This window comes from Cricetulus griseus, chromosome 6 (genome assembly GCF_003668045.3).
Source record: "Cricetulus griseus strain 17A/GY chromosome 6, alternate assembly CriGri-PICRH-1.0, whole genome shotgun sequence".
NCBI classification, from domain to species: domain Eukaryota; kingdom Metazoa; phylum Chordata; class Mammalia; order Rodentia; family Cricetidae; genus Cricetulus; species Cricetulus griseus.
In genome coordinates this window covers 101,336,680-101,610,885 of record NC_048599.1, presented here as the reverse complement: position 1 = coordinate 101,610,885, position 274,206 = coordinate 101,336,680, and the positions used below count along the sequence as shown (strand labels likewise).

Genomic DNA, 274,206 nt, shown 5'->3' with positions numbered 1-274,206 from the left:
CGCGGCGCGCGGGGCATTTTTTTCTGGAAAACTTCTCTCTGGGTCCGCAGGGCTGAGCCGGGGCGGGCAGGAAAAGCGCTCCGCGCCGGGAGACTGCGACCATCCGGGAACTTCGCCGAGATGTGAGCCCTCCCCCTCGGCCCGCGTCCTCCCCCTACGGCCCCCGCCACACGCGGCCACCGAGGCCGCTGCTGGCCCTTCGCCCTTCGCCCTTGCCGCGCCCTGCCCGCCGAGGCCGGCGGGACCGCAGCCCGGGCTGGACTCGCCCCGGGGCGGAGGCCGAGGGGTCCGGACCCGCGTGCGCCCAGGAGCCGGACATGGAAGGGGTACCCAACTGAGGGCGCTGTCCCTAGAGACTTCCCAGGCCGCCGGGTGGGGTCCTTTCCTCCCACCGCAGGGAAAGCCTCTCCCCCTTCCACCCCTGTTTCCTCTCGGATCCCAAACCAGAGGGCCCCGCTTGTAGAAACTTAAAAGTTTGAATTCACTTAAAAGTTTAATTTTAAAATGGAGTGGAACCCACTGAGGCCCAAGAGCCACGCGCGTCCCATTCCCCACCCACTGGGAGCGCACTGCTCTTCTCATGGTAAGATGCCAATCGGCTGGGATGCTGGAGTCTTTTTGTTGTTGTTGTTTGTTTGCCAGCCACCTACATCTGAAAACATGGAAAGACTTAAAGTGAGTGTAAAGAGAAAACCCAGACCCTTCCACAAGACTCTTGCCAGTTCTCAAAACCACCACCATCAGGCCTCAAAGGCAAATTAACACTAGGATGACACGTTAGAAGATGTGCATTTGAAAAGACAAATCACGGTCAGTATAATAACAGTACAATATAAGATGCATATTGTAAAGATACCAAGTTGATGGAGCTCTCTGAGGAAAAACAGCAAAGCTTCAAGAAGGTGCACTTCAAAATTTGGCGTCTAGGATGGCAGGCCCCTGGCTTCAGTGTTTCTGTGCAGCACCATTCCCATGTGGGTATTCTATCTTGACATGCTTCTGGCAGATGCGATAATCCCGGAAAGACAGTGACATGCACCAACTCTTCTAATCTCCTATTGGCTCTTTTTGGTAGAGGTCCCTAAATACACTCATCTTTTTGTTTGTTTGTTGTTTTGGGGTCTCACCATGAATTCCAGGCTGGTCACAAGCTTCCACAGTTAGCTGTATTCATCCACGGTTCATTATACGTTTGCCTTTTGTTTTCATATTTATTTAGTGCATGTAAGTGTTTTGCCTACAAATATGTCTGTGCATCATGTGCATGCCTGGTGCCACAGAGGCCATAAGATGGTTTGGAATCCCCTGAGAATGGAGTTACAGGCTGTTGGGAGCCACCAAGTAGAGGCTGGGAATCCAACTAGTGTCCTCTGTAAGAGTGCTTAACTGCTGAGCCATTTCTTCAGTTCTGGCCACCATTTTTGACATTGAGTTTGGATCTTCTCCTCTGTTAGCAATGTGTAGCGAATAGTCTATCTTGTTGCCAACAACACAGGGAATCTATGAGGAGGGTAAACAAGCTGTACTCTGCCAACAAGCTGTACTCTGCCGTGTGCTGTCAATAAGCAGTGGTAGTGACTAGGTAGGTATATTAAGTACAAAATAGATGGCAGTCTCAAATGCCAAAGAAGGGAGCTCACCTGCCTCACTGGATTCTCACAGGAACCTTGTGAAGTAGGCATCTGTCTCTATTTTGCACACAAGAACTTTACCTCAGGAAGCTTGGCTAACCTGCATGTGAACTTCTGAATCCACCATGCCATAAGTCTCTTGACTTCCTCTGTTCCACCTCTGGCACTGAATGACCTGAAAAACATATTGCTACATGCGTTAGTAAAGAATTGCTGGTGTCGGAGTACATCTGGTTAAAGGCTCTGTGCAAGCTCAAGTTCTGTCTTCTGGGTTCATGCAGGAAGGATGTGGAATACTAGGTCAACTGAGCACCATGCTAGGCCAGGGGATGCTGCAAAGGATCAGGATGTGTTGGGGATGACGATGTCTGTAGGCTGCTTTGCACCACATGAGTGCTCAGCATATTAAATAGACAAATCCAAAACTGAAAGAGCAATGCTCCTGAGAGCTGACGATTTTACTCACTGACACTACACCATATTCCAAAACAAAGCCTTATCACAGAGTTGAATATGGTAATATTTAAACCTCTAGAATAGCAAATTCAGCAAATACTTTCTCTCTGTTTTTTCTTTCTTCCCTAAAATTATGTACTTATTCTAAACAATTTGAACATAAACATAAAACACAGAAAGTAAAAGTCACCTACAATCCTATCTAGAAATCACTACTATTTATGATCTTCCATCTTTTTCCTGTGAATTTGTATTACTTTTTAATCAGAAAATAGGCATAGAGGTGTAACTCTGTGGTAGAGTGCTTGTCTAGGATGCACAAGATCCTGATTTGGTTCCCCACCTAAACATACACACACACACACACACACACACACACACACACACACACACCCCACACACACTCATGCAAGCATACACACTCATGCACACATACACACACTCGTGCAAGCATATTACACACACATGCACACATACACACACACACTCATGCAAGCATACACACACACACACACACACACCCCACACACACTCATGCAAGCATACACACTCATGCACACATACACACACACACACTCGTGCAAGCATATTACACACACATGCACACATACACACACACTCATGCAAGCATACACACACACATGCACACATACATACACACACTCATGCAAGCATACACATACATACACACACACACACACACACACTCAATAAATATTTATTGAAAGCCAGGTGAATAGGATCATGCTGTATGTTTCCTGGTGAATAATCCATTATATTGGTTTTCTGCCTCTATGAGAAATTAACATAAATGTATCAGCCTAAAGCCACATCTATTTATTATTTCAGAGCTTTCAGTAAGTCTGAACCTGGTATGACCAGGGTCTCTGTTCAAAGGCTGAGTTCTTGTCTATGGGTGCTGGAGGAGAGATCCACTTCCAGGCCATGCAGGTCACTGGCAGAATTAAGTTCCCTACTGAGGTCGGGCTGAGGCACCTGTTTCCTTCCTAGCTGTCAGCTTCAAGGCTGCTATCTGCATTCAGAAGCCAGCACAGTCTTTGCCACATAACTGATCTTCATCTTCACGGCCAGGAACAGAGGCTCTCCTCGTGCAAGCTCTATGTTTCTAGCATGTTTGCCAGAATGAACCCTACCCTCCTAAGCTTACTGAAGGCGATCCCTCTGTGTTAAATTACGGCTGTGGAATCCCTTTAAGCAGCACCCAGGTTAGCAGTTTGAATAGCTAGTGGAAACACTAGGGATGGAATTCTCACAGGTATGAAAGTTCACCTCCCATTCCTCTAAGTCTCAACAAATCTACTTCATTTTTTTAAAGGCTGCATGTTTTTTTACTGTATTATGTATCACAAATCCAGCCAGATGCCCTAGAAGTGGACATTTATATTGCTTTAGTTGGTTTCCTGTTTCATACACAATAGCCATCCATAATCTTAAGTGCTCATGTACCTGTGAAGCTCTCTAACTAGTAACCTAATGTATAGAAATTAATACCATAACTTATAAAAATAACTCCCATAAGACAATGGGATTGCAAATTGGGAGAGTTGAAATATCTTCAGCACATTTTCTTTACTTATTTGTGCTTGTGAAAGGAGGTGTGTTCTTGCCGTAACCGGCATGTGGAGGTCAGAAGACAGTCTACAGGAGTAGGTTCTCTCCTTCTATGGCATGGGTTCTGGGGACTGAACTCAGATTGTCAGGCTTGGTGGTAAAGATTTGTACCTTTTGATGGATTCTGATGCTGACCTTGTTATTCAACTTGTTCAAATCAAGAAGTGTATAAGTGACTAGTAGAGCATACGTCCGGGCGTGTCTGTGAGAACAGCAACACAGGCGAGATTAGAACAGAAATGAAGAAATAAGACTGAAGGGCTGGAGATGGCTCAGTGGTAAAGAGCATTTGCTGTTCTCCCAGAGGACCCAGGCACAAAACCCAGCACCAGCATGGTGGCTCGCACTCTCTGTAACTTCAGTCTCAGGGGATCCAATGCCCTATTCTGGCCTCCTGGTGTACTGCATACAAATACCCATACACATAAAATAAAAATAAATAAACCCCTTAAAAATAAGAATGGAAAGATTGTGGTTTGCTCAGAAAAGGGGCATATTTAAAGTTGTGGGTAGGCGGGGCATGGTGGTCAAAGAGATTAGAACAACCAAAGGGAAGCCATGGACCTTGAACCAGTATAAAAAGGTGCTGGGCATCGACCCCAGATGCTGTTAGGGAGGCCAGTGCAAGACTGATCCAGACCCCTGAACATGGATGTCAATAAGGAGGCCTCGGCACTCCAGGGAGCCTCTGGTGGTGGATTAGTATTTTTCCCTGGTGCAAGATGGGATTTTGAGAGCCCATCCCACGTGAAGGGTTACACTCTGGCCCTGGACACATGGGGAAGGGCCCAGGACCAGCATAGGAAGACTTGGTGGACTTTGCAGAGCCCCCGTTGAGGGCCCTACCCTGCCTGGGGAGTGGTGGGTGGATGGGGTGGGGGGTGGGCTGGGGGTGGGGGAGGAGGGTTGGGGGTGAGGGGAGAGAGAGGGAGAAGGGACTTGAAATAAGCTTGTTCCCTAACTAGAACTAATAAAATAAAATAAAATAAAATAAAAAAAGGTGCTGCACAGGTTGCACCTGGAAACCTGACTTGGGAAACAGGAGACTGAAGAAAGAACAGACATACAGACACACGTAAGGAAAAGCTGGGATTGGGTGGGCTGTGCATACTCTGATGGAGCCACACCAACTACACAACAACTGGAGCCTTAGCAAGTTTATGACATGCAGCATGGACCGAAGAGTTAGCTAGTCTGAGACTCTGTAGGGGCACAGTCTAGGGGTTCAGTCATCAGGAGGAAGAAGCTGTAGTTGTTCGTTTTTGCGCAACTGGTGTACAGTTCACAAACCGCCTGGATTTGCTTTGCCATCCCTCTGAGCCTTATCTGCAGAAGGCTTTGGCACACTCATGGATCTGAGGCATTGGAGTCTTTGACATAGCTGTGTCCATGTCAAACAATTGTGTTCACTCATAGCTCCTTACTCAAGGCTTCCTTGGCTTTCCACAGGAAAGAAAGATCCTTGGAGGGTGTCTCAGAAACTGGCCAAAGCCATTTGTTATAGGGTCAATGACTAAAACAGTAAACTCATTTGGAACATTTGCCTTTGAGAACAGAGCTTCTGAATTGCTCCACTTGCCCAGAGCTGCCTAGGAAATTGTTATCCTAGGAACAGTTTGCTCAGCCATCTGGGTACTCAGAGGCTTCAGTGTTGTCCAAGGGAGCTCAGCTACATTGCTAGCAGGTAGGAGACCTTGGCATTGTCCACATGACACTGGTTTTGGGGTATACAGAAGGCAAGAGTAATGGGATCATGGAGAGTTACACCCAGATTTCAGAGGAAGGAGAGGCCAGACAGTGTGTAGCAGGCTCAGGAAGTGTGCAAGTGTCCCCTCAGAAGGTAATGCATAAAACTGAAGATGCCATGGAGACTCCAGGAAGCTAGAGATGCCAGAACCATGGATCATCTGGAGAATCGCTGCCAGCTGGAGAAGAATCAGCTTCAAGCAGACCACGTGGGCAGCAAATGACAAAGCCAAAGAGTGGGACAGTCCAAGCCTGTGGGGGCTCACATCCCACCACCTGTGGTGCTGGGAAATGTATCTAATGTTTGTCCTTCTGAGTTTTGACCTCGGTTTAATCAGATGCTTCCTCTCTCTTCCCCAGTTTTTCCCTTTTATAATGGGATGTTTCCTCTGTGTCAGGGGTATCCCACTTGGTTTTTTTTTTGTTTTGTTTTGTTTTTTCTCACAGCTTTGAATCTCACAGGAACCTTTGAGGTTGTGTAGGCAGAAACCCTGATTACAGATACCGCTGACCATGCCCGCTTGGTTCTTAGCAAGGGTTTAAGAGCCAGGGAGGCCAGCACTTGGCCCTCTCGCTAGGCTGAGCTGACACTGGGTAGTATTTCTGGGTCCGTCCTGCTCAGGGTCTCTGACTTCACTTGTATTCCACTTTAAGGTTGAACTTTGAACAGTCTTGGAACTGTTAAGATGATGCTGGGGACCCTTAGAGAGGGACTAAATGCATTCTGCATCATGATCCGAACATGAACCATGGGGGGCCAAAGGCAGAATGCTTTGGCTTGAATGTGCAGTGCCCTCTACAAGCTCAGGGACTGGCTGATTGCCTGGCAGCTGCCCGGCTGTTAGGGAAGTGTCTGCATCTGGAGGATTATGAGCTAATCAGTAGATTACTCTCTTGATAGACTCATAATATGATAACATTATTAGCAGATTGTTTAAAGGTGGGAGTCAGGGCCTACTTGGAGATCAAACAAATACGGATGGAAACCTCTGAAGCCATGAGCCAAAAACTTACTCCTCCAAGTTGTTTGACGGGGTATTATGTCATGGCAATTCAAAGTCCCTTTAACATTCTGGCTGTGTGTATCTCCCAGGTCTAACATGAGTCATAACGACTCTTTCCCCGAAAGAGTAAGAGTGGTCACCCAAAGATGGAAGCCACAGTCTTTTTAAAATCTGCTCTTTGGCATCCCATCGTGGCGTGTTCTACTTGTTAGACATCCCTAAGCTAGGCATGATGGCACATGCTTAAAATCCCAGCTTCTTGTGGAGCTGAGGCAGGAGGATCATGAGTTTAAGACCAGTCTGGGCAATGTAGTGAGAACTTCTGTTTCAAATTTAGAAAGAAGAGGTCACTAAATCCAGATCACCCTTAAGGTGAGGGTAGGTCTTAGGGATGCAGGCACAATGTCATCATCTTGGAAGCTTCCCACGAGTTCCTTGTGAAGGTGTTTGAGTTAAAGCTTGAAAACAATATACATGGTGAATTTTTCTAGTTAGCACTCAAGGAAGTTTATTATTGTCATTAGCTGTTGTTGCTCTGCATCATTGTATATTGATTGTACCCATTTTTGTGCTTGACTTAGTATCATAATTAAGAACAAAAGAATGGCATTTGAAATAAAGCTATTGTTTGGATTGTGTAGCAGGCAGTTTCTAGCAAGAAACAGAAATCTGCTTAGATAAGGTAACATAGGAAGGCATTAAAAAGGGATTGATGACAGAAATGCTTAGCAAAGGAGCAAGGGCTGGTCCAGGTTCCAGAATGAGAACAGTAGGGACTTGTTGCTATCCCTAGGCTTGAAAGGGAGGCAATTAGCTAGAAGTCTCTCAAGGAGAGACTGCCAACATGGGACATTCATCTGTAGAGTGGTGCCTGGCCATGATGGCCTGGCAAGGCAGGGGCCAGATACCTTGACTTATTCTTTTCTTAAAGTGTCGCTTGTCTGCTGAACTCAACTGGGAGCTGGAAGACAAGGAAAGCATGATACTGTCCATGCGGCTCAAGTTTTCTTGATTAGAACAAGGTAGAGAATGGTGGTCATGAGCTACAGGGGTGAAGGGAAAACATCGAGCCGGACAGCATATCTATTCACTAATAGAGCATTTCCAGGGGATTTGAGACATGGCCCCTTCATACAAAAGAGAAAGTGAAGCTTCTGAGTTTCCAGGGCCAAGCATTTGATGTCATCATTGGCTTAGAAAACCCCTACAAGCAAGACCCGACCTTTGGGTCAATGAAGATTTAAATTGACCTGAGGGTGTAGCTCAGTGGTACAGTACCTGCCTAGCACACATGATCCCAGCACTGCAAAACACAGGAAATAAACAAAGCACAACACAAACTCAAGGCTGGCAGACTGGTCCAGAGGAGGTACTGCGGGAATCTCATGTGGGCTTTGTTTTATTTTAACGAGGGAACTGATGTAATGAGGTGAAAGGCATTTCTTTTGTTCATCCCTTCTGATTACACAACTGAAGGCTGACTGATGTGACGTGACACTGAGGAACCCATGCCCACCTGCTGAAGGCAGGACAGACCGGACAGACACTCAACATGGCAGCTCACAACTGTCTGTGAACCCTCACACAGACATACATGTAGGGAAACACCAATGCATAGGGAATAAAAATAAATTATTAAAAAATGTTTAAAAAAAAAAAGAGGAAAAGTTGCAAAAATCAACCTAGTTCCAAAGACTCCACCCTCTTAATGACAAGAGCTGCAGAGTCATGCTGCAAAGAGCATGTGTATAGGAGAGAGGTGAGGAGGCTCTTGGTGAGCAAGGCTTGCATCATCAACATCAGGACTTCTCACCCCGGAGCCCGCCCGCCATGGACTCTCGGGATTCATGGAGCTGATCTTCAAGGGGTTCAGATATTTTCTCAAATTAACTCCAGAATATGCTCCTCCTCATGTACATTAAACAACACTTTGGGGTTCGTGTGACACTCTTTCCTTAAATTCTACTTTCTTTGACAGTAATATTGCCATCCCCTGCTTTCCAAAGTGAGCCAACATATGGTTGCTAGGAATTGAACTCAGTGCCTCTGGAAGAGCAGCCAGTGCTCTTAACCACTGAGGTATCTCTCCAGGCCCCAGACTCTTCCTTTATACAAAGGCGTGAGGTACATTTGACTAGGGCTGTAGAGTGAGTACTTCTTATCAATGAAAATGTGTACAGGCAGAGGAGAATACAAATAAATGAATAAGAAATAAGTGAGTACCACCTACTGGTTCTCTTTAGGATGTCCAGCTGGAGTTGGGGGAGATGCTCAGTGGCTCACAGCTCTTCCAGAAGATGTGAGTTTGTTAACTCCAGCTCCAGGGTACCCAGTGCCTCTGGCCTCTGAGGGCATCAGCACTTCTAAGCACAGATGCGCGCACGCGCGCGCACACACACACACACACACACACACACACACACACACACACACACTATGCAATATATATATATATATATATATATATATATATATATTCATAATGCAAGGCCTGCCCTTTGAGCTGCCTCAGTGGATAAAGAAAGGTGCTTGCCACCAAGACTGATGACCTGATCTCTGGGATCTACATGGTGGTAGATGAGCACTAACTACTGAAGGTTGTCCCCTGACCTCCATATGTGCACTGTCACACACACACACACACACACACACACACACACACACACACACACACCTATCAATCAATCAGTAGAAATCAAGGCTAAGGTTGATTCCAATCCTTTCTCCATAATTGAGTTTCTGTTCTCATCTCCAGGATTGTTTGCTAGCAGCTCTGTCAGTCCAGGGAAGGCTCTAGAAAATTGTTCTGCATTCTTTTATGGTACTATCAGTCACATGTGGCCTGTGGAGAAACAGGAGAGGCTCAGGGGAACAGTTTCACACTCATAGTTCCCAGAGATGAGGGGAAACACCTGCCATGCAGGGCCATGTGGACAGGCATGACATGGACAAGAGGGAGAGCAGGCGGGGTGGGCAGCAGTTCCTTGGTCAGGGCTTTTACTGGGGGTTTCTATGTGAAAGGAAAGCTGAGCGGTTGAGAAGTTGCTAGTCTGAATTATTTTGGAAGACCTTAAGCCGTTGGAGTGCTCTCAGGTTGCCTGGATTCTGGCCCTGTGGTGGTGAAGATGAAGGAATTTTGCCTCTGGAGTGAATGGCAGATATAGGAAGACCACCTCTGGGCTGGTCGGTTTGGTTTTTACAGTCTTGTTCCTGTCAGGGGCCCTTGCTAGTTCTAGGAATCAGAGCAATTCCCCAACAAGGCAGCCCTTTCCAAGCCACAAAATGCCAAGCGTAATAGACAATTATGTATACAAACCAATCGGAGCCAGGGAGAAGTGTAAGCAGGAGCTGTCCTCAGAGAGTAGTTAAGAGGGAAGAAAGCATTGCTGGGCCTCAAGCACTCTCTGCAATCAGAATGAGGGGGTAAGGAAACATTTGGGTACCATCTGATTTACTCCTTTCTTCATCCAGATGAAGAAACTGAGGTCCATGGCTGTGACTGTGACAGTGTACCTGATGTCCTGGATACTTTGGGAGGCCGAAAAAGGGGGATTTCTAGAACCTAGGGATGTGAGGGCAGCCTGCACAATGCGGTGAAAACCTGCAAGACTACCTGAAAAGAAAAAGGAGGCAGAGAAAGAGATGGGCGGGGGAGGCCAGTGGGGAGGGGAGGGAGAAGATGAGGAGGAGGAACCCACATTAAAAGTTGCTTGTGGTGGCATAGGTACAGCACCGGGGAGCCTGAGACAGGCAGATCCCTGGGGTTCGCTGGCTGGCCACCCTGGCCTTCTTAGCAAACTCCTAACCACCAGGAGACCTTTTCTCAAAAGCCAGGGTAGAGATGGCTCTTGAGGAACAACACCTGAGCTGTGTCCCCTGGCCTCCACACAACCATGCACACACAGACACATGCACAAAAATTCACAAAATTTAAGTACTAGAATATCCAAATATGAATAACAAATCAGTAAAAATACAACCTATGAAGTGAGAGTAGTTATGAAAATTTAGATTCCACAAATAGTTTTATTGTGTGTTTAAGTGCTAAGTCTAAAGTTTTTATGAACTGAAAAGGTACTGATGCTTTTTTATTTAACTTTTTCTTTCTTCCTTCCTTCCTTTCTTTCTTTCTTTCTTTTTTTTGCAATTCAGTTGTACTTTATTTGACACAAAATACAATATGGTTACAGAAACAGGGAACTGCAAAGACAAAGGAGAAGGAAACATGGTTTTATCTAATTCATGATTAGCAGGAAGGCAAGCCGCTAAATAACAAACAAGGAAGCTTCATGGGAAGGTTCTTTCCTAGTGCCCATACTTTGGGAATTCCCACTCTGCTGTGCAATGGACACCTGCCATGTTTTGAGCCTGCAAAAAATGCAGCAGAATTGAAAAGCATGGTTGCATGCAACAGTCCACCCTTCGGAAGTAATGTGGTTCCTGCAGATGGCACAGATGTCATCAACCACAATACCCCAGACCCATAGGGTTGGTTACTGCATCCATCACTCTTTTCCACTTCAAAGCCAGCAGGTCTTGCCCACCCTGCTGTTGGTGCTGCTGAGAGTGTCCACAGCCATTGCTGCCACCATTTTGGAAACACAGTGACGATGTTTCTTTTCAAGATAGCAGATGTTCTCTCGTCATTTTCTTCTTCGTTTTTGGGTTTTGTTTGTTTGTTTGTTTGTTTGTTTGTTTTTTGACAGAATTTTTCTGTGTAGCCCTGGCTATCCTGGAACTCTGTAGACCAGGCTGGACTCAAACTCAGAGATCTGCCTGCCTCTGCCTCCTGAGTTCTGGGATGAAAGGTGTGTGCCAACAACACCTGGCTCATCTTTTATTATATTTTCTTTTGTGCTGTGTGCACATGTGTACATGCCACAGCCCAAATGCCATGGTGTGTGTCGGGGGGTGGGGGGTGGAGTGTGCATGTGTAGGTCAGAGGACACCTGAAGTAGTTCTCTCCTTTACTTTGTACATCCTGGGGATCAAACTTGGGTCTTCAAGCTTGGTGGCAGGTGCCTTTATTGCTTGAGCAATCTTACTGGCCCTGACTCTGCTCTTCTGTGATCCTGTTAAAAACAAGTTTACTATCCATAAACATCCTTGTGTCTTTACACTTTACAAACTCCGAGGAGGCCTGGAGAGATGGCCCAATGGTCAGGAGCATTTGCTTCTCATTAGGAGGTGTTGTTTTAACTTCAGCACAGTGGCTGCACCTTAATCTACGCCTATTTCAGTCAGCAATTGCAACTCCACAGTTGCTGACCTGCTTCTCTTGGAGTGGCTAGCTACTCAGGATGTAGCCTGTCGGGAATTCTGTTCCTGCAGGTACAGGCTCTGTCATTGCCCCTAAAGGTAGCTTTAACTAAATCTCTATCGTTCTAATTATAAATAAGACTCGAGACTCAAAGGCTGAGGTGAAAACCTGCTAGCTCAGAGAGGCCGAATAGCAACTAGCTAACCTTTGTTCCTTACTGGTGTCTTCCAAAGTGAATGTCCTTCCACTCCATCAAACATAAAAGCCACAACCCTCCAAACCTCTCCCTACTATGTCAGTGTGTCTCTCCCTGTTGTGTTACTGACATACTCTGATACTCTGATTACTCCCTGTTAACTAGCTGCTAACTCAGCCTCTGACCCAAGGTAAATTTTATTTAATTAACACAAACGCAGATTCAGGGTTCACAGTGTGATCAAATATCTCCCAACACAGAGAACGCTGGCACTGTTCCTAGCACCCACATGTGGTTCAGAACCCTCTGTAATCCCAGTCCCAAGGGGTCTGACAACCTTTTTGACCTCAGGAGGCACTGAACACACATGGTGCACTTACATATATACAGGCAAAACACCCACACACATAAAATAAAAAATAAATGATTTTTCTTTAAAACTCAGAAGAATGGATCTATGTAATTGTCTTCCAAAGTACTTTGTAAAATGTTGTTAGACCCCCGGAAAACTCAGGTATCCGGGGTCCCAGGCCACAACCACAGTCACCCCAATCACCAGGCAGATTCAAGAGCTTGCTGCAAACTACATGAGGCTTTATTGGTTTTTTTTGTTTTGTTTTTTTGTTTTTTTTTTTTTTTTATGAGCTAACCCCATGTTAGCTCGGGTCTTTCACCCACCCGCCATGGCAGATGGCTCGAAAAAGACAACTCCTAGGGCCTCCCAAGAGATCTTGTAGGGCAGCATAAGGGGAGTGTCTAGGAGTACGCACAGGCTCACGATTGGTGTGCCTCCAGGCTTGGAGGGCTTGCCCTGTGTTGATTGGCCAACTGGTTGTTATGGGCTATAGGCCCGCCCAGGGTGGTTGCTATGTTCTGCTTGTCATTGCTGTGCGCTTGTCTGTAAAGTACATCCAGGGTCGTAAAGCATAGAGCCACCAGCTAACTTCTGATTGGTTCCTTGTCACGAGGCAGGCCTACCTAACCTCTAATGACTAAGACAAGGTCATAGAGCACATGTTACTGTCATGGCTGCCGAAATGGGGAGCTGGTCCCTTCAATGAAACTGTCTGAACCCTCTGTTAAAGAAACAAAATGCAGTGTAGATATAGGTAGTTCTTCCCTACTATGTGTGAGGCCTGGGTGTGACCCTAGTATAACCCCTCCTTGTGTGTTGGATATATTTATATATAGATATAACAAAAAACATCAGTTTCTAGTAAGCTTATAAGAAAAAATGATCGATTTTACTGAAGAGAAAAATTTGCCTACCAAATTTCAACAAAGCCCCTATGGATCCCTGTGAAGGGGGACTGCAAATACAATTTCCCGTGGCTGTGGGTGCTCAGGTAGCTTCTAGACGAAGGAGTTCAGCAGAGCAGCAGTCATTCAAGGACTGAGGAACTTGGATTCATGGAGGATCTAAGAGACCCACATTTATGACCTTCAGGTGGGCCTGAGAAACAAATGTGGAGCCCAACAGGGGGTAGGGGGTGGGGTGGGGGTGGTGGCTGACTTAAAGTTGTTAGCAAACCGGGGGTGGCCTGTCACACTGGCTAGCACCAGGGAGGCAGAGGCAGGAGGAGTGCTGCCAGCATGAGGACAGTCAGGGGGACATTATGAGAAGTGGGTTAGCCTGGGGCTGTCAAAGAAAAGAGGAGGGAGGGATCAGGAGATGGAGGGGAAGAGTGGTATGAAGAAGGGGGTTGGGGAGGGAGGAAAGAAATAATACCAGTAATTAGTAAATGAGGTGTGGGTGGTAGGCCAGTTGGGAAGGCCAGCAAAGCTTTAAAACGGGTAGGTTTCCTCAGTAAGGTCTTTTTTTTTTTAAATTTCTGAGTCCTCTGTTCACATAGTGGATGCCCTTCCAGGCCTCGCTCAGCGTTCATTGTACAAGGAATCCTTTCTAGAAAGCCAGCTTGAGAAATGGAGAAGAGATGTTGGTGTCAGACAATCGGGAACTTGAGATCAGCCTGAGCTGGTTTCGGTCAAAGAGGAGGAGGCGGGGGTGATAATATTAGAAGAAGGGAGCCGAGAAATAGGAGGCCGGGCACAGTAGATTTTGACAGAGTTCAAAGGTTCTGAGGGTCTAAGTCAGGTTGTGGACGTGCCCCACCCCTCCACCCCCACCCCGGCATGCTCTGCGACTAGATGCTCTCTGGCTGCAGAAGCTGCAGGCCTTCCCGAAGCCACACTGCCTCCTGGTTGCTACAGTGGAACAGAATCTGAGGAGGGAGATGGCTGTGGCAGGCCAGTCAGTCTCTGGGAGTGATGGCGGGATTGGCTGAAAACTGCCTCAGATCTGACTGACGTTGCCTGCTTGGGAAACAGTTTCTTATGGGATTCATTTGCCTGTGGTTAATGGGGGAAGAGATGAAATGGCTTTGTCTGATGAGAGCCAGATCCAAGCCTTGTGCGCTGGCTTGAACATAATCTGTCCCTCACAGGTTCTATTCTGGGTGGTTGTTTCCAAACTGGTGGCACTGTTTAGGGGGCTGTGGATCCTTGAAGAGGTGGGGCTCTGCTGGTGGAAGTGACGGGGAGGGGTGTGTGTGACATCGCAGGGGGGGCGGTTCCTAGCTTCTGCTGCTGCCTGCTTCCTGATGGGCTCTCATGCAACAGAATGTGCCCCCTCACCACCACAAACGCCAACTAGCCACATGGGCACCACATGGGGAGCTTGTGAAGACCGCAGGGTATGGGCCCTACCCCACACTCACTGGGTCTGAGCCTGAGTCTTAACAGATTCTCTGAGCAAGTTAAAGTTCAAGAAACACTGACAGGGCGTTGTGGCCACCATATACTCTAATGACAACATACTGTATTTAAAAACAGTGATAACAGGGATTAAGGGATTCTCAACATACATTCAGGTGTGTGCACGCACACGCACATACCAGTAAGTACATAAGGTAATGCATGCTTTAAGTAAGTTGGCAATTCACAATGAATATATATGTGTGTATATACATATATATACACACACACACATATATATATATATGTATAATATGTATTGTACATCAGAAATATATACAGTTTTTACTTGTCAATTAAAAATAAATTTTAAAAAAAGAAATGCTGGGACTGGTGAGATGGCTCAGCAGTTAGAGCTCTGGCTGCTCTTGCAGAGGACCTGGGTTCAGTTCCTAGTAGCTACATGGCACCTCACAACTGTCTAACTCAACTCCCAGGGGATCTGACACTCTCTTCTGGCCTCCATATAGTGCACAGACATGCATGCAAGCAAAACACCCATACACATAAAATAAAATAAAAAAAAAATGATGAAGAAGCTCCAAGGCATTTACCAGTAACTGACTTTGTCACTTTGGACACATTATTTCCAACCGTGTGTTTACGCAGTTATCTTCAAAACCTTTCCTCAAAGGGTCATGGGTGGCAGTGGTCAAATGATGATAATGCAAACTTCCCTAGGGCCCTGGCTCAGCACCTGCAGCAAGGTGCAGCATGCAATGTGGATAGTTTGCTCACTGCTCCGAGTATCGTTTTCCCTCCTGTTGAGATCAGAGCATGTGTACTCTAGCCCACAGGGATGTTGAAGATGTATGTACTAGGGCCCAGGCAAGCCTGGTGTTGAAAGCTCATTTTAGCCCTCTCAGTGGGCATATATTGACTTGAGATCATGGTGTGAACTCATGTGTGCTCTGCACTGCATATGCTTCTTACTGCTTGCCCAGCAAGTATGTGGCTTCCGGGAGCTGGAGTGTGGGTCCAGGAGGGGAGAGGACACAAAACTTTATAGCAGAAGGAGAAAGGGGAGGGGAGCCAGGGCTGGGAGTCCAGACATCTACCCTATTTGTTCACATGGATTCTCCAATAGACCCTAGGCTGCTTAAGGACCGGTCTTCCTCCTCACCATGAAGTTTGTGTGAGTCTAGAATTTTGTTTGGCAGATAATAGGTACATATTCTAGGTATACTGTGTGAGCCAATACAGACTAGAGTCATATGGTCATACACATGATTTCTAAGTGGAAGACCCGTCCCCATCCTCTGCCTTTCCTGGCTGTGTTTTGATTGTTTTGGTGATGATGGGGATCAAACTTAGTCCTAGGTGTGCTAGGCAAATGCTCTCCCACCGGGCTATATAGCCCCCGTCCTTCCCTGGGCTTCCACTCACAGCCTATTCTCACAGCGCCTTCTGGTGAGCCTCAGATCACCATTCCCCCTACCAAACCCACTGGGCTCTATCCATAAGCCTCATGGAGAATATCTTTGCTCAGCTAAAGGTGGGGGGGGGTGCACTGTGAGCCCAGCTTTAACTCCAATCTGGAAGAGATCATTTCTAGTCAATGGGGGTGAGCCACTGCCGAAGGTGGGGTATCCATTCCACCACTGCCCTCTTTCCAGTGTCTTCCAGGAGAATGACTTTGGGTTTGGGTAGACATGTTCCTCAATCTTAGCTTTGACCTTTCTTGCTTCCTGTGTGGCCTTAGGCTAATTGTTTCTTTCTCATGAAAACTGATTTCCTTGTTTACAAAATGTGCATAATAGACACTTCCTCATGGAGCATTGCTATGGGAAAGAAAACCCATGCCTTGGAGTATCCTAGGGAGATATTTGAGAGCTCTTGGGGACCTGGGATACTACTCTAGGGCCAGAGCAAGAGAATAGGACTGACTGTGTCCTGGAAGCAGTGGCAGTGAAGGGTCCCCTCCCACCCCTTAAGTGCTCCAGAGAGGACCCTGCTGCTCCAGTGCTCACAAACCACCTCATGTCTGGGTCAGAGGGACAGGGCTATTACTTGGGAGGCAAGGATTCTGTAGCTCCTGGACCAGATTATATACTGAGGCTGTCTTAGCTGTAGGAACACTGGTTTCTCGGGCAGGCCTTGGGTCTCCATGGGGCATCAGTCCTTCTGAAGCTCCATCTAAAGCAATTTAGAAAGTGGAAAATGTTAGCATTTTAAAGTCCTTTGGCTCTTCTCACTAGGCCTGTCCCCCATTGCCTGCAGACATTCTAGGTCCTTCAACTCCTGTAAATAACACCTATCTTGTTCTTTCTCATGGAGTCCTGGAGTGAAAGGAGGGGGTCTCAAATCTCAGCATGTACCAGAAATCACATGGCCAGGTACAAGAGCTAGTTTGGAAAACTTTGAAGAGGTGAAGCAGGAGAGGGTGGGGTGGGGGCTTTCCAGAGACAGACTCGGGCAAGTGAGTCCCTGGGTCCCTTTCTCCTTCCTCCCTCTAAAGCTTACAAAGCCATTGTCACACACTTCCTTACTGCCACCCAGCACAACGTACAACGGCATCCAGAAACTGGAGAGAGAGTGAAGGATGCTCTGGAAGGCACAGCCCTCACTCTGGCTCCAGCCCACATCCCCATTACCGGGCAGCAGCATTTGTTTTGTTTTGATTGTTTTTCACCTGACACTTCTTTACATGCTGGGGCACTTCTGGTTTCTTCTGTGTCCGGGGGTCTAATTTCTTGATGGCTCTTACATCCTCCCAGGCAACAGAGAGATGACTTGTCCAACAATGCTCTAGTGTGTAGGGTAAGACCATTCTTTGTGGTTGGGCCATCCTGGGTGTTATAGAGTGATTTCAATGAGTGTTGTGGGCCAGCCAGTGGGCTACTTGCAGATGGTAAGAACTAGTGATACATCCCTAAGTGGAATATATATAATGTACCCTCTCCTCCCAAGGATCAGGGGTCATAGTTGAGAGGGGTGGGGGGGAAGAGATCGTAGATGACTACAAGGAACTGTCTACTGGACACAGTGGAGCAGATGCACATATAAACTCTCAGAGGTTATGACAGCACACACAAGACCTGTGCGAGCCAGACCAAATCCCAGCATGGAGAGGGATGTTTTTATGCAGTCCCATCCCAGCTGACAATCTGTTGTCAACTTTCAGCTGCTGAACGAGGAGGGATCCGTTTCCTCTAGGAGTGTAGCCTCTGGTAAGTCAACCATATTCTGGTGGAAGGTCACACATCCAAAACAATGTGGGCAACACAAATTAGAGTAGCTGGTGAAGAAGAGGAGGAGGAAGACACAAAGTTAGGGAAGAGGGACAGATATGGGAGGTGATGGGGGAGGGGTGAATATGGCATGATTATGTATATATATATATATGTGTTTATGTGTATATATAAATATACATATATGTGTATGGAAGAGCTTAATGTTGAAGGGACCAGCTTCCCTTTTGGCAGCCATAACGGCCAAACACGTGCTCTATGACCTTGTCTTAGTCACCAGAAAGTCAGATGCCTGCCTCGTGACAAGGAACCAATCAGAAGTTAGCTGGTGGCGCTATGCTTCACGACCCTGGGTGTACTTTACGGACAAGCACACAGCAATGACGCACAAAGTATAGCAACCACCCTGGGAGGGCCTATGGGCCATAACAACCAGTTGACCAATCAACACAGGGCAAGCCCTCCAAGGCTGGAGGCACACCAATCGTGAGCCTGTGCGTACCCATAGACACTCCCCTTACGCTGCGCTATAAGATCTCGGTCCTGTGGCTTCTCAGAGTCTTTTGCTAGCCATCCGCCATGGCGGGTGGGTGAAATACCCAAGCTAACATGGGGTTAGCTCGTTAAATTACAATAAAGCCTCATGCAGTTTGCATCAAGCTCTTGAATCTGCCTGGTGATTGGGGTGACCTCGGTCGTGGCCTGGGACCCCCGGATACCTGAGTTTTCCGGGGGGGGGGGGTCTAACAATCTTAAAAAAAATCTTTATTCTGAGTTTTTATTCTTTATCCTTAACTAGCTTACCTTTCATTGTTGAAATTTTTCTTTTTTCCATGTAATAATGGCTATAATAAAATGGCAACTTCTAAAACTGGTCCCACTTGGTATTGACAATATTATGCTGCCCTCTGGGAAAAAAAATGATTTTAAATGTTCTATGTGAAACACTGCAGTCTACGAATCACTGGCTAGAATCCTGGCCACCCAAGCACAGAACGGGCAGGGCAAGTGGCTGAGACACCACAGTCAACCATCACTCTCAAAGGCCTGATCAGGAGTCCCACGGCAGGCAGGATTTCTCTGACACCATGAGTTTAGGATGAAATAAGTCTTCCCTCCCATGGCTGCCCTTATGACACCACAGAAATTAACCAGTAGAGCCCAATGTACATTTGTGGGCAACTTCAGTGATGTTGACAGCCACCAACATTATGAGAAAAGCTGTTAGGTAAACAGGAACCTGGGAGCCACAGGGGGCCGGCAACTATGAACTCACCCTATTATACTTTATTCCTGCCAATAAATGTTCAAAAATTAATTAACAAAGACTAATGGTGTAGATGTGCTAGCCAATGAAGGGTTACACTGTGCTTTCCCCTGACCCCCCTCTTTCAAGCAGGGCTGTCTAACCTGAGGCCCCACAGGCATGTGTCCCAGGACAGGTATGAATGTGGCTTAACACGTTTGAAGATGACAGTGTCAATGTGTCCTTGTCAAGAGGTACATCCCCGACTTTAAGCTATTTGGAGAGAGCTCTTGCTTTAATCATGTTTTATGTGATTTTGCTGGTTGCATTCCTGTTTTAACTCACTGGATGTAGTATTGACATCTTAGCACAAGGGGGCACTGCTGCCTAGTTTATTTAAATAGTATTTTTTCTCGGCTTGCCCCCCTTTTAATCTTTAAATTTTTTATTGTAGTGTGCTACATAAAACTGCTCCATAGAAGTATATGATGCACTTTGCGTGTATTCTTCCACACCCAGGCCCCCTCCCCTCCCCTCGGCTCCCTCCCACTGCCCCCTTTGTTCCCCACACAGTCAGTCTCACTTCGGCTTTCAAGCCCTCTGAACACACAAGACTTCACATATTTATATAAAATCTAGGACCCAAAGGGAGAGAAAACATGATATTTGCCTTTCTGAGGTCGACTTAATTTATTTAATACAGTTATCATTCATTTTCCTGCAGTTAACATAACTTCACTCTTCTTTACAGGTCTACACCATTGAAAAGGTTACTGTATGAAGTTTGGCCACTTCCCCAAAATAAATCCCCCAACTATCCTACTGTAGTCAATGATATTTTTGTGCATGGTGTATTGTTTCCTTCCTTCCTTCCTTCCTTCCTTCCTTCCTTCTTTCCTTCCTTCCTTCCTTTCTTGAGACATGGACAGCCTTAGCTTTCCTGGGAACTCATTTTGTAGATCAGGCTGGCCTCAAACTCACAGAGATCCGCCTGCCTCTGCCTCCCAAGTGCTGGGATTAAAGGTGTGCACCACCACTGCCCGGTGTATTGTCTTCTAAAGTAAATTTCTCCGAAGTTACATGGTTAGAAGACATAATTTTATTTATTTTTGTAAACAGATACTACCTAGGCTAGGCTACGGAGATTAGTTTTCAGTCTTGGGGTTCAAATAAAGAAAGCTGTGTTATCCAAACTCCTTGGGGCACCATGTGAGTGCAGGAGGGTTAGGATAATAGCCACTCTGACTTTTTTGTTTTGTTTTGTTTTTTTGAGACAGAGTTTCTCTGTGTAGCTTTGGAGCCTATCCTGGCACTCGATCTGGAGACCAGGTTGGCCTTGAACTCACAGAATTCTGCCTGCCTCTGCCTCCTGAGTGCTGGGATTAAAGGCGTGCGCCACCAATGCCTGGAGGGGCAGATCTTTTAAAGTGGAAGGAAATATCACTAAGGTGGGCAGAGAGTGATGTAATGTTACACACCTGAAAATGAGATCCCAGTAGAGCTTTAGTGAAAGAAGACTTTCCTCATTCCTGGATGAATTCAACCTCTGCAAAGAAATGTGTTCTGTCAAGAAAGAGGAGGAGGAGGAGAAGGAGGAGGACGAGGACAAGGAGGAGAAAACAGTTCTTTTGGGATCTTTTATAATTGAAGGGACTTATCCTCACCCAGCCCCCTGCTTTGGCAGCCATGACAGGCTGCAGAAAAGACCCAGCAAGACAAAGGCCTCTGACTCAGCAAACTGCTGAGCTCCCGACCTTGCCTGACCTTCTAATCACTAGGAAGCTATATACCCTCCACGTGGCAAGGAACCAATCAGAAGTTAGCTTGTGGGCTCTAGATGTGCTTTACCAATAACAATGGCATGAAGTGAGTGCTTAGCAACTGCCCTGGGAGGGCCTCTAGGCTTAGCAACCATTCCTACAGCTGCAGCTGGCCAATGAACTGCAGGACAGGTGCCCAAGCTTGAAAGTACACCAATCCTGAGACTGTTGTGAACCCCAGACACTCCCCTTGCTCTACCCCAATATATTGCAGGCCCACAGTCCGGTGTGTACCCCCCTTCTCACTCCACTCGCTGTGTCAGATGGATGGAGGACCAGATGGAGGACCCGAGTTAATACAATTAACTTGTTAGTTAATTAAAGACTCTTTGCTTTTGCATCAGCTTGGGTCTCTTGGTGATTTGAGGGTTCAGAGTTTGGGCACAGTAATCATTTGATTCTTCTATGAATGAGTCTCACAGATTTGAGCTGTTCCCAGGGGCCAGACTCTCCCGTGTCTGAATGCTGATGTGTGTTTGCATGTCACCTCCTACAGTCTCCCACAGTTCACTCCTCCAGGGCAGGGGTCATACTTACTTGTTTGCTGTGATAGTGAGAAGCATCGCCGAGGCAATCATTTAGACAAAGTCAGAGCCTGCTATTGGAACACAGTCCAAGAATGGAGAATACCGAGTGCTTCCCAGAAAAAAACAAGACGAGAACTTCGCAACCTCGGTTTCTTCAGAACATGGAATTGTTCTTGGAACGTGTTCTCATGTTCCTCACATGTGTAGTGGATAGGAGTGAGTTTACTTCAGATAATTCATTACAGTTGGCTGTTATTATTTGTTTATACGCCTCTATGGAAAAACATATTTTAGCCACATGCAGCTTGTCTGTCACACTTGTGACTGTACACTTTACTCAAGTGACTCCTCTTGACCCTTGGAGTATAAATTATCTGATGCCCTGAATAAAGTTGGCTGTTGCATGAGACTTCAGTCTGCCTCAATTTATCGGCTCCATTCTCCCAGGTCCCACCACCAACTAGAGCAGTAAACAGCCCATGGTAACTGATAAAATGAGGAAGCAAATGAAACTTTCTGTGATTAAAAGTTGTAGTATTTTGTTTGATCCTGTATCTTGATTGGTGACTCTTTTTGAACTATTTTTACTGTATGGGTGTTTGCCTGCATTTATGTGTAACACATGCATTCGTGATACCCAGAGAGGCCATAAGGCATCAAATCTCCTGGAACCAGACTTGCAGATGGTCTTGAGCACCCATGTGGGTCCTGGGAATCAAACTGAGGTCGCCTGAAAGAGCAGCCATGAGCCATGTCTCTAGACCCCATCAGCTTCTTTATTATAACTGGAGATGATGGTGGTGGCAAGACTCAACCCAGAGAATTGTAATATAGAGAGTGCTCAGAACATGTCTGATACATAGTTGATACTGTTGGTATCTATGAAAACAAAGTAATTGCATTTAATAAGGTAGGGTGGAAATATGCTTTGTGACTTTAAAAGCCAAAGAAAGCTTTAAGCCAGGCATAGTGGCTAATGCCTGCAATGTCAGCACATAGGAGGCAGAGGCAGAAGAATTGGGAGACTGAAGCCACTCTCATCCAGACATGCAGTCCCAGGCCAACCAGGACTACCTAGGGCGACTCTATCTAAGAGGAAAAGAAGTATAATGAAGGTAGGATAACAGGGTAATGAAATATTCTGAAATCACGCACAGTGGTGATGGTTAATATATAAAACCCACTGAATTGTGGACTTTTAAAGGGTGAATTTTATGGTATGTGAATGACATCTCAATAAAAAATGTAACAGAGAAAAATTCGATTCCATATATATGTGTGGAGACATAATAGGCACAAACCTGTCCTGGGTTTGGTGTGGCTATAAAGGAAGGTCCTGGCTCTGGTGGGTCTTGCTTATGGGTCATTTTCAGAGCACAGTGTCAGGCCCCTGCCCTCTAATTGCTGAGGAAGATGTTGCTATCCACATTTGTGACTTCTGGACTCGGAACCTCTAGAGCTTGGCTTGCCCAAGGTTTCATAGGAAGTGTGGAAGTTTAGGTAACCAACCAGCTGGCTAGTTCCAGCAAAACACCTTAGATCATATTGAGGACAAAGGCTTTCCAGTCATAAAGTAATTAACCAAGCAGGCCTTGCAGAATGTTACTGGGTGCAGGTGTGTAGTAAGGAAAGGAAAAAAAAAAAAGAAGGCTGTGAGTAGCCAGAGGGTGGGAAGGCTTTCTGGGTGAGGGTTTTCCCACTGCAGTGAGCCTAAGTGCTCAGAGATGGGGAGGAGGGGTCCACAGAAGTGCTTTTCCTAGAAAAATGCACACACTCACGTTCTCTCTGACCAACTGAGATGCTTGTGAATTTTATATTCACAGCAGAATTCACATGAACACAGCTGAAGTCACTGGTGTTTGTTTTGACTGAGTAATCAAAGGTAAACTTTCTACCAAAGGAGAGAGGAATGAAAACAAATTAGGCAGATTGGCTTTCTATTCACTTACCTGCTTCATTTAATTTTATGTTATTTTTAGCATCTACCTGAGACTAGAAATAGCAATAAAATTTGGGTTTTGTCCTTTGAGAAGATTCCAAGCCTGAAGCTGTGATCAGATACAGAAGAAAGTAAAATAAAGTGCTAAGTGCCACCTAGAAAAGGGCTGTGAAAAAGAACAGAAACACAGACCTGAGGATACGATATTAGCAGACAGAGGCTCCCACCCTAACAGCACTTGGGAGGCTGAGGCAGGAGGATTTCTATGAATTTGAGGCCAGCATAGGCTATATAGGGAGTACCAGAGCAACCTAGACTATAGACTGAAACTGTCTCTCAAACAAAACAAACAAAACTAAACAAAACAAAGCCACTGTGTTTATATCAGAGTTGATTTTTTTTCCAAAGTTTTGATTTTTTCCGGCTAAACAAAAATACTCTTTTAAAAAATTCTGTAGGGGTTGGAGAAATGGCTCAGAGGTTAAGAGCACTGACTGCTCTTCCAGAGGTCCTGAGTTCAATTCCCAGCAACCACATGGTGGCTCACAACCATCGGCTATGAGGTCTAGTGCCCTCTTCTGGTGTGCAGATATACATGGAAGCAGAATGTTGTATACATAATAAATAAATAAAATAAAATCTTAAAAAAAATTCTGTAGACTTCCTTAGCAGAGCCTCCACTGGGCTATGGAGAGGAACAAGGTATAGGGAGGCGACAAGTGGGAGGGGACTGGGGTAGGAACCTAGGTGGTTAAAAGTGGGTTTAAATTTTCATCTGGACTACATCTCTGCTACATTCTTTCAGGCTTGTTTGTTTGTTTCCAAGACAGGGTTCTCTGTGTAGCCCTGGCTGTCCTGGAACTTGCTCTGTGGACCAGGCTGGCCTTGAACTTGGAGTGCTGGAATTAAAGGTGCACCACCACCGCCCAGCTCAGGCTCTTCCCTCGAGGAAGGACTGAAAGAAAAGGAAGGATCCCTCTCACCCACCCTCCCACACTTAAGAACACTTTCGAAAAGAAAAAAAGTACAGTGTATAATTTAAAAAGAGATGAAACCTCTTTGTGTTGCAAAATAATGAACATTTTACCATCTTTGCTGCATCTTAGCGTTGAGCAGCATTAGGCACACTTGCGATGTTGCATAACCATCAATCATTACCATTGGTTGTAACTCATGTCTCTACCTTGGTAACCTCAAGTCTCCTTTCTGTTTCCAAGAACCTGACTATTTAAGGTCTTTCATGTAAGTGGAATCACACATTTAAATGTGTGTGTGTGTGTGTGTGTGTGTGTGTGTGTGTGTGCGCGTGTGTGTGTCTGTTTGCAAGTATGCCTGAATGAGGGGACAGTTCATGACACAAAGAAGGATCCGATCCCATTACAGATGGTTGTGAGCTGTAGCGCCTGCACTACAACACTTCCACAGAATCGAGCGAGGGGCTTGAGGATTTAAATAAAGACAAGACAGCAGGTCTTTCTTGCAGGGAGAATGCCCTTTATTCCAACAAGAGTGAGGGCTTATATACCAGTCAGCAGGCATGGTGGAAAACTACCCAGGTCACAAGTTCAGGTTCCCAGGCCCATCAGGCAATCCTGAATGGGCCAATAAAAGGATAACAGGAACTTGCCTTCAGGCCTTCAAGGAAGGAAGAAAACAGGATGTACTTGATAGGTAAGCTCCTAGGCCCAAGTAGGTCAGCAGACCCCCATGGGGGAAGGGCCAAACAGTGAGCCACCATGTGCATTCTGGGAATTGAATTTATGACCTCTTGAAGAGCTGCCAGTGCTCTTAACCACTTAGCCCATCTCTCCAGGCCAACAATTTTTTATACTTTCTTTTTATACTTTCAAATCTTGCATTTCCACTTAGCATGATATTTTTGAGGTTCATCCATGTTCGCTAACTTTCCATTGTATGCGCAGGCATTTCCTTTACTTACTCTCATGCTGGTGGACTCCGGGCTATTTCATTCTTCTGACTATTGTAAATTGTGTGTGTTAAAACATTAGTGATGAGCCCCAAGTTAGCAAGAATGCTTCAATGTCACATTAAGGAAAGAAATAAAAGCATTTGGAGACATTTAACCAAGAGAGAGTTCAGATTTGCATAATCTACTTCGTGTTCCCTATGTCTTCTGACCTCCTTACAAATTACTTCCCAATCTGCATTTATTGGATTGCCCAGAAAGTATCACATGGGGAAGGAATGGAACACTCTAAGAGACCTTTAAAGGAGTTTTACAAGAGATTAAGTCACTGGGTCCAACTGACCCAGACAAGAAACAATACTATGAACATCATTGTTTATTAACCAATATCCAAATGTGTTCAACATTTATGGTGAATATTCATTTTAGAAAATTGCTTCCAGCCTCTGTATTTGCTGTTTTCAGCAAGTGATAGATACACATGCATTGCTCTGGGTGAGGCATGGAAGAATATATAATTTAAGATTATAGCTATGCATTGATTTAGGTTATAAAAGTTGGCTACATGAGAAATCCAAGGCAAGTAATATTCGTTACATTGTTCCCTTCAAGGCAGATTAAATAAACACGCTGAGTACACAATAGGACAGCAACCTTAAATCGTAAGTAACTTCCAGGTGTGTTATTAATGCTGCTGTGAGGTCCTGCAAAAGTTCCAGTCTCCTACAATGGAAGATATAATTTCATAATATTGGCCCACCATAGTAGACAGCATTGCTGTGAATAGTAGCATTTGTGTACATGTTCAAGTTCCTGTTTTTCAGACATTTGGATAAATGAAATTGTTGGGCCTTGTGGTTTTTCTGTGTAACTTTGGAGGAAACTACCCAACGGTTTTGCACGGCAGCTGAACCACTTCCCAAACCCTCCAGCATTGCCGCAAGTGCCCACCTCCTGGTCAGCAACTGCAGAATATGGGCAAAGTCCTGAACTTGGAGGTAGACTGAAGGGACCAGCTTCCCTTTTGGAAGCCATAATGGCCGAATACGTGCTTTTATGACCTTGTCCTAGACACTAGAAAGTCAGATGCCTGCCTCGTGACAAGGAACCAGAAGTTAGCTGGTGGCGCTATGCTTTAGGACCCTGGGTGTGCTTTACGGACAAGCGCACAGCAATGACGCACAAAATATAGCAACCACCCTGGGAGGGCCTATGGGCCATAACAACCAGTTGACCAATCAACACAGGGCAAGCCCTCCAAGCCTGGAGGCACACCAATCGTGAGCCTGTGCGTACCCCTAGACACTCCCCTTACGCTGTCCTATAAATCTCTTGGGAGGCCCTAGGAGCCGTCTTTTGCTAGCCATCCATCATGGCGGGTGGGTGAAAGACCCGAGCTAACATGGGGTTAGCTCGTTAAAATTACAATAAAGCCTCATGCAGTTTGCAGCAAGTTCTCGAATCTGCCTGGTGATTGGGGTGACCGAGAACGTGGCCTGGGACCCCGGGTACTTGAGTTTTCCGGGGGTCTAACAAGACATTTTAATACCATTGTAGGGTGGAAGGATGACTCAGTGGGTAAAGAGTTTGCTGTGCAAGCATGAGGAATTGAGTTCCAGGCCTGGAACTCACAGAAAAATGATAGGCTTATGACATGAGTCTGTAATACCAGCAGGGCAAGGCAGGCTTTGGCTAGTTCCTGTGTGATATCCAAGTTGAGGATGACAGCACAGTAGATATACTTGCTCAGGAAAAAAAAAATAGGGCTTACTCAAAATGGCTTGAATGTTCAGTGTTCCCTATAGGCCTATGTGTGGCAGTGCTGTTTGGGAAGGATTGTAGGATTTAGAGGAGGTTGAGCCTCAGAGGAAGAAGTGGCTCATTGTGGGTGGGTCTCTGAGTTTTGTGGCCTGGCCCACTTCCTGTTGACCATACTCTGCCCTGACCTCTATAATTCCTCAGCCATGCAACAGCACCTTCAAACTGTGAGCCAAGATAAACCCTTTCTTCTTACGTTGCTTTTGTGGGGTATTTTGGCACAGCGAGGACAAGTGACTAATACACAGAGCTGACTACCTTGCTCATCTTCCACTTTGATTCCATTGGGCCCACCAATCTATGAGATGCTCTTTGCATTCACAGTGAGTCTTCCCCCAACCTTCACGGGCACATTCAGAAATGTGTTTTACTAACCCCCATGTATCTCTCAATCCATTCAGTTGAAAATGAAGATTAGCCATCACACCGGCTTTGCTTTTCAATGTTGTTGGTTTTTTTTTTATTTGAGAAGAGGGGCGGTGGGTTAGATTTATAAAAAGGTTGTTCACATGTGCCGGGCACCCAGTTTTCCTTCATGTTAGCATAGAGCTGTTTGTCTAAGGGAAGCATTGAAAACTGGACCAGTACTAACCAGTACCCAGATGTTAGACTTGGTTCAGACTTTGCCAGGTCTTCTCGCTGTCCCAGAGAACAGCCAGGACCCGCCAATGTGCCAGCAGTTCAGCTCCTTGTTAATTGAGACTGGTAGTGCTGTCAGCTCCTAGCCTCATGTTGCTCTGTGTCTCGTGGGAGCCATGATCATTACAGCTTCTATGCTAAGTGTGAAGATAGAAGGGGATTGATTGATTCAGTGGCCCTGTTCACAGCACCTGACCTTCCTGCATCCTCACATGCAAGATGTAGGAGGTTAGGAGCAAGGAGAGAAAGAGCAGAAAGAAGCTCTCTGGCGTGCCTTTCCTCGTCAAAGCACTCACCCCACTGCGAAGCCTTCAAGACTTTGTCCAAAGCTGACTTATCTCCCAAAGCCCCATCTTCCGATGTTGCTGCACCGGAAGTTAGCGGGCAGAATTTGAAAGTAACATTTCTGTCTGTAGTGCAACCCGAACGGAGGGTGAGAGATTGAATCTCGGCTGCTTCCACACCCACGATGGGGGAGTTTGTTGGAAGACCTCTCCTCACACTCCTGGAAACCCGGGTCTCCACTGAGCCCTCCAATCCAAATGAAGAGCCAGGAACCTGGGCCCTGAACAAGGAAGGCACCTGCCTGTGATCTGGGACCTCATTTCCCAGGAAGCCATCCTGCTATCCAGATGGATGCAGGAACACAGACACACAGGGGTGGCAGGCTGGACCCTTCACAAACACCACTAGGTGGGGATGGTTCCCAGCAGCCCAGCATTGATTTTATTGATGGCCTTCTGAAAATCAGGCTTTAACTAATGGAAGAATGAGACTCTGGAATGAAGGCAGATCGACAGAGCCATTTTTAGAGTTTGATGGAGTGCACACTGGTGCCGTACTATAACTACCCAGGGCCAGGCTGCTCACTTCTAGGATGGGGGAGGGGGAACAGGTCGGGGCGGTCATGACTGCTTGGAAGGCAACGGATTGTAGCATGATAGGACTGGGTAGATAGCTCAGTTGAGAAAATATTTGTCTTATAAGCACATGGACCTGTGTTTGGCCCCTAGAACTCGTGTTTAAAAGCAAAATGCCTGCACAGTGGCACACACTTGAAATCTTGACTGAGAAGTCAGAGCCTGCAGTCCCCTGAGGCTAGCCAGCCAGCCTTCTTGGTATGTTCCACATCAGTGAGAGACCCTGTCTTAAGAGAGAGAGAGAGAGAGAGAGAGAGAGAGAGAGAGAGAGAGAGAGAGAGAGAGAGAGAGAGAGGAGGTGGATGAGGGCTGAAAAGCTAGCCTCACAACAAAATATCAAAATGGTGAATGGTGCCTGAGGAATGACATCTGAGGTTGTCCTCTAGCCTTCAAACATACACAAACACATGCACAAAGACACACACACACACACACACACACACACACACACACACACACACACACACGCAAATGCTTTGCACTGTGTATGCTACACAACACCCATGAATACTGCCTGATACACCTCTGTTCAGACTTGAAACCAGTGAATGTTAGGAACTTCGGTGTTTTTGCTGCTCTTATAAACATACTATGGCTTAATTACTGAAAACAAAGACTTCTAATATTTACCTTCTATCCTCCCTCGCATGTAATTATCAAATTAGTATATCTTTGAATGGGATTGTGTTAGACAACAAACACATCCTCCTCAAAAGCAAATTTGTGCTTTTTCCTTAATGGGTGATAAAATTACAAACATAACAAAGAATTTTTAATTACATTTCTTTATTTATTTTTATACATATTTTACATTCCTGTATAACATTTTTTCAAGCAAAAAGTGGTCATGATGGAAAAAGTTTAAGAATTAGACCAAGGGCTGGAGAGATGGCTCAGAGGTTAAGAGCACTGGCTGTTCTTCCAGAGGTCCTGAGTTCAATTCCCAGCAACCACATGGTGGCTCACAACCATCCCTTATGAGATCTGGTGCCCTCTTCTGGTGTGCAGATATACATGGAAACAGAATATTGTATACATAATAAATAAATAAAGTCTTTAAAAAAATTAGACCAATTGATAAATTGCTTGTTTGGAGTCATATAGACCTGAGTAGTGGCTCCAGGACCCATGTCAACAAGATTGTGTGTGGTGGCCTGCTCTGGCTCCAGGATCTGGCAGCGGCAGATCCTGGAGCCAGCTGCCTAGCCAGCCTAACCTACTTGGTGAGAAACCCTATCTCAAAACAAACAAAACAAAACACACACACAAAGGTGGATGGCACTTAGACCTGAGCACAGACACACAAACCCACTCTCTATGTTCATTTTGTTCATCTGTCTATGGGTGAGCACCTAAATTACCTTCCCGTGGCTCTTTCCTTCAAGGCATTTTTTTTCATACAAATAAGTGTAGGGTTTTTCTTCTGGTTCCCTTGGCTCTCTATCTAGGAGTGGACTTGTTGAGTGCGGTGGTGACCCTGGGTGTGACTTTTGAGAAACTGCCAATTGTTTGCACTTGAAATGAGAACCATTTGCGATGAAAGTGCCTAGCACTGCTGTGGGGATGATGGGAGTCCCTCGGAGAAGGAGATGGAAGCCACCTGGGCTCAGACTGGCCTCTGGTTATGCAGTTTATAGCTCTCCCTGGGGCTGACAGGGATCGGATGTATTTGTGATTCAAAGGCCTTTGCTCACTCCAGAGCTGGGTGGTTTGTCTGTCTGGGGTAAACTGTGCTAGAGCTTATAGTTTGCCACAGAGAAATCATTCTCCAGACTTCAGAAAGTCTGAAAGTTTAATTGGGAAGGCAGAAAGTGGAATGTTGCTAAGACCAGAGACAGACCAGAGCTACAGAACGGCTTAGATCAAGCTAGGCTTGGCCAGGACAGCAAGGGAGCAGGTGACAAGGTCACCTAGCTAGCTGGGAGTTGGTTTAGCATCTTTATTTAACTTTAAAAAAAAAAAATTAAGTATTTATGTGAGTGCTCTGTCTGCATATATGCCTGCATGCCACAAGAGGGCATCGGATCCCACTATAGATGGTTATGAGCCACCATGCACCTTGTGTTGCTAGGAATTGAACTCAGAACCCCTGAAAGAACAGTCAATGCTATTAATCACTGAGCCATCTCTCCTGCCCCTGTTTTCAAATCTTAAGGTCTGGGTTCAGATCTAAATTATTCTTCTTCTAACTAGAGCAGACTTTACCTTTCCTCAAATTGACTTTTTTTTTTTTTTAATAGGGGCATTATGGAGATTGTGTGAAATTATTTGGATAAAATAAATCCATAGAGATGAGCTGATTCTCATGGTATCAGAGGCTTACATGAAATGATTACAGGACCTGGCCTTTAGGCCCTGGGAACAAACCCTGGGGGCCCTGCTAAATTGGGACCGCTGGGCTCAATCATAGCTGGCTCCATGCACACTTGGATTACAAGTCTCTGGGTGCAATCCCACACATCCTTACAAAAAGGCCCTCTAACAAAAACCTTTCTGCCTCTTCTGGTTTCAGAAATCTACTTTAAATCATGAGGTTTTGGGTACTATTTGCATGTTGATTGCCCTAAAATTATCTTTGGGCCAGGGCAATGGGTTAGCAGGTAAAAGCAATTAAGACTGCCTAACCTAACCTAATGACTTAAATTAAATCCTAGAACCTGTGTTAAGAGTTAGAGTTGGCTGCATGCATCTGTAATCCCAGAACTTGGCTGTTGGGTGGGAAGTGTAGAGAGGAGAATCCCCCCATGCACCCCTCCCTGGCCCCTCCTCACCCCTGGAAGCTTGCCTTAAGTATGTAACACAGCAGCAGAAATAACAAGAGAGACTGCCTCAAATAAAGTGGAAGATGAGAACCAATCCCTAAAAACTGCCCTCTCTCTCTCTCTCTCTCTCTCTCTCTCTCTCTCTCTCTCTTTCTCTCTCTCTCTCTCTCTCTTTCTCTCTCTTTCTCTCTCTCTCTCTCTCTCTCACACACACACACACTTTTTTAAAAAAAATTAAAGTTACCTAATTTTCTTTCTACTGTTTCCTCTGTATCCATATCAAATGCTTCGTCTTTGGGGGTAAAGGGTCTGGTAGACAGGTTTTCCTAGTAGGTATGAAACTGTATGTCTAAGTAAAGGACTCTCTGTGCTTTAAAAATAACAATTAACAGAGCTAGAAACATGCCTAGGTGGTTAAGAACACTGGCTGCTCTTTCAGGGGACCTGGATTCAAGTCCCAGGTTACACATGGTGGCTCACAACCATTTGTAATTCCAGTTCCAGTGGATCTGATACCCTCTTCTGACCTTCATGGGCACTAGATATTTGTGTGGTATACAGACATACATGCAGGCAAAACACCCATACATGTACAATCTTTAAAGAAAAAAAAATACAAAAACAATTAGCAATGACAATACAACAGAAAACCTTGAGTTTCCAAGCAAAATTTTCTGAGGAGTCATTTAAAAATGAACACTTTTCTTGAAGGCTCACTTTTATTTACTATAAAGGGCTCACTCTTTAGGAAGACCTATGCAGTTGAAAGTAGAAGCAAGGGGCAAACACTCTAAGACCATAGCAGTGTAAAGATTACCTACCATTAATAGGACATTTAGAACACTGCAAGTTTTCTAAGTGTGAAAGTATTAAAGAACTTCCTCTTTCCCAGTGCTGGCTGGGGCTGGGGCTGGGGCTGGGGCTGGGGCTGGGGCAGACTCATCTTAGTTTCTCTTCATCCTTGCTGATGTAACTCAATGAGCCGACCTGCAAACACAGCCAGTGTCCCGATGAGACATACCAGCATAAAGACTCCAAGGAGAATGTGGTCCATCACCATAGCAACATACTTCCATTCCTCTGATGCCTGGGAGGGAAAAAGGCATAAGACAAGAATCCCTTAAGATGGGATTCTTAGCTCATAGCATCCCCTACTGACCTGACCTTCAATATGTAAATCTCCAAGCTTTAATTCTTGAGGCTGATATTATGATCTTTAGTTTTTGTGTAATTATTTTACACCAAAATGAGTTACTAAAGTGGCCTAGGGGTAGTCAACACAGCACATCTGAAGTCAGTAACCGTAGCTTGAAGCTAACTCATTGGTCATGTCACACCCACCTGCCACACTCATGCGTTTGATCATGTAAACCCAGTGGTGTGGACTCAGAGCCACAGTGCTTACATTATTGGACTCCTGGTCTGATTTCATGGTCTCTGCGATGTACTTAACGCCCTCGATGGCACTTTTCACCTCAGGGTGCTTGATCAGCGGAGAGTGGAAGCCTACGGGTGGAGGCCCTGGCTTCCCAGAAATGTCAGAGATATCTATGTCTTCTGTAAAAATCTTTTTCTCTTGTTTATCTCTGGATGGTCTTTTCATTGTGGAGAAAAACATAATGTTTGGGATCGTGTCGATAAAAACCTAACATAGAAAAGAAATCCATGGCATGAGACTTCTTGTTAACATTTCAAGAACCACTGTCTTTAAATTAGCAATGTGATCTTGGGCAAATCACTTAGCATCTTCAGGCCTCACTTGCTTGTCGTTAAAACCAAAGGACTGTACTAGAGGGCAAGGACAATACATCTCTGGGCTGGCTGTAGTCTACAGCTGTAATTCTGTAATGTGAGCAGTTTGCCACTGGAGGGAGCCTGTGTGCAACCACCAAGGCTGCATTACAAGACTTGCAGGCGACAGAAAGGTCCCGGCAATGTCTTAAATGTGATTAAAGACCAGTCCTGCAGCCTCAAGCACATAAACGTTTAGCCCCACAGAATAACTCGACAGTTTTCTTCTGTTTTTTTTGTTCCTGATGTTAAGTATACAGTGTCATCTAACAGGGAGAGTTAGTATCTGTCCTCCAGAAAGCCTACGTGGTAAGCCATTATTACTGACACTATTGCCCTACAGTTTATTGTCTACATGATGCTTATCTGCTTGATGTATTTGGCTCAGTGGTACAGTGCTTGCCAAGAACGTTTGGGGCTCTGAGTTCAACCCCCAGCATGATCACAAAATTAACTGATTAAAATAAAAAGACATATGTGAGGTATTAACACATTTTCAGTTCAATAACATAAATATTTGTGAGCATGCTTCTCACATCCAGACCCTCTTTTTTGTCTCTGCTCCTTGTTCTGGTCTCAACTGATGATTTTTACCAGTGAAAATAAGCATGCCTATTCACAAATTGGGAAGCACGCCGATAGAAATCTTAAGAATGTCCTTGCCTGGTGTGGTGGCACATGCCTTTTATTCCAGCACCTGGGAAGCAGAAATAGATGGATGTCTGCAAATTCAGGGCCAGCTTGGTCTACAGAGTGAGTTCCAGGACAGCCAGGACTACACAGAGTAAGCTTGTCTCAAAACAAACAAACAAACAAAACAAAACAAAAAAGAATGTCTAAGCAATAAGACAGGGATCCATTCATTTCTAATCAGAGACTCCATAAGCTCAGGTGGGCTTTATTCATTTCTTTTGTCTCCAGGAAGGCTACATATACTGACCCACAAAAACTGCTCCAGGTTCCCTAAGCCAGGTTTGCCTTTCAGTCCTAAGTATTCCAGGTGTTAGCTAGGACTTTGTTGGTTTCACTGAAGGGGAGACCTGTGAGTCTCCACACTTACCTTCCGCACCCACTCAGGCATGGTGTGGGTGCTGGGCGAACGGTGGTGTGTGTTGATGACAATGACGGTGATGATGATGGACGCAATGACAAACACCATGGTGAACAACATGTACTTCCCGATCAAAGGCACAGCGCTGGAGGTGGAAGGGATTAGCTCCACGATGACCAGAAGGAACACGGTGAGGGACAGCAAGACAGAGATACTCAGTGTCATCTTCTCCCCTAGAAAGACAAAAGGAGGAAATTAAACGCCCACCTGTTCCTGGAACCCCAGGGCTTCAGAAGGTGACTGTATTTGGATATGGGGCCATTAAGGAGACACTTAAAGCAAAAATGAGAGTGAGGGGATTACTGGTGTCACAGTAAGGGGGGCTTTGGACACAGACATGCACAGAGAAGACCATGGGAGGACATGGAGAAGGTATCTTTTGCTAGACCAGGAGATTGGCCTCAGAATAGACAAAGCCTGTTGGCTCCCTTCTCTCGATTTGAGCTTTCAGAGCTGTTTGAAGCACGCCGTCTGTGGCATTCCATCAAGGCAGACCTTGCACACTCATCTGCCGCCAAACCCGAGGTGAAGGAATGTGACCGGCATGTTCTCAAAGGGTAATTCTGGGGATTTCTTTCCTGTGGGACTGAAGTATCTTAACTCTACTGACAGTATCAAGTGGCCGGTGTTTCCATTATAGGTTGCCAAGCAGAGGATGGCGACTTCATTTCATGCCCTAGACTCCTCCTTTCTGTTGGAATTCAGGAAAACAAGAGAGATTCTGGGTTGACAAGCTAGACTCAGGGTGGAAGTTTGACTAAACCTCAGGACTGGTCTTTTTGTTATCCAGCAGATGGCTGGGCAGTCCAGAAATACATTTCTCTCAGTATGAAGCAAGCTGCAAGGCCGAACTGAAAAGAAGACAAAGTCTGCCATTGTGGAGCTGTCATCGGCATGCCCAGGGACTCCCGACCTCCTGCCTCCTCTGCCTCCTCTCCCTTTTATCTAGAAAGTTTGTTTTCTCATTCATTTCTTGGTTTGTTTTATTTTTCATAATAGGAATCCCCTTAAGACTCTGTCTTTTCCCTACAGGCTCTGAGTCTCAGGAGTCCTGGCTGGGCAGGCAGCAGGAAGGTCAGGTGGGCTGTAGAGAACCTTGGGCTGCTCTTGTTGGGGTCCCTGGAGTGGGCAGGCTCTCTCATATTGCCCTGCCTGCTGATATTGTAGACCTTTCCATAGCCTTCCAGATGGTAGATGTACAGTCAGCCTTCTGTATCTGCAGATTTTTGCAAGAATTCAATCAAACTCTAACTGAAAATATTCAAAAAATTAAATTGTATCTATGTTGAACATATGCCAACTTTTCTGCCCACTATTCCCCAGATAATACAGTATGATAACTATTTCTGTAGCCTTTAGTTTATCAAGAAATATACATATCAAAGGTTATGCAGAAGTTCCATGTGACTACAATGCCATTTTATATGAGGAACTTGAGCATCCTTGGATTTCAGGACCTGTGGGTACCCTAGAACTGGTCTCTTGTGAATACTGAGGAGTGACTAAAAGAAGAAGATTAAATAGTGGAATCCTCAATTCTACCCCCCAAAGAAGTTAGAATTATAAATATTAAAGTTATCAAGTTATTTACCATTTCTTATCAATGATACTATTTAGTTATGTAATAAGTCCTCATAACTACTTTGTTATATAGTCATAACTCAGCATTTATAGATGCTAATTAGCCTCTGTATTGCTCTAGAAGTGTTTTCTCTTCTTGCTTTCAGAAGTTTCATTTTGATTGGGAAGTTGGAAATATTTATTTACGCTTATTTGTTCAAAAAAATACGGGGGGGGGGAGGCAAGAGAGATGGTTCAGCAGTCAAGATCCCTGGCTGCTTCATTCCCAGCATCTACATTGCGGCTCACAACCATCTATAACTTTGGCCTCCACTAGCACCAGGCACATACGTGTAGTGTACAGACATACATGTAGGCAAAATACTCATGCACATAAAAATAAAATTAAAATAAGTAAGTAGGAATATGGGGGTATATGGAGCTGAAGAGATAGCTAAATGGTCAAGAGCACTTGCTGCTTTTCCAGAGAACCTGAGTTTGGCTCCCAGCTATTTGAGCTCCACTCAAATCATACAGTGACTCAGTAACTGTCCGTCTGCACCCTGTCCACAGCAATGGTGATTTGGGTCCTTGTGCCTCTGTTAGCACAGTTATTCCTGGCTATCCCTAAAATAACAGCATGAGCTAGCTCCCTAGCAGCTGTAGTCATGGCAACTGCACTCACCTGAGTCTGTGGGCAGGTAGAACACCAGGCTGGTTAAGAAGGAAAAGAGCAGACAGGGAATGATGACATTGACAATGAAGTAGAGGGGCAGGCGCTGCATGACGAAGTGGTAGGTGATGTCCAGATAGGGAGTGTTCGGGCAGCAGGAATAGAACACCCAGTGCTTCCAGCCCCTGGCTTCCTTGATCACCCACTCCCCACTCTCCATGAAGTTACTCAGATCCGGCTGGTCACTTTCCTGAGAAACAAAATAAGGTTTGCAGAGCCTTACTACAACACCCTGAGGAGGGGCAGTGATATGGTAACCATATCCCACTCAGAGGGTCGTATCCCCAAGAGGGATGCTGTCTGGGGTAATAGGTTTATCTCCTATAGCATTTGTTATATAATAAGTTAGGGTTACTCATTTTGGTTCTACACTCAAATCTCCAGGAAACTTTAAAACACTAATATCTGAGCCCCGCTGGACTCATTCATTAGAATTTTTGAGACAACACATAGCAAATGGAATTTGTACTCAATTCTCCCAGGCAGTGCATCAAGAACCTTGACATTCAATTGGAATTCATATAATAGATGTGTCTCTCATTGAGAGTGGTGCCTGGAGCCTGTGATTATTGGGAGGCTGACCTGGGTACCAGGGTGGCCCTATTCCTGAAACCAGCTTCACCTACCGGATTGATTGCCACCACAGAGCCATCATAGGTCCAGGTTCCCAGCTTCATACTGCAGTTCTGCTCATCAAAGGGAAAATGGGTGACAATGATCTCACAGTAACTTTTATAGATGGCTGGAGGCGTCCAGGTGATGTGGCCGGTGTAGTCCAGGAGCACCTTGGTGAATTTGACAATGGCGAAGTCTCCATCTGCACTACGGTTGGGATAAGAGAAGAAAATGGCTCCAATACTGCATTCTAATCTATGGCAGTGCTCCCCAAATTTCTCTTATAGTAAGATTAACTGGAGCAATGTCCAAAAAGCACACATTCCTAAGCACTAGCCAAGTGGGGTGGTTCCATCCTGTGGTTACAGCACTCCAGAGGCTGAGGCATGTGGATTAAGACACCTATTAGTCTGGGCTACATAGCAAGACCTACTCTATCAATCAGTCAACGAACCAAGGAAAGAAAAAAAAATAAACACAGATTCCTGAGCACTAAGCATGCCCCGAGTCAGACTATCAAAGGAAGAATGTGGGAATCTACAGGCTTCAAGGAGTAACAGGTGGCATGGGGCCATTGCCCCTCAGCTTTCCTTTGCAGTCCCCAGAGATACTGGTAATATGAGCCTCCATCTGTGTACTTTGGGAGTTGACTGGAGAACCTGGAAATTTTAAAATAAAACACTCCTAGCAGCTGAATACTGTGGGGGAGGCCTGATGCTCTTCTGAGGACTGTTTAGAACTTGATGGGCAGGTCACAACAGATGCCTCTGGCCAGCAGGGGCGGGGCCCCTGTAGCTGAGAGAGAAGGGCACCCAGCTCACCCTCCCCCCCCCAAAGCGTGTCCTTCAGCACCAGGCTGCCCAGGAGGCAATGTGAGTCTGCAGACCCGACTCGGCCACATAGCTGGTTCCCTTCTCAGAAGCTGGAAACCTATATCTTTAAAACCCAAAGCTTGCTTTTCGTCTAGTTCTAAGGATTCAATAGAAGGTCTCCACGCATTAGACAAATCCTCCCTCTACCAGTGAGCTGCATCACCAACTCTTTTTAGCCATGGAGGTCCCCTTTGTGAGGCTGGAGAGGACCAGAACTGTCGTGGGGTTCTCACTAAAGAGAAGACACCACGTCCACCAGCATCTCTATACAGAAAGGTACCGACAGCAATGGGGCATTTGGGTCAAGCTGGAATCCCAGCTATAGCTGGGCCGCCTGTGATAGATGCTGGGAGGGCCGCCAGAGGGCATCGTTCTCATCCACCGCCCTACCAGCCCCAGGAACATCTGCTGGGACGCCCAGCTCTCACAGCAGCGGTATGTGTGGGATCAGACTGCAAATCCTCTAGCTGACTGCGCATGCTCCTGCTCCTGCCTTGGAAGGACGCTCTTTGAAATGAATATTTCCTGACAAATGAAGGGCATATGATAATGAACGTGTCATTAAGCCAAGCGTCTTGAATCGCATTATAATTTCACAACATGCAGTCTGTCGCAGGGCCCGGTGGATGGCGACCTAGGCATCCGGGTATTGCTGCTGGGATGGCATTCAAGACGTGATGAATAAGACCCCTGGGAATTGAGACACATTTGGTGGCGGGGTGGGGGTGGGGCGAAGTATTTGATTCCAAGGAACTCAGAGATGGAAGTCCAGGTGACTCGGATGGTTGCCACACGTCCCACTGCTGCTCTCCGGGATTAATGTCCCCACCCACAGCCCTGATTCAATTTGGCTCCCATAATTGTTTCTATTCATAACAGGGGACGCCATATGGCACCCCTCGCCTGTCAACGTGGCTCTGATTTTAAGGGTTATTTAATGCAAACGGTGGGGAAACGCATGTGGCAATTCTTCGGAGGGGACACTTGGCCCACCCTTCATGGCTTTGCTTACTTGTTATAGAGAACAACGTCAGGCCGCCAGATCTTTTCTGAGGGGATGTGAATTTTTTTAACTCCGCCATAATCATCTGGATTCCATTTCAAGTTGCAATCTACCCATTGCTAGAAAGGGAGATATTTTCCTAATTAGAACGTGGAATCAACGTCTTATCTAGAGTGATCCAGAGTCCCGATGGGCCAGCAAGCTTTAGGGACACAATGTTCTGGGCTGATTTGTATTTTGGTGGAATTCACTCTTGCAAGTGCTAGCCCATACTTAGTTGTATCTTTACAGAGGAATTAAGTTAAATGAGGCCATTAGGGTAACTCCCAGTCCAACATCCTTATAAAAAGAGGAAATTTAAACACAAACACACATGATACACACACACACACACACACACACACACACACACACACACACACACACACACCAAATAGACAGAATGTTTAGTGAACATGACAACAGCTATCTACAAGTCTGGTAGAAAGTTCTGGAATAAATTCCCCCTCACAGCCCTCAGAAGGAAGCAACTCCAATGACACATTAACTTTGGAACATCTGGCCTCCAGATCCATGCAATGATAAATTCCTGTAGTTTGTATCCCTTGGCTGTAGCCTCCCTAGCAGATCACACAGAGAAGACTAAACATGAAAAGAGAACTCAAACAGAGTATCAGGATATGCCAGATATATGTGCTCCCACCCTCCCAAGGGACCTACTTTCAACATTTTGGTATTCAATCCTAGATTGATTCCATCAGGACCCAGGTTTGACTTTTGGTGGAAAAAAAAAAAAAGGCAACATAAGTGCAAATACCCAGTTGCATTACCTGTTTCAGACGAATGTTGGTTGTCACAATCTGATTAACTTCATCCTGAAAATAGAGACACTCCCTCTTTAGGGCATGTATAGGGAAGCCAAGGGGAAGAGGGTCCAGTATGAGGGTGGGTGACACATGTGGGTGTCACAGGGAGGCCCCTCCCACAACATTCATCTTACCACGTTGATGAGCTGGATCAGCTGTAGGCCCACGGTGACCTGCACAATCTCACGGTGGTCCTCCACTGGCCGTACCACACTGCTATAGTCTTTAAATAGCTCTGCCACCAGACGAGTCTCATGTTCAGAGCCCAGAACCAGGCCAGCTGGGCAGCAAATGGCACACACATTTCTTGTCAGATACCATTCCCCATCTTGCACACACTCTCACCCAGGTTAGAGGCATAGCCAGCTAATGAAGGGCACATGGAGCCCCTGTCAACGGCAGTCTGAGTCCCCTTCCAAACACAGTGTGGTCCTACCCAGAAACAGTTGGGTTGGACAACACATGTTCTCTCGAAAGGTGACCTTACTTAATGCAGCTCCTGGTGATATCGTGTTTGCCAGGAGACCACACAGGGAAAAAAAAAGAAAAAAACAAAAACAAAAACAAAAACAAAAAAACACACACAGAAAGGCTAGCACGGGTGTTTTAGCCTTGGGACATGGTATAAGACAACCTTGGACTGCCTAGCCTCCTATCTCAGGATGCCCTGAACAGATTAAAGTGGATGCTGGTTTACAACCTCTAGGCTGGCCACAGTGAACAAAAAGGAAAGTAGTAAGGTATTGGTGATGTTATGGAAAACTTGAAACCTCACACACTGTTGGTGAGAATATAATATGTTGAGTTCCTCTACAATTTAAAACTCAGAGTTACCATATATATGGTCCAGCGAGTTTACTCCTGGGTATACACCCAAAAGAATAACCGCATTATGAACAATACTCAGATGGTGGAAACAACTCAGTGTCATGAACAGAGAAATGGATGGATAAATTGTGGTGTATTCAAGAAGTGGAATATTATTGAATCATACAAAGGGAATGAAGCGAGGATACTGTTGCAACAGGGATACAACTCAGTAACATTAAGCTAGTGCAAAAAGTCAGATACCAAGAGTACATGCTGTATGGGACATCTGGAATGGTGAATCCACAGAGGAGGAAAGATGGCTTGGAGAACAGAGCCACTTAATGGGATGAGAGCGTGCTTTGGAGATGATGAAAGGGTTCTAGAACAAGGCAATGGTGATAATATCACTGTGTATTTTAAATGACCTGTGTATTTTAAATGCTTAAGATAGTCAAATTTAGGTAAGGTGGGTTTTACCTCATTTTCTACAAAACACTGCTGATAGCGCCATGTACCAATTAAAACAGAGAAAATAAATAAATAAACAAAACCCTGTGCTTTGATGAATTGGGTTAGGACTTCTACTCAGAACACAGTTCCCATCTTGGCTCTACAGGTTACCACTCCCAGGAGGCTGCTAAGGCAAGCTGACTGTTCTGATTTGACCTTCAGAAGTTGCGTGAACTTGCCCAAGTCACTCAGCTAGCTGAACCCTCACATTCCTTGTGGTTATCTCCTAATTTTGAGTGTGGTGTGATCTGGCTACAACCTCACAACTCTGTTTACCCAGGAGCAGACACACAATCCATTTACTCCGATTCATGTAACCAGACAGTCCCTCTCCGAAGGCTGCTGCTGAGGCCACCATAACTTCTCCATGGGCCAGGAAAACTTTAGATGTTGAATGAATGAGATGTGTTCCTGTGTGCAGTAGTGTTAATTCTCACCTAGAGCCTGGATCTTTGGGAAATGGCTGATGTAACCCTTCTGAATCATTATACTGTACTGATTCAGCTGGTGATTTCCCCCCAGCTTCGCAGATGAGAACTCTGAGGTTCAGTTGGTAGCTATACCCTCAGGTTCCCTCTTGTTAGAGGTGGGATTATAAACAGGCAGTTAATTTCTTCTCTAAAGGTAACATGTGATCTCCATCTGGATTTGAGGCTTTCAGTGTAGTTTAAACATCTTCCCTTGACCCTCATGGACCCTGACCTAGCCCACATCTCAGTTCTAGCTTCCAATGCTTTCTTAACCTCAAAACTTCCAAAGGTATCAAAGAGGCCCAACTAAACAGAACTTTCTCATAAAACTCCCCAAACTGTTGGCAAGTTGATGACCCTCAAGAGAGGGTGCTATGTAAGACACATTTTTTTTTTTTTTTTTTTTTTTTTTTTTGCACAGAAGGAACACACTAGAAAGCAATGGATCGAGAAGACGGTCGTCAGCATTATGTCCCAGGAAAGCTATGAGTCCAGCCTTATGTTTCATTAAGAAAGGAAAATTGGGTGCTGTGTAAACAGAACAGCAATTGTGGTGTGTTCAGCCAGCGCTGAGAGAGTGGCCCTGGCAGGAAAGAATGACTGATGCTAAGAAGACAAATTCAGTCACAAGTTCAAACTGTGCATTCTATATCATGTGTGCCTAATCGGTATTCTGTGGGTGAGATTGTGTGTATTTGCATATGTGTGTGGATATATGCAAGTACATATATGTTTACGTGCATGTGGAGGCCCGAGGACAACCTCAGATGTCATTTCTCAGGGATCCACCTCTGTTTGGAGACACAGTATCTCATTAGCCTAAAATTTACCATGTAGGCTAGGCTGGATGGCCCTAGAGCCTCAGGGACTTGTCTGCCTTCCTGTTCCCAGGGTTGGGATTACAGACATGAGCTACCATCTTGGCTTTTTAAATATGGCTTCTGGGGACTGAATTAAAGTCCTGTGTTTGTAAGGCCAGTACTTTACTTCCTGAGCCATCTCACCAGCTCAATTGTATTCATACCTAGGGAACCCCCCCCCAGTTTTGTAAAAAAGGAATTGTGAACTGCAGTGAGTCACTATGGGTGACTCTTACTCCAGTCTCATGCTGTTTGCTATCTGGCCACCTTCAGGTTGTTTTAGGCTTGTGCAAGGGACAAACCAAGTTTTCAAGTGATCACATTCCAGAATTTATGTCATGCCACTACCACAGGTCAGTTCATATCTTTTAATTTCAGTTTCCATACAATAAAAAATTTAGGTTGTTGGGCTGCATTTTATAATTCTAAATTTCATTCTTTTTTGTTGTTGTTGTTTCGAGACAGGGTTTCTCTGTGTAACAGCCCTGGGTATCCTGGAACTTGCTTTGTAGATCAGGCCGGCCTCCTATTCCTCCATGGGTCTGAGGCTCTGCGGTACTTGGCACGGCCATGCCCATGTCAGCAGGACACATTCACACAGGGCTTCACTCACCCAGGACTTCTTCTGCTTCCCACAGACTACACATGGGAACCAATTCAGGAAACTTAAGGTTTGATCGAAACACGCAACACAGACTTCTCTGAACAGCTACACATAAATTTGTTGTCCTGAAGCGTCTCACTTAGGAATTTTCACTGAGGAGGCTGAAGAGATGTTCAGAAGAGCACATGTTGCTCTTGCAGAGGACCTAAGTTCTGTTCCCAGTACCCACAGGATGGCCCCTAATATGTATAATTCCATTTCCAAGGGATCTGATGCCTCTTCTGATCTCTGGAGTCACCAGGCACACATGTGGTACACACACATGTGGGCAAAACATCCATACTCATAACATTAAAAAAATTCTTTTAATTTTTTTTAAAATGATTTTTCACTGAGAACAGTGTTTGCAAACACATGTGTACACATACTGAACCAGATTTGGTTGGATCAATTTCAAATTCCACACGATTTAATTGATCTGCGTTTAGATAGTTTCCTCTGACTTTGCTATTGAAAATAAAAATGTATATGCTTGCTCTTTGCTCTTGCCTGGAAGGCCTGCATTTATCAGAGCAATGTTAGAGCAGAGGCACTGCAGGCTGTTGGCTGCCTTGCTCTCAGCAAGATGATGTCACCAATAAACATTCATCGGAAGCAATCAACACGTATCTCCTGTTTCCCTCTGCCGGAAGTCTGGGGCACCGGATAACGTTTCAGCTGCTGTGATGTGACACATTCCAGAGAAGAGAGTAGGTCAAGGGCTGTGCAAAGTTTCCTAAGTCCAACTCTGACTAAAGCCTACATATTAGTAAGATCCTTAAAAAGTGAGGTGGGGTAAGAGGGCAACGGCTATGTATTTATATGGATTTTTAAAAAAGTCTCTGAAGTGGAAAAAAAAAAAAGACAAAACATTTTGTCTGTAGAGACAGCTTAAACCTACATTTTTCAACAGGGTTCCCTTCCTGACACCTGTAGCTGCCAATCAATCCTCTTCATTCTCAGACAGATGCTAGTGCCATCAAAGGCCCATGAATATTGTTATTTGTGACTATATGTTGTTAGTGAGTTCCAACTTTGCCACACATCATCTCATCTACAAAGTTTATACCCCAAACCGTTCGGTCAACTTACCAAAATAAATAAATACAATAACTAAAAAAAATAAGGCTTAAATAAGTTTATGATTTTGTATTGGGACACATTCTTAGGTATCTCTGACCACATTCAGCCCTGAGGATGTGTTGAACATGCCTGTTTGAACATGAAGGCAGTTCAGAATGTTCCCATGGTCTACCACTGGCCCAGACTGCACAAGTGATAGTAGGGTGTTTGAATGGCTAGGGTGTTGGCATGGCTGACTCTGGGGCCAGGCAATAATAGAGCAACCAGGATATCTTGCATGTGGCCTTTGACTAATCAGCTCCCACTTTAACTGGGTAAACAAACTAAAAATCTATACTCAGGAGTCTGTTCAAGCTGACGTCAAGAAATGACTGTGGCTCGAGTGGCTGCTCATCCAGTGATCCCATCAAAGAAACAAGACTGAGATGTGGGGTGGGGAGGGAGTAGGGAGTGGTAGCCCTGCAGACTCAAAGGAGAGCCCCCTCCCCAGCGGCACTTACCGGAGCAGAGGCCTAGCAGCAGCAGGAAAGTTGGGAGCTCCATGGGCTGTGGGCACTGGTGTGGCCTCCAGCAGTCAGCTGCCTGTCCTACTGCCTGGCACTGTGGCTGGAACTTGGCTGCTAGCGTTGGAAGCCAGCTGACTCTGCAGCTATTGTCTTACACCACCTGTGTGCATGCATGACAGCTGAGCCACCCACAGCCCCAAAGCCCAGAGAGCTACTGGGGCCTTCTGCGGCTACAGTCATGCCTCGTTTTAAATGATCCCTATAGTCATGCTGAGTGTGGGCTACATGAAAGTTTACATAGATCAAGAGTCAGGGACTTATTGTTTTATTTTGTGCTGAAGATCAAACCCTGCCCCTCACACATGTTAGCTAAATATGGGCTAAATAAAAATAGCTTTAAAAGCTCCCCCAGTGAACTATACCCCCAGCCTTACATATGAGGTTTTGAAATTACATGTGTTTGTTTGTTTATGTGAGGGTAGTGGTGGGTAGCCATGGCGCCTGTGTAGGCCAGATAACAATTTTCAGAAGTTGGTTTTCCTGCTATGTGGGGTCCTGGGGATCAAACTCAGGTCATCAGGCATGGTGGCAAGCACCTTTACCTGCTGAGCCATCTCACTGACCCATGAGTCAGTTATTAACGGAAAATCTTGAGCATGAATCAGTGGAGGCCATGGGTTTGAGTAGACACCAGTTTGTGTCACAGCCCTTAACAGGTCCACATTCCCCAAACACAAATGTAATTCCCTGTCACGGCCAGGCAGAACAGGCCTTTCTCTTCTGTGTCTGCAGGAGTTTGGAGAGAGTGGTTGGTGCTGAATTAGCTGCTGGAGAAGTCCATATATGATCGTATACAGTCCCGAGTAACTACCCCTTGCTCATTTCTGTGTCAGGCAGAACTAGTCCATCCAGAGCTATTAGCTGGGCCCACTGCAGCCTGCTCTGTCCTATTACAAAGGAACACTTAGTGGGAACAGGGCCCGCCCCAGTGGAGTTTGTTCCAGATTCCTGCTTCCTGCTGTCCCTTCTCAGCCTACTCCCTCTCTGGGACGCAAAGAGCAGAATAGTTCAGCTTTTCAAGCCCTTTGTTTAAAAGAGCCCTAAAAACAAGATTTGCTCAACAATGAGCAGCTCGAGATTGTTCACACTCTCAAGCCTTTTTTTTTTTTAAACCAAACCTGGCTTCTTTGTAGGGTTGGAGTGGGTTCCAGCAGAAAGCAGTAGTTTGAGGATACCCTGCCTGCTCCCAGCACCACCCCCCCCCCAGTTCCTCCAGGGGCTGAGTCTTGAGCAAAGTCTCTCATCTTGAGCCTGAGGACAGCATCCAGTCAAATCATCCCATTCCACACGGTCCAAACAAATAGAGAAGGGGCATTCGGGACACAGAGAGCCGCAAGCCTACTTTATGTTTTCCTGTTTGAATGATAGGATCAGTTTTCTCCCTTCGTGACCCAGTGACTGCCTAGTCCCTCCAGTTCCTTTCATCCCACAGGAAGCCAGTGACAGTTCTAGTGAGTCAACCCTGAGCAGAGGCCCCCTGTGTTTTCACCATCTTCCTCCTAGAGCCACAGGCTCAGTAGACACTTTGCTCATCCAGTAATTGAGGACAACACTTTTATTCAATCATTTTCTAGTACCTAGCATGGGTACTACTTTTTAGTCTCCAATATCAGCTTTCTTGCCTTCCTCTGCAATGCTATTTATTTTAGAGTTAATCTTTATTTTTAATTGTTTTTCCTTAAACAGCGCTTTTTAGATTTATTTATTCTCTGCATGTGAGCGTTTAGATTGTCTGTATGTCTATGTACCACATGTGAGCTTGGTGCCTGCAGGGGTCAGAAGGCATTGGATCCCCTGGAACTGGAGTCATGGATGTTCGTGAGCCACATATGGGTACAGGGACCAGAACCTGTGTCCTCTGCAGGAACAAGGACTCCTTTGGTTTCTCCCCCCCCCCTTCTTTCTTGGGTTTTCACGACAGGGTTTCTCTGTAGCTTTTGAGTCTGTCCTGGAACTCGCTCTGTAGACCAGTCTTGCCTCGAACTCACAAAGATCCGCCTGCCTCCGTTTCCCCAGTGCTGGGATTAAAGGCGTGTGCCACCACTGCCTGGCTAAGAACTAATACTCTTGACTGCTGAGTCATCTCTACAATCTCTAGAGTTTATTTTTAACCACATGGTCCCAATGCAAAGGATCAAATTGTACATTAATCGTTCCTTGTTACTGAACAAATAAGCCCCAGAATTTTTATAACTGCATACAATAAGTATTTTGTTTTCACTCATGAAATTCTGAGTGGAGAGAAGGTAGTGGGGTGCCCACCTCCACACAGTCACTCAAGGATTCAGGATGTTCCAAGCAAAGCCAAGGCTGCCTTGGGGTGGCATCCATCTCCCCAGAGACTAGAAGGGTAAGACATCTCTGTTGGGCAGTCTGTGGGCACAGGAGAATCTCTCTGGGACTAACTGGCTTTAATTAGCAAGTTGGCACAAGGAAGAGGTGAGTGTAGGCAAAAAGAAGTCTGGAACTTTTTGCTTTGAATTCCAAAGAGTAAAGGATAACATGTTAAGAGGGTTTTGGGCTATAACTGCCCTTTTAGACTTCTCATTAAAGAAGGTGAGGGATGGGGTGGGTAGCTCATAGTAGAGAGCTTGCCTGGCAAGCACTGGCTTCCATCTCCGGCACTGAATGAATGAGTGAGTGAATGAATGAATGAGGCCAATGAAACAGCTCAGCTCAGATCCACATGGAGGAAAGAGAACACTGACTTCTGCAAATTGTCTTCAGACCTTCATATGTGTGCTGTGACATGAGTTGGTACACACACACACACACACACACACACACACACACACACACAGTAAAATAAACATTTTAAAGATAAAAGCTTAGTGATAATATGAACAAAGGAGTCAAGACTATGATGGGGAAATCCTCTCCACAGAATCAGCAGACCTGAGCTAGTGAGAGATCACTGACTCATGTCTGACAAAGTTGGAACCAGCATATGACCGAATTAGACTCCCTTAATATAGGTGACAATGGTTTGACTGGGACAATATATGAGGCCACTGGCAGTGGGTCCAAGATCTAACACTAATGCACAAACTGACTTAGTGGAGCCCATTCTATATGGAGAGATACCTTGTTCAGCCTAGACACAGGGGTGTGGATTGTGGGGGGAATCTTGGTCCAGCCTCAATGAGATGATGGGACAGGCTTAGTAGACTTCCTAGGGGAGGCCTTACCCTCTCTGAGGAGCAGATGGGTGGTGGGAAGGAGCGGAAGGAGCAGGAGGAGGGGAGGGAGGGGGAACTGGGATTGGAATGTAGAAAATAAATTAATATAAAAGAAAAAAGCCTTAAAAATAAAGGAAACAAACAATTTAAATGAATAAAGCCATGATTGGATAAGGTCAAAGGAATGAGTGTAGGTTGAGAAGAAAATAAACCTTCAAGGCTTAGGAGGAAGTGAGGATGTAGCAAGGAAGCCTGGGAATGAGGAAGCCAGAGGAAGGAAGAAAATGAGGCCCAGGTCTGTTCTGGGTACCTGAAGGAGGACCTGAGCTGGGAGGAGGAAGAGTCCTCTGTGGCTGTGTTAACACTGCTGCTGGAGACAGTTCGACCTGAGTATGGAACTTAGCACTATGGAGGCCACTGGTCACTTTGACATGCACAAAATCCTCCCCAGGGTGGATTTAAGAGGGACAAAATTAGAGGGACACCTCTGCAAAGGGTGACAAAGAGATGAGGTGAGAACCAGTAGCAGCTATAGAGCAAAAGCTTTGGCGGGGGAGGGAGGTGGGGGCGTGGTGTGCCCTTTTTTTTCCCCAAGGGAAGAAATCACAAAATATGTGTGTGAAGATCACAGTGATCCAGAACGGTGACAATGTAGCTAGGAGCAGAAGAAAAGGGACATTAAAATGTTTCAGAAGTGAGATTTATTCTTTTTTTTTTTTTTAGCATTTCATAACACTTTATTAAGAAGAAACCTATGTCAGTACTTCTATGTAAACAATGATGACAATGAATCAAGGGAAACATATCAGGGATCATATGTAGACAGTAACTTACATTATCCTTTATATAATCAATGTGTAAAATTTAAGCAGAATTTAATTCTCTTTAAGCAAACATTTTTGCATATACCGCCTTCTCTTTATCTTTCTGTGCCTTTATCATTTGTTTCACTTTAAGCAATTCTGCCTGGATAGCTTTATCTCCTGGGGCTATCTCCTGCGCTTTCTTAAGATCAGCCAGTGCTTGATCATATTCTTTTAATCCTTGCCATCCTTGTGCTTTTCGGCATAGTGCTTTAGTATTTGATGGTTCCATTTCAAGAGCCTCCAAACAACTGTCAATTGCTCCCTGCCAATTTGACATCTTCAATTTACAAGCACCAATATTCAGTACACAGCTTAAGGCTATAGGTTGCAGTCTAGATGTATCTGCTTTCTCAATAACAGCCTTTGAACTATCCACATATCTTAAAACCTTTGCATATTTTTTAATAGCCATCTCCCAGTTCTGAGATTTGAAAAAAGTATTTCCAGTGTTTTTTAAGTCTTCAGTTATTAATAAAATTTTATCTACATCTTTTAAATCTATATCAGCATCCTCAGGGAAATCTGGATGACTGTCACCAGAGCCATCTTTGGGGAATATTCCCCAGTCATCCCCTTCTTTCAATTCTCCACATTCTGCAATGACACACAGTTTGGCAGGTTTTTCACCATTCACTTCTGACATTTTCAAGCATCCTTGCTACACCTAGTCCTTTAATTACTTGACCAAATACCACATATTTCCCATCCAAATGAGGAGTTGGAACTGTTGTGATAAAGAACTGAGAACCATTTGTATTGGGATCTGCATTTGCCATGCTCAGCAAACCCTCCCGATCATGCTTATAATGAAAATTTTCATCTTCAAATTTTTCACCATAAATACTTTCTCCACCTGTCCCATTCTGATTTGAGAAGTCTCCACCCTGAATCATAAACTTCTTAATAATTCGGTGAAAAGGACATCCTTTAAAATGGAGCGGTTTCCCAGTTGTGGGTCCAGTGCCTTTTTCTCCTGTACACAACGCACGAAAATTTTCTGCAGTTTTGGGAACAATATCTGCAAACAATTCTAAAACAATTCTGCCAACTCGCTCCCCGCCGATGTCCACGTCAAAGAAGACCCGAGGGTTCTTGGGGTTGGAGGGCCTGGCTGTCGGGGATGGGTGCGACATCTTCACTGCAAGCGACGAGAAGAGAGACTCGGGCACCACGTGCGTGAGTGGGGGCGAGATTTATTCTTATTACTTGCAAAATTAACAATAAAATCTCATCCTGCTCAAACACTGGAGCTCTACTCTTTCATGTCTAGTGGTTTTAGAATATTCTTTTTAATACACCGTAATTTACCTAAGCAGCTCTTTATCCTTGGACACTTGGGCAGCTTTTTTTTTTTTTACATTTCTGTGTGCATTAGTGTTGAGACAAAATCATGCAGTGAGGGTTGCTTAGGACACACTCCCCAAAGTAGAAGTACTTAAGAGACTTCCATGCATATCAAATCGTTTGAACCTCTAGCTAGGACCATGGGCCACTTAGGCGACTCTTACTGGGCCCATCCCTCTGACTACCACATTGCCCTGTGATGGTGGCCAGTGGTTGACCAGCATCTGCAAAGTGAGACAGTGAAGATGGGGTCTCTTTGCTCACTGCTGTAGCCTCAGCCTGTTGATGGGAACTCGGTCATTGTTGTAAGGAGTAAATGGAGGCAAATTCAAGAGTAGAGAGGCAGAGTGTGGTAGTGGAGCCTAGAATTCTATCACTGCAGAAGCTGAGGCAGGGGAATTACTGGTTCCAGGTCAGCCCAGGGTATCCTCAGACCTGTGTCAAAATAATCATAAAAGACTAGGATAGACTGCACCACATGCTTTTATTTGAGGATAAAATTTGAAAGTGACTATCAAAGAACTCAAGAAGCCAGTCCCCCAAACACCAAATGATTCAATTAAAAAGTGGGGTACAGAACTAAATAGAGAATTCTCAATTGAGCAATCTAAAATGGCTGAAAGACACTTTAGAAAGTGCTCAAAATCCTTAGCCTTCAGGGAAACAGCAAATCAAAACAACTCTGAAATACCATCTCACTCCTGTCAGAATGGCCAAAATCAAAAACACCAATGACAGTTTATGCTGGAAAGGATGTGGAGAAAGGGGAACACTCCTCCACTGCTGGTGGGAGTGCCAACTTGTACAGCCACTTGGAAATCAGAATGGAGATTCCTCAGGAAAATGGGAATGAATCTACCACAAGATCCAGCAATTCCACTCTTAGGCATATACCCAAAAGAAGCACATTCATATAACAAGGACATCTGTTCAACCATGTTCATAGCAGCATTATTTGTAATAGCCAGAAACTGGAAGCAGCCTAGATGCCCCTCAACCAAAGAATGGATAGAGAAAATGTGGTACATTTACACAATGTAGTACTACTCAGCAGAAAAAAAACAATGGAATCTTGAAATTTGCAGGAAAATGTATGGCACTAGAAGAAACCATTCTGAGTGAGATAACCGAGTCACAAAAAGACAAACATGGTATGTACTCACTCATATATGAGTTTTAGACATGAAGCAGGGGATTGCCAGCCTAGAATCCTACCGGCAGAGAGTCTGGGAAACAGGAGGACCTTAAGAGAAACATGCATGGTACCGGGAGAAGGGAAATCTTACAGGATCTCCTGAGCAAACTGGGAGCATGGGGGGAGGGGAGAGGGAGATGGGAGTAAGAGAGGGGAAGAAGAGGAGGGGAGAGGAGGACATGGGGGAGCAGGAAGGTTGAGTCAGGGGAAGGACAGAGGAGAGCAAGATAAGAGATGTCATAATAGAGGGATCCATTATAGGTTTAAAGAGAAATCTGGCACTAGGGAGATTTCCAGAGATCTACAAGGATGACACCAACTAAGAGTCTAAGCAATAGTGGAGAGGCTACCTTAAGTGCCCTTCCTCGATAATGAGATTGATGACTACCTTATATGCCACTCTAGAGCCTTCATCCAGTGGTTGATGGAAGCAGAAGCAGAGATTTACAGCTAAACACTGAGCTGAGCTCCTGGAACCCAGTTGCAGGGAGGGAGGAATGATGAGCAAAGGAGTGAAGACCAGGCTGGAGAAACCCACAGAAACAGCTGACCTGAACATGGGGGAGATCCCAGACTGATGGCTGAGAGGCTAGCATGGGACTGATCCAGACCCCTTGAACATGGGTGTCAGTGAGGAGGCCTTGGCAATCTATGGGGCCTCGGTAGTAGACCAGTATTTATCCCTGGCACACAAATGGGCTTTGGGAGCCCATTCCACATGGAGGGATGCTCTCTCAGTCTGGACACATGGAGGAGGGCCTAGACCCTACCTGGGATGATATGACAGACTTTGGAGATCCCCCATGGAGGGCCTCACCCTCCCTGGGGAGCAGAGGGGTGATGGGGTGAGGGCTTGCGGGGGTTGGTAAGGACAGGGGAGGAGGGGGGGAGAGGGAGCTGGGAATGATATGTGAAACAAGCTTGTGACATATATATATATATATATATATATATATATATATAATATATATGAATTTGGAAGTGACTATCAATCTATTAATAACTCCAATGCCATTCCGGGTCCCTCCATAGTGTTTATGACTGATTAATGAATGAATGAATGAATGAAAGGTAACATATTTATAAAAAGCACACCAAACAAAACAACATTAAATAAGTAAAAAAGCACACTCATTTTCATGTTTTGATGCATGGATTTCTGTGGATCCTTCGCTTCTGTCCCCATTCACATTTTAGAGAGCTTATTCTTTAGTAATTTCATGCATGTATACAATGTATTTAGATTATATCTACTCCCAATCTCCATCCCCAATTTTTCCTGTATCCTTTCTTCTCCCAGATTCACACCCTATTCTTTTAAACAAAATTACAACCCATTGAATCCAGCTAGTGCTGCCTGTACCCAACTCACATTTCAATTTAATTTTACTGAGACGAGGTCCCTGACAAGCCTGGAACTAGCTCAGTAGACAAGGCTGTCCTTGGACACACCTAGTTCCGGGATTAAAGGCTTGTGCCACAACACTGTGCAGATTGCTGCGCAGCAGTCCGGCGGCCAGCAGGTGGCAACAAACCGTCATTAAAGTGATGGTAGACCATCAGCCCTCTCTGAAAGGGCTGGTTCTCCGGCCTCCCATGCCGCCTGCTGTCCCCAGGTACCCACCCCTGCAAACACCAAGCCAGTCCGTCTGGAAGTCCTGGGACTCCCGCAGCTCAGTGCATTCCCAGGAAGCGACGGCGAGTTCGGCGAGTTCCCCTCGGAAGAGTCTCAGTTGGAGATCCCCTCAGCTCCTGCCGTTGCTCAGCATGAAGTCCAGAGGAACGAACAGGGGCCCGGAGAGCTAACTGGATGCGATGAACTTGACAGATTTTGTCCAGTTTACACCGAGTGACCTGCCTCTGTCAGGGCCGTGGTCTGTCAGAAATGCTCAGGCTCTAAATTCTATTTTGTTGTTATTGTTGTTTTGAAGTTTTGTCAGACAGGGTCTCTCTATATACCCTAAGCTGACCTCACACTTGTGTTTCCCCTGCCTCATCCGCCCAAGTGTTTTATTTACACGCGTCTGTTATCAGACTCATCCTCACCCCCAAACACCCAGACACGCTCTGAACCCTGCACTTTGGGCTGATAGTTTTGTGATAAAATGGGTCACATGATGTTTCCTATGAGACACAAACCAGACTTCCCAACTCAACCGCGACTTCCCAGTCTTGGAGAGGTTCCTAACAGTAGGCCTGCATGGCTGTCCTGTCCAGTTCTAATCTCTACTGGGTAGGGCAACATCAGTAAGCCAGGCAGAGTCCTGCTGTCTCCCTCATTCTCAAAGCAGTTCAGCAGGCTGCTGAGATCATTCAAGCTGCAAGTTGCAGACTAACCAGAATTTGATGTTTCTTTGTGTGTATACGTGTTCGTGTGGGTGGTGTGTGTGATCACACGTATGTGTACATGCAGATGCACACGTGAGTTTGAAGGGCAGTTAGAGGCCAACTTTCTCAATCACTCTTCACCTTCTCCTTTCCCCTGGCTGTTCTGGAACTCATTATGTAGATCAGGCTGGCCTGGAACTCACTCACTCTGTAAACCAGGCTGGCCTTGAGATCACCTGCGTCTGCCTCTTGGGTGCTGACATTAAAGGTGTGCACCCCCTTATTTCTGGAGATAGGGTCTTTCACTGAACCTAGAGCTCATGGATTAAGCTAGCTTGGCTGGTCAGCAAACTGCATGGACTGGTCCCTACCTCTCCAGCTCTGGGGTTACAAACACAGGGCACCACGCCTGGCTCCTTACATGGGTGCCTAGGATCTGAATTCAGGTCCTCGTTCTTGTGTGGCAAGCACTTTGTTGACTGAACAATCTCCCCAGCTCCAGAATCAATGTTTTTGATGCCAGTGATGATCAGTAAGCCACTACACTCAGGGTTCAAATTGCACCACAACCAATCCCCTTCTAAGACAAGAGCAAGCCATAGTGGTTCAAAGGTGATTCTTCTTGCTTCCCATCCTTAGTATTATATATACAATTTCACTTTGATTTTGCACAAATAACTGCTTGGTGCAGGCAATTTTTTATGTCAATTTGCCACAGGTAGAATCATTTTGGAAGAGGGAACCTCAATTGAGAAAATGTCCCAACTTGATTGACCCATGGGCAAGCCTGTGGTGCATTTTCTTGATTTACAATCTCGAGGACCCAGCTCATTGTGGGTGGTGTCACCTGGGGACTGGTAATAGAGCAAGCCATGAGGAGGAAGCCAGCAAGTAGCACCCCTTCATGGCCTCTGCTTGACTTCCTGCCTTGGCTTCTTTATCTACAGAACTCCCTTTGATAATGCACTGTGATCAGAACTCTAAGCTGAAACCCAAGTTGCTTTGGGTCATGGTATTTTATCACAGCAATAGAAACCCTAACTAAGACAACAGTGAACAGGAATTACAGCTGGGCAGAGCCTCTTGGATGATGCAGGAAATGCTTTGGTGGAAAGGACTGTCCTGCCTTGCTCTTCACAATCCCCAGATCAGGAACAAACCAAAAAAGGGAGTCTCCTGTGAAAACTGAATGCACCCTGCCTCTCAGAGTCCACTATGAACTATACTCTTTGTTATGAGGGTGTCAGTAACAGCAGGCTGCAAAAACCGCTGGTACCTGGGTGGCTGTGTTGAATGGCAGAGAATAGGGGCGGGTTCACTAGCTCAGGGAAGAACCTGAGTGAGAAGCAGAGGCTGGGCAAGCAGGGAGGGAGGAAGAGCTGGACCGACTGACCCAGAAGCATGGGTATTCCTTTTAAGGAACATTGCTAGATATCTGAAATACACTCCTACTTTTGGCATTTTCTCAAGAAAGATAAAAGATTTGTTTTTTATTCTTTTTTTCGGGGGGGGGGGGAGGACTGGAGCAATGCAAAGACTGGACCACATAGAATCCTGGATTTGTGTTAGTTACATAAGCAAACTTTAGTCTTTGCTGTGATTTAGAAAAGTCAAAATCATGAACATTTCACCCTCCATTTGTCAGCTGCCTGAGTTTCTATTCTGAGAGGTGTGAAATGTTAAACATTGTTATTCACTTGTGTTCCTCAAATAACTTTTAATTAGTTTCAATTTGGACTAAGAATATCCTACTGTTGACACACTGACAAAAACTATCAAAAATAAAATTAATGAAGAATTCTTAAAAACTTTACATTAGTAGTACAGTATTTTATATCTACCTCACCAGGAACAGATAATTTAATTATTTTTTAAAATTTTGGTTATTTTAGAGAGTTTTCTGACAGAAAGAATTACATAGGTAAAGAAGTCACCTAAATGTTATTTTTCAACCTGGGTGTATTTTTTCACAATGAGATTTTCTTGTAATCTTGCAGTGAAATTAATTACATTAATGCAAGAAACACAATGAATCTTCAATTGTGACTATCATTAGCCTTTGGAAATGTGTCTAGCTGGATGATCACTGTTTTCTTTATGCACTGGAGTGACGATCAAAGCCTCCTAAAATATTGCCAAAGATGAATGCTTACCATGCTCCCAGAACATATAAAGTAGACACTGCAACACATGTAAAATCAGCGCTAGAGTGTCAATGGAATCCCTTTTTCTCCTCCTTCTGTCTTCTCAGACAACAGAGCTGACTGTCTCCTCATCATCTATGCAGAGTTCTAACACCTGCAAATCCTTTGGCTAAAAGATGGACAACTATCAAAGAGCTGGTCCTTAGGGGACAACCCCAGGCCTGAATCCCTTTGAGCAACAGTCTGGAAGAGATCAAAGCAGGGCTTCTGATACAGACTGGGCATGTTTTGGGGGGGACTCTGCACATGAACATGATCTAAGCTTGTCCTACATTGGCAGAATGATAAATGCATGGACACTTTCTTTAGAGAAGGCCAGAGTACACTTGACAGGTATTTACAGTCTCACAGTCATGGGCTTTCTGAAGTCTGTGTGACTTGTCTTGGGAGTAAATCAATAACAGGGAGGATGGGCTTGTGTGTGAACATACAATGGGTGGAGTTATTAGGGCTCTCTGGGTGTGTGTGGGGGGAGGGGAGGATAGTACATGCTTAATTGATAGTGTATGTCCTTTCTTCTTCTTACAGAGGCCTTGCTATAAACTAGAATGCAGGAGACAGCTCCACAAGTATCTAACTAGACTTTTCAAGGCCAAGTTTCCTCAAAGCACTGTTTTCATTTGTTATATTAATTTTAAGTACATTGACTTCATTAACCTCTTGCATGACCCATAACCAGTGCTATTTATATCATCACCCTCTATGGGTCCCTTCTGTGTGCTGGACTTTGTGACAGTTCAGGTCACACTGGCAATTCTCAGCATGGTAGTAGTGGGGGCATCTGGAGCCTCTGGATAAACACACTAGTCTGCTGGGAGCACTGATGATTATTGTTGAAGACGTGGAGAAAAAAATTAATTTAACCATTTGTTTAATGTGCTGCCAATTCTTTATTTAATTTTCCATGAAGCAAACAAAATTATGCATTAGCTATGTTATGACTACAAGCCAAATGTTGATTAATACTTATAGTGATAGAATAACAGTGTGTAAACCAAGAACTATGTCTGCTTACTGCTAGACTTCCAGCCAGAAAACAACTGGTGATGCAGAGAAAACCATCCCAAGAGGCTTTTTCTTCAGGGAGGAGGGACACAGCCCTACCTGCCCGCCAGATGATGTAGCCTGTGCTCAATCCCCCAAAGAGGAGGAAGAGGAAGGGGAAGACAGAGGAAGTAAATGAGCTATCCTGTAGAATGGGAGAGAGGGCTTCTCAGAAGGCTAGTGTTCTGCTAGACTTGGGGGAAAGTCCATGTTTTCCCAAATGTCCAGTCTCCTAGACAAACTCTACACCATGTCTTATCTCCTCCACTCCATCTGCAAAATGTCAGTGTAAATGGTTTCATTAGAAATTGTCGTTTTCTCCCACTCCTTTATCCAAGACAAGCCCTTACTCTCAGAGAACAGTTGATGGATTCCAACGACCCTTTTAGCCTCAGGACAGGGTCTCCTATAGCCTAGGCTCCAACTTGTTATGTAGCTTGAGGATGTATGTCCTTGAACTCCTGATCCTCCTGCCATCTCTTGCCCTCCAGAATGTTTAAGGTCTGGGCATGTATTAATAGCTCAGTGGTAGAGTATTTTTGTGCAAGACCCTAAATTCAGTCCTCAGAGGAAGGGGGGTTGAGAGGAAGAGGGGAAAGAGAGTGTGCACAGGCTTCCTCACTTGCAGAAAAAGCCTCTTCATATGGCTTTCTCTTCCTTACCAGTTGTTCTCTGGCTGGAAGTCTGATAGCCAAGCAGACATAGTTCTTGGTTTGCACATTGTTATTCTATCACTATGAGCACCGATCAACCTTGGGGTAACTAGCCACCGCCAAGCAAACTCCATTGTAAAGTTTCCTTTGGGTGCTAAGGAAAGAGGACACCTACTCTAGATGATGGAGCTCCACCCAGCACAAGGACTTTCTGCCCGCTGTGTCTGGACTTGTCTTCACTCCTCCTATAAAAGCTGTCCACACCCTTAAACCCCTTAGATAGAGACTGAGATGGGAGGGTTCTCCTCTGTCCTCTGAGGTAGAGATTTGAGATAGGGGGGTCTCCTCTGTTCCCTGAGGTAGAGACTTGAGATGGGGGGTCTCCTCTGTTCCCTGAGGTAGAGACTTGAGATGGGGGGTCTCCTCTGTCCCCTGAGGTAGAGACTTGAGATGGGGGGTCTCCTCTGTCCCCTGAGTTAGAGACTTGAGATGGGGGTCTTCCCTGCTCCCTCCACCAGATTGGCAGCAGAATAGCAAGCAGCACAGACCTCAGATTTTGCTAACAGAATGGTTGTGCTATTTTGTGCAGACTGGCCCTTTTCTCTGTTTTCCTCTAAAATTGCTTTTAGAAGTAGTTAATCTCGTTTTGATAAAATTCAATTCCATATTGCTTGCTTTGCATTTCAAGAAAAGTAAAGGCAGCTTTGGCTGGTGCCGGGGGCTCTGTTCCCAGAGCAGTAGACAGCTTCCAGGGAACTCCATAGCTTGGTGAGAGGGCCTTTCATAGCCTAGGCTGGCTTCTAACTTGCTATGCAGCTGAGGATGTCCTTGAACTACTGATCTTCCAACTTATGGGGATTACCTTCCAAGCTTCATGGCAGTGACTCTTAAAACATTGCACAGTGGGCCAGCATGATGGATCAGCTAATAAAGATACCTGCTGCCACGTGAGTTCCATCCCAGAGCCCCACATGGTGGAAAGAGAAAACAGCTTTCACAAGTTGTCCTCTGACTGCTACACACATCCATTGGCATGTGCACACACACTTGGGGGTGCACACATTAAATAAATGCAATAAAAAATTTTAAAAAAGAAAACAAAGAGAAAAACCAGCACACAGGGCCCCTGCCTCAGCCTCTTTCTCAGGATATTGGGAGCCTAGACAGACATGAGGGACATTAGTGCCAGAGGAGTCACAAATGGGAGATTTGGCTGTGATAGTCTTTGCTTCCAGCCAGACTGATTCCAGACCTAACAGGATTTAATTCTGCAAGAAGGATAACACACCTTTCCCACTCAGAGGGCTTCAAGCCCTGCTTCTTAAAAATGTAATTGGAGACTGTTCCTGGGGAAAGTAAACAGCAGGTTAGGAGGGTAGCACCTGTAGGGTCACTTCTATCTGAAGGCATGTTACTTGAAGAGACATCTTGTTCCTTAGAACAGCCACATAAGGATATTTTCTCAGGGGGTGACTCTGTGACCAGCATCCTCAGTGGCACACATCCGTGTGTGGAGTGCACTTGGCCCACATACATGGAAACCAAGGCTCTACAGATCCCTCCTAAAGAGGAAGCAGGCCATCTGCCTCCCCCCCCCCACGGTTTGTGAAGGGCAAACACGCAGAAGAACTCAGCAGAGGAAGGCAGAAGGAAGTCTGTGGGTGGAGGCAAGCGATGGGAGATCTGGGAAGCAGGTTGGGAGAATGGGAGGTTGCTGCAGAATGCAAGGGTGTTGTTTCATGGGAGTCAGCACCATCCAGATCCTTGCTACACCTTTGAGATGAGAGGCTGATGGGAAAAACCTCCAAGGACTGGAGGGTGGGGACAGGCTGGGTACAGTGGGGCAACAGAGAGGATAGACAAGCAGGGTTAAGGAGAAAATTCAGCAAGGCAATCAGAGCTTGCAATTGCTACACTTTATCAAAGCAATTCTTCCCTCTGTGAGACCAGGATAAATGCAAATAGACTTATGTCCCTGCCATTCCAGGGGGATCACTTGGGACGCCCGTTTGGGGACCTAGATTACAAGGTCGTTTTCATCACCTTAAAGTCGCCTGGTGCATCATGGTCTGTGTTTGTGTTCTCAATCTGCCTTTTCAAAGCTGGGCTCATTTTCAAAACTCCACTAGGGCAGCAGTCAAGGGTGGGTCTGATGCTCACCAGCTAATGATAAAATTCCACAGTGAAGCTTCCCAGTCTCCCCAGGGAGGAATCCAGAATTAGCAATCTGGCTGTGACAACTGTGGCGTGTGTCTCCACACTGGCTATGTACTGTGTCTGAGCAATAGGCTTGTCCTCAGCCTGAGGAGGGCTGGCCTGGGGCAACCAGATGGTGCCTGGTCCATCATTCCCTCGCACTCCTCTCCCACCTATAAAGGCTGCCTGCTCTGCTTTCTTGGAGACCTCTCTGTATACCAGAGCCACAGCTCTGGCCCTTACCCCAGTGGTGGTGCTTTGGTTTGATCATTTGGACATATTTGTCCCCAACGCCCAGAAGATAAAAGGCAGGAAATGTGCAGTTCCATTTCCCACGATGGGAGTGGCTAGACCAAATCACATCACTGTAACAGGGAGTTCATGGGATCCTAGAGGCAAACATAGGGTAGGGTGCCCTCAGGCTCAGGGGCTGGGCTGGCACAGCACATGCTGAACGCTGCCTGTCCTAGGATGGACTCCCTCCTCACCACCCACTGACCACAAGCCAGTTCACATCCACTACTGCGTGTACCAGAAGTTCCCTCAGATTGTCAGCCCCATGACAGCTGCCCACCCTACCCGCTGCCCAGCCTGGCCACTGCTGAGCAAAGAATGTGAAACTAGATAAAGGAAAGGACTCCAGGGCTTTGGTCAGAGGTTTGGAAAATTCTAGTATTCTGAAAAAGTGACAGTTGACCCACCAAGACCCAAGGCAGGGTCAGGGGTCAGGGGTCAGGGGTTGGGGGAGGAAAAAAAGCCAAGGACTCTTGGATATTCTGAGTGACCAAGAGGCCCTCCTGGAGTCAGCCATCTAACTTGCTGATTTTTCTATAAACAGAGCACCTCTTCCGGAAGACAGAAGTGAGTTTCACTTCCACCCACACTCAGGATGTTAAAATATTTGAAGGATGATTTGCTCTGGACCAGAGTGGGGTGGGGACACCATGTGGAGGCATTCCATCTCTTTCCCTCCAGGTGTGTGCCATGTGGCTAGGGTTATGGAAGCAGTGGGGGCTGTAACTGGTTTTGTAAGTGGCCATTTCCTGGCTTTGGCGCAGTTAAAGGGATCCCTGGGTTGCTAGGCTGCTGGAACAGTCTCCATACTTCATTTCCTCGGGGGCTGACTTTGGAGAGTGGCTGTAATGCACTCCATTACATTTGGATGTGCTCCCTGCCGCAGGGCGGGGCAGGCTGTGACAAGGCGCAGTAGAGAGCCAGCTCCTGCACCTAGACTGAGCCCAGCTTCTTGTTGAACAGAAGCCACTAAAGACAGGAACTCAGGGACAATAATGTCCTTTTGTGCCTTTGTCTGGGGCACCTCATTAAGGTGGAGATCAGCCTGGGCTTTGACAGGACAACCTCTTCCTGTGTGTTCCAGAAGAACGTAATTGACTACAAAACCCCTTTTTGATGTCACCGCTGCCAGACACAAACCCAATTAGCCACAGAGCTAACTCAGGTGCATCCTGGGAACATGGAAATATCACGTTCTACAGCTAATCAGACGCATGGAAGGGTGACACATCTGGATGTCATCAGCAAAGGGCTTCTGGGGACATCAGGGCTGTGTGCTCTTAGAGCCTCCTACCATCGAGGGTGAATTACAAGGCTCCGGAGCGTTAATAATCAGAGACCAGCTCCTGTCTACACTAGGCCTCTGGGTCTCGGAGTATTACACCATTAAAAAAAAAAAAAAAAAAAAAAAAAAAAAAAACTTGCTCAGGCTTTAATTCCAGCAGAGTTTCTCGGTGTCTCCCACAGGTCTCCATGAGTTACGTGATTGATCTGACATCTTGTATAACTGCTCTCCGAAAGACCAAGGAACCCTTCTTTGTGACTCTCCTGAGACCCCCAAGTCATTTCAAGGCTTTGAAGGATGTTCTGGTCTACCCTGCATTGGTTTGAACTGTTAACACTGACAGAAAGTCCCTAATATGTTGGGCACAGGGATAAATGTCACTGAAAAGGGCAAATGCAGAAGGAAACAATGCCTGGGTTTTGACTGGTCAGTGTAAAGGGGTGTTGGTCATTAGTCATAGTGACATGGAGCACAATGCTGGCAGAGCCACTACAGTCAATGGGCACCTGGCTTATGGAAATAAAAGCCCCACTTAGAAGTAACTGTCAAAGCAGAACATTTAGGCTTGAACCAAAATGCCCAAAAGCCATTCAGAAGACTTGTTGGTATAGGGACTTCTCATGACATGGAGCTTTACTCTTGGTGGCCTTGTCTTGGATGTCTTCTGCTACCCACTTAACATGTCCCTGTTGGTGCTCTTGTGGAGTAGCGGCCTGTGCAAGACCTGGTGGCTTATATCCTCTCTCTCCACCACACCAAGGCCTTAGACCCTTTTAACTTGACAGCAGATGCTTTAGGTTGTCTAAGTGTGGTGGCTGTACCTCTGGCTTTGGACAGGCAGATAGTGTTTGGAAAGAAATATGGTTGACTTGGTTGTGATGAATCCATGCTGTCATCATAGCACTTGAGAGTCTGAGGCAGGAGTTTGAGCCTGAGTTTGAGGGCAGCCTGAACTGCATAGTGACACTTTATCTTAGAAAAAGAAAAAGAAAACAGAGAGTGGGTAGGATCGTCAAAGCGCAATGTCTTTGGAAGTCAGCCTTAAGCAGCAGAAACCACTGGTGTCAGCAGGAAAGGGCTATGCAAGGTTAATGTAAGGTGTGAGTTACAGGGAAGTCTGGAGAGTGAGCCTCGGGCCTTGACCACAGCTAGGCACAGTTGCTCCAGGCCAATATGAACACATAACTATTGTGCTTGCTCTTTGCAGCAGTCCTTCCTGGCTCCTGCCATGCCACACCTATGTCTCCTACTTAAACCCAGGTGCCCCTCAGTGGTCTGTGGCTCACAGCAAGACAATAAATACCCTCCAGGCCAAAAGTTGAGTACATTTGGGGGTGGGGGTGGGGTCCTGTGCACATACATAGGTAGCTACCAGGAAGTTACAGCTCTGTGTGTGTGTGTGTGTGTGTGTGTGTGTGTGTGTGTGTGTGTGTTGTTTGACTGGGAGCAAGGTAGGTTGTTTTAGACACCTGGGCATATTGTTTCTGTAAGTGGGGCAGAATGGTCAGGCTGGGACTAATCCATTCTTTATGGCTAGGGCTATTACCCAGTATGCCCTGACTCAATTCCTTATGACTGGAGGAATCTATCACCTTCCAATGGAGCAGACCCAACAGCTTCTTATCATCCAAGAGACTACAGTGAAGGTTGAACAAGGTGGTGTCTCAACCTTCCAAGACTTTCCTTTCTGGACCGGAGCCTGACTCTTGGTCCAAGCCTAGTGTGCTCCATGGTGAATATTTGAGCTCTTTACTCTCCCAACTCACTGCTGTCTGTTGCTGTCTGTGTTTCTCTCCTGCAAAGCTCCATTGGGGGGGGGAATGGAGAACACCAGACCAGCAGACATACTGTTGCTCTAGAGAAAGCTTAGGAGCAGACTGAGGGTCTAAATACGTATGTTGTTAGCCAGGGCCTCTTCTACCTTACTTTGGCAGTAGTGGACACTGTCTGTGAGTCCCACCCGGGACTTGGGTGTCCTGACAGCTCACCTAGGAAGTAGGTATGCACCAAAGGGGTGCTGCATCCTTTCCCTGGCCTCCTGCCTTGGGGTCAGGAAGTCTGGCTGCAGGCTCTTGCTCTGAACCTCCTCCATCCTCAAAAGGTCTAAGAAACAGCTCCCTGTCACTGTGACTGATTCTTTCCAGAGACGGCATCTCACTGGTGCTAGGGCCTGAACTATCCTCTGAGGATCTGCCCATGCGGATGCCTACCCTCATCTGTCTGCCCATGGCATTAACAAATGAAGGTCTTAGTCCCCAATAATCTGTCCCGGTGTCTTCCTGAAACAACATGTCTAAAACCTAACGGAGAGTAGAGCCACATTAGCGAAGGCCAACTTGAGAACGGCTAGAAGAATGACAGTCACCAATCAAGCTGAAACACAACTTAGCGGAGGAGAGGGGGCTAAGGATGCTTGAAAGCAGGGGAGCGGTGAGCGGTGAGCACCACTCAGATGCACTTTGAGCAGCAGGAGTCAGGCACAGTCCTTCCCCCAGGAAGGTAGGAAGAAAAACGAGGGGGCTGAGAAACACCAAGAGAGTTCTGAAAAACCCTAACAAGCCTTCTTTGTTTATCTTCCCCAGGCTTCCGCAGCCGGTCTGCATGTAGTTGGGATAAATTCAGCCCAGGAGGAAAATCAGCCCTTCCTCCCCCTCTCTCCTCCCATTTTAGGTGAGAGGAGGAGGTGCCGTGGGGGTAGAGAAAGATCTGGCGAGCTCACCAGCTGGTGCTGCTGCTGGGCTGAGCGGAGCCAGCTGGCTCCGCCCCCACAAAGCAGGACCAGAGCAGGAACACAGAGGCACCCCCTTCCTTCACTCCCCACCCCCAGCACCTGGGTAGAGAGCAGGTAGCCGAGGCACTTATGAACCACGGCTGTCACAGCTCGCATGCCCCAAGCACAACCCTGCATTCAGACTTGCAGGTTTTGGAGCTCAGCGTTGCTTTAGATAGTTTTGCTTGGGAAGGGTGATGTAAGAACAGACATCTCTCATCAGGGTTTGGCCAGTGATTATGGAGGGATTGCTGAGGGGCAGTTCTAGGGATGGGAGTTGGAGATAGGGGATGCCAGTAAGTGGGGATGGAGTACCTGGGAATGGGGAATCAGGTCAGGGTCTTGGGAGAGGAAGGGGAATCCAGGAAAACTGGAGCCAGTGGAGGCATAGGGCCTGGGGATGCATCAGTCACAGTCAGATGCAGCCTCGTCTCTCTGGAGCGTCAGAAGATAGGAAGCCTTGGCCTTTGGAACATCCGAATGTAAACCACCAGATAGACTCCTGCGCTCCTAGTAGCTGGGTCGGTTCTGGCAGCCGTAGAGATGCTCAGGGGAGCAGAACTCCTTGAGTTGACCCGAACAGTGTGTTTTGTCTCATGATGCTGCAGCTATGGAAGTCAGGTACCTGATCTCAACTTCTGGTTCCCTTGCGGTCTTTAGGCACCACACCAGACCGTGTCCCATCCGAACCAGGCAGACATTACAGTCTTTCTTTGGAGTCTCTGGTCTTTACTTTGAATCACAGGTTGAACTCTGAGAGACACCTGGGGTGATGAGTTCTTGACTGGCAGTTAATGAACACCTTTTTCAGGCTGCAAACCCCCCACCTCTGAGTGCACCTCCGGGAGCTTTCACTTTCTTTACAAAACAGCTTTTCCCAGTGTCCTGTATTCAGGTTGACTCATTCTTGAAAGCATCTCTCCTTCAGACACCGTGCTTACTGAGCACCATTAAGGGCTACTATGCACACTACACAGCATTCAGTCCCTTGGTATCTGCAGGTGACTGGTTCCAGGGCCTCTCCTCCATCGAATACCAAACTGATGGTTGTGTATAACTACACACACACACACACACACACACACACACACACACACACACACACACACACTGACTTCTGTATAAAACCTAATGCAAGTGCCATGTAAACAGCTGATGTTTTGTCTTGTTCAGGAAAGAGAGACAAGGGGGAAAGGCCTGTACTTGTTTGGTCCCCAGGTAGCTCAAAGGCCCAACTTCACAGCCCTCCTCCAATCCGAGCCCAGAGGAATGAGCTTCAAAAGATGGGTGCCGTTGAAGCTTAGTGTGCATGAGACATTGGGAGGCTACATCAGTTATGGCTTTGCTTTGCTTCATTCACAGGGTGCCTCATGGTCCTTGGTGAATGGATAATTCGAGTTTTGCTTTTTTTTTTTTTTTTTTTGAATCTCCTTAAAGTTTCCCTTCAGTGTATATTGAATCCTTTGTTGGTAGGGCCAGTGGACATGGAGGTTTGCGTGTGTATCTGAGTAAGGACTGCATAGATGCTACCTCAGGAGGAAGAGGGTAGGTCCATGAAGACATGGCTGGGACCTAGACAGAACATGAACATTGGAGTGTCCTGTTACCAGCTTTGTCAGCTGTGACCTGTGTGTGTCAGAAGCTGAGGCCATCCGGGAGATCCAGCTCAGCTGAGGACCAATGTATTTTATTGTCCTAATGCTAAAATCCTGCCTATAGTGTTAATTACTATGAAAACTGTTGCCCTGGGGCTTTTCTGTAGGCTGAGCCATGAAGATTGCTCTTACCCACTACAATAACCATCAGTCCGGTACCTTCGACTTAGGGGCACACCTCCATTCACCACCAAGCTGAGAAGCTAAATGTTCCCCTGGCAGTGCTGCAAGTGAGACACTATCTGCTGTGGCCTTTTGGCTCCAGTGGAGTAGCTTGAGATGCAATTATAACTGTGGCCCCAGTGGGTGGAGACAGGAGGCCTGTGGAACTGCTGTGTGGGTTCGAGTAGCCAGCCAAGGATCTGGAGACAGCATTGCCAGTGGGTGACGTGGGACACTGCTCTGCTGCCTTTTGAAGGCACTGCAACGCAGGATTGGTATGCCTAAGCCAACTCGTACAGACTGGGTGACTAAAACAGAGCAGGTGCAAGGTCAGAGTGTCTGTGGGGTTAGTTTCTGTAGCGTTCCATCCTCCTTGGCTTGAAGGTGCCCCCCTTTTCACTCTATCGACACAGTCATTCCTCCGTGACAAGCAGGCTTTGGGGTTTGTTTCTTCTTCTGAGGACACTGGTTTGTTTGGATTAGGGCCCTATGGATCTCATTTAACATTAGTTACCTCATGTTTCCAAGAGTAGGCACACTGGATTTGAAGGCTTCAAGGTATGGCTTTTGGAAGAACATAATTAGTCTAGATCATATTCAGACAGACACACATGTGGATATGTTAATGGGAATTTTCTGGTTGTAGAAGGCATTTTAGATTTAGATTTAGATCTATATTTTGCCATCTCCAGGGTTCTGCATTACGAGGAAGAAAACAGTTACTAGCCTTTAAGGAAACACATTTTTTTAAAAATTTAAAATGATATATACAATAGGATATTTTTCCCCAGATTGCTGTCAATAACTTGTGTGTCTACTTCGACATCATCTCATCCATATCTGCCTCTCTGTCTGCATATTTGCACTGAGAGATATCTAGAGTGACATTGATGAAATGTTTCTTTCCAGGTGGTGGAATTTGAAGTGATTTTGCTTGGGCATTTCCTTGCACTTACCCCCATGACTGAAATTACAATAAGGTACATAATAGGGATCATTTCCGAGCAGAAGGTATTGATAAATTTTTTTTTTAAATTTATTTATTAGTTCCAGCTAGGGAACAAGCCTGCTCCACATGTAAGTCCCTTCTCCCCCTCCCTCCCCCCATCCCTCCTCTCCCACCCCCAGCCTACCCCCACTCCATCCACCCACCACTCCCTAGGCAGGGCAGGGCCCCCAACGGGGGCTCTGCAAAATCCACCAAATCCTCCCCATGTGTCCAGGGCCAGAGTGTAACCCCCCACGTGGGATGGGCTCCCAAAGTCCCTTCCCGCACCAGGGCAAAACACCAATCCACCACCAGAGGCTCCCTGGAGTGCAGAGGCCTCCCCACTGACATCCATGTTCAGGGGTCTGGATCAGTCCTGCACCGGCCTCCCCGACAGCATCCGGGGGTCGATGTTCTCTCCCTTGTTCAGGCCAACTGTTCCTGTGGGTTTCTTCATCCTGGTACAGACCCCTTCGAGGTATTAATGAATTCTTATGTGCTTACATGTGTAACCTCTGCTTTGTTCTTGAGGAAAGCTGACCTAGCAGAAGGGAGTGTCCTGGCTGGTAGGCCCAGCCCTATGACTTGGGCCCTGGTCCTGAAACCACTGCAAACAGCTGAGTGTGTGGTTCACTCAGGAGGGAGCAATGAGGAAAATTTTGGGGAGCACCTGGGTGCCATTGAAACTCAGAGCCAGTGGCATCCTGAACCTTTGAAGTATATTTTATGACTGGCTGGCTGGCCAGGCTTGTAACTGGAGTTGAGTTCACAGTTCCTGTTGGGACAGCAATGTGTCCTGGTCACTGCCTGATTGGCTACGCTGTGTGGACAGATACCCAAGGGTTTGGAGGTTACAAGATCAAGGCTTTTGAATGTCTGTGACTCCTGTAGAAAGCACAAGCAGATTTGCAATGTTTTCCAGATACTGGAGAGCCAGGGAACAACAGGCACTCTCTTACATGAGGCAGGTGTGAGACCACCATGGCTACTCTGGAAAACAGGCCAGCATTCATGCATGCCAGGCTGAAAGTAGACACAGAAAAAACAAAACAAAAAACACAAACAAACAAAAACGCAACCCATCCCCCACCCTAGCACATGCTGTCACGTAGATAAGGTGATCATAGGAAGGTTTTTTCTTCAAGTAGTCCTCAACTGGCTCCAACCCAAGGCCTATCAACACTCAGAGCATATATTCCCTAAACAGACTGAGAAGTTTTGCAGGAGGGCACACTATCGGTCTATGAATTCTAGCTAATGACCGTTAGGTGAATTGACATGGATGACACTCACAGGCTTACAGTTGAGTGGACTAAGCAAATGCAAAAAGAAGATAGCATTGTTTTCTTACTGTGAAGTTCAAACCAAGCAAAACCAAATCACATCCTCAGGGAAGCATGCTTCAAAGGAAACAATAGGGAGAAACGATATGGTTCAGAATAGGACTACACTGGTGGAGCGGGGAGAGGCAGCAATAGTCACGGTTTCCCAGGGTGCATGAAGAGTCCTGGAAAGCGTTCTCTTTAACTTGGTGGTGGTTGTTAGTATTCGGGCGTCTGTACTGGCTTGTTCTTGGGGTTCTGACAGGATATGCCCTCAGCTGCAGCCACTAAGAGCACCACCTGTGCACATTCACTATGTTCCCTTTTAAAAGGGCCCTGCCCACCTCCCGTCCTCCTCTCTCTTTTTCTCCCTCTCTCTGTCTGTCTCTTTCTTTCTCTCTCTTCTCTCTCTGCTCCTCTTTCCTCTCTCCTGCTGTTCCTGTCTCTGGAGGCCAGTCTCCCCACCCTCCTCTCCCCCCTTTTATGATCCCTTTCTCTAAAAAAATCCTCTCTGCTTGAACGCTGTCTCATGGAGTCTTTCTCTTGTGCACTGCTTTTCTTAAATTACAACAGTGGTGACAACAATGTTTGCTTTATAATAATTCATTAAACTGCTTAATTTACATGTATTATGTATTTATTTGCGGTGTTAAAGTTTCAATACGGGATCCTGTCCATGCTAGGCAAGTGCTCTTACCTGGAGACCTATGAAGGCCACATTTCTAGCCTCCATGTGTTTCTCTGAATATATTTTATATTCATAATGAAAATATTAGTGAGGGTTCCAAGGATTCCATGTTTAGCCTTGTACCAGAGCCTGTGATGTGGGCGCAGGGAGGAGACATCATTAGGAATGACTGAAAGTCAACACCAACGGCAGAGGCTTCCAGCACCACCACAACCCTGAGGAGCTGGTAGCATCCAGTAGGTAGGGTCTGCATTAGCTCCTGCCAGGGGTGGGTGGGGGTATACTGGGTGTAAAGGGTTGAGGGTGAAGAGGATGATGAAGGTCTCCACAAATGAGTATCTGACTTTCATTTTTGTTGGACCCACAGTATGGTTCAAGAGGATTTAGAAAATGGGAGGATGAATTGGCACTCTCCAGCCTCGATGCTACTACAGGTTCATCAATTAATAGATTCTCAACTCAGAACTGCCCTCATGTACATCATACTTAAACAGATAATAGAAATATGAACTAAAAGGACTTGTAGAAACCCTTAGAGAAAAAAATGGGTAAATATGAGAGAATTAAAAAATAGATACAATTATGCTTACTGCCAAATTCCATTATAAAACCATCTCCATCAAGCCTCCACAGGGGCTTGCTTAGGGAATAGTTTGGCAGCTCCTCAAAAAGTTAAACATAGAACTAGCTAGAACACGATCCAGCAATTCTACTTCTGGGGGTATATCCAAGAAATAGAGAGTGGTCTTAAACAGCTCCAGTGGTATTCACAGTGGTAACATCATTCATAATCATACAGAGATAGAAACAACGCAGTATTAATCAAGAGATGGGCCAGGAAGATAGCTCAATGTGTAAGAATGTTTGCGGTACAAGCATGAATTCAAATCTCCAGAACTCACATAAAAAGCTGGTCACAGTTGTTCAGTGCTGTAGGGAGGCTGGGAGGTGGAAGATATGTGAGCATCACTGGGCTTGCTGTCCACAAACTTGATAACTATCATTTTGCTATAAAGAGAAAGGTATTCCCTAGAAATATAATTAAAGTAGATTGGGAATATATGCTCACATGAGCATATTAAAACCATGCTGGACAAACCAGGTCCCCAGGATTACTGGACATACCAGACCAATGTAGGGGGCAGTACCTCTCCTCAACCTGAATTCCATGAAAAGGATGACATCTGGGCACGGTGGCACAGGCCTATAATCCTAGCACTTGGGAGATGGATGTAGGAGGATCTGGAGTTAAAGACTGGCCTGAGCTACTTAACACTGTTGATAGAAATATCTGTCTGTCTATCTATCTATCTATCTATCTATCTATCTATCTATCTATCTATCATCTATCTATCTATCTATCTATCTATCTATCTATCTATGATCTATCTACTATCTATCAAGAGATAATAGGTAGACAACACTTAGCATTGTGGTCTGTGATGGCCCCACTGACTTGTCATCCAACCACCCAGTACAGAAAGAACCAGTAGGCAAAAGGTTCCAAGACTTTGAGCTCATCGTGGTCCTGGCTGCTTGACACACACTCTCAATACATCCAGGCCTGGTTCTGCACCTCCTGTCAGCTCGATCGATCGACCGTATTGCTAGCCTGCATGCCTCCAGCAGCTCTCCAGGGGTTCTTTAACACCTGGTCTACATAACTGCAATGACCCTTGTGTGCCTGTGTCTGTAGCAGCCTTGCCCCTGGTTCCACTAAGACCTCTTTGGACTCTGTAGTCTCTGTAATGCTTCTGTAGCCATTTTGCAAAGTGTAATGTATGATCTGAGAGTTAACATTAGCCAATTAAGATTGGAATATAGGAACCTGGAGGAAAACAAACATGGTGGCTGCCGCTGGCACCTCTTCTAAGGAGTCTGAGAGACCCATGGAGGCTCTGAGGGGTGACGTGGTGACGGAAAAGAAGTCTGCAGGGAATGCAATAGCTTCAGAACAACTAAAAAGAAAAAAAAAAAAAGAGAAAAGGAATGTCTTACGGGAAGATGCTTTTAAAAAGTGGACTTACGAATTGGAAAGCAAAAGTTGGTGGAACAGAGTGGACAGCAGCACGCCTCTCTCAGCCAGCAAGCAGACTGCAAACACAAAGGGCACACTCAATAAGCTATGGGGCTCCCAGCACTGATGACAGGGAGATGTGTAGATGCAGCAATCTGGAGCTCCCTCGGAAACATGCCATTACTGAATAGGGCGGGAACTAGGCCCACCCACTGGCTGGCCCCCAACATGGAGCTGCTGAGCCTGCAGCCCTGGCAGCTTGCCCTGCTGGGAAATGGAGAGTGTGGGGCAGCAGTGCTACCACAAGCTACAAGCACAAAGGTTGAAGGGAGGTGTGCAGCAGTCAGGAGCTGACACAGAGCCTGTCCCCAGATGCCATGCCCAGCCACAATATCACCCTGACTCTGGGCAACAGCAGGATATCCGAGTGAGTTCAGCAATAGTCCAGAAACCAGAAACCTTGACCAGACCAATGACTCATTGCAAAGAATGTTTACATGTAAAGCTTTTTGGGATATATATATATACATATATATATATGACCTGTGCTGCCACTAAGGGTTATGATGGTGTCTGTGGCAGAGGGCCTTGTGGATATCCTTGGTCTGTATTACCGCTGGAGACCATGCGGAGGTCTGTGGCACATGTTGACGCCCGAGACCATGTGGATGTCTGTGGTCCATGCTCCTGCTGACTGTAAAGGGCAAGAAAGCTACTTTTGCAGCTGTATGGATGACTGCAGACTCATAGTTGAGAAAGAGGGACATAGAAGACTTCGTAGATGACTACTCCCCCTCCTCCAGCAAAGTAACAGCCTAGCCAGAAAGCCATCAAAGAGAACTCTTAAAAATTGTGACAAGGATGCTGAAATATAGCTTTCCACAACTGATGGCTTCTGGGGGTTTAGTTTTCTTTAGGGGGCTGGCTACCGGGAGTTTGATCATGCACCAGTGAGTATATGGGCAGCACACATTGTGAACTTTCCTCCGCCCCCCTCTTCTTCTTCCTTCTTCCTTTTTCCTTTGGGGTCCACAAGGGTGGGAGGTGGACTTGGGAGGACTAGAAGGTGGGTGTGATTGGGGTGCAAGTGGTGAAATTCCAGAATAATCAATAAAAATATTTATGTAAAAAAGAATGTAAGAACCTGTGATTGATAATGGCCACCGATCAAAGAAAATTGGTATTTACCTGGTAAATTGTAGCAAATGAAACCAAGGTGCTTCATGAATTTATTGTTATTCAATAAGATCGAATGTTGTGGGAGACACACCTGTGTCTGCATTTCTAGTGTAGCACTCATGGCAACAGTGAACTCTAGGGCAGCTCTGCTATATAGCAAGACTCTGTTTACAAGGACACCAGAGGCACTCAGAATGATGCTCGTGCATGTGCAGCCAGAGGAGAGGGGCCAGGACCATGGAATTTTCTCTAGAACAGCTAGGAAGATAGAAACAGTAGCTTTCAGTTGTAGACATTTGGAGGAAGAGATACTGTCCCTGTCCTGGGCCTCTCTCTGGCTCTTGGGTCCGCCCCTAGTTATGTCACAGAGATGCCTAAGGCCCAGGAGGGGCATCTACTTTGTTCTCTTTTCTTAACTGACCCCTACATATCTTAAGATGTGCCCCTTGGGAAATGAACTCTTATAACCCTTTCTTTCCTCCATCCCCTCTCCCTCCCTCCTTCCTTCTTTATTTTTCTGTTCTGTACTGGAGATTAACAGAGATTGAATGTAGGACCTTGAGCACACTGGCAAGCACTCTACCATTGAGCTATACCTGTAGCCCCCTCCCTGTCCCCATAGCTTTTATTTTGAGACAAGGTCAGTTAAATTGCCTTGGTTGGCTTTGAACTTACTCTGTAGTTCAGTGAGGCCTTGACCCCACCCCTCAGGGAAGAAACAAAAACCTAAACTAAAAGACAGAAACAGTTCAGTGCACCCAAAGTCTCTTAGGCCCTCAAGTAGGAGAGGGTGCAGAGGTCTGGGAGGGTGAGCTCCCCTGGAGGGTGGCAGACACCACATCGGCCTGCTTCTGGGGAGGTGATTAGCACTAGGGGCCTCTAATCAAGAGCAAAGCTATCACTAATGAATTTGACTTTAAAGTAGCCTCAGACCACAGTTGAGGGTGTCAGCGGGGTAGGGCAGGGCTGATGGGTGATGAAGAACCTTGACTTTTTTTTGATCCTCCTGCCTCAGTTAACTGAGTAGCCAGAGCCAAAGCCTCCAGGCCTGCTTAACTTACTCGCCTTTTAATGTTGGACCCACCCTTGATGCTTCTTGCAAGGAAAACAAAAATATTTTAAAAATGAAAGATGTGAGTGTGAGACACATACTCAATGGAAAATTTGCTTCTCAAACAGCTTGAGCAGAAAGCCTCTCCTCATCCCCATGGCAACCAGATTCCACCGCGACCAACCGTACATCTCTGCCAGGTCACCCACCCGTTGGCAAGCCTTTCCCATCAGCTCTTCCTACCAGCACGGGGATGACAGCACCCACACAGTGGACTGCCTCAGGGCCCTCTCTAGTTTCTAAGTGTTATGTGGGGAGGGCCACCTAACCAGGAGCAGGGCGAGAGCCTCCCGGAAGTCTGTGAAATTTAGGCAAACCACTGCCCTTCTTGCAGCCCCTTAGGGCTCAGAATTCTGGGACAAGTACATGCTTCGATTCTGTGCGGAAGCCCTGACAAGATGGGGTTCCTTTAAAGAGAGACCCTTGAGCCCCTCCCTTCCATGATCAGATTATGGTCTTTTCCCCCTTGAAAATCAGTGAGTTTAAGAGGAAAAGAGTTATCTCAAAAGAAAAAGACAGGAAGAATTCTTCCAGGCCCTGAATGCGTACGATCAATATCACCAAAAAGCAGAAATTCATTTCTCTTTCAAAACTAGGGGATGTTGAAGACCTCATTTTCCTCAGCTGGACTTGAATTAAAAAAAAAAAAAAGTCTTTCTAACAGAGAGAGGAGAGAACCTAGGACCTAGGTCTTCTTCCCCTAGAAAGGGACCCATTAGCCTATCCATAAATTTATGTGTTTTAGGCTTTGTCACAAAATTATCCTTAAATTACTTGATGGCTGTAGGCTCATCTCTTCCCACTTGGATCAAACTATAATTAAATCCATTTTCCTTTCCCACTTTGTTTCCTAATTTCATTTAGAGAGGGAAGCCAGGTACTAGGCTCACAAACCTGAGTGAGGGATAAATGTGGGAAGGGGTTAGAGCTGCCGTGTGCTGCCCACTGGAACACCGGGCTCCCGCAAGGACACAAGAGCCTGGAGGCCTCCATTTGGTTAAGCCCAGAGCTAGCCAAGCTTGGCTGTGCAGATACGTGATCCCAGTGCTCCAGAGAGGTCAAAGCCTGAAGGGCATCTTAGAAACAGGCCCGTAGAATAAGCTCAGTGCCACCTGGAGCTCTTGGCTCAAAAAGTGAAGAAGAGGAGGAGGAGGAGGAGGAGGAAAAGAAGGAGGAGGAGGAGGAAGAGGATGACGATGAGGGGGAGGAGGAGGAGGGTGGGGTTGCAGCTTAGTGGTAGAGAGCTTGTGCGTCTCCAGGCAGCCTAGGTTCAGTCTCTGATACAGCAAAACAAACAAGCCCAAAGCTGGTGTAACTGCCTGGCGGCAATGAAGACATCCTAGAGACACTTTGGCTATCAGACAGACACCCTAAGGAATTGGAATTTCCCCAGGAATCTCTTGCTGGGAGAAGGCAAGGCTGAAACCTGGTGCTAGTCAGAAAAGGAACTTACAACTTTCTGACCACTTAGCAGGAGAGACTGGAGTCCAGATGGTGGGTGGCACCACACCTTGACCTGGACTGTTCAGTTATGCATGCAGATTTCCTCTATTTAGAACTGAACCTTGTCAGGGCCCTGAAGATGTTCTTGGGCCTCTTTTTTCTTCTTCCCAATCTGGCCACATTGGCTTGCTGTCCTTTCTCTGCTTTTCACTATTCAGTTGTCTCTTTACTTGGCTGTTGAGGATGGGTGCTGAAACCAGCTTGTTAGGGCTGCCAGGGTGTGGGCTCAGGCTTAGTGACTCCAGAGACACTAATTCCATCCTCATGCTTCGCTCCCTGAACAGATCTTCCAACCCCTGGAGTTTGCACTGTTTCCCCCTTTGATCTTTTCGGAACAAGCCCTTCCTTGCAGGTCTTGCTGTCAGCACCAGGATCAGCTTAGAAGTAGGCTTCTAACCCTCCTTGAGTTTTCTCTTTCCCATGGGAGTGGCTCAAGACCCAGTCATAATCCTTGTGGCCACCCTCCCCTGCTGACCACAGGACAGCTCTGTTGGTTGTGGGTATAAAACACAGGCCCTCAATTTGGGTGATTCAGGGGTTCAGCCCTGACTGGTCAGCGGTGCTCTCCTCCCTTTGCCCACAGTGCAGTGTTTATAATCAGCAAGCTTGGTCTCCAATCCCAAGCTGTACCCTTTCTCATCTCTATAAAGCTTGATGAAGTCTTGTTCCTTTTTTCTGAGTTAGTACCCAATTTACATTTAGTGACTTGGGCACTTTAAAATGAAACGTGACTAAGAATGTATTGAGGGCAGAGTCAGACGTGGGTAGGAAGCAGGGAAATGATTTTGGAGAAAAGCAAGGACTTTGGACTGCTTAACTTTATTTTCTGTATTCTCCATGTCTTGGGGAGACTGCCCTCCCACATCTAGCCCATTCCTAGAGAATGCAAAGGACTCCCCTTTGAGATGCCAAAGCAATCTACAGGAAACACCCTCAACCCCTGCAATCAAGTCAGTGTTCTTACACTAAATCACTAGAGCCAGAAGGAAACCAGGGATTAATGTCATGGTCCACAATCTAGGACATTATTTTACTGGTAAGTGCTTGACTGGAACCTGATAAAGGCTCTGGGCCAGCCCCTATGCTCTCTAGCCACTGACTGCTCCTTCTCCACGTGGCCCTGTGTGTTTGGCTGCCTTCTGTTTGTGTAGAAACTTCACGACAAGTTTCTTCCATGTCTGCTATTTTATTGTATTTGAAGCAAATTCGTAGTGTATTGTAACACACCCAGAGGAAATGAAGCTGCTACAATTAGCAAAGGGGGACTGTTGGAATCACCCGGGATGCTGGGTGCCCAGGCCTTGTCAATATACCCTTGAACATCACTGACCTGTGGTGGTCTAATGGGCAGCTAGGCTCCAGAAACCCTAGGCCAGTGGTTCCCAGAGTGGATCTTGGGGCAGTATCTGCACCATCTGCAAATAGTTAGAATGGAAATCTTGGGCCCTACTCCAGGCCTTAACTTAGGAATTTAAAACAGGGCCTGAAAAGTTGCTTCCCCGGTTGCTCAGGCAATGAACATGCTCAAGTTGAGGAAATGGGTCCAGCCACAGCAGGCCTGGTCAACCATGACAAGGAATGTAGCCTTCAGGTGTGAAGGAAGTTACAGGAAGAAGTGAACAGGTTCTGGCTGCTGCAAGCTCTGTAGTGAAGCATTAACTTGACAGAGGGAGTCTCCTGCAGCAGTAGAGGGGACAGCTGGTTCTGGGGACTGGGAGTGAGCTGAGTCAGCTGAGGAGCAGCACCGGTAGGCCTGTGTTTCAGGCCCTCCTGCATCAGCAGCCTGGAACACAGGCAGCTCCTGTCAGCGACTCAGAGCGCCCAGTTTCTTCAGCCTGCTGCTATTTCCTCAGTCATATACTCACAGGGCCAGGTGTTTCTGTAACCTGGGCTATAGGATGGAGACACATTCCTTGGAACTCTGAGGCTCTTCCCAGTGAAAATCTCCACTGTATCTCCGTGACACTTGGTGTAACTGAGAGAGACAGATCTGTGGCTCCTGAAGGAGTCAGGTTAACAATTCTGAAACTCAACAAAAAAGTCGCATTCAAGGCTTTTTGGAACAAAAGATCTGGAGAGCAGGAGAGATGGCTCAGTGCTTAAGAACACTGGCTGTCATTGTAGAGGACCTGGGTTTAATTCCCAGCACCCACATGGCAGTTAACAACCATCTATAACTCCAGTTCAAGGGGAGCCAATGCTGTCTTCTGGCCTCCATGGGCACCAGGTACATAGGTACACAGATGCTCATGCAGGCTGAACACGCATGTAAATAAACAACAAACTGCAGGGATCACCAGCACCCACACCAGTTCAATGGAAGTTGTAGCTTCACAAGTTTCCTGTGGCAGCCCACATGTTGCTTATCTGCAGTTCCAGCTACTCAGGAAGCCGAGGCAGGAAGGTTGTTCAAGCCACAAGTTGAAGGACAGGCTGGGTAACCCTGAGTCCCCATCTCTAAATCAGGAGGTAGGTCAAAGCCTCACCAAACTTCCAGTTTATAGGAAAAACCAGGACCAGAGGACCATGTCAAATGAAACTGCAGAATGTAAATGGCAAATGTAACACTTCGGAAAATTCCAAATAAATTACTGAGGTCCATCCATACATTAAGCCACAGCAACCACAAGTAATATAGAGTGACTTATTTAAATGATAATTTTGGGAGCACCTTGTCCTAAGCGCTGCCAATTTGACTTCAGACTCTATTTTACCTGTAGAATGAAACAAAGTTCTGGTTCCCAAGCCCTAGGGGAGCTGGTAACTTTCCAATGGCTGACCAACCGCCTCCTTAAACCATACAAATAGTCATTATGCCTCAAACCATAACAGTAATTCAATCACAAAAATTGGGCAATCAGGGAAAATTGGATCTGATAATCTAGGGCAGTAAAAAGGTATTGTGGCATGTAACTCATACCTATAATCCCAGCATTTACAACACAGAGGCAGGAGGATTCCTGGAAGTTTGAGTCTTGCCTGCTACATAGTAGGTCCCATAAATAAAAGGCTGATCTATCAGATGTGATTAAATATGGATGAAATTCATGGCTGTAATTTGCCTTACCATTATTTTTTTCAGTGTAGTTACTCAAATTCTCTGCACATGGTAGGCAAAGAGCATTCTACTATTGAGCTGACTGCACCCCCTGCACTGTGATTTGCTTCCACTTTGAAGATTATTGACAGTCTGTAAGTCAAATCTTTATACTTAACCAATCTGTGTGCTCTGTTCCATACTGCTCAGTGTGGTGACATTTGTTTCATCTGACACTGGTTAAAAAGGCAGCTGTGATGGAATATTCCTGAATAGCCATACTTTCCTTGAATGTAAACAGTAGTGAAAAAGCAAACTAATCATTACCCACTATAGCCTAGGGAAGAAGTATGGAGTTAGAAGAGCCTTGCATGTCCACCAGTTCCCATTGTTTTGAGGCAGACTAGATAGCTAAGAAATGTATTTCATTTTCGTCTTTTATTTGAGCCAGTTTCTCCATGTTGCCTGGGCTGGTTTTGAATCCTTGGACTCAAATGCTGCTCCCCCTTCAGCCTCCTCAGTATCTAGGACCACAGTACATCGTGTGTGCCCAGCTGTCCCATTGAGTGTTTGCTTGAGACAGGGTCTCACGTACTGGAGGCTGGCCCTGAACTCCATCCTCCCGCTTCTTCCTCCCAAGGGCTGGGATTACAGGTGTAAACCGCCACAGAGTACTGGGATTACAGGTGTGAACCGCCACAGAGTACTGGGATTACAGGTGTGAACCACCACAGAGTGCTGGGATTATAGGTGTGAATTACCACACAAGTTGTGCTTAATTGTTTAAAGCAGGAAGGAACTTCAGTTCTAGTGGGTGCTCATTTAACAGTCCAAGAGACAGAACAAGATGGCCATGCTCAAAGCCACATGGCTGATTGGTGGCAGTCCCAGGACACAGATCTCAGGCTCCTGGCATCTGGTGCAGACCTCTTTTCTGTCTGACGAGCTGCCTTTAACTTCGGTGGTATGTTCAAGCTCATGCATACCACCCTAGCTGTTCCAGACAACCCAGGTAGGTATTCAGAAGTCGCCCTTTCAGTGAACCCTCTGCACCTTATGAAGCTAAACTGCCCCCAAAGTGGTGAAATATTAGATTTCTGCCAGAGCAATAGGAGAAGACAATAAATCCAACAAGCATATGCTGATTCTAGGTGGCTGAGGTTATTTAGGAGGTTACCACAATGCCTTAGTGACCAACAGGCAGGGGAGGGAAGCAATTGGTGTTAAACTAATGCCAAATACAATTTTCTATTTTCCCCATGACAAGGAAAAAAAGCTATGAATAGTTTTGATTTCTAAAAGCCAAATTTAATAAATTAATAATGCATGCCAGGTAAAAATATAACTTTACAGCTGAAAACCAATAATTTAACAGAAGATGCTGTGTGGTGCATTTTTATTGATAGGATAACTTACTGAAGTAACAGGCCTGAAAACACACTTGCTTTTGCTGAAGAGAAAGCACTATGTTGGAGAAGGAGAAGCTGGAAAGGAACTGTTGTGGAGTTGGCATATGGTAAAGTGATGGTGATGCAATAGCCAGGGCACTGCTTATGTGTGTGTGTGTGCAAGCATCAGAAACCAATGGCATGGACCCCAAAAGCAAAGTCATGACAGTTTACTCTGGGAAGCATGCTGGGTGACAACCACAGACAAGCCAGGACAGAGAGGTGATGCAGGTACAAGTCTGTGATTCCTTGATGTGGGGTTTCCTCACCAAACAGGGGTAATCATGCAGTAGCTTGAGTTTCTCTTAACATGATAAACACCCAGGATTACCAGAACCGGAAAGCGTGTGTTCGCTGTTTTACAAGGACAGCTGAGTGGTGCTACAGAAATGACAGAAAGTTCCTTCATTTAAATCCGGGTATTTGGTCAAACCTCTAACCAAGAAACAATGCAGCTAGTGAAGCTAATTAAATTACTAGAAAACCTTCCTTCATGTGTAAACCATTTCCCCTTAAATGAAAGCTCTAAAATAAAATGTCTTCATTTTTGATCAGCAGCTCCACCACCAGTCTCTGGTAGCGAATGTCATTCAGGGCGGCCATTGGATCGAGCTCTGGGGACCTCATGAGGGTTGGCCCAAACACGATCCCAAGGTTCTCTGCACTCATCAGATTCTCCTTCTCATGAAGGGTCACTCTGAAAGACACAAGTGCAACACAGATGACTTCACTGACACAGGCTCTTCGTCAAGTCCAAACCTCCAAATGGAACCAGAGCCACATCAAGGCTTGTGTTCACTGGCCAGCTCTCCCAAGTTGTTTTTCCGTGCTTCTCGGAAACATCAAGGAATGTGACTTCTTTTGAAGTAGGTCATACTGATAAAAAACTTAAAGTCCTGGTGATGGCTGGGCTCACATCTGGACTGTGTGGGTTCTGATACTTGTGGACTCTCCTTCTCAGATGTTATTTCTGAAAATGGAGGAGGTGGAGGAGGAAGAGGTCTGCCCTTCCTTTACTTTGGCTCTCAGCTCCTCCTGGACCTGTCTGCAAAGTGAACCCTGAGTGTATAGGAGAGCAGCTGTGAGAGCAGAAGAGTGGCTCAGGGAGGACAATCAGGCTCTGCCTCTCTTCCTGCTACCCTACAGCATCAGTGCAACCATCTTAGAAAATGGCTACTTTATGACAGAACTAAAGCCAACTATGCAGCAAACTTTACGAATGGGATTAGTTGTTAGCATACTCAAAGAAAGTTTTAACTCACAGTGCCTTTAAAGGGGGAAAGAGCTGGGTGTGTGGTTCACACCTTTAATCCCAGCACTACAGAGGTGAGGAAGGCAGATCTCTGTGAGGTGGAGATGAACCTGGCCTATATAGTAAGTTGCAGGTCATCCAGGGCTATATGGCAAGACACTGTCTCAAAAACCGGACTAGAAGGAGGAGGAGCAAAGAAAAAAAGAAAAGAAGAAAGGCGCAGGTATCCACGAGTGACTGTAATGTCATGTGCTTTTGGATGACGCATGCTTTGGGGCATATAGAATTTTTGTTTCTAATTGATTTTAGAGTTTGAGGCCCTAAATCCATTGATGTCATGTAACTGTGAAATTTTTGTTTCAACTCACAGAGAATGATCATCATCAGTCATAAAACAGTGTAAAATTCTAACTGAAAGGATTCTTCCTTCCTCCATCACTGTTTATGCCACTGTCCAGTGTTGGTAACAGTAGTTAATTGTCTAAAATCCTATACCAAGATTGGAGCAATAAGCTAAGAAAAAGGAGTTGCCTCACAAACTGACAGCAGCATCCCTTTCTCCTTCTACAAAATGCTCTCCAACATCTGCAGTATACTAGCATACTCACAAACAGGTCCTAGAACTACAAGGCCTGGGTGTCGGCATGAGGCTGGCATGTGGTACTGCTGTGCACAATATTTTTAGCACCCTTTCCGAACTAACGCAGTTTCTCACAAGACAATGCCGCTGTGCACCTACACATTCACTCAAGAGAACGTGTCCCTTCTTTCACCTTTTGCTTAATTTTATTCTTGAAATTTGGTTGTAACTTGCCTCTTTAGATGTGCCATGAGGTACCGGAGGGTTTCGCAGTGGGCAGGCGGCAGCAGTCTCAGTGCTTCATGAAGGGTCTCCAGCTGCTCATCAGGGTCCATAATTTCTACAATAGCAAGGAGGGAGGATGCTCTAGCAGAAAACTGATGTGACTGCCTAGGAATATTCTCCCGTGATGCTTTTGTACAGCAAGTGAAAAACAGTATCTCACTGAACCTTGCTCATAACCCAAAAGTAGCTGTCCAAGGCCATCTTAGCTTCAGTGTGGAAACAGGGCTTAATGGGCTTCCCCCAGCCCACTTGAGGGTCTTATGGTCTGGCAACTGAAGAAAATGGACACACTAGGTATTCAGAATGTAACTGTAACAAATCCAGACACATGCAGACACACAAATAAAGCCTTATACACTCTAATGAATTCATCTGAGAACATTATAGATATACATATTTCTCAGAATATTTTGGAAACCCCTGTAGTATACAAGACAAGCTAGCCTACTGCCTCTTGGGACTCCTGGCAAAGTCTTACTGACAATGTTTTTTTTTCTTTGCTTTTAATGATGTTGCTTATCTTTGTAGTGGTATGGGCAGAACCCACACCTCATAAATACTAGGCAAGCACTCTACTACTGAGGAATACCCCAGTCCTTTTCTTTCTAAGAAATGTATCATCTAACATTTGCTTGCTATATGTATTATGCTGTGTGTTATAGAGCAAAATGAATTCTCCCTTCAAAGCATGAGGACTCTCCATTTCTTAGAACATGTTCTGAAGAACACCCAACAGGCAGTTAGCTCTAAGTGTGCTATGCCATGGTGGCATCCTGTGTTAAGGGGGTTCTTCCAAAGGAGTCCACCATGAAGAGAAGATCTAGACAGCTGAGATCTGCACTAAGGGCTCACACACCAGCTCTTCACTGTAAGAGCTCTGCTCCATCTGCCAATCATACCTGTAACACAAACAGCTGAAGCTGTTGCACTTCTGTGCTCTTGAAAAAGCAATCACGTTCTCACTCTGGTTACAAGGAGTGTCTTAAATGCCGGGCCTCAGGCCAGCCACAACAGGACTTAACACATGATTAGGAGTCCCAATCATGACAGCAGCCCTGAAATGCTGGGAAGGCTCCATCTGCCCAGGAGCCAATGTTTAAGACAGAAGGCAGAAACTCTGGGCTCTCTCCTATATCCACAGCTCTGTTCAGTGACACTGTATACTGGGTATACTGTGTATACTGTATATATTGGGTATGCTGTATACGCTATTAATTCTGGGTATACTGTGCACACTGGGTATACCAGGTTCAGTAAAGGCCAGTGTAGGATAAAGGCTGAGCTTTGACTACACAGAACAGGATGGATGAGTCTTAGAATGTGACTAGTGACTGAAGCTTTTAGTTCAAAAGAACCTTTGACTGCTTTGCAGCTTTGGTCCAAAGCTTCGTCAACTCCTGCTTCATTTCTTGCTAACAAAGAATGTGTTCTTTTCTTTTGCCATGACAGATAATGCATGAACTCCAAACCATGGGGACTTTCAAGTGTATCTGTTCACAACACAGCTATTTTCTCAGACATGGAAATTCAGTAATTGGATTTCTAGAATAAAGAGAAGCAAAGCCTGTTTACCATGGAAAGCTAGCTCTTAGCATAGGGCTAAATTAATTTGGAACTACATGATTTCAGAAATTAAAAGCAGATTTTTTTTCTTTTTAACTTCTATAATCAATCTTGACCAGGAGAAGCTTGAGACAGTGGGAGGCTGTGCGCAGCACCACATGCTAGCTTAGGGGAGCCTGGCTCCTCCTGGAGAGGCTGACAGTAGATACCGACCAAGGTCAGCATCACTCAGCCTACAGTGTACAAGAGTGTGGCGGGTTCTGTGAGACAGCACCAAGGATGCTCATGCTGGGCGCTTGATTTTAAAGGTCAGGGAAAACCTCAACATGAGTGAAAGGTCTTGAGTAAAACCTCAGAGGAGTGAAGGAATGAGATGAGGAGGGAAGACAGTCCCAGTTGAGCATGTGGTGTCCTGAGGGGGCATGCTGGTAAGACTGAGGGGCAGTGGATATGGCTGCAGAGGAGAATGAAGGGGTGACGTCAGAAAGGAAAACACTTTTTCTCATGTCAGCTGTGGTCAACCCTGAAGGTTTATGGAGAGAAACAGGAAGGTTATGAATGAAGATGGACTGTAACCTGATGTTCAGTTAAACATGCTGTTTATTTATTTGTTGGTGTACGTGAGTATGCATGGCACATGTGTGGAGGTCAGTTTTTTCTACCACATGGGTACAAGAGATCCAACTCAGGCCGTCAGCCTAGGTGGCAAATGTCTTTTACCCACTGAGCCCTCACACCGGCACTAATGTTCGTTTTCTATGGTTCCCTTTCTTCTAGCTGCTGTGCAGAGCACAAACTATAGAAGGGCAAGAATAATGCCAGGAAGACCATTCCAGTAACTAACAAAATTCCAGGGTTCCTAGCATAGTTTGGCAGGTGACTGCAGTGTGAACGATGAGAAACTGTTTTACTCTGAGTACATTTTGAAGGTAGAGCCAGTAAGATTTCCCGATGGGCAATGTGTAAGAAAAGGGGGAATAAAGAATGATCAAGGATTGGGTGCAGACAGCTAGGGGTGGTAGAGGAGGTCTGGGAGAGTTCTCTCTGAGACGTTCAGATGTACAAATGAATGTGCTGACCTGGATGAACCTGCTGTGGCAGAAAGAGGTGGGAACATGATAAACACACTGAATAGCTGACATCAAACCAGCCAGAGGTTCTTCTGGACATCAGTCCCCCTGTCCTCCCATGCACACAAGTAGTGCCCATTGTCAATATCTGAGAGAACAAACTTCTAGTCACAGACCATTACAGCATAATTTAAGAGGCAAACAGAAAACATGGAAGGTGTTCAGAGACAAATGGGCGTTATAGATCAGCTGTCATCAAGTGTAGAAAGTCTAGCATGTAGAGGACAGGAGGGCATTGAGGCAGGCAGGTTTTGTGACTGTCACACCTGTCCACCATCAGTGGATTGGCTGTCTACAGAAAAACAATGAGTGTGCAGTTACTGAGAGTTCCAAGACAAGACTTAAGATGGGCAGTGGCCTTTAATCCCAGCACCCAGAAAGCAAAGGAAGATGAATCTGAGTTCAAGGCTAGCCAGAGAGAGTTCCAGGAAAGCCAGGGCTACATAGAGAAACCATGACTGAAACAAAACCAAAACCAAAACCAAACCAAAACCAAAACCAAAACCAAAATAAAAACTGGGAAAACCAACCAACTAACCAACCCATACAACCTCCAAATTAAACAATGAATTAAAGGAAAAAATTCTAGCTTTACAATCCCTTAGAATATTTATTTAATGACTTAAGCCTGTGCATCTCCAGATAAAATTCCAAGTTTAATAGTCAACAATGTTTAATACCTAACCATTATTTAAATGAGGGACTAATCCAGGCCTGAGGAAAATAACACCTGAGATGGCAATCATGCCCTGAAGGGGTAGATGCCAGCACAGTGAAGAAACCAAGTCATAGCTACCGCCTGCCCCAAGATGGGAATGAGGCTCGGGTGGGAATGTAATGAAAGGAGAAGGGATACATGGCTGAGGGCTGGAGAAGGACGAGGGGAGATGGTCTTGGAACACTGAGAGCTAGGAAGTGAGAACTTGGGGCCTGGATCAAGATCTAATTAACGTGTGTCTGGAGCGTGTATTGCTAATTCTCTACAGAGAAGTTCAGTGTGAGAGTAAAATTTCCCTAAGCTACTGGGATTACCAAGCTGTGGATGGAGGAGACCCAGAAAGTTCTCCATGCCGGGCTCACTCAAGGCTGCACACTTAGGGGTGATGTGGTTGTCAAAGATCATCTGGAAGAAAGACTCCTGGGCTGGCGACAGTCCCCACATGGTTTCCACCATGGTCAGAGGGTACTTGCAGATGCTGGCTCTCTGACAAGATGCTGTAGTAAGGCTTGCTGACTCGGACCTCAAGGAACTTTGGAGGGGAGTGCTTCCATTTCAGGGTTTACAGAGGCTGTGCAGCCTGCAGAGGCGGGGTGATCTGGCTGCCCTGCATCAGCATCCCTTCACCGGCCCTCAGCCTCTCACTTCAGCTGTCACATTGGGACTTCAAGAAAAGCTATTTACAGCACAGCTCCACCAGCTTTTGCAGAAAAAACTTCAACATAAACTATGACTTCTGTTGTGAAAGCAAGATAAACAATGCCAGAGATTTCTGGGCGGTAGAAACTGAGAGATGTTTTTAACTACATTAGGAAGTATCATCCATTCCTGACCATCACTTTATGGGGGGGTTTCCCTTCCATCATATGTCTTCTCCTTGTTCCTGAAGAAGCTAGGCAGAGTGCAAAGTGAGTGAGTGAAGGCCTCAATGAGAGGACAAGCAGGTTGGGGTGCAGGCACCTCAGGTATACCTCTGTAATTGTCAAGGCGTTTGATCTCCCTTCTGTGCATTTTGAGGTATACCTGTGTCTACACACCTTAAGCAAGAAGCAGGCTATAGGGAAAGGACACTACGTTCCACAGCCATCAGCATCAAACAGGACCACACACATTGACATGAGGCACAGTGAGGGCGCCAGGGGTTTTGGTGTCACAGAAATCAGTTACTAGTTTAGATTATAAAGGAGGCATTTATTTCTCTCCATTTGGGGGGGAAGGGAGTGTTGCTGATTTCAGATAGGAAGGCTTCTGAAAGAATTCTATGGCAATGGCAAATGGTTTGGAAGAGAAACAAAAAAGAAAGATTTTTCCTGGGCAGTAAAGGTGGGATGGGGAAAGAAGGTGAGGTCATGAGAGTGTGGGGCCCAAGGCCTCAGCATCCAACAAGAGACTTGGGTGTTAGCAGACAGGGCGTGTGGTTCAGAGCGAGGCTGTGTGAGTCACTGCTCTGTCCTGTCCTGCTTCACATGCACAGAGCCAAGTTCACTCTAATCCCAAGCTGCACAGTGATAGGAAGAGCCACCTTCTAGCTACCGTCACACACCTGGGGCTATGCAAGCTAGGCGAATGTCCTCTGTGGCCCTCCACAGGGCACATGCTTTCCAGTTTGGTACCAATCAGCTGAGGACTGCCTTCAGACGCCCCAGACAACCACAAGGAGCACCGAGGCCATCCTAACTGGGAGCAGCTAATGCCCAAGGCAGGCCAGGCACCACCTGACTGGTCAGCAGCCAGGCAGAAGCATAGGCAGGACTACCAGACGAGGAGAACGGGGCAGGCGGAGGGACGCAGAGAGAGGCCTCCAGCAGCAGCCATGCTGCTGAAGGACTAACATGCCAGTCTATAGGCAAGCCACAGCCTTGTGGCAACACATAGATTAATAGAAATGGGTTAATTATTGAGAGTTGATAAGAATGCTGTCATCAGCCAACAGTTTAATAATTAATATGTCTCTGTGTACTTATTTGGTGCTGAAGAGCCTACAGGACCTGGCAGGACAGAAACTGTGTCTACACCATCCATGTTTTCTAACTTCTCATCAGGCTTTCTCATGCTGTATTGAGATCTCTCTCATTGACCCAGGAGAAATCACAGCTCCAGGAAACTAACCATCAAAGGTCAACAAAAAGCTCTGAAGGAGAAACTGCACTCAGAACAAAGGATGTTACTGCTTTGTGACAGTCCAAGTGAAGGAGCAAAGCAGAGGAATCACTGTGTTACCAAGGAAGGGATGCCATTATTTACACGGAGGACATATGGGTTTAAAGACAGAAGCAAAACGACAGGAACAGACTAGCTTTTCTTTAAGAAAAAAAAAGTGATGCCAACACCTAACGTCTGTTATGATTTCCCTTCTTTAAAGGGTGAGATGTGAATTACAGGTATGAATTTTGAAACAGAAATAACATGTTGCAAATGAGCCATTTTCTTCTCAACTTTAATTAAAAAAACAAAAACCAAAATTTTGGCTGAGGAGTATTGAGTCCCAAGTTCAGACTCCTCGATGATGTGAAGCCGTATTCCTGGAGCGTAATTGACAGGCTACAGGTAGTTTGTGAACTCTGAAGGTCTGGGCATTCAGGGTAAGTACTGATACTGACTGGAACGTTTGCTGAACCAAACAAGACAGCAGCCTCGCTCTGGTGTTTGATTTATCTTACGGAAAGTTGATCCACGTCCAAGCAGCACTGGTACAGATTATTTTGGAAAAGCAGTACAGTACAAAAGGCATGGTTAATCTGAGCTATATGGACCAGACCTTGGAGAGAGCTGTAGGGGATGGACTGAAGGGGAAGTGGTTACGGAGGAGAGGCAGCTCGTGGGGTGGGGGACTCACATGCTCATACTTACTGGCAGACTCTATGAACTTAGGGTAGGCATCATACGTGATGAGAGGAATTGGCAGATCCCTGAAGTACAGTTTAAGTGCACCAGTGATAATGTTGATATCTTCATACATGTTCACAGAAATATCCGCCTTCTCACCATCTTTTAAAAGAAAAAAATAAAACAATGAATTCACAGCTAGTATCATTATAACATGATTTGTGCATGATAAAATTTTAAAGACAGGCAGCACTTCAGGTTGCTTTTAAATTAATTATTTTATTCTAGCTGTATAAAAGTTTGAGATATATAGAGTTTGGGACTGGGCAAGTGTATCTTTAACCCCTAGCTGTGATGTTTTTACTTGACAGTTAAGTGATTTTGATTTTAAAATAAAGAAAAAACCATATTTTTATTACTAGCAACCAACACCCTAGTTTCTAAGATCAGATTCAGCATGAAACATGATCTATATTAGTGACCCACTTTGGTAAAACAGCAAGTAATTTTTCTCTTCTTAAGCTACTTATTTTTCCTTGCTCAGCTGTGCACGTGTGGAGGGAGAGAGAGAAAGAGACAGAGGGAGGGAGGGAGAGAGAGGGAGAGGGAGAGAGGGAGAGAGGGAGGGAGAGAGAGGGAGAGAGAGAGAGAGAGAGAGAGAGAGAGAGAGAGAGAGAGAGAGAATGAATAACTATATTTCATAGTTGCCTGAGAATTCCCAGGGGAATGAAGCAGTGCTGCTTTCTTTGTGTTTCATGGAAACACAATTTCCAAAAGAGACCACAGGCCATGCCTGCCAATACAAGTTTGATCCTCAAGAACCACAAGGTGGAAGGTGAGAGCCTACTCCTTCAAGTTGTTCTCTGCCTCCACATATGTACCACCCCATAATAGATAAATATAAAATAACAGTGATGATAATAAAGGTTCCTTATCCACATCTGGCTTCATAGAAATGATACCTGGATCTTGCCTAACCAAGCCCTAAGGGTAAATGAGGCATTAAGAAACAAAATAAAAAAAAAAACCCAAAACAAAACCCCAAATGCCCACCAAGCCCCATGAAAATGCACCAAGAATCTGTGTGTTGAAGTAAGGGGAGAGGCACTATAGAATGGAAGACCATTTAGAGGTGTTGAGCACTCAGATCTGAAGCAAGGCTGTCTTCAGAGAGTCCTCCAGTGCTGTCCTGTGTTTCATAAAATCTGAACTTGCTGGCTGGAGAGACGGCTTAGTGGTTAATAGCACTAGCTCTTTCAGAGGACCAGGGTTCAATTCCCAGCACCCACATGACAGCTCACAGCTGTTTGTAACTCCAGTTCCAGGGGATCTGACACTCTCACACAAACATATATGCAGGTAAAACACTAAAATAGAAAAAAGTCGCCATGTATATCTATTCAGGATTTAATTAGTATCATTTCCTTGCTAGATATTTGTGTATGTCTGCATGCCTATGTGTGTGCACAGGTGGCAGATTTTAGTAATGAAAAGGAATGAGTTAGTAAGCTATAAAAGACACAGACGAAACCATTAATGCACAGTGACAGAAGTCAGCCTAACATGGCTTCGTGACATACAATTATAACAGAAAAAGACAAAAAGGTGTGATTACTGAGTCTTTGGAGATAGAAGGGACACACAGGTATTGTATGAAGATTTTTATGCTAGTGAAACTATTCTGTGTGATACTGTGGTTCAGAGAGAAGATACCTAGTGTAAACTCTGACTTTTAGTTAATAATGTATCAGTGTTGGGCTATTAACGATAACAAATACATAATACTAATTCTAGATGTTAAACCAGGAAGGATAGAGCATTCCTGGATCCCAGTGTGCAGGAGCTGGGGGCAGGAAGGTCCAGAGTTCTAGACCAGCCTGGGTAAACATAGTGAAGCTGTCTTAAAGAGCAAAATCAAGTTAGTAACAGAGAATTTGGGAGAAGATGTCAGTGGGAGGGATTGCACAGGAAATCACTGTACTTTCAGGTATTTTTTCCTCAAATTGTAAAATTACTCCATAAAAGCCCATAAAAACAACAATCTAGCTCTTTGAGTACTGCAGCCTTTCTGAGCTCACAGTCCATTTGAGTCTGCTTCTGAGTGCTTCTTTCATGCAGCGCAGTGTAATGCCATGCACAGGACAAGACCAAGCAGGATAGAGTGTTTTCTGGAAACAAAAGGCAATGTCCTCCAGGGAAACACTAGAAAGCATGCAGGTTCCTTGGCCTAAGGACCTGGAGAAGTTGAGAGGGAACCCATAGGAAGGCAGGGACCAAAGGCAGGTATCACTAACACCCAAGTCCTGACCTAGGAAAAAACAGTGAGGAATTTTTGTTGTTTTGTTTTTTTTTTCTTATTTTCTGCCACAGAGCTCCTGTTTCAGTACATATTAATAATTTTCTATGATGAATCCAGATTTCAAATATCCCTCTGTTTCCAGGGTACACAACCAATCCCCATGTTCCCAGGGTACACAGGCCAGCCTGGAAAATAAAGCCACCCTTCTTAGAGCTGCACTGTGTGAAGATGAGGTAGAAATGTAACTGGGTGCGTTTTAGCATTCAGATAACTCAGTGGAGGTCATCAGTAGAGTCACTCTCCTCTGGGCTATAGTGCCACTGTCGTGTCTTCACTCTTCTCTAGGATGCAGTGTCACTGTCGTGTCTTCACTCTTCTCTAGGATGCAGTGTCACTGTCGCGTGTTTACTCTTTTCTAGGATGCAGTGTCAGTGTCTTTACTCTTCTCTAGGATGCAGTGTCACTGTCGTGTCTTCACTCTTCTCTAGGATGCAGTGTTACTGTAGTGTCTTCAGTGACACTTCACTCTTCTCTAGGATGCAGTGTCAGTGTCTTCACTCTTCTCTAGGATGCAGTGTCACTGTCGTGTCTTCACTCTTCTCTAGGATGCAGTGTCACTGTCAAGTGTTTACTCTTCTCTAGGATGCAGTGTCACTGTCGTGTCTTCACTCTTCTCTAGGATGCAGTGTCACTGTCATGTGTTTACTCTTCTCTAGGATGCAGTGTCACTGTCGTGTCTTCACTCTTCTCTAGGATGCAGTGTCACTGTTGTGTCTTTACTCTTCTCTGGGATGCAGTGTCAGTGTCTTCACTCTTCTGTAGGATGCAGTGTCACTGTAGTGTCTTCACTCTTCTGTAGGATGCAGTGTCACTGTAGTGTCTTCACTCTTCTCTGGGATGCAGTGTCAGTGTCTTTACTCTTCTCTAGGATGCAGTGTCAGTGTCTTCACTCTTCTCTAGGATGCAGTGTCACTGTTGTGTCTTTACTCTTCTCTGGGATGCAGTGTCAGTGTTTTCACTCTTCTGTAGGATGCAGTGTCACTGTTGCGTGTTTACTCTTTTCTAGGATGCAGTGTCAGTGTCTTTACTCTTCTCTAGGATGCAGTGTCAGTGTCTTTACTCTTCTCTAGGATGCAGTGTCACTGTAGTGTCTTTACTCTTCTCTAGGATGCAGTGTCACTGTAGTGTCTTCAGTGACACTTCACTCTTCTCTAGGATGCAGTGTCAGTGTCTTCACTCTTCTCTAGGATGCAGTGTCACTGTCGTGTCTTCACTCTTCTCTAGGATGCAGTGTCACTGTCATGTGTTTACTCTTCTCTAGGATGCAGTGTCACTGTCGTGTCTTCACTCTTCTCTAGGATGCAGTGTCACTGTCATGTGTTTACTCTTCTCTAGGATGCAGTGTCACTGTCGTGTCTTCACTCTTCTCTAGGATGCAGTGTCACTGTTGTGTCTTTACTCTTCTCTGGATGCAGTGTCAGTGTCTTCACTCTTCTGTAGGATGCAGTGTCAGTGTCTTCACTCTTCTCTAGGATGCAGTGTCAGTGTCTTCACTCTTCTCTAGGATGCAGTGTCAGTGTCTTCACTCTTCTGTAGGATGCAGTGTCACTGTAGTGTCTTCACTCTTCTCTAGGATGCAGTGTCACTGTAGTGTCTTCACTCTTCTCTGGGATGCAGTGTCAGTGTCTTCACTCTTCTGTAGGATGCAGTGTCACTGTAGTGTCTTCACTCTTCTCTAGGATGCAGTGTCACTGTAGTGTCTTCACTCTTCTCTGGGATGCAGTGTCAGTGTCTTCACTCTTCTGTAGGATGCAGTGTCACTGTAGTGTCTTCACTCTTCTCTAGGATGCAGTGTCACTGTAGTGTCTTCACTCTTCTGTAGGATGCAGTGTCAGTGTCTTCACTCTTCTGTAGGATGCAGTGTCAGTGTCTTCACTCTTCTCTAGGATGCAGTGTCACTGTAGTGTCTTCACTCTTCTGTAGGATGCAGTGTCAGTGTCTTCACTCTTATCTAGGATGCAGTGTCAGTGTCTTCACTCTTCTGTAGGATGCAGTGTCAGTGTCTTCACTCTTCTCTAGGATGCAGTGTCACTGTTGTGTCTTTACTCTTCTCTGGGATGCAGTGTCAGTGTTTTCACTCTTCTGTAGGATGCAGTGTCAGTGTCAGTGTCTTTACTCTTCTCTAGGATGCAGTGTCACTGTAGTGTCTTCACTCTTCTGTAGGATGCAGTGTCAGTGTCTTCACTCTTCTCTAGGATGCAGTGTCACTGTCGTGTCTTCAGTGACACTTCACTCTTCTCTAGGATGCAGTGTCAGTGTCTTCACTCTTCTCTAGGATGCAGTGTCACTGTAGTGTCTTCAGTGACACTTCACTCTTCTCTAGGATGCAGTGTCACTGTCGTGTCTTCACTCTTCTCTGGGCTGCTACGAGGGCTTTTTACTCTTCCCTGTACAGCTGCTTTATGTTCATCATCAGGTTAGTATCAGCGTGCATATTTCTTCCTTGGGAAGCCTTTCCTAACCACTAGTGTCACTTGCTCTGCTAGACTATGTTAAGTTTTCCACTTACTAATATTTTCCTTTATGGAAATATGAAGTCAATTACCAGCATGTGCTTAGTGTGAGTCCTACACAGATGTAAGGACTAAGAACTCAAGTTACCTACTAAATTAGAGTAAATAACTCAGTGCCTGGCATACGGCAGTACCTTAATGTAATTTCTGAGTGACTAAACCAGAAGAAATAAAATTTTACAAAGCTAGGAGCCTAAAAGACTAATACTCTTGGGTTTACTATAGATAATTCTTTTAAAACCTGATTTAAACTTTGTATGCAACATTTTTAGTTTTAAAAACAAGTCACAATGCCCCGCCCCAAGACAGGGTTTCTCTGTGTACCCATGGCTGTCCTGGAACTTGCTCTGTAGACCAGGCTGGCTTCAAACTCAAGTGAGTCACCTGCTTCTGACTCCTGGGTGCTGAGATTACAGACATGCACCTCCATCACCCAGCTTAGAAACAAGTTTTATTGATAGAATTTTCATATCATATAATTAATCATTTAAAGTATACAATTCAATTGTTTTTCATGTACTTATCAAGTTGTATGACTACTATCATAGTCTGATTTTAGAACTTTCTTATGCCCTCTGAAGTCCCCATATCTGTTATCACTACCCCCTGGCCCTTGCCCTGACCCATGCAAAGGGTAATTTACCTCCCTGCCATCAGTCTGCATAGTCTGGCTATGTCACATGTATGGGTCATGCAATATATAATCTTTTCACCTAGTTTAGTTTAATACAATATGCTAGTACTACTGAACATTATCTGTTGTATTAAAATATGAATAAAAATTCCATTTATTTATTTTGTGTGTATGTACATGTGTTGGCTTGCATGTATCATTGAATGCATGTGGCAGTCAGGGGAGAGCTTTAGGAGTTGGTTCTCTCCTTTAACTCAGGTTGTCAGGAACTGGTTAGTTAGGGTTCTTACTGTTGTGATGAAACACCATGACCAAAATCAACTCAGGGAGGAAAGGGTTTACTTGGAGGAAGCAAGGACAGAAGGGAACTCAGGGCATGAGTCTGGAGACTGGACTAAAGCAGAGATCATGGAAGAATGATGCTTACTGGCTTGCTCAGCTTGTTTTCTTGTACCCCCAGGATCATCTGCCCTGGTGTGGCATCCCTGACCCTGGGTGGGACCCACATATATTAGTTAGTCAAGAATAAGCACTACAAACTTGCCAAAGGCAATCTGATGGAGGCAGTTTCTTAACTGAGGTTCCTTTTACCAGATCACTCTAGTTTGTGTAAAGTTGCCAAAACCAGAACAGGCATGGTGGTTAAGTGCCTTTACCCACTAAGCCATCTCTTTAAAACAAACAAACCTGAATTTATTTATTTGAGACAGGGTCTCTCTACATAGCCCTAGCTGTCCTGGAACTTGCTATGTAGATCAGGTTGACCTAGAACTCACAGAGATCCACCTGCCTCTGCTTCCTGAGTGCTGGGATTAAAGATATGAATAGCCATGCCTGATTCTAAACCAGAATTTTGTTTTGTTTTTCCAGACAGAGTCTCTGTGTGTAGCCCTGGCTGTCCTGGAACTCACTCTGTGGACCAGGCTGGTCTCAAACTCAGAGATCCACATGCCTCTGCCTCCCTAGTGCTGGGATTAAAGGCATGAGCCACCATCGCCCAGCTCTCAACCTGAATTTTAATAAGAACCCACACACAACTGTCTTTCATTTGTCTCACTTTAAATTATTTTCTGTTAAAAAATAATATAGACAACCTGGAATGTGAAATCCAGGACTGTGCTTTATTTGCAGAACTACAACTTTCCAGCAGCCTGTAACATCTTTGTTCCTGATTCGTTCCTTCCCTTTCAGCTCTTGGCTAACTAATGCCCTGGGATCTTGGGCTGTGGCTCCACGATGGCCTCTCAGGTACCCACCATCTAGTATTTGTAGTCCTACCTGAAGACAGAATGTAGCAAAGTGTAATGGTACCTGCTGACATTACCATAGGTAGTGCTCCAGCTGGTGACTGTCACCTAGGTAAGGCAAGAGATCCCCAAATTTGTCTTTACTTTGATTCCTGGACTAAAGAGTCCATGCCAACACTCTGTGGACTCTATCTTCCTCCTTCAAATTCGTTATTTGAAAGTTAAGCTTCCTGGAACTGATCCCTCTTAATTACTTCACTTTACTTACTTGGCTATTTTATTTGAAACTTGCTTTGAACATTGAGAGATTTGGGCAGCATTTATGTGTATGACGGATTTAAATGATCTGCACTATTGGTTTTTCCACCTGTGTTAAAACTCTTTCTATAATTCTTATAAATGACTACAGCACGAGTCCTGGAGGAGGTTTAGAGTGGGCCCCAAAGACCTGACCATGTGGAGCCTAAGAAACTATTGGGAATCTTAAAATCTGTTAGCAGTGTTAGAAAAAGGTGTCATAATGTTTAATGATGGAAAATGCATCACTAATTTGCTTTCTGTGGCTGATGCGATTTTTAGTTTCTTTCCAGTGTTTATGTAGTTTTGAAACTCATGACTGCAGGCTGGGAGGGGACATGTTCAGTTGTTGCCTTTCAGATAAAGGAAATGCCTCCTACCATTTGTCCTCACATGGATCCAGGATCCTCCTTGATGTGCATTTTTATACAACACATCATTATTTTATTGTCTTTGCATGTATAAAACACTTAGGCTGGTCTACATTCCCCTTTGCAAGTTGGTAATAGTTCATTATTTTTGTCTTCTGTTTTTGTGGCTTATGAGAAGATTGTCAACAGGAATGTATGACAGAACTAGAAGTTTGCTTATTTTCAGGCTGCGGTGGGACTTATTGGTAGAGCACCTGCCTAGTGTATGAGGCCCTGGGTTCAATCCACAGTACCTTCTCCCTGTCCCAACACCGAGGGGGAAGAGGGAGACAGGGAGGGGGAGGGGGAGAGAGAGAGAGAGAGAGAGAGAGAGAGAGAGAGAGAGAGAGAGAGAGAGAGAGAGAGAGAGAGAGAAGCGGCTGTGGCGCATGCTGTTAATCCCAGCACTGGGGAGGCAGAGACAGGCGGATCTCTGAGTTTCAGGCTAGCCTGGTCTACAGAATGGGTTCAGACAGGGTTTCTCTGTGTAGCCCTGGCAGTCCTGGAACTCACTCTAAAGACCACCTGCCTCCCGAGTGCTGGGAATAAATGTGTGCTCTACCACACCCAGCACCAATCAAACCTTAAATGTTTATTTTTAAAGTCCAATTAAACTGGGCATATTCCTGCAAATCCCAGCACTTGGAAGCAGAGGCAGGAGGATCTCAAGTTTGAGGCCATGCAGAGCTACAAGCAAGATCTTACCTCACCCCTCTGCATGATGCAGAACAAAATAAACAACCAACGGACTCCCACAGCAGGCAGGACTCAGGCCAGAACTTCAGCTTCCCTCAGCTTCTGGCTCCTGTGTGTGAGTCAGTCACACAGAGGCCTGAGAACTGTAGTTCACAGGAGGGCTGAGTGGACTAACTCCAGCTGGGGCAGGTGAGACGGTTACATCTTCTCCCGCCTTTTCTGTGGTTTTGGTAAATTTAACTCATTTCTCTTTGTGATAAATTTGGACCAGTCTTAGATATTCAAATGCTGATGATACAGATAAGCTTCGGGTTTCCTTCTCAACATTAAAATTGACGGGTTAAGGCAGCTGATGCAAAGACAAGAAACTGTAAGTTGAATTTTGTTGTTGTTTGTTAAGCTTAGTCTTTTTGAGACAGGCTGTGCTCAAATTCACTGTGTACCAAACATGACCTTCAACACCTGATCCTTCTGCTTCTATCTCTCAATTGTTGGGCTCACAGGTATGTGCCACTGTGCCTATCAGACTCTTTGGCAGAATATGGTAATCACCAGTCATTTAGAAAATTAAGAGTAGCATAAGAAATTGTGACTTTTTTGCATAGTATGACCATCTGAAGTTAATGTCTATGCTAAAAACATACCTCTATCAAAAGCCATCTTGACATCTTCAATTAGGTCACTGAATCCTGATACTCGGTACAGTCCTTCAGAATTAAGACCTGAAAATAAATCATGGAAACTAATTTTCTATTAATTCACATTTTTCTTCACATTTTAATTTTTCTTCATACTTCAAGCTGGACAAACGATGTATTAGAAAAAAATACTAAGACACACACAATTGGAAGCCTTTCCCTACTTTCCTCCTGAAAAGAATCTGTTTCACTCAGTTTTCACTCCTGACCCACTGTCACCTGGATATTTATAATTTGGCCATCATGTTGCCTAATTAGATCAGGTAACATTAAATCTTAAGGGAAATCGTTCATCACCCAATTCTATCATAAAGTCTTTTACATAACAGAAGACCTAGAGAGCCTGCACCAGCAGGCCTGTGGCAGTTTTCCCAAGTGGGTAAGAATAATTAGGGTGCAGCTCAGGTTTTTGGTCTTTGTGTTTTAATAGGTCATTTCTGCCTTTGCTTCTTGGCCTGAGTAGAATTTAAAACCTGAAAAGTGAATCCATCTCTTCCCAGAGATCTTTGTAGACTGCAGGTATCATCCATTAATGTAACCTAAATATTACTTTCCATAACGGGTTAAATGTTCCTGGAAATCAAGCTGTTTGCTTATTAGTACACAGCAGACTTGGAGAGCACACATTTTCTGACACCATTCTCTCCCATCACTGTCACTGAATACAAGAGCAGCACCAGATGAGGCACCAGAAGGGAGGGAGTAGAGGCCAGAGCAGCCTGGACCAGAAACCCTTCACCTTCGGACTTAATCTCCCTGTACTGGAAACCCCTCACCTTCGGACTTAATCTCCCTGTACTGGAAACCCCTCACCTTCGGACTTAATCTCCCTGGACTGGAAACCCCTCACCTCTGGACTCGATCTCCCTGATGCACATGTCTACCACCATTGGCCGCTTGGTGATGTGCGCTTTGACGAGCGTTGTCAGGTCACAGCTGTACACCTTCTTCACATGCTTCAGGTCTGGCTTACAGTCATTTGGGACCATCTTAGAACACTGCTTGTGAACATTCAACCCACAATCTGTGAAAAGAATGAAGGTAAAAGTCATGATGATTTTCACTCTGGGCATTCTAGAAAAGTGTGGTTAGATCTTGGAGGCCAGAATTTTCTTTCTTTTTGAGACAGAGTCTCACTATGGACCCCTGGTGGATCTGGAACTCTCTACATAGACTAGGCTGGCCTCCAGATATCTAGCTGCCTCTGCCTCCTGAATTCTGAGACTAAAGACATGTGCCACCACTTTTGAAGAGGCTAGGATTATTGCTAACAAGAATTCTTGTTGATAAGAATAACTTAATTATTTGACTTTCTGAATGACCCCAGAAGAAGCAAAAACAAAATCAAGATATATTCCCTACACTAAAACCAGTAAGAGTTAAATAATTATACATAATAGAATATCACATCAACAATGCTAAGATTTGAGTATGTTTGTTTTTGTCAAAATTCTTATGACACATTGAAAGGCATGGCCTTTTGGGAGGTGTTGGGCCCTTTACACAATTGGCTAGTGTTACTATGAAGAGGCCTGTGGGAGAGGGTTCTCTTTTCTGTCTTTTCTTGACTTTCCACTCTGACCTGGAGGATACAGCCAAGAGCCCCTACCAAGTGCTGGTACCCTGAACTCTCTACCTAAGAACTCTGGTATATCTAACACTTGTTCTTTGTATATTATCTAGTAGGAGGTTCTTTGATATAGTGGCACAGCTCAAGAAAATTTACATCTACTGTATCACTTGATATACGTGGAATTGGACATTCAAAATAAGAGTATTCAAAGTCTTAAAATAAACCTGTTCTTAATTATAACTATTCACAACCCCTTTTTAAAGGTAAGAGTACATATAATTTCTTGGGTAGTCTAAAATAGTCATTACCATTCTTTTTACTATGATCCATAGCTAACATTTATGGAGGACTTAATATTATTGCCAAGTGCCTTGTCTTTATTATTTCCTTTAAAACCACAAAGATTTATCAAATAGCTACTTTTTCTTCTCATTTCCTATTTATATCTGAAAAAACCAAGTTAAGGAATTTATCCAAGGTACACAGTGGAGCTGGAACTCCACCCTACAGGTGACTGGAGCCCTCAAGTCCCCATGTCAGATTGCCTCTATTGAAGTTACTCCTCTGGTTTTGCAGGGCTGTAACATCTTGGGCACCAGAACTCAAGAACTTCTTGGTTAATATTTGAGATCCCTTTTCAATAACAAGAGTACAATGAAGTTTTATAATGGATGAAGAAGAACAAAAGTGTTCTGCTAAATGAGACTCAAGTGATAAAATATACTGAATAAATAATTCAACTAAAACAAATGCCATCTTTATGTTTTTTAAAAAATAACCTTTCTATTTGTTAATACTCTTACCAGGACTACTTACAAAACTAGTTTAAATGAAGCAGATGCAGTTCATGGCCAGGCCTTAGTGAAATCATCTTGAGAAACCGAGAATGCCTTGGCAGCTGCCTTGGCTCTTGGGCAGTTTCATTTTGCTGTCATCTGCAGCATGAAGGGGAGGGAGAGTGACATTCCTAGAAATGTCACTACTGAGCAGATGCACTATAAGGAGCTGGGTTCTTGCATATGTGGGCCTAAGTGAACATCCCAGAGAGGACAACACCACTGTGAGTCACATCAAACACTGTCACTGCTTGGGATAGAAAGGTTTCCTGACCAAAGGCCTCAATCTGCCACTTGAAGAAATGAAGCAGCACTAATGACTGCACGACCAAAACTGAAACCCCTCTCCATATCTTACACACCACGAGGGATTTCTAATTTGACCATAAGGGAAACCAGTGGCCACACATACAGTGAAAAGATCTCTTTCCTCCAAACACACAGTGAAAAGACCTCTTTCCTCCAACCATTCGAAAGTTCTGGAGGACTTGTAAAATCTGATGTTTGTTCTAAAAATCTATGTAACCTGGAGTGAGGTATCACACTCTCTGTGTTTAGTTATATAAAACAGTAAGAACTGTGCTTCGTTTTAGCTTGTGCAAGCCTTGTTGTTCCTGTATGTACAGAGTTCTGGGTAGTAATGTGTACTGACTGATGTTAGAGCCTTTTCAAGGCAATGCTGCAAAGTGTGTTGCAGGCATTGTCATAACCCGCTGAAGGTCAGAGGCTAAACAGAACTCAAAGTCCTAAGATGGGTCTGAGTAACTGGAGTTGTAGACTTCATATCTACACTGTTCTTCATATACTACATTTAGAGAAAAGCATCTTCAAGTAATTAAATGCATAATTTCTCTCTGAATTCACCAAATTTGGTGATTTTTCAAGTAATTTGCCTTTAAGGTATTTTACCAGTCTCTCACTCTACGCTCTGAGATCTCAGTAGCGAATACTCACCCTTCCTTTCCTGTGGGTACCTCAGGCCCTGTTCTCATGGGTAATGGTGGTGGGCTCCCACCCTCCCACAGGTCAGGCAGGTTCTCTGTCATTCATTGCCATCCTTTTCAGTTGACTTTACATATTTTCCCCACATGCTTGAACTGTGTAACATCTGGGCTTCAGCTTCACAGATTCCTTCTTGTGTCCTGCTGCTTGTCCATTGCCCAGGTATCCTCTCAGGTATCAGTGTCCAGTTGCCAAGATTTTCTTCAGTTCTTTTTACAGCAGTATTTCTTTTCTGATATTCCTCTCTCTCTCTCTCTCTCTCTCTCTCCCTCTCCCTCTCTCTCTCTTTTGAGGCAGGGTTTCTCTGTGGCTTTGGAACCTGTCCTGGAACTAGCTCTTGTAGACCAGGCTGGTCTTGAACTCACAGAGATCTGCCTGCCTCTGCCTCCTGAGTGCTGGGACTCACTCCTCCTTGCCCACAACATACCACACACTCTGAGTACTTCTTCGGCACCGATAATGATTTGTCTGCTTTCAGTTTTTTGTTCAATAATGTAGATCATACCTGTCTATATTCTTGAGTTTTTAAAAAAAGTTGCTATATTTCACCTTTACCAGTCTTGCAATTATCTGTGCCTGAAAAGCAGCAATTAAAATCTAGACATTATATTCTTGTTTCTTAATTATTTAAATATGAATATTCACAAAATGTACATTACCATAATTCTGTTACCCCTTAACTACCATTAGAATGTAAATGAATTATGTTAATTATTTACTTCAAAACATGGGTCTCTGTGCTTTCTAGAAGCGCAACATGCATGTGTATAGAGAAGTCAGTGCATATAAAACCAGATAGCCTGAATTCAGTAGTCTAAGTAACATATGTGTTTTATGAAAATGCAGAATAAAGTGTAATGTGGATTCTTTATTGCTTGTTCCCTGTCTTTGTTATATATTTCTTTTTCTTTTTTTAATTTTCTGAGACAGGGTTTCTCTCTGTAGTCTTGGCTGTCCTGGAACTCACTCTGTAGACCAGACTGGTCTCAAACTCAGAGATTCACCTGCCTCTTCCTCCCAAGTGGTGGGATTAAAGGTATACCCTACCACCGTCTGGCAATGTTGTATATTTCTTCAGAAACTGGAGGATGAAATGTAGTTTAATAACAAAATTAACCTACAAAACCAAGAGATATAGAAAATGATATCTTTGGACTTATCTTCCATTTATAGTGCAATATCTTCCAGAGGAACAGAACAATATATGACTTAAGTAAATATGTATAAAAAATAAAGTCTTTTTTTTTTTTTATTTTTGAGACATAGCCTCTCTGTGTAGCTCTGACTGTCCTGGAATTCACTCTGTATACCAGGCTTGCCTCAAACTCACAGAGATCCACCTGCCTCTGCCTCCTGAGTGCTGGGATTAAAGGCTTAATGGCAGACCGAAATATTGTGTGCTGATATATTTTTTCAGAGCATGTCTCGGGCAGCTTTACTGCATTGTGAACTCAAGAATATAAAAGGATGCTGTATCTTCTGTGTTTTGCCTGCAATTATATCTGTGCATCATTTGCATGCTTTGTGCCAAGGAAACCAAAAGAGTGGGGGCCAGATTCTCTAGAACTGGAGTTACAGATGGTTGTAAGTCACCATGGGAATTGGTCCTCTGGAAGAACAGCCAGTGCTCTTAACCACCGAGCCATCTCTCCAGCTCCTGATGCTGTATTTTATGTTGCCTTACCCTGCCTTCCAAAGGACTTCCTATCCAACCTTGTTAGAAGTTTGGTCTTTGAAATTAATCCTATACTTTTATATTGTTCAAATAGGATAAAGAATATTTGTTTAGTAAACATTTCATTGTCTTTAAGTTCCTAAATCTGAGCTCAGTCATTGCTTGGTGTAGTTTAGATGACTGCAGCCAGATGGTGGTGCTGCAGCATTTAATCCCAGCACTTGTGAGGCAGAGACAGATGGATCTCTGTGAGTTCAAGGCAGCCAGGTCTACAGAACGAGTACCAGGACAGCTATGGCTACACAGAGAAGCCTTGTCTCGAAAAACCAAAAGATGACTGCAAACTTTCAAAGGAAAAATGTAAGACTGTTGGTGTCATACGCGTTTTGATATGTGGATGTATCAAGTTTTACGCTTGGGTTTCCATTTTGAGATTATACATGGGGAAGGATACGAAGAAACATATTTTTCTCCTTTCTGTAGCACTGAAGACTGAACCAGGGCTTCGTGTATGCTGGGCAAGTGCCTACCACTGAACTACAGCTGCATCCAATAAATTATATTGTTAAATGTAACTCTCTGGTATTTTCCACTATGAAAGATTTTCATTATTTTTAATTGTGTATATGTGTGTCTGTGTGTGGGTAGGTACATTTTCCTGCAGGTGCTTGCAGAGGCCAGAGGTGTTGGATGCCCCTGGAACTGGAATTATAGGCAGTTGGGAACCCTGATGTGAGTGCTAGGAGCTCAGGCCCTCTGCAAGAGCAGTGCAGGCTCTTAACTGCTGAGCCATCCTCCCTTCCAATTCCTTCCCCTATTGAAAGTCAGTATCTCACATTCTAATAGGCATCACAAGTCAATATTTTCATAAGCAAGTTAAGAGAAATGGCTTATGCCTTGGAATATTTATGAAAATATTACTTTCAACCAAAAGAAGCCACATGAGACTTTTTAAAGGGATTCTTCAAATTCTCAGCAACGTTTAAGGAAAATAACTACTGTTATGTGTAGCCAGTTGAGGCACTAATAAAAACAGAGGTTATTCTTTCCTCACACCTAAAGTTCTGTATACTTAAAACGACTTTTGTTATTAGGAGAAAAACTGCTATGTCTTGTTTGAGGGCAGAAATGACAGTAATAGTGATGAAAATCTTCGTAGTTTAAACAAGGCTGAAATGTCTGCTATAAAACAAGCATCATCCTTCCTTTTTCTTAGAATATTCTGGCAAGGCTAAAATAAACACAACTTAGGAATTCTAGTAGAGTAATTTCTTTGGGGGGGAATAACATATCCTGGAAGAGGGACATCTGATGAACTTCAGTGATTACATAATGATAGCAGAACCTAGAAACTTACATTTTATGATTTTAAAAAGTTTGGGAAAATTAATTGTTTGAATACGCATCCTTTGTGTGTGTGTGTGTGTGTGTGTGTGTGTGTGTGTGTGTGTGTGTGTGTGTACACATGTGCACCTGTGCATGATTTATTTATTGTCAGATCTTGCTATAAAATCCAGACTGGTTTTGAACTCATAATCCTTCTGACTTTATCTCAAGTGCTGTACAGGCATATCTACAAAGTTCCCGGTGTCTCCCAAAAAGAGACTATTATTCCACCTATCACAGTGAGTCTGTGCTCTCTATAATCTTCATTCTTTGAATTCTTTGAATTTTAGATAAAGTAGGGGACTCCAAGGCCAGATGAGCAGAAGAGTCCTAGAGTGACTTTAGATCTAAAATCCTCACTTTCAATACAAATGTAATTGGTTATGAAAACAGAACTAACGTGAGTCTAACTGTTGTTGGGTTTTTTTTGTTGTTGTTGTTTGTGTTTTTTTTTTTTTTCTTTAAAGAAGAGTGTCACTGTGTAGCTCTGGCTGACTTGGAACTCACTATGTAGACCACGCTGGCCTAGATTCTGGTCTCTGCATCCTGAGTGCTGGAAGGCGACATCTATCAAAGCAGATAGCTAACTTATAAAAATTATTTTTGTTTTCTGAAGATGAGCATGGTAGGTTTGTGGAGTTTTTGTTGTTTTTAAGGCAGAGTCTCTAGTAGTCTAGGCTTACTTGAGCTTCCTATGTAGGTGAGAATGAGCCTGAAATCCTGACCTTGCTTCCACCTCACAAGTGCTGGAATTACAACCCTGCACACTATACCTGGTTTTTAAAAAAAAGTGTGCTGGGGAGTGAACCATGTGAGGCAAACACTCTGCTGAGGCACGTCTCCAGCCCCTCCCTCGGTATTGAAAACACAGGCTGACATGTGCTTACATTAGGTAACATTTTAAAGGACAGAATGAAACGTCTCCAGGCTTTTCTTTTAGCTTTTGCCCTTTACTTACGGTAAGAGATGGAGGCTATACATGTGGGGCTGGGAGGTAGAGTTAAATCATTTTATTTCTCCTTGCTTACGTTATCACTAAAAGTTATCCCAAGGCATTTTTTCCAAATACAATGTTGGGACTGTAGCATATTGCCACATACACTTCAGACACAGTGGGTGTGGTTTTTGTTGGTGGCTGACAGGATTCTCATGTATATGGCGTTCACTCTTTCAAAAGGTAAATGGTACATATCATTAATTCATAGAAAACCTTATGTTAGTGACTGTCAGATGCTAGGAAACTCTCTCAGTGGTCAAGGGTGTCTCACAAAAGGCAAATGAGGCTGACTAAGACCCTTACTCCTTGAGCAGGTGACCCTGCTGTGGACGGAGTGTGTCATCTGCCTTTGAACAACCATGCAGACCCGTAGCTCCCAACCTGTGGGTTAACCTACCCTTTCAAAGGGGTTGCATATCAGAGAAGTGACTTGGATATATGCAATACATACTGTGCTTTGCTACTCTTAAGAAAATGCAACTTAGTAACACATAAAAATGCATATAATACACAATAAAAATACTCAATTTGAAAACCAGATAAGAGAAATTAGGGTATTTAAGGTGGTAATTCTGACTGTTGTCATTTTGGAATAATTTACTCTTTTTTCAAAATATATTTTTTGTTTCCACACTGATTGTTTTTTTAAAGATTTATTTGTCATGTATACAGTGCTCTGCCTGTATGCATGACTGCAGGCCAGAAGAGGGCACCAGATCTCGTTGTAGATGGTTGCGAGCCACCATGTGGTTGCTAGGAATTGAACTCAGGGCCTCTGGAAGAGCAGCCAGTGCTCTTAACCTCTGAGCCATCTCTCCAACCCCTAATTTACTCTTAATATACTTCAGGAAAAAAAAAAGTCAGGGTCTTATGTATCTCAGGCTGGCCTTGAACTCACGAATTGGCTGCATATAATCTTGAACATCTGATCCTCCTGCTGTCACCTCCAGAGTGCTAAATTCCATGTGTTTGGCACCATGCCTAATTTTTGAGATTGTAAGGATTGACACCAGGCTTTGAGCATGTTAAGCAAGTACTCTACCAACTGAGCCACAGTTCCAGCCGTTAGCATATATTTGAGTAAAAAGCTTTAAGCTAAAAGGCATGGAAGAAGGTATTTTAGTTTTAAAAACTAAACAGCAGAACTTTAACAATCAAATATAACATATTTAATATTTAGATCAAATACCACGATTTAAAATTTAAATAATAATTAAGGCCATGCTAATATGTAGTCTGGATAAATGAGTAGTATTGAGAATAGTGGCTGTATACAAATAAATTTTTACATGATGAGAATAATTATTTCATTTCCCAAACTATATAAAATTCCTGAAGTGTGTATGTGTGGATATACACACACTGGTAGGACAAAGAAAATTATATTTATTTAGAGCTATTAGGATCCCAATTTTGGAAAACAGTTTTAAATTGTCTTAAAAATGTGTTTTCACATGTTAAGATTTTTTAATTTAAATGTAGATTTATTTATTTTATGTGTATGAGTGCTCTGCTTACATATATGTCTGTGCACTACATGTGTACCTGATACACACAGAGTTCAGAAGATGGCATCAGATCCACTGGAACTGGAGATTCAGATGGTTGTGAGTCACCATGTGGGTTCTGGGAACTGAACCTAGGTCCTTTGCAAGAACAACAAGTGCTCTCGACCTTCTGAGTCAACTCTCTAGCCTATTGCATTGAGTATTTCTTTATGGTAAAAGTTTCTAAATGGGGACCTAAAGTACCATTATCATTTTTCACAAAAGGATTTGTCACATTGAACATCTTTGTGCAGCAAAGGGAAAATATTAATGATTAGGGGGTTTCCAGAATTTGGTAATCATCTTTGAGAATAAATTTGCAGACTTTTTACAGCTTTGACTTCGATAAAAAAATTTTAGTAAGGACAATTCAGCCTAACAAGTCAGCCTTAAAATTCAGTTTCCAAGGCAACAATCATATGTCCTGGCACATTGCTTAAAAAAAGCACTATAGACGCAGTTAGTGCAACACCAAGGGCAAGTGGTGAATATAACTGACGTGTTTTTGTCTTCTGAAACAAGCTGGCCTCTTCCTTTTCAGGGGACTGATTTACACATATCCCTACCGCTCTGCGCATCAGACAAAAACCCGGTCTTCAGGTGGCTGCTGACACAATGGGGAGAGAAGAAAGGCTCTTACCTGCACATTTTACTCCCTGAGCAATGAGGCCCCACATGAAATTGGCACAGTATTCACACCAGTGTGGCCCTCGGAACGTATGGACCTGAAAAAAAGAATGGAGCAAAGTGGAGAAAGGGGAGACATCCATGAGGAGGTTGTGTATCAATCAAGGCAGCATTATACAAGCCACACTGAGCTGAAGATGCAGCATGGCTACATTTAGAAAAATTGACTGAGTTGAACTGACAAGTGACATTTTTTCAGAGCTTTAGTTCTTCTTTTAGAAGTGATGACACATCAAATCAATAGATTGCAATTTCCTTTTGGTAACAATTTCTACCATGGAATTTTCCAATGAGTCATCTCCTCAGGCACAAGTAACCTCTTTGACACTGACATGCATGTCTCAGTGTGATGGCTGGAAGGCTAAGAAGAAGGGTTGGCAATGTCTTAAGTCTGTAAAGACTTTGTCAGATAATCCATTTTCTTTGGTAAAATGGGTTATATACATTAAAGTGACACTGGTTGCAACCGAATCATCAAAAAGGGCCAATTCTTCAAAATATTTTATATTTACTGTGTTAACAAACACATTTTAGTACCTATAAAAGCTACAGTCAATGAGAAACTGGAAGCTGGCATTTCAGGCCTGTGACATCGCATTGGCTCCCATAGACTTTCATGCATAGGAAAGGTAAAGTATTTTAATGCCGGTGAAAAATATTACTGGAATAGTGAAGCCATGAACCTGAACCCTACACATTAAACAATAAAATTAGGAAATCTTGCCTGGTATGGTGGCACATGCTTTTAATCCCAGCACCAGGGAAGCAGAGGCAGGTGGCTCTCTCTATGAGTTTGAGGTCAGCAAGGGCTGTATGGTGAAATGAGAGGGAGTGGGGGACAGAGAGGAGAGAGAGGAGAGACAGAGGAGAGACAGAGACAGACAGACAGACAGAGAGAGAGAGAGAGAGAGAGAGAGAGAGAGAGAGAGAGAGAGAGAGAGAATGAATATATTACCAATTTTGGGCAAATTCTGGTTGAAAGTGCAATAGGAAAATAGCAAAAAAGGAAGTCAACTGATTTAAAGCCAGTTAGACTTAATTAAGGTCATTCCCTCCTGCAGGACACAGAAAACACAGAGAAAAATCACTAAGTATGATGATTTCAATGCAGAGATCTAACAGAACAGTTCTGTGAAGAGTAAAATGCAACTAAGAATGTCATTTTTCATAACTGTGATATTAGCCGACTTGACTGGGTCTCAGAAACAAAGTAATGACTCTGGTATATGTATGTATATTTATACATTTTCAAGCGTAAGATGTCACATGCATAACATATTTCATTTAGAAAAACTATACTGATTGAATCATTAAACACCACTGACTATAAAATAAAGCTCAACTTCAAAGACATTGTAATATGAAATAAGATGTCTCTAATACAGTCAGTGAAATATGGTATATCAGAATTCTGGCACAAATATAGAACTGGTACAGATATCCCCATGAGGCAGCAGTAGATAGTCCACAGTTCACTCCAGGTATATGTTTGTGATTATAGCAAGCAAGCTTGAAGACCAGGTTTCATGTTCACTCTGAAAACCAGGCCATAATTTCCTTTATATATTTTTATGAAAAGGGTCAGGAATACAATACACACTTGCCCCTGCTTGTCTGTGTTCCTCAGAATGAACAAAACTGGATGAACCACACTCACTCTGTGAAGTAGACTACTGGTATGGACTCACACCAAGAGGTGAAGATGATGAAATCACTACAGCATCCTCAAGTTACTTTGGAGAAAGTATTTGGATACAAATCAGCCCACAGGTTGCTGGGTCTCATGGTAAGTATGTATCACTCAGATGAGTGATATAGATGAGTAAAAATGGATGGGAATATGGAGGAAGGCCCAAGAAATACTTTATACCTGCCACTTTCCTTGTGGTGAAGCATCTGAAATTACAATGGGGAACAAATAGTAGATAGTGTTTTGTTTATTACTTGAACACAAGAGCACTAACTACCAATGTTAGTACAGTCCATTTCTCCCTCCTGAGAGCAGTGGTGAATGTGGCATTTAAAAGTCACAGGGCATCTGTTCATATGACACATAATGAAGAAAAAGTTTTAACTGTGCAGGCCCCATGCTCTCTAATCAGATTGCACGTGTATATCAGAAAGCAGCTGTTACGGAATTATTACTCATACACTTCAGGCTGCCACAGATTTTTTAAAATAAAGGCATTTTGAACCATTTGTGGCTATTATATTCTAAAAATTGTTAAGAAGTAGCTTGCAAAGCCCCCAGGAAATTGCCTTAGAAACATTAGCAGCTAGCTTAACTTCTTATATAGTGCAGTTAACTAGATTTCCTGTTGACTTTTTATATATAAAATTCACACACCTTACATTATTTCCTTCATTCTGTGATCATAGTGACTCAACAACAGTGTGTGTGTGTGTGTGTGTGTGTGTGTGTGTGTGTGTGTGTGTAGGAGCCAGGCTAATTACAACAGTTTAAGATCTGATGTGTGGGGTACAAAGGCAGAGAGAGCCAGTCAGGTTGGAAGAGATAAGATGGCTGGGAGAAAGAGGTCAGTGACTGGACAGGTTCCTTAGGGTTAAATGGAGATAGGATCAGAGTTAGCTGGAAAGGAAGAACAGGAAGGGCCACACCCCCTTCCTTGGGTCTCAGGTAGCACAGGCTGATAATGAATGTTGCTAAGGCTGACCTTGAACTCCTGACCCTTCTACCTTCATTTTCCAAGTGCTGGGATTATAGGCAGGTACTACCTGATTTAAGAAAAACCTTTAATGTTTTACAGCACAATAGGGAAATTATAGCCAACAACGATTAGCTGTATATTTTAAAATAGCTAGTATATAAAATTTTGAAAGTTATCAACACAAGGAAACAATAAATGTTTGAAAAAGGTTGATGCCATTACCCTGGTCTGGTCATTACACTTGTGTTGAAAATTACACTGTGTCCCTAAAGAATACATAACCATGTGTCAATGAAAAGAAACAGCCCTTCATCTTTATAGAGCCTAGCACAATACAAACAGGTGGTATTTACTGCACACAATTCTACAGTTAATGCCATCTGCTAACAATTTCACTAGAAACAGTTGTATTTTAATGATGTTTTAAAAAGGAGATAATCAAAATGTAATTCATGTTCTACTATAACTGAGAAGTCAAAAGTGGCATTGCTTAGGAAGGGACTAAGAAGGAAGGAGAAAGTGGAGGACAGGTCTGAAGTGGGTTACAAAAGGCTTTGGCAAGAAGCCCAAGACGACAATAGTTAGGACCTTTAGGTTTCATAAATGCTAATATACCAGGGTAACAATCTAACCCCAGCCCATTTGCTTGTTTGCCTATTTTTAAAGACAGGGTCTTTCTCTAGAGCTCAGGCTGGCCTTGCACATCTGATCCTCCCACCTCAGCCTCCTCATGCTATCTGTTATTATCGGCATAGGCCACCATGCCCACCTGACAACAGTGAGTAACTTTTGCCTGGAATGCTCTACCCTATGAATAGTAGATGCCCATCAAAGACCAGCAACCGGGCAGTACTTAGGGAATAAATATACAACCAAAAGTTGTGCATTATGCAACAATGCCATTTTCAGAGTTTTCACTATAATGTCTGAAGTTTTTTCTTTCCTATCTTCGCCGATGCTGCCAGATTTTTCCTTCTTCACCCCTGTTCCCTTTCTTTTGTTCTTTTTGTATTTTTCTTTTTGTTTCTGAGACAGGGTTTCTCTATAGCTTTGGAGGATGTACTGGAACTAGCTCTTGTAGATTAGGCTGGTCTCGAACTCACAGAGATCTGCCTGCCTCTGCCTCTGCCTCTGCCTCCCAAGTGCTGGGACTAAAGGTATGCACCCCCACCACATGGCTTCCCCTGTTCCCTTTCTTAATTCCTGATTCTTAGTTGCTGTCCTGGTTAGGTTTTGTCTTGTTTGCTAATTCCACACAAACCTAGACATATGTAGGAAGAAGATATCTTAATTGAAAAATAAAAATGCCTCCACAAGATCGGCCTGTAGGGCATTTTCTTAGCTAATATTTGATGTGGGAGGGCTCTGCTCATTGTGAGCAGTGCTACCCCTGGGCAAGTGGTCCTGGGTTATATAAGCAGGCTGAGCAAGTTATGGTGAGCAAGCCAGTAAGGAGTGTTCCTCCATGGCCTCTGCATCAGTTCCAGGCTGACTTGCTTTGATGAAGAACTGTGATGTGGAAAGGTAAGCTGAATAAACCCTGTGCTCTCTAAGTTCCCTTTTTGATTATGGTGTTTATCACAGCAATAGAAACCCTGACTAAGACCACAGTAGACTAGGAAATCTAACAACAGAATTTTGTTAGGAGTGAATATAAACAAGGATTTTCTTTTAAAGTTTTATGTGTATGGTGTTCTGCCTGCATTTTATACCTGTGCATCAGCTGTGTGCCTGAAGAGGCCACAAGGGGGAGTGAGATCCTCTGCAACAGGAGTTTTGGACTGTTGATAGCCACCACATGGGTGCTGAGAATCAAACCCAGTTCTCCAGGGAGTGCTCTTTTTTTTTTTTTTAAATCATTAATCATTTGTTTATTCATCCACACAAAAAGCTCCTATTGAATTCTACATATGGGGATCCCAAAGTAATATGTAAATCTTTATTTGAATTACAATCAAGATTGAATTACATGACGATCCCAGTTCCCTTCTCCCTCCCTTCCTCCCCTACCACGCCCCCCACTAAAATCCTACCTGTCATATGTTCTTTCTTCTAATCTACACCTGACTCAAATTTCTGCTTCCTCATGACCTCTGCATCCTTCCTTTTCTTCAGGGAGTGCTCTTAACAGCTGAGCCATCTCTCCAGCTTGCCTTGAAAGCCTTTAAGCATACAAAAACTTTTGCCTTTTTCTGAGTTTTAGACAATTGAGCAGATTGAAGTGATCTTGTGATGAATGAGAGACTTCAATGCCATCTTACTTTGGCTCCTCCAAGTGGAATCCAACCTCTACTTTCTGTCAGACCATAAACACACACACACACACACACACACACACACACACACACACACACACACACACACACACCCCACACTCGCGCGCACTTTGTAAAGAGTAAGGGGGCAGATTTCTTTATAAACAGTGCTACTTGAAACGAAACTAATACCAGAAATGATGCCTTTGGAGATTCTTTGGTGAGATAGTTCGAAGGAGCAGTCTCTGGCAGTATGGGACATTATAAGTTGGGAAGGCCCCCTGGTAAGAGGACATGGAACTATTTTTCCTAGGCTACATCTAAAGCTGTTGGTTCATTTTGACAAGTCAAAGTGACAGAGTACATGGCATGACACACTCCCTAAAGAACAAACAGCACGATCAACTAGTTTTAAAGCCCTTTTCTCTTTTGCTTCTGGAAAAAAAGAAGTTATTACCATTCCATATACAATTACTTTTCACCTGTGAACTACTCCTTTCACGTTAATTGCTCTGTTTAAACAGTAAGATGGAACTAATTAGTGAACCCCAATAAAGTCTTATCTTTGAAGGCACCAGCCAAAGCCAGGCTGAAAAGGACACAGAGGGTGTGAGATGGGAGGTATGTTGGGGGCAACAGCCAGTGTCACATCATCTTCCAGGCAAGGACCTTGGTGGACAGTGAAGCCATCCTCTGGGGTGTGCTGTAATGAAATACCTGCTTCTCACCATGTTCACAGGATTTACAACTCCACTTTGAATACTAATAACAGAAACAGCAAAAAAGAAATTCACTCCACTGGAAGATAAAGAACACTCAGCAGCATCCCCCTGATGCCTCTCAGGCAAATACTCTCTCTTTAGAAACAGTAATAAAGGCAATGGCCTTGTAAACCACAGTGGAAGTGACAAGAACATTAGGGCAGTGAGCATTTGCTGGTGAAGGTGACAATGACATTTCAGCAGCAGCCTTCTCATTTGGGTGGCTCTGATGACTCAGTCCTCCAGCATGGTACTGGGCAACAAAAGAAGGGAACAGATGATGACAGTCAAATGGAAGGAACACAGAAATGTAGACAGCCAGGCACAAAAGGCCATTTCTTCTGCACTCCTCATTTTTATGATTTAGTGAAACTATAATAAACATTTTTAAAATGTTAAAAAGTAAGATCACTTGATATGAAATTTATAATCTTAGTATTAATTTGATTACTTGTGTTAAAGTGTATACATGTATACAGCTATATATATATATATATATATATATATATATATATATAGCTGTAAAGAGATGCATATCATATCAGCTGTGAACATTAGCAGTAAATACATGAATTTGTACAGAGTCTCTTGCAAACAAAGGTAGGGTTGTAATTAAAATAGTAGGGCCTTTAGTATCAATACAATACCTTCTTGCCTGTTATTTAGTCAAATCTAGTCAAAACTGCCTTCAAACTCTTGAGAAAAATCTATAGAGTAACATTTGGGTCGAGTTAAGCCACCAACACTGTCATTGGCCACTTTGGTGGAAAAGATTGATAACCTTTTCCAATTTTCCTTTTTGTGACCTCATCTTGGAAGAGAGAAGGGTATGGGGCTCTTGCTGAAGCAATTTCAATCAATAGTAGAAGCGAGCTAAGTACCTGGGGGATGACAAGTCAGTGGCCAGCAGCAAACAGAAATCAGGAAGACATGGGACAGCTGGTGAGGGGCCTAGGTGCAGATGACCTCTACAGTTGGCTGTTGAACAGATAATTACACAGGGGGCTAGGGTTTGCAGGGTCTGCACCAGGTTATACCCAACTGCACAAATGGTGAACATACACAGAGCATCATTCTGGTCAGTATGACAAAGGAAAGAAGATTGATGACTTTCTATTTCAAGAATGGGAAAACTGTTCAAAACTGAGAGAAGTACAATAAAAGTCCCTCCAGACCCATGGTTATCATACCCAAATAAATAATGTACTGGCCTATAAGTAACAAGCTACAGGGAAAGCTGGTACAGTATGGCAGCCTATGGCAGTCAACCTTGCTTTTCCAGAAGGACAACTGTAGGGGCAAGACAGTCTCTCAGCTCTGCTCCCACACGATAAGCACCATAAAAATAGGTTCTATTAAATGGCATATGAAACAGTACTTTGAATATGGAGACAAGTAGTAAATTATTATTAATCTTATTCATAAGAATCATTTCCTGAGCTAGGGAGATGCTGAGTTGGTAAAGTGTTTGCTGTGTTGTTCTGTTCAGTCTCTAGATCCATGTGAAAAATCCAGGTATGGTGGCATGCATGCGGTGACAGACAGTGCTGTGGGATTTACTGGGGCTTACTGGGTTGCCAGCCTGGCCACACAGGTGAGTTTTAGGCCAAGAGGGAGACTAGGTCTTAAAACAAAAACCAAAACAACCTAAAACAAGGTGGATAGCATCTGAAGAATGACACCTGAGGTTGGCTTTTAGCCCCCACATGCATATGCACACACCTCTACACACATCTGCACATTCATACACACACACACACACACACACACACACACACACACACACACACACACACATTCACTCACCATAACCAATACAAGGTATTAAGATTTGAATTTCTTTATGAATTCCAGCCAGTCAACCAGTTATTCTGTCTGTCTACCGACTAATCCTGAGAGACAGTTGTTGCTATGTATGCAGTTCAGGCTTACCTGGAACTTAATCTGTAGCCCAGGCTGGCCTTGGCTTCCTAACTTTCTGTTCTCTCTACTAAATGTTAGGATTACAGGTATTATCATCCTTATCTTTTTGTCCATTTTTTCATCACACTACAAGGTATGGTGATCCATGCAGATCTGAGTTTGAGGCCAACATGGTCTACAAAGTGACTTCCAGGACAGCTAGGACTATACAGGGAGATCCTATCTCGAACAAAAGAAAACAAAAATAAAAAAGTAAAACAACAAATATAACCAAACCACTTTTCATTTCAAAATGTGGAATTTTAAAGCTTATATTTTCCATCCTATTCTCCTGATAGTGTTCCCTCTAAATTGATCATGCTCAGGTTGAAGAATGTCAGATGTTATGGATGGCACAACAGCTAGGGGTACAGCCAAGCCTGACCACCAGAATCTGATCCCAGGACCCACATGGTAGAAGGAGAGACTGTCCACCCATACCATGGCATTCAAATGTCTCTGACCCTTAGCATAAAATAAATGTAACATTAAAAGAAAAAAAAAAAAACAATGTATGGGGCTAGAGGGATGGCTCAGCAGCTAAGAGCACTGTTTGATTTTTCAGAGGACCAGGGTTCAATTCCAAGCACCACATGGCAGCTCACAAGTGTCTGTAACTCCAGCTCCAGGGAATCTAACATCCCTACAAACATGTACATGCAGGGAAACCACCAATACACATAAAATAAAAATATATAAATCATTTAAAAATCCAAAATAATATCAGAAAACAATAGTCTATTTTGAGAGTTCAATTCAGTGGTAAAACTGAACACAGTAATCAATATTTTTTTAAAAACCAGTCTTTTAGTTACAATTATAAGTATAATAAGAAGAGAAAAGAAAGGAAAATCACAACCAGTAAAAAACAGAGTTGTGGAGTCCAGTCCAAACTGACTCATCTACAAACACTGGTCCTGTTCAAGGGTCATTGCAGAAGAGGAGTCATGACTAGTAACAGCCAGAACAGAGAGTTTGCTGTGAGATTGTGTCTCCTAGAAATGTCATAGAACCTACACCATGAAATATCACCAACATGGCTGACTAAACATGACCTGGATTAGGACAATATCAATAGACATACTACCGTGGGTCAGGGAGGGGGATTCAGGAGGCCTTAACCCTAGAAAGAACATGAGAAAGAAAGTGAGAAACAGTCTTCCTGATGGAGGAGCACACCACTTGGTTATAGAATACCAAAAGGTCAGCCCTGAGAACATACAGACAAATAACATTATACAGACTGGGGAGGTTGTATTTAGGAACACACACACTCAAACACATACATACACACAAACACACACACACCCTAACATACAGATGTAGCAATAAGCATATGCATAAATATAACAACAATTAAAAAGAGGCCATAAATTTGAAAGAAGAAGGGGATGGTTTACATGGGAGGGGTTGGAGGGAGAAAAGGGAAGTGGGAGCCAGAAACAAGCATAGAAAACACAGCTAGAAATATCAGAGAGCCCTTTAAAATAGACAGGGTTTTGATTCTTGACTTTTGAGGTTGGGATTTTGTTTGTTTTTGTGAGAAGAGCATGAAATCTGTCATGTTAAATATTAAATGTGCTATTAACTAGGAACCATTGACTAGCTAGCAGTGTCATTAACTAGGTACAGTTGACTTGTTAACAGCACTGTAAACTAGGCACAAACAAAATAATAGATCAGCAGAAACTTTACCACTTTTCTGGCCTCCCAGGCCCTGGCAGCCAGTCTCTGTTTCTATGAATTGAATTATTTGAAATTCCACACATAAATGGACGTGTAATTTGTCTTGCTGGACAAATTGTGTTTCACTTAGCACAATGTCAGGTTCATCTATATGGATGGAAAAGTTCTCCCTTTCTAAAAGCTAAATATTCCTGTGCTGGTTAGTTTCTGTCAAGCAGAAGTGTGATGTTCCACAACCATTTCACATCATAGTCACATACTAAACACTGAATTCTGGGAAAGAGGGCATTAGTAAAGCATTTTAACATCCATGTTCATGCATAACACATCATGTTCTCCTTACTCTTCTCACTGTATTGGTATTTGCTTCCCAAGGACTATGTGACAACTATCCTACCCTTTGCATGTCTGGCAGGGTGGTGCACATGTGGGAGCTGCTCACAAACACTGGAGAGATGTAGAGAACATGGAGGAAATGGAGAACATGCCAGGAAAGCTGAAGTACTCTCCTTTCAGATCTGAGAAATACTGTGGCCAATATGTTTCAAGATTGCTAATGTGCTTCTCTTTTAGTATGTTTAACAGTGACTTACCATGGGTACACTGGAGTAGATCTTTTCTGGGTCACATGGACATGGGAGGGACTTTTACAAACAAGAGCACGTTTCTAAGACATATCTGTCCTAATGAGATCATTTTAAGAACAGTATTCTAGCAAACATGCGTGTGACAATAAAAAAAAAAATTGTCATATACCCTCACGAAAGGTAATTTGTACCAGGAAAGGCAGTATCAACAAGGGAAGTAAAATTGTGGAAATTGGGAAAATAAAACCAGATTTCAAAATATCTTAGGACTAATGGAGAGATGGATCAGTGGTTAAGTACTCTGACAGTTCTTGCAGAGGACCCAGATTCAGTTCTCAGCTCCCAAAGCAGATGGCTCACAACTGCTAGTAAATGCCTGTAACTTTAGTTCTGGGGGCCTCTTCTGGCCTCTGTGGGCTCTGTACTTATGTGGTGCATAAACATATAAGGAGGCACTTACAGAAACACATGAAATAAAAATAAATCTTTAAAAGCAATGGTTTGTGAGATTATGAATGTAACGTGTTGCTTCTGAGTTAGGTAGAATAACTCTTACCCTATGAAATGGCTATGAACTATAATACAATTATGCACAAGCCACCACGGCTCCTTGTGAAATGCTTCTTTCTGGGTTAATAATGACAGGCACAATCTTTCTGATCACCATAATGGCCTAGACTTGCACTTGGGGTGTCAGAACCAGGTCCTCAGCATTTAAACCATTAGCGAGGTGGAGTGAGGTGAGAGGGCTGCAGTGCTGGGGCAGCAGAGAGGCCAGCACAGAAAAGTGCAACGAGCCTTCCAGACAGCAGAGGCAGAAGGCAGAGGCAGAGTCATGTCTGCTCATTACTTTGGGGTCTCACAACATCTGGTAAGCACTATGCCAGGTCTTACAGGCACCTTATAGGTGATTTTTCCAGCCTCCCAGTTTCTTCTCATCAGTCCTTTCCCTGTCTAACTGCAGAGGCAGAGAGAACCCCATTATGTACTGATCTTGGCTATTTTTGTCGTCTTTGGCCCACATTCAAAGTGAGGAGAGGAGGACTGTGCTTAATATAAAATATACATTGCAGTTCCTTTAACCTCTTGTTTGCAGAACAACTATTCCTTCAAAATCTCACGTGGGATACTCCGTGTTCATGTCCATAAAGAACAGTGCATTACTGCAGAACTTAATGAGATGCTAACCACACGAATGAAGACAAGGCAAGAGGAGCTGGAGTTTGAGGCCAGCCTGGGCTACATAATAAGTTCAAGGCCAGACTGGGCTATATAGTTATACTCTCATAAAATTAAAAAAACCCACAGAGATTAAAGCATGATGTTATCATAGTTTTTGTTTCATTTTCAAAAGTATGTAATTTGGTGAATATAAAACAATACAGGTACTCAGAAGGATCTTGTATGAAGATTTCCTGCTGTCATGAGAATTGGTTTCAAAATAACAGGTCCACTATGTTACACTGTGTGCTCAGTCAGTCATTCAGTCAACACTTCTTAAACATGTACTAGCTGCTAGCACTTTACCACATATGGCAAAGAGGGAAAGAACGCAAAGTAGGAAAACATGGCAACACGGTTAATAGCCAGCACAGGGGTCAATCACTGAACGTAATATTCCACTCTTGTTTCAAGAAACAAAATTCCTCTCAGATATGTATCAAATGGAAGAGTAGATGGCCCAGATCTGTGTGTGTCCTAGGAGGGAGAAGAAAGACCTTTTCAGCAGGGGTGTGGCCACTGCTGCCCTTCTGGTCACCAAGAGGCAGGACACTGTCTGCTGATCATGGGCTTATTATTTCTTCATCTGACAGGTCCTGAATCACCAACCTTATTATGTAAGGCACCTGCTATGGTGTTATTTGAATTATATCACCAATTCACACTTTGGGATTCATGCCTGCACGTGGCAACATTAAATCTATTAATACCTAACACCTTCCGTCAGCATGCAGAAAGCAAGTAGTACATGGAACTAAAATCAACCACTTACCTCCTTAGTGAATAAACCAGAGTCATATCATAAAATACATATTCACTATGATTTCTCTGTGCAGCGCTAAGGATTGAGTTTGGGTCTCGCACATGCTGAGCAGGTGCTCTACCACTCAACTATGCCCTAGCTTTATAACTGCTAATATGCTTTTCTTTAACTATTTCAGTTGCCTGCTTAGCCAGGTTTCTGTTATTCTGTCTACTCTTGATTTTTATGTTATACAAATTTTTGAATTAAGCAACTACCTAGACAAAACATTTCATAACTCAACTAGGAGGGAATAAAACATGAAGAAGATTTCATTGTATTCTGTGGTACATGAAAAACTCAAATATGCTTATGTAAACCCCACTGTGCTGGGAGCTGAGTGGGAGACCACAGGATCATCCAAGGCTCTCCGCCATGCTGTGATCTCTACTGCTAAGAGGAAGTCAGGATTAATTAAATGATGTAAATCCAGAAAAAATACTCCATCAGAGAAAATATGTCATAATAAAAGCAGAGGCTACCATGTGCTTACATGGACCAGGAACTTAAGTTTTCTACTACAGAAGAGAGGTTTAGAGATACTGAGCATTCAGGCCAATTAAGAAATGGTGCACATCACAAGCAGATGCCTGAGGGCAAAGGCTGAGTCCCATATTCTTCCCAGAGCCTTGGAAAGTAGGATGCAAGGACTGTGAAGAGTGGGGGCAGCTGGCTGCTTCTGTTTTGCTTTGGATATTTTTTGTTTTTGTTTTTTCTACATATGTTATTAGGGTAGAATAGTGCTCTTTAAATTTTTTAAAAATTCGCTTTATTTAACGTGTGTCTCTGGGTGCATCAGTACTATGGCATGCATGGGGAGTTAGTTCTCTCCTTCCTATGTAGGTCCCAGAGATAAAATCCTTCAGCCAGAGCCAAGGAACTATCTTTACCTACAGAGCCATCGCACCAGCTCAGAATAGAGTGATTCTTAAAAGAAGTTGATTAGTTATAATACACATAATTTTATGTTAATTAAAATAAAGGGTATATACATATTGAAACGTCACATGGCACCTAATATGTATGTACAAATTTATGTGTCAACTATAAATAAAATGAAAACTATGGGGTATGCTATCATAAATGCATACATGTCTAATGCTCAAATCAGAATAAACATGTCTGCTGCAACATTTATTTTATTTTATTTTACATTTTGGTAAAAACATCCAGAATTCCTTCCTCTATCTTTTTTAGAATTATGCTCAAATTTATATTAACATCTTACAATAGCTTTTACAGGATATGGTATATTTATTTCTAAAATGATAGCCTCCCTAAGATATAGTAGCCTTTCTACAATGTAAGTATCAGCAGAGGTGGGGGGGGGGAGAGGAGAGAAGAGAGAGGTGGGAGGGGAAATGGAGAGAAAATGTTACATAACAGCAGAATCCCTTTTTTTATTTTTCTCCTACAAAGCTCCAATCACAGGGTCCAGCTGCTCCAAATGGCTTCCGCCTTGGTGACCGATTTCACCAAAGGTAACCAGTGCTCTTGAATTCACCCCAAACTAAGAGCTGACAGCTGTGCACACCACCGGGCAGCATTACATAACAGGCAGCTCAAGAGGCAGGAGAGAAGAACACACTGGAAGGAGGCTTTGGTGAGGGGCTGAGGTTACTCGGAACACACTCCACTGAGAGAAAGGCACCGGCAGGTCACATGACTGACAATCATCATGGAAGCACTCCAGTTTTCCCACAGCAGACCCGACTGCACATGTGTACAAGAAGCAGTGCCCTTCTAAGCCAGCATCTGTGTGGGAGTGAACTCCTGCTGGGGGCTGGAATCCTTTCTGGGATATTCTCTGCAGCAGAGTATGACCCTTCTTTTTCTTTCTGTATTTCTTTTTTTTATAATGTTACTCCACAGGCACATTTTTAAAATAACAGAGTTATTTATAACAGGAAGAGTCAAATCCTAAGACTTCTGACCGTATTAGTTAGTGATTCTAAAAACTATGTGGAAATGCTTCCCTGTTTTACAGGAGGCCCTCCTTGACAAGCAAGCCTCAGCTGGGCCTCATCTTCTAGCTCCAGTGAAAGAAGTCTCCTATATTTTATGTGCTTAAAACAAAACAGAAAAAAAAACAAAACCAAAATAAACAAAAACAAGTATGCTGAGGCTAGGGGTGGTGCTCACAGTGCTTGCCCAGCAAGTGCAAAGTTCTAGTTCAGTCTCGAGTTGGGGGTGGTGGTGGTCACACTTGAACACACAGCATGCACAGGACTTACTTCTTATAAAGCTATGTAAAAAGATAGATCTACTGGAGAGGGGAAAGTATTTGCATGCTTGTTCATGCAAATTTTTCAATAGACCTGATTACTTCCAAACAATAATGATAAAGAGCATTTATAGAACCTGATTTAGCACTAAAAGGACAATCTCACAGGCCTGTTTTGCTAGCAAACCAAACTGTACCTCTTTGAAGATGCCTTGGAAGTCCCAGAATTTCTAGAACATGCAAATGATTCTTGCTTACAAACTTAATAGCCATTTTGGGAGCCATTTTCCTGGTAAAAGTCCGGTAAGACTAGGCTATAAGTCACTAAAGCCCAGTAGCCCCGAAGTAGTTCTTTGCTTGTTTACTTATTTATTTTTGGTTTATAAGAGGCTGTTTGGTTTATAATGTGGCTAAGACTAGATGTAACATGATTTCCATTTTCTGTCAAGTTTTAATTTGCTGAACTGTCTCAATCCCATTTTAAAGCAAAAATATTAGTTGAAAAGTAAGATTCATATGATTAACCCCAAATGGCATGAAGACTACAATCCATCCCTCACTAGAGAAAATGCAGAGTACACTGAGGCATTGTGCTTTTGTTTTTTAGCATGAGTGAAATAAATGCTGGTATTAAAAATCAGGGTGGATTATAAAGCTGAGATGAATCACTTGGTAGAGAGCCTGGTGCACCTGATATTCCAAATAAATGTTTTAAGAAACTGAATAGATTAACAGATCAGAGACAAAAATTTCCAGCTCTAACACTTTTTTTTTGCAAACAAATATTCCCATTCTAACATCAGCATTAAAGATATTCTGTCTAAACTGAATATTCTTGAGTCTTAGACAACTTTTAACTATTAGGAACTTACTACAGGAATGCTGGCTCATCTGCCTGTTAAGTGTAGCTGGGTCTCCTTACACATGACTTCACTTTGCATACCCCTGAATCAGAATGCAAAGGGCACAACTTCAAGGCCTTATACCATGCAGTAAGTACAGGCAAGACCCAGACACATCTCAGACCATCATACATATCATTTTCATAAGAGAAGATTCAGGTACACTGCATAAAGCACGTTACAGCATTGATTAAAAGCAACATATGCAAGGTGAAAGCTGACACGAGAAAGTGAAGGGAAGGTGGCAGTCACAGCCTCTGTGGCTGAAGGGCAGCATTTCTCTTTTATTGTGGTCACTGTATTAAGGGAGGGAGGAGAAAAGACAGAAAATATGGGAAATGCACACCATCTGCTCACTCCAGATGCAACTGCACATGCCTGGAACAGCAAAGCCTTTGACCAGAACTGAACATGTAAGATCTAATCTCCCTGAAACCATCAACATATTTAGACATGTTGCATCACAGATACATGTAATACCAAACTCATGATTAGGAGACCTTTTATAATATCAGTCAAGACTTACCAGTGTGCACACAATACTTAAAAAGAACATTAGCACAGCATCTGAGAAAATGGGATGGGGCTGGATTTCTATGAGCTCCAAGCAGCTCTTCCTTAAATAACGTCGGAATTTAGACATCTCTTTCCTTGAATAGCAATAGCATTTCAGTCAAACCATCCCAGTTTTTCAAAGGCATCAGAAGATGAGCCTTCAGCATTGTACATTTCTAGTACCGAGCGTTCCTTATAGAAAAAGGCCAGAAACAAATATTCTTACCTTGAAATTGTGAACCTTTTCATATTTTGGAATTTGTTCATTTTCTTTCAGAGTTGCTCTTCTAACAAGTGATGTCAACTGTGAATAAGCAAAGAGTTTCAGAGGTTGCCAGATTGTCACAGACGACTTTTGAGAACCCAGTTTCATTCCCAAGGCTGCTATCAATAAATCTTGCTGACGGCCCTCTTGTTTTGGTTTGTGAACTGTAGCTCTATTAGTTTTCCTCCCCGACCAAGACTCTTTGGATGGCATTTTGGAATTCAAAAGGAAGGAAAAAGAAAAAAGAAAAAAAGAAAACCTTGTGGCAGCCTGTGACTGTCGGTGAACTCTACTCAGCTAACACATGAGCATGCTGCAGCCAGCTCAAAATCCTAACCTAGAGAGCCGCGGCCCCGCCACACGCCAGAGCACGGGGAGGTGCGGGAGGGTGATGAAGCACTTCTTCCCAAGGCCGATTAGCACACAAATTCTCTCTTCCTTTTTTAACCGGGCTCTATATTTAAGCTTCTGAAAACTTAAGAGTCTGGAGAGGAAATCAGTCTGTGCTAACATACAAAACATGCAGTATCTCTCTTTGGGAGTCCTTTTAAAAAGCGAGACAATTGAGACAAATGATACATTGCTCAAAGCTTTCTTCTCTGCTCAATACATCAATGTCCATTCTGAATGAGAGATGCCTACATAGAGCCCGCAGTCAGTCGCTAGCAACAGACACCCTGCGAACTCACATGCAGGAGGGGGCGGGGAGGGAGGGATTTGCAGGAGGAAGCACGACTAGACTGGCCACAGTAAGAGAGCAGACAACCAATGAAAACCCAGTAACAGTATTTAAGTACTCTGTTCTCAACTCACTCTGTTTCCCCCCTCCTCTCATGCAAGATTTTTCTTGCTGGCTCAAGGAAGAAGAAAAAAAAATATGTAGGAAGGTAATGAGCAATGCGAGAGTCATACATTAGTGGTAGAGGAAAATTAGCACCCGGTTTTTACTTAAGAGCAAAACCAACTAACCAAAAACCACTACTGCCAGGTAAATTGTGAAGGGACAGTCCATGTCTTTCTCTGTGCATCATGTGAGGTGTGAGCTGTATTATGAGGTGAATCTAGCCTTCTTATTTGTGCATTGTGGTGAGGCTCGTTAACTAAAATCCAGTTTTATTAAAGATGAACAAAAATGGCTACATAGTTTGATGGGAAAAAAAAAAAAGGAATTTAAGCATTGCATTTTCACCCAGAAGAGAAAGCATACATGTAGTATGCTGATACCCTCTAGTGTAGCTCTGTCTACACTCTATCTGGTTATAGATCTACACTTGCTCAGTAATACCAACATGCTAGTTTTCTAGGCTCAGTACTTTTTGTTCAGTTTGAGGCCAGAGGAAGGGAGCTAAGAATAATCCCTCAGTTTCACAGAGCCCAGGTACAGTGTGGCTGTGCTTACCAGACCCTGGTATGTTTGTCTGCAACTACAGAAAAGGGGCTGCTGGCTGAGAGAGACAAACCCAGTTCTACTCCAGAACAATGACCACAGTACCCGAAGGGGCTATGAGAAATTCAGTCTGCTCCCTCTCCCCTTCAAGACACGGTTTCACTATATAGCCCTGGTCATCCTAGAACTCACCAGGCTAGCCTTGAATTCACGGAGATCTGCCTGCCTCTGCCTCCCCAGTGCTGGGATTTAAGGTGTGCACCATCACACCCAGCTTCAGACTTTCCCATTTGGGTTCTCTAACCATCTCCCATCTGCTTCCTTGTGCTGGCTATAATAAATCTTATGAATCTGAAAGTTTGCATTTAAACGAATTGGAGGTTAGAGGCTGTAGCTTAGCAGCGGAAGCATGTTGTTTGGATTGTACAAGGACTTGGGTTTCAGTTTTAGACACAAACCAAACCAGAAATTCAGTCAACTGACCACTATATATACATTATCTCATATTTCATAAAATACAGGAGGTATTCCATTGAAAATTCTAATTTAATTAAGATATGAGACACCCTTAAATTATATCAAGACATTGGAAGTAATGACTGGTATGTGCGCACTTGTGCACCTATAAAGGCCAGAGATAAATGTTGGCAGTCGCTGTTTGTAGGTAAGAGCACCTTATTGTTCTGAGATAGTGTCACTTACTGAATGTGGAGCTCACTGACTGGCCGATGAGCTTAATGAGTGCCAGGGCTCTGTCTGTCTCGGATCCTTTGCCTAGACACATTCTGCCACAGTCTGGTTTTATGTAGGTGCGGGGATCCAAACTCAGGTCCTCATGTTTGCACAAAAAGTACTTCACCTCCTGAGTCATCTCTCCAGCCCCAGGACTTACTTGAAAACATGCCCCATTACCTTTATCTTCTTGAGTCTATATACAGTCCCCTTTACTCTTTATTTATAATTTTTTATTTGAATTAGAAACAAGATTGTTTTACATGTCAATTCCAGTTCCCTCTCCCTCCCCTCCTCCCTGCCCCCCCCCAACTAACACCCTACCTATCCCATACCCTTTCTGCTCCCCAGGGAGGGTGAGGTCTTCTATAGGGCGTCTTCTGAGTCTGTCATATCTTTTGGGATAGGGCCTAGGCCCATCCGGTGTGTCTAGGCTCAGGGAGTATCCCTCTATGTAGAATGGGCTCCAAAAGTTCATTTTTATGTTAGGGATAGTACTGATCTATACCCACGTTCATGGGGTCTGGATCAGTCCCATGCTGGTTTCCCAGCTATCAGTCTGGGGACCAAGAGCTCTCCCTTGTCAGTCAGCTGTTTCTGTGGATTTCACCAGCCTGGTCTGGACCCCTTTGCTCATCAGTCCTCCTTTTCTGCAACTGAATTACAGTTCAGTTCAGTGTTTAGCTGTGGGTGTCTGCTTCTACTTCCACCAGCTGCTGGATGAAGGCTATAGATTGGCATATTTATCATCAATCTCATTATCAGGGGAGGGCATTTAAGGTAGCCTCTCTTCTGTTGCTTAGATTGTTTGTTGGTGTCATCTTTCTAGATCTCCAGACATTTCCCTAGTGCCTGAATTCTCTTTAAACCTATAATGTCTCCCTCTATTATGGTATCTCTTATCTTTCTCTCTTCTATTCTTCCCACAACTCAAGCTTCCTGCTCTCCCCTGACTTCCTCACCCCTCCTCTTCTCTCCTTCTCATTCTCCTAGCTCCCTCACACCTGCCCCCATGCTCCCAATTTTCTCAGATCTTGTCCCTTTCCCCTTCTCTTGGGGGGGGGGACGACCATGCATGTCTCTCTTAGACTCTACTCTTTTTTTAAAATAGCAATGGAAAATTAAGTCAGGGCCTCAGGCATGCTAATTGAGTATCTCCCACCACACTGTATTCCCAGATCCTTTGTATTAAAAGAAATGTAAGTAAATAAGAGACAATGAGAGACATTAACATTTACTCTATACATGGTCCAGTTTCATAAATTTAGTCTCAGATGATTGATAAGAGATTATAAAATGATACTACTGAGAAGAGACACATTGGAAAAAGTTTCCTTGTCTAACCTGAATGGTCCTTCAGCTCAAGTCTAGTTTGTCATGTGATGACTGGAAACATAAGGAGCAACAACTCCTTGGACATGTTCAGCTGAAAGTTATGTTAACCCAGTCCTCAGTAGGCATCAGATAAAAAATAAGATCACAAAGGCAAACATAATGGTATTTGCTTTTTCAACAATGTATAAAGCAAAGTTCCTAAGTTAAAGAAAACAATTGCAGGTGTAACCCAAGTGGTGGGTTTGTTTGTTTGTTTTGTTTTTCTTGAATATTTTGGCCAAGTTTCTATTATGTTCATATCATCCCTTGTGATTCAGCTAAAATAACTAAAATTCAACTATGCACAAAAATACACACAGTAGACTTGCCCAGAAAAATGAATGGCAAGGTAAAGTGAATATTTTGCCTAGAGATAAAGTTTATTTAAAGACTAAGCAGACTGTTTTTCTTAATTTTTCTATTAAGCAAGACATGCTGGGTTAATTACAGCCTGGGCAGTGACTAGACCTTGAAGGAGATAGAAAGCAACACTATAGGATGGTGTGTGTGTGTGTGTGTGTGTGTGTGTGTGTACGTACCAAATAACTATACCAAACACCTGCCAAAGATTAGCCAGTATTATGCCTGTAATCCTGTCATACCACAATTGTGCCACTTCTGCATTAATTTTGGGGGCCAGATTCAAGTAACAGAGTCTGAAAACTCTGAACCACTATAAATGTTCTTGCATTCTAGACAACTGTCTATCATTATGCTTACATGTATCTGTCCACTTCTAGCTTGTTAAGTAATAGTTAGTGCACTGTTAATTATGGCTATAATTTGTCAGTGAGTACTTATGTATCAGGCACTCTTCTGATTATACATACAATCTCATGAATCCACAGTTAAACCCTGTAAGGCATACATATATTATCCTCGTTTTGTATTCCAGAAAACTGACACTCACAGAAGGTAAATCCCCAAAGTTGCATAAACAGCTAGGAGGAAGTAGAGCTGAGATACTGAAGAGTATATGATATATCCACACAGTTGAGAAAATAAGAGGAACTATGGAGTCTGGGGGTGGTTATTTTTCTACTTATGGTGGTTCAACTGCTTATTTACCTTCAATTTCAAAGGACAGTCTAAGAAGATAGGCCTATGATTTCAGCAGTACCATGAATGTTATGGGGGTAACCCAACTGCCTCTAGGGGAATTTAAGGCCCATTCCACAGGAGAAAACATGTGCCTGGCATTGTAAATCTGCCCCAAGGGTAAGCCTTCTACTAATATTCTGTTAAATGGCCACAGTATCAAACTGTTCTCTAAATTCATTTTTCCTCCCTATAGATCAGTGCAGCTCACAGACCTCATCAGAGAGGTTTCTCTGTGCAGTGGACAGTGGTTAATGCAGAAACTCACAACTTGTCAAGGTGCAGAGAGTAAGTTTGGAGCACTGAGCCACAGATGGGACATCCACACCACATTTATGTATGTTATAAACATGAGGTGTTTCTTGTAGAGCCTCCTTACATGCACATCATTACTTTACCATGGATTTGGGTCTCACTGAAAATGTGAACTTTTTACCAAGAAAGTGGCCATACCCTATAATGCCAAAGAGTGCTATCTGAAACACTGTATGTTGAGAATCATAGTATTTTTATTATATGGAAATTATTTTGTTCTTATGCAAACATAATGGTTTAATTAAACAAATGATTCCTACAGTCATTATTCAGCATGTATCAAATCAGTGTCTTTGGACTGAACTGAGTTAGGTAAGAAACACAACCATCTCATTAGCATGAAAATTTGCTTTTATTGTTAACAAGTGATAAAATTACACATATATGAAAGGATCATTTTAATTTTTTAATGAATTATCATCAGTGATATAACATAAGTATATATATGCTTATACTAAAATTTTAAAACATTAAATATAAGTATATAAAGTTGAATACATAATAAATACATAATATATATATATATATATATATATATATATATTTACTTTATATGTCTATATACTCAAGATTCTGTATAAATTTCTTGGGTGAAAAAAAAGCTGCAAGCAGACAAGGCTTAAGAAATTCTGGTCTATGGTATACAGTATGCCTGGAGACTAGTTTTTCTTTTTGTGTTATGGCCTTAACCAATCCCCATAGTCTAGCTCTAATCATATCTTTTCAAAGGCATATTATAATGACAGGGATGCCAAATGAGGAAACACGGATGGAGGGGGTCTAAAAAATGGGAAGGAAAAGAGACAGAACTTAGTAAATACTATTAACAACACTGCTTCCTGCTTTCCATTGCTGTCATAACCATCTGAGAAGTATGTAACAATGGCAATCACATCATCAGGTGAAGAAACTAGTGACTCATTCAGTTATACAGCAGGAAGTAGATAGTCTGAGATTTGAATACACATCTTTAATCTCCAAGCTCCTTCTGTTACCTTACAATATGATGTGATTAAGAATGCTTTGACTTCAAAATTTAAGTCTAAGGACAGGCTACTTGGGAAAAGAATTTCTGCTTTTGTTTACACAGAAAATGAAAAGCTGTGGATTCCTTCCAGACTAATATGGGTTGATCAAGCAAGACCCCTGAAGCAGTGGCCCAACTGATCCTACATCCAAAACAGCTAAGATGATGCAGTCACAGACAATGACAGCCAGGATTTCTGTGTTTTATCATGATCCCCATGGTATGGACATCGCCCCCAACCAGCAGGAAGCAGGTTGGAATGAATGACACCCAGATTCTCAAATATTGTTTATAAATGTTTGTTTTCATTTAAATGGGGTTGGTTATAAATGGTAATAATCACAGTCAATCTCTTTTTAAAGGAAAAAAAGGAGAGTAGGATATAGAAATGAATACTTTGTATTGTGATGGATTTTCATTTATTGATACAAATTTAAGGTCAATTTTATGATATGTATATGTCTCCTCTTGTTTAGGTATTGTGTTTATACTGATCTTTTAAAATGCAATGCATAATTAAATACAGATTATATAGTCACCTATAATAGTCAGAACTTATAATTAGGTTAGTTAGGTTTTCTAGATATACAAAGATGTATTTGAGATGAATAGATATTCTTCAAACCTTTCAAAGACCTACAGAATATATGACGTTTAAATGGTTTAGGGTTTTTCATGACTGTAAGACACAACTGCTCCTGGCACATCAATTATGTCAGAAAGGAGGATGGGCATAAAAAAAACCCTCAATATAGAATTTGCCTTCAACATGGCAAGATTAGCCATTTGGGCAAGAAAATGCTCTTGCCTGGACTGTTTGATAAACTGGACACGCAGGACCCAAAGTGACTGCTGAACTTTCAAGACAAGACAGTCCTAAAGGGTTCCTGCTTCATGGAGAAGTCTGCCAGACACACTGTGGCCTACAGGCTGAAGATGGATGCCCCAACGTTAAAGAGGAACTTTGGGTGACTGTCCAGGTAGTGAGATGTCTCTGTCGGTTCTAGAGTTTATATATTGTCCTTCTGTGGTCTTTGATAGAGTTGAAGACAGATAGTTATGGTTATAGTTTTCTTTAGTTACTATAAAAGATAAGCTACATGTAAGACCTTGGACTCACAAAGATAGGATAGATGATAGAATATTTTTTTTAAATCTTGCTAAATGTTAGTGAACTAATTATCGTAACTATATTTCTCACTTGATAACTGTTTTGTTATATATTTTACTATGTTAATGTCAAAATCCTTCTTTTTATTTAGACAGAAAAGAGGAGATGATGGGGGAGGTCCTTCTGTGTATATGTTTGTCTTATTAGTTGATAAAGTACTGTTGGCCAATAGGGTAGCAAGTTAGGTGGGACTAGGAGTCAAGGAGATTTTTGGGAAATGTAGTACAGAGAAGTCTTGTGATCCAGGCAGGAAGTGACAAGGCAGGCAGACTCAGAATATAAGCAGGGACAAGTAGGAAATTGCTTTCTTCCTCCTCCTCTCTTCTCTGTGGAGCCGCCATGTGATCCCAGCAAGAGAAGACGCCTGACGCTGGTGTCCGATAAGATAAGTTCTTATAAAATATATAGATTAGTAGTTATGGTTAATAATTAATACTGAGCTGGCAAGTAAGAAATCCTTGTTATTGGTCAGCAGCATTGTACCTAATATAAGTCTCTCTGTGTTATTTTGGGCGACTATGTGGTGGCGGGGCTCGGGTGGATTGGTGGAAAGATTTATCGTTACATGGGAAGTGATAAAACTCAGGGTGTTAGGGACACGTGCTCTGATATTTTGATTCCCTAACATAAAACAGAAGGGAGTAGCTTCAGTGGGAGTCCAAACTGGTGGTACATGTGGCCTATGAGATCATCCTTGTTGGGAGCAACCAGTGGTAGTTAGTTTTTACTTAGAGCTCCTGCTTCAGATCTGACTCTGTCCATCCTTGACACCAAATGCTATTTCTGTAGGTTTATCTAAACCACGATAATTACTCTGCTAAGGGGGTGGAAAATGGGGCAGATTTCCAATCCTACATTTTTCTATGTGTGTCCATACTATAGTATAGAGAAGAGGACGACAGCAATGGAAAGGAGTGAGGAAGGAATAGACACAGGAGTGCTGCATTCACCACTGTAAAATGAAAGGGTCCAAGAAGTCCCACAACCCCACTGTTTGTCCTATATGGACACTGGACCTGTGATGAGCTGGCCTCTCATTCTCACCAAGTGGATTAGAACCAGAAGCTCAGCCCTGAGCCATATTGAAGTGCTAACTTTAACTCCATCATTAACTAGTTGTGGAATGTCCTGGGTCAAGTTGGTAATTTATTCAGTCTGTGTTCCTGTACATGTAAATTGATTTAAAATATGGAACAATATAACACTTTCAAGAATTAAGTGAGATAATCTATGAGATAGATTATCTATGAGATAATGCCAAAATCTACGAATTTGGCACTATTTTGAGCCAGTAAGTAACCAATAAGTGGGTAGTTTCCCCTTCTTGCGCAAGGGCCTATATTGCTGAGATTAGGGCTAGTATTCTATGTGACTATAGCATGAGTTAAAAATCCAAGGTCACTGTCTTATACTACGTAAACTTCAGAACACACTGTAGCCTCCCGAGTGCTGGGACTAAAGGTGTGTGCCACCCCACCTTGCTATCATAGTATCTATTTTTAACAAAAATTCTTGAAAGGTTAGTACAAATCCTAGATCATTTATCTTAAGCACATTATATCACTAGGCACTCAGTACTGTTATATGTGGGTTGTGGTAGGAAACAATTCAAACAGTTCAAGGCTTGAAAGCTGAAATAGACAATAACAACAACAACAACAAAAAAAAACCCACAAACTGAGGGAATGCTGGAAATAGAAAAGCTGGATAAACAATCAGGAACTACAGATGCAAGCATAACCAACAGAACACAAGAGATGGAAAAGAGACACCGATCTGAACTGGAACCCAGATGCAGTTAGCTGGAACACCAGCATAGTACTGATCCAGACCCAAGGAACATGGGTTTCTGCGAGGAAACTTCGGAAATCTATAGGACCTCCTGTAGAAGCCCAGTATTTATCCCTAGCATAGGTGTGGTCTTTGGGAGCCCAGTCCATATAGAGGAATACTCCCTGAGCCAAGACACACGGGGGTGGGCCTAGGCCCTACCCCAAAGGAAACGTAAGACTCTGATGACACCCTATGGAAGGCCTCACCATCCAGAGGGAGCAAAGAAGATATGTGACAGATAAGGTTTTAGTGGGGGGGGGGCGGGTAAAGGAGGACCGGTGGGAGAAGGGAAATGGGATTGTCATGTAAAACAATCCTGTTCCTAATTCAAATAAAAAAAGTTGGAAAAAAAAAGAAAGAAAATATGAACCTAAGTGAAAAAAAAAAAAAAAAAGAGATGGAAAAGAGAATCTCGGGCATGGAAGATACACTAGGAGAAATAGACTCATCCACCAAAGAAAATCTTAAGTCCAACAAATCCCTAACAGAAAATATCCAGGAAATATGGGACATTGTGAAAAGGCCAAACCTAAGAATAATAGGTATAGAAGAAGGTGAAGAAACCCACCTCAAAGGTGCAGAAAACATATTGAGCAAAATCAAAGAAAAAAAACTTTCCCAATATAAAGAAAGATGGGCCAATAAAAGTACAAGAAGCTTACAGAACACCAAATGGAGTGTACCAGAAAAAGAGTCCCTGCCCCACATAATAATCAAAACACCAAACATACAGAATAAAGAAAGAGTATTAGGAGCAGCAAAGGAAAAAGGCCAAGTAACATATAAAGGCAGACCTATCAGAATTACACCTGACTTCTCCATGGAAACTCTGAAAGCCAGAAGGTCTTAGATAGATATTCTACCTACACTAAGAGACCATGGATGCCAGCCCAGACTACTATAAAGCAAAGCTTTCAGTCACTATAGATGGCGAAAACAAGATATTCCATGACAAAACCAGATTTAAACAATGCATATCCACTAATGCAGCCCTTCAGAAAGTTCTGGAAGGAAAATTCCAACCCAACAAAGATAACTATACTCACAAAAACATAGGCAATAATCCAATTTTACCAAACATGAAAAGAAACACACAATGACACCACCAACAATAAATCCAAAATAAACACGATCCAACAATCAATGGACATTAATATCCCTCAATGTCAATGGTCTTAACCTGCCTATAAAAAGATACAGGCTAACAGAATGGATACAATGACAGAATCCATCCTTCTGCTGCATACAAGAAACACACCTCAACTTCAAAGACAGATGGTACCTCAGAGTTAAGGGTTGAGAAAAGATTTTCCAATCAAATACATCCAAGAAACAGGCTGATTGGGCAGTAGTAATATCTAACAAATTAGACTTCAAACTAAAATCAATCAAAAGAGATGAAGAAGGTTATTTCATACTCATCACAGGAAAAATCCATCAGGATGAATTCTCAATTATGAACATCTAGGCTCCCAAAACAAAAGCATCCACATTCATAAAACAAAAATTACTAAAACTCGAATCACACATAAAACCTCACACCCATAATAGTGGGAGACTTCAACACCCCACTCTCACCATTAAACAGGACCACCAGACAAAAACTTAACAAAGAAACAAAGGAACTAAGAGAAGTTATGACCCAATTGGGTTTAACAGACATCTATAGAACATTCCATCCAAACACAAAAGAATATACCTTCTTCTCAGCACCACATGGAATGTTCTCTAAAATCAACCACATACTCGGCAACATAGCAAACCTCAACAGATACAAAAAACTGGAATAACCCGATGTATCTTACTGGACCACCATGCTTTAAAGTTAGAATTCAACAACCACATAAACTTCAGAAACCCTACAAACTCATGGAAACTGAACAATGCACAATTGCATCATTCCTGGGTAAAGGAAGAAATAAAAAAAGAAACTAAAGACTAGAATTAGAACTAGAACTCAATGAGAATAAAGACACAACATACCCAAACTTATGGGACACGTTGAAAGTAGTGCTAAGAGGAAAGTTCATAGCACTAACTGCCCACATGAAGAAATTGGAGAATAGTCACACTAGAGAATTAATAGCACAACTGAAAGCTCTAGAACAAAAAGAAGCAAACCTACCCCAGAGGCGTAGACACCAGGAAATAATCAAATTGAGGGCTGAAATCAATAAAGTAGAAACAAAGAAAACAAGGAATCAGTGAAGCAAAGTGTTGATTCTTTGAGAAAATCAACAAGATAGACAAACCTTTATCCAACCTAACCAAAAGACAGAGAGAGAACATGTAAATTAACAAAATCAGAAATGAAAAAGTGGGCATAACAACAGACACTGAGGAAATCCAGAGAATTTTCAGGTCATACTTTGAAAACCTATACTCCATAAAATTCAAAAATTTACAGCCTAGGGCCAGATGGTTTCAGTGCAAAATTCTACCAGAAATTCAAAGAACAGTTAATACCAAAACTCGTCAAAGTGTTCCACACAATAGAAGCAGAATGGTCATTGCCAAACTCTTTTTATGAGGCTACAATTACCTTGGTACCCAAACCACACAAAGACACAACTAAGAAAGAGAACTACAGACCAACATCCCTCATGAACATTGATGCAAAAATACTCAATAAAATACTGGCAAATCGAATCCAAGAATACATCAGAAAAATCATCCACCATGATCAAGTAGGCTTCATCTCAGGGATGCAAGGATGGTTCAACATACAAAAATCCATCAACGTAATCCACCATATAAACAAACTGAAAAAGAAAAACCACATGATCACCTCACTAGATGCTGAAAAAGCCTTTGACAAAACTCAAACATCCCTTCATGATAAAGGTCTTGGAGAGATCAGGGATAACAGGAACATACCTAAACACAATAAAAGAATACACAGCAAACCAACAGGCAATATCAAATTAAATGGAGAGAAACTCAATGTGATTCCTCTAAAATCAGGAACAAGACAAGGCTGTCCATACTCTCCATATCTCTTCAACATTGTACTTGAAGTTCTAGCTAGAGCAACAAGACAAAAGGAGATCAAGGGGATACAAATTGGAAAAGAAGAAGTCAAACTTTCACTATTTGCAGGTGATATGATAGTTTATATAAGTGACCTGATAAACTCTACCAGGGAACCCCTACAGCTGATAAACAACTTCAGCAAAGTGGCAGGATACAAGATTAACTAAAAAAAAAAAAAAATCAGTAGCCCTACTACATACAGACGATAAACAGGCTGAAAAAGAAATCAGAGAAACATCATCCTTTACAATAGCCACAAACAACATAAAATATCTTGGGGTAACCCTAACCAAACAAGTGAAAGACCTGTATAACAAGAACTTTGAGTCTTTGAAGAAAGAAATTTAAGAAGATACAAGAAAATGGAAAGATCTCCCATGCTCTTGCATAGGTAGGACCAACATAGTAAAAATGGCAATCATGCCAAAAGCAATCTACAGATTCAATGCAATCCCCATCAAAATCCCAGCATAACTCTTCACAGACCTTGAAAGAACAATACTCAACTTCATATGGAAAAACAAAAGACCCAGGATAGCCAAAACAAGCCTGTACAATAAAGGAACTTCCAGAGGCATCACTATCCCTGACTCCAAGCTGTATTATAGAGGTATAGTCCTGAAAACAGCTTGGTATTAGAACAAAAATAGAGAAGTAGACCAATGGAATCAAATTGAAAACCCTGATATTAACCCACATACCTATGAACACCTGATTATTGACAAAGCTAAAACTACACAATGGAAAAAAGAAAGCATCTTCAACAAATGGTGCTGGCATAACTGGATGCTAGCGTGTAGAAGACTACAGATAGATCCATATCTATTGCCATGCACAAAACTTAAGTACAAATGGATCAAAGACCTAAACTTACATTCAGTCACACTGAACCTCTTAGAAGACCAAGTGGCAGTTACTCTTGAACGAATTGGTACAGGAGACCGCTTCTTGAACATAACACCAGCAGCACAGACACTGAGATTGACAATTAATAAAAGGGAACTCCTGAAACTGAGTAGCTTCTGTAAGCCAAAGGACATAGTCAACAAGACAAAACTGCAGCCCACAGAATGGGAAAAGATATTCACCAAACCCACATCTGACAGAGGGCTGATTTCAAAATATACAAAGAACTCAAGAAGCTAGTCACCAAAACACCAAATAATCGATAAAATAAATAAATAAATAAATAAATAAATAAATATAAATAAATAAAATGTGGGGTAAAGAGCTAAATAGAGAATTCTCAATAGAGGAACCTAAAATAACTGAAAGACACTTAAGAAAGTCCCCAACATCCTTAGCCATCAGGGAAATACAAATCAAAACAACTCTGAGATACCATCTTGTTCCTGTCAGAATGGCTAAAATCAAAAACAGCAATGACAGTTTATGCTGGAGAGGATGTGGAGAAAGGGGAACACTCCTCCACTGCTTGTGGGAGTGCCAACTTGTACAGCCACTTTGGAAATCAGTATGGCGGTTCCTCAGGAAAATGGGAATCAGTCTACCTCAAGATCCTGCTGGATCTTAGGCATACACCTAAAGGATGCACATTCACACAGCAAGGACATCTGTTCAACTATGTTCATAGTAGTGTTGTTCGTAATAGCCAGAACCTGGAAGCAACCTAAATGCCCCTCAACTGAAGAATGGATAAAGAAAATGTGGTATATTTACACAATGGAGTATTACTCAGGGGAAAAAAAAACAATGGATTCTTGAAATTTTCAGGCAAATGTATGGAACCAGAAGAATCCAACCTGAGTGAGGTAACCCAGTTGCAAAAAGACAAACATGGTATGCACTCACTCATACATGGATTTTAGACATAGAACAAAGGATTACCAGCCTATAATTCACATTGCCAGAGAAGCTAGGAAACAAGAAAGACCCTAAGAAAGACATATATGGTCCCCTGGAGAAGGGAAAAGAGACAAGATCTCTTGAGCAAATTGGGAGCATGGGGGAGGGGAGAGGGAGTTAGGAGAAAGAGAAGGGGAGAAGAGGATGGGAGAGGAGGACATGAGGGAGGAAGAAGATTGAGTCAGGGGAAGAAGAGAGGAGAACAAGAGAAGAGATACCATATAGAGGGAGCCATTATAAGTTTAAAGAGAAATCTGGTACTAGGGAAATATCCAGAGATCTACAAGTATGACACCAACTAACAACCTAAGCAATAGTAGAGAGGCTATCTTAAATGCCATTCCCTGATAATGAGATTGATGACTACCTTATATGCCATCCTAGAGCCTTTATCCAGTAGCTGATGGAAGCAGAAGCAGATACCCACAGCTAAACACTGAGCTGAACTCCTGGAATCTAGTTTCAGAGAGGGAGGAGTGATGAGCAAAGGGGTCAAGACCAGGCTGAGGAAACCTACAGAAACAGCTGACCTGAGCAAGGGAGAGCTCATGAACCCCAGACTGCTAGCTGGGAAACCAGCATAGGACTGATCCAGATCCCCTGAACATGGGTATCAGTTAGGAGGCCTGGGCAATCTATGGGGCCTCTGGTAGTGGGTCAGTATTCATCCCTAGTGTATGAATGGACTTTGGGAGCCCACTCCACAAAGATGGATACTCTTTCATCTTAGACACACGGGGGAGGGCCTAGGGCCTGCCCCAAATGATGTGACAGACTTTGAAGATCCTCACCCTCCCTGAGAAGCAGAAAGGGATGGGATAGGGATCAGTGGAGGGGAGGGTAGGAGTGGAGGGAGAGGGACCTGGGATTAACATGTAAAACAAGATTGTTTCTAATTTAAATTAAAAAAAAGAGAGGGAAAAAACCCAGCCAGATAATCAACTAAGAAGCTTCCTTTAGAAATGTGTAAACTTCGCATTACCCCACCAAATAGACATTATAATGTCTAGGACAGTAAGCCATTCCAATTGCATGAGTAATGAACTAAGTCTGAACAAAGATGCTAGATTGGCCAATGTAGAAATTACATTAAGATGCATTTTTTTTATTTTAAAAAATAACATAACATTAAATAAAGACCAGATAGTCTGAGAAATAATATTTTACATACCCTGCAAATTCATTAAATAAGAATACCTAAATGTCCAACACATATAACCACAGTACTCATGAATTAAATTCAATCAACAAGTATTTAACTGAGTACTATATGCTGTGTTTTCACCAATAAAATTTGTGAATACCAGAGTATAGGGCCATATAGCATCTTCACATGGGCCAGAATTAAAGAGATACATATCTAATGAATTAATTATAATTGGAATACATATTAGTGGATGATAGATATTTTATCCTATTAGTTCCTCAATCCCATTTTCTAAGAAAGGCTTTATTTGCCCACCAATCTATTTATACTTCCTCTTCAAGCTACTCCACCCTCTCCTGGGCCTTGTGAGACACAGTACTTCTTTTCATCCCTCCGTCCAGATGTCTTTATGTTTCCTTCCATGATGAATGTGCCTTTAGACACTCTCAACGTGTAAACAATGGCATAGTTTGTGATCACTTCATATAGTCTTTTAGCAGAAATACTGTAGACAGGAGGCTGCAGCTTAGTCTGCCTAACTACTTTTCCATAAAGAGTTAAACTTTTTTTTTAAGTAAGCAAAGCTTAGTATTGATTTCCAGAGACCTATAAGGATGACACGAGTTGACAATCCAGGCAATGGTAGAGAGGATAACCTAAACGCCCTTCCCCTAAAATGAGATTGATGACTACTTTTTATGCCATCCTAGAGCCCTCATCCAGTGGCTGATGGAAGCAGAGGCAGACATCCACAGATACACACTGAACTGAACTCTGGAACTTAGTTGCAGAGAGGGAGGAATGAAGAGAGAAGGCATCCGTACCAGGCTGGTGAAACCCACAGAAACAGTTGGCCTGAACAAGAGAGAGCACATCAACCCCAGATGCTGTCTGGGAGGCCAGTACAGGACAGATCCAGACCCCTGAACATGGATGTCAATGAGGAGGCCTCTGAACTCTAGGGGGCCCCTGGTGGTGGATTAGTATTTTTCCCTGGTGTTAAGAAGGGACTATGAGAGCCCATCCCATGTGAAGGGATGCACTCTGCCCTGGACACATGGGGGAGGGCCCAGGACCAGCCCAGGATGATGTGGTGGACTTTGCAAAGCCCCCCCCCCCCCCCGCTGAGGGCCCTACCCTGCCTGGCAAGTGGAGGGTGGATGGGGTGGGGGGTAGGTCGGGGGTGGGGGAGGAGGGATGGGGGTGAGGGGAGGGAGAGGGAGAAGGGATTGACATGTGAAACAAGCTTGTTCCTAATTTGAACTAATAAAAAAATTTTAAAAAATGTATAAACTCCTTTCCACAATAAACATAGATGAGAAAGTCAAAAAATAAGGCTTAGTGTTATTTATAATTTGGTTCTTGAGTCAGATAATGTATAAATGAATCTCAGATCAACCTAACAGTGATCTAGGATTTTAGGAAAGGGATGAAATAACACCTTAGATGAGTCTCTCATGGGGACTGTAGGTAAGTCTGTTTCTTTTTCCTAAAACTGGAAAGATGAAGAGCACCTCTCCCCAGTAGAGATATTGGGAGGCTAAGATGAAATACATAGCATGTACAGAATGTAGGCAAAACATGTATTTTCAGTACCCAGCATACAGCAAGCATTCACAGCTCTCAGAGAAAAGACAGGAGTAATGCTGATAGTGTTAAGACTACCAGTGCTGCTCTCATCACTTTAACACAATGCTTAGAAAAGGGAAGTACAAATAAATGCTGCAAGAGAGTGATTATTGCAGCCTCCTCTCTGTACACTGTTGGAACATTTGAATATAAAGAAAATGCATAAAAATGTACCTTTTGTTTTACAGCTATTAGTAAAATCCAATGGCTGGCCATGGATACAAGAAAGAAAGCCTTTTAAAACACTATTTCCTCATTTGACAGTCAATATGGCTGCAAAACAATGAACTGGAAACATGTTGAAGAGAAAAATCTGTGATGACAGAAGTATCTTAGCAACACGGCTGACCAAAGGAGACAGTGAATTGAAAATACTTGCAGCACCGAGGGAGCATGAGCTACCTGAAATAGGAAGGATGTGTGGCATTCCTGAGCTGCAGATCTCATTTCTAAATCTGTTTACAGGACCAAAAATATTTTTGGAATAACATTAATGAATAAAATAAAGTTTTAAGAAAATTCCTTCATGAATGAAAATTGTGACAAGATTAGAAGAAAAAAGAATGTGGGTACTACCTATCCTTAGCAAGCAGAGTTTCACATTTGATTGTTTTTTCCTGCTATAAACTCAAGCCTGCAACTCATTCTGAGATGAGATTATTTTATCATTTTCAAAAGCAAGAAGACTCTGAAATAAGGATAGGGCTATCTAGAGAATTTAAGTGGATGCATTTATTATATTTTTTCATTGTCAAAATAACAAATTGTGTTATCAATTGAATGTTACAAATGTTGACATATTTTATATTATATTTAAAATTACACTGATAATATCAGAATTCATTTAATCAGAAAAGCCCCTTATATAGTAAAGAGCTTTTAAATTCTCATTGAAATGAACTGCAAACATGTAGGAGAGAAAATTTGTGATAACAGGTATATCTTAGCAATGTTCTCATTTTTTTGAAGATTTTATTTATTATGTATGCAACATTCTGCTTCCATGCATATCTGCACACTAGAAGAGGGCACCAGATCTCATAATGGATGGTTGTGAGCTACCATATGTGGTTGCTGGGAATTGAACTCAGGACCTCTGGAAGAACAGTCAGTGCTCTTAACCTCTGAGCCATCTCTCCAGCCAATGTTCTCATTTGTATAAGATAAAAGTTCTTTAGGATACTGAGCACAAGGTTTAATGCACTACATTATACCAAAGATACTGTTTCTAATGAAAAATAGTGAGCAACTATTTGTCAATGCTCATCAGCATGTAGAGTATGACATCACTTAGTCCTGGTTCTGAACACACATGTGCACTTTGCACTGTGCATGTAGCCTAGCCACCCATAACAAGAAGAAATACTGCCTTAAATATTCTGGCTCAGACAGAAAACTACTGTATTCTTATATTCCAATGTTTCTGCTTTTAGAGACTGTTATGGCTCAGTTATGGAAAACAAAGACTTTTGTCATACCTCAGCATCTAAAAATCAAATTAGTATGTCTTTGGGTTATATTGTGTTAGAATGGCTGACTTTAAAAGCTGCTGTTTGAGCCACTGATGAGTTCTATGAAAATAAACCCTAAATAAAGTTGGGCATGGGATTAAGCAGAATTACCAAGGATTTCTGAAATGGCCCTAAACATAAGTATTTCTGCTCTCTGACTATAGATTTGTAGGGGCAGCATTCTCAGCACTAAGGAACAAAAGCAAAATAGAATCATCCCTGGAAATGCTAAAGATGGTAGAAATCCTTTTGCATCAAGCATTCAGCCAAGATTTATCTAAAAATAAAGCATATTCATCTTATTAGTAGGTAAATTTGCTTTAGTCTTTAAGAAATAGTAAAATTATATGTATACCAAAGAATCATTTTAAAATTAATTTCTCTATGGCTTATCAGAAATGCTTAACTTATAGGTTAGTAATATACAATATTCAATAAATTTTGGGGTGAAATATGGTCATTTTAGAAAAGTTTAAGTAGTTCTAATCTGTAAAATAACTGAAGAGAGCCTTCCACTCAGGGAAAACAAGTAAATAACAAGTTGTAAAAACAGACAAACAAAATTGCTACCTTTCAAGCAATACAGTTTTGGCAAGTTTGTATCTGCTATCCTGTAACTTAACAGACTTTTCTGAAGATGTCAACACATGTGCCTTCTGAAACTATATAAAATGTGTCAACATTTGTAAGAACCTCGTAACTCAGTGAACCAACCAACATCTTCTAAATGACTGATACACGTTACAGAATCATGCATGTTACACTTCAAGCTCAAGAACACACCAAGACATTCCAGTACAACTAAGTAAGACACTTAAAGTTTCAGATTCCATTTAGAAACAAATTTGTTATAGTACTGTAGAAAAGAGAATTATCCGTAATTACCTGAAAAAACTACTAAAGCATTCCCTATTCAGTTGCATATAGGTCAGATTTTCTTCTAATACTCCAATCAAAACAATGTGTCACTATTAATTGAATGCAGAGTCACTTCTGAGAACCCTTTCCCCCTTAGTAACACTGTATGGTCCAGAGAGATTTATAGAAATGTACATAACACCATTCTTTTTGTTTATTTGTATCTTGAGACAGGGATTTACTATGTAGTCCACATGGGCTGGAAGTCACTTATGTAGCATAGGATGGCCTCAAACTCAGTGGAATCCTCCTGCCTCAGCTATGACTAATTTTACAACGCCATTTTCTAAAGTTTTTTGAGTAATCAAATACTTATAATAATAATGTTATCATGTTGCCACGTAATTTTATTTCCTTGAAATAACTATTTTTAAAACCTATTTTATTTCCCAGTATATCAACAGAAAGAACCCAGATAAGCAAAATCCCTTAACAGTTTTCCATAATTTTAAAATATAATAGAGATCTGAGTCCAAGAAATTAGAGAACTGAAGACTTAGCTTTTACTGTTCAAAACTACAACATGTGCAAACAGAGAGATAAACACATTCACACAGACATGGTACCATGTGAGCCCACTGTGACATTTCGGCAGGCATCTCTACTTTATACAGAGCTCCGAGTGAGAACACTGCTCTGACAATTTAATCGAGTCTATTTACCACCATGCAATTCAGAACCGTAAACACTGGATTTTAAAGGCATGTTTCTTGTGTTTAGGATTCCATTTCCCCAGCACTAGCATTAGTAATACATCTTTATCTCTGCCTTATAAAATGATGATCCTTATTGTTACAGGCCTCCCTATTTCCAAGAAACAACATAGGAAGGGATACAGTGTCAAGATGTGTTAAAAAGATGGAGAGGGTGGCTTGTTCCTGTTTCCTTCTGCTTGTACACTGTAACAAACTTCTACAGTAAGTTCTCTATAGTCTGCCCAGGACTGATTTGAAAAGTACTCCAATTGCCCTGGAAATCTTGTTTGCTTAGGAGGTGACAGTAACTGGTCTTTTGTCAGTTTCAAAGAGCTAAGTGAGCCATCAACCTTGATAATAAAATGCTAGCAAGCACTTTAAAAGACTTAAATGTTGCAAATCTGAGGTTGTCTTCCCTAATTTAAGCCAAATATTAAAAAATGTGAAGGTGTCAGAACTTACCTTAAATATAATAAATGTGTTTTTATATTATTAATGTTAGTTATTATTACATGGTTCAATTATTAAACGTCTAAAAGAAATTTACTCATCTCATTCTAAGTACATTACTATTTGATATTTGCTTGCTGAATTAGTGTGAGTTTTGTACATTTACCACTTCCTATAGCAATCCTTTATTAGATATTTACTTTTGCTGTTCCTCTGAAATCAGACTCGAGATTTGTATGTTTCTCCCTCCCTGAATCTGAATCTTTCAGTGATATTTAACAAAAGGAGAATTAGAGAATAAAGCTACATTGTAAGAGACAATATTTTGTTTTCTTTAAAATATATAGTTTAATACAAAATTGAATAGGAATAGATTTGCTTATGCATACAATGGAATGTTTACTCTTTTAACATTAGCTACAGATGATCATAAAAGCTGAGATAGAGCTGTGGCTCTCATGCCCCGTGGGTGAAGGGCCTATCTCATCAGTCTCTGGTGGCCTAACTTCTCCTTCTCCTTTCAATAACTTAAAGGACAGTGACCCATTTAAATACTGTAGAGTTCAGCATTCAAGCTCTATGCTGGAACCAAGGAAGATTTGGTCAAAAGGTCTGGCTGTCTTTTATGAGTTGATTCTCAAAACAAAGACTGTGTTATTAAGGCTGACCTAGAATCCCTTGAAACCTCAGCAGGGACCTATTGTACTGTTAGTATGAAACCCATCCCTAAAAGACTGTCATAAAAATTGCAGAAAATAATCTGCAGAAAATACTTCATAAGGTTTCCAACCATTAGAGGTTCTGCTTTTATTCTCAGAGTCAGAATCTTTAGAATGTATACTAGGGAGCTAGAAGAAATACACAATTTCCTAAGGCAAAGGAAATCATGTGGTGAGTTCAAAAACAGATTATCATGGGTACAGAAGCGAGTCAATATTGAATCTGCACATCCCCAGCCTGTTCTAGTCTTTAGAATTGAAGTTTAGAAGTCAAGAATCCTATACCCAAAAAACCCCAAACCAAACCTTTCGAGAGGTAGCAGAGAGAACTGTGCATGGATTGGGGTGCTGGATAAATAGGATCATCCCCTCTTTCTCTGAGGGGTTTCTACGTGAGATAAGGTGGAATTAACAGAGTGAAGAAATGTCCAGTTTTTGTGTGAGCTTTTATTTGGCTACAGTTTGGTGTTTTGTTTTGTTTTTTTTTCTTTTGGGGTTTTATTCTATTTTGTTTTCTTGGTTTTGGGAAATTTGTTGTTGTATTGGGTGTTTTGGTTCTTTTTTTGAGAAAGAACTTAAAATTGCGTGGGTAGAGAGGGGGAGAGAATCTGGACAACTTGGAGGAGGGAAAGAATATAATAAAATATATTTAAATTTAAAATCTTTTTTAAATAATAAAAATACAATAAAAAGAAAAAATTACAGGACAGAAGAGAAAGAAAGGAAGGAAGGAAAGAAGGAAGCAGAAAGTGATTTTAGACCAAACACTGTCCATCACATCAAAACTATGGCTAGATAATAATCCAGAACTTTCTTCCTCTCCTCCCCTCTCTCAGTGCTTTGGCCTTGTGAATGTCAAGCAGCTATGCTGAGCTGGATTCCTAGTTCTCCTTTTGCTTTTTAAAATACGGTTTATATAAGCTGCCCAGTCTGGCCTTGATTTGTGATCCTCCTGTCTCAGCCTCCTCAGTATATAGAATTACAGGGCTGTGTCACTATGCCCACCATAACTTATTTGGTGAATCTTAACCCCAGATTAAATATTAAAGAACAAATATTGTCTAAGCATCCTGTTTAGAAAGAAAAATAATAAATTTATCTAAAAGTTTAGAATGAGTGGTGAGGTGGTGAACAAGACTGCATATATCTATTAAAAATACCATGATGAACAGCATACTTGTTCTATGTACTGTCTTTTTCCACTTATTTTGTAAGTGTATGGTATGCATATCATGGCATGCATATGGAAGTCAAAGAACAATCTGCAGGAGTTGGTTCTCTCCTGGTATGTAAGTCTGGTATTGAGCTAAGGTTGTTAGTATTGGTAGCAAGTGCCTTTACCTGCAATGCCATCTCACTGGCCCTGTTTAATGTATGTTCAAAAAATAAAGTGACTGAGCTGCTCAACATCACCACCTACATAATTTAGCATGACATGGTAAGAGAGGGCAGATAAACCTTGACACAGCTTTGATTTCTTTAGCTGCTGCTCACTTCTTTCCACCAATATTCACAGTTCTCCAAGCCTTAAGAAACAGCTTCTCAGCTGGGCGGTGGTGGCCTTTAGTCCCAGCACTCAGGAGGCAGAGGCAGAGGGATCTCCGTGAGTTCGAGACCAGCCTAGTCTACAAGAGCTAGTTCCAGGACAGCCTCCAAAGCCACAGAGAAATCCTGTCTCAAAAAACCAAAAAAGATGAAGGAAGGAAGGAAGGAAGGAAGGAAGGAAGGAAGGAAGGAAGGAAGGAAGAGCATCTCCAGAATGTGACCACAAGACTATTAAAGGTCATAAGAGTCCCCAAATCTGCTTGACAAGAAAGCAGCTCTACATCATCAGAGGACCTACTTTAATCAAGATACACTGAAATCAGTTATAAAAACAAATACACAAGATTTAACCTATTTTTAAGAAATTATAACGAGGGGTTGGAGATGTTGTTCAGCTGTGAGAGTACTTGCCTAACAAACATGAAGCTGTGGGTTGGATCCCCAGGACCACATAAACTGGACCAGGATATAATGTGTTTTGAATATATTCATTCCTAGTACCTTTCCCATCCCCTTTCTCTTCCCAAGTAGTCTTTCTTTTACTCTCATAGGTTTTTTGGGGTGGGGACAGGGAGAGGTTGACCCAGTAAGTTCAATAAGGGTTGTGGATCCTTTTGGAGTTGTTCATAGTTAATCTGTGAGCATCAAGACCAGGCAAGATTACATCCTGCTCTGCACCCAAATTACTATTAGCCCTAAAGGTAAAGAGCTGGCTTCTGCTGCCAAATTCTAAATGGTGATTGTGTCAGTAGTGATAATTTCCTCACCCAAACCTAAAAACTGGACAATGTCAACTGTGCGTGAATTTCTAATAGCTTCTTTCCCAACCTTCTAGTCAGTAACCAAAAAGATATTTTATTTGTTCAATTGGCCTAGATACAGAAATTGTGCCCAAACTATAGCTGGCTTAGAAATTACAATCTGGTATTCTTTTCGCCTGGTTCATTTGAGCTGAAGAACCGATAGGTTTATCTTTCACCTTCCTCTTTTCATCTGGTTTCCCCAGTGACTTTCAATTACTCTTCTTTCTGCAGGTCATAAAATGGAAGGACAGATTAAAGTCACATAAATAATTTCCTAGGCTCCACTGAAGTTTTCTTCAGTCATCACAGCATAGGATTCTCAGTATGTGACTGACAGCAGTGAATTTAGTCTTGACCCCTTGGAACACATCTCATATGGAAATGCATTTAGTTATCATCCTCACAAATTATTTCACACCAAAAGGACAATTTTTCTAGACCCCCAGATGCTTTACCTGAAATGGTGACTGGCCCTTCACACCTTGCAGGAACATTTCAAGGATCCTGAGTCCATACAGGAAAAATATATAGTATGAAGTCTAAGCTGAAGAACTATGCTTTCTTTCTGTCTCCTGATGGATTTCTATTAGGCCCTTGGATTTGGGTAAATTAAAAAAGCATAATTATTTGTTCATTCTTTGATTAGTTAACTGTTTATATAAAATTCAAGGTGCTGAATCAGAAATGAAATAATACCGAGAGGTTAAAGCCTTGAAATTGGGGTGACATGGCATAACTTTGTATTTAGTTCTATTTAGTTCTGATCCATGATTTTTTAAAAATTAGTTTTCTTGTCTAAAAATATTTTTTCTGTGATCTGCTGGCTATTGTAGCAGCAGACTCAAACTGAAGTTAGTTTAACTTAAACATGTATTAACTCTCATGTTTTATAGATATATAGGTGGCTTGCATCTTGCTCTCCAAATGTCTATTAAATATCTAGAAATAATGAATAATTTTTGAGCCATAAATTGTGTATTTTTTCTTCCTCCAGAATCTAGCCTGTCTTTCTGCAAATAGGAGAAAAAAAACAAACGCTGAATTAAATGAAGTTAATTTTGAAAGATGAGAGTTAGTTTATGGAGGCTTTAGAGAGAAATGGGGATAATATCCTTCCTTCTTTAGTTTGTTAAATTCAAGGTGACTTCTAGATTACAAGAAGGAACTGTTATATAGATGGTCCAAGAAGACTGTTTAGAGACTGAAGTCTGAAGGTATTTATTAGTGGCTGAGGAAGGACATCACTGACTTAGCTGGACTAAAGAAAACAGAGATGTCAGGCAGTGGTGGGATCTTTAATCCCAGCGCTTGGGAGACAGAGGCAGGTGGATCTCAAGGAGTTTGATGCCAGCCTGGTCTACAAGAGAGGTTCAGTCGCTGTCCCCTGACAGGCTCAGCAGCACAAACCTTGTATCTTATACACAGAGAAAGGACAGCTGAGGAGTGGCCCATACCAAATACCAAATGTTACAGGAGATAACACACTTTAATGACAGTTACTAGAAAATTATTAGATAAGACACAGTGCTCCTCTCTGTGGATAATAAGATGGAAGGACAGATGAGACTCAAACAAATAATTTCCCAGGTGCCACTAGAGATAATTGCAAGTATCACCATGTTATTTACTAAGAGAGAAACTCATCTGGGTGGTGGTGGTACAGGATGTTAATGCCAGCACTTGGGAGGCAGAGGTGAGTTGAAGGCCAGTCTGGTCTACAAGAGCCAGTTCCAGAACAGGCTCCAAAGCTACACAGAGAAACCCAGAGAGACCCCAAGAGAGACAGAGACAGAGACAGAGACAGACACACACACACACATACACACACACACACACACACACACACACACACACACACAGAGAGAGAGAGAGAGAGAGAGAGAGAGAGAGAGAGAGAGAGAGAGAGGGAGGGGGGCAGGCAGGCAGGCAGGCAGGCAGAGAGAGAGACTCTACATTTTGATGAAGCAATTAGGAGATTTTTGATGTTTTGTGAATATAAAGGATAATTAGAGCATAGAAAAGACCCAGAGAAACCTGAAGCTGGGTTTTTAGTAAATACTGGGAGTTTTGTAGTATCCAGGCAGACCCAGGAGAGCAACAATGCCCATGTAGTTAGTGTTCTACATTTTCAATGAAGACATTATAAAATCTCATCAAAATTTATACTAGGGGCCAAAAAGATGGTTCTGTGGTTAAAGGAACTTGTTATTCTTGCAGAGGACCCCGGTTTGATTCCCAGACCTCACATGGCAGATCAGAACTGTCTAAAACTCGAGTTACAGGAGATGTGACACCTTCTTGTGAACTCCATGGCCATCAGGCAAGCATATGATGCACAGGCATACATGAGAGCAAAACACACACACATAAAATAAAATTAATAAATCTAAAAAGCCCGGATCTTATATTAGTCAATGCAGTGGCACCTGTAAACTACCATCACATTGGGATGAATTGAGATTTAGAAAGGTTAAGGTAAAGGGCTTGTTCAAGGTCACATAACTGATACACAATGATCAAACATACTCCATGAAAACAAACCATCTGTGCTGTCTTAAGCAGAGTATCTTATAGAGGATAAACCACTATCAGAAGTTCTGTGCAGAAGTTGTAGCTTTCTTACAAACCATCAGTTTGGTAATTAGTGACCCTAGCACACTGTAGGGTCTGTGAAAGGGTGTTCACAAACTGAACTGATTCTTTAACAAGCTACAATGGAAACCTGGACATGCAAATTTGTGGGGGCCTGAGGTGGATGAAGGCAGGGCTAAGAAAGATGAGGTGGCATACACCTGCAATCTTAGTGCTTGAGAAGTAGAAGTAAGAGGACCAGGAGTGTAAGGCCAGCCTGCGCCACATGAAGCCATTGTCTTTGTGTCTTTCTTTGTTGTTTGCCTGCATGTATAACTGTGCACCATGCCCATACAGTGTCCATGGAAGCCAGAAGACGGCACTGGATCCTTTGGGACTGGAGTTATAGATGACTGTGAGCCATCATGTGAGTACTGAGAAACTCAGGTCCTTTAGAAAAGCAGTCACTGCTCTTAACTACTGATTTAGCCATCTCCCCAGCTGCATGCAGGATGAAGAAAAGGAATAGATTAAATTGATGTAAGAAAAAGGAATGACAAGGTATAGGCCGAAAGAATGTGGAGGCAAGAAAGAAAAGAAATCAAGACATGGTTTTTAAAGAGTGCTTCATGCTATTATTGCTCATGTGTGGTTAATTTTATTATTTAAGATTAAGTTTATTTACAGCCAGTCTGTTGATTTCTAAATTAGACTTTGTAGATATAAAGTGTCACATACTTTTTAAGCAAATAAAAAAGCATTTACAATAGCTATTATATGGAAGACCAGGACAATTAGTACACCAGATCACCTACACCTACCCAGCTTTTCCAAGGAACAAAATAGTCAATGTTTATAGAGGTATCCAAAGATTCCAGTAGTAACAATAACTTTTGGCAAGGCATCAATTATATTTCAATGTCAAGCATATGTAGCTTGGTAATCCTAAAGAAGTCTTTCAAACTTAAAATTTCAATGTAAAAGAAACTCCTAAAAATCAAATTAATGACAACATATAGGACATTGCATTTATACTAAACTTCCTTAGAAAAAGGAAATATATGCATATAGGTGTGTGTGTGTGTGTGTGTGTGTGTGTGTGTGTGTGTGTGTGTGGAGAGATAGAGAGAGAGAGACAGAGAGAGAGAGAAAGAACACACTTGTGAGAGGGATATGATTTAGCTTACTGAAGTTTCATTGTACCATATTTTTTCACATCCATGCCATCAGAGGCATCTTCATGTAAGAGGGAAGATGTTCAGATAACTGATCCAAAGCTAACGACACTCTGCCTAGATTATGTCCTGGCTCACAGTGTGGTTTCTGAAATGCAAATTATATGGTTTGTTTGTCAGTTTATATTATTAATGTTTATAAGAAATATTTTCTACAGCATGTTTTCCAAAAGATTTAAAATCAAATTAGTAATTTAATTAGTATGAAATTATCATAAGAACTACTAAATGCATCCATTGGTCCAGGATCTGCAGAGACACACATATATTTATTACTTGGAACAAGAAACTATTCAAATTCAGTTCCAAGAGAAATAGAGGTTACTAATAAACTGGGCCCCTGTCCAGTCTGGATTGCTAAATCAAGCTACTGTAGAGAAGAGTCTGGCTTCCTTACACACTACATCTTCACCAGAATATGTATTACAATGCTTGAATTTTCTTGTTTGTTATTAATGTTTCAAGCTTAGGAAACAATTTAAATAGTAAATGAGAGAAATATCATAGTTATCACTTGGAAGGAAAACTCTGGCCATTACAATAGGCTAATAGGTTTTCTAGGGACAAGAGCTGGCTTGGTTTTACCTCGTGTGGCAACAATGTTCATGGCTATGAACCCATATGGTAGACATTTACATGTTCATGTCCATAAAAACATATAGCAACCCATATACAAAATCCATACAACAGATGGTTTATATGCTTATGGCCCTAAATGTACAGAGCAGACTGTTTACAGCAGCTCAGGTACAGAACTGACTCTTAAGGACCACATCACACACCTGCAGAGCTCTTACTATTTAATTCTGAAGCACAGATGGATCACTACACCAAACTTTACCAAGGGAAGCTGCATGAAACATCATTTTCCAAAACTATTTTTAGTAGCAGCAGGTGACTCAAGTAGTCTCAATTTAGAGCACTATTGGGGAGCTGCAATCACATTAAGTCACTACTGAAGGCCTAAGAAAAAGAAAACAGCTTTAAAAAATATGGTTTTTTTTTTTCCTAGTTTATTTGAACACGGAACCCTTTTGGCATTTTTACTGGAATTTATCTTTTATAGAAAACCCCTTATCTCATATGAAGAAACCCAAGTCCAGATAGGTTAGGTGACAGCTACAGTGTTATTTGATTAATTGGTAAATAACAGCTCTCACTTTTCAAGAGACTCCAGGAAGTTTTTTAGTACTGTGTTGTCTCTTTCCTGTAACACATAATTAAATAGTCCAAAATTCTTGAGTTAGAGATGAAAGATGTCCTAAAAGAAATGAAGCAGCTGCCTCATTTGGACACATAAACACATGTCTACAGTGGAAGCAGCTAGCCAGCTCTTAATTTCAACACTACCATCCTGCCCATAGCACTACTCCATTTTCTGCAAAACCAACACTTTTGTCTCTTTTGTAAGAAGTCATGGACAAAGAGGGAATTTAGCTATTAAGAATCCATTAAAATGTTTACTAAACCACTTTTATGTCAATAGGTATTTCAATTCAATTAAGTATGATTACTTTTACTTACAAATGTCATCCACTGTGACAGGGAATCAGTGTTTCAAGCTGTTGAACAGGTCATCATCCCTGTCTTGTTGGATGACACCTGTAAATAAAATAAATCTATTTTTGAGTGAGAAGTCTAAGTCAACTCTATTTTAGATGCATGCAGTTTAAGCAAAGAATAATTTTTAATTGGTCCTAATGATGTACTATTGTAGAGAGATACTTCCCAATGCTAACTATTTTCTATAATGTTCACTGGCCCCTTAACACAATAGAGTCCTGGGAATTGTCAGAACACAATCAGAATAGTGGGAATCTTGTAGATGGTATTTATTTCAGTCTCCTGAGTCTGTGATTATCATTTCTACTTTATACTAGAGACAAGCTAGGTCCTGTCAAGTTAAATAACGAGACTAATTCTAAATAAAATATATTAAGTGTCATTATTTCACATACCTAGGATTGAAAAGTATGTGTGTATGTGTACACACACACACACACACACACACACACACACACACACACACACACACACACACGCACCAAGATAACCATTTGGATGAAAGACTTAAGTTATTCCAAGAATGTAAATTTACATCTATGTAAACTGCTGCAATGTCATTATTAGATATGGAAAGTGCAGTTGTTCCTGGAAATATCACAGGTGGAAAATAAGAAAAAGTGGAAAAATGAGAATGAGACACAAAAGAACACTATTCAATATAGCACACATTTATGATTTTAAATTTTGGCAACTTCCAAACAAGATTTGCATCTCATAGCAAACATAAATATACAAAAGACCATATTTAAAGCAAAATTTTAAGAGCCAATGTTGGTTTCTCTGTAGTTATTGAACACCAATTGAGCAAAGATCTGCCAGAAACCAAAATTTGGGCTGGTCAAGGAACACTAACTTTCCATCCCCTGCCCATCCACAAACAAACCGATCTTACACCGCTTTGTCTGAGGCCATAGACAGAGAGCACACTGCAGTTCACCACCAGCCAAGCACTGTTGAGTGCTTTACACACACTATCCCACTCACCCCACGACTTGGCTCTTGTTACAAATCTACAAGTAAGGCAAGACACAGAGTGACCATCTCACAGAAGCCAGGCTCTAAACTTATCTGCACACCCTTATCCCTCAGAGACTCCCCCAGATGCCAAATGAAGTAACATGCTGCAACCTAGACAGAGAATGGTCCTTTAACTCAGTCTCACTAACAACAGGACATTCTCTCTTTACAACAAAAGGGTGAGGAAGAATGGCAACAAGAATAAACAATCCCAACACCAAAGGATTAAAACTTTTCATGTAATTCTGAAATACGACCAGAAAATGACAACTGAAAATTTAAACTGTATTTTATAATTAAAGTAAAGTAAATCCTTCTTAATACTATTGGATAAATCCCACTCAATGCCAACTGATTCTCATAACAGGGTAGTAGTTATCAATAGACAGAATTAAAGCATGTATATTAAAATAAATAACATTGTTAAAAACAGAACTATTTCTAAATTATATAAACTACCTTAAAAGAAAATAAAAGTTCTGATGTGACCCCTCACTTCTGACAAAAACCCCTTAACTTTTTGTTACCGGGGCATTTTCTAACATCCTTTTAAAGATGAATATTTTTTTAAGGGACACAATCAGGAGCAAAAATATACCTGGCATATTTTAATCAAACAAGTAAGGGGTATGAAAAGCTCATCCCCACAAACACAGACATCATTTCCTTCTGAAAGCACTGTGAGAACCAGACTTTCAGGCAGAGGGGCACTCTGCCAAGGACTCCCCGCCCCCACAGACAAAGACAGTGTGGTAGCTTACCCTTTTCTCTGACACCCCATCCTGGCCTGTAGCCTCTTTCTCATCATGTGTTTCTTTCAGGACTGCCATGTGCTGTTTGTATGCTGGCTCTCTGATTAGGGTTGTGTATCCTATGTGCTCATAAATTGGGTTTATCGTCATCTTGGCAATGTATTCTGCTGCCTTGGTTTCAATATAGAGAGTAATCAAGCCATCAGTCACCAGATCGTGGATGGACTCAAAGCGTTTCTCCCCAACAAAGTGCTTTCCATCGTAGTACAGTCTGAAGTTTCTGGTTTGACTTCCAAATCTGCCTCAATGAAATGGGAGAGATGCTTTTAAGAAAAGTGAACAAGTGAATTCTTCTGAATAAGTAACAAATGCACAAATACCCCCAAGCTGAAATACCCATTGCTTTTGCTTGTATATTATCTGTTTAGATCAGCTGTGCTAATGTCTATCAGTTACTTGGAATATAGTAAATTCAACTTCTAAACATAAAGAATGAACTTGAAATAACTAGGGTTATTAGCACGGTGATCCTAGAAAGAACATTTTTTTTATTGTTTTTTTCAAGTATAAAGAACATTTTTATTTATGTAGCTTTTAAAGCCAATTCATTACACTTGTAATAAAGTGGAGGAAATAAATTTTACAACCTTAGAAGGCACATTCAATATGCAATTGACCAACTATAATATACAGAGTTTCAGGTTGAATAATGAAAATATCCAATGTGCTTAAAGGCCAGTATTCATGTCTTTCAACAGGCAAGTCCCATTTACCATTCACTAAAGTGGGATGCCAGCAATAATTTACAATTGTGCTGCCTCCAGAACTAGGCTAAGCAGTAGACAGCATAGAAACAAACTTGGGCATTTCTGGCCAGAGGTCAAGGACTTGTTCCTCCCTTTTAACCTGTCCTGCATCTGCTGGATAGACAAGAAACACTTGCAAAATATAGGGCATAAAAGTCATATACCATCAGACACCAGAAATCTGTTGTCTGTTTTGATGATATGTTTTAATAAATGGAGAAGCATGGTTTCCCATCATAGTAATTTTGGCATTTTACTTCCTACAGGGAACCTCAGAATTGGATCCAAGTTGGCATGACTGACACCAGTGTCCTTACCAGGAGGTACAGGCAATTCAACAGAAGACAATGCCAAAGTGGGAAGAGGTGCAGATTTCAGAGTAAACACCAATAAAACTAAGCAAATCCAGAAAGGATCTTCTTCATTAGGTTATAAACACACACACACACACACACACACACACACACACACACACACACACACACACACACCAGAAATGAATTTTAAAACTGAAGTATTATTTTGCTTTGACAAGGTACCACATGATATAATACTGGTACATAGTATTTCAAATGGGTAGGAACTAGATATTTTATTCTATTTTGTGACAGGGTCTCACTGTATAGTTACAGCTGGCCTGGAACTTTTATTGGCCTGGAACTTTTACTGGCCTTGAACTCAGAGAGATCTGTTTGTCCCTGCTTCCTGAATGCGAGATTAAAGGCATGCAGCAACAAATCTTGCTAGGAATTAGAAACTTAAATAATGGGTCCAGATTGTTTTGTTTGTTTTTTGTAATTTAGACTTTAATAATACTTAATCCAGAATCCAACATAATATCAGTGTTGACCTTTTAACATATAATTATCCACCTTTTGTTCCTTTAAAAGCAATCAAGTTTTTACTTACACTTAAGTAAATGAGTCATATAATTAGACTTCCTTCTAAACTTAGACATTTCTCCCAAGCAATTTTTTATTCTGTAAGTCTCAAAAGCTAGAAAGATAAAATGTCTATGCCAAATTAAATATTAAAGTTTTTCTAATATACTTCTATGATTTCCTTTTTGTAATGCATATTATCTACTACTTTACACACACACACACACACACACACAGAGAGAGAGAGAGAGAGAGAGAGAGAGAGAGAGAGAGAGAGAGAAAGGAGAGAGAGAGAGTGTGTGTGTGTGTGGGGGCAGCAGTGTCAGTCACCTGTCATACTAGTGTCATCTGAAGTCTGAGAGCTGAGGGTGAGGGAAGGTAGGTAGAAGAACTGGTCCCAAAAGGGTTAGGCATGGTTTGGATAGAAGAGAGCAGTCTAGGCTTGGACTTTTGCTTTACTCTTTAACTTCAAGAGGTCCCTTCCATGATCCCAGCTCCTTGCCAGCCTGCCAGTCTTGAGGGAGCTATGAGGTTACTGAATGTGCACATGGCCATAAGGTACTTGATTAAACTTAGCCTCAAAGGACATGGAAGCAAATGTCCAGACTGGAAATTTGATTATTTTTTTCCTTTAAAAATAACTTCACTTTTACTAAAAGGACAGTAGGTTTTCCTTGTCTATCAAAACCAACTCTCTTTTACTTTGGAAGTTCCACAAGGAATAGCCTGACAGTGTGGACTATCAGACACTGCTCCACTACTTTGACTTGTTTTGTGCTTTGTTGTATCTGTGGAGATAGATCAAGCAGAATATCCTTGATAATGGAGGGGAATGCCTGTAAGAAAAAAAAAAAGAGGAAGACACCAGATTTAAGCACCAGAGAGACCCTTTATTGTAACAGTGCTCTGCTGGTATAATGTCCTTTATTCAACAAATACTCAAGACACTCTCAGCATTAGGAAGTTTATGATGTCCTGTGTTCACATAGCAACCACATGGGAAATGAAAATCATAAAAACAGACTGAAGAAAAATATGAAATGCCCAATTTCAAAAACCTCAAGCTAAGACTGCTTAAACACCTTTTTAACATCTATTTATATGTGTGAATGTATACACATGCCTGCCCAAGCACACAGAGCTCAAAGAACAATTTCTAGGAATTGGTTCTTTCCTTATACCATTTTGGGTTAAGGACTGAACTTAAAACATCAGGCTTGGTAGCAAGCACCTTTACCAGTTGAGTCATTTGTGCTCTGCTTCCCTCCATTTCTTTAGACAATTCACTTGCCCTGTTTTCTGAAATATCCATCCGCCTCTGCCTGGACTAAGGCTGAGTGAACACGCCTAGACTGGAGCAGTCCTACTCTACAGACACAGTTGACTAGAATGGAAATCCATGCTCTCCAAAGTGGTACTGAAGTTAGCAAGCAGACAAGAGTGAGGTCAATCTGCTCTGCGCTGTGATTGCCGTACAGAATGCTCTCCTGTGGCTCTAGCTACGTTTTCCTTTTTAAAGAACTCTGTAAATACTGTGGCCAGTTGCATTCAGATGCATTTCAAAATTTGTAATTCTACCATTTAGCTTTAAAAGTAAGAACATAACACTCCTTTCCAGATTTTTTTCCTTGTGAGTGAATCATATTTCTAAAAAATCCAGTCTAGATACATATAAAATGATGAAAATATATGTAAAATGTTACTTTCTGTAAAACCAAAAATTTATTTTGATTTGAGGCCAAAGTTATTTTTAAGTGTCTCTTCAAAGGACTAAAGGCTAAGAGATGTCTCCTATTTACAAACAGAAAATGAAGCATACATAAGACTATGTCTAATAATACTGAGGCATCAGAGGAGTTTCTAGCAACAAATATACAAAACTTTTCATCATAAACACAATTTGTATTATTTACCAGAGCCAAAGCATCCAATTAAATGGTGAAACACAAAGAAACACCTCAGAATCACACACAGTCATAAACAAGCCTTCAGGAGACATATGGGAACAGAAGTAAGTGATGAAACATTCCATGATTTAAGTTCCACTGAGGAACTTTAAACTACCCCTTGAAAACATTAGGCTATGACTTTTGCCTATATTGCTACATGATTCTGATGATAAAATGGGGGAGATTACTAAAGTGTGTAAACTTATGAGTATATTCTCCTCCCATCTGCTTAATTAAATGTCCAAAGATAACACCAGACAGCTCTGGAAGGTGGATTAGGTGACAACCCACACAAGATGCAGATTAAATACTCACTGAACTCCTCACTCTGCCCCTAGCAGACCTAAGTTCTGCTCCCTAGAGAGGAAGAACCAGAGCACAGGCAGAGCATAAAGTAGAGGTGCCACCCTGAACACAAGGACACTGAGACCACTTTACCAGGTCCTTAGGAAGAGCCTTTCCTCATAGGAGACCTGAAGATTTCTCTAGGGGATCTCATCAACTCTACAACAAAGAGCATCATCCTGAACTGTCAGGCTCCCCTGAGCTCTCAGAACTACATCTGAGCCTAAGTACCAAATACACTTAAATATGGTAATCAGCCGGCAACCACTCAGTATCTGAGAAAAGCCTTCACAAAAGACAAACACTGAGATAAACAGACAGAATCAGGTCAGGTTGAAGAAACAAATCATTCACAGAGAAAAAAATATCTATTTTTAAAGTATTTACATGTTAAACTATAGGATCGCTCTTATTTCCATTCTTAAATAGAAGTTGGCCACACATACACTTCTCTCTCTCTCTCTCTCTCTCTCTCTCTCTCTCTCTCTCTCTCTCTCACACACACACACACACACACACACACACACACACACACACATCAGAATGCCACAGAGAAGACACAAAGTAAACAGTCAAGGTAGAAATCAAAGGAACAACCCAAGAAAATAATCACAAAGGACAGAAATTTACACAATTTACAAAAATGGGTCCATACTGTATGGGTAAATGTAACAAGGTACTCAAAACAGAGCAGTAATTGTAAATGAAGCCCTCAGATTGGCAAAATTTAATGTCTGCCATTACTAAGCACTAGCAAGGACACAGAGCTGCTACTGAGTCAGTGGCTGTACACTGTTTAACAGAGAGATTTATTCGGTAAGGCTGAAAACAGGCACACATATACACCCTAGGACACATATACCCATCCAGAAAGAATATAGTACCTAGAAATATATGTGTATTGTATTTCACATAAAACTTAGGCTATTTTATAAATAAACATGTAATGTTTATATTTCATAAATAAATATATAAATAAATATAACATATATGTGATTACTGTTGCTGTAGGAAAAAATATCTAATCTATAGGTAGGTATACATACAGTTTTTTTGAGATGGGGTCTTTCTACGATATAGCTCTGGCTATCCTGAGCTAGCTATGTTGACCAGGCTTGCCTTGAACTCATAGAGCTCCACCTGCTGTCTCCTGAGTTCTGGAATTAAAGGCATGCATCACTACAAGCAGCCACCATAGGCTTTTTTTTTTTGGGGGGGGGGTAGTTTCAAGACAGGGTTTCTCTATGTGTAGTCTTGGCTATCCTTGAACTCACTCTGTAGACCAGGCTGGCCTTGAACTCACATAGATCCTCCTGCCTCTTCCTCCAGAGTGCTGGGATTAAAGGCATGCACCACCAACACCTGGCTCACCATAAGCTATTATATTTTATATTTATATTTAAATATTTATCCTAACTTTACACAAATATACACATATATCAACAATCTTCAAAAACTGAAACCACATAAAATCCCAATAAAACAGAAAAACAAATGTGATGGTAAATTCCATGGGTCTGTAAAGTCCTCCCCTTTCCTTTCTCCTTCCTGAGAGTTAAGGGCTCGCTACTGCTTCTAAGGAAAAAGTCAAACACTTCAGCAGGCTTCCAGGTAGACAGTATGCACTGTTGGTTTTGCTTATTTTCAAGCACCAGATGCTAACACAACTCCTGGCCCTTATGATGTCCAAGCCAATGATGGCTGAGCAGGATGAATAAACAGGCCTGGTATGATGGCAAATGGTTGTAATCACAGCACGTAGGAGATTGAGATAGGAGAACTGCCCTAAATTCAAGTCAGTCTAGGTTATGGAATAAGACATCTCAAAATAGAGGGGATGGGGACCTAACGGGAATTTGTTGGGAAGAAGGGTTTCAGTGTGAGAAGGAGGGGTTGAGTAAGAGAGTGTAACAGGGGCTGAAAAATCATGGAAATTCACTATATACATGTATGAATAGGTCATAATAAAATCTATTACTGGTTATAACTAATATATGCTATTAAAAATAATTTCTAAATGGTCCCATTAATACTTTTCTCTTTAGCTGGATGGCAACATATAACAATGAAATTTATTTCAAAAAATTCATTGGCATTACATAGAACTGCCAAAGTACAACGAGATTCCTATACGTTCACTTATGTCATGCAGCATTGTCATTACAGACACCTAATTTTCTCAGTGTGATGAGAATATAACACAAAGCTGCTTTCTGTATCAACAACTTTCTGTATCAACTTGAAATACATAGATGCTCTTTCTACTTTAATGAATAAAGCAGAATTTTGTTATCATTTTTACCCAACACTTATGCAGAGAGCCAATGCTACTTTGCTCAGAACTATATATATTTATATTTTTATTTACAAAAACATTATGCACATATCTAGTGTTTAGAAACCACAATATGTCCAGAAATGCTCATTATGTCTGTTGAATTAACAATAGATTCTACTTATTTAAGAACTGATGATAAGTTCCATTAAATGGCTTAAAATGAATCTGCTATTTCAGAATAAAAAAATTCACCCTGTAACACAGGTATACGAAAGCAGACTTATCCACATGAATGCCTTGATGATCCATGTTCATTTATGTATTATTCTGGTGAGTGAATACAGAAACTCCCCAGAGGCCATTGTAAAGCATTGAGTTGCTGTAATGGTGAGTGTTGTCAACTTGACACAATCTAGTAAGCACCTAAGCAATGGACTTTTGAGCAGGCCTGTGGCAGATTATCTTGATGGTGTGGCGCCATTCCCTGTCCGGGACCTCAGGCGGTAGTGAAGAATGAACTGAGCAGCAGTATGCATCTATTTGTCTCCATACCTGATTGTGGAAACACTGTGAATGTTTGCTTCAAGTTCCTGCTGCCTGATTTCCTGTCGTGATGGACAGCACCCTTGAACTAGGAGCCCAAGCCTTTCCTCTCTTAAGTTGCTTTTGTCAGGGTACTTTTTCACAGCCCCAAGGAAATTAACTAAGACAGTTACCTTTGTTTGATTTCATCTGGACCCCAGCTACTGAACACTTAGTTCTTGGATCTAGTTTTATACTTCTAAAATCCTCTTTGTAGATTATAAATTGTGTTTATCTCATAACCTATTTTTTTGTTTGTCTATTTATTTTACATCCTGGCCACAGCCTCCCCCACATCCTCTACTCCCAATTCCTCTCCAGAGTCCCTCCCTTCCTATCCCCAATCCTCTCCTCTTATGTCTCCATCCAGGAAAGGGCAGGTCTCCTACGAGTATCAACAAAACAAGGCATAACAAGTTGCAGTATAATACCTCCCAATGTATTAAGGCTGGCCAAGACAACCCAGTATGAGTAGAGTCCCAAAGCCAGTAAAAGAGTTGGAGACAGCCCCTGTTCCTATTGTTGGGAGTCTCACAAAAGGACCAAGTTACACAACTGTAACATAGATGCAAAGTGCCTAGGCAAGCCCCATGCAGGCTCCCTGGTTTTCTGTTCAAACTCTGTAAGCTCTTATGAGCCCAGGTTAGTTGACTGGGTGAGCCTTCCCATTGTGTCCTTGACCCCTCTGGTTCCTACAATCCTTTCTCCTCCTCCTCCTCTCCATTCTCTTCCTCCACAGGATTCCCAAACTCAGTCCAATGCTTGGCTGTGAGTCTGTATCTGCTTCCATCAGTTGCTGGATGGTGCCTCTCTGATGACAATTGGGCCAATAACTTGCTATTTGGTGGGGAGGGGCTGTTTCAAGACAGGGTTTCTCTGCGTAACAAGCTCTGGCTGTCCTAGAACTTGATTTGTAGACCAGGGTGGCCTCAAATTCATAGAGATCTGCCTGCCTCTGTCTCCTAAGTGCTGGGATTAAAGGGTATGCCATCACTGCCCAGCAACCTTCTATTTTTTTTTTTTAAAACATACTGTAATGTAGAAAAACCCAGAAATTGTTTTACTGTTTTAAGACTGTATTAAGGAGACTCTACTGGGGTTTACCGAACACTCCTTTGTAACAGATACATGGATTCTTTGTTTTATTTAGCTAACAACAGACATTTCTCATTTACTTCTGGTTTGCAGGCCATGTTCTGGAACTTGATTTGGTCTGTTACATACCTTTAAGTTCAGTAGCAACTATCTACTAATGGTAAGCAGATTATTACATTTTCCTCATTAAATGCCTATTATGAATGCATTACTTACATATACAGCACTCTATATTTATTGACAAGGTACAAGTGAAAGAGTTTTCATCATGGGTAATACATAGAAACATCCCAACAGCTTCCAAAATTTCCCCATTCTCTTCCACAGCTTCTCTGACTGTTCTCTATCCTACTGGACCACTTCACTGTTTGCTGTCATTACACCTTTCATTTTATAGAAACAGAATCATGGGCCAGCTAGACAGCTCAGAAGATAAAAGTGCTTGCACATAAACCTTTGAGTTCAATTCCTAGAGCCCACATAAAAAGCCAAACATGGTAGCTTGTATCTGTTATCTCAGTCCTCCTACAGTGAAATGGGAGGCAGAGCCAGGATAATCCCCAGAGGTTCGAGGATCAGCTATCTTAGAGTACACAGAGTGGCAGAACAATTGGATAGACCCTGCTTCAACAAGAGAGAAGGAGAACACACCCCTGAAAGTTGTCCTCTGACACCCAAATGCCCATTCACATACACATACTAATAAAAATAAAATAAAAACAATAATAACCAGGATAGGCTCCAAAGCTACACAGAGAAACCCTGTCTCAAAAAAAACCAATAATAATAATAATAATAATATAATAATAATAATAAATAATTAATGGAACTATAAAACATATATATTCATTTGTTTTTGGATACCCAATTGTTTAACATAAAGATTCACTTTAAACAGATGGATATTACAATCATCAAATTTCAAGTGTGACCAGACCAGGATTTCCAGGTATGGTGGCAGTAAGCTGTATTCGCATACGTAACTTTGCTTCTCTGTCTCTAGTGGAGCTTACATTCCATATCACCAATCTGAAACTGTCTAAAACCTAATTTTCTCAGCAAAAGCATGAATGTTACAGTAGAAAAACTATATGTGACCTCACATGACACAAACAAAGTAAAAGAGCACTAAAAATATTGTATAAAATTACCTTCAGGTCATGTGTACAGTGTAAAATTAACATATCTGTTTGTTTCAATAATAACAGTAATTTTTAGTGATATGCTTGGACACTTGTACATTACACCATATAATCTTTCTAACTCTATGAGGTATTACTATTACATCCTCATTTACAACAAACTAAGTATTAAGGAGATTAAGTAATCTGTCCAAAGTCATACAGAGAACTCAGGAACCAAGGTTTGAACCCAGGACTGTGTTAATAAGATTCAAGTTCTGAGTCACTGACCACCTATATTGATTTAAAACCACAGGGCTAAATTAGTCATTAAAAACCCTATAATTAGGTTATGAGTCTTTTCGAGCAATACAGCAAAGGAGTCACAAACCTCTGTCTACTAGAGAGATTTTTAGAGAAGAGTAATGATCTGAGTGAAAAATGGCTCTCCGGTTCTATATTACACAGGAGGTACTGGGAAGCTGATGGTTCACAATCCAGTGTAATACTGAACAAATTCCATGTATGCATCTTGTAGAAGCCTAAGAAGAAGATGAGTAAGGCATCCTTCCTGTCCTAGAGGGAACTCATTTCGTTTTTAATGACAGTGGGGCACATAAATAGCCTTTCTTTGTAGGTATACCTTCTGCTTAGTTGTATTTAAAATCTTTTCAGAAAAGTCAGCTTAATAACAATATTGAAAAACTACCAGACATAAACATGAAGCAGCATCGTAAATATAACCTTGCACACTGGATACCATTCCTAAAAAGTCACACCTGAGTCAGCAGGAACCAGTTATTGGAATTCCTGGCAAAAATTCTGAAGTCTTAGCAGGAAGGGTCAAACTGTAGAGTTTGCAAAATATCACAAATGAGAGCAGAAGCAGAGATAAAGGCTAACACAAGTACCTAAAACCACAGCAAATAGGGCAGGACAAACACTGACTATAAGAACCACAGGCAGCAAGAGATAGAGGAGGTACTCACAGGGCAGCTATTCTACTAGAGTCAAGGATTACAGGATACATAGGAGGGGAGTTAAGCTGAAGGAAATTGTGTAATGGGATAAGGGTACTACATCAATATATCAAACATCAGAAAATAATTTAAAAGCTTTACTACTCCAAGCAATGCCCAGATGAGCTATACCCAAAGAGTAAATGAAACCTTTAAATTCATCTGCAATCAGTGCTGCTCCAAGTTGGCACAGCTCAGCAATGCCTGTGGCTTCTGGGTGGGTGGGAATAGAAGAATGAAACATGCATTCATTTGGGCTTTTCCAGAGCTTCCTGAGAGTTTAGTTTTTCTCTTGTGTGACTCAGAATACTAATGGAGCCAGCATTGTTTGGATGTGTTGGGGGGGGGGGCGGTGAAGCCAAAGAGGGCAAGGACAAGCTCAATGCAGCAGAAGAGGTCCTGCGGTGCCACCCACAAAGTGCAGTGTGGCTCAGTGTGAGTGGACCAGGAATCATGGCCTCTCCCTTAGCAAGTGGAGACAGGCAAGTGTTGCAAGTGTATACTCAACATTCTGCTACTCAGAAAGATGTACAAGGGACTTGTGTCTGCTGACTCATTTTGGGAACTGGAATATAGCTATACAATATCCACAGGAGACTGGTTCTAGGACTCCCATAGAGACCAAACACTACAGAAACTCAGGCCCCTTCAATAAAATGGCACAGTAGTCCCGTAAAACATACCATATCCTCCATAGTCTTTAAATATCTCCAGCTACTGAAACACTTAATACAATGTAAACTTTGTAAACATCATATACTGTACTCTTCTGGGCATAATGACAATAAAAAATCTCTATGTGTTCAACACCAAAGCAGTATTAGAAGAAGGATATTTTCATTCCAGAACTCATGGCTATACAGGGTCAGCTGTATTAGATGACTGGAAACTGCTGAGAATAAGGATGGGGTGCAGCATCTGGTTGCAGTATACCAGAACCTGGTACTGCACATATAAAACACCAGGGGGCAGGGCAAATTTCTCCAATTGAAAGATTATATACACAAACCCTGAAAAAAAGAAATCAATCCGACCCCCCAAATTGAGAGCCTCTCAGAATATCTAGAGAAGCTGATTGATAAAGATCCCTGGTATGCAACCAGCATACAGAGAATGAGAGAAATGGTTGTTTCTGAAAATGCATACTAGTGGAGGAGGGGGAAGACAACACACCTGCCCAAAATAAGAAACAGAAGACAACAAAAGCTAAGAAACCAAATAACATAAAAATACAGCTACAGAAGCACATCCCAATCAATGAACAAATCCCCTGTGTCTTAGCCCAAAGAAAGAGATATTCATGAATCATCTGATGAAGAATTCCAACAAATATTAAAGCAATGGAAGAAAAGAAAAGGTGATGGGTGGTAGGAGCTAGGAGAGAGGAGAAAACATTTGTTCAGTGGTTACATAGTTCCAGTTGCATAAATGAAAATTCCAGAGCTCTGCTATGCAACAACGAACATTTGTTAACAATCATAATTATACTTCAATTATTAAGAGAATAAGAATAGGTTGTATAAGAGTAGTTCAGAAAACCTGGGTACAGACTAAGAAAAATAGAAGATAATCTTTAAGAAAAATTAAAAATCTTCCTTTCCTCAGTATACCTATACCTCTTGATGTAACTCAAGAAAATTTATTCTTAACCTACATACTAAACATGTGGCTACTGGGAAAATTCCTGCTCTCTACAGTAAAAGTTCAGAGGTTTGTGAAATCTGAACAACTCCACTTTAAGATGGACAAGGACACACACACACACAATTTATGAGCTGAGTTCTAAAACACATTTGCCACAAGCCTTTTGGGTAAGGGATATTCAATCTGTACAAACATTTAAAAAGCTATGGCACTAATAACAAAGCTTACATTTTAGTTATGCTAGCCTTTTATCACTATCAACTGTGACACTTCAGAACTACTAAATTCTATCATCATATGAGCCACCCCTACTCTAATATCCAGAAAACATCCCTTAAAACAACTTGTAATCCTAAGTAAAAGAATCTGAATATATTCTTGAGAAATAATTCTGCACAGCATTATTTTCCACTTATTCCAAATAGCACAGGAAGCCTTTGCAGGAACTGAAATGAAACCATAGCAACCAACTGAATCTATCATGAACGATCAGATCAAAAGAACACATAGTACAAACATGTCAACGCCTACTAGCACCATAATCTTTCTCCAGTTCCTTTGGATCCTTTTTCTAGACATGAAAAAAAGCCTTCAACCAGTGTTCAGTATCGGTAAAACGTAAAATCCCCTTTACAAACAGCTACTGATATTGCCTGGGAATTCTGACTCAGTTAATGCTAAAACTCAAACTAATATTCCAAAATACAATTATTTTTATTTCAGTCTCTTTTATTATTTCATAACAAAATAAAAATAGATTCCTCCTACTAAATCTTCAGAAATATGAGACGAATTAACATCATAGGAATTCCTTGCTTAGTAACATCTTGTCAGCATTTAAACCCAAAGCCAGTGATCAGCCAGCTCACCAAAAGTTAAACTCACAGAATGGAGCTGAACATTTTTTAAACTACCAAGTATCCACTAAAATGAAACACACAAGGCAATGATGGCCTTTGTCAGGAACAGGCTGTTCATTATACAACTAAATAGCCAGGCAGACAATAGTGCAAACTTATGCAAAGACTAGAAATTACCTTTGTTGGTAGATGGACCAGCTTCTACCAATTTTCAGTGAGAACACAGTTTACATATGGGATGTAAAATAGATGTGGATTTTAGGCATGACCAATTTCTGAGAGTCCAGACAAATGACTGTGAATAGCACTGTTTCTACAAGGTAACTTAAGGATACACCAGGGAAACACATGACTATCACAGATGCTTTTCTCTTGATTGAAAAACTTTCCCACATCTACCTGTCTCTTTCAATATCATAAAGATATAACAGATGACATGGAAACAAATATGCTTATTTTAATAAAGAAAAACTGCTGTTTTCCTTTGACTAGTTAATTAACTATTCATGTTTTTGAGGCTAGTGATTAAACCCAGGTCCTTGTTAATGCTAAGCCCAAGCTATACCAACTTACACAAATCCTAGCCCCAAATTATTCTTGTACAAATGATCACAAAGTGATCTTACAGTTGAATTTTAGTTTAAATCATTAAATTTTGAGCACAATTAATTTGGCTTTCCTCTTTTGGGAGAAGTGAAAATTTAGCCCTTGAGATTTAGCTGGTATAATTACTATCTTTAAAAGCATTAAACAATAGTTTCTCTGCTTTATAAAGATGATAATGTGTCACTAATTTTAAAATGTTAATTTTTCAAAAGCACTGATTTTTTTAAAAAACTGAGTTTTCACATGTGCCACACCCTCTTGTGCATATAGATTATGTGTTTTATTATTAATTAGTCAAGCTATTGTTTTAAAAAGCTGTATTTTTGTTTCTTAGCTTTTTGCCCTACAAGTTAGGCCTTGCTTTTCTCATATATTAAGGTAAAGGAAAAAACAAACAAAAAAAACCCATTAGCATGTACTGTATGGACTTACATTATAGATAAAACTGAATTTTACAACTGGTTATCATGAACAGAGGTGACAAGTCTAAGGTGTTAAAACCAAGCAGCCTTCAAGGAAGCCAAGATGATCTATTGGAGTCCTTGAGTCAGGCACATATGGCTGTCTGCCTTGTGCATTTATCTCCAAGGCACCATGCAACAGCATTCTTTCTATGGCTGCCACAATACAAAATAGATTGACAAACACCAAGAGCTACATCACATCATATATTCACTAGAATGCCTGCAATGGTATTTGGAAAATAGTTATACTTATAAAATCATTAAGTCTGTTAGTACAATGCTAGATTTGCCAAGTTTGTGGGGTTTTGTTTTTAGAGAAAAGGAATCATGTTACCAACATATTTTGGGGCTGTTCCTGGTTACCGAAGAACATGTCTTAAAGAGAATTTAGATACTTCCTACTTCACTTCCAAGCAGATACACAGCTCAGAGTCTAGATCCCCTTGGCAAAGCAAAGTTCAGAGAACCATCACTGAACCGAATTTCTGTCAGTTGGTTCTGAAATGTACCTGGGCGCTGGCAGAGTTGGCTCAGCCGAGTAGAGCGCAATCTGGAGAACTGGAGTTCAGCTCTCAGCACCTACTGCAGATGGCTCACTAAACTCTGTGCAGCTTCCATTTTAAGCCTATTGCTTTATACATGTTTAAGAGAAGTGAAATTTGAAGACGGACTATCAATGAACAAAAACCATGACAATGATAAAAATTGGAAAAGTGAAGTACCATTTCAGAGTAAAATACAAATCAAGCTATAACAAGACACCATGCCATACAGCATATGTATATTCAAAGACACAAGGAAGCACTGACAAGGAAAAGCTAGACTCTTCTTCCTTCTTTGCTATAGAACTGCAAAGCATAATCACCTTGGAAAATAACTTGGCAGTCTTTCAAAGCTTTTTTTTTTCCCTTGGTGCGGCTAAGGAATAAACCTAAAGTCTCCTGTCTGTTGAACACACATTTTATCACTGAAGTACATGCCCAAGACCCTCAAATTGTTTTTAAGTTGTAATATGAGCCAATCATTTAATTCCTAAGAATATGTCCAAAATACAAAACCATATTTCTTCATAAAATTTATACATACCAGTATTCATGATTGTTGCTGTAACATTAATCACAGAAGCAAAAAAAAATTGGGAACAATACAAATGTCTTTTAACTGGTAAATGAATAAAAACAAAGTTTTCCCATATGCTGGAATATTTTTATATTATTCATTAATAAAAAGGAATACAATCTGATACATATGACAAAGATAAACCCTGAAAACATCATGCTAGGTGAAAGAAATTAGCTATGAAATGCCACATACTATTTGATTTTGTTTATATGAAATGTTCAGGATGTATAAATTTACAGAGACAAAAGTAGATTTCTAGTTGCCTAGGGCTGAGAAAGCTGAGAAGACACAAGAAGTTAAAATGGTCAAAATTAGGCTGCACAACTTTGTGAGTCTAAAACTTATTCCATATTGTACACAGGAATGGGTGAACTGGTATGCTACGCATGCATATGCCTGGAGAGTTAGAAAGAGCTTGCAGCTCTTGGCTGCCACGGGGAGATGCTTCAGAGCACTCAGGATGAACCACGGCCTTTTTAGTTGGGAAGGGAGGTTGGTGAGAGAGCAAGAAAAGCTACTGGCTCAACTTATTCTCCTATCAACTTGACACTTTAGCAAGTGGTCTTTTTTGTCAGCTGATCAAAAAAAGGATCTAAGAAGAAGTGTGGCAGGAATAGCAAGGCTTTTGGATGACTTCAGTAAACAGAAAAACTCTGGTCCAGTAGTTCTCTCCTCCTTTGTCTCTGCTACTCCAAGCCTTTAATGCTAAATTTGCTACCTGAGAATGATAGCTAATGCCAAGGATCTTAACAGCCAGCCTATCTAGTTACAGTTTTCTCTCCTTGTGCACCAACTGCATGGGGAGCAATTATGAGAGGACTGCTTGGCAGCATGGAGGCACGAGAGAAGCTGAATCAAAATGCTGGATGCAGTATCTCCCAAAGTATGCTCCACTACTATCTCTGACAGAGTCCCATCACCCTCACAGGCTCGGAGGGAAGAAGTCCCAACTGATGGAGCTTATGGTTTATCTCCCACTGTCTCCATGCTACAGTTGACAATGCCAGCACTGGATAAGGTTCTGCTTACACAGGCCTTGCAGATTCTCAAACACTGCCTGTGACCTGTGACCTGCCCCCTGCTGTCCCACAGCTGCCAACCAAACCTCCTCTGATCAGTCACTGAAGTAAGTTGATAAGCTCGTTTATAATGCTCGTATATTTGGGACATACTGACTTTCATTTTTGCTTAAGATTATAATTAATGTCATTATTTCTAAAAAGAAAAACAAACCCATTGATTTTTTTTCTGATTATATAATGACACACACATAGTTAATGAAAACAAAATCAACAAACTTAAAAGGTACAAAATAAAAAGCCATCTTTAAGTTCAATACTCAGACAAACCCTGAACATTTTTGTCATCTTTCTTTTAGATAGCTCTCTCCTTACATATGCACCACGCATACATAATTTTACATAAGTGGTATGATGATATACATACTGTTCCGTATAATTTTATTTTTCAGATTAACATAGGCTATATATATCCTTCAGAATTTATTAAATAAGAAGTGTGGTGTATTGTAAAAGAGAATATAATCCATCCAAACATGCTTTTTTTTTTTAGTTTTAAAATTCTTCCTAGTTTTCTATTATTTAAAAATTTTCCAAATAATTCCAGTCTTGGCCCATGAAACCAATGAGGAAGTGACAAGTACTATGGGTTTAAGCATCTTCTGGAACATATCCAAATCTGTCCTGGAAATGTCTGAATCCAAGTTTTGGGAATTATCAAAACTCCTGAACATATGACATAGTGTTCTTCTCCCAATTTAGAGAAGCTAAAACAACTCAGATTAACAGAAATATTTCTGGAGTTGCCAAATTTGTAGCTAACACATCTTCTCAAAGCAAACCTGTAAGTTATTAAGAAACCCTTTTAAAGACCTCCATAACAAAAGGAAAACTGTTTACTAAATTAATCTTTCCAGACCCTGGGCTGCATCATTAACATTCCCACATTCAATGTAATTCTGGTAAAAGTTATTGCCACCCATTCCACTCAATATTGTTGCTTTCTTTCTTTTTCGGGGGGGGGGGTGGATTTTGAGACAGGTTTCACTGTGTAGCCCTGGCTGTTCTGGAACTCACTCTGTAGACCAGGCTTGCCTTGAATGCAGAGATCTGCCTGCCTCTGCCTCCCTGTCACTCAACATTCTTATTGCTTTGATTAAACAGCAGGTGTGAGGTTTCTATAAGAAACTTTCAGTGGCTACAATTTCTTAATGCAGCATTTCCCTTCTTTTGACTACAGGCAATTACTACCATGGGAACATTTGGACATACCCTGACACCCTGCATTACATGCAGAGACCTTTAGTGGAGGAAATACAAGAAAGGCCCATGACAGGAAGCAATGTTTTCTCAATCCTGTGTCCTGTACCTCAACAATCTTGCTAATCACTGATCATCTTTCTTTTCTTTTTTCTCTTGAGACTAGGTCCTATGTTATCAGTCAGGCTGGCCTTGAACTCAGTCTTCCCAGGCAGCCTTACTCTTGACAACTATGTGAGATTTCAGAATGATCACTTATGGAGACCAAGCTGGTCTCAGGAGATCCTCCCACATTTACTAATCCAAGAAATCACATAGAATTGAAAAGGAAATTTTTGAAAACACCCAAGAGATATAACTGGCTTGGTTACATGAAATGAGCAAATGAAAACACCTCTTAATTACTTGGTAATATGGTACAGTATGTAAGGCCTTGGAGATCTATGAAAGCGTATGAAATAGAAAAAGATATGGATCCACAACATAAAGGAGAATTGATGGGGGAAGTCCTTGTGTGTATATGTTTGTCTCATTGTTTGATAAAGTACTGTTGGTCAATAGGGAAGCAAGATAGGTGGGATTAGGAGTTAAGGAGGATTCTGGGAAATGTAGTAAAAAGAGGTCTTGTGATCCAGGCAGGAAGTGACATAGCACACAGACTCAGAATATAAGCAGGGACAAGCAGGAAATCGCTCTCTTCCTCTTCCTCCTCCTCCTCTCTTCTTTGGAGCCGCCATGTGAGCCCGACAAGAGAGGACGCATGACGCCAGCATCCTCGATCAGGTAAGTCTTAATAAAATATATAGATTAATAATAATGGTTGACACTTAAGACAGAGATAGCAGATAAGAAATCCCAGTCATTGGCAAGCAGCATTGTACCTAATATAAGTCTCTGTGTGTTATTTCGGGCGCCCACTTGGCGGCAGGGCTTGGGCAGGGTTGGCGGAAACATTTATCGTTATAGAGAATTACAAAACCAAAGTTAATTTTTGAAGTTTATATTAAAAATAATACTTATTTTAACAGCAAACTAAATATTTGCTGTAAGATTTAGTGTGTAAAGGAAGGCTGGGGCAAATGAATGCTGCAAGGACCTAGAGCCTGAGAGAGAAAAACAAAGACAGCTTCTTGGTTTCTGTAAGAGCAGCCTGGAAACAGAGTCGATGCTAAAAGGGGAATGGAGACATGGGGATATTTGGAAGGAAAGCAATGAACTCGGTTTGCACATATTGGTCTTGACATATCTACTGAGGACCCTGATGTTTAAGATTTATTCCTTTTTAGAGAGCCCTTGGCTAACACAACAAATGCACAATGAATACAGATGGCTATGAGCTAGACAAGCTGTTTGCCACAAATAGATTGTACAGCATGTTAAAAACAAAACAAACTGATATGAATTGGGAGAATAGGGAGAATTATCAGCTGCAGTGGAAGAATGAGGTAATAATAATAATAACACATTTCAATAAAACTTCTATTTCATATTCTTCTTAACATTCCCCTGCCATACATCTAGTTTAAAATGTGAAGACTGTTATATTTCAATGCATAAATTACTCAAAATATACCTTCATAAATTCCTATTCCTACTCACACCCACAGCTTTCTTTACTCGACGTTTCTTTCCAAGTAAGACTCATGTAGTGATTTTTCAATAACAAAATATAGACTCTAGATTCTAAAACCTATGTATTTGGCTTATGCCTTTAATCCCAGCACTTGAGAAGCAGAGACAGGTGGATATCTGAGTTTGAGACCAACTTGGTCTACAGAGTGACCAGTATAACCAGGGCTACACAGTGAGACCCTGTCAAGAAAAACAGAACAGAACAGAACAGAACTGAAATGAAAAGCAAAGCAAGAAAAAAGAACAAAACAACAAAAACCACATTCCCTTCAAACTAATGTTCAATTGTTCTGTAATCATGATGGATGGGAAATAAATTGAATGAAGAATGAGAGGCAAGAAGGTGAGGAGCAGGAAGACTGAGGGCAGTCTGGGTGTTACTTTACTGCAAACTAAATCTGTGGTTTTTGAGTATTTGATAGAGTGAGCCATGGAAAACTAAACGATGCCTGCCTAAGACAAGAGGCAGAACTGAGTTCAAGCTACTGAAATCTTAGAACTTCCTTCCACATGATCTTGGAGGGAAGTAAGAGAATTGTAGCCAAGAGAGCAGGAATCTGTTCTTCCTCCTTCCAATTACTCTAGTCCATCAGCTGTTACATCAAGGATCATTTATCTAAGACAATCACATGACAATCCCAAATGGGAAACACAGTGGTGCAGAATCCTGGTATAAAGTTAAAGGAATAGAAAGACAAAGAAAGTGGCCTCAAAAACTGAAGATGCACTTGAGTGATGTCCCCAACATGCACAGGCCAAAAAAAGCAGAGAAAAATAGAAATAAAACCAAAAATAGGAAAAGTAAATTTCAAGCAATTCTATGATTTTTCTCCAAATCGGTCTTCTGGTAAAATTTGTAGGAAAATTAACATAGATATTTGGGTTGCCAGAGTAGATATTTTCCCTGCATACCATAATTAAAATTAATAAGCAACACAAGTAAGTAATTGAAGGGGATTTATATGTCATAATTTGTAACAAAAGGCAAAGTTCCATAAATACTATGAGAAACTCTTCTTTCCAAGAACACAGAGGACTAAAAACTCAGTATAAAATAACACTGAATTGTATCAGAAAGATTGATTGATACTCATCTATGGGTGAGAATGGATTCCATGCTCACTCACAGGGCAAGGTAGCTGGAGAAAGCCAGGCTAAACCACTGACATCTTTCAATTATCTCTGTGCTCTATGATTTCTTCAGCACTCCCTGAAGAAATTTCCTTAGGAAGTTACAGCTGCTCCTTAGTCTTTTCAAACAGACCAGTGTGAAGAGTTGGACAAAGATAACAATTATTCCAGGCCTTTGGACAGGCAGGCAGGGTGTGTTTAAAAGCACATTCTAGGTCTGACTGGCTTACGATATTAGCATAACTTATTATATGTGTGACCATGGTTGTCCATGTTAATCAACCTTCAGGCCCTCTATTTCCTCAACTGTAAAGTGAAAAAAATAATAATATAGAGAGTTGTTATGAAGTTGTTATGAAGTACACTTAGAAGCCTGGCACAGGGTAAGCCTAGTGGCAACGATGCTACTGCATGAGTGCAGTGCTAAGGGAAATATTGTTTCTAGGCACCACACTGTCAGCTAAGAACAGCCAAACCATTAGATAAAGTTCAATCATGGAGAAGAGCCAAGAGATCTCAAGAAAAGCTACTTCAACCAAAATTCAGCTTAAGAAATGACATCGGTTCATCAGTTACAAAGACCTTTATTTTAGTGTCTTTCCTTATTGGAGAAATAGATGGAAGCTGACACAGCCAAACAGAGAGCAAGGGAATGATGGAAGGAAGCAGCTACAACAAACACTTTAATGTGTCTGGATCCTTCATCACCCAGGGCTTCCATTCATAGGGAATCTTTAAAGAGTCTCAAAGCTATTAAAATGGTAATTAGGCCCCAAGAAAACAAGAGCAAATTAAATTACTTGCTGGATGTCTTTAAATTTTAAAGCCTTCTGTTAAAAGGGTTTAAAATAAAGCACAGTTATAATTGCTTGTCCATGACCAACCTTAAAGCCAAAGTGTATGTTCCCGGCTGCCGCTGGCTCTCCCGGATGAGGTAGCTTCCCTCAGCCACACTCAAGAGCTGGTCAGTCTCTTCTCTAGAGATCATGCCATGAAACCTATGGAACAAAGCCAATCAGAGACCCAGTCTCCACAGTTTTTCAATATAACAGGATAAAACATGCCCCTTGCCATCACCTGTTGTTTTCAGCCAGACCATTGGAAGGAAGCACTTGGGTTTAACTGTGCTTGTGCTTCTCTGGGCCTGGCCCCTGGCCAGCTTCTCTGTAATAAGAACAGCACCAAAGTAGCTACTGAGTCTAGTTCCCAACCCACAAAGCAAAATCCACATCCATATAAGGCAGGATCTACTACCTTGCCTAAGAGGACAGTCCTTTCTCATGTAACTATTTGACCATATGGGCTTACTAAAGAATAATACACAGAATTTATTTCATTTTTTCTTCCTGGTTGGTGCTGTGATCCAAGCTTTTGGCTGAAAGTTCATGCTGGCAACTTTCCAGAACCATGGGTTGTCTTTAATTGGCATGATCACCCAATAATGTGCACAATGTGCATTGCTGAATACTCAGACCACAAGCAAAGAGTGCTACACTTGCCTTGGCTTACTGTTCAAACCCTATCTTTCATTAACAAAGGACAAAAAGGAAGAATAAACACAATAATAAATGCATACTTTATGCAAAGATTCATTTACAACAACCTGATATAGAAAACTGAGAAAGTAAAAGTGGCAGTGCTAAGAGATATCTAAAATATGTAATCACTTTACACCTGCATGAGAATTTGCAATTTGTAAATATACCATGTGCCTTTAGGCATTCAAAGACTATAAAGGAATATAGGCCATGCCACCCCCAAATGTGTTGCTTTAATATGTTATTTTCATCTGACAGCACAAGACAAGCAGCCAGTGCCAGGAAAAGTCTTTCTCTGAGCTTCCTCTATCTACCTAAGGACAAACCATCCAAAAGGACTTGAATCCCAGCAAACTCTTCCATCAGGGAGACTGAGTCTCCTCCAGGAGAGGAGACATAAAGGCAACACCACAGCATACAAACTTGCCTATTTCTCCCATTCATTGTCCGAAGGGAAAAATCACATTTCCTAAAAATCATTTATTCTTCCCTAATGGCCCACAATGTCCATAGGGAATTTTACATTATTAAAAATAAATAATAAAATATTAATATACAAACTCTGACATCCCACTGGGTAGTCACTACTTTTTATGTGATGCCCTTGTTTGCAAAAGGACATTAGCCACTTGATTTTGGATTAAAATTTAAAGGTCCTTCAACGGCATCTTAATAGCCCAGGAATTTTGCTTGCGGTGACTGACAACTCTCTGAAGTTTTTCCTTGTAGGTTTGCCTCCGTCTTAAAATTATTTGTGGCAATTACGTTTAAATCACATGGACCAGAAATGTTCTAATTGGTCTCCTGAATTTTTCATCTGCATGAGTTCCTCAATCTTTAGAACTAGGTTCATGGGAAATACTGAATCTTCTGGAAGGAAGATAGTAACCCACCTCTGATGTGACACACTCATTCATCTATATTTACATGTACCCTGCCATCAGTGAATAAAGTTGGCAAAATGTATTAGTTGTTTAAAAAAAGATCCATTGCCTTATAAGGCAATCACATTCCAATTGTGGAACATATTTTAACAATGGAATTTAAAGAACCTTAAAATGATTCACACCAATTGATCCATTATTTGTATCACTTTAAAACTGTGTACAGTGAGAGGTTTCTGAGAGTTACTATTAGTATGAGAGATTAAACCTTCCTAACCCATAAATCATCAATCTAAAATATGATACTCCTCTGTGTCTAGCACTCATGACAAGAGAGCTGCAATCAGAAGAGCAACTGCAAAACTCTTAAGACTGATTCTCTACTATATAGTCACTCATCTCAGCTCACAGGCAGGCTGCCTATGGACCATTCCAAGACTCAAAAAATACACCTGGAATTCAAAATAATTTAGAAATACTTGCTGTATAGATTGTCATTTGATATTATGGCAATGAAAAACAAAGGGTTTTATCTGGGGCAATGGTTCTCAACCTGTGGATAGTAACCCCTTGAAAGTATTAGGAAGGTTGAGAACAACAGATCTAGGGAATGATAATGATTATAGGTGATTTTTACTCTTTTTTTCAAAGTGCTATATTTCTATTTCCCAATAATCAGAAAAATTAAGACCTTAGACATTAAAACTGCATTTTGAGAGCCTATTGCCCAACCATAGAACTAAAACTAAGTCAATTTTCAAGATAGTATAATGCTCATTATCAATATTAAGCAGAAAATTTAAGCTACAAATCTGTATATATAAGATATAAACTTTGTAAAACCTGAGAGGGGACTGGTGCATTGACACATGTCTATAATTCCACAACAAGAGGAAGATGGGCAAGCCGGGCATTGGTGGCACTCAGGAGGCAGAGGCAGGTGTATCTCTGTGAGTTCGAGGCCAGCCTAGTCTCCAGAGTGAGTGCCAGGATAGGCTCCAAAGCTACACAGAAAAACCCTGTCTCAAAAAACCAAAATAAATAAATAAATAAATAAATAAATAAATAAATAAAAAGGAAGCTGGGCTTCACAGTGATGCACAATCTTAAATAAATAATATTATGAAAACATTGTCAGAAGGTAGTATATAAAAATTTTAATATGTCTCTGGGTAACATGAATCAGTTTCTTCTGTATGAGACTACATAATATTGAAAACTAAAAAGGGGGGCAATATAAAATAAACTGTCTTAATCCCTTTGAATCTATATGTATGTTTTATTGTATCTAGTACATAAATATATACTTGTTTGACATCCATCTAGAAATATGTATTTATATGGCTTGCTTCCTTAATTATTGCATTTATTTTATCATGGAATTTCCTTTTTTATGTGCATTGGTGTTTTGCCTGTATGTATATCTATGTGAGGGTTTTGGGTCCCCTGGAACAGGAGTTGTGAGCTACCATGTGGGTGCTGGGAATTGAACTCAGGACCTCTGGAAGACCAGTCAGTGCTCTTAACCACTGAGCTATCTCTCCAATTCCTGATACATCCTTTTTTACAGTTGTCCTTATTTTCCAATTTTAGACCAGTTAGAATTATGCCTGTAATCAGAGAAAGAATTTAATTCCACCTAACTAGAATATTTCTTTCATCCTGTATTTTTGCCCAAAGTATGCATTTACTTGTATCTTTTTATTGTTTTTGGTTTTTTTTTAGAGTAAAATTCTGTCTTTATTCAACAAGAGTCATTAAGACAGAACCATATCATACATTCAAGAAGACAGCTTTCAAGAAGACAGCTTCTGTAGTACCAATAAAAGAAAGAGTAGAAAGTGAAAGGAACGAATGAGAGTGTGGAGTTGAAAGGCGGACTGTGTGTCAAAGCGCTGAGGCCTACATGCACATACTTGTATCTTTTACAAGTATATGAACCTACAAGGTATTTTCTGATAATGCATACTTACTCTCTTCCGTAATACTTTGGTCTGTTTTCTACCTACAGGAAAAGGAAGAACAATGAATACTTATGAAAATCCAAATGCACAAAATGTAAGTCAACACTGTTTTCTTATGATAAACTAAAGTACATACCAAGAAAAAGAATCCAAGTAACATTAAAGGGCAGAAGATGGACTGTAAGTTTATTAATTAACTGGATTGGCTATTTCATCTCTTTAGGTTTGTTTCTGATGCACCATGCTGTGTGTGTAAACAGTTGAACTGAACTATCTTTTGATGGTAATGAATTAGAAAAGATAAACACTTGATTCAGAGAGCAAAATATCCACAAAACTTAATGTCATAACAGTGTCACAGCAGATTATGGCTGTTCCCCAGCCTCCCCAGTGCTCTCCCTCCCCATCTCTCCATAGTCTCCATTTTGTCACAAGCATCTGAACACAGCATCACCCTTCTGTTTCCCATCAGCTCTCCTGTCACCAGTTTCTCTTCCCATGGCATTTCATAGCATGTGATGCATCTAGAAGTATAGATTCTGAGGAGTTCCTATTGGGCAGATCATTAGATAGAAGGAATCTACCCAATTCATTCAACAAATACTGAAGAGAAAACATGGGATAGGCATTTTTCTTTTTCTAAGAAAAATATTTACATTATTTGTATGTGTTTGTGTGTTTGGGGGGAGGTGAATGCCACATCATGAGAAGGGGTCAGGGAACAACTTGCAGGAGCTGGTTCTCTCCTTCCATCATGTGGGTCTCAGGGCTTGAACTCAGGTTGTCAGGCTTGGCTGCAGATCCCTTTACTCCCCGCCACCCCCAAGCCATCTTGGCAGTCCCATACCTATTTTTTATGCAGAGGATATATCAATGAATTAAAACCAAAACTGTTTTATTTTGAAAATATATTGTAAAGGTGAGAAACAGACAACAAAACAGGTTTTTGTTGTTTGTTTTTTTAAGCAAGGAGAAAAACAGAAAGTACAGGAGTAGCAAATAGCTTAATGGCAGTAACAGAGGACTAATGTGTTAGCTGTAAGTTGGTGGTCAGAAAAGGCCATTCTGAGATGACATTTAAGTTGAGTCCTGAATGACAACCTAGCTCTAACTGCAAAATCATAGCAACAGAAAAGTCTTTTTCCTAGGAGGTATCTGGAACTGCTATTTGTCATGTTTTAGTTACCTGTAAAGATCATTCAATTTCCATAGTAAGTTAATGATTCTGCTCTATCTTTGAGTCTTATCATTCCCAGTTTTTAACTTGTTTTTCATGGTAAAGTTATTTTTAGTTGATGAAAATGTATATATACTGTGTAATTTACATATGTGTGAATATTATGATGTATAACATCATGTATTGATACATGTGTGCATTATGAAATGGCTAAAATGATTGACGTGCATTACCTCACATATTTAAAATCTGTACTCTTGAATTCCTCCCATTTTAACTGAAATGCTGCATTTTTTTTTTTTTTTTGAGGCAGGGTTTCTCTGTATTGTTTTAGAGGCTGTCCTGGAACTTGCTCTGTAGACCAGCCTGGCCTCGAACTCACAGAGATCCACTTGCCTTAGCCTCCCGAGTGCTGGAATCACCAATGCCCAGCTGAAATGCTGTATTCTTTAACCAACACTTTTCCAGTCACCAACCACGCCAGCATCTACTAACTACTACCTATACTGTAGTTCTCTGAGCTGAACGTTCTAGAGTGAAATTATGACTGCTTGACTTTCTGTGCTGGCTTATTTCACTTAATAATGTTCTCCAGGTTCACCCATGATGTTGCAAATAATAGGACTTGCTTCTTTTAAAGGATGTGTTCTGTGTGAAATACAGTATTCACCATGGATATATACATTTTATTTACCCATCATTCACTGACTAGCCATAGTGACTCATATGGCAAAACATCAGAGTGCAGATATGTCTTCAACATAATGAGTTCGTTTCCTTTGGACAGGTACCAAATAGCAGGAGTGCTGGACTGTATGGTACAAGAAGAAACTGAGTATCAGGGAAGTTACACTTGCTATTGAAGATACTGCCTGTTCACAAGTTAATACTGGCATTCTTATACATAGCCAAAAAAGACCCTCCTTTTGCCTGTTTGATGCTGCCTCACTTGATTTAAGTTGAATGGAGTTCCCAAAACCACTTTAAAGCCTGTTGAGTGATTTTCTGTAGTTCTATGCCAAACTTAGCTGCCAGATCTGGATTTTCCATTTGCTGGTCATCCTGATCTAGTACTGTTTTTAGCAGACTTGAGACATAATAAATGTAATAATAAATAAATTATTGCCATCATAGCAAGAAATCTGTTTTGGTGACAATGCCATGCATCCTCAAGGGCACACCCTAATGGTTTCTCAGAATCTAATTCAGCACACCCACCATCTCTGAGGAGTCTTCAAATTCTCTCAATTGTAGAATTATGGTAAGAACATACTACATTCCTTTCCCGATTCATACTACAGAAAGGTCACAAAGTTTTATCTTTATGATACATAATTTTTCTTGCATGGTGAGGAACTTTCTGCTGGTTGTCTCCTATCTTACTAATTAAGTTATTGTTAGAATGTTTTCTTTTTCTCATGGGATTCATGATTCTACCTTTTCCTAAGAATTATTCTTAAATAATAAGCCTCAGGAACTTTTATTTCTATTGCAACTGCAGCCAGGTTATTTATCTTCCAACATAAATCCCATCTGAGTTAGTCTTTGTTCCACAGTTTCTCAGCACATAAAACTCACTGCATGTCTTTTGAGTCTAAGGAAGCAGGGGAGGTTTTCTTTTCCTAAAACAAGATCTAGCTGTTTTAGGGTTATCTAAGATAATAAGAAGTATCTTCAAACTTACAGACATTAACTCAGATAATCAAATTAAAAGATTAGTCAGAAATATAAAAAATGATTAACAATTTGAAATTAGTTGACTTTTAAATGTATCAAGTTGGGAATTTAAATGTCATGCAATAGTAGGAATAATTTATGCTTATTTAAGCACTTATATGCTTGTTTTTAAGTTTTATAAAACATCTAAATGTTTTTGCAGGAAAAGAAAAATCTCTGCTTCCTTAGATTCAGATGACAGGAGGTAAAAACCAAGAGATGACTAGTTTCCCAAAGTCATTTTTCCTTCTCATTCAGTTCACCAAATCATATGTATTCTCTTGCCTCATAGATCCCTCTTTCTGCCCCTTTTTTATTATTCACAGAGATAGAGTCTCATTGGTCCTTTCAGTCATCCTTAGAAGTACAACAATCTCTTAAAATAGTCTTTGTGCCTCACATGCCCATATTCCTAATCCACCTTCCACATTGCAGCCAAGTGCTCTATTGTGCTGAAAACATCCTTAGTTCCATGGTTACAAGGACAAGGTCTAAATTCTATACTTAGGAAATAGAACACTTTTATTATTTTTCAACTATGTAAACCTCTGATATCATCTTTTGACACTCTACAATAAGTTCCCTGAGAGTTTCAAACAAACAAACAAACAAACAAACTCCACAAAAGCCAGATACATGGAATTGCTACCAATCTGTCCTGTTGGCTAATGTGCTTCACTTCCTCTAGGAGACTCTAAGTTCTTCTAGGAAAGAGATATTGCTTTGACTTGAGTTCTGAGAATCTAGCAGAAAGTAGTCCCTCAAAGAATATTTGTTAATTGACTGATGGAATAAAAATATAAATGTCTAGTCTCAGGTTCTTGGACACTTAAGCAGTATCAGATAAGGGTTCTATATCATGGAGTGAAATTAAATTAAATTTTTAAAAAAGGGATCACTTACTCCCAAAACATGTATCATTACCACACTAGCATTTCTTGCAGGCAGTCACTGCTATAGGTTGAAGGGTAATAATGGTGATTACTGCAAAGTACCTTCTAGCACCATGAATATTAGTAAGTTGAGGTGAAGCTTCTAACTGGGTACCAGCTCAAGTTATGCATATTTGATGATATAAGTGGAATCTTCAGCAATAGGGCCTTATCATCGGGTTGTAGCAATATCTGTGGCAATAACCTTTAATGTTTGGGAGAGTTTATGGGATCCCTCTGACCAATGACCCAACATTGGCCTCTTGGCACTGGAGGTTTTACTTGGTGGCATAAGATATCTGTTTGCTTGGAGCATCATCTCTCTCCTTATATGGTGACTCCATTTAAATGTTTTCATATATGCATATATTTTAGGAAGCTTCTACAGTAGTAAGTTTCTATACGGCTTTCCAAAAGTCTTTACGTTAGCTGTCCCTTCCCATATTCCCTCCTTTACCCTACTCTCCCACACCTATCCTGATTAAATTCTAATCTAGTTTTCCCTGTATCTCTTGGTAACACTATATTCTATTTCCCTTTATTTGGAAGATTCCTCCCCCATCCCCCAAGGTCCCTTACTAGCTATTTAAACAGTGGTTTAAACAGTATTTAGATAACACACAAATCTAAAGATTAAAAGCTAACATTCACATATTATATTGCAAAAGGAATATAGCAATAAAATAACACCTAATGGTACATTTCTATAACCATAAATCAATGTCTTGCTCAACTCTCAAAGAGAAGCTCCCTCTTGCCGTAGATAGTAATTAGCACAGAGACCAACAGGTGGACAATGTACAGGCAGTGAGAGACTTCAGAATACTCAGAATACTGAAACGGGATGTCATCATTAAACACCTCTCCTCAAAGTTCAGGGATCATTCAGAAGAGGAATTGAAAAGTTTTTTTTTTTTTTTAAGAGTCAGGGGTATGGGTGACCCAAGAAAACGGTGTTTCCGCAAACACAACGAGGCTGATACACATATGAACTCACAGAGACTGTAACAGCATGCTTAACACTAGCACAGGTTCAAACAAGACAAGACCCCAGCACTAAAAAGGGGAAGTGGACACAAAGTCCTACCCCAATTAGGAAGCTATTTGCAATTGATACCTACTGTAAATGGAAAATCCGTTTTCTTCAGTGGCATGTCAGTGGGTATACCAACCACTCTAGGGCAGGCCCCATGCCCAAGAGTAATTGGTCAACACAAAATCCATTCCATGATTGTGTTTGTGTGTGTGTATGTGTGTGCACATGCTTTTCGTCAGGGTATTTGGAGGGCTTTGTTTGCATCTTTTCATGTTATACAAAGTATCTTTCCTTGGTAAATTATCCATGTTTTATTTTATTTTGTTGAAGTGCTGTTTCTTTTTATTCTTTTCTAATTTCAAACATGTATGCAATATATTTACATCATATTCACCCATATCCACCCCTTTCTCCTCCTATGTTCAGAGAGAGTGAGGGAGAGAGAGTGAGGGTGTGTGTGTGTGCGTGTATAACTTGCTATGTAGACAAGCAGGCTTGGAACTGAGAGGTCTATTTGCCTCTGCCTCCCAAGTGCTGTGATTAAAGGCTACATGCCTGGTTCAATTTTTGTTCATTTTTTAAAATTATCATTTAAATCTTTCTTTTAAAAGAATAAATAATTTGATAATTCTACAATGATACTTCCAAATTTATTTTCAGAAACAAGGAACAAAATAAAATGTGAAGATAATGTGTAATTAGCTAAAGAAAATGAAAATAATTTAAAACTATACAAACATGTTATATATGATGTTATAAATAGCATACCTATGTCCAATTTGACTATTAAGAAAACACAAATTCAGTATAACACCATGCTGTGAGCCAGAGCAAATGGTTACACCTACAAACAAGCCACCAAAGAAGGTCAGTGTAGGGAAACAGAAGAATGGAAGGGCGCTTGCTGTACCAACTGTGTCACACCCACCTCACAAGTACAGGTGATCCTTCGTGGGTGAGGGGCTTCCTGCTGCAGCTGGTATACTACAAGAATGTAGACATCAAAGTGTCAGTTTCCCATATACAGAATTTAGGAGCATACTAGAATAAATTGGCTGCTTTTTATACTCATAAGAAAACAGTTACAGTCCTATTTGTTGCTAAATAAAAATTTGTTATGAACAAAACAAAGACTGTCGACCAAATTAAAGTTACCAAATTTTAGAAGCACACAAACAAAAAAAATCATAATCCACACAAATATTTTCTAGAACAAATCAAGGCTGTATGTAATCACAATCCACACAAGTATCATCTAAAATAGTGGTTTTCATCCTGTGGGTCACAACACTTTGGGGCAAGCTGCCTAATACCATCAGAAAACACAGATATTTACATTACAATTCTTTTTTTAAAAAGATTTTATTATGTATACAACATTCTGCTTCCATGTATATCTGCACACCAGAAGAGGGCACCAGATCTCATAACAGATGGTTGTGAGCCACCATGTGGTTGCTGGAAATTGAACTCAGGACCTCTGGAAGAGCAGTCAGTGCTCTTAACCTCTGAGCCATCTCTCCAGTCCCTACAATTCTTAACAGTAGCAAAATTATGGTTATGAAGTAACAATAAAAATAATCTTCTGCTTGGGGGGTCACAACCTAAGGAACTGTATTAAAGAGTCACCACTGAGAACCACTGTTCAAGAATAAATTGGGGCTATAAATTTTACACTCTTCTCTATTATCTACTCTTTGTTTTTCCTAATATAAACCAGTAATATTTACTGTCAAACATAAGACTTTATAAAATAAGGCGTTACAGGTCAGAAGTCAACATATACACTATTTTTTTCTCCTTTATTTCTATTGCAAACATCTCCTTTCAAGTATAATCTGCTTAAAACAAAATTTCAGAGACCAAGTTACTAGGACTTACTCAATTTGGGCAAATGCAGCAAAAGAAGAATTTGACACTGAAACACTTTGAAAAAGAATGGATAGTTTTTAGGGTATCTGAAAATGAATCAATGAAATTTGAACTGATAAAATGAGCTTTTCCAGCCCTACATCAGATTTTAAATTTAAAATGAGAATGAATAGGATTTGTGACTGTCAGAGGAAACATGTAAATATGTTTATCTCTTGAGACTTTTTTTTCCTATTTCTAAATGTGCAATCATAGGTAAATGAACTTAAAATAATACTGCAGTTGAATAGTTTTGTTTGTCTACATCATCAAACTACCCAGAAATCTGGGACTTCAGACAATGAATGACGTGTTTGAATGAAGCATCATTTTATAGGTTTCATCTCTGGCCATTGTAATTCATATATATCATAGGGATATATATGAATATATATAACTGGACAACATAACATATAATTATAACAAATATAGAACACATCACTGTTCTCTACAGCTACTTAGTACATGTGAAACATTTACAATAACAGGAAAGGTATCATAAAAAGTATTACATGTTGATAATCGGTATTAAAATGTGATGTTCACTACAGTAATGTGTGATTCCTGATGCATTTTGAGGTCATCACTAGGACATAGTACCTGAATAATGCTATGGTGTAAAAGGAACTGAGTACTGACAACTAAGGAATGGCATGAGCAGGTGGGGAACAGTATTCCCCAGGGAAGAGCCTATCAATTGGTTATGAATCCCACATGGTCAGTCCTGAAAGATACACCCCAGTAACATTTCACAAACTCAGCAGGGTGTATTTACATATTAGGAACACACACACACACACACACGTGTGTGTATATACACTCATTAGTGAAAAAAGAGTCATGGATTTGAAAGAGAGCAAGGAGAGTATATAAGAGGGAGGGAATAAGGAAGGGAGAATGGTGTAATTATGTTATAACCTCGAAACTAAATCAATAAAAATATTTTAAAAAGGAACTAAGAAGCTGCAGCTTCACTTTTTTGTTTGTTTTGTTTTGTTTTCTAGACAAGATTACTCTGTGTAGCTATGGCTGTCCTGGAACTCGCTCTGTAGACCAGGCTGGTCTTGAACTCACAGACATTGCCTGCCTCTGCCTCCTGAGTACTGGGATTAAAAGCATGTGTTACCTAGCCTGGCTCCTGCAGCTTTACTTTTTAAACAAAACACTTCCTCAGAAATGCCTGGAATTCTGATACAAATGACTTCCTTGACTTTTTTTTTCCCTCATGGCTACAAATATCCCTGGGCTGGTATATTAAAATCGTTTTAAATATCAATTTTCTCTGAAGTCCTCCTGTGACCTGTGAATGCCGAGATTAAAGGGACAGTATGAGGTGGATCATTCTGAGATGCAAAAGGGAAGAAAGTTCGAGCACTGAAATCAAACTGGGCTGACAATGAGAACATGGACCTCCCTCAGTGACAGCAGCATGTCTCCACCTGAGAAAAGCCAAACACTTAGCCCATGCCCATGGCTCCTTTCTGGTAAGTATAATGACAAGGTGAAACTCAGTTCACATGTGTCTGCAATTCCCAAAAGATTTGTTGTTTTCTTTGTAAATAAAATAATCTCAAAAGTACTATCACCTATAAAACTCCAATTATGCTAAGTGAGCCATAGTCACGAAGATTAAAAAATTATCATTAGAACCAAAGTAAATGTGATTCTAAGCACACAGACTGAAGTTAATGGTTATAATTAGGAAACACTTACCTGTCTAGTAAGTAAACAGTAAGATAAGCTAATAAAAATAAAGGGGTGTCAACTGGGCGTTGGTGGCGCACGCCTTTAATCCAGCACTCCGGAGGCAGAGGCAGAGGCAGAGGCAGGCGGATCTCTGTGAGTTCAAGGCCAGCCTGGTCTCCAGAGCCAGAGCCAGGATAGGCTCCAAAGCTACAGAGAGAAACCCTGTCTCAAAAAAAACAAAATAATAATAATAATAATAATAATAATAATAATAATAATAAAATTATTAATAATTATTATTATTAATAATAATAAAATAAAGGGGTGTCAACATCACACAAAAGAACTGATGAGGGTTTCACCCCTGTGTTTTTCTTAACATTAAATTGTGTATAGTTATTTTCATTTTCTTTCAGTACTTCTAATTGCCCAAAGGGCATGGCAGTTATTATTTGGAAAAAGATTTCTAGATAAAACACCCCCTTAAGTAATAATGAAAGTATATATGTATTTGGACTTTTTATAGCCAAATACAGCAAATTTAGATTCATAGAACACTTGTAAAAAGTTTGATTTTAAAATTATAAACAAGGTGCCAGGTGGTAGTGGTGCACATCTTTAATCCCAGCACCAGGGAGGCAGAAGCAGGCAGATCTCTGAGATAGAGGCCAGCCTGACCTACAGAGTGAGTTCCAGGACAGCCAGGGCTACACACAGAGAAACCCTGTCTTGAAAAACAGAAAACAAGAGCAACAACAAAAACTAAATAAAAAATAAACACACACACACCCACACACCCACACACACACACACACACACACACACACACACACAGCAGGTGTGGTGGCACAAATCTATAAACCCAAAACTCATAAGATTGAGGCAGGAGGATTACCATGAGTTCAAGTCCTGTCCGGGATACACTGTGAGTACCAAGTCAGCCAAGCCTACATAGCAAGACTGTATGCCTTTCTTCCAAAATAAATAAATATTTTTAAATAACACAATAGAAAGGTCCAGTTAAGCCAGGCATTTCTCCCATAGTTTAGAACTTCTGATAATTTGAATTGAAACATAGCTGAATTAAAATTGGCAATCATTAACTTATTTGTGGGAAGTTATTAACTAAATTCAAGATGACAGAATACACAATTATAGAACTTAAGATATTTTCAGTCATGTTAGAAGTGTCAATGCCTATATAATTATTAATGAAAGTCTCAGTCCCTAGCAATAACAACAAATTCAGAGATCACAAATTAGTACCTTAAACTCAAAATCGGCTCACATATGGTTTGTTTGCTTTCAAATTTGAATTTGTTTCAACAATAAAAGCAACAGGAAATTCCTATTTCTCTTAAAAAACAAACCTCAGCTGTGATCCCAAAAGATCAAGAGTGGTGGGTGAAAACTCACAGAGCCAGTTCTGAGCTGCTCTCCACAAGGCACATCTTCCCACCCCACTGCATTCTCAGTCCCTACCCTGCACTCCTTTGCTAAATGCTGTTTTCCTACTGGCTTACATTTTTAAGGGTTTTTATGTTTCTGTGTTTTTAAATGCTCAGTTAAACCCAAAAGGAACACACATAGAGCAGAGGTAAAGTAACTGTCTCAAAGACTCCCAGCAAGAGACAACATGATGGCTCAGAGGGTGGCTGAGCCCAGCAACCTAAAATGAATGCTGGGAACCCACACAGAAGGAGAGAATCAACTCCCACAAACTGTCCTCTGACTTCAATATGCATGCCATGCCACATGTACACACATGCTACATGCACACACAACCAAAGGTAAGTGAATAAAAAGTAACTTAAGACATTTTTGAAGAATACAGTAAACGATTAGTTTCTTACAGACTCATACTGTGAAAAGGAGTTCATATCCCACTAGACCCCACAAAAATCATACATACATAGCAACATCTGACATTAAATCACCCACTTAAGTTTAATAGGCACAATACAAAGAAGTAAAGTACACATTGTGATTAAGTTTTGAGAATTTTTTTAACAACTAGATTTAGGTCACATCAAAAGAAGATTCTGAATTCAGTATTAATCCAAAACTATCAATGTAATTGTCAGCTACACACACATACACTTTTCCATTTATATTTTGAGAAAGCAATTTTAAAATAATTTTTCTTTTAACTCCTTTTACTGATTTCTCTTTTAAGATAGAACCTTCATTTATCATCTATACTCCTTTTGTCACATAAAGAATTGAGATCAGAATAATTAGATTGCTCAAATTACTAGTTTCTGTATGCATTTGCTTTATCAGCTGTTCAAACAAGTTGTCTCAAGCTCCATCACATGGAATTCTGTACACTAAAGCAGATGAACTGCACTAAGGACATTAAACCACAGAGGGCTCTAGAGAAACACATTTTACTATAAATATCCCTTTTCTATTAATTCCAAACTTTGCTGTCAACAATTACATTACTTAGAAAAACACTATATCCACACAATTAAATTTATGTGTATACTTACAGTAAGATTTCCAAACAGGAGGTCTATATTCGTCAGTATCTGGAAGAAAAATTATCAAATTAATATTACTGAATAGTTATACTTAAGTAAGATGCTTCAATCATTAATTCTCATGGTATATATACTGGCTGTGCTCTATCTGTCCTACTGCTAGGCACTAAAAGGCAAAATTTTTTTGTTTTTTTTGTTTTTTTTTTAGCCTTGATCCTTACTTTCTTAAAATACTTTTTAAAAAATATTCAAAGACAGACACAAAGTTATTGTGTCTACTTAGTTATACAACATTAAAAAAAAAGTTGATTTTGACTTTTCATAACCATTTCTTATATCCATCAAGTAATAGTCAATAAAGCCACTGTTCAGGCTTAATGATTATTTCACCAAAAAATTCCTCAAATTATTGGAATTTTTCATTTCCAATCCAATTGACTGCATAATGTTAACCTTCACAGATGTTTCTCTGTTTCTCCCCCCCCCCCCATTACTTTACGGTGATTCTTGTATAACTAGTTAATTACTAACATGAAGAGAGGAGAGTGCAGGGAACAAATCCTAGTCGTCAAATGTCCTAGACAATCAAAACCAGGAAATGAGAAATGCTCCCATGGAAGAGAATGTCCCCAGGGACCAACAAAGAACAGGATGTGAACATCTGCTCTTCAAGTCCAATCCTCTCACTCTATTCGAGTTTAAGGATGCAGTGGAAGGGGTTGGAAATCCAGGCAATATGAAGGGAAGGAGATAAAGTAACAGAGAAAGGCAAAGAGCCAAGTGTGCTCTAGGTTCTCATTGACTATGGACAGCTAAGGAGTCATTGGCCAGACAAAGCCTCTGCAAGACTATGGAGCCAAATGATCAGACAGAATATTTCTGATGTGAAAAAGTGAAAAGAGGTAGCCAGTCACATCACCTGGCTCTGTTGGCATCTAAAATGAACCCATAAGAAATCTTGTCCTCAGGGAGGCAGAAAAATCCTGGAAAGTTTATTGAGGGATAACCCTGATGCTTACGTAAAATGATCACAAAATCAAAACATTCAGCTCTCAAATCCCAACCTTTAAAATGCAACATCACACTTGGTTTATGATGTGTTATTATAAATTACACAAACACTCTGTGTCAGAATGACAGAGCAAAAGTAGCAACATGGACTTAGGACATAAAATGTGAAATTCTTGAGTTATGTAGAAATTGCTTAGCAACCTGGAGAAATATTAAAATACGCCTGCTTATAGAACAAGAAAAGCTGTATGAATAATGAGTCAAATAGCAAGTTAACAGCTGATTGTCCTTATTTGCTGTAGTTCCAGTGGATAAAATCTCCACAACAATGAATTTAGAAGAAAGGATGGACCACACCTCTTAGGAGAAGCACATAGATCAGATTCTATGTTTCTGGCCACAACAGGCTTATGAAGCAAGCAATCAGTACAAACCTTGCTTTGTGTGTTTCTCTTTATAAATACCTATGCAGTGCTGACTGTTTAACACTGAATTCCCCCCCTCAGCACTCATGCTATAAGCAGCATGTCCAACATGTTTTCATATTCTCTCTCTCTCTCTCTCTCTCTCTCTCTCTCTCTCTCTCTCTCTCTCTCTCTGTCTCTCTGAACCAGATCATAGCCTTCTCACATGCAGGAACACCACACAACTCTGCAGCACTATGCTAGGAGACAGGCATTTTTTTTTTCATTTCTCTTCTCTTTTTTTTTATCATTTTTTATTTGAATTAGAAACAAGATTGATTTACATGACAATCCCAGTTCCCTTCTCCTTCCCTTCCTCCCCTACCACCCCGCCAACTAAAACCCTACCTATCACATACCCTTTTTTCTATTCTTCACCTGACTCAACCTTTCTGCTTCCTCATGACCTCTGCATTCTTCCTCTTCTTCCCTTCTCATTCTCGTAGCTCCATCCCCCCCCCCTTCCCGTGCTCTCAATTTGCTCAGGGGATCTTGACCCTTTCCCCTTCTCCAGGGGACAATGTTTGTCTCTTTTAGGGTCCTCCTTGTTTACTAGTTTCTCTGGCAGTGTGGATTGTAGGCTGGTAATCCTTTACTCTATGTCTAAAATCCACATATGAATGAGTACATATCATGTTTTTCTTTTTTGGAGACACAGGCATTTTATACAGAAAAATTACTAACAGAAATGCCACAGAATAGACCACAAAAGAATGCTTTACAAAAAGAAAGCTGAAAGGAAGAGGAATGGATTGGCCACAGCTGGTCACAGGGCTCAAATGTTTCCAGCTCTAAGAATACACACAAATGACCTAGAAAATGTTGAGTAATTATTTCAGAGTAACCAATAAATGTTAGTAAGCAAGCAACTTTACAAATACACATCCTGTGAATTATGACAATTTCTTAAGAAACCATCAAATTTAGGTGAACTTTCAAAATAGTAATTAAGGCTAGGTGTGGTGGTACACACCTTTAAACCTAGCACTCATGAGGCAGAGGCAGGTGAATCTCTTTAAAGAGTTTGAGGCCAGTTTTGTCAGCATAGCAAGTTCCAGGGAAGCCAAAGCTACACAGTGCTAGCCTGTCTCAAAATAAATACATAAAAATAAAATTTAAAAATGGCAATAAAAATTTAGACTGAAATAAAGCTTAATGTGATCTGTAGAAACACATACATATGTGTATAAACTGACAACGTGACTGCTCTATGGTATCGTTAAGGGGAATAGTCAGAGGCATCTAGAAAAGTCCACAGTAGAGTGAGAAAGAAGTAGCCTGAACATGGCCAAAGCTTTCTGTGATAGTGAAGAGAATAGTGGGGGATAGAGAATAGAGAAAACAATGGGGAAAGCAGGAGCAGAGGGAGGGAGGGGAGACAGACAGACAGACAGACAGACAGACAGACAGACAGACAGACAGACAGACAGAGAACATATCAAGAATAGCAGGATTAGCTGTGGGAAGGGAACCCCTGAAGTGAAGGGCGTTCAGGGGAGGAAAGGGCTAGGATGCTGGCATGAGCTTTGAAATATGTAACAGGTACCTGTGATACTAAGGGAGCCTGGAAGCCAGCATTGAGTTCTGATATGCAGATAGGAGCCACATGTCCCTTCTGCCAGAGGTAAAGGAAATTATTCCTTTTGATAGATGGAAACCAGTTTCACAAGTTTCTGGGGAATGCTGGCTTTTATCTAACTACCAGAAATGCTCCTATAGTGCAGGTTGAGTTCATTTCTGGGTATTTGGACTGCCTTTGGGGGTAGTCATCTCAAGGCCTTTTTTTTTTTTTTTTTTTTTTTTTGGTTTTCCAGACAGGGTTTTTCTCTGGCTTTGGAGGCTGTCCTGGAACTAGCTCTTGTAGACCAGGCTGGCCTCTGCCTCCCAAGTGCTGGGATTAAAAGTGTGCGCCACCAATGCCCGGCCACCTCAAGGTTTCTAACAGCAGAATATAAATTCACTATCTTGGCACTTACTCACTGTCTGTGTCTTAGCTAGGGTCTGTAGCATGATAAATAAAAGACCCAGAGACTGATATTGGGGTTCAAACTTCAAGCTGAAGATCAGGAAATCAAAGCAGTCAGCCACTAGCTCTTACTTTACCTCAGACTGAAAGGTTACCCCAGCTCCACCAAACCTCAGACTGCAATCCCATACTGCTATGCCCTCCTCAACCTGAGACTCAATGTATTCCTAACAACAGTGTGGCTAGAGAATGAATTGCCAGCTCTGAGACCCTGTTCCTGTCTTAAATACCACTCACAAGTCCTGGGATTAAAGGCATGTACTGAGATCTGTTGTTTCTCTTTGTGTAGCTAGCTCAGTGTGGCCTTGAGCTAACAGAGATCCATCTACCTTTTAATCCTGAGTCCTGGGATTAAAGCTGTGTACCTGTGTTCTATGGCTTGTGGTTGACTTTGCTTTCTGAATCCTCAGGCGATCTTTAATAAATCATAAATAATATATCATCCACAAGTGTCACTATTACTGTAATGAAACACCATAACCAAAAGCAATTTGGGGAGGAAAGGGTTTATTTGACTTACATAGTCTGAATCACAGTTCATTGAGGGAAACCAAGGCAGGAACTCAAACTGGGAAGGTATCTGAAGGCAGGAGCTGACGCAGAAGTCATGGAGGGGTGCTGCTTGGTAGCTTGATCCTAGTGGCTTGCTCAGCCTACTTTCTTACAGAAACCAGGACACCAGCCCAGGTGGCACCACCCACAATTGGTTAGGCTCTCCCCCATTGATCATTAGTTTAAAAAATAATCCACATGCATGTCTACAGTCTGATCTTATGCAGGAATTTTCTCAAGTGAGATTCCCTCTCAGACAACACTGTCTGTCAAGTTGACACAAAACCAGTCATCACAGTCCATGTCTCAGCCTTCTTGTACTCTGAATTCAGAACCATACAAGTGATCTATTATGTAGAAATGCACATGAGGCAGAGAAGAGAGTGGGCACTAAACCAGACAGAGTTCCTTATATGGCTGACTGAAAATGTGAACTCAATAGCCCACTTATAGAGACAGGAAGGCATGTGGCATGTAAAATGAAGGATTGTATTTATGCTGATCACATGGCAAGAGTTTCCAGTTCTACCAACCACAGGACTTACATAACAACCAACCAGAAGTTCTATACTGTACTAATCAATGACTTCTTGCTAAACTACTGAGTGTTCCCCATTCCACATCCTAGTTGCAAATACGAAGAGTCCTCTAAAGTTTCCAAAGCTTATGACTACTTAACCTCTGTCCCAGTGCCCTAGGGAGAGTTGGATCCCTTTAACTTGTTTTATGGCCTCTTCAATTTACAGAATCACTGCTAAAGTCATGGTAAAATATGGCTTTTCCCTTTAACTCCCAGGAAATAATGAGGACTTGCCTTGGGCTGCCCAGAGAGTAGCAATAAAATTGAGAATGCCATATTTGGATGATACCAGCTGACTAACCACAACGGAACCAATGGCCAAAAGTATATGTGGGAAAGTCCCATAAAAGCTCTGAGTGACTAGACAGGAAATGCTTCTCTTCCAGGTAAAAGCTTTTCCCATAAACAGTCACACCATGAAGGAAGACGATGTGTCCTCACTGAGGAGAGAGGACCAAAGAAGCTCCACTTTTGTATTTGTCCCGCCCCTGCTTCAAGCATATCGCCTGCCTGGTTTGAACAATCTTTGCATCCTTTCCATGGAGTAAATCATGGCAAGTGTAAGAGTTAGTTCAGTGGGTTCTGGTGGGTCTTTAGTGAATTGAGAGACTGTGGAAATCATTCGGGAGCACTGTCCCTACCTTGCACTTGGTGTCAGAAGTGAAGAAACACAGATGCTTGCTGCGCTAGGCTTTGTCTGTTAGTGACCCTACCCTTAGCAACCAGCACTGTGGCTCACAGCTACCATTGACAGAGATAGTAATGGCCTGTGATATGGCTCTTAAGCCCTGAGTGTAACCTTCAGCTCTTACAGGCTTGTTACAGCTTGTGAGCCTTAGTATCAGAACTCTTGGCCCTTATGTCTTGGTAGCTCCCTAGAATTCTAAGTCACCAGGACCCACAGCTTCTCATCCCTATCTTTTCATAGGCCCCGTATTCTTCAGTGTCCTTCCTTTTCTAATCTACCTTACAGTTTCTGCTCTCTGGAATTTTTCATCAAGTTCCTGCTGCAACAGCTGCTGTTACAGCTGCTAGCACTGTTACAATCACTCTCTTCCTCATCATTTTTTTGTTAGCACCTAAGCCTGCCAAAGTCAGGGATAACAATTTTCTGGGACCCTAAACTCTTTTTTTTAAGTAATTTTTTAAAAAATTTAAATTAGAAACAAGCTTGTTTTATATATCAGTCCCAGTTCCCTCTCCCTTCCCTCCCCCCCTGCCCCCCCAACCAACCCCCCATCCCATTCCTTTTCTGCTCCCAAGGGAGGGTAAGGTCTTCCATGGGCAATCTTTAAAGTCTGTCATATCATTTGGAGCAGGGCCTAGGCGCTCCCCCGTGTGTCTAGGCTGAGAGAACACCCCTCTATGTGGAGTATTGTAACCCTAAACTCTTATAGGAAGAAAAAAATAACACCTCAATCATTTATTTCTGGTTGGGTGGTGGTAGTCCTCGACTTTAATCCCAGCACTTGGGAGGCAGAGGCAGGAAGATCTCTGAATTTGAGGCCAACCTGGCCTACAGAGCAAGTTCCAGAACAGCCAAGGCTACACAGGGAAACCTTGTCTTAAAAGCAAACAAAACAAAATCAAAAATTTTGATTTCTGAAATTCAAAATTAATCAGTTCTGTAACACAAAAGCCACCCATGTCACGTCCCACTAATAAGAGACATACACTCCTAAAAACTGGATTAATTGGGCTAATTATATTCAATTTCAAAAAATAAAAAATACATGTATGAAAATTGACAGAGAACAAATTTAGTTAATAATAAAAGATAAAGTATTTTAAGTAAAAAGAAATATTAATTGAAAATAGTAATTTGAGAACCCCTCCACCAAGACTTCTGTGCTTATTAGGAAGGACATACCTGACACAGCCTGAGACAGATACTGTATCTCTGACCTCAGCCTCCTTGCACACTATATTGTAAAATAAAAGAGGGAATCAAATACTTACAATCTTGACTTTCAGTGGAGTTACTACTGGTCTTGGCTATGGTCTGACAGCATCTCATCAGAGTCACACAAGTAACTATCAACCAACAGGGCAGAGTTGGTCCTCAATTGTGGCAAATACTAACAATAAAATAAATAAATAAATAAATAAATAAATAAATAATGGCAAGATGCTGCAGGGGCTCAGTGACAGCAAGCTTAATAACCTGCATTTGATCCATGGATACCACATGATAAAAAGAAAGAACTGACTTCTGAAGTTGTCCTCTGACCATCACACATACACCATGGACCACATGTGTGTGCACACCACAACAACAGAAATAGAGATAAGGAGGAGAAGTGGTGTTCTATTAAACTGCATCAATCTCTCTGGCCTTTGGAAGAGGAACTCTGAGACTAATGAAGCTTCTTGGGATTCAAATCTAGAGGACACTGCCTGCAGGAAGAGATCGAATTACTATATAGAACACGGACTAAAAGGCAAAGGAGTCAGTTCAGCTCTGAGGTTATGTGACAGGCCTGATAGTTCTTTCTGCTTACCTTTGAAGGAAGTTTCTGTATTTTTAGCTTACTATAAAAGTCAACATCTAAATAATACTGATATACATCATCACTGCAATATTACTTATAATAATCAAAAACAAAGGGTAAAGCACTGTGCAGGAGCACTTACATGAAGCCCTGGATTCCACTGTTAGTACTCGACAAAGACTTACTGACCAAATATGACCAAAATGCCAACAGCTGGCAATTAAACTAAACAATTACAAATGGGAAATATCTTTACTACATAATAAGACCCCATATCTCTGTTGGTCTGTTTCCAAAAAATAGTTTAAATCTTATAAACCAGTGCTTGTCAACCTTTCTGGCTTCAGAAATCTGGATTCTAAAAAGCTGTTGATTTAAGTTGAGTTTCCCTTATCACAAATGCTTGGGATCTTCAGAAGTGCTTCAGATTTCATGTCTTCTCAGACATGGAATACTGACTTACTCACAGTAAGATGTCTTGGGGATGAGTTGGGTCTAAACACAAATATCATTATGTTTCATGCATGCCCTATGTGCAAATAATTGCAATTTTATATAATGTTTATAGCATCTGCTTTGACTACAGCCTGCCACATGTGGTCATAGGGAGCGCCTAGGCCCTGCTCCAAATGATATGACAGACTTTAAAGTGAATTTTCATGCCTGGCATCATAATAGTACCCAAACATTGCTGATTTTGGAACATTTTGGATATCAGCCTTTTGAACTAAAAAATTAAAACAGAAATTTTGATAATATATTTCATTTCATTGAAAAATAATAAATCAGGCTTGCAACTAAAAGCACTTGCCATGCAAGCCTTACTACCTGAATTTGATCCCCAGAGCTCACAGTAGAGAAGGAGAGAACAAAATCCCAAAAAGTTGTTCTCTCATTTCCATGTGCTGTGGTAAGCAGATCCCCACACTCACAAACATCATATTCACTCAATAATAAATAATGTCATTACATTTTAATATTTTTATGAAAAATAATCTTTTCAAAACAAAAACTGATCATCATTGGAGAACAGTTAGATGCTGATGGATGCTGGAAGGGGGAGTCATTGTCTTCAGTAATGTAGCCACTGGTGAACCTCCAGTGGATACATTCATTCCCATATGCATGCTGAAGACCCTGGGTTCAGTAAGTCACAACACAAAAACAAAAAGTCAGAAAGTGGGAGGAAGTCTTGCAGGGGGAGAGGAGTTAATGAGAGTGAAAGGTGGAAAAAATTAGGGTGGGGTGTGTGACCACATTACATACAGGTAAGAAATTGTCAAAATTAAAGAAAAAGTTCTAAAAAAATAAAAAAAAACCTGGTTTTCTACTTTACAAATCGTGTTAAGGTTGAGCCTAGTTATCAGACAGCTAGACTTTCCTATTGTAACTATAATTCTTGCTTGATAACTGTTTTTGTTATATTTAATTTTACTATGTTAAAGTTAAAACCTTTCTTTTTAATTAGAAAAGGGGAGATGATGTCCTTCGGTATGCTGTGAATATATTGCTTTTATTGGCTGATAAGTAAATCTGAGAATACAGCTAGGTGGGAAATCCATATAAAGATACAGAAAAAAAGTAGGTGGAGTCAGGGAGATGCCATGTAGTCACCGAAGGAGTAACATTCCCGAGCATTACAGGTAAGCCAAAGCCTCATGGTGATACATACATGAATAAAAATGGGTTAATTTATAAGAGAGAGCACCAGGAATATGTCTGAGCCATTAGTCAAACAACTGTAACTGATGTTAAGCCTCAGAGTGCTATTTCATAAGCAGCTGTGGGAACTGACAGGAGGGACAGAAAACTTCCAACTACACTTCCCTATCTATACCTATTGTTACCCTGCATGTCAAGTAACTTTTTGAAGAGTCAACTAGATGATGGAGGCTAAATGTCTTACCAAGAAAACAAGTTTTGGCTAGAATTCCTGGAGTGGGGGAGAGTAGGGAAGCAAACCTAGGAACCCTTATGGGTCCCTGGTCTGCACTTTGAAAATGATTACCCTAAACCATTTCTTCAGTGTACTGCCAGTACAAGGCAGAGTGGAGTAAGAAACCTTCCACCTGAAAGCAAACACAGAAAAAGAAACTAATAGGAACAGAGAAGATTGGAAACCCTGTATTCTCTTAGCACAGAGCAGTAGCTCATTGAAAGAAAGTTACCAAGAACCAATAAGCAGTAGATTCTGATCTCCATGGATGTCTTAAGAGCTCTTGGCATCTTTCTGATTGCATCAGAAAATCCACCAAGAACAAGAACACAGGTGTGTCAGACTCCCATCATTAGAGAACAACCGGGAATGAGAACCAGACCCTATATGACTCATGAACTGAAGACAGTCTGGCATGGCACAGGTGATAAGCTTTGGGGAAATAACAGACAGTCCAAAGGATAGAAGAAATAGTTGTAAATTTATAAACTCTGTGCCTGGCAAAGAATAAACATCCAAAATACAGAAGCTAAGCAATCTCCAGTACCATAATTAAAAACAACAAGTCCCACCCCATAGCATTGAGCAAGGCTCAGGAAGGTGGAGGACAAGCTTCACCTTTGGTGGAGTGGGTAAATAAGAAGATGGGTTCTTCTGAGACATTCTCCTCTATGACACAATGCAAAAATATAAAACTCATGAAAATGAAGGAAAAAGACAAGATAAATAAACAATGAAAATATAGACTAAGTTATTATCTCATAAAGGAATCATCTCATTCCCCCCCCCCCAGATGGGGTTTCTCTGTGGCTTTGGAGGCTGTCCTGGAACGAGCTCTTATAGATGAGGAACTCACAGAGATCCGCCTGTCTCAGCCTCCCTAGTGCTGGGATTAAAGGCGTGTGCCACCACCGCCCAGCTCATCTCATTTTAAAAAATAAAAAAAGTAAGTTTGTGTATATCTATGTGTATATATGGGAAAGGGGGCAGTGGAGAAGCTGTGAAGGAACCCAGGAGATAGCTACAGAAACAGTAGAAGGAGACAACTCTTAATCAGCTTTTCTCAACCAGGGTCCTCATCTAAACCAGAGGGCCCAGATACTGTTCTCAGGTTCCAGAAGTGCTAAAGAGGTATCTCTAATGACAATTCAAAAAATAGCTGTATGTGCTTTAGGAAATTATGCAGTGAATATTACCTCTGTACTAACTCAAACGCCTTTACCCCAGGGCTGGTAATGGCACTTGCTGTCAAGCCTGGTAGCCTGAGTGGGATCCCCAGGTGTAAGGGGGAAGCAACTCCTGCAAGTTGTCCTCTGACTGCTACATACTTGCCCTTAGACCACATGTAAGTATGTGCATGCACACATGCATATCCACACACAACATGAATAATAGAGTGTAATTTTAAAATTTTAAACAAAAACTGCAAGTTTAGTTATTGGAAAATAAAGAGAACATGGAAACTGACAAGGCAAACCCTCTTTTAACAAAAGCCCACAGGGGCTTTGCAAGGCTATTAACACGAATGTGTGTTCATACACGCTCCTGCCCACTGTGAGAATCAGAAAAACACCCACTTTCCTAATAAACTGACACATAGTAAAGTGCCACCTTCCTTCTGGAGACTTCTATTTCCTGTTATAAGATTGTGGAATGTCAAAAATTTGTTACAGAAAAAAACCCAACAGTTTCTTAATTAAATTTCCCTTGATTTTGACTAGCTCCTAGAGCTGTGAATTTAAAAAGAAATTTCACATGGAATTTTAAACCTAAAGGTATTCATTTTTACAGGACTTAGTGTTAAAACTTTTTGCTGCATGGAATCTCCATGTTGTCTTTTTCTGTATATGTAAGTATTTTTAAGATACCCATTTTTCCAAAAATAGTAAAATATTTCAAGATATTATCTGTGTCTATAGGTAGAAAATTTTAAAATCTACAGTAAAACATCTAATATAATTTTATAATATTATAAATTACATATTCAAATATATATTGCATTGTTTTATAATTTATAATATTACAATATTAGCATTAGGGCCACTTAGGAGACATTTTTCAAAAGTGTTCATGTAGTGGTTGGCAGGACTCAAACTATTTATTAATGCCCTAATGTCCTGATTCTTTGAGATTAAAACATTATATGGCTGAATCTTTATACTTTCTCCAATTAGACCCTATTTGTTTCTAGTATAGAGACAGATATTGTCAAAAGATGGCTGAATTTTGAAGAAAATTTGCTTCAATTATCTCATTCTTTTTATTAAATACAGCTTTATGTACCAGCACATATTATGTCTTATTCTTCCGTTTGCAAATACCCTCTGGTGGGGTTAAACTTGCTAATTTTTCCATTTGAAAGGGTAAGTAGTCCACTGCAGAACAGATTAGAATGGTGAATTTAACACTGCTTCTTTTTAAGGTTCAAACCAAACAACTTTTAAATCATAGAATATGTATTCTTTTAAAAACAACATGGTGGAGGCACACACCTTTTATCCTAGCACTGTGAGTTTGAAGCCAACCTTGTCTACGAGTGAGTTCCAGGACAGCCAGGGCTACACAGAGAAACCCTGTCTTGAAAAACAAAACAAAACAGACAATTTTTTTCTTTTTTTTTTTTTTTTTGGTTTTTCTAGACAGGGTTTCTCTGTGAAACAATACTGGCTGTCCTGTATAACTCACTCTGTAAACCAGGCTGGCCTCGAACTCACAAAGACCCACCTGCCTCTGCCTCCCAAGCGCTGAGATTAAAGGCATGCACCAACACCGACTGGCAACAACATTCAATTTTAAATGAAATTTACACTAATGGTTCACAAATACTTTAAACATTTTAAGTGCATTAACTCAGTTTGCCTCTGATTTTAAAATGAGTATATTTGACATCTGTAATAATATTTACAGCTGGGGCTGCAGCTCAGATGGTAGAGCATGGTATGCACAGGGCCCCAGGCTCTACCCTTCAGCACCACATAAACCACAAGGTGGGATACAAGACAGCAGCAGTTCAAGACCTGTTTCAGCTACACAGACAATTCAAGGCCGGCCTGGGATACAGGAAAACATGTCTTATTTTTAAAATGAGTACAGCAAAGAAGAGCTTCTACTGACAACAAAAGCATTTCTTCCCTGTGCTGTTTTCACCTACAATCTCAAGGTGCTAATGGTGAGTTCCTGCCCACTTTCATTCTGTTCTATACTGTATCTGGACACGACAAAATAATGACATGACCACAAACACCTGTTGTAATAAAGTGATTATTTAGAAAGGAGCATTCAAAGAATAAATACCAAACAAGTATTACTGTTAGTGTTTGAAAGAGTCTCAAGAAAATAAACCTTTACAAGAAGTTTCTTGGAAAACAATTCACAGTAAATAAAAGGCTCTTAATAGCATATACAATTTAAAGCTAACAAGAAAGCATTGAAAACTTTTCTAAATTTCTAGACACTTCACATCGTGACTGGACTTTTTTCCTAGAAAATGATCCAAACTGTGGAAAGAAGACATTTCAACTGAAATAATTAAAATTCAGCCTGCAAAGTCATGGTCAAAATGGGTCAGTTAAATTCATCCTTAGAAGTAGCCAAACCAATTAAGCCAACAATTGACAAGTGGGACTTCATAAATCCCACTAAAAATCTTCTAAACAACAAAAGAAACAATAAGCCAGGTGAAGAGGAAGCCCACAGAATGGGAGAGAATCTTTGCCAGCTATTCACTGACAGAGAATGAATATCCAGAATATATAAACAAATAAACAAACCAAACACATAACCCATTCAGCCTGGGACTTGAACAGAGTTCTTAAAATAAAATTAATTAATTAATTAAATTTTTAAAAGGAGTAAGAAATATCTCAAAAAAATTAGAAAAAAAAGTTTGTTGTCTCTAGCCATTAGGGAAATGCAAATCAAAATAACTTTAAGATTTCATCTTACCCCATTCAGAATGACAAAGATCAACAAAACAACAGACAACAAATGCAGGAGGGGGTGTGGGAAAAAAAAAAGATATCATTCACTGTTGGAAGCATTGCCAACTGCCAGCTACTATAGAAATCAGGGTGGAGAATTCTCAAAAAGCTAAAAATAAATCTGTCACACAACTCAGCTAAACCACCCCTTGACATATGCCCAAAGGACTCAGCATCATATTCCACTTGTTCAGCCATGTCTACTGCTGCTCTCTATTCACAATAACCTGGTAGTGAAAACAACCTAAATGTCCTTCAGGTGATAAATAGATAATGAAAAGTATAGTACACAGGGCTGGAGAGTTGGCTCAACCATTAAAAGCACTGCTTCTTAATCAGGTGGTGGTGGCATAACCAGCACTTGGAAGGCAGAGGCAGACAGATCTCCAAGTTTGAGGCCAGCCTGATCTACAGAGCAAATTCTAGGACAGACAGGGCTACACAGAGAAACCCTGTCTTAAAAACAAACAAACAAACAAAAATGAATACAGCAGTCAGGCATGGTAGTGCACGCCTTAAATCCCAGCATTCAGGGGGAAGAGGCAGACAGACTTTTGTGAGTTCAAGGCCAGCCTGGTCTAAAAAGTTGATACAGAAGAGAGAGGAAAAAGGGCAAAATAACAGTAAGCATGCCTAAAAAATTCATAAGGACTCATACCATTAACTATTTACCAAAAAATAAATAAACAACACCTATAATACATCTGTACATAAATAAATAAACATACATAGTTTTAATGAACCTTTCTTATCTTAGCTGACAATGCTCCTTCCAAGAGTCAGACCACCTAACAAAAACCCCACATGAGATATGAGACAGGCATGAGAAGTTGTCTATTGAATGGTCAGAGTTGTCCAAGAGACTCCCAAAACATACAAGCTATTGCTATTGCCCTTGGTTGCCTCTCAAAGGTGGAAAGTATGTCTGTTTGCTGAAGACACCATATACTGCAGATACAGGATGCAAAGTCTCCTAAGATGGAGCTGACTTGAAAGTCTCCTCCCTGAGGAATAGCTTTATGGTATCAGAAGACACTGAACAAACTTCCAAAGCCAGGGAAGCAACCAACAGTCCTACCCAGCTATGACATCAGTGAATCCCAATAAAGGCCAGCATGACACAATAACCCTACAGGTGCAGTAGAGCTGGGCATACAAACCCAATTTCTTCTTGGTTTTTAAAGACAGTGTTTCACTGTGCATCCCTGGCTGTCCTCTAACTCAATATATAGACCAGGCTGGCTTCGAACTCATAGCAATTCCCCTGCCTTTGCTTCCCAAGTACTGGGATTAAAGGTATGCACACCACTGCCAAGCACAAACCCAATTTCTAATTGGACTAAGACGCACTTAACAAGAGAGAAATCATAACTTGTATTGGAAACCTAGCCAACTACATAGGACTCATGAAGTCATTGGTCTTAGAGAATGTACAACTACCACTTTACTAAACCAACATAATCCTAAGAATACTCTAAATATTTCTTCTTATACTCACAGATAAGTGTAGTTTTCACGTCTTATCAAGGAAACAGATGGAGGCCATTGCAGAAAACCACAACCAATCTAAATGTAGAGTTGTGGAGCCCAGGCCCACTGGATCCATCTGTAAAACAGCTCCTGGACCTAAGGCTCAGTGAACATTGCATAAGACGGGGCAGAATGATTGTAAGAGCCAGAGGATCAGGGAGTTTGCTGTGAGACTAAGTCATGTCAGAAACTACCGGACATGACTGCCTAAACATGTCCTGAACAAGGGCAACATCAAGAAACATGCTAATGTGAATGGCAGGAGCTCTCACAAGATCTCAACTTTACATAAAGGACAGGAAACTAAGGAATGCCGAGACTGGGAGAAACAATCTCCCCTAGGGAAGAGTATACCACTTGGGGATCCAAATTGGCAGCCCTGAAAATATTCACACAGATAACATTGTTCGGACTGAGGTTATATTTAGGGGTGTGTGTGTGTGTGTGTGTGTGTATGTGTGTGTGTGTGTGTGTATGTATGTAACAACAATGAGAAAAGAGGCTACGGATTTAAAAAGAGCTAAGGAGGATACATGGGAGGGTTTGGAGAAAGGAAAGAAAATAATATCAAAAATAAAAATAAAAAACAAGTAACCAAATCATTTAAAACTATTCCAATTAAAAAATGAATGTATCATGATCCAACTGCAACAGAAATAAACTATTTTAATTTCAAAGATGGTTATTTTTAATTCTTCAGAGAAGAATTAGCCTACAAGTGTTGATATGATGGGGTGGGGTAGTCTGAGATGGTGCAAGTACCATGCTCACGTATGAGCCTTGTCAAAGGTCTCCAGAAACAAGTAGTTTAAATGCTTCACTCAGTTCCTCACCAGCAGCCACAGCCCAGCCCAACAGGGCCTCCTCCCAATGTGACCAAAGCCAACTTGGAAACTTCTCTTTTCACAATTGCAGCTTGGCCTTTCATTCAAGACCTAAGCAAAGCTTCTTTTCACCAACTTGGCAGAGCTAACCAACAGACAACACAAACAAAAACCCTTCTGCTCACACAAACCTGGCCATTACATTCTTGAAAGTAAGAAGCTGTAACATACAGTTCAACTCAACGAAAAAGAAAGGAGGTTGTTTCTAACCTATTTTTTTCTAGCTACAACTCATATCCCTGAGATTTTCTCCCTAAAATATTTGCTGATTTCTGATGTTCGCCCTAGCAGGCTGGCACTTTTACAGAAACTCCTCAGACTTGCTTGCCCACAGTTTCTAAAGGACTCTTCAGGAAGAGACTCACTTCCTGCCAAGGCTCTCAAGTATCTCAATATTCCCAAAAGCCTGCCATATGGACTCTATTGGATAAGCAAAGCACTCTACCTTTAATAATATGACACACTTCCTGAACTTCTTTATCCCAGAAAACACAACATACAAAACTTATCCATTCATGGCATTAGTATATAACCTTTATTCTGCATTAACATGTCTAAAATTAAAATGTAGTAAATTAATTTTAATTAAATTAATTTGATTAATTTTAATTAATTTTTATAATTAAACTTATAAGATATAGCACATTTATATATATTACCACAATAAAAGTATGTCGGATGAACACATTTTCCAAACACAGCTTTGACTTTACTATGTATAGCACTAGAAATTCCAGGTATCAAAAATGTAACTTGATGGGAGGTGGTGGTTCACCTTTAATCCCAGCACTGGGAGGCAGAAGCAGGCGGATCTCTGTGAGTTGAACTACAAGAGCTAGTTCCAGGACAGTCTCCAAAGCCACAGAGAAACCCTGCCACAAAGAACCAAAAAAAAAAAAAATGTAACTCAGTGAACATTATTTTCAGCATTTATACTGCCCTAGTTGAATTCTCTGTTGTTGTGATAAAACACTTACCAAAAGCAACTGGCAGAAGAAAGTTTTAGTTGGCTTTTAGGTCATAATCCATCACTAAGGGAAGTCACGGCAGGAGTTTGGGGAAGGAACTGAGGCAGACCATGAAGGACTCACTTCTCTTGGCTTGATCAGCTACCCTTCTTATACAGCCACGTCCTACCTGCCCAGGGATGGTACTGCACACAGTGTGACTCTTACATCAATTATCAATCAAGAAAATGCCTCACACAGATACCCACAGGCCAATCTGATGGAGTCAATTCTTCAACTGAGATTCATTCTTTCTGTCTAGGATTGTGTCAAGTACACAAAAACTGGGACTGTTTATAAATACAAGTTTTTCCCCTAGAAAATAACCAACTAAAACTAACTCTACATTTGTTGGTGCTCTTCCTAATCAGCTATCTAAGAATTCTAATTCAGTTGTCTCAACCCTTTGAGTCTTTCAGCAGACACAGTTAAAGTGCATATCCTCTGGACAAGTAATTCCTACCCCACAATTCAATACTCCAAAATAGTTCTGTAGCAATGGCTGACCTAGATCCTTACCCTGGAAGAAAAGAATCTCCCATTACACTAGGGACCTAAGGGCAAAGCAATACAATGTGCATTCTTCTTCACATGGTCATAGAACTCCCCAGTCACAAGTCAATCAGGCCTTAAAATGACCTCTTTCAAAGTCTTCCTTCTACTACTGTTTCAAGTCTCGTAAAAGGATGGGTGCTCAGAGAGTAGGTGTACTAACCCTTACATGAGAGTCTATGGGGGCGGCAGAGTAAAAGATCCTGTTACCAAGTGGCACCAGGGTCACTGAGATGAGAAACGATGCAGCGTTCCTTGTCTTATCGTAATTTCTACATGCATTCTATTTCAGTTAGACTTATCAAGGAAAGCCACACGGTCACTAGGGAGGTAAAGTAGGCACTGAAACTACAGAGAAGTTTACTTTAAATTACAAGTTGCAGAGTCAAATATGTAACAAAAGTAAAGAAGAAGCCAAAGTCATATTTGCCAACCACAAATGACCAGAGTTGGGTAATTCTAAGTAAATGCTAAACATACCAAAGTATAATAAAATACTTCAGATATTTTAATTAACTATACTTTGCTCACATGATAGTACAGGGTACCAAAAAGTAAAAACTCTCTGGAAAGGAGAATTTGTCTTCCAAATTGATGGGTACTTGTTTTTCTTGCTTTGAAGAGAACCAGGGCATCACAGAGCTGGAGTATGGTGACTCAGGCTGACCTATAAGAAACATATTGTAACAGTGTTGTCTTAAAGAAATTCCTGAAGTATGAACACATGAGGAACAACTAATTGGAAGTATAATAATAGCAAAGAGTCCAAGTTTTCTCAATTTCAAAATCCCAGTGTTCTGAAAAGTGAAAGTATTTTTACAACTCATTTGACAGCCAACACTTGTCTGACTTGAACTCACAAGTTTTTATAATGCTTTTATACTGACAAGCCTCACCTCAATGTATTTGAAAATAGTCTTTATTTTCCCTCATTAAATGTGACTGTTCATAAGTGTCACTTATATGTGGTTATTAATGTATGACTAAAGACTAATGCCTCAGATGCTGCTGGGGGTATTATAGCATATGTGCGCGTGCGTGCACGCACGCACATACACATGCATGCACGTTTCTAAACTCTCAAATACCCTGAATTCCAGCATACCAGTCTCTATGATTTTGGATATGGACATGTTGCAGCTATTAATATTTACAGCTAATCATGTTAAACATAATCAAAACTTGTTCTTCTGCTGGATTATCTCCAGTGGCTTTCTGAATCACTCAGAATAAAAACTAAACTCTCTGTAACTGTCTACAAAGACAGCTGTTTTAAAAGGGCTGTGATATAAGGCATTACTTGGTAACTCATTAGACATGCAGTACACCAGGACCTAGCCCCTGTCTAAGAATCAGAATTTGCATTTTCATAAGACCAAGTACTATTCATGCAGAGTTTTCAGAAGCATAACCTGCAAAACCTCAGAAGGGCTGCTTCTCTTACCCCAACAGTTCATCTACTTCTCTCACTCTTACCCACTGTTCTCCAGCCTCTCTGGCTTTATTACTGTTCTTCAGACATGGAAGATGCACATTCACCCAGCAACCTCTTCAGGCTGCAATGTATGTCCCTGCGCACTCTGTGGCTCACTCAATTTTTTACTCAGTGAGGTCTTCCATTTTCTTTATCTGAAAAGTAAAAATGCTCTGACACTCACTTTACCTCCTAATAATGCCATTCCCTTTGGGGGCCATTTTCTTTCAAACCACTACCCCACACCAGCGTGAGGACCAAGGTTTGATCCCAGAACCCCCATAAAAGTCTGGCAAGGCTAGGCAGTGATGGTGCACACCTTAATCTCAGCACTTGGGAGACAGAAGCAGGAGAATCTTTGTCAGTTTGAGGCCAGCCTGGTCCTCAGAGTAAATTCCAGTATAGCCAAGGCTACACAAAGAAACGTTGTCTCAAAAAAGAAAAGAAAAGGGAAGGGGAAGAAGAAGGGGAGGAAGGGGAAGGGGAAGGAAAAGGGAAAATGTCTGATAAGGCTGTGCATGTCTGTAATCCCAGTGTTGAGAAGCACAGACAGACAGATCAATGGGGCTTGCTGGCCTCCAAATATAGTCAGATCAGTGGGCTCCAGTGTTGGTGAGAAACTCTGTCTCAAAAAAGTAAAGTGACAGAGTTTGAGGAAGCCACCCAACATGCACGCACAGCCATACACAACACAAACATGTACACACACACACACACACACACACACACACACACACACACAAATATACACACACACACAAATCTATACACAAAAAATGAAACTACAACTTGTCAAGTTTTAGTGTAGCATCAAAGAAAGTCTGCAACTATCTGAAAAGACTGTTAAAATACTTTTCTTTTTTCCATCCATGTATCTGTCTGAAGCCAAAGTTTCTTCATCACTCAAAATCATAGTCCTAAAGACAGGTACAGATGCAAATTCCAATTCTCAAAAGTCAGACATGAGCTTGTAAAAATGTTATAACAACAAAAATACCACAACTCTCTTCTCTCTCTTTTGCAAAATTATTTTTCATAAGATATTTATTCTAGCATATAATATAGCCTTAATATTATTTTTAAATTGGCAATTTTTACATTTCTCAATTTTAATTTTAAATATAGTGAATATAGTCAACACAAAAACACAGCTCTCATCTCAAATGTAGTAAGATTTTTTTATTCTGTAGCTAAATTTGAATGATCAAATTTGATTTATGTTACCCCAATCCATGTTACAACATGGAATTATAAAGTTTCTGTAGTAAGAGAACAAAGGAAGCCATAAATGAAGACACTTTTAAATAACATGCTGGAAACACTCATGAAGCCATCTGGTTAACAGAAAGTGGAGAAACCGCATGGGCCTTACACACTCAGCACTCAGTCCTCGAGCTGTGAGCTGTGGAAACATGTTACAAAAGGGTTTGGGTTGTTTTGTTTTGATCCGTTAGGATGTTTGGTTGGCTTTACAGGTAGCACATAATAGGATAAGGAATTCCCTAAAAACAGCCAAAGATAAACTGTAATTAGGCTCTGGGAGGGCAACATGCAGTTCTCTCCACATCACTAAGATCCTAATCAGTCAATCAACCTTTGTATACCCAGCTTTTTCCAAGAATTATCATCCATAATAGTAAAACATATACCACCCCCAAAACAAAACAGGCCCCAGGGATTTCAATAATGCTGAATAGTGTAAACTGTCTTGAGATTAGTTTGGGTGTCCCCAACACAACTTGAAACAATAGCCAGTACACAGTATCAGATTTTGTAGACCTGAACACTTACAATTTACCAGGCTTTTGTTAACTGCTTTTAAACAACCTTAAGAAGTAGGTATAATACATAATGCCTTTCACAGATGAGAAAACCAGTAGCTAAGAGACCAAGGCATAAACACAGTTAAACATTCCTAGCACACATCAATCCTCAATCCAGAGTATATGATTTCACAGTACATGCTTATAACTGTGACTGATAACAGAAATGCTTATAAACAAAGCAACAGTGAGAGCCAGGTAGCTCATCTAAAAATATCAATGAAATCAGAAACAACCAAACACAAAGCCAATTACTTGAGAATGGAAAGGAGGCAATCTAAGGAAAGTCATATGAACAGAAAAAAAGGCCAAGTAAACTGCTCGTAGACAGATGCTCTGGACATTTCAAATGTACATCTAAGGATCCAACACCAAGCTAAAGAATGTATTCAAATTACCAGTCTGGAAGGAAACAGAGGGACACTGATATCCATTATAGCCAAGGATATAGCTATTGATGCATTCTTGCTATTGCCAGCTTCCTTGTACAACATTCAGTGAAAGTCTTAAAATATTTCCTAGTTGTTATGTCCAGAAAGAGTGACCTTATCTTTTTTTTCTTTTTTTTGCAGATGTTTTTTATTTGAATTAGAAACAAGATTGTTTTACATGTCAATCCCAGTTCCCTCTCCCTCCTCTCCTTTCCTACCAGTCTCTGATAGCTAAAACCCTACCTATCACATATCCTTTCTGCTCCCCAGGGAGGGTGAGGCCTTCCACAGGGGGTCATAAGAGTCTATCATATCCTTTGGGATAGGGCCTAGGCCCACCCCCATGTGTCTTGGCTCAGGGAATATCCCTCTATGTGGAAATGGCTCCCAAAGTCCACACCTATGCTAGGGATAAGTATGGAACTTCTACAGGAGGTCCCGTAGATTTCCGAGGTCTCCTCACTGAAACCCAGGTTCCTGGGGTCTGGATCAGTCCCATGCTAGTATCCCAGCTATCAGTCTGGGGAGCAAGAGTTCCCCGATGCCCAGGTCAGCTGTTTCTGTGGGTTTCACCAGCCTGGAGAGTGACCTTATCTTAAATGCATTAAGGCTGAAGAGGGCTAACTCTCAGGCCTATAGCATGCTGGTATCTTGAAGAGCCACCATCCTGACTGGGTTTAGTGACAGGGAGGGCATATAGATCTATGAAGGAGTCCTATTAAGGTCAAGAACAGAAATCTCTTCCAATTTCAAATTCTCCTAAGCTAAAAACTCTGATGGAATATGCAGATAAACTGCATAATCTTGCATTTCTCCTTCCTGTAATATTTAAACTATGAATCATTTTTGTTGGGGATGAACTTTTTAAAATGAGGGATCTAATATATGGAAGAAAAAAAGGAGTGGGTGGCAGAGCATCACTCATGGTTTTTGCAATGCAGCATTCAAACCAACTATGGAAGTTGAACAGAAAGTAAAGTGAGACCTCAGACTGTTGTTATCGGTATTTGGGAAGGTGGGAGAAAGCTATAAAGCCAGGTTATCAGAGTTCATCCACATCCCTGACAATGTGTTATTAAATGAGAGATGGACTATGTAATCCTACGAGACAGAAAGGTGAAAAACTGACTCAGTTATGCATTTGAGAGACTAGAATGGAAAACACAGCATGCCTAAAACCTACAACAGAAAATGAAAAGAACTTTAGATGAGATTAGGAAAAGCTTCTAACATATAAAGGGTGACAAATGACCAATGATACTTTCCTTTTGAGTATTCTCTCACTTCATGTCAGTGACTATACAAAGAACTAGAAGTTTTCATGGCTTCATTAGTGTCCAGATCACCCTATCACTATTTTTTCCCTTGAATCTCTAAGTTCATGAGACCCAAATCTTCTATCTGCACTTACTGAAGTTACTGTGAATGTGAGAAACAGAATGCTCAATACAATAACTGTGCTCCCTGGTATTTTCCACTGTCAAGTGGGCTGCCATCCAACCTTCCTGCCTCCTTTTAACCACAGCCCATGCTTCAACATATGGTGTACAGAACAGCAGTGACTCAACATTTTGCTAGATCATAAACAGCAAACACGAATATGAAACAGCTATCATGTGCTGTAGATTCCACAGACCATCATGGTTCTCTTGCATGATACAAGTGAAACTCATAGAAAAAAATGGCAAAGATAGAGGGTAAGACTGGGAAAGGAGCTTAGCACCAGGCCCTGGGCTTGATCATTTGAATCACAGTGGCTTATGCCTTTAATCCTAGTGCTCAGGGAGGTGGAGGCAAGAGGATCAGAAACTCAAGGACATTCTCAGCTACACAGCAAGTTCAAAGCCAGCCTAGGCTAGAGAGCCTGTCTTTAAAAAATATTTAAGAATTTATTTATTTTATTTTTTATTTATTTTGGTAAAGGGTACCTAAGCTTCCCATACGGGGCTTAGGTGGGAAAGGGGCTCTACATTTTCTGGCAGGCTGATGTGAAGTTCTGAAAGGCAGGCTATAAGAGCCTGCCTCACTTCGAACTGCCAGCTTTGGCAATGCAGGAAAGTCATCAACAATGTAGTAGCTAGGGTTATGAAAACTGCCTATGCTAGCACTTACTAATCAGAATTTTACTTTGGGCAAGTCAATAGTAAATGAATATTTGCTGTTATTATTACTATTCCCCCTGAGATATCCAATATTAAAGAAATTTTCAGGAACATATAACATAGATGTCACTAGAAATATTTCCAAATAAAATCTTTAGAACACTAGAGAGGCCAGAGTCTACAGTAAAATGGAGGAAAGCTCCTTTTTGTCTCTGTGCAGCAAAGAGCTCCTGAAGCACTTCCGGATGATGAACAGCAAAGAGCCTGACAAAAATGAATGTGACAAATACATGTCTGTGTATGATATATACACACATCACATACACATACAAACATATACATAAAAATCAAGCATGAAACACAGTGCAGACATAGGTACTGGTTAAAGTCACATAAAGCAATAGGTGACTCATAAGCAGTATAAGAGACCGCTCACATGAACACAGCTAAAAGTTAATGAATTCCTACCAAGTAATAATAATAATAAACATGTCAACAGAATATATAGAAGACATTATATTTGGAAGACTTTTCAAGATATCTTTGTTTAAGCTACCATTGTTCTCACATACTACCATAGGACTCAGAATACTGGGCCAATGCCAAATATACTTCATATTTGAAATGTGGTCCAGTAGGACTTCCCAAATGAACAGGCAAATCATTGCCTAGTCTTAAATATCTAAATAGATTTTTTGTTTAATTTGAAATTCAAGTTAAAACTTTCTAGTAAACAATGTGGCTCTTCTAAAAGCAGACTGAATGATTTATGTCAAGCAGCTGTGCACAACATTTAGTCTGAAATACCAAATGCATGCTTTACTGCACTAACACCTCCAAAATGTGGAATACTAGGGCCTGGAAAACAAAAGGTCATTGTCACTGGGAAGTGAAAAGAATTATGTGATTCAAACAAACATCAAGCACAGAGAAATAATAGCAATGGAAAAATATTTTCATTGCTTTATATTCTGTAAGAGATGAATATTTATCATTAAGAGATTTTAAATTCCTGTAATATGACAAAATAAATAATTCTGTGATAGTTCACAGCTGACCATCATATCAAAGCAGGACCAAAGGAGCTTTCCAGGGAGAATTCTACCTGAGGTGTGCTCACTTAGAAATAATCCAGAGCTTATGTTTTCTGTCCTTTCCTACTCTCTCATTTTATGTGTAATTTAATAACATTACCCATTGTCTGTTTTTCTATATGTATGTTTACACTTAACTGTTTTAACGTAGAGAAATAAGCAAACATGACCCCTTACATTCAGTGACACTGGACAGAGAATAAAGAGAACGTAAAGACCCCAGACAGTGTTTGTCACAGGCCACAGCGATTCAAGGAGATCCCATACGAAGTTTTAGGATGATGATAATAAGAAATTAGAAGAAATGAACAGAATGTATCTGAGTGCAAACAAAACACTGTAACACATCTTCAAAGGCCAATTAGTGAAAAGATAAATCCTCCTTGACAAACTCCACACATTTACATTTCATAAGAAGTGGCAAAAAGATGCACAAAGAAGAAAATTCCATTGAAGCTATTTATTATCCACTTGATCTCAAACACAGACTATCAATCTAAACACAAAGAACAAAGGCAAGGAATTTTTATAGTGTAAAAAGTTTGTCATTGTTCATAGTGGTCATTCCCTGCCTTCTTTCCCCCACCCCCAGACAAAAAGTTTCTTTGACTCTGGAAAAAAAAAAAAAGAAAGAAAAAGAAAAACTGGAAATAGAAACAATTGAAAGCATGATTTTTATTTTATCAATGAAAAACTAACTAAGTCACTTTGTAAGTAACAAATCACCATCTCAGTACTCAACTCTGCTGGTGGGTAAACAAGCCCAGATGCTGGCAAACAGCCCTATCTGCTCCCACTCTGCATCCCTCTGACCAGAATTTCTCTAGTTCCTAGTTCAGAAATGAAATGATGAAATGCATGTGTACATGAAGTCAATGAAAATTAGACTTTAAAAAGATGTTTTTATATGCTTTTAAAAGGAGATCTTGTGTTAAATGGCTTGATGTCAGTAAGTAACCTGGAACAGAACACTGAGCCCTTGACACTGGAAAGGGCAAGCTAACAAAGGAATGCTTTCCACGCACAGCCTGCCCACAGAGCACAATCATGGGCCGGCTTAGCAAGGACGTCTACCAATTGTTCTGAACAAGAAACCTCACGATCCTTTCTTCATGGATAACAGATTCTTTTTTCACAAACCTTCCTAAGAATGGTGGAAAATGAGTACTTTCACAACCCTCCAAAGTATTTGGTTTGGGGCTTAAATTTAGAGATTTGCAAATCTGATTCAGTTTTCAACAACAACAAAAAGTTCCTTTTATTGCTCTCATCAATGGCTTTTTGCTTTTGCTGCTTGACTACCTTTTCTGAGGCAGAAAAAACTCAGAATGTCCCCAAGAAGCCATGCTCTGACACTAAAGTATACTGAATGTACTTTCCTACCTTAGCCACTATGAACATAGTGCTCCTTCCAATGAAACTGCTGATAGTTTTTTTACAGATCAGCATACAGGATAAATTTCTCCACCAATCTCAATATCAACTCAGCAACATTCCCTTCACCCAGGATAATGTTAATGTAAATAGTAAATAGTAAATAGGTAAAACAGTATCAGTTAAATATCACATACGTGGGTAAAAAGAAGCCTCTAATAATTCATATTATGATCATACTATGATTCCTCTTGACTTCATTATTGTTCCACTCAGCATATCTCTACCATAATTAGGATTAGGAATTTGTAACTATTAGAACTAGAAATTCCATATCATATTCCAAATATGCTTTCTTATCTTTAAATATAAAAATAACACAATTACCTGGAAACAATTGCTAGTGGCAATTGTTTTCTAAACTATAATTGTCTTATAAACCTATATTTTCTATCTTCATTTCCCAGGCTTTCTTACAATGAAGCATATTTATTAGTGGTGTCAAGCATAATACAGAATTCCATCAGAAATATCACTAAACAACAATTCCTTTAAAACATACAGTGGCTACAGTACTGTGTTTCCCATTTCATAAAGAAAAGGTAAGACGAAAACAGTATGGAGGAGAGAATAAAATGACTTATATGAAACACACATGGATTACCATGGCCATTCAAGTCTGTCCATCCAGATCCACTTTTGGCCAGTTCTGTTTAAGTATCACTGGATTTGATTAACTGAAGATACAATCATGAAATAGGAGGACGGTGCCTTTTCATAAGGAAATAAAATTGGGAGTGTGGCGCCTGTGGAGACATCACTATGGGAAGGGCTATTATTAATATATTAAATTTGGGTGGCTCTAGAATATTGCATATTCTGTTGATAATGTGCATGCAATGTGTGTCTGTCTGTGAAAGGCTTCCATTTCATAATAGGTTATATATGTTAAATAGGTGTAAGAAAACAGCCTCTATTTTCTTTTTAAGGTGTTTAAAGGACAAATACAATGAACAGAGGCAGGCTTTTTTAATCTAGAGACCCCACTGTGTTTTCAACATAACCTTACCATCTTCAACAAAGAAACTGGCTCCTCTCTAGAAATGAATATTTTTCCAAGTACTAAATTTAAGACTCAAACTTCATACATTTTGCTGAATCTCCTTAAGCTGAAGGGGAAGAGGAAGCAGGGTGGCAAGTGCCATCTTGTGGGCTTCCTAGAAATTGTTTTCTATTGTTTCAGAGTTTCACAGTGTAAGCATTCCTTGTAAATGCTTACAAGGTTCCAAATAACCAAACGTTATTGTAACTTAAATCAAGGTTAACTTTGCCAGGACCTTATGTCAATAACTACAATAAGTTGCACATGTGGGAGGAGGGAGGTGAGACAGGGTCTCACTTCAGCCTAGGCTGCCCAAGCACAGGCTGGCCTCAAACTCCTGCCAATCTGCCTGCCTCAGCCTCTCAGCTGCTGGGATTACAGCCTTGCTAACTACCATATCCAGCACATTCATAGATTGGAGTAAGATCCTTCTAAAGTCACACCACAACATCTAATCTTTAGCCTTCATGGTTAGGCTGGATAATGAAGTTTGAAACTCCCATCTACCAAATGGACTTCAAAAAGCATTTGGTTGGAATAATTCTCCTAATTTTATGATATAAAACACTGTGTCTCACAAAAAAATGAGAGTGGCTTTTCACAAAACCAAAACCAAAAGAAGTTATAAAGAATCTAAAATATAGAAGAATTGATGAATGGATACATCCATAAGTCCATAATCTTTGTACATGTGTCTGATAAACAGAAGTTGTGCACTGGGGTTCCAGCTCAGTGGTAATGTAAGATGAAACCTGAGTTTGGTCCTAGATCCATAAAAGAGCTATTATATATAACATATAAACACACACACACACACACACACACACACACACACACACACACACACACACACACACACACACACGAACGACAGCTCCACTTTCTCACAACAGTGAATGAAGCCCACCCACAAAACAGTGTGACCTCTTAATCTGGAGATCATGCAGTTCAGCAGTATGACTACAACTTATCTGGATTTTAAAAAACATGGACCTTGCTTAAGAAGCCCAGGCCCTAGGTTTGAATCTGGCACTATCCAATATGATAACTGTTTCTTGTCTTCAGCAGAAAATACATAGTAGGGATAGGGGAGATGGCCCAAAGTACCTAAGTTCAGATATCTGGCACCCACATAAAAATCCAGGCATAGTGGCATGTGTTAGCACACCCAGAGTGGTAGAGGTAGGATCCTAGAGCTCAATGGTCAACCTGTCTAGCCAAACTTGCCTATGAGAAAACCATTTTAGGGCATCTCTCTCTTAAATTATCTAATATTAACACACTTAAATGCATTAATTTTCCTTCCTCATCTGATAGTGGAAAAAACTTATAAGATTAGAAAATGCTAGAAGTTATCTGCTGAAATCTTACGATTTTTAATTAAAAATTATTTCAAAAGATGTAGGTAAACTTTCAAATGTTCCTGTCTTGATTAGAAGGATTAAGTGACACAGCATTAAGAGGGTGTATGGTCACACCTCAAAAGAAACAAGGACTCGGGATTGAGAACAGTCATTGCTTTCTCCACCAAGCCCTCCAGAAGCTGGAACATTTGTGTGTGCCTGTGTGGACAGAGGGAGGGAGGAAAGGGTAGAGACAAGGGAGACTAGCCAGAGCAAGAGCTCAGAGCTCCCCTGTCTGGACAGACCTAGGAAAGCAGCAGGAGAGGCGAGGCAGGGCAGGGTGCTCCAGAGCATCACTTCCATCTGCCTGGAAAACAATAAGACACAGTTTCCCACAGCAACACTATCTGTCTCCTTATTGCCCTATTAGGGGCCCATCCTGCTCCTTTTCTTGTCCATTTGAAATCATTTATCCTTATGATTTCAACTGGAATTCAATTGGAAGAATAAAATGACAAGACCACAGGATCTGGTTTTTGTCAGAAAATATAACTTTAAAGGCTAGGTTGTTTTGTTTAACTGTTGTTTGGGGGGGTTGTTTTTTTGTTGTTTAGACACAGGGTTCCTTTGTGTAGCCCTGGCTGTCCTGGAACTCAGAGATCCACCTGACTCTGCCTCCGAAGTTCTGGGATTAAAGATTCTCTTCTTTAGCTATATAGGCCACACACACATTCACCATGATTATGAGGAACCTTGAGGAGTTAACAAATGTCATCAAATCACCAAAACATAACCACAGCACCACAACATAGAGAAGCAGCAAAGGCAACTTCGCCATGTTTCACTATTAAATGAAACGTTATAAGCAATACATGAAATGTCTTATAAGCCACTGAGTACCCACTTCCTTGCTTTTTACCATGGTCTTCTGTGGTACATGCTGGCCTCCATCTCACTATGCAGCTGAGCAAGACCTTCAACTCCAGACTTCACTGTTTCTGCATGCCAAGTGCTGGGATTACAGATGTACACCACCATGGATGCCTACTGTGTTTACTTTCTTTAGCGAACGCAGCTTAATATATTCTAGCACATTCTGGAAAACAATTATGTGAGCTTTGTGTCCCACTGCTTATTGTTTTCTCCTGAGAAACACTGAAAATACTCAGGGAGCTGGGCAAAGTGGTATAGTTGTAAATGCAGCACTCAGGAGACAGAAGCAGGAGGGTTATAAATTCTGGTGCAGCCTGGACTATGTAGAATTTAAGGCTTAATGTGGTTTATAAAGTGATACTTTACAAAAGTAAAAACAGAAGGAAGAAAAAACAAAACACAAAACCCACTACAACCCAATGTCTAAGTAGAGGATGTCTGTGAATGCTCTGTGAACCTGGTGACCTACCAGATCTGAACAGGAGACTTAAAGGAAGGTTTCTCCCTGTGAACAGCCTACAAAGCTCTGAAAGAACTGAGCTGCATTTCTCTCCCCTACAGCAAAATCTCACCAGAGGCGGCTTCATTTCCAACAGAATACTGGACACACAGCAACACTGTGTGCAGATGCTGACATCTGTCCTCTGCTTTCAGTTGAAGAGGTTTTAGAGGATATAAAACAGTGTAAATCCAATCATTGCTTCACCATAAATCTGAACAACTGTGCTGACAAAAGCAGCCAATTTCATAGTAAGAGATACATTTGCCCTTCACGGGCCACACAACTCCAAGAATATATGTGTATCTTCCCTTTACTGAAAATAAGATAACTGGTCAACAACAAAAATATATGAGAAACATTCTGAGCTATGATGTATTGCTAAGATAGTTAAAATTACAAAGTGACAAAAACATGAATTTTTACGCCTGAGAACACACTATAGAAGTGTACTGGTTTAGGCCAATAAGACAGATAAGCTGGTAAAGCTGCCAGACACTAAGCCTTATGACCTGAGTTCAATCCCCAGAAACTACATGGTGGAATAACATAAATAATTCCTATTAGACAAGTCCTGACCTCCACATGTGTACCATGGTGTGTGTGTACACACACACATATACACATTAAAAAGGAATTAAGGTGTACTAAGCTTAAAAAAAGAAAAAAGCATTCCCATGTTTTACCAAGTTACTTGGTTCACTTGACAAGCATTTCTTGAGCACTATACTGGGTGAAGCACCGTGCCCAGTTATAACACAGTATAGACTAGAGAAAGAAGCTTATCTAGGAAATCTGTGCTAAAAAAAAAAAAAAAAAAGGTAGGACAGTGGCAAGATATAGAACTACTAGGAAACAGTGTACTACCAGTGGGACAGTAGCACACACTTTTAATCCCAGAACTCGGGAAGTGGAAGCAGGCAGATCTCTATGATTTTGAGGCCAGCAGGGTCTACAAACTGAGTTCTTGGACAGCCAAAGCTACACAGAGAAGTCCTGTCTCAACAAAACCAAAACAAACAAGCAAAAAAAAAAAAAAAAAAAAAAAAAAAAAAAAACAGTATACTACCAAATGTCATAGGTTCACAAATAAAATGATAAAAAAAAATCAGAAGATAAAGAGGCTACTTTTGAGGGGGGGCAGAGAGTGGAGAGAGGGTTGTCTGACTTGAAAGAAAGGGGAGAGCCATAGAGTTGATGGGAATACAGAAATAATATGTGTCACTAGGGAGATAGCTCAGTTAAATGTTGCCTTCCATGCACAAGGACGTAAGTTTGCATGCCCATTAGTCACACAGAAGGTGGCACTGTAGCATTCATCTGTAACAAGGGGTGGTGTGGGATGAGGCCAGTCCCTAGAGCTCACTGGCAAGTCAGTCTAGCTGAATCAACAAGCACCAAATTCAGTGAGGTGCTGTTTCAAAACATACAGTGCAAAGTTTTTGAGGAAGATATTTAAGGTTGACCTCTGGCTTCTACATGTACACACAAATGCATGAGCACACACACAGAGAGAGAAGGAGGGAGGAAGGAGGGAGGAGGGAGGGAGGGAGGGAGGAAGGGAGGGAGGGAGGGAGGGAGGAGATGGGAAATCACAAGAGCAAGCACACAGAGATGGGAAAGCTTTGCAAAGACTTTCTGCAAGAGGTAGCAAATGGCTGGGCATGAGGTAGGGAAGAACAGACAAATGAACACTAAGCTCTGAGGATGGAACACACCACCTAAATATTTATAGGAAAGCCAGAGTTGGAGGATCCAGGAAGCAAATGCTGGAGAGCTAGGACTCATCTACACTGCTCCTGCTGAAGGCCATGGACTTCCAAGACAGATGGGAGGGGCAGCTCTTAGGGAACACCATACACACCTGAAGCAGGGAGAACAGTCAAGGAAAGAAAAGAGCAGCAGCAGATCACAACAAAAAAGCCACTGAAAAGATCAAATAAAGCAGAAGGAGCAACAGAACTGAGAAGAGTCACCAGATACCGGCCACTGACAAAGTATATCTAGCTGAACAGCAGCAGAATATAAGGAGAGCTTGTACAAGATGCTCTCCTTCATAGAACTTCAGTCAGGGTCCTCTAAGCCAGCAGTTCTCAACCTTTGGGGGTCCATTGAGCCTTTCACAGGGTTCACCTAAGACCATTGGAAAACACAGATATTTACATTACAATTTGCAACAGAAAAATTACACTTGTGAAGTAGCAGTAAAAATAATTTTGTGGTTGGGATCACCACAACATGATGAACTGTATTAAAGGGTCACAGCATTAGGAAGGTTGAGGACCACTGCTCTAGGTCCTCAGACAAGTCTTCTCCTTAACCATCATTCTTGCCAGACCAACATAGCCCAGACTTGGCAAGAAGCAAGCCTATCGACCCTGCTGGCTAATTCCCTCCACCTGTGGTATCTAATCACTCTTGTTATCTACTTAAATTCTCATTTGGTATCTAGTCACCTGGCAACTCTCAACAAGAACTGCCAAGCACAGGGAACCACTGAGCTGGTGTGGCATAGCCACCTTGAGAGGCATGCATCATAGTTTTTTCAGGTTTGAGTCCTGGCTCCTAGGGCACCTTGTGCCTTCCAGTTCCCTCAAGAAATGACACATTCAGACCACTTTGTGTTTCTCTGCATGTTCCCTCGGAAGTCAAGGAAAACATGAAAGCTTGACAGGACAATTGGTCTTAGATATTAACCTTGTGTACCCTGTAAAGTTTGCAAACATCATTGTGTCCTGGCAACTACAACTGCATTGATCCTGGCAATTGCCATTATATTGTTTCTGATAATGGAATAAAAAGTCTGATTGCTCTCAATAAAATTGTCACAGCCTCAGTTGTGCTGTGGCCTCCTCCATCCGGCCTGATTTAATTCCTTGCTGCTATGTCAGGTGGCATTGGCCCAGGAAGTAAGTGTGAGTGCTTATACCCTGTTAAGTGAGATTAGCAAGGATTTCTCCCCCTATCCTTGATGTCTCCGCTTCCCATCACCACCACCCCGCCCCCACCACACACCTGTTTCTTGGTTATATGCTGTTATAGGATAGAAAACCTCTTTCTCCACTACTGTAATAGTACTGACACTTAGCATGATCATCTTAAATATCTTTCTTGTTTTAGTAAGTCTCAGAATTCTTTCTTTAACCTCCCTTTTCACTGGGAATGAAACACCCCATACTTAATTGCGAAAAACTGTGCTAGGGAAAGATGGGAGATGTGGAAAGGATACGCAGGCATGCAAAAAGCTACAGTGGGGGTGCTCTGTTCAACAACAGTGCAAGAACAGACATCACTCAGAACTGTACCCACAGCTTGAGGAGCCCCTTATCCTTCAGGAACCTCTGCTTAGTTAAAGCCAGTCCAGGGGTTCACCACAGTAAAGAATTGCAGGACCAGACAGCACAAAGCAGAGCTGGAATTTATTAAAATGAGATACTTTTTAACACAGATTCAAGCATGAAGGTTAGTAGAAAAAGAGTCATTCAAGGGAAAAAAAAAAAAAAAAAGCACACCCAAGAGCATGGATGTGGACTCCTCAGGAGAGTCTCGAATAAGTGTCTTAGCAATTTCCATACATACAATTTTGGTGGCTCTCAAGTTACATCTCAAAGGATGTTTTTCTTTTTCCTCTTTTAGGATAAATGAGATTATAGGGTGACTCTAGTGGTACCTTGGATGAGGTTATAAACTGATAAGCCATGGGCCACAAGGGTTGCACAAGAAGATTTCCATGTGTTAATCTGCAGGTCAATAGCTAGGGAAGGAGGTCTTTAAGAATGTGAATATTCTTATTCTTCTCACACAAAAATATTTCTATGTAGTGATATTTATGATTTATTCAAGCTTGTCAGAGTATTCAGAAAGCAAAGTCAGCCACAAGCCACAGAAATCAGGCACACACCTTTAATCCCAGCAGCCAGAAGATAGGAGGTGATTGTACACACCTTTAATCCTAAGACTCAGGATTAAGAGGTAGACAGATCTCTGTGAGTCCAAGACCATCCAGATGTACACAAGAGTGAATCAGTCTAAAAGAGAATTACAGCTCACACCTTTAATCCCAGCACAAGAGGGGTAGAAAAGACAGGAGCAAGGATTCAGTATAAGTCATTCATTCTCCAGTCACACTGAAGATACAGGCATTTGTTCTCCAGCCACACCGAGGAGAAGCAGCAGTTTGAGACTTGGTAAAGAGTTTGTGCATGGATCAGCCCTTTCAGCCTGAGGTAGAGGTGAGAGCTAGTAGCTGACTGCTTTGCTTCCCTGATCTTCGGCTTGAACCCCAATATCTGTCACTTGGTCTTTTATTTATACATGTTACATTTCTATATAAAAGGAACAGTATCTTTTTGTTTTTGTTTTCCGAAATAGAGTTTCTCCGTGAAACAGTCCTGGCCATCGAACTCGTAGAGATCTGCCTGCCTCTGCCTCTGCCTCTGAAGTACTGGCATTAAAGGTGTGCATCACCCACCACCACCAGACTCTTTTTTAGTTTGTTAAGGTAGGATTCTCTGTGTGCCCCTGGCTGTCTTGGAACTCACTATGTAGGCCAAGCTGGTCTAGACCTCAGATATGCATATGCGCCTGTATCTGCCTCCTGAGTGTAGGGATTAAAGGCACCCGGCCAGGAAGTGTCTTTATTCCAACAGCCTTAGCAAATGCTTAATGGTTTGTCTCAGCCAGCAAGAGACTTCAAAAAACCCAGGTGAGGAGTTCCCATTCCTCTTCATGTCCCCATAATTCTCACTGTCTACCAGCCTCACTTATTCAACTATGTTCAGTTTCTTTGTATCCCCTAAAACAGTACTGGGGGAATGCTGATAATTTATGATCATTACAAGGGTCCAAAGCATAATTATAATAAAAGGGAAACAATTCAGGGGAGAGAAAGAAACTAATGACACCAAGTCTAGAAAAATGAATTCCCCCACAAACTGTTTTCTATTTTCCTGCACCATATTTTCCAGGTCACCTCAAATCTTCCTGGACAAACAAGAGATACTAATAAATAACAGAAATAAAAGCCCTTAATCCACATGAAATAAAAATGTTTAAACATGTATAGCAAAAGTAATTTGAAAACTAACAGGCCTGTAGCCTGAATATTTACTATGACAAAAGACTGACTGTTTTTACTTTCAGAGCCCTTTTGTGAGTCAGCCATTTTGATAAGGAACTCCAATTCAATTTGATTATGTATGTTCCTGACTATGGAGGCAAAACATGAACAAACAGGTTAATTTATGTGCAATTCCTTTGTCCTGCTGAAATAAAAATGAACACTAGTTTAATGAAGTAGGCATTATCTCTAGAAACAGCTCCTGGTTGGGTAACAGTGTAGTTGCCTGTCTGTCGTCAACTGCTGCATCCTTCTTTCTCTGCTGCTGAGACTGAACACCTACCTGAACCTCTCTGTTTCACTCTGCCCCACAGCTCCTGACACTTGGCGTATTATATGTATTTTTTCTCTGTTTTCCCTACAAAGAAATGTAAATATGGATTCTTAAAAAGCAGAAACTAATACTTGTCTGGCTCATATTAGGCACCCAGTATTCATCAAATAGATAACAAATAATAATAATAATAAAAAACCCTGAAGCCCCGGAGCTCATCAAAAGCAAAATCATGGGTTGGCTTCCTTCTTTCAGTGGTACCACCTATCCCTTCCATGCTCTGTGGTTTTTTTAGTATGGTCTTGTTTCTTACACCACCTTCCATAAACTCTTTTTAGTAATGTCTCACTCTCTAAATGAAATAAAACTGCTTTCTTTTCTCTTAAGTGTAATTCCTCCATCAAATACCTATCCTGTATCCTGCCTTGCCCCCTCAAGATCCTCAGACTATATATTAAAATTTCAGGCTCTATCCAGAATTAACATGGTACTCTTCACAGGTAGCATGCAAACATTATACCTCAGATTTACTATCATGCCATAAAGTTTGTCATACAGACCTGCAGGGGAAATACTCAGCCAAGCATAACCCTTAAACATTTACAGCACTCACCTGTTGTCTGTCCCTTCTAACCAAGTCACTGCAATCCTAAGTCACCTCTACCAAAGTAACTACACAGCCATAAGGAGTCTGGGACAAAATTGACATCAAGGGTGCAAACGGAAGGCACATTCAGTAGAGGCTGAGGGTGCATGCTAAGTCAGAATGGGACAGCAGGAAGGAGTGCAGCTGCTTAGAGGACCCATTTAGCTTGTGGTCATGAAATCTATTCTAGTAATGATCATTCTTGGACTACATCTTTGTTCTCTTGCCTTACATCAAGAATACAATTTAAACATGAAAGGTGAAGTCAGGAAAGAGAAAGGAACAACTTTCAGATCAGCTGGATGAAGAACACTGAGATGGCTGTGGGGCCACACCATGCACTTGCCCTGACTCACTGTTCCCTCTCCACAAATCACGACTGACAGCTTAATTCTCAACAAATGAACACTTTTCTCCATTTAAAACAACAGCTCAAAACACATAGAGGCATTTTTGTTCTTTGGGGAAAAGAAAAAGCTATCTATGAATATGAAATTATCCTAGAGGTTCTTGGATACAAAGCCATTCTTTTAATGCTACTGCAGTATGCTTTACAGCAGAAGAGACAGTCATTCCTGTAATCTCATCACTTGAGAAATGGAGGCCGGACACCTGGGAATTGACTACATAATCTGAGATGGGCCTGAGCTACGCAATGGTATAAATTTTCATTTCATCTCAGCATATGTTTTTAAATTCAGATGGTCTTTTACTAATTAGAACTTAGCTGAAATCTACTTCATATCCTGTAACATTCATCCTTTGAAAGTATCACTCTGGCCGGGCGTTGGTGGCTCATGCCTTTAATCCCAGCACTCGAGAGACAGAGGCAGGCGGATCTCTGTGAGTTCAAGGCCAGCCTGGTCTCCAGATCGATTGCCAGGATAGGCTCCAAAACAGAGAAACCCTGTCTCGAAAAACAAAAACAAAAACAAAAAAAGAAAGAAAGAAAGAAAGAAAGTATCACTCTGGGTTTTTAGGGTTGTCATGAAGTACTTCAGTTTATAACCAAGTCCAAGGAGGAAAATAAATTATAACTTTGTCAGACATAATTTATTTAACATAATTTTCATTGTTAAATATGGTCACTCTGTCCTGTTACTTTCTTCCAGTCTTTCATTTAAGAGTAACAATTAGGTCATTGAGATGGCTTAGCAGGTAAGGTCCTTTGCTGCCACGATTGAGGACCAGAGTCTGATCCCCAAACCACATGGTAGAAGGTGAGAACTGATTCTCACAAGTTATTCTCTGACCTCCACATGTGTGCCATGGTGTGCACATGAAACTGGAAAGCACACATAAATAAAATAAAGAATGTAAATTTACATCAGCCAGGCACTGGTGGCCCACGCCTATAATCCCAGCACTCAGGAGGCAGAGACAGATGGATTTCTTTGAGTTTGAGGCCAGTCTAGGTTTACAGAAGCTTCCAGGACAGCCAAGGCTACACAGAGAAAACAATAAAAAAAAAAAAAAAAAAAAAAGGAAGGGAGGGAGGGAGAAGATTTACATCAACCAATAAAAATCAAAGATCTGGATGTGGTGGCTCATGCCTGTAATCCCAGTATTTAGAATGAAGGAAGGAAGGAATCACAGTTTACAGAAGCCATTTTTTTATTTTTTATTTTATGTTTTTGGTTTTTCGAGACAGGGTTTCTCTGTGTAACTTTGGAACCTATCCTGGCACTCACTCTGAAGACCAGGCTGGCCTCGAACTCACAGAGATCTACCTGATTCTGCCTCCTGAGTGCTGGGATTAAAGGCGTACGCCACCAACGCCTGGCTTCAGAAGCCATTTTCTAAGGAGGAATAAGTTATGGTTTTACATAGAAAGTTCACTGACTTTGTTTCATTTACATATTTAGAAGATAAAGTTCCTAGGGGAGTTGTCACTTCATGTGAGATTAAGGAAGCATCCCTTAGCCACATCGAGGAAAACCACTTAGAGAAACCGAGAAAAGTTACACCAGCTGAGCCCCAGCAAGGTCCTCTTTGGTTCAACTGTCACAAGATACCAATGTGGTTAAAAAAGAACAACTTATTTTGCTTATGCCTTCTCTTTGGAACTATTACTGCAACCCAGAAAGCATCCTCAAAGACTATTTTCTACCAAATTTTTCTTAAATCTGCTTTAAATTAGTCTAAAATACAGAGGTAGCTTTCAGATATTAAATTAGAAGACAAATAATTTGTGAGACGGGGTTTCACCAAGAAATCCAAGCTAGCCTCAAGCTCCTGATGATCCTCCTGCCTCAGACTCTCATGTCCTGGGATTATAGAAGCACACCACCACTCCTAGCCACTTCCTCCATGAGTAAGATACTCACAGTCTATAAAGAGATGCACAGACTGAAGTGTGCCACCAGGTTCCCCTGAAGAACAGCAGAGGAAAAAAGGGGCCTATGTGGAAAGAATGATGTTTAAACAGAAAATGTTGACAAAATTGGATGTGAAAAAGTTAAAACTCTTCTAACTACAAACATTAACTATTTGTAACTGTACATGTCCCCAACTTCTATCTCCAATGATTAGATTATTTACAGAATAGTGACCTGAAGGGGCAGATGTGTATCAATAGTCCTTTACATGTGGCACACAGATGTAAACAGAGTCATAACAACTATGACTGTGTTTTTTTTTCACTTTTTTATTTAAATTAGAAATAATCTTATTTTACACATCAATCCCAGTTCCCTCTCTCTCCCATCCTCCCATGCCCCCTACCAACACCCCCACCCCACTCCCCAGGGAGGGTGAGGCCTTCTATGGGGGAATCATCAAAGTCTGTTACATTCTTTGAGGCAGGGCCTAGGCCCTCTCCTGTGTATCTAGGCTGAGGGAGTAACCCTCTATGGGGAATGGGCTCCCAAAGACCATTTGTACATTAGAGATAAATACTGCTCCACTACCAAAGGCCCCATAGACTGCCCAGGCCTCCTAACTGACACCCACGTTCAGGGGGCCTGGTTCGGTCCTATGCTGGTTTCCCAGCTATCAGTCTGGAGTCCATGTGCTCCCCCTTGTTCAGGTCAGCTGTTTTTGTGGGTTTCCCCAATCTGGTCTTGACCCCTTTGCTCATCACTCCTCCCTTTCTACAACTGGATTCCAGTTCAGCTCAGTGTTTAGCTGTGAATCTCTGCTTTTGCTTCCATCAGCTATTGGATGAAGGCTCTAGGATGGCATATAAGGTAGTCAACAATCTCATTATAGGAGAAGGGCATTTAAGGTAGCCTCTCCACTATTGCTTAGATTCTTAGTTGGGGGGTCATCCTTGTAGACCTCTGGACATTTCCCTAGTGCCAGATTTCTCTTTAAACTTATAATGGCTCCCTCTATTATGGTAATGACTCCCTCTATTATGGTTTCTCTTTTCTTGCTCTCGGCTATTCTTCCCCTGACTCAATCTTCCTGCTCCCTCATGTCCCCCTCTCCCCTCCTCCTCTCCCTCTCTCTTTCTCCTACCCCCCCACCCTGTGTTCCCAATTTGCTCAGGAGATCTTGTCCCTTTCCCCAACTATGACTCTTTTCACTCTTTCACATGATACCAGATGAAAAGACAAATTTTAAAACTGAAACATTTTGTTTTGGGTTTTTCTTTGTTTTGTTTTGGTTTGTTGTTTTGATTTGTTTGTTTGAGACAGGGTTTCTCTGTGTAGCCCTGGCTGTCCTGGAACTCACTCTGTAGACCAGGCTGGCCTCAAACTCACAAAGATCTGCCTACCTCTTTCTCCCAAGTGCTGGGATTAAATGCATACACCATCCGTCGAAACATTAAGTTTTTGACATCAGTATAAAAAAAAAAAAAAAAAAAAGCAATGGGGGCTGGAGAGATGGCTCAGTGACTAAGAGCACTGACTGCCCTTCCAGAGGTCCTAGGTCCCAGCACCCACATGGCAGCTCACAACTGTCTGTAATTCCAGTTCCAGGGGACCAGACACCCATAGCAAAACACCAATGTGCATAAAATAAGCATAAATTAAAAAAAAAAAGAATGAGGAGAAATACTTAATTAGGGCAGTGATTTGGATGACAGATGAAAATTGAAAACACTGAGAAAGGCAGATGGGCTCTGACCATCAGGCTGCCTTCTCATTTTCTTTAGAATTGGTAAAGATTTTTTTAAAATGTCAGCAGAGAGGCTGGAGAAGGCTCAGCAGTTAAGTACACTTAATGTTCGTATAGAGATCCAGTTCCAGCATCCACATGGCAACTAACAACCATCTGTAACTTCAGTTCAGACACGTCCTCTTCTGACATCCACATGCGCCAGGCATACACACACACACACACACACACAGAGAGAGAGAGAGAGAGAACACTCACACATATAAAAATAAAACATGTACATCTAAAAATGTCAGCAGAGAGTAAGTGGGAGTTTCCTTTGCAATTAGCTTTTGGTCACACATCATACTGAAAGCATTCAGTGAATTTGTCTTCTTGAAAATAAATTTCAATTTCAGGATGATCAAAATTTGCTAAATACATCACATGCATATACCATTCCCATTTAACTGCTCTGAAGGACTTCTGTAAGCAGATGTATCAGGACAGTGACAAATCCTACATAAACTAAGACGATGAAAGCTTTCTGTGGCCAAGGGGCTGAGAAAAGATGGTGTTTTAGCAACTTCTCTGTTACTGTGACAAAGCACCATGACCAAGGCAACTTATAAGAAAAAGTGTTTAATTTGGGGCCCCAGTGACACACTTCCTCCAACAAGACCACACCTCCTAAACAGTTCCACCAATGAGGAGTCAAACATTCAAATATCTTAGCCTATGGGAGCCATTCTCATTCAAACCACCACATTCCATACCCTGCCCTCCACAGGCTTGTATCTGTATCATAATGCAAAATATATTCAATACAACTTCAAAAGTCCTCACAGTCTTTCACAGTCTCACACTACTTAAAAGTTCAAAATTTCTTGGACTGCTCAAGGCTATCTCTTAACTGTATCCACCTGTAAAATCAAAAAGCAAATCACACAGTTCTAACATACAGTGGCACAGAATATACATTACTATCCTAAAAGGAAGGAATCGGGGCACAGGGAGAAAATACTGAGCCAAAGTAAGACCAAAAACTAGCAGGGAAACTCCCAATCCTGTAACTCCATGGCTAATGTTCCGAGGGCTTGGATGGGCTCTGCCCTTCCAGCTTTACTGACTAAACACACTTCTTTCACTTGGGCTAGTTCCACACCCTATTGGAATCTCTCCTCAACAGACATCCCAGGGCTCTGGCATTTTCCACAAGTTGGGGTCTCCAACACAATCCAAACTTCTTTCACTGCTTCAGGAAATGGCTTCTCTGGGCTCCATGCAAGGACTCTCCTGCCACACACCTGGCCTCAGCAGCTGTCCTGACTCACATCAGCAGAAGCTTTTCTCTGTTGTCAATTTTTAAAAGCAGAACTTCCTCAGGCCCTTTTACAAATTAGCTCAGCTACAAGGGGCCATGCCCTGAGGTCACCCCTCCCTTTATTCCATTTCAGATCAGGCCTTTCTTTAATCTTCTTTCTTTAATCTTCTCATCTCTTCTAGCACAGCTTTGGATTCTGTAAATTTCATGGTGCTATTTTTCTCCTCTAACTACATTTTGAATTTCTTTTTGCCCAGCTTGCTCTTTTTCATTGTAAACTTGATTACTAATAACCATGTGACAGAGTCCGTATAAGGCTGTCTTAAAATCTTCACCAAGGAAATGAATCTGATACTTTTCAATTTAGCTTCAGGCAGTCTCTCAAGACAAGACTATTCTCTAGCCCAGTTGCTAATATGGTACTCCTCTGAAACATCCTGTGCTGGGCTCTGAGCACTATTGTCTTCCCAGCCCATTAAGACCCACTTACAGAGTTCAATTACTTGCCTCCAAAAGTCCCAAAGTCTTCCACATTCCTCCAAAAGAGAACAGGGTTAGGCATGTCACAGCAATAGCCCATTCCCTGGTACCAACTTCTGTCTTAGTGACTTCTCTATTGCTGTGATAAGACACCATGACTAAGGCAATTTATAAAAGAAAGCCATTTGCTGGGCAATAGTGGTACACACCTTTAACCATAACACTTGGGAGGTAGGGGCAGGTGTGGGGGCCCATAGAAGTGGCTCCGTTTCATCTTGACTTTAGGTCACAGAGTTCAAGCCCATTATTCAAGGACCAAGGTTAAATCTACAGTATGTTTGGCCTAAGGTGTGGTTATTGCATGTCTCTCCATGACAACAGGATATTTGATTTAGGGCGTGGTTATTTGATGTTTTGGGCATTGAGAAGGTAATTATGTTTGTTTGTTCTTTGTATCTATATACCCTTTTGATTGGGGTATATAAGAGCTATGAATAATAAACTTGGGGATGATCCTAGTATTCGCTAGGTGCCCTCCTGACTCTATCTCTCATCTCTTGTCTAAATCTTTCCTCAATGCACATTCCCCTTTCCAGGCATGGACCAGACCTGACTTACTGGCAGGACTTGGCAAGAAGGCAGATTTCTTGAGTTTGAGGCCAGCCTGGTCTACATTATGAGTTCCAGGACAGGCAGAGCTACACAGAAACCCTGTCTCAAAGAAAGCATTTAATTTAGAAGTTTTAGAGGGTTAGGATTCATATCTTAGTTAGGGTTTCTACTGCTATGAAGAGACACCATGACCACAGCAACTCTCACAAAGAAAACATTTAATTGGGGTGGAAGCTTACAGTTTCAGAGGTCAGTCCATTATCATCATGACAGGGAGCATGAAGCATGCAGGCAGACATGGTGCTGTCGTAGCTGTGTCAACTATATCTTTTTTTTTTTTTTTTTATGTATACAGTGTTGTGTCTGCATGTATCCCTGCAGTCCAGAAGAGGACACCAGACTTACATTACAGATGGTTGTGAGCCACCATGTGATTGCTGGGAATTGGACTCAGGACCTCTGGTAGAAAGGGCAGTGTTCTTAACCCCTGAGCCATTTCTCCAGCCCGTGAACTATATCTTGCAAGCAACAGGAAGTCAACTGAGTGGCATCCTGAGCATAGGAATCCCTAAATCATGCTGCCACACATTTCCTCCAATAAAGCCATACGAAGTCCAACAAAGCCATATTTCTTAACAGTGCCACTCCTTATGAGATTATGGGGCCAATTGCACTCAAACTAACACAATCAATGATGACAGAGCAAATGGTGGCAGGAACAGCTGAGAGCTTACACATTGATCCATAACCACAGACAGAGAGAGCTCACTAGAAATGGTACAAGTCTTTTGAAATCTCAAATCCCACCCCTAGTCATACCATATCTCCAACAGGGCCACCCGTTTCAATCCTTCTCAAATGGTTCCACCAACTTGGGATCAGGTATTCAACTAAATATGAGCCTTTGGGGGCATTCTTCTGCTAACCACCACAAATGGTAAGAAAGTGCTATAAGAGACCTATGGTTATAACATGGCAATAGTGGGGGTGAGATAGCACCAATGCCAACTACCCAGAGTGAGACAAGCATTGTTCAAAGTTCAGTCATGCAGAGATTGCACTGAATACCCAACCTCATGACTGGCCTGGTAGAAACCACAGCCCCTTAAGCTATAGCTGATGAGATTCCTGCCAAAGGATGACCTGGTAGGATGGAAATTCACCAGTTCTGCCAACTTGAGCTCTCCAGGTGTGGCCTGTCACAACATCCTGTCAGGCAGAGCAGCAAAAAGGCCAAAATTAGATGATCTCAGACTTTCCTACTACCCTAGTAATTACTAGGGAACAAGCACTCCCCTATCTGTAGATTCCAGCAAAATGTTCAAGGTGTACATGACTGACTATAGAGCCATGGTGTGTGAACTGCAAGTATGCACTAGAGTCCTGGAAGAGACAATCAGTACCACAGAAGGCACCACAAATCCTGCACATTGCAACAGAGGTTTGCAGGCCAAATGAGCAAAACCAGTGAGATGACCTATCTGAAAAATGCCTGGCTATTTTTGAAGGAAATATTTTTAAATTGTATGAAGGTGGAGATGTGACTCAGTAGAAGAATGTTTGCCTAGCATGCACAAGGTCTTGGGTTCAATCCCAAGTACAAAACAATAACTTTGACCTGGCAGTGGTGGTTCACACCTTTAATCTTAGCACTTGAGAGGCAGAGGCAGGGGCAGGCTGATCTCATGAGTTCCAGGACAGCCAGGACTACTCAAGAGAGACCCTGTCTCAAAAGCAACCAAGCAAACAAATAAAAAGCTAACTTTGTTCCAGTAAGATAGCTTGCTCAGCAGATAAATACACTTGCTGCCAAGTCTTTTGACAGTTCAATCCCCAGGACACACAGATTGAGATAACTGACTCCCAAAAGTTGTCCTCTTACCTCTACACAGGCATCCTAGCATGCCCCATTCCCTTTTCTCTCCCATAAGATGTAATTTTAAAATAAAAATAGAATGTATCAGGGTTGATAGTGAGCCATGGATTTATTTGAAAGGTGGGGAAAAACAGTTTCAAATCTCTGAATTTTCAAACATGACAGTTTTCAATGCATATTCAAGTTTTCAAAGTGAAAGTGAAAAAACCCTAAGGGCTAGAAACAGTAGGTAAAGTGCCTGCCCCAAAAGTACAGCGACCTAAATTCAATCCCCAGCCTCCAAGTAAAAAAGTTAAGACTAGAGGCCAGTTCCTATATTCTAAGTCTAGAGACATGAGGAGGAGGGTTCCCAAGGCTTTCTGGCTAGCCAGTCTAGCCTACACAGTACACCCTGGAGTAGCAGTGAGATTGTCTCAAAAACTATGAGAGGGAGCTAGGCAAAGTGGCAAAGTGCTTGTTGGAGAAGTATAAGCATCTGAGTTTGGATCCCCAGCACCCACGTAAAAGTGGGTGTAGCAGCACACACCTAGGGAGACAGGAGCATCTTTGGAGTCTGTCAGCCAACCACTCTTACTGAAGCAATGAGCTCCAGGTTCAGTGAGAAACTGATGTTTTGGGATATTTGATCACACTATAAACCGTGAGATTTTGTTAATTAAATAAAATCGATCTTGAGTCAAGAGGCAGAGCCTATTGACAAGAAACATCCAGAGAGAGTTAGAGGGAGTATGGGAAAGTTGGATACAGAAACACACAGAAGTAGTGAGGAGAGACTTTGAGTTTGGTGGTCCTTTTTGGTTTGGGATGGCAAAAGGGAAACTCTTTCAGAGACGCTGGCTAAGGAGGAACGTTATCTGGTTGCTTTGAGCTAGCAGGTCTTCACCCCAGCATATGACTCCTGCACCTTTATTGGTAAACTCCTAAGATTGAGATTTAGATTAAAAACAATACTCTGCCTCAGAATATAAGTTGGAAAGAGAAAAAGGAAGACACCCTCCGACTGCCTCGTGTGCACACAAACACATATACTATATAAACATATACCATACACACACATATACTACACATATACACAGTAGAGCTGACAGGTAACTTAGCAGGTAAAGATCTTGCCTCAGGATGTTTATCCTGAGTTCAGATCCTGAAAACCCATGGTGACAAATGGAAACAGGTGGATCCTGAGACCTACTGACAAACTTGGCAAAGTTCTATCCAGTGAGGACTCTGCTTGAACAAAAGGTAAAAGGAACCTGAAGGACCACACTGAAGTTTTAAATGCATGGGGTACAAACACATAATCAGGAAGGATGGTTCCCTAGGAATGACACCTTAGGATGACCTTTGGCCTCCACATGAACACAAACATACACATGAATGTACTCAGGCACACACATACACGCACAGGCATGCACATGCACACATGCACTACACACTTGTAAACAGGTGCACATGTATACACTGAAAACACTAAATAAGAGTTTCTAAAATTATCTACATTAACTTCTAGTAATTACCAATAAAAATATTACATCTGTGAAAAGTGTGAATGAAAATTTAAAACACATGTTGAATAACTGGACCATACTCTTTTGTTATTGATGTAAAACAACAAAACCAATGCAGACAGTCAGTAGTGGTTACTCTGGGAAGCCACAGGTACAAACTGTTGAGCTCTCCCCTGATGACTGACATCACATTCACTTAACCTCCTTTCTTATCCCTACATCTGTAGTGATATATTGTTTATGATCTAATAAAGCTTGCCTGGAGATCAGAACCAAAAGCTAGCCACAGCCATAGCAGCCAGGCAGTGGTGGTATACACCTTTAATCCCAGTACCCATAGAAGCTGGGCAGTGATAGAGGTATATAAGACAGGAGCAGAGCTAGCATTCAGTCTTGGAAAATTAGTTTCCAGCCACGTTGAGGACAGAATCTCTCCAGCCTTGGTAGAGGTTGGAGCTCTCTGGTGGCTTGGTTGCTTTGCTTCACTGATATTCAGCTTGAAGCCCAATATCTGTCTCTTGGTTTTTATTAATCATACTACATATTGGCACCCTGTCTCTGGATTTTTATTAATCGTACTACATACATCCTTACCACCATCTCACAGAACTTTACCACTGATCCTGTCAATTGGTCATCAAGAGTAAATGTACTTGTAGCCTTAGCCTTCTGGAGACTAAGGCAGGAGGACTGAGGAATTCAAGGCCCTGTCTCAAAAACAAAACAAAAACAGAATTAAGGAAAGAAAAACAGGCTAGGGTGTAGCATGATGTAGGCCATGAGCACTTCCTCTTCCAAATCCAGAATGAATGAATGTAAAGACAAGAAGTGCTTCTAAACCCAAGTAAACGGCAGTAAAATCTAAAATAAAATCAATTTCTTCTAACTTTTGGGTACTTCTCTTCACATATACAAGAAGTTTTTGTGAACTGGGCAAAGATGATCCAATCTCCTGGAATTAAATAGCTCTCAAACTCGTGTGTGCATGGCCTAAGAGAATCATAATGAGTAATGCCCCTGTAAAAATCCCCTGCCCTCTAGACTTTGACAAAAGCATCTACGTTTAACAGACATATAGATGTACAGGAGACAGGAGTGTGGTCGGCCACCAACACATTAAAAACAGCTGCTTAGGTATCACAAAAGAAAAAAAAAAGAAAGAAAAAACAAAAAAAAGGTGGGTGTGGTGGCTCATTCCTATAATTCTGGCACGGTGGCTATACAGTCTCTCTCCCTCTCCATCTCTCCTCCTTCCCTCTCCCCCCTCCGACCCCTATTTCCTTCTGTTCAGAGGTATGCCTTTACAATACACCCACATTCACAATGTAGCAAAGTGAATCTTTTGTAAACTGAATTCTATTTTTTTCCAAGCATACATTAGAATATAGAAACCAAGTCATTCACACTAAGGGGTAGGAGCAATTTTTCACACAGGTAGAATACGACACCCTTCTTTTCCATATTTCTACCTAGCTAAAGGCTCCCAAGTTGGGAATCCTTAAAGTATTGTTTTCCAGTTTAACGGCTTTATCTATCGGGACTGTCAATAGTTTAAAAAGTACTAGATGAGTACAACTTACTTTTGAAATCTTTAAAAATTCAGAATATCTCACTAGAAGCCAGGACAGATGAATTTAATCAGCTACAGTTTTGAAAGGATCTTCCTCTGGAAATCTTACTACTATGTATTAGCTACAACAGTTGCATATACATATATATATAGTAACCTTTGTACAAAAAAGTCCCCATTTCCGTTAAATAATGCAGATTAAATACAAGGTAGGGCAAAACAACAGTAAGATTTTATTTTTCAGTGAAAGAAGAAACAGAAGTAACTGATTCCAACAGCTGGATTCACTTGGAGGTATTTACAACAAAAAGCATTTATGGTATGTGACAACATAACGTGCCTCATCAGATGACATAATTAAAACTTAACTGGAAATTACATACGCTGAATAACTTAAGAGAATGTTCTCGTGGCTATCGGTAATATATCATTGTACCTTACTACTTTGAAAAACAATTCTTTGCAAATCTAAGTTTTGACATCCTAAATTCTATTGAAATGATGTGCCAAAGTCTGTTTTTGTTTTTGTTTTTTTAAGGAAACAATGTACCTTTTCAGTGTTTTTTTCCCAACCCACTGTCATTGGAAACGGTCTTAGCCATTGAAACAATAGTGTTACAGTAACTACATCTACAAAATAACATTTCCCAACCAATACTCAAAATTACAATTCTGATCAGTTACCTTCCAGTAACCCAACTTTCTTCTGTCCTCTTTCGTCAGAGCACACACTTTCAATCTTAACCAATACCAAATTAAGTTCACATATTATTCTCCTTCCCAAAGCAATGTACCAAGCAAGTCCCCTCCACCCCCAAAATGCCCAACAAGCCAGTAGGAAGCAACACATGGACGGGGCAATTCTAGAGCGGCTGGGGATGCTCTCACATCTTGATCAAAATAAATAAACTTTCCAGGATCTTTATTTAACGACTTGGGAAAAATTGGTTTGCAAACAACTAGCCAACTTCCCTCTCAAGTTGGCAGCTCTGGGGGGCACCATGCCTTTTACCACGACCCCAGGACTAGCCCCGGAGCTCACGCCCATCGGCCCTGCCTGAGAGGAGACAATGGGAGCGGCGCGCGGGGCCGCGTAACAGGAGCCCCGACTCGGCGGCCGGCCCGCCCCGCCCCCGGGCCCCGCACGCGACTCCGGGGCGCAGCCCACCCGCGGCGGGGAGCCGGGGACCGCACTCACCCGAACAGGGTCAGGGCCATGGTGGAGCCGCGCCGCCCGGCGCTCCTCGCTCCCGCGGCGGCCGGCAGACGGCACCTCGGCGGGGCGGCGGCCCGGGGGGCGTGGGCGCCGAGGCCGCGGGGGGCCGCGGCGAGAAAAGTTACGCGCGCGTTAGCGAGGGGCGCGCCCGGCCCGCGCAGCTCGGCAAACCGCCGCGCGCCCGCACCTGTCGCCGCCATGGGCCCGCGGCGCGCGCGGGCGGGCGGGCGGACCTGAGGCGAGGCGGGCCGGGCGGAGCGACGGCGGCCGGCGCTCACTGCGCACTCGCGACCTCGCGGACGCCATCTTGCCAGAGCGCGCCGCTCTCCCGCGGGCCCCTCGGGCGGCCCGGCGAGCGTTACCATGGCAACGGGCGCGCTCGCGTGCGCGGCCCGCGAGGGCGCGCCCCATCCGCGTCGCGTGGATCGAGGCTGCGCCCCCCAGAGGCGGAGGTGGCGGCCCCGAGGCGAGGCGGTTGCGGTTCCTGAAATCCCAGGCTTTTTCTTGAATGGGAGGAAGATGCTCGGGCTCGCGGGCAAGCGGGGTCGCCTGAGGACCGGGTTCGTCTAAGGATAGGGGCTCCTGCCGGCGCCCTCAGGGTTAACCGGCAAGCGGTCCCGGCCTGTGGATGGTGCCAGCTTTCCCTTGGGATGGATGAGCCACTTGCTTTTCCTAGCAGTCATTGAAAAGATCAGGAATTACCTAAAATTATTGTTAGAAGGCAGGTGCTTAAATTCACTTTCTCCCTTTTGCATTATACCTTGTGGATTTTGTCTAGGAAAATCAGCATTCCTTACGGCCTGACACGTCTCTGTCACAAAAGATTACTCCCCTGAGCTTTTGGTATTTTATCTGATAATCACAGGCAACGTCTCTCGCTCTGATGTTTTCTCCTTGCCTTGTCTTCGTCTTAATTAGAGAGAGGACTTGAGATTTTTTTTTTTGATGGCTCAACTGTGATGTTTTCATTTTTCACTTTATTTCTCTCGTTGCTACCTTTGTTCCGTTTAAGATAGTCCTCTTCCCCGCCCCCCCCCACCCGCTAGTTTTCCTGTTTAGGGTTTGATACTGTTTGGGTGTGTAATCATGTTTGTTTTCTCTTAGGTCCTCATTTTCTTCTGCATGCACCTCTAGTTTTACAAGCTCCTCAGGTTCTCTAGTGTCATTTTTCCTCTTTTCTCCAATTTTCAAGCAGTTATTGTGAGATTATATAAATAGCTTCTATTAATATATCCCAGGGATCAAATCTTTATACAATGTTAATTACTACCTCAAATAGAACTACAGCTAATCCATCATCATTATTTCACAGCATACGCAAGCATCAGACAGGCGGGGAAGGTGGGAAGGAGGAGCCAAGCCTTTTGTTTCAAGTCATTTAACTCAGAAAGAAAGAAATACTAAAATAATTCAGCATGAGTGGGCAAATGTCTAAAAGCCTGATTTTATATAAAAATAAAATTCCATCAGCCACTGGTATAAAATATTTCTTCAAATCTCCAGCATTTAAAATCTTTATTGAGAATAAACTCGATTTAATTTTATGCACCATCCCTCTTTTTCTCGAGAAAAAAAAAATCACACACAGTTCAATGAGATAAATGGAAACTCAAGAAGGCTTTGTGGGACACATTTTAGAACCATGTTAAGATCTCTGCAACTAGATGAATCAGTATCTAGAGAGCCCATTGTCTCAGCCAGTGGTCTCCCACTTTTTCAGTTACCTAATTTCTTTGAGGTTCTAGTGGAAATATCCTTCTTCCTAGAAAAGTGTTTATGAACATAAGCACATCAATTTTTTTGCACAACTTTTAATCTCAGGAGGGTTTTGCCTTTGATAATCTTAAAAAATCATTCATCAAATTTTGAACAGATTTAAAGAAGACAGAAAAATTGAAGATTTGTGGTTTATGGAGGCTACATCTTGCCCAGAGTCTTTATTTACACACACCTCTATTCAGAACTAAATGTCCATGGAGGCTAAGAAAAGAAAAAACTCCTTTTCTTTTGGTTCAGTTTAATGAGATGTACCAGAGCATTAAGGCTTTGGGTATTACAGTTCAATTTGCTACGACTTTTCTCTGCCCCTTGAGGAGTTACCCTGAGGGTCAGTCAGAGGGAACTCAGCATCCTCTGTTCAGATTCACCCATTGTACAATCAGGCTTTGATTACTGGACCAATATGTCCCTTTTTACTCACAGTAACTAAACAGGACTGAGTCCTAGTCGTAGTAATAGACCCAGCTTAGACTTTAGTGAAGAGCTTCCCATTGCCTTCCTCTTGTCTATTCAAGCCCTTGGTAAACCCACACTCAACATAGACTGTCTTTAGGAAACTGAAACAGTACAGGCTGAACATTACCATCTTTCTTCTCAAAACACCTAGCTCTTGTTATGTTTTCTCACTGGCTTCCTGATGATTTGATGTTAACAAAAATGCTTTCCACATTCAATCCAAGTGTCCTGTCTTGTAAGTAGTACTGCTGCTTTTAATATTACCCTAGCCATTGAGAAATAGAGTGTGTGTCTTTGCTCACTTAACTGGAAACAAAGAAATAATCTTCTACTTCAGATTCAATGTGAGGAAGGGCGTTAACTACCCAGAAGTGATTATTATGGGTGGTGACTTTGGTCCTTTGTAAACCTGGCAAAGAAACAGTTGACTTTTCAAAACACACATGGTTTCATTCAAAAATTTAATTTTATGCTTAACAGGAAAGTAATTGGAAAGGGTCAGATTTGGTTGTTCTGTTACTAGTTATTTGTTATATTTTAAACATTTTTACTCTTTCTAGTCCTTATCTCCCTCATTCATAAAATCAAAGGATGAAATGGTGGGGGCAGATTAATTCTAGCACCCGTCTTAGGTGTATCTGCTACTCTGCTATCTTTAAGTCTTCAAGTGGATTATGGGTAAACTGGGAGATGCTTAAGTCTTTAATATATTTAAGGTACTGTTTAAAATTGATAGGTGTTGCCGGGCGTTGATGGCACACGCCTTTAGTCCCAGCACTCGGGAGGCAGAGGCAGGCAGATCTCTGTGAGTTCAAAGCCAGCTGGTCTACAGATTGAGTTCCAGGACAGCCTCCAAAGCAATACAGAGAAACCCTGTCTCAAAAAACAAACAAACAAACAAAAAAGTTGGTAGGTATTCAATAGAACAAAAAGGACACATTTCTTAGATCACTGACACTCTTCTTTCATTTATAATGGGTTATACTAACTGTGTTACATTATTGCATAAAGGAATCTTTTTTAGGTTCATCAGCATTAAAATTAAATATGTGGAAAATCTATTTTAAATTTTCTAAAACAGTTTCTCATTTTTATCTAAATTTTGTTGACTAAACAGAACTTAAACAATCCTTTAAAATATATTTTTCACACTAGGAACTAATGGCTTATCACAGTGTTTTAGATTTTCTTTTCTGCTGCTCATTTAGCTTCATTCCCATTGGTAAACATTGATTTGTTCCTCTGTTTTGAATGAAGCAGAAATTAATGAGGCAGCTTCTGTCTCACAATAACAAGTTAAAATTATAGCACTTTATCATGTCAACACAGCTTTAAACACTGGAATACCAGTGGTATTAGCAAAGTTCCCAAAATAGTGCAGAAGTTTGCTGTTGAAGGAAAAAAATGACAGTTTGTTTCTGCTAATTTAATAGAAATGTTTTGTGTTCCTTTGCACAGCAGTTACAAGGGTGGAAGTTCTTTATTCAAGTTTTAACAATGTCTGACTGTGTGACAGCTCTGTCCTGTGCTTATGTAACCAGTTTACAGCTTTGTTTCCATTGTGTGAATTAGTTTAAAGTGGTTTGAGTTTGCTATTAATAATATTTTCTTTAAACTCTGAATGAAGATGAGGTTGCTCCTTCCTTTTATCTCAGATATTCTGAATATACACTTTACCTGATATTTGTGGCATTTCCTGACTTAAAAGTAGCATTTTGAAAGGACAAAGCTTTATACATACAAAAGTAACTAAGATAGCACTTACCTTGAACATAATGATCTAGGTCAGAAAACTAGAGGGGACAATGTATCACAAACTATAAAACTGGCCATTATGCCTAAATAATTTAATGTTCAGAAGAATTGATTGTGTTCTATTGACCACCAGAGGGTGCCTAAATTATATCCACTGGAGTAATATGTGCCTAAGAAATGGCATGAAACTCAATCTGAGAAAAACACATAAGAAACCATAAGAATCAAAGGCTAGGTTTTCTACACAATACTTTACATCAAAATTATGCTCAAGGCCATTCGGCTTCTGATGGCATATTACTGAGGAGATACTAAGGACATCCAAATTAAGTAAATAAACCAGCATTTGGGCAGCCCTGTGTTTAGGAAGCAGGGAGCAGCAAGAGGGGGAATTCAATTCAAAATCAGAATAGCCCAGGATAGTAAGTTTCTTGTTAGTTACTCAGTAAGAAGAGATCTCAGTTAAGTAGGTGCTAGAGTCATGGGGATTACTTTACAACCTAGGTCAGAATGTTCTTAAAGCCACAGGTCCTTAAAACAATAATTGTAATTGGTTTTGTTTTGTTTTGTTTTCTTGTTTGAGACAGGGTTTCTCTGCCTAGCCCTGGCTGTTCTGTAGACCACTCTGTAGACCAGGCTGGCCTCGGACTTACAGAGATCCACTTGCCTTTGCCTCTGAGTGCTGTGCTACCACTGCAGAGCAATAGTTTGTTTTGGTGTATCAAAATAACCACTGATTGGAGGAGGGGGAGAAGGAACAAAAAGGAGGAAAGTCTATTTTTAATTTGGTTTTGAATAAATGTTTTTAAAATACTTATTTTCTGGTAAGTAGTATAGCAGATCTCCTGGGACTTTTATATAGACTCACAATCCAGTATATTTTCAAATACATGTTAGATAAAAGCACAATGATGTGGCTGCCAGTACGTTTTTGTTCTATACTACAATCATATTATAGTCTGTTAAACCAGCATTGCTATTCAAGTGTATTTTTCTGAGGTTACCAGGCATATCTAATGCACAGTGTGGCTAAATGTCTATTTAACTTGAGCAGTTGGATTTCTGCCAGGTTTGCTCAAGAGTATATAAGCGGATTTGGCTACAAATCAAATCTCCCTTACATGGCCATGGCTTTTCTGGCTAATGTGGGTGTCCACAGTAAGGGTGACTTATTCAAGGTGATTATATTGGGAATTATAAATCAGCAAAATGCCTATGATCTCAGGGTGAAAATTAAATATCTAGTCAGGAGCAGCTGAAAGGGAGGTAGTGAATTTCCATAATTGAAATCACAGTCTGGTTCTGTTCCTGGGATGGCGTTTTCACAAAGCTCCCTTGTATCCAGTTGTCTAGGAATTTCCCCGATGTTTCTGACAATGAACAAATTTAAATTCATCCATCCATCTTTCATCCATTCAACAAATATACCATTGATATATGAGGCCTCATGCAAAATTCTGGCAAAAGAACCTAAAGGCATGTTCAGATCTTAGAAGGAAGGCTTCATGAGGGATCAAGCTGTGCCTTGAGGGATGAGGAAACAGTCAAGGGGGGGGGCATAGAGTTTAAATTGGAGGAACAGAGGAATGTGAGAAAATCCTGAGCAAAGCAGGCAGGACACGGTTGTGCCTCGGAACTCTTAGAGGGACCAGTGAGGACATGGGTGAGTTGAGGAAAGATGTAGATGAGAACACTGAGCTGGTAAGTCTTAGCATTGACTCTGCCTTCTTTCTACAAACACTTAAGATAACTAGGAATTTGAATTCATTATAGAAAATTCTACTTTTAAGTTATTCTTACTTCTGTGTGTGTGTGTGTGTGTGTGTGTGTGTGTGTGTGTGTGTGTGTGTGTGTGTGTGTGTGTTGCCCTGGCCTGGAATCTCCCTGCCATTTACTTGGATTGGATTATGTGCCAATCCATGAATTCCCACTGTGGCAGAGGCAGAAAGTGAACACATGCCAGCCATAGGTTCCTGTGCTCAGGCAGCATGGTCGAAGTGAGCCAGGAAACTGCTGAGGAGAGAGCAGGGATGGGTAGTGACCACACCTTCTGGGTTATTTTCAGGATTAAAGGAAGTCAGAATGGACATAAAACAAATGTGTTCTGTCTTCCCTCAGTGTGGATTATCTTCCTCAATATTCATTAAAATCCAGTTTGCATCTAAAGAGAGGGACCTGAGTCTTATGCCTGAGTCCCTTCTTTTCAAAACATTGTCATCTCAGTAGATGGAGTCCTTTTCTACCCACAGGCATTTGCTCCCCTGCTCAACAGTTAAGGTGACATCACAATAACAAGTCTACTAGAAATAACAGTTGAGCTGAGTTATTTGATAAGTGTGTTTGTCTCTTATGCAGTGCCAACCAGACTGTTGGATCTTCTTTATTAAATTGGCCATTTGTTCCATCCTGTTTTTCAATTTCAAAGTAAGCTCAATCTCTTTCAAAGATCTAATTGATTCAACATTGGGGAAATTGCTTCCTTTATGGTTTAGGACCTCTGGTTGGAACTGATGGACTGGGTGATCTTTGTAAGACAGGCAAGTGTTATTTATGCCAATAATTGGCTTGTTACTACAGCATTCACCACAAAGTGAATAGATTTTGAGTCCTCCAATACCCTATCTCTGCAGAAAGTAGCACCTAGCAAAAGTATTTTGCAAAGAATAGATTTTGCCAGGCGTGATGATATATGACTTTAATCCCAGCAGAGGCAGATGGATCTCTGTGAGTTCAGGGCCACACTGGTCTATACAGAAAGACCCTGCCTCAAAAAACAATAACAGGTTTTATTGATATTTTATACTGTAAGTATCCAACTTAAACCATACATGGATATTCACCTTAAAACTCCTTTATTTCCCTTCTTCTCTCCCTCCCTCTTGCCCCCCCTCCTGCCCTCATAACGCACAGTTGATCTAGAGCAAAGCACTCTTAACCCCACAAGACCCCACACACCTCAGTCCCTTTGGCTTTGATGTCACATTCCCCATCTCTATTATTAAGCAGCTTGGTCCCTGTTTTCTGTTTGCTTTCTTTAACCTTCATCTATTGCTGAATTCTTTGCTACATATGAGACTTAGGAAATGATCCAACAAGCAAGAATCTGACTGTGTTCTCTGCTCCTTGGTTCTGGTCTCTCTATGCTCACTAAGCTGTTGTATGCTACCCAAACAGATATGGGATGGATATAAATTAGAGAGTGAAATAGTAAGAAAGACAGTCCAGATGAAAAGAATCCAATATAAGCCTGGGGTTAGTGTTTACCTAGTGTGTATGGGGCCCTGATTTGCGCTCCAACCCAACAAAAAAATTTCTAGGGAATGTCAACTTGTAGCTCTTGCCTTCAGAACTCTCTGGAAAATGGAAACTGGCTGCGTAGAGAGAGAGAATGAATGGAAAGGGATCATTTGAACCTACCTGTCATTAGATTATCAGTACCACCAACACAATAAGAATTTAAGCTAGTAAGTCCTTAGGCAGATGAATGACAGAATTAAATTCATTTTGTGAAGAAGACTTTAAACTTTAAACTTCCATCCTTCAGTGGAACTGTCCTACCCAGTGCTTTCTGTAGCCATGAGAGACTTTCACTGAGGCCCCTCCCTTTCTGATCTTGGCTCTCAGCCTGATTGCTAGGCTTAAAGAATGTTTAAGGGCTTAATACTGTTTGAGCTGTGAAGGGAGGGTGACTGTGGCAGGGAATGTCTTCCTGTGTTTCTTCTGAGGAACAATGGAAGTTGGAGAAAGATGACCTCCAATGACAGGATGACATAATGTGCTCTTTCCAACTGAAAGAGGCAACGGTGCAGAATGAGGAAAAGCTTTGCATGTCTGGTCCTCACTCAGCTTGGCAGGGTTTTTGGCCACCACCCTTTTCTGTCCTCCTGCATTGTGTCACGTTTTCCCCTGCACATTCAAGCCGGGTTCCTTTTGTCTAAAACTTTGTTTTTATTAATGCAACTATGATGAGAAATATTTTTATTCCATTGATCCCATTCCCTAGTGGAATGTTTCATTTGTTTCTTCAGCTTATCTTTTGGTACAGTACAATCTCTTGGAGGGAAGTGCTGGTATTCACCGTACAGTGACCATGGAACCCCTTAGTGAGGAACTTAGCCTTAACAGTCTTTCTCATTCACTGAGATACTCCAGGGCTTTAGCCCCTCACCCTCTGTCTCTTGTTAACTAAGAGTTAGAGTTTCTGCAATTGAAAATATTTCCTGTTAAGAGCACTGGCTGTTCTTCCATAGGTCTTGAGTTCAATTCTCAGCAACCACATGGTGGCTCCCAACCGTCTCTAATGGAACCTGATGTCCTCTTCTGTCATGCAGTCTTTCTTGCAAATAAAGCACTCATATCCATAAAATACATAAATAAAAATCTTTGGGGGGAAAGAAAATATTTCCTATCAGCTCTTTGAGCTCCCTGTTGCTTTCAACCCTGGGCATCCTATGGCAGCTTAAGGAATGCAGTGATCAGATGCTTGTTTGCAATAAAGTGAGCAAACATGATAGATGACTGTCTGACTTAGAGTTTCTATTGCTAGGATGAAACACCATGACCAAAAAACAAGTTGGGGAGGAAAGGGTTTATTAGGCTTATACTTCAACATTGCTGTTCACCACTGAAGGAAGTCAGGACAGGAACTCAAACAGGACAGGATCCCAGAAGCAGGAGCTGATGCAGAGGCCATGGAGAGGTGCTGTTTATTGGCTTGATTTCCATGGCTTGCTCAGCCTACTTTCTTATAGAACCAGGACCACCTGCCCAGGGATGCCACCACCCACCATGGAATGTTCCCTCCCCCATTATCACGTTGTAGAAATGCCTTACAGCTGGATCTCAATGGAGCCATTTCATCAACTGAGGCTCCTTCCTCTCTGATGACTCTAGCTTGTGTCAAGTTAACATACAAAACCAGCCAGTACAATGACAAATAAACAGACACTGTCCAGCTGAGACCTCAAAACATCTGTGTAACCTGAGATTCTCCAGGAAACTACCCTACCCTGAAGTAGTTCATCCTTCTCAGAGAACTCTCTAGATAGGTGTCTTAATGCAGTTTACATTGTATGTGTCTTATAATTATTTAAGTATTTATGCAAATATATATTTTATTCTTTCTCTTCCACTTTTCAACTGCCCCGCCCTAGATCCTTAAGAATAAGATTTTCTTACTGTTGAGGTTTTCTTTATATTCCCTGGTTTATAGATACTCAGCAAGTAGCAGCTGGATGAACTAGTAAATACATTAACTAATATAAACATGAACATTAACACTGATTTGAAGCTGGCTGTGAATGGACTGGATCTTGTAGCTAAAGGACACTAGGATATGGCTAACATTCTGCTTAATGGTTTGCATTGCCTTGCTGCAACCAAGATTTTTGGTAAAAGCAAAACAGAAAGTTTTATTTAAAGTCCAGCTTGCTGCATGGTTGCATGGTAAAAGGCTAAGGTGCTCTAGGATGTGGAAGGTTGTAACTGATGAGGGTCTGGTTTCCCTGTCTAGTCTGTTTGCAGTTCAATGGACAAGCTTTGTAAAGTCAAGTCAGATTTTTTTAAATGAATGTCAGAAGCAGTACTTACATTTTTTTTCTTTTTAAAAACTACTTACAAAACCTGGTGGTGCACACCTTTAATCCCAGCACTTGGGAGGCAAGGCAGGCAGATCTCTGTGAGCTCAAGGCCAGTCTTGTCTACATAGTGAGACTTTTTTCTTAAAAAGCCAAAACAATAGAAAACCTTGTTTAAATTATTTTTTAGGCTGGGAATATACGTGGCTTAGAGGCAGAGCAAGTCCTTAGCATGCCCAAGTCCCCAAGTTTGATTCCTAGAGCCATAATAAGTGAATGAATAAATTTGAAAAATACTCAAAATTGTTGAGTTATTGTTCTTCATACAATTAGAGAGAGCCAAAATAAAAAGATATAGAAAACATGGTTAGTTTTCTATGCCCCCAAAGAACTACTGCTAAACATTTATTTTAAGATATTTTTATCAAGACAGGGTCTTACTATGTAGGCCTGGCTGGCCTGAAACTCACAGAGGTGCACCTATCTCTGCCTCTCAAGTGCTGAGATTAATTATGTGTGCCACCATGCCTGTTATTATTTTTAATACATGGGTGTAACTGTGTGTGGGTATCTGATTTTGAGTACAGGTGCCTGCTGAGGCCAGAGGAGTAGGATTCTCCCAGGAGCTATAGTTACAGGCAGTTGTTAGGCACCCAGTGTGGGAGCTTGGAATTGGACTTTGGTCCTCTACAAGAACAGTAGGCATTCCTAACTGCTTAGCCACCCTCTCCAGCGCTGTTAGCAGTTTAATTTATGTCTTTCTGTGACTCTATACTGAGACACACATGAGTATAGATGTGTCCTTTTCTCTGCCTCCATGCATCCAAATGATTACAACAGGTAATGTACAACTTCACCCCCACCACAGTTGTTTGATAGACCTGTGGATGGTACTAAAGCAGGACTATTTAGTTATTCTTCCTGAGGAAGAAGTACAGTGTTTAATCAGGGGCCACCGCAATCTTCAACCATATGGAATAGGAAACTGGTACATCAGCCCATAGTAAAACATGAAGATATAAATGAGAATTTGACAGTATCCTGATGTTTGCCTGCCATTGTTCTAAGGCAAACTAAGAAACTTCTAGTTTCTCTAGGTTTTGTAGCTAGAGCAGACACCTCAATGGGCTCCCCCACCCCGGGTATCATTTAGCTATGATTTTCATGGTCATATTTCCCTAACATGGTGCCAGAAAAGGGCCTCGGATCCCTTGGAACTGCTGTGTTTTTTTTTTTCCTACTAGAAGTAGCCTATTTAAGGTCTTTGCTGATTTTCCTTTTAGAATATTATTTACCTTTTCCTATTAGCATTTTTTTATTTGATAGTTTGGCTTGTGGATAAAGCAACTTACCTACTGAGCCATGTTGGTGACCCAACTAGTGCTTATTTTAAGGGAATTTGTCTTTGCCCACTAAAGTAATTTGTAAGTACTTTAGTTATATGGTATTTTTGTTTGCTTGGTTGGTTTGATTTGTTTTTGATTTTGTTTTTGTTTTGAGAAAGAGTTTCTCTGTATAACCACCCTGGCTGTTTTGGAACTTGCTTTGTAGACTAGGCTGGCCTGGAATTCACAGAAATCTGCCTGCCTCTGCCTCCCGAGTGCTGTTATATGGTAATTTTTAAAAGATGATCCAAGTACTTAGGCTAACATCCACAAAGCCCTAGTTTCAATCTCCAGAACCTAAATAAATAAATAAAACAATTAAAAATGTTAAATTGAGTCAAGTAACCAAACATTTATACTAGATGTCATAGTTGAGCCATATAATTTCTAGTGCTTCTGTAACATAAAAATTCTAAATTACTAGTTTCCCATTTAGGAATATATTAGGCTGTATGAAACATCAAATATGAAACTCCTCAGGGCATTTAAAATCCATCAAAGTAGGGCTGAAGAGAAGGCTCAGTCAATAAAGTGCCTGTACACAACCATGAGGCTCTGTGGTCAGATCCAGTCCCCTCTGTCCCAGTATCATTTGCAACCCCAATGCTGGAACAGTATTGCACCAATACTCTCTGACTAGCCAGTCTGGCCGATTGGTGAGCTCCAGGTTCAGTAAGAGATGTGTTTCAAAAGCTAAAGTATCTGGCTGGAGAGAGAGCGGTTAAGAGCACACTCTGCTCTTCCAGAGTATTTAATTCCAGTACCCAATGGTGACTCACAGTCATCTTAACTCCAGAACTAGGGGATCAGATGCCTCCTTCTGGCCTCCAAGGACACCAGTCATGGAAGTGATGCACAGACATACAGGCAGGCAAACACCCACCCACAAAAATATAAAGTTTAAAAGCTAAGGTAGAAAGCAATAGAAAAGGAAACGTGATGTCAACCTCTGGCCTCCATGTGTGTATGTGAGCTGGAGCATCCATTCATGATAAAACTGACAAACACCTCCAAAGGCTAAATTACAAAACAATAAGTAATATGTCTGGGGCACAGCTCAGTGGTGGGTCACGTGATTAGCATGTGTGAGATCATAGGCTGATTAGGAATTCCTCAACAGTTAAGCAGACTACATGATGAAGGAAGCATATACAAGGTAAGTGGGCTCACTATATTGTCATTTTCAAGGACATAGCAACTTAAAACAGGGTGACAACTCAAAGTACAGGGTCACTACTGTCTCTCTTTAAATTCCTTTCAACATTTTTAAGACAATCCTCGCCAGTAGCTGAAATTATAGGAATGGACTGCTGTGCCCAACTTCTTTTCCAGGTTTAAGTTGATCCTTTGTAGAATGGTCTGTCTTGTTGTTTGTGTGTGTGTGTGTGTGTGTGTGTGTGTGTGTGTGTGTGTGTGTTGTATTGAGTTTTGCTGTAGTTGTTTTTAATTGTTGTTTGTGTTTGAGTGCTGGGAGAATACCCAAAGGCTTTATACACTTTGTACAGGTGGTCTACCCCTGAACTACATCCCTGCCCCTTAATTTCCTTAAAGGCAAGGAGGCACATGAGCCAGGCCAGGCTAAAAGTATCAACAGCAGCAGCTGCCAGAAACTATAGTGAGAAGTGCCTCTGGGAAGAAGCACCTGTGTCCCAACCAGTCTCCAGTGCCATTCTCTGTACATGATACCCAGCAGCATCAGTGACCTCTAGAACATCAGAACCACCTGTACCTAGAGGAGCGGTCACTAGAGACACAGCCCTGCCTACACCTGGAGGACCAATCAATGGAGCCACAGCCCCCAACTACACCAATTGGAAAAAGAGGCCCCTGAAACACAGGCTCCACCTGTACCCATCAGAGGAAGAGATGGGTAGACAACAAGATAAGAATATACTCAACAACATAATACAGCACCTCCAGAAACTAGTGGCGCTACAACAGCAAAACCTAAACATCCCAACACAGAGCAAGCAGAAGAAAACTACCTTAAAAATAACTTTATAAAGATAATAGAGGTCCTAAAAGAGGAAATGAAAAACTCCCTTAAAGAAATGAAGGGAAAGACAAACAAAAAATTGGAAGAAATCAACAAATCCCTAAAAGAAAACCAAGAAAAAACAAACAGATAAAGACAACAGTTCAAGACTTAAAAAAGTGAAATAGAGGCAATAAAGAAAACACAAACCAAGGAAATTCTGGAAATGGAAAATATGGGGAAACAAGGATCTATGGATGCAAGCATAAACAACAGAATACAAGAGATGGAAGAGAGACGCTCAGAGGTAACAGATTCACCAGTCAAAGAAAATGTTAAATCCAACAAAAATTTAACACAAAACATCTAGGAAATCTGGGACACCATGGAAAGACCAAACCTAAGAATAATAATGATAGAAGAAGGAGAAGTTCAACTCAAATGCACAGAAAATATATTCAACAAAATCATAGAAGAAAACTTTCCCAATCCAAAGAAGGACATGCTTATGAAACTACAAGAAGCTTACAGAACATCAAATAGACTGAACCAAAAAAAAAGTCCCCTTGCCACATAATAATCAAAACACTAAACATATAGAATAAAGGAAGAATATTACAAGCTGCAAAGGAAAAAGACCAAGTAACATAAAAGGGCAGACCTGTGAGAATTACACCCAACTTCTCAATAGAAACAATGAAAACCAGAAGGTCATGGACATGTGTTGTGCAGACACTAAAGGACCATGGATGCCGGCCCAGATTACTATATCCAGCAAAGCTTTCAATCACCATAGATGGAGAAAACAAAATATTCCACGACAAAACCAGATTTAAACAATACCTATCAACAAATCCAACCCTACCGAAAGTACTAGAAGGAAAACTCCAACTGAAGGAAGTTAGCTGCACCAATAAAGATACAGGCAAAAAATAATCCCACAACAGCAAATCCCAAAGAAGGGAAATGCACACACAATACCCCCAACAACAACAAAAACAAATATAAGAACTAGCAATCACTGGTCATTAATATCCTTTAATATCAATGGACTCAATTCACTTATAAAAAGAAACAGGCTAACAGAATGGATACGAAACCAGAATCCATCCTTCTGCTGCATACAAGACACACACCTCAACTTTAAAGACAGAATTACCTTAAAGGGTTGGGAAAAGATTTTCCAATCAAATGGATCTAAGAAACAATCTGGTATAGCTATCCTAACAAAATAGACTTCAAACTAAAAGTAACCAATGAAGAAGGACCCTTCATATTTGTCACAGGAAAAATCCATCAACATGAAATCTCAATTCTGAACATCTATGCCGAAAACACAAGGGCACCCACATTTGTAAAAGATACATTGCTAAAGCTTAAATCACATATCAAACCCCATACACTAATAGTGGGAGACTTCAACACCCCACTTTCCCCACTAGACAGGTCTACTAAACAGAAACCCAACAGAGAAATAAAGGAACTAACTTGTTATGAATCTATAGAACATTCCATCAAACACAAAAGAATATACACCTTCTTCTCAGCACCTCATGGAACCTTCTCTAAAATTGACCACATACTCAGTAACAAAACAAATCTCAACAGATATTAAAAACTTGGAATAACCCCCTGTATCTTATCAGATCATCGTGGCTTAAAGTTAGATTTCAACAACACCAACTGCAGAAACCCCACAAACTCATGGAAATGAACAACACTCAAAATGTATCAAGGAAGAAATAAAAGAAATCAAAGACTTCCTAGAATTCAATGCAAATGACTGCACAACATACCCAAACTTCTGGGACACAATGAAAGCAGTGATAAGGGGCAAGTTCATAGCATTAAATGCCTAAATGAAGACACTAGAAAAATCCCACACAAGCTAAGTAACTGAAAGCTCTAGAAGCAAACTCACCCAGTAGGAGTAGATAGCTGGAAATAAGTTGAGGGCTGAACTCAATAAAATAGAAACAAAACAACACAAAAAATCAACGACAAAGAGTTGGTTCTTCGAGAAACTCAACAAGATAGACACACCTTTACCCAAACTAACCAAAAGGCAGAGACAGAATGTCCAAATTAACAAAATCAGAAATGAAAAGGGGGGGGCATAACAACAGACACTGAGGAAATCCAGAGAATCATCAGGTCATACTTCAAAAACAAGTGCACCACTAAATTGGAAAATTCAAAGGAAATTGACAATTTCATGGATAAGTACCACAAACCAAAATTAAATCAAGACCAGATAAACAAATTAAATATCTATAACCCCTAAGGAAATAGAAACAGTCATCAAAAGTATCCCTACAAAATAATAATAATAATAATAATAATAATAATAATAATAATAATAATTAATAATATAATAAAGCCCAGGGCCAGATTGCTTCAGTGCAGAATTCTACCAGAAATTCAAAGAACAGATAATACCAATTCTCCTCAAAGTGTTCCACACCGTAGAAGCAGAAGGGTCATCGCCAAACTCTTTTTAGGAGGCCACAATTACGCTGATACCCAAACCACACAAAGACACAACTAAGAGAACTACAGACCAATCTCCCTCGTGAATACTGATGCAAAAATTCTAAAAAAAAAAAAAATAACTTGGAAACCAAATCCAAGAACACATCAGAAAAATTATTCACCATAATCAAGTAGGCTTCATCCCAGAGATGCAAGGATGGTTCAACATATGAAAATCTATCAATGTAATCCACCATATACCACATGATCATCTTATTAGATGCTAAACAAGCCTAAAAAAATCCAACACCCCTTCATGATAAAGGTCTTGGAGTGATCAGGGATACAAGGAACATTCTTAAACATAATAAAAGCAATATATAGCAAGCCAATAACTAACATCAAATTAAATGGAGAAAAACTCAAAGTGAATCCACTAAAATCAGTAATGACACAAGGTAGTCCATTCTCCCCATATCTATTCAATATAATACTCGAAGCCCTAGAGCAATAAGACAAAAGGAAATCAAGGGTATAAAAATTGAAAGGGAAGAATTCAAACTTTCACTATATGCTGATAATATAATATTATACATAAGAGACCTCAAAATTTCTACCAGAGAACTACTTCATCTGATAAACACATTCAGTAATGTGACAGGATACAAGATTAACTACAAAAAAATCAGTAGCCCTCCTATATACAGATGATAAATTGGCTGAAAAAGAAATCTGGGAAACATCACCCTTCACAATAGCCACAAACAACATAAAATATCTTGGGGTAACTCTAACCAAACAAATGAAAGAACTTTATGACAAGAATTTTAAATCTTTGAAGAAAGAAATTGAAAAAGACATCAGAAAATGGAAATAATCTCCCATGCTCTTGGATAGGTAGGATTAACATAGTAAAAATGGCAATATTACCAAAAGCATTCTACAGATTGAATGTAATACCAATCAAAATCCCAGCACAATTCTTTACAGACCTGGAAAGAACAATACTCAGCTTCATATGAAAAACAAAACAAATAAAACAAGGATAGCCAAAACAATCCTGTACAATAAAGGAACTTGTGGAGACATCACCATCCCTGACTTCAAACTCTACTATAGAGCTATAGTTTTAAAAACAGCTTTGTATTGGCATAAAAATAGGCAGGTAGAACAATGGAATCAAATTGAAGACCCTGATATCAACATACCTATGAAACCTGATTTTTTACAAAGAAGCTAAAGCCATAAAATAAAAAAAGAAAGCATCTTCAACAAAGGGTGCTGGCATTACTGGATGTTGACTTGTAGAACAATGCAAATAATCCATGTCTATCACCATGCACAAAACAAGTCCAAATGGATCAAAGATCTCAACATAAAACCAACCCCACTGAACCTCATAGAAGAGAAAGTGTGAAGTAACCTTGCATGCATTGACACAGGAGACCACTTCCTAAATCTAACACCAGCAGCACAGACCACTGAGAGCAATAATTAACAAAATGGGACCTCCTGAAACTGAGAAGCTTCTGTAAAGCAAAGGACATGATCAACAAGAAAAAACATCAGACTCCAGAATGGGAAGATAATTTCACCAACCCCACATCTGGCAGAGGGCTGATCTCCAAAAAACTAGACATAAAAAGACCAAATAATCCAATAAAAAATGGGGTACAGATTAAACAGAGGAATATCCACAGAGGAATCTCAAATCGATGAAAGACACTTAAGGAAATGCTCAACATTCTTAGTCACCAGATAAATGCAAATCAAAACAACTCTGAGATATCATCTTATTCCTGCCAAAATGTCCACGATCAAAAACACTGATGAAAGCTTATTCTTTAGAGGATGTAGAGAAACAGGAACACTCCTCCATTGCTTGTGGGAGTGCAAACTTGTACGGCTCTGGAAATAAGTATGGCAGTTTCTCAGAAAATTTGAATCAATCTACCACAAGAACCAGCAATATCACTTTTGGGTATATCCCCAAAGGATGCACACTCACACCACAAGGGCATTTGCTCAGTTATGTTTATAGTAGCATTATTTGTAATAGCCAAAACCTGGAAACAACCTAGAAGTCCCTCAACTGAAGAATGGATGAAGAAAATTTACACAATGGAGTACTACTCAGCCATAAAAAAACAATGACATCTTGACATTTGCGGGGAAATGGATGGAACTAGACAAAAGTATCCTGAGTGAGGTAATACAGACCCAGAAAGTCAAATATAATATGTATTCACTCATAAGTGGATATTAGACATAAAGCAAAGGATACCCAGCCTACAGTCCACAACCCTGGAGAACCTAGGTAACAAAGGTGACCCTAAGAGAGACACACATGGATCTGCCCAAGAAGGGGGAAAAAAGACAAGATTTCCTGAGTAAATTGGGAATGGGGGGGCATGAGGGGGAGTAGAAGAGGGGAGAGGGGGAAGGGAGTGAGGAAAATGTACAGCTTAATAAAAACAAGTTTCAAATAAATAAGTTGGAACACTCTTCCCATTTATCTCAGCTGCCATGTGCTATGACATTCTTAATAAAAGAAAAAGCATCTATTTTTAGGAATAAAAAAGATTTTCTGAAAGGCAGGCTTTCCCTCATCTTTTACTCTTTCCTGTAGATCCTATTGTCTCTGAAGCATAATCTTGTTTCTCTTGGGGCATACAAAACAATAAACCCTTGTGGCTTAATCATATATCTGGCACTGGAAGTTAAACTCACCCTGTGCCTAACCTTTTTCCCTCGTCAGTCTTGGATGTTATATACCCACTGCCAAGTGTAAGGTCTGGGAGCCAGAAAATGCTGGACAAAGGCCAGTCTCTATTTTCTGCACTGGGGATTGAATCCAGGGCTTCATGTATTCTAGGCAAGCACTCTACTACTAAGCTATTTCCCAGGCTGAAAGCCAACCTCTTTAAAAAAGACATCTTCATCAAATCTCTATATGACAGAAAACTGGAAAGGGTGCACCCAGAGGCAGTGGCCAAGCACACTCTTCTAGGAGGCAGGCTACCTGGGTTTGAATTCTAGCTCTTCAGATTATTAACTGTGTGACTGAAGGTATGGCATTAGCTTTTTAAAATTCTTTTATTTCTTATATATTTTTAATAATTTATTTAACCTTTTTTATGTGCATTGGTGTGAATGTATCAGATCTCCTGGAACTGGAGTTACAGACACTTGTAAGCTGCCATGTGGGTACTGGGAATTGAACCTGGGTCCTCTGGAAGAACACCCAGTGCTCTTAGCCACTGAGCTATCTTTCCAAGCCCGGTATTAGCTTCTTTAAATGTACTTTTTCAGTTTGTTTGACCAAAAAGAGTCATCAAGAGCCAGTCACTCTGGAAATCTTTTTATATAATTAGCAATTGTAAGAAAGTTATTGAATATCTTATAGTCATAGAATTAAATAGAATACAAAATATCACATATTTTGTAATAACTTTTGCAAAGGGCTTGTGTGTGTGGAGAGAGAGAGAGAGAGAGAGAGAGAGAGAGAGAGAGAGAGAGAGAGAGAGAGAGAGAGAGAGAGAGACTCACTATTTGCTTACTTGGTCTGGAATTTGAAATCCTTCTATTTTCCTGCTTCAGACTCTCAAGTCCTGGGATTACAGTGGTGTGCCTCCACACCAGTTCAGTGTTATTCATTACTTATATTACTCTTAAATGTTTAATTGCCCTAGTGGTGAGTACTGACTGTGAGCTACCTTCCTGCCCTGCCCACCCACACTCTTGTTGCCCTTTCTCCAGCCAGTGAAGGACACAGTCTTCAAACACTATCCAGCTCTCTGGGGCCTCAACAATGATTGATTCACTAGAAAGAGGCATTGAACAGGCAATATATTGATCCAATCCATACTTACAACTCTGTCAGCCATTTTGCTATCATGAGGAGAGGGTTAAAGGGTTCTAGACCAAACATTAGAAGACCAATTTTAAAAGTAACTAATACTTCACACCCCCATCCCCCAGCTCTATATCCTGCCCACAACTCTGACAGAATACTCCTGCTCTATCGGAGACCAAGCTACTAGGAACCCAAGGTAAGACACAGCCTACCACTACCTAACACTCCTTAAAACCTGCCCAGCAGTCCCCAACAGCACGCCCCACACACAACTCCTTGCTCCATATCCCAGTCTACAACTCTGGCAGAAGACTCTAGTTCTGCCAGAGACCAAGCCAGTATCCAGAACCCCAGAGGCCACATAGGCCACCAAAACCCCACTGGATATACTCTACTGGACCTAAAGACCTGCTGGTCAACAGAACTCCAGGCTACTCAGGCCAGAAAACCAGAGAGGAAACAGAAATCTGAGGGGGAAAAAATCTATCCAGAAACTCAGAAATCAACACCAATACCCATAGCCCCAAACTCAGATGACCCTCAGAGGCCAGCATAAGAATACAAGGAACAACAGCCACGGCAATATGTCACCACCAATGTTCAGCCATCCTACTACAGCAAGCACTGTGCATTCCAACACAGCTGAAACACAAGAAAATGACCTTAAATCCTGTCTTATGAAGATGATAGAGTCCCTTAAAGGAAATTAATAAATCCCTTAAAGAAATCCAAGAAAACACAAACAGGTGAAGGAAATGAATGAATCTTTTCTAGACTTAAAAATGGAAATAGAAGCAATGAAACACAAACCAAGGGAATCCTGGAGATGGAAAAATCTAGGTAAGTGAACGAGAACTACAGATGTAAGCATCAGCAAATAACAAGAGATGAGAGATCTCAGGCATAACTGATATTATAGAGAAATTAATACATCAGTAAAAGAAAATGTTAGTTTTTAAAAGCTCCTGACGCAAATCATCCAGGAAATCTGGGACACTATGAAAAGACCAAACCTAAGAATAATAGGAATAGAGGAAGGAGAAGAATCCTTGCTCAAAGGAACAGAAAATATTTTCAACAAAATCATAGAACTTTTTCCTAACCTGGAGAAGGAGAATCCTATAAAGGTACAAGAAGCTTAAAGAACACCAAATGATTGAAATATCTCACAGGCCACCACAGATTAAAGCTCTATTATTCAAAGTAATAAAGATTCAACAACAAACAACAGAAAGTCTACAAACTCATAAAAACTAAACAGCTCTCTACTGAATGACCACTGGGTCAAGGCATAAGTAAAGAAAGAAATTAAAAACTTCCTAGAATTCAATAAAAATTAGTGCACAACATACTCAAACTCATGGGTCACAATGAAAGTGGTGCTAAGAGGAAAATTCATAGCACTAAGTGCCTTCATAAAGAAATGAGAAAGATCTCATACTAGCAAATTAACAGCACACTTGAAAGTTCTAGAACAAAAAGAAGCAAACACACCCAAGAGGAGTAGACAGCAAGAAATAAACTCAGGGATGAAATTAATAAAATATAAATAAAAAGAATAATACAAAGACTAATGAAACAAAGAGTTGGTTGAAGAAGGAAGTTTCTGTTCTGCCTGGTCCCACAGCTGTTTAGCCTCAAATAAACAGAGGCTTATATTAATTATAAACTGTTTGGCCGATGGCTTAGGCTTCTTATTGGCTAGCTCTCTCTTAATTATTAACCCAAAATTATTAATCTATATATTTCTACATGGCCTTATCTTACTGAAGAATGCCTAATATCATATCTTCCTGGTAGCTACATGGAGTCTCTCTGGTGGCTCCTCTCTGCCTTTTTCTTCCCAGAATTCTCCTAGTCTGGTAGCCCCACCTATACTTCCTGCCTGGCTAATAGCCAATAAGCATTTATTCATCAACCAATAAGAGAAACATATATTCACAGCATACAGGACATCCCCCATCAGAGAGGATGGGAACAGGACAGGTCAGGTGAGGAGGTAAGGGTTGGATGGAGGGAAAGAGTACTGGAAGAGACAACTGGAATGGGGGAGGGGCATCTCTGGGATGAGCTAGAAACCTAGAGCAATGGACGTTTCCAGGACTCTATGAGGGTGACCCTAGCTAACACTCCTATCAGTTGGGGTTACAGAGCCTGAACTGGCCGTCTCCTATAACCAGGCAAGAGTTCCAGTGGAGGGAATGGGACACCAACTATGGTTGTTTGAAAGAAAATGACCCTCAAAGGAAGTGGCCCTATTAGGAGGTGTTGAGTCTTGTTGAGTAGGTATGGTCTTGTTGGAGGAAGTATGTCACTGTGGAGGCAGGCTTTGAAGTTCCATATTGCTCAAGCCACACCTAGTGTTTCAGACTACTTCCTGTTGCCAGTAGGCCAAGATCTAAGAACTCTCAGCTCCTTTTCCAGCAACCATGTCTACCTGCATGCTGCCTTTCTTCCTGCCATGATGATAATGGACTAAACCTAAGCCACCCAATTAAAAGTTTTTCTTTATAAGAGTTGTCGTGGTCATGGTGCCTTCACAGCAGCAATAGGAACCCTGAATAAAATACCAACCCAGCCACAAAACTTTAAACCAACAATTTGTCCTGCCTACAAGATGTGCTGGGGTAAAGGTGGCATAGAAAATGTGAGAGTGGCCAACCAATGACTTGTCCAGCTTGAGACAGATGTTAAAAGAGGGAGCCCACCCCTGATACTGCCTGGAGGGCCAGGACCCAAAGGCTGGACAGCCCAGAGACCTAGGACAGAACCAAACATGACTGGCAAAAAAAAAAAAAAAAAAAAAAAAAAAAGCCAATGAAACAATTCCTAATGATATTCTGCTATACTCATAGATTGGTACCTAGTCCAATTGTCAACAGAGAGACTTCACCCAGTAACTTATGGAAACAGATGCAGAGACCGATAGCCATACAGAGTTCAGGAAATCCTGCAGAAGAAGGGGAGAAAAGATTGTGGGAGCCACAGTGGTCAAGGACACCACAAGAAAACCCACAGAATCAACCTACGTGTGCTCATAGGAGCTCACAGAGACTGAACCTACAACCAGGGAGCCTGCATGGAACTGAGCTAGGTGCTCTGCATATATGTTACAGTTGTGTAGCCTGATCTTCTTGTGGGCCTTTTAACTGTGGGAGCAGGGGTTGTTTCTGTCTCTTTTCCCAGCTTATGGGTCCCTATTCCTCAAACTGGGTTGCCTCATCCAGCCTTAACATGAGCAGAGTTGCCTAGTCTTACTGTAAGCTGATAAGTCATATTTGGCTGATATCAATGGGAGGCTTGCCCTTTTCTGGAGAGAAATGGAGGAGGAGTGGAATACGGTGGAGGGGAAGGTGGTGGGAGGGACTGGGAAGAGAAGAGGGAAGGGAAACTGGTCAGAATTTTTTAAATATTCATTAACCAAGTATATATTAAGTTCATTTTCATTGAAATTGTACTGCTAAGGCTTCCTCTTTTGTATGACTAGTTTTCTTCTCTCTCTCTCTCTCTCTCTCTCTCTCTCTCTCTCTCTCTCTCTCTCTCTCTCTTTCAGAGTCTTACTATATTGCCAAGATGGTCTCAAACTCCTGGGCTCATGCAATCTGTCTCAAGTAGCCAGTACCAAAGGAGCACAATGCTTGCCTGGTTGAATATATATATATATATATATATATATATATATATATATATAAGTGGCTTAACTCCTGGTCATCTTGCTCATGATTGTGAGCATGGTCCCTAAGCCAGCATCATCCTCACATCACCTGGTGACAGCAGCCTGTTTTAACTAGCCCTCTGGGTGACTGTGATGCTCACTATCCTGAGTACCACCATTCCACCCTCCACTCACCCAAGCTGGAATTGATTCTAACTGCCTCACAAACTGCATTTACCTGTAGCAGATCCAGAGCTGGAGGTGTGAAACAGGTCTCCACACCTGTTAGACTACTCAGAGCTCTCCACATAAGGTAGGTGTGTGCGTGTGTGTGTGTGTGTGTGTGTGTGTTTCTGGATTTAAATAAGCCTATATTTAAAAACCAGTAACAAGCCAGGCTAAATTTCTGAAGTTGTTTGGGGCTCACTTTGTCCCTCTGAATGCAGGTGATTAATTAAGCCCAGGTACCTTTAGACACATCAATCCTGTTCTCTGTCTCCCCGGGATATCTAACCTGCCATCATGGGCCATTTCACATACTGCCAACCAGGGATCTGTCTGCCACAGCCCTCAAGGCAGTAGCTGGCGCAGTTTGGCAGTCAGTGATTTTTAAGTGTAACATCATCCCGAGGCCTGGGGAAGCCCAAATGTGCCATCTAAATCGGCAGGAAGGAGGAAACTGGGGAGGGGAAGCATGAGAAATTTAGGAAGTGGTGATTAATCTAGCTGACCGGATAGCACACCTAAGTCTTAGGCACAGAGGTTGGGGCCAAACACCTTGAGCATTGACAGTAGGCCTGCTCAGGCAGCACGTCCTTTGTGATGTGGCCCCTAAAGAAGGATCTAAGTCAGCAGTAGACTCTTGGGGGGTGACTTACATGGATCTAACACAGGTCCTGCTGGGCTACAGTTTGGTGTCTGCCTTGGCCTTCAGTAGTGGCAAACTGAAGCTCCTGGAAGGGGGAAGGGGGTGTGATCTCCTGTGTCCTCAGAGATGATAACGTATTCACTCAGCTCCCCCACTCACATCCTGCCCCACAGAGGCTTCTTCACCAACCACTCCCCCTTGGTTTTCAGAGAACCCATTTAGGCTTTACATCTTGAGCTGTGTTGCTAATCGCCTCACTGCAGGGAAACATCAGCCAAGTCTGGTGAGCCCAGTGAAAGAGAAGTGAACCAGCAGGTGGACCCAGAGGCCAAACTATCACATACTCTGCTGGTGTTCGCAGCCACATGGAGGCTCCTCAAAGCCAGCTTTGGAGTTCTTACAGTCATTTTCCATTTCCCTTCCTCTTCTGGGTTTGTGTGACTTTTTAAAACTCTCCACGAGGTGTCTTCCAGCTCCATCCCGCCCAGAGAAGTAAGCAAACATCGTAAGAACTTTGCCATCAGAATCATGCATGAAGTTTCCCTTCATTTTCAGACTACTGTAATCTGGGAAGCAGCCCCAGGAGTTTGGGAGCCAGCTTGTATCAGTTTCGCCTGGATGCTTGGTTCCCTCGGCTACTCCACATCCAAGCCTTGTTTCTATATTTGGTGAGATCTGATGGGGAAAGGCCTCCTTTCCTCTGTAGAATCTCAAAGAGGCAGAGAACACCTTTCTCTGTCCCTGGGGAGCCCGGGTACCTTTCCCCTAATGCCCCAGATGCTGCTATGATCAGTTTGACACTGAGCAGTAGTGCAAAGATGAGATGCTGTTCAGAAACGACTCCCAAGGACCAAAGTGTAGCCTGGATGTAGGAAGGCAGCATCAGGAGAGTTCCAGCAGCTTCCTACCCACAGGCTCATTGGATTGTGGAACTCCCTAGAACACCTCCACCTGAGCATATTTCTCCCCAGTTCTTTGTCCCAAACTCTAGATGTGCCCTTCAACTGTAAACTAGATCTGATTTTGCCTCATGTCTGTCTATATTTGGTCTCTAATGCCTGTAGTATCTTGTAAGAACCACATCAAATGGTAACAGGGCAGGAAGTTTGTCTTTCTGTTCAGCAAATGCTTCCACTGTTAATTGCTAGCGTTGTTTAAAACAGTTTACGAGGTTTTGTTTGTTTGTTTTTGTTGTTTGTTTGGTTGGTTGGTTGATTGGGTTTCTTCCCCCCTCGCCTTTTTTATTAGAAAGAAACTTATTTTACAAGTCAATCCCAGGTCCCTCTCCCTCCCCTCCTCCCCTGCCCCCACAACTAACCCCCTACCTATCCCATACCCTTTCTGCTCCCCAGGGAGGGTGAGGCCTTCCATAGGGGGTCTTCAAAGTCGAGACAGGGTTTCTCTGTATAACACTTCTGGCTATCTGGGAAGTCGACTTGTAGACCAGGCTGGCCTCAAACTCACAGATATCTGCCTGCCTTTGCCTCCTGGGTTCTGGGATCAAAGGTGTGTGCCACCACTGCCCAGCAGACATTTAGTCTTAAGCCACTGATTTATTCAAGTAAAGAAGCACGACTACTCTGAAATTTGAACACAGAGTAGGATTTAAAAGAATCCTTTCTTTAATACTCCAAGTTAAAAAAAAAAAGCTGTTAACCAAATGCACAAAACATCTGAAAATATAGAAGCCAGCACAACTTCCAGAGTCTTAAAAAAGTTTATTAATTTGGAAAACAGTTAACACTTCCTTTAGTCTCTTCATCGTAACCCTTTGGTAAATTCTTACCACACAGCAATGGCTGCTCAATTGATGTTATCTCCTACTGTGTGCTAGGTGTCTCAATTACCAGAAGCAATCCCCCAATAGAGATATATGAAGTTCCTAAATGATCCAAACTTTGTATTGGCCTCTCATCACTGCCCTGTAGCAACCTGCTGAACAATATAGTCTAGCTATAGTCTTTATAATGTTACCTTTTTTGACCTATGTAGCAAGTAGATACTCTAAAATTAGCTCTTTGCTTATCAAAACATAAATAAAATAATGTTGACTTAGCAATGGAGAGATGGCCCAGCTGTTAAGAGGGCATACTGCTTTTGCAGAAGTCTTGGCTTCAGTTCCCAGCATCCATGTGAGTCAGCTCAAAACTGCCTGGAACTCCATTCTTGATCCCCTCTGATCTCCATGGGCAACCATGTGCCCTTGGTGCAAGTAAACTCATGAAGGCACATTCATATACACAACAAATACATCTTTGAGAATGTTGACTTGTGTCAAGAACCCCACTTCTGTGGATGTGACTGCATCAGTTGCTTTTACATCTGTGACAGAACACACAGCAAAACTGACATAAGGGAGAAAGCATTATTGTGACTCATGGCTTAGAGGGTTTCAGTCTACCACGGTTGGGAAGGCACGTGGAGCAGTTCAGTTCATGGCCTGTGGTGGCGGCTCCTCACATCACAGTGGCCTAGGAGGCAGAAAAAGGGCAGAGCCAGCACTCTGACGGTTTTCTTCTCTCCCTTTTATTCTGTCTACACCCCCAGCACATGGGATGGAGCCATTCACACTCAAGGTGGGTCTTGCCTGTCATTTAATCTTCTCTGTAAACACCCTCAAAGACACACAGAGGTGTGCCTCACCATCCTGTAGCTAATTCTAAATTTAGCCAACTTGACAGAGAAGAGGCAATAATACTAGTACTTCTCATTTTCAACAGTATTCTTTTGACTTGTTACTACCCATTAAAATCTGTACAAAAATAACAAAGTAAACTCATAGCAATTCCTTTACCCTATCCATTTTTCCCTACTGGGTATTTATTCAATTGTGCAAGGAAATATTTTTTTCCAGGATGAGTCCTGTTCACTCAGCACCCACTTCAAGGAAGAGCAAGGGTCTACTGTCAGCCCACCCCACTCTTAGTCTTCAGTGATGTCAGCATGCCATAGATGTAACCAACATCGGATGGAAATGCATACAGCTTATTCCAAGCAACATGTCTCCACTACGAAGGTAGGGGAGGTCCTGGAGTGTGGGCCAATTAGTAAGACAATCTTCATGGAGGAAGATTTGACATTGCAATCTACTTGATCAGAAAAGGTAGAGAGGGCTGGAGACACAGCTTGGGAATGAAGCGTTTGACTAGCACATGCAAAACCCTGAGTTCAATACAGAGCACTGCAAGAGACAGACAGAAACGAGAGAGAGAGAGAGAGAGAGAGAGAGAGAGAGAGAGAGAGAGAGAGAGAACAAGGCAAGAGGTTGGTTTAGAAAAGTTATTCTGACCACAGAAACTTTTCTATTGCTTAAGAAATTTTATAGCTCTTGCACTAATGTAAAGTCTCCAAAGAATAAATTAAGGAACCTCCTATGCAAGCTGACTTTAAGGTAGGTGTGAACTTTAATGGTTATGCAATATGACTTTATAGAAAATCTAACAGAAATTTGTAGTCTCCACTTAGCTCCTATGGCTTTGACCCAACTCCTTACTGTTGCTCCTAAATCTCTAGTAATCCATTCATGTGAATTAAGTTCTGAAAAGAGAGAAAAGACCCAGGGAAACTGTCTACTTTTCAAGCTCAGTGCTGCTGGGCTGCACACTCAGGAGGGAGAAGCTCTCTAGAGCATTACAATATAAATATCTTCAGTGGCATCCTTGACCTCTATCTATTATATGCCTGTAAATAAACAATCAGTGTGATAGCCCAATATCCTCCAAGGTGGGGGGGAGGGGTGGGCAGGATAATTCCTGGTTGGGAACAACTGCTTTGTGCTCAGTGACCTAAGGCGTGTGCCAATAATGGAGGCCAAGTATTTCAAAATTTTATAAGTGGAGTTCGTATGTGCCTGTATTGATGTCAGAGGATCATGGGAGGAGGCTCTCGGTTTCCACCTTTTTGAGTCAGAGTCTCCCTTGTTTGCTGTGCATTCTACTACAGCTTGCAGGTCCATGAGCTTTCTGTTGACTTCATCTCTACATCCCATCTCACCATAGACAGTGGGATGACAGGTGCATGTCACATCACTCAGCTCTTTCGCTTGGGTTCCAAGCAATGAAGTCAGATTGTCAGGCTTTCGAGACAAGTATTTACACACTGAACGATCCTACCGCTCATTCAAAAACATTCCCTGTTCCTTTACCTAACATCATAAACCAAAGTCACTAACCACCATTGAACTGCTTCTTTATTGCACAGAATTGTCTATGGAAGCATCAAGAGTTATTCTGCACCGTGATGTAGTGAATGTCCTTGTTGTCTGCAGAAGAGTGCAAGGCAGCTAGTCCTTGTGCAAATGGCCCTAGAGTTCCATGCTGCTTATTCTTACATCTCCTTTGCATTTCCATGTCCCTTTTTCCATTAGGCTGGTAGACATGAGCGCTTACTCTTGAGCTCTCACAGGTGAGAGCCTGATGCCCTGCACATGCCCAGTGAACAGTCCACCATAGCAATGTATCTGCAGCCCTCTGGTTTTTAAATTATAAAACATTATCCCAATGACAGCATCTTATCTTAGACTTACTTTTCCTTTTTTAAAATTTTATTTTATTTAAATAACATTTTTCATTTATTTTACATACTAACTTCAGTATCCCTTCCCTCCTCTCCTCCCAGTTCCCCCCATTCCCCATCTACTCCCCTCCCCTTCTACTCTTCCCCCTCCACTCACAAAGGGAGCAGACCTCCCATGGGCTTGAGCAAAGCATGGTTCATGGAGGTGAGGCAGGATCAAGCTCTTCCCCTTGTGTCAAGGTTAGGACTGATAAGCTCCAGGGACAGGTCCTGATCTCACTGCTAGGAGCCCTACAAGGAGACCAAGCTACACAGCTGTCACACACATGCAGAGGGCCTAGGTCAGTCCCATGGAGGCTTCCTAACTATTGTAGACTCACTTTTCTTAAATGGATTAGTCCCCATCCTTCTTAGTTTTTTATATATTCTGAATAGTTGAGGTTTATATATATATCCAAGTTCAATAGAGGTAACTATTTTACTGCCTATAAATAATAATTATAATGATGAACCTCAGTTTATTTTGTAACTGATCAATAAAAACATTTTCGCAGAAAAGTAATGTCATGTTATTTCTCTGGCAACAGTGTGGCAAAGAGTTCAAGGCTAATATGAGGCTTGTTAGTGTAGCCCAAGTCACCTCACTCTTGTGTCTACCAAAGTTAAGTGCTGTGCAGTTGGTAATATAGCTTTAGAGTATAAGAAAAGGAGAAGCTGGGCCTGTGTACAGAGGTCTGTAATATCAGCTATGTGGGAGGCTGAAGTTGAAGGATTCCTAATTCAAGACCTGCTTGTGCTATAGAATGAGTTTAAGGCCAGCCTGGACAGCCCAGCGAGATTTTGTCTCAAAACGAAAAGTCCAAAAGGGCTGGAAATACAGATCAGTAGTAGGGCAATTGCTGTGTGCTTGTATGCATGTGTGTGTGTGTGTGTGTGTGTGTGTGTGTGTGTGTGTGTGTGTGTGTGTGTGTGTGTGTGAGTGGTGTGTGTGTGTGTGTGTGTGTGTGTGTGTGTGTGTGTGTAAGGAAAGGATGTCCTGGATTCAACCTTCAGTACCAGAAAAAAAAGCATTCCATTGTTTGTTTTGTTTTTTAGGACAGTGATTCTCTACATAACTATGGCTGTCCTGGAACTCTGTAGACCAGCCTGGCCTTGAACTCAGAGGTCCTCTTGCCTCTGCCTCCTCAAGGGCTGGGATTAAAGGTGTGCACTACCATGCCTGGCAAGGATGTGAGCTGTAGTTTGTTCTTTGTTTTTTTTCACTTTGGGGAAAGAATCAGTAATGGAGATCAGAGGAAAATGAGACTTCATAGGAAAGCGGTGCTTGTGTGAAAGGAGCATTTATCTTTGAATCTTGGCTGCTAGCAGGGAAAGTCTTCCCCCTTTAGCTACTTGGGCAGAGAGAACATGGCAGGGGATGCTAAAAGGCATGAGAGAAAATGGTGTGCCCCCAGATTCTTAGGACTCTGCCACAGAGCTGGTAGCAGAGGGAACCTATGAACCTACTGTGGAAGCCCACAGTGACTCCATTCCATCTTGACTTGAGGTCAGAGAGTTCAAGCTTGTTCTTGCTCCTTAAGGCCAGATAACAGGATGTTTGGCCAAAGGCATGGGAAGTAGGTGATTTGAGAATTAAGGAGGTGATTATGCTTGTTTGTTCCTTGAACTGTGGTAAGGAAGTCTTTTGTGCCCCCCACCCCTTTTGCTTTGGGCATAAAAGGGCTATGAGGAATTAATTTGGGGCTGCTGCAGTACTCACTGAGAGCCCTCCAGATTCTGTCTTCTGTCTTATGTCTCTGCTTTCTTACTCTGTACTCCCCATTCAGGTACTGTTCCACAGGTAGTCTGGCCCTGACAATCTACCACTCTGATTCTGAATTATAGAGGGCCTTCCCAACAGTAAAAGACACCCAAGGAAGCTTTACATACCTCTATCAGTTTTGGAATCCCAAAGTACTCCTAAATAAGGGCTTTTATATTCACTCTGTAGAATTAAATTGAATCACCCATCACTGAGTCAAAAGGCATCTCATTTCAAAAGTAGTGTGTATATTCATACCCTGTTTAAATTTATTTGTGCCATACAACAAATATCCACTGAGCACACTATGTGTATCAAATCTCTGGAATGTAGAGATTAATCATACACAGAGAAGTTGCCAGACACCATCCATGCCTTCCTAGGGTTTACAGTCTAGTGGGAAGATTACAATAAGGTGAGGAATGAATGTGTTGCAGGTGCATGGGAACATAAAGAGAGGATTCCAGATTTGTCTCAAAAGAGCACCATCTATTTTGTAATGGTTTTTCATGTTGGTTCATCAGTCTTTGTAAAAACAAACAACAAACAAAATACTCCTTGGAGATGTACAATACGAAAACTGTGCAAACACACATAGAATTTAGTTGAGGAAGCCCTTCTGGAGAGAATCACTGCTAAGCAGAGAGTCTCAGTAACAGGCAGCAATGTACACAGTAATTGGTTGCCTTCATGGTCTGCAAATAGATTTAGCTAGAGTTTAGAGAGCACAGTTGAAAACAGTGGTGGTGGCGCACACGTTTAATCCCAGCACTCTGGAGGCAGAGGCAGGAGGATCTCTGAGAATTTGAGGCCAGCCTGGTCTACAGAGCAAGTTCTAGGACAGCCTCCAAAGCCTCAGAGAAACCCTGTCTCAAAAAACAAAACAAATTAAAAAAAAAAAAGAATTCCTACATTAGTCAGGTGAGTTGGCACACATTTATAATCCCAGCACTTGGGAAGTGAAAGTAGGAGAATCAGGAATTCAGCCATCCTTGGTTACAAAGCTAAATTGAGGCCAGCCTGGGCTATATGAGGCTTTGTCTCAAAAGAAAGAAAAAGCATTATGATATTTATGTTGAACAGAGATATGCCTGTGGAGGGCAGTTGGAAGTGAGAATCCATTTAGGAAGTGATTACATTCATGCAGCTGAGAACTAGCTGTGGCCTGAATGAAGGTGGTAACAGCAGCCATATGTTCACTCTCATGACTGATAATCACTCCCTTCTACTGCTCGTGAAAAGATTCAAGAGACTGTGGGAGACAAAATGGAACCATGATTTATGTTTGTGATTTGTTAAATATGGAAATCAAGGTTGGGTCCTAATTATATCAATAGCTCTTAGTGTTTACTGCAGACTCTTCCACTTTAAAATAAAAGCATCTTGAGTCAGTTTATGACTAATTAAAGATAAACAGAAAACCCTGTACACCCCGCAGGCTGTCTAGTTATTCCCCCAAAACTCTGCTAGCCTAGTTACACAACCCACTCAAACTAAAAGTTTAGAGTAGAAAATTGTTAACAGCCAGGCTTGCTTCATGAAAGTAAAATAAGGTAAAAATGATTAATTATTAGCTACTGCTTTATTGATTAATTTAGTGGCTCACTTAAAGCACTGTCTGGACTGCCTGTTGCCAAGCATAACTTCACTTTCTACCTGGAACAGAATGACCTGGAGAAATAGCTGAAACAATGGGTTGTTGCCCTTAACAACCTGACCACTAAAGCTGACTGCCATGTGCAAACAAGGTCATGTTCCTGGTGAGCTTTAGAACAGGATGTAAAATGTAGAGATGAATCCATGCACAGTCTTCAAGTAAATAAAAGAGGCAAAGGAGGCAAAAGGAAGACGAAGGTGATGGTCTTAGGCAGTGGGAGGGCCCTTCCTTGTCCAAACTGCTCTCTATGCTCCATCAGATCACCCACAGTCCCAGTTAATCTTAAGTGAACTGCTTCCCTTTTGCTACTCAGAGTCTCTCCAGTTCCTCAATACCCAATGGGGGTCTTTGTTTCCCACAGTTGCCTCCTTGGAGTTTACTTTAGGAGCATGGTATCTACTAAGATGAGAGGCACATGGGGATAACAACTCTAAGTGGCCTTGGGTGGAGATATTCATCAGGCGGTTGCACATCTGGATTTACAGGAAGGAGATCCAGGACAGAAATCCAGATGCAGGATCGTCTGTGGGTGGATGCAGTGGGAGCCATTGGCGGTGGGAACCATCATCTAGGAGGACATCTACAATAGAAACAAGAGGGGTTAATACAGGTCTGCCAGGGAGATGGAGAGAGACAGAAGAGGACAAGAAGAGGGTAGTGACCTGGGGGTCAGAAGAAGAGACTGTCCTAAGAAAGGAAGGCATTTGAGTCAGAGACAGGAGAGACCCCTAAGTCTTACTTGAGGACCTCTTAGACATACAGGGGGAGGGTCTAGTGTGGATCTTCTGGAACTAGAGTAATAGACAGTTGGTAGATGTCATGTGAGTGCTGGGAGTTGAATCCAGGTTCTCTGGAAAATCAGTCAGTGTTCTTAACTCCTGAGATAACACTCCAGTCCCCTGACCCCCACCCCCGATTTCACACTTTCAGGCTCCAGAAATTTTGAACAAGTATCTGTTGTTTAAGTCAACCAGTTGTGGTATTTTTCTTATGACAGTCCCAGGAAACAAATACAGATGCCTTTCCAAAACTGTCCCAGGACCTGCCCAACAGCCACTGCCTCACTTATTTGGGGGGCAGAATTTAGCCTAAGACTGTGTGTATCTCCCAAAGGGCTTGGGATGGCAAGGGCAGGTTGACTACAGCTCATGCATGCTGAGGCTGGTTACAGTGGACTCTGCAGAAGAGTGAGCTTCTTACCTGAGTTGTTTGGTTACACTTAGACATGTCAGCAAAGACAAACTGTCAGATCCGTGCTTCTGATTAATTTACTTTTAATATTTAATAAAACCAACTCGATCTCTTCTACCCCCCAAAAGAGTTTTTATATTCCTATCACCATCTTCATTCATATTACCATCCTCCTTAGAAATAAATTAACTTATTTCTTTACTTAGAAATAAAAACTGGGGGCTGGAGAGATGGCTCAGGGGTTAAGAGCACTGGCTGCTTTTCCAGAAGTCCTGAGGCCAATTCCCAGCAACCACATGGTGGCTCACAACCATCTGTAATGAGATCTGGTTCCCTCTTCTGGTATGGAGGCTTATATGCAGGTGGAGGAGTACAGATCATGTCCTGCCAGGAGAGGGAGGAGCCCAAGCTGACCACCGGTGCCATTACAAGATAGCCTGGGAGGAAGCTATGGAGGAAGGGCTGCAAGTGTTTACTAAGAAAAAAAATTGGCTGCCCGAACTCACACCAGATGAGATCATCACACTAGCAGACCATGCCCAAGAGGGGATAGGACACTAGATACATAATAAGAATACCTTTGAAATTATTGGGTAATACTTTCGCCACCCTGCGGGTTTTTTTTTTTTTTTTAACTTTAAGAGGGCTTTGCTGTTAAACAATAAATGAGATCTGCTTGACTCGACTCCCTGTTGCATCTGATTGTCTCCCAGTTTTGGGAAGGCTGTGGGACTCGAAAACAGTGCACTCTACTCTCTCTGACCTTGACTCAGGGGCCCTCAAGAGACTCGCCAACACATGCAGGCAGAACACTGTATCCATAACAAGTAAATAAATCCTAAAAAAAATAAAATAAAAACTAAGCAAAGCCAGGTGAGGTGGCCCAGGCCTTTAATCCAAGCACTGAGAAAGCAAGTTGTGAGTTTGGGGCTAGTAAATTCCAGGACAGCCAGGCTATGTAGAGAGAGCCTGTTTCAAAAAGTAGATAAATAAAATAAATAGATAAAGAAATGAAAATTATGTGATGGTTTAATCTTCACTGCTGGCTTGACTGGGTTTAGAATCACCATGGAAACTGCTCCTGGTATATTTCTGAGGGCCTTTCTGTAATGGTTTAGCTGAGAAGGGTAGAGTCCCCCTGAAAGTGGGTGGCACCATCCTATGGGCTGAAGTCTTAGGGTGTGTAAGAGGAAGTGAGCAGAGAACTTGAATCTATGTCTGTTTCCCAGCTGGAGACACAACATGATCACCTGCCTCAAGCTGTGTCACCTGCCTTCTGAGCCCTGATGACCTGTGCCCCTCAAACCATAAGCCAAAATACCTTCTTGCCTTCATTTGCTTCTTTTCAGTATTTTTTATTTTTCAAGGGAAAAAAAAAGAAGACTTATTTCCCCAAATGGGTCTAGTATCGTTGGCTGCTGAGCTTGCTGTGTCAGTCACTTCAAGGTAGAATACAGAGCTCTAGAAGAACATGCTGATGGCATCTTTCCCAAGACCTGTTAGTTTCATGCCTAGCGTCTTCCCTCACTCTTTCCCAAGTTCCTGTCTCCTAAACCCCATGTTTCTGTGGCATGAGCACTTTCAGGGGGTTTGCTCCACCTTCATCCTGCTTTTCAAGACACAAACATTTTTTTTTTTTTTTTGGCTCAAATAACATAAGGGCAGCAGGGAAGGATGCCCTAGTCTTCCTGTTGTGATCCCATCCTGTGTGTGCTTGTTGGAATCCCTCTGTGGCCTGGAGCCATCTGGCCTCTGATGAATGTCCACAGTGCTTTTGGTGGCTCCTACCTGAGCACCTAGTTGTGAGCTCAGGGTTGAGCCCCCACTATCCTGATCCTCAGGTTCTCTCCAGTTCCTGTCTTTCAGCACTCCCATGCCTGTGGAGCGGAGTGCAGGACATTCTGGCTATGCTCCCTGACTCACTGGAGGGGGATACAGCCTCAGTGAAGCTGCTGTGGGCCTGTCTCAGTGGTTTTCTTATCTACTTCTGTTCTACCTCCTGGGGCCCTGTGTTGGAGAAGTGTTTCAAACACAGGAATTTGTAGGATGTTTGCAGCTTCACTGAATCTTACATCAAGAAACAGGAAAATAGCCTCTTTACATCTCTATCTGCGGGCTGCCATCAGTCATATTGATCCCAATGGCGTTGAGAAATAGGGCCACACATGTGACACTTAATCCCCCCAAACTTCTGCAAGCTCCTCTCCCAACCTGGATGTGGGCTTGCTATATCACATTCTACAGTGTCTCTTCAGTGGTTTATGGTACACCCTTGGACATTAAATCTACCAGCTTATTTCTCAGTGTTTGGAGACAGAGAGGGCCAGCTTCTCACTGCTACTTTAAATTTATTTATTGTTATTATTATTAATTTTTATGTGGGTGTGGGTGTTTTGTTGCATGAATGTGCACCATATGAATGCCTGGTGTTGCAGAGACCAGAAGGCGGCATTGGATCTCCTGGAACTGGAGTTACAGAAGGTTGTGAGCTGTCCATCATACCCTGTCCTCTGGAAGTGCAGCCAGTGCTCTTTCCCTGAGCTATCTATCTTCTCGTCGCTACTTTTCTTAACATGGGCTTTCAATTACCTGTTTTTATTGATATTTTGCAAGATAACTTATTTGTTCTAGGCTGTTTCCAATATAACTTCTGTAAGTCATGCTCTAGAAAACTGTTAAGGGTCTGATGGGGGTAGCAGCGGGATATCCGGGCAGATTTTCAGTGAGGATCCAGAGATGATGATGTACCAGATACCAAAACTGGTCTGGCCTTGAACCAGACCAGTGACTCATTGCAAGGAACATGTGCAAGTAAAGCTGATTGAACCAAAGGATCTACTGTGTGACACAAGGAGGCTCCCAATGCCACCAGGACAAACGAAGAGGTGTTGGAGTAGAGTGAAAGATGGAGGAGCAACCAGGCTTTTTGATGTTGTTTTGTTTTTGTCCTTTTGTTTTTCTTCTTCGGTTTGGTTGATTTTTTTTTTCTTTTGGAGTGACGCTGCAGAGGGAAGGGAAGAATATGGAGGGACTGGGAGATGAAAGGAATTGGGGTTCATGATACGAAATTTGGAAAGATTCAATAAAGAAATTACATTTTAAAATTAAAGAAAAATAAAAGAATCCCAACACTGTTACTTTCTAACATTGTGACCTTGGGAGGGTTTTTGTTTCCTCAAGCCACAAAATAGGGGAGAGAAATAAAATCTGGTTCCCACATTTGTTTTATAGATTACCAAGTAATTCCCATAGAGTATTTAATGCAATGTATAGCACTGAATTCTTGGTTTGAAGAGTCCGTACCCCCCCCCAATTCCATTTTCCAACAAAGTAGACTATGAATGGATGGCAGAAGAATATACTGAACATTGTAAGCAACTGTGAGGTAATTGTTTATGTGCTAAGCACTCACCAGCAGCCTGTAGACTCTCAGACCACCCAGTTCCTTATATACAGAGAAGGTACAGAACACACCAATGTTCAAAGGAGGAAGACAGGACTTTGAACAAGTTAAACCGAGGGACTGTGAGACCATGAGGCACAAAACTACAGGAAGGAATAAATGAACAAAGACAAATGACCAAAGAGCATTTCAAAGTTCAGGTGCCACTCGGTTAAGGAATAAAGATAAAGATTTAGGGACAGCAGGAGTAGACAACCCTTTTAAAGAAGCCTGGCAGTGAAGGCAATAGGGCATCACCAGAGAGAGTTGCTGGAGTTTATGTTTCTAAGATGGGGCTATGTCCTGGTTCTTTCCAAGTTTCAAATGAGTCAGTAGGAGACAAGGAGAAATGTAGAGGGGCCTGGAGCTCAGAGGAAGGATACCCAAAGCAGGTGGAAACAGAACTCCAGCGTTGACAGAAAAAGAAATCTCCTTTGTCCTGGTGTTGGGGAGAAGATGGATCCAGAGAGATGGTAATGCACAGGCAGGGGAGGGGAGGGAGGAGATGGCTCCAGAGAGATGGTAATGCACAGGCAGGGGAGAGGAGGGAGGAGATGGATCCAGAGAGATGGTAATGCACAGGCAGGAGAGGTAGGCGGTGGGAAATTGAGTCAGATCTATCAGTTGGCTTTTCTAGTCCCTGTGAATAGGAACAGCCATTACCTTCTGGAAGATGGGAGCATGGATTTGGGTCTGAGAAGAGTAGAGGTGGTGACTGGGACAGTTCAGGGAGAGCTTCTATGGGACACACTGATACTCCTAATAAAGCAAACGACCACCATAGTTTAATTCTAAAATTCTAAAACTTTGGACCCCTGTTTTCCTGGGTTTCAGAATAAAGCTTGCAAAGCTCTCATTTACTGTGGTGGTTAGTTTTAATTATCAATCTGACAGATTCTAGGATCACCTGGGCAGAGTCTCAGGGAGGGCTTGTCTAGAGCAGGCTGGCATATATGCATCCATGGGAGATAGTTTTGATTACTTTAACTGATGAGGGAAGACTCAGACCACTGGGCCTGCCTTTCCCTGGATTTGGGTCTTGGTTTGTATGACAGTGGAGAGAGGAAGCTGAGAATAAGCAGGCATTTGTTTCTGTGTGTTAACCATGCATGTAACTTGAGTTTTAATAACTTGACATCCTGATGCCTGGCTTCCCTGCTATGATGGACCGTGACCTGGAATTACAAACTAAACCTTTTAAATGCTTTCTCCCCTAAGATACTTTCTGTTGGGGTATTTTGGCACCCCAGAAGACATGAAGCTAACACAGCTCTACTTACTGACCTGGAACAGACATAAAGGAGTGCAAAGTGACCATTTGTGCCTCCAAATTAAATCTGTCCAGCTAGTTACAATCATAGCCACCTCCTAAACAACAAACCAGTAAACTGAGCCCTTTAGTATTTCGATACTAAAGATACCAACCTAATAAAATAAATCGATATTGAACTGACTCCCAAGTTTCTACCAAGAGCCAATGTTCTCTTCACTTTTAAAGAATATTCAACTACCACCAGGTGATGTTTTACTCAGTTAATTTTTCTTTTGACTTCAATTTCAGCATGAGCTATGTTGAAAGTAAATGCTCTGCCAGCTGTATGCTGTTTCCAATGTTTATTTTCTGGCTAATATCAATTTTCCAGATCAGGTACAGGATAAATGAAAACTTTTTTTTTTCCTAAATGTTATATCCTGCTCAATTTGTCTCTTAAGGAAATGGGATTCGAATGTGGTTCGATTTCTTTTAAGAACAGGGCAATAAATGATGAAAGAGAGCAGACACATGACGCAAATGTGACCCTTTGCCTGTCTGAGAAATCATTTCGAATTTATAACTCTTTTGAGACAAGTTTTATGCTTAAACTTCCTTAAAAGTATCACCACCACCACCACCACCACCACCATTAGGATTTGCACACAAGGACAACTATGTGGAGGCCATTCCCCCCGGTAGGCTCTGAGATATCACTGCTCCTGCATTCTTTACAGGCTGACGGTGCTTACAAGTCTGTTAAGACTCATTTCTGCCATTCCCATGTGTTCTCCGAGTTCATTACTAAGAACCCTTCATTAAAAGCCAAGTCACCTAATTAAGAATCACTTAACAAAGTGTTTTCTGTTAATCAGGCAGTTATTTAGGGGAAATAAATGTTTTGTTTCACCATGGGTGCAAAATAAGATCTTATGTATTAGCACAAAGC

The 274,206-nt window shown here is 41.7% G+C and overlaps 4 protein-coding genes across 8 annotated transcripts in view; all 4 read right to left on the bottom strand.

Moving 5' to 3' along the window:
• The window catches only part of Wipf1 (WAS/WASL interacting protein family member 1), a gene marked incomplete in the record, with an annotated part of 108,155 nt that extends 107,840 nt beyond the window's left edge, over nt 1-315 (bottom strand). The window contains 1 exon segment of the mRNA XM_035447152.1: nt 1-315.
• Nucleotides 316-32,423: 32,108 nt separating this feature from the next.
• Nucleotides 32,424-44,938, bottom strand: Chrna1 (cholinergic receptor nicotinic alpha 1 subunit). The gene is made up of 9 exons (XM_027420053.2): nt 44,896-44,938; nt 40,154-40,299; nt 39,984-40,028; nt 39,163-39,272; nt 37,290-37,485; nt 36,616-36,853; nt 34,320-34,543; nt 32,874-33,113; nt 32,424-32,555 (listed from the first exon to the last, which is right to left on the bottom strand). Exons 1-9 carry the CDS (start codon nt 44,936-44,938, stop codon nt 32,424-32,426), a joined length of 1,374 nt encoding a protein of 457 aa, XP_027275854.1.
• A 4,019-nt stretch (nt 44,939-48,957) lies between these two features.
• LOC100755641 (peptidyl-prolyl cis-trans isomerase D-like) lies at nt 48,958-50,187 on the bottom strand. The gene is given in 2 exon segments (XM_027420165.2): nt 48,958-49,643; nt 49,645-50,187. Coding segments are annotated over 2 exon segments (1,113 nt in total). The 5' UTR covers nt 50,140-50,187; the 3' UTR covers nt 48,958-49,025.
• A 29,090-nt stretch (nt 50,188-79,277) lies between these two features.
• Chn1 (chimerin 1) lies at nt 79,278-235,938 on the bottom strand. 5 transcript variants are annotated; one of them, XM_035446737.1, is made up of 13 exons: nt 235,606-235,938; nt 187,777-187,815; nt 182,613-182,668; nt 176,833-176,864; nt 173,322-173,435; nt 152,633-152,921; nt 122,191-122,268; nt 106,294-106,378; nt 97,488-97,661; nt 96,584-96,661; nt 87,808-87,945; nt 81,496-81,601; nt 79,278-80,126 (listed from the first exon to the last, which is right to left on the bottom strand). In XM_035446737.1, the coding sequence occupies exons 1-13, from the start codon at nt 235,820-235,822 to the stop codon at nt 79,955-79,957; spliced, it is 1,578 nt and encodes a 525-aa protein (XP_035302628.1). In that variant the 5' UTR covers nt 235,823-235,938; the 3' UTR covers nt 79,278-79,954. The 5 variants fall into 5 exon arrangements, with proteins under 5 accessions (XP_035302628.1, XP_035302629.1, XP_027275962.2 ...); XM_035446738.1 differs by lacking the exon at nt 122,191-122,268; XM_035446739.1 differs by lacking the exons at nt 79,278-80,126; nt 81,496-81,601 and adding an exon at nt 86,634-87,644.
• Between the last annotated feature and the right edge of the window lie 38,268 nt (nt 235,939-274,206).

What these genes read in the sequence shown, in the direction of transcription:
- Chrna1 (XM_027420053.2), bottom strand. Translation starts at nt 44,938, where the DNA reads ATGGAGCTCCCAACTTTCCTGCTGCTGCTAGGCCTCTGCTCCG. An exon ending in GCTGCTAGGCCTCTGCTCCG is followed by an intron (nt 40,300 to 44,895) that starts GTAAGTGCCGCT and finishes TTTGCTGCCCAG; the next exon opens with CTGGCCTGGTTCTGGGCTCT. An exon ending in TGATCCAGCTCATCAACGTG is followed by an intron (nt 40,029 to 40,153) that starts GTAAGATGAATG and finishes CTCTATTTTCAG; the next exon opens with GATGAAGTTAATCAGATTGT.
- Chn1 (XM_035446737.1), bottom strand. Translation starts at nt 235,822, where the DNA reads ATGGCGGCGACAGGTGCGGGCGCGCGGCGGTTTGCCGAGCTGCGCGGG. An exon ending in GGATCACCTGTACTTGTGAG is followed by an intron (nt 176,865 to 182,612) that starts GTGGGTGTGACA and finishes CTTTTCCTGTAG; the next exon opens with GTAGAAAACAGACCAAAGTA. An exon ending in TCAGGGAGTAAAATGTGCAG is followed by an intron (nt 97,662 to 106,293) that starts GTAAGAGCCTTT and finishes TTCTTTTCACAG; the next exon opens with ATTGTGGGTTGAATGTTCAC.